The sequence below is a fragment of the Dicentrarchus labrax genome, unplaced genomic scaffold (genome assembly GCF_905237075.1).
Source record: "Dicentrarchus labrax unplaced genomic scaffold, dlabrax2021, whole genome shotgun sequence".
NCBI lineage: Eukaryota > Metazoa > Chordata > Actinopteri > Moronidae > Dicentrarchus > Dicentrarchus labrax.
The window spans coordinates 25,321,036-25,573,568 of record NW_026136720.1 but is presented as its reverse complement, the minus strand read 5'-3'; the positions used below and the strand labels follow the sequence as shown (position 1 = coordinate 25,573,568).

The 252,533-nt window shown below is 41.5% G+C and overlaps 3 protein-coding genes across 9 annotated transcripts; all 3 read left to right on the top strand.

Moving 5' to 3' along the window:
- The first annotated feature begins 13,667 nt into the window (after positions 1 to 13,667).
- On the top strand, positions 13,668 to 23,944 carry ska1 (spindle and kinetochore associated complex subunit 1). Of its 2 annotated transcripts, none has more exons than XM_051383336.1 (7): positions 13,668 to 13,790; positions 15,017 to 15,102; positions 15,207 to 15,322; positions 18,125 to 18,219; positions 19,342 to 19,479; positions 21,951 to 22,120; positions 23,438 to 23,944. In XM_051383336.1, the coding sequence occupies exons 2-7, from the start codon at positions 15,021 to 15,023 to the stop codon at positions 23,584 to 23,586; spliced, it is 750 nt and encodes a 249-aa protein (XP_051239296.1). In that variant the 5' UTR covers positions 13,668 to 13,790; positions 15,017 to 15,020; the 3' UTR covers positions 23,587 to 23,944. The 2 variants fall into 2 exon arrangements, with proteins under 2 accessions (XP_051239296.1, XP_051239297.1); XM_051383337.1 differs by having other exon boundaries at positions 13,669 to 13,786.
- Positions 23,945 to 33,879: 9,935 nt separating this feature from the next.
- akap13 (A-kinase anchoring protein 13) lies at positions 33,880 to 171,118 on the top strand. 5 transcript variants are annotated; one of them, XM_051383115.1, is made up of 48 exons: positions 33,880 to 34,106; positions 37,095 to 37,163; positions 55,600 to 55,643; positions 63,072 to 63,234; positions 63,755 to 63,852; positions 64,264 to 64,341; positions 64,562 to 64,808; positions 65,392 to 65,584; positions 73,054 to 73,279; positions 74,807 to 75,581; positions 77,965 to 81,009; positions 84,830 to 84,891; positions 100,804 to 100,876; positions 103,434 to 103,537; positions 104,568 to 104,751; positions 110,547 to 110,730; positions 116,270 to 116,380; positions 117,566 to 117,625; positions 117,797 to 117,974; positions 118,769 to 118,877; positions 120,804 to 120,846; positions 121,903 to 122,014; positions 131,255 to 131,417; positions 139,219 to 139,286; positions 139,738 to 139,789; positions 141,218 to 141,392; positions 147,595 to 147,701; positions 147,907 to 148,053; positions 149,203 to 149,312; positions 149,418 to 149,561; positions 154,162 to 154,287; positions 154,398 to 154,515; positions 155,029 to 155,149; positions 157,557 to 157,687; positions 157,804 to 157,880; positions 158,621 to 158,687; positions 159,316 to 159,430; positions 160,549 to 160,631; positions 161,117 to 161,308; positions 161,396 to 161,551; positions 161,697 to 161,767; positions 163,354 to 163,398; positions 164,303 to 164,353; positions 164,447 to 164,641; positions 164,832 to 165,113; positions 166,939 to 167,058; positions 167,182 to 167,404; positions 167,940 to 171,118. In XM_051383115.1, the coding sequence occupies exons 3-48, from the start codon at positions 55,611 to 55,613 to the stop codon at positions 167,990 to 167,992; spliced, it is 9,270 nt and encodes a 3,089-aa protein (XP_051239075.1). In that variant the 5' UTR covers positions 33,880 to 34,106; positions 37,095 to 37,163; positions 55,600 to 55,610; the 3' UTR covers positions 167,993 to 171,118. The 5 variants fall into 5 exon arrangements, with proteins under 5 accessions (XP_051239075.1, XP_051239078.1, XP_051239077.1 ...); XM_051383118.1 differs by lacking the exon at positions 37,095 to 37,163 and having other exon boundaries at positions 116,321 to 116,380; XM_051383117.1 differs by lacking the exon at positions 37,095 to 37,163 and having other exon boundaries at positions 116,300 to 116,380.
- Positions 171,119 to 175,136: 4,018 nt separating this feature from the next.
- LOC127353720 (kelch-like protein 25) lies at positions 175,137 to 229,033 on the top strand. Of its 2 annotated transcripts, XM_051383221.1 has the most exons (12): positions 175,137 to 175,474; positions 184,891 to 185,114; positions 185,218 to 185,323; positions 193,288 to 193,533; positions 194,688 to 194,777; positions 196,210 to 196,373; positions 197,885 to 198,032; positions 200,915 to 201,111; positions 210,732 to 210,837; positions 211,072 to 211,215; positions 213,973 to 214,389; positions 226,153 to 229,033. In XM_051383221.1, the coding sequence occupies exons 2-11, from the start codon at positions 184,933 to 184,935 to the stop codon at positions 214,357 to 214,359; spliced, it is 1,770 nt and encodes a 589-aa protein (XP_051239181.1). In that variant the 5' UTR covers positions 175,137 to 175,474; positions 184,891 to 184,932; the 3' UTR covers positions 214,360 to 214,389; positions 226,153 to 229,033. The 2 variants fall into 2 exon arrangements, with proteins under 2 accessions (XP_051239181.1, XP_051239182.1); XM_051383222.1 differs by lacking the exon at positions 175,137 to 175,474 and having other exon boundaries at positions 179,625 to 185,114.
- The last annotated feature ends 23,500 nt before the right edge of the window (positions 229,034 to 252,533 follow it).

Sequence of the window (252,533 nt, the reverse complement as noted above, 5' to 3'; positions counted from 1 at the left end):
CTCCAAGGTTCACTTTAAAGGACCAGTTTGTAGGATTTAGTGGCATCTAGCGGTGTAGTTGCACCCACTTGCCTCACCCACCCATTCCAAGTATGAAGGAGAAATTCTCCCTACATGCCATATTACTCAAATATGGAATGCAATGCTGATGCCATTCAACTTAACCTAAATAAGCTCTGCTCCTCAGGCATCTTGACCTCATTTTCAACTGGTGCAGAATGCTGCAGCATGACGATTAAATTCAGAAAAAGAGAGCCCATGTTAATGTAAATCACTTAATTGTCATTTCACAGTATATACAGCGTTTACATACATGAAACGAAATTTTCAGTAGTCCTAGCAAGTGGTAGAGAGAGTCATTCTGAGACATACTCATCATCTCTGAGGCTTAACAGAACATCATCTTGGTATCTGAACCATTCTCTGTCCCTGTCTCATGTTGCCAGCAGCACACAGTTTGACTCAACAGGTATAAGTCTGGGGATAAAATTTCAGACTGAAATTAAGATTAATGGTGGTTAAGTCTGGAGACAAATCCAGAGGTCATTTATGCAGGGTTAGTATCATTCCAGGTAGCACTAAGAGTACAGAGGAAATTAAATTAATATTAATTAAAATATCTTACTGCTCTCTTTTAAAGTTTCAGTTTACAGTAAGACTCTGTAATACCACAAACTAGAGCCATGTGTTTAGATTAACGGCAACATAAAACATTTGTAACGTCATGTTGGTTTAAAATACTTCTTAGAACTTCTCAGTAGGCTAAAGTTACCCAGCAGTAAAAATAATTCCCTCCAGTGAAGCCAGTTGAGGTTAACAGGGTTGCCAAGCAACAATATCTCTCACTAAATTGGTCACGTGTCACTCAAGGCTTTAATAAAGTTGAGAGCTCTTCATTTAGTACTATAATTTACTTTCAATATATAGGATGCTTGTGAGTGTGAGAGTAAAACGTGTCAATGAACAATAAGAATATAAGATGTGCAAATAAAGATATTAATTTATGTCAGGTAAGCTTGTATATTATTTCTGTTCAAAGCATTCTTGATCATCACATACTAACATGTTTAGTTATCCATTAGAAAGGCTGATAAAGAAGAAGATTGGATAGGCAAAAATAATTTTGAATTCTCCTTTACTCATTAATCCTCAGTGTTCTCCTTGCCCTCTTTCATTTGCACAGTCCATTGCCAGGAAGACATGGTTGATACTGCTTGAAATAGCCTTTGGTGTAACACAGTCCTGAGTGAAAATACCCCTGATTCATCACCTGTATTGGATTCTTCTCAAGTGGATCAGATAAAATGATATATGCGCCAACTTTGAAGAAAGCCAGGAAGACAGTCTGGAACCACAACCCAGGGTGAACTAAGGGTGTGTCTGTAGCCAGAACATGCATGGTGGAGTGCAAGCAGCAGTAAGAACATAACTGTTGGTGGATATTTAAAGAGGATTCAGATGTACAGCACAGTTCATATTTTAAATTGCTCTTCTAGGAATATTTTATAGATATCTATCAAGTATGGACAGGTGTCTGGCACAATTTAGTGGCTTGTAATTGATATCAACCAGTCAAGGCAGACGGTCTAAGACTTTTAGAGCCGAGGTCTGTTCGAGGTTTCTACCTGTTAAAAGGACATTTTTCCTTGCCACTGTCGCCTTGCTTGCTTATGGTGGGAACTGTTGGGTCTCTGCAAATAATTTTATAAGGAGTATGGTCTTGACCTGATTTGTTTGGAAAGTGTCCTGAGATAACTTCTGTTATCTCAAATAAAACTGAATTGAATTGAATTAATTATATACTAAACTAGGCCCAGGTATTGGCAACAGTAAACTTTGAAAAAACAGGGGTTAAAATAGATAATAAAATAGTGAGAATCTCTTCCAAAATGGTTTTGCTACGGCTAGCCAATCAAGAAATAACAAAAAACAGTTCATCATTGTATAGATTTTCCTTTTAAGCTCTGCCACTGCCTGCTGCTCTACACTTGCCCTGGACTGAAGCACAGTGTTTAAACTGTCTGTTTTGAGTAGTGTTTGGCTACTTACTCTAAAAATGTAATTTATTACTCATTACTTGTTAATTAGGGACCGAGCACTGACCGGTGCAAGGCCCTATTGTGGGTTGTACCCCTGCATGGGCGCCGCAAAATGGCTAAGCCCCGCCCCCCCGAACCATCCACCAAGCGTGGTGTCCCGTGGCGTCCAATTTCGAACCTTCGCCATGAAGGATGATCAGATCCAGCTGAAATTTACTTATAAAGTGCAAAACACATTGTTGATAATATGTGATGACTGTGGTGAGTGGTCGTGTCCGTGGTGTGGCGTGAAATTTTGATGTACCGCCAAAACACGAGTTTGCTATAACTTGAGTGTACATGTTCCATTCGGCTCCAAACTTCACTTGTCTGATAAGAGTCCCACCCTGAACACATCTATCTGATAATATTCAGTAACAGTGATAGCGCCACCTAGTGGTGAAAGGAAATGTATTTTTTTTCTTTTATGTATATCTCCCTGCAGATTCACCAGATCCAGCTGAAATTCTGTCCTTTGGGACGATGACGATGACATCTCATGAATCTTAAGAATCTTTGTAGAACCCCGTTGCCATGACGACGTGGCGAAAATCTGCCTTTGTTTTAACATTTGAACACTTTTTGGGGGGCTAAACATGCCCGAAAATTCATGAAACTTGAACAAACATGAAGAAGATGAAGACGACGATAACAACGATGGGGGACAATGAGCAGTCTTGAGACATTGTCTAATCTGGTTTCAACAGTCTGCCTCCTGGACCCCCAGCCAGCCTCCTGGACCAGCCTGCCTTCTGGACCCCCTGCAAGCTAAACCTTTTAAAGATCTCTGGCAATCTCTGGGACCTACAAAGCTCAATACTGTAAATGTATCACTTACAACTGGAACTGTCCTCACTATCTTTAAGACTGCTGTGTTTTTGCTCATCTATTTTCTACACATGACATCCATTAACCTTCTGTTTTTGTCCCACATGCTCAAATCTGTGTGTGTTTCTTTTCCTCTCTCTTTCTAGCGCTCTCTCTCTTTCTTTCTCTGTGTGGCCTGTCACCTTCCGGGCCTCTGGTGGAGAAAGGTCATATGGCTCAGGTCCCACTTAGCAACTCAACACCTGAAGTTGTTCATAGATCCACTTCCTTCAAATACATTCTATAATGTTTTTTTGTTTTATCATGTTTGTATCATAAACCTTGTCATCACAATTTGTATTTAATGTGATTTTGTTGGTCTGCTCTGTAACAGCTATCTGTATGTATTTGGCGATCCCTCCATTGTGGGTTTTTCTTCCATTTTTCCCTGTTAAAATGTTTTTTGCTTGCACGCAGGCTTGAGAGCAGCTTTTCTGACGTATGCAGCTATCCATCAAAACTGACTGTGTAACATGAGCTTGCATTGATATTCTCTGCACTTGTCAGGCCGTACATGGCTGGAATAGCATTTTCCAAAAGGCCTGAAACCCAAGCTGCTCTCCAGGCACACTGCCCATCTCCAACACACACACCAGCAAACTATCAGCCATACTCTGGTAAACAACATTGCAATATGTGCCAGCACATGCAAGGGCAGACAATGGACCAGATGTTTTAAAGGTCCAGTGTGTAACATTTAGGAGGACCATCTGGCAGAAATATAAAATGCATAACTCTGTTTTCATTAGTGTATAATCACCTGCATATAGTAATTGTTTTGATCTTGTGACTTTACAATGAGGCTGCAGAACGCCTTACATGGAGTCCATCCTGTTGAACCACCATGTCAGTAGGCCAGAAAGAACATATCAAATATTGGCTCCAGATGAAGCCATTCTTCTTGGAAGGAGAGGGCGAAGCAAGGGAGTTGTGATCTGCAACTACACCACTAGATGCCACACACTGGACCTTTAAGTGACAAGTAAGAGGGTGACTGTGGCTGAGAGGCAGAGCGGGTCGTTCCTTAATCGGAAGGTTGTGGGTTCGATCCACGGCTCCTGTCGAAGTATCCTTGAGCAAGATACTGAACCCCAAATTGCTCCCGATGCCGTGCATCGGTGTGTATGAATGTTAGTTTCTGTTCGATGGACTTTGCCATCACTGAGTGAAAGGGTGAATGTGGCATGTAGTGTAAAAGCGCTTTGAGTGGTCGGAAGACTAGAAAGGCGCTATACAAGTAAATTTCCATTTAAGAGAAGCTGTCACATTCACCAATTTTCTTGAACTCAGAATTTTATCTGACCAGACCTGTTGTATGAGTTGATTGTTGATTTAGTTTGTAACATCAGCTGCTATTAAATTAAGGTTGGGTATTGTTTTTTTCTGATACCAGTGCTAAAATGGCACTGGTATCTAAACAGTGCCTGGACTGATACTTTTTCTTAAAATGGGCAAAATGATGGTTGACAAGATTAAAGAATGTCTTTTTTATTGCTAGGGTAAACTTGAAATTGAAATTGAACATTAAAGCTGCAAGCAGCGTTGAGCGGGACCTTGCACTCCACGCAACTCGGGGCGTGCTGCAGCCACGTCACGTGCCATCGTTACACGTGCGGACCAAAACATGAAATTTCACGTAAATCAGCTCAAAATTGCCACGCAGCGCTTACTTCCTATTGCCAGTAGGTGGCGCTATCACTATGTCTGAATATTGTCATGTACACGTGTTCAGGGCGGGACTGTTGTCAAGCATTTGAAGTGTGGAGCCGATTGGACAATGTACACTCAAGTTATAGCGAATTCGTGTTTTGTGGCGGTCCATCAAAATTTCCCGCCACCCCACAGACACCCCCCCTCACCACAGTCAACACATATCATCAACAATGTGTTTTGCATTTTATAAGTAAATTTCAGCTTGATCTGATCATCCTGTGAGGAGTAGAACATGAAAGTATAAAACGTGATACTTCCTGTTAACAGTATGTGGCGCTATCACTATGTCTGAATATTGTCATGTAGACGTGTTCAGGGTGGGACTGTTATCAAACACGTGAAGTTTCATTGAGATTGGATCATGTACGCTGAAGTTATGAGGACGTGTTCAGGGTGGGACTGTACACTGAAGATATGAGTACTATCTGTTTGATGGCCAATCGGTGGAATTCGACACGTCATCATGGGCACACGGTTAAACATACAGTCACAAATAGCACAACTTTTGATAACCAATGTGTGTAGATTGAAGTGATCGAATTTTTCAATTCAATTCAATTCAATTCAATTTTATTTGTATAGCGCCAATTCATAACAGAAGTTATCTCAGGACACTTTTCAAATAGAGCAGGTCTAGACCGAACTCTTTAAAACATTAATTACAGAGACCCAACAGTACCACCATGAGCAAGCACTTGGCGACAAGGGCAAGGAAAAACTGCCTGTTAAAAGGCAGAAACCTAGGACAGATCCTTCGTCTCTAGGTGGGTGGTCGTCTGTCTCGACCAGTTGGTTGGGGTGAGAGAGAGAGAGAGAGAGAGAGAGAGAGAGCGAGAGACAGACAGACAGACAGGTGCACAGCAACAACAGTATTGGCAATGGCAATCTAGCAGGACCATGGCAGGAGGCTCCACCAGGATCGATAAGAACCTGTGAGACGAGAAAGCACAAGAACTCCGGGGAAGAAGTGAAGTTAGTAACATGCATTGGCATCCTGTCAGTACTCGTGCTGCAGTGTTCTGAATTAATTGGAGCGTTTTAATGGACTTATTGGGGCAACCTGATAATAAAGAGTTGCAGTAATCCAGCCTTGAAGTAACAAATGCATGGATTAGTTTTTCTGCATCTGTCTGTGATAGTATGTGTCTAATTTTTATAATAATACGTAAATGAAAGAAGGCAGTCCTAGAGGTCTGCTTTATGTGGAAGTTAAATGACAAATCCTGATCAAAGATAACTCCAAGATTCCTGACAGCGGTGCTAGAGGCCAAGTTAATGCCGTGGTGATTATTTTTCTCTCTAATAGTGATAATTTTATTATAGAAGAAGCTCATAAAGTTGTTGCTACTTAAGTTTATGGGGATATGTGGCTCAATAGAGCTGTGACACTCTGTCAGCCTGGCTACAGTGCTGAAGAGGAACCTAGGGTTATTCTTATTTTCTTCTATTAGTGCTGAGTAATAGGCTCCTCTGGCATTACGGAGGGCCTTTCTACAAGTTTTAAGATTATCATGCCAAATTGAGCGATATTCTGATAATTTGGAAGAGCGCCATTTCCTTTCAGATTTCCTAGCTATTTGTTTTAACTGGCGGGTTTGGTGGTTGTACCACGGTGCTAGTCTCCTATGTTTTAATAATTTCCTTTTTATAGGAGCGATAGAGTCTAATGCCTGCAGCACTATCGACAAGATTATCAATTTCAGAGGGACTAAAGTCGTTATAGGACTCAAATTCAGACATGGCATTGAATTAAACACTGAAGGAATCTCCTCCTTAAATTTAGCTACAGCACTATCAGATAGACATCTGCTGTAGGAAGTTTTGCCAAATGGCTTATAATCTAATAATATAAATTCAAAAGTCATTAAATAATGGTCAGATAGGAAAGGATTATGTGGGAAGACTATTAAATGTTCAATATCAATGCCATTTGATAGAACAAGGTCAAGGGTGTGATTAAAACAATGAGTTGGTTTAATTACACTCTGACAGAAGCCAATTGAGTCTATTAATGATATAAATGCGTTACTAAGGCTGTCATTGTTAACATCCACATGAATATTAAAATTACCTACAATAATTACTTTATCTGATTTAAGGACTAAACTTGATAAAAACTCTGAGAATTCAGTTATAAAATCAGAGTACGGTCCAGGAGCGCGGTACACTATAACAAATAGAACTGGCTGCAGTGTTTTCCAGTTTGGGTGAGAAAGACTAAGAACAAGGCTTTCAAATGAATTATAATTTGGTTTAGGTTTAGGGTCCATTAAAACGCTCAAATCATATATGGCTGCTACTCCACCTCCTCGGCCAGTGCCTCGAGGAATGTGAGTATTAATATGTCTGGGGGGGGTGGATTGATTTAGGCTAACATACTCCTCGTGGGACAACCAGGTCTCAGTAAGACAAAGTAAATCAATATCATAATCTGATATTAATTCATTCACTAAAACAGCTTTAGAGGACAGAGACCTGATATTTAACAGCCCACATTTCATTCTCTTATTTTGTGCTACTGAGGAGTTTTTTTTTTTTATTAGATTTTTATGTTGAACTCCTCTTGTTTTTATTTCTTTAAATAATTTAGGTGGTCGGGGGACAGACACAGTCTCTATGGGGTTTTGGGTGGGTGACTGTTCTAAAGAAAGCGCAGAGAAGTGTGTAAGACAGCAGCTCTGCTTCCTGGTCCCAACTCTGGACTGTCAGGTTTTAGAAATAAACTTCACCATATTTCTAGATAAGAGAGCTGCTCCATCCAAAGTGGGATGGATGCCGTCTCTCCTAATCAGACCAGGTTTTCCCCAAAAAGGCTTCCAGTTATCAATGAAGCCCACATCGTTTGCTGGACACCACCTCGACAGCCAGCGGTGGAATGACGACATGCGGCTATACATGTCATCACTGGTCACATTGGGTAGGGGTCCAGAGAAAACTACGGAGTCCGACATTGTTTTAGCATAATTACACACCGACTCCACATTAATCTTAGTGACCTCCGATTGGCGTAAACGGGTGTCATTACCGCCGACGTGGATAACAATCTAACTATATTTACGTTTATCTTTAGCCAGCAGTTTTAAATACGATTCACTGTCGCCCGCTCTGGCCCCAGGGATACATTTAACTATGGCCGCTGGCTTCGCTAACTTCACGTTTCTGACTATGGAGCTGCCAATAACCAGAGTTGGTTCCTCAGCGGGTGTATCGCTGAGTGGGGAAAATGTATTAGAAACATGAATGGGTTGGTGATTAACTGTGGGCTTCGGCATTTTAGTCTTCCTTCGCTCAGTCACCCAGCCTCCCTGTCTTCTCGGCTGCTCGGGAACTACCGGAGGACGGCTAACAGAAGCTACCTTCGGTCGGACCGCATCGGCTACTGGGGGCTGACTAACTATAGCGGCTAAAGATATCTCCGTGGTGCGGTACCGTTACTCTAAGTCACCAAGCCTCGCCTCCAGCGCAGTAAATAAACAAGAACCATTATCTTTAAAGGAGGCAGAGGAATAACTGAATATCTGACACACTGAGCAGGACAGAGGAGAGGGAGAGGGAGAAGCCATAGCTAACTGCTAATGTTACTGAAGTTAGCGTGTATGAAAAACTTTGAAAATAGCGAAACGTCGCTAAAAGAAGGAGTAACTCCGAGTGCTTAGGTAGAACTAGTCTACGTTTAAATGTTAAGCGGGAAAATAACCGCTGTAACGAGTAAAACTAATTTAGATTTAGCGTTCACTGACAGAGCTACAGCACCAAACAGTGTACACAGAGCAGGAAGTAAACCGGAAATGAGTCAGTACGCTTACCGTAGCACATCACGACGTACAGTACTGACTAATTTAACGTTGACTGTACTGACTAATTTAACGTACAGTCACAAATAGCACAACTTTTGTGAATTTGAAGTCAACCTGATAAAATCTGTAGGAGGAGTTAGTTAATTGCAGAAGCCCTTAAATGCCGGAAATAGCATCACAGTTTGACATTCGATTCAACCTGGCCAACTTTGAGGGAACGCCACGGACACGCCCTTTAACTTACAGTCACAAATAGCACAACTTTTAATCAGCACCATTTTTTGACTGTACTGACTAATTTTGAAGAAGATCTGAAAAATTCTCTAGGAGGAGTTCGTTCAAATACAACGCGAAAAATCACAGAAAATGAGCAAAAAAATCTAAATGGCTGACTTTGATGGCACGCCACGGACATGCCCTTTAATGTACATGCACAAATAGCACAACTTTTAATCAGGACCATTTTTTGACTGTACTGACCAATTTTCAAGTAGATCCAATAAATTCCCTAGGAGGAGTTCGTTCAAATACAACGCGAAAAATTCACCGAAAATGCGCACGGAATTCACTATGGCCAACTTTGAGGGCTCGCCACGGCATGCCCTTCTACCATTTTTTGACTGTACTGACCAATTTTGAAGCAGATCCGATAAATTCCCCAGGAGGAGTTCGTTCAAATACAACGCGAAAAGTTTGCCGAAAATGCGCACGGAAATCACTATGGCCAACTTTGAGGGCACGCCACGCACACGCCCTTCAACGTACATGCACAAATAGCACAGCTTTTTATCAGAACCAAATTTTGAAGCAGATCCAACGTATTTCCTAGGAGGAGTTTGTTCAAATACAACGCGAAAAGTTCGCCGAAAGTGAAAATCAAAATCAAAATGGCTGACTTCCTGTGGGGTTTCAGGTATGGGTCCAAGAGGCTTTTTTGTACGTCCCGGCATGTTACACGTGCCTACCGAGTTTCGTACATATCGGTGAAACGTGGCGCCGGGGCTACGTTTTTTTTTATCCTGTAGGGGGCGCTACACACACGACAAACACGGTTTTTGGTATGTGAGCTTCAGGCACTACTCTACACGTGCCCTGTGAATTTCATATTCATAACTATTACGGTCTCCGCACAGTGATTTATCATGCCAAAAGAGTGCCACCTAGTGGCGTATTTTTTTTGTCCTTTTTAAGTGAGCCTCAGGGAGCCATGGGGAAGCATCGTACCAAGTTTCATTTTAATCACACATACCTTTGTAGAGATATAAACTTCTCCATTTTAAAGAGCGCCACCTAGTGGCAATGACCTGAAATTGTTCATGATGCCTAAGAAAGACGTGAGTAACTATGGACCCAAGCTTGGTGACAATCGGACATAGCAATGTGGAGAAATGGTCCACTTCCTTTTTTGACGAAAAATCCACAGGAAGTGTTAATTTTAGAACATGCTTATTTTTTTAATATCAAAATTCTTTTAATTACTATTTTATTAGGGCGGTCCCCACATGTTACGTGAAAAGTTTTGTGCGAATTGGACAAAGCACATGGCAGGAACACGGAAAAGTTGTGTATGGACATTTCGCGCAGAAAAAAAAATTCTAGGCGGAAGTGGGCGGGGCTTACATGGGGAGATTCAGCTCTATTCACCAAACGCGTGGATACAAGGTTTTTGAATGTGCGACAAACTATGCAGAAGTTATTAGCCTAAACGCATTTTTTATGATAGTAGCGCCACCTAGTGGCCAACCCGAAAGCGACACATAGAATATAAAATTTTTCACCAGGCCTGACCACTTTGCACTTTGAGTTTTCGTATATTTTCAGGGGGGCAAAATCGCAGTCAAAGGCACTAAAAATAATAATAAGAAACATAGCAAATACAATAGGGACCTCCAGCGGTCGCTGGCTCGGTCCCTAAATATATTATAATCAATATATTATCTGTGGTATCAAGGTGCAAAGAGTTCCTGTTCACAAAAGAAAATATGCATTGTTTTGCAGTTTATACCCCTCAGAAATAAAAAAGGTCTATAGAATCTATTCTATTCTATAATTTGATAAAGCAAATATAAGAGAAACTCTATTTGTAGATTTTTGTCTGAAATCTTTTTCTTTCATAATTTGCCTCATTTTGTTACAAAAAAATCACAGAAACTAGTATCCTGAACCCAGTATCGTGAATTGTATGAAAATAATGTATTCTCAAAATCCCTAGCCTTTAATACTGTTACACCACTATGATTTTGTGGATGAGCGTTTTTTTGCAATAGACCTTAGTGTCAATCTGAACAGATGGTAAATGGACCTGTAGAGTGCTATCTAGTCTTCCGACCACTCAAAGCGCTTTTACACTACATGCCACATTCACCCTTTCACACCCATTCACACAGTGAATGTCCATTGTACAGATACTAACTCATTCATACACATTCACACGATGACGCAGCATCGGAAGCAATTTGGGGTTCAGTATCTTGCTCAAGGACACTTCTACATGCAGCGAGAGGAGCCAGGGATTGAACTAACAACCTTCCAGATAGTGGACGACTCACTCACACCTCTGAGCCACAGCCACAGATGCAGTGAGAAAAGAGCCTAGAGCCAGAGTAAGGAGGAGACCACGAACAAAGACAGAGGAGCACTGGAAGACACAGGTGGAAACATAAGGAAACACAAAGGAAAACACTGAAGTATGGCTACAGCCCTGATAAAACTTGAGTTATGATAAAAAAATAAAATATAAATTCTAAAATTTCTAAAACTTATAAAATCTAAAGCAAAAGCATTCTTTCTAACACCAGTGAATAAAACTAATTCCAGATTTTGACAGGTGGGTAATGGGTTTTTACATACATTTACCCTCCAATGTAACCTTTCTCACCAGACTTGAGGGGTCATTCTGGTGACTGTATGACGTGGGTGTCGTATTTTAGGTTGAATGGAAGAGAATAGAAAGGTTTAATGCAAGCTAACCACCGCTTTTCTACTGTGACTCCCCAAAACATCTCAGTTAACAAGGCACTCATGGCTATAGAGTTAATCTGAGAGTGTAGTTTTTCTTGAAGACAAGGTTCAATATCACCTTCTGGGTTCTCATATGGCCCTGCATGTGAATGCTTCAAACAGCATGAAAAGGTGCCTCATCTGTGCTGCAGCAGGTAGCATGAACAACTAAATGTTGGAGAAGCAGGTGACTGAGCAAATCCTGTGCAACCACTGTCTCCCAGAAATTATATTTATATATTACTACATGGTTTTATCATTGATGTCCTGTTAAACGTAACCGCTGCCTGGATTATTTTTTCAAAAACTTTTGTGATTTAGCATTAATTTCACGAGCAGAGCAGCTTCATGGCAGACTCAGACCAAGTCACTCACTGCCAGTCTATGTGATGATAGATCTTTTGACTTACAAGCAATTACAACGATTTGTATGGCAAATACAATTTTATGTTATATATTACTATAGATTATATTTATACTAATACACATAATTGGGTGTCCTGATAGCTCATCTAGTTAAGCTGGAACCCCATGTGCCAGGGCTTGCATGGGTTCTACTTTGACCTATGGCCCTTTGTTGCGTTCCCCTTAAATTACCCTAAACACACACAAATAATACAGACAAATCAGTCAGTATTCTCTGTGTTCTTTCATTTAGTAGCGGTATTTCGTCATCAAAGGTCATACTTTAAAACCCTTTTGAAAAAAAATATTTATTTATTTTAGTTTACTCAGTGATGAAATAGGGTTCCCTTAAGGAAAAAGGTTGGGAACCCCTGTTCTAACACATACATACCAACATCTGCTGTTGGAAGACATGCATGGTGCACAACTTCTGTCTTAAAGACAATCTAAGACACCACAACATATGTTTCATAGTTCTGTTGGATGCGAGGCACAGGCTCCAGTAGATTCACAGACTGAAACAGATGGGCTGATACAGTGTCAGACACAGTATTTAGAGGATGATTCATGGAAATGAGCTGCTGGCTACTGTGTCTCTCAAAGGTTTAAGATAGGCATGTAACTGTAGTGCAAGCAATTTTGTGTGTGTATGGATGTGTGTATTCTTTTTGGCATGTATTGCTGGGTATGTGAGTGACAGTGTGTGTATGTGGAACCCAAAATAGATAACATAACCTTTCTTATAATCCACTGTGCCTATATCAAGTACTGATATATATTTAGAGTATCCATCACCAAGTTTATGAATAGACAATAACACTTTGTCTGTCATCAAATTCATATTCCTCTGTCACCTACTCATTTGAAGACATATTAAGTGGCATTTCCACTTAATATGTAAGACAAGGTTAAACTGTGAGCTCAACAATGAAGGCAACACTTGTCATAGGTATATCTCAGTTCCCTGGAATTCAAATGGGAATTATATCCATTTTCAGTAGAACATATAGTGGGAGCAATAATTATTTGATCCCTTGCTGATTTTGTAGGTCTGCCCACTTACAAAGAATGGAATTCTGTATAATTTTAATAAGAGGTACATTTTAACATTGAGAGACAGAATATCACAAAAAAATCCAGAATAACAACATCATAAAAATGTTATATATTTATTATCATATTTTCTCATGAAATAAGTATTTGATCCCCTACCACTCTCTTTTCAACCTGTCTGCTGTAAACCATGGAGGTGGACACTCACTTCGCTTTCTCCGGGAATAACGCAACTTTACTAGTAATACCAACACTTTTTACTTCATAAAATAAAATCAATGTTTTATAAAAGCTGGATGGATAGGAATATTTGGTGTGTAATGGAGGTGTAATATTACCATACAATGTTTTTATTTTTTAAATATGACTTGCAACCGCAATACTCATAAGGAATGTGTTGGATATTGCATTAATCCTAGCAAAAAAAAAACCCACATAGAAAAGATAATACATTTAAAATTATTTTTTACTTATGGGAGTCATTTATTCTTCTACCTCGTTTTGGTGTGACTTTATTTTGCCTTATTGCATCCTGGAATGTTGAAGATGATGAAGTTCATTATTATTTATTATACGACGTGGATATGTTCTCCATGCATCTCCCATAGACTAATAGAACAGGCACCAAACAGCCTTAGAATGTTGGTTGATATAATGACCCTTTCTTCTTTTTTAGTTTCCTTAATTGTATAGCTACCACTTGAGGGCGGTAATGTATACTTTTGTTGTGTGACAACTGCCATTTTTCCTGCAGTCTTTGAAGGAAGCAATGAAACAGCGCGTGCGCTGGCCGTTAGTTCTCGAGTCACATTTGAAATTGAACCGGCAACACAGCATTGGGGAAGAGCAGCGGTGGTGAACGGAAAAGTAAACGTGTGTAAGTTATCTTAATGTATGTATTGGCAAAAAATATGAAAAGCACCGTTTTAGGTTCACGATTAGATAGACACACTATAGCGCGAGCCTCGTGGTGTCTAAGTCGGAAGCAACTTCCCTGTTTTCTTCATACTTAATGATGTTTGCGTTTGCGTTAACGTTAGTTTTTAACTTAGTATTTTGACCCGAGAGCGTTAATACAGAAGTATCGTTAGCGACTAACGTTAAGTAGGCCCAGACATAACTAACGTTACTTCTATTCAAGGTATTCATCGTATTTCTTCGGTTTCCCAGCTATTCGGCAGTTAAGAGGAAAGGTAAACAGTTGATAAAATTGAGCGACCAATTCACCGTTTTTGCAGTTATTGTTGTGAAAGGATATTACATCCTAGTCAAAGCCTTAACGCTCTTTAACGTATTTGCTGAAACTTTCAGTATATCTTGGCAGTAGTATATGAGGCAGAGAATATGTGAAAAAATCTAGTTCTTATGGCTCCTATTGCTCCTAATGGCATTTGCAAGAATCCACCCGGCCTGAACGAAGACAACCCATCAGAGGTGAGAGACTGGACATTGCTGAGTCTAAAATAAATAAAATAAAAGCGAAAATGCTTACTTCCTCCATAACCTCCCTATCTATAGTGCAACAGCGTGCTGCGTCTGATGTCATTGTTATTGTTCTTTTGCGCATTCGGAACCGCAGTTCACACTGGAATCTGATATAGGCCACATTTTAAAAGGTAATGTGAACAGCCAAACAAAAAATCGGATCTGAACAAAAAATTCGAATTGAGCTTTAAGACTTGCGGTGTGAACGTAGTCTAATTCCCAGGGCTTCAAATACAGATCATTTGGGACCCTGGGAATGAGGCTCAAGAAACAATTTTCAAGCTTCCAGCCCAGACCGTCTTGATATCTTTCTCGTCATTAAATGGTTGTTTTCATTTAGGCCCGGTGGATTCTTACAAATGCCATTAGGAGCACTAGAACGAAACAGAGGGACCTGATTTCTTTCACTTTGTCTCATTTCCTACTGTATGAACACAGTGAAAATCTCAGCAAGGGACATGACAAAACGTTTTTTTATATATAAAAGTTACCTACTGCAGCTTTAATACAGTTTAAATCCCACTTTTACATTTGTAAAACGTTTTCACCAGGTTAGCAGGTAAAATAATGTCTTAATGTCTGTTTTTAGTGACTAAATTGAATGTGTCTCTCTTTAAGGAAAATGAGCGATCTGGAGGATATCGGCCACCACATTCATGACAGAATATCATCCTTACAGCGCCTGCTGGATCTGTCAGTTGTTGGTATGACAGTGATTTATCTGAGACAGGACTGGTAACATTTAACACTGTTTTATTATGCAAAGCTAAAAGTAGTGTGTCATGTTTTTCTCTCTCTCTACATTTAGAACTGCCTCAACATAAAATTAAGAAACTTGGTCAAGAAATATTTGCACTTGAGAGACTCCTGGAGGAGTTTGAAAAATATGTTGGCCAACATAAGGAGCAACTAAAGCATCTGAAGGTAAACTATAAGCTTGAGATTTTGTAGCCAGTGCATAATCAGCACTTCATGCAGCTGCTTTACAGTACAATTCATCCATTTGTGAACTAGGTAAATTCAGCCGCAAGCCAAGTATAAACATGTAACACATGCTTTTTAGATGTATTAAATGTAGTTCTTAAAGGATCATTGTGTAGGATTTAATTCAATTCAATTCAATTCAATTTTATTTGTATAGCGCCAATTCATAACAGAAGTTATCTCAGGACACTTTTCAAATAGAGCAGGTCTAGACCGAACTCTTTAAAACATTATTTACAGAGACCCAACAGTACCACCATGAGCAAGCACTTGGCGACAAGGGCAAGGAAAAACTGCCTGTTAAAAGGCAGAAACCTAGGACAGATCCTTCGGCTCTAGGTGGGTGGTCGTCTGCCTCGACCAGTTGGGGTGAAAGAGAGAGAGAGAGACAGAGAGACAGACAGACAGACAGGTGCACAGCAAGAACAGTATTGGCAATGGCAATCTAGCAGGACCATGGCAGGAGGCTCCACCAGGATCCATGAGAACCTGCGAGACGAGAAAGCACAAGAACTCCGGGGAAGAAGTGAAGTTAGTAACATGCATTAATGGGACATGAATGAGTGCAGAAAGAGAGAGGAAGAGAGGAGCTCAGTGCACCATGGGAAATCCCCCGATAGTCTAGGCCTATAGCAGCATAACTAAGGGATGGTTCAGGACTCACCTGATCCAGCCCTAACTATAAGCTTTATCAAAGAGGAATGTCTTAAGCCTACTCTTGAATGTGGTGAGGGTGTCTGCCTCCCGAACCACAACTGGAAGCTGGTTCCACAGGAGAGGAGCTTGGTAACTGAAGGCTCTGGCTCCTGTTCTACTTTTAGAGACTATAGGAACCACAAGTAGCCCAGCATTCAGAGAACGTAGTGTTCTAGAGGGGTAATAGGGTACTATGAGCTCTTTAAGATATGAAGGGGCCTGACCATGAAGAGCTTTATAGGTGAGGAGGAGGATTTTAAATTCTATTCTACATTTTACAGGGAGCCAATGCAGAGAAGCTAGTACAGGAGAGATGTGATCTCTTTTTCTAGTTCCTGTCAGTACTCGTGCTGCAGCTTTCTGAATTAATTGGAGCGTTTTAAATTTAGTGTCATGTAGCGGTATAGTTTCAGATTACCCTCGTCTCACCCTTCTGTTCCAAGCGTGTAGGAGAAACAAGAAAGGCCCTAGCTACAGCCAGTGTTTGGATTGTCCATTCTGGGATATTGTAGAAACACTCTGTAGAAGAGGATGGCTCATTCTAAGGTGATCCTTATTTTCAGGAAATTATTTTGGCACCCATGTTAACAGGTTAAAGCAACCACACTGCCCATGTGAGTCTCAGGCGGTGCTGCAACCGTGCTTCGCTAGAGAGTCAAGGTCTCACCCATTTTTTCTGCAAGCAGTTCCAAGCAAAACTATACAGTGAAAATAATCTGTTTGTAGTTATATCGATATTATACCAACAACATATACACCTTTCACTACAGTTTCAATGTCTTATTGTTTTTATCAAAGGCACATTTATTTTAGTTGTGGCCTGCCAGAGTATCAACATTGACTTTCACATATTGGTTTTCTATTATGTTTACTATTTAAAATGGGTAAAATCCCATGCAACTGTAGAGCTGCATGCAGAGCATTGATTTGCTGAGCTCCCCATACCCTGCTCTTGCTCTCTCTCTCTCTCTCTCTCAAACAGACTGTAAATAGCCCCTCTTCTCCGTGCATACCTGATATCATATTCAATGCAGCAATGCGATTACCCTCTTCACTTTTTCAGCACAGTTACACAGAAGCTTTACCTTTGTCTTGTGAAGCTGCAGCCTTTATTAACTGATAAACTGTAACCTACACTGTACCTTTACTACTAAGCTGACAACTTCACTGCTCACTTTTTCCACACTGTCCCTTTCTGCTGTTAGTCTCTCTTTCTCTCTCTCTCTCTCTCTCTCTCTCTCTCTCTCTCTCTATCTATCTATCTATCTATCTATCTATCATATCTATCTATCTATCTATATATCTATAAAAAAAAAAAAAAAAAAAATAAACTTAGCACAAAAAGTAAGGACATTTGTGTTTGGTAGATTATTTCTCTGTGCATGCCACATGCATTTGTGGGATGAGCAGCAGTGCTGAGTATGTGGGTTGTGCCCATGAAAAATTTGCCAAATCTTTTCTGCCATTGCCAAACAGGTTATTTTGCTGTTGCTATTGACACTTGTTTTGAGCTTCTGGTCCCCCCCTGCCTGATTGGCAGCACCTGTGAGCATGGGCCCTATTACTGTAAGTACAGCTACAGTCAGGAAGTGTCTGCTCAAAGGATCGGCATGCCGCGTTTGACTGATCTGGATAGGGCCCTTGCGATAGGGCAACTTCAAGCTGGTGTTCCGCAAAACCAAGTTGCGGCATTATTTGGAGTGAGCCCTAGTACCATCTCCAAACTGAAGGCCAAGTTCCATATCACGGGGATGTCAAAGACAAAGACATGAAATAAATATACTTTACCATGATATTCTAATTTATTGAGATGCACCTATATATGGTCCTGCAGTGCTATGATCATGATGCACATATTTGCTATGGAATTTTCAATGGTGTGAACAGTTGACCTCTTATACTGATACTGTTTTTTTCGTTGTTGTTTTTGGCAGTTCTGTAAAAACATTTGAATGGTTTTAGTGACAGCCTAGATTCTTCTCATTATGAAAGTAGAGTACATTCAGAAAAAACTGTAATGATGAAGCACATTTGTTTTTGTTGCAGGAACTTGAGGAGTCATTCCAGAAGGATTTGGAGGATGTCCAGGACATTAGGGACAACATACCTGCACACATGCCTAGGAAGAAATGTCCAGCAACGTGAGACAATATGATGTTTATATGTATGGTAGCTTGCTAGGAATAGTTCAAAAATTTGTGCGCTTACAACAAATTGAACAGTCAATAAGTACAAACTGCATCACTTCTATTTAGATATTTAAAGAGAAAATATGTTAGTGCTAAAGACAGCAAACATCAGTTAATTGCTCAATGTTAATAGCTAACTCTTCTGATAATCAATCGATTGTTTAAGACATTTTTCAAGCAAAACATTTGATGGTACCATTTTTTTCAGATGTGAGAATTTAGTGCTTTTTTCTGGTCTTAACATTGTAGTAAACTAAATCTCTGGGTTTTGGACTGTTTCTGATGGCTGGGCCTCACTGATTACTTGATGAACAAAAACACAACTTTATTACTTTGAAACAAGATCATATTTTATGGAGTAAATAGTTTCTGTTTTAAAGTGCTTCTGTAGTTACCGTTAGCGTTTGTCGAAAACAGAAGTAGCTAGTGTGTTAATTTCAGCTTGTCTCTAACTCGGAGCTTTCAAATTTTAGGGCTCAAATGATTTTGATAGGTCTTTAAAAATGTATTTGATTATGAACTTAGCATGACATTGAACTAATGACCATTAATGCAAACTGTGCTCAACGTCAGGATTTATTAGAGCACACCCAGCTAATGTGTCGCCATGTGGCACCTCTTCTGACCAAAACAAGCTACTTCTTTAAGTAATTACTTAAGTTTAGTTTCTTTTCACATTGTAACATTTACAATGTTACAACCAATCAGTTGTGGCCCAAATGCTTGGTTGAAGCCTGTTGGAAATACATTTGGAGCCCACTGCACCTTGTGCAAGAAAACAAGCACATCACATGGAAAGTCACAAATGTTAAGTTGAATGTTCATGTAAATGTGAATAAATTCACTGACACTGATTACATAATCCTGGGACTTGATTTTCCTTAATATCTTATGTACTTTTTTGCCAGTATGGATGTGAAAAAAGTCGATGAATTGCATTCATTATGGTCTTAAAGGGTCTTAAATTTAACTTGTTGAAACCTGCAAAAATTACAAAAGCAATAGCATGCTAATAGAAAACAACTTTGAGCTCTGAATGACGGATTTCTCATGTTTAATGTTCTCATCTCTCAGTGGAAGTGAACCTGTAATGAACCAGAATGAGGCACCAGACATACAGCCAGCACAGCCGGAAACTGTCAAAAAGAACAACAAGAGCTTCGTCAGAGAGATGGAGTTTATCACGATGCCAGAGTTTGAGAACATCCCTCAGTAAGTATTTTCCCTCACAAATATCCAGCATGATATGATATGATGCGATGCATATTTGTTCATGATGGTTTTGGGTCATGCTGTAATACTGCAGCAACAATAGTAGTGTCTAGATCTTCAAGGACAGAGTCGTGGGCAATGAAATGTCTGAGTTGTCAAAGCAAATTGTCTCTGGTAGGTCAGGCTAATACTGACGAACATTACAATTCAATTCCATTTTCTTTGTACAGTGCAAAATCATAGCAGAAGTGATCCTTTTCATATAGAGCAAGTCTAGACCGTACTCAATTTGGAGAGACCCAACAATTCCCATCATGAGCAAGCACATGGTGACAATGGCAAGGAAAAACCTCCTTTTAAGGGGCAGAAACCTTGATCAGACCCTGCCTCAGCCGGTTGGGTTTAGAGAGGAGGGGAACCTCAGTGCATCATGGGTCCCCTGGCAGTCTAAACCAAAACTGGAAGCTGCTTCAACAGGAGGCAGAGGCATGCAGTAAAAATGTTTACACCCAGAGACTTACTTTACTTTTCAGTGTAGCTAATCTATATCTGCTCATCTAGGTGTCTGTTCACCACATTGTCCACTGGGATGGAAGCACATCCTCTCCTTACATTCACCCATACACAAAAGGCTGCTCATTAGAGACATTTCTGGCTTTTAATTTAGCTGTAGGTTAAACGGAAATTTTAATTTAGACTAGTCAGCTTCTCTAAAAGTAAGAAAACGCTTCACAAGTTACACTGTTGGATTCCCCAGTATAACTGGTTACATGTATTTGACGTGGTGCAGTTTGTTACATTATTGGCATTTACATGTCAATAAACACGTTGGTAGTTTCTCAGTGCTTAAAGTCATTGTAATCTGGGTATTTTCTCTTCAACACCAGTTCCACTATCTTCTTTCCACAGAATAGTGCCACCAGATTTGTTTTGAGGTTAGATGGGTAGAGAATGAAACTGGCTGCTAGAATCCCAAGCAGACCACCGTGATGAAATGTATTGACTATAACTTCTAAAGTGGGACAGCAGTAGCATTAGTGCAGGGACTAATGGCGCACATCCATACTGCTCATCAGCAGCTAACCAACCCGTTCACATACATTTACACTGGAGCTGGGGATTGAACCTTCTCAGGGCTCCAGACTAAGTTTTTGCATTGGTTGCACTGGTGCGCCTAACTTTTTTTTTTTTTAGGTGCACCAGTACAAAATTTAGGTGCACCCAAATTTTTCACTGCATCGCCTTTAACACCATAAGGTCACCTTTTTATCGCTCTCCATAACTTTCATATAATGTAAATGATTTTTAAACAAGAATAAGATGTAGAGAAATGCTTGTCTTTATTTGAAGCACAATTATATATAAATAGAAAAATAAAGTGCTTCACTGAGCTGAAATTGAACATTCAAACTAAACATTTGAACATTGAACAAATAAAAGTTTCGATACAAAGCGTTGTTGACCCGCTCACGAATGCACTATTTCCGGCCAAGGAGAACACAGAGAGATGATGCGCTTGCGAAATAAATTTGTTTTCACCCGGGCAGCGTCAGGTGCACCAGTGCGACCTAGAAAAAATATAAGTCGCACTCTTAAAAATTTTGGTCGCATGTGCAACCAAATTGGTTGCGCTCTGGAGCCCTGCTTCTGATTAGTGGACAACCCGCTCTACTGCCACAGCTGCCCTTTATCATTAAATAAAAAGTATAATGTTAATATAATAGTATAATAATATAAACTCCTCAGTATAAAAGTATACATTATAGCCTACAACTAGTATACTATCAGAATCAGAATCAGACATACTTTAATAATCCCGTGGGGAAATTACTTATTTACTAACTTCAACTCCAGTTGGACAATACAGCAGTCTAAGAAATACACAACCGACTTTTCTAGGTTTTGTTCTTTCATTAAACCCTTGTGCATGAAAAAATGACCTACAATTTTGGTTAGTCTCATATTAATTTCCTGATTTACTTTTAATTGCCACAAGGGGGAACCCGCATCTTTCCAGTCATTCCAGAATTCTAAGCCTGTCACCATGGCTTAAGGCTCTGCTTTCCCACTCTATCTAATAAACTGTTACACTGGATGTGTGGAAATACTATCGATTCCAAACTACAGGAGTAATAGAACGTCAAGGAGATGAGGGTCCTGTCTGAGGTGTCCTACTTTAAAAATAGGCTCTAGTTGCCTGTGACCCTGCAAAGAATAAGTACTTCTAGATAATTGACATTTTCTTGTGCACTCCAGGGAATATCAATCAAACTGGTGTTGGTGTATTTATTTAGAAAGGCTTGTATCTGTTTTTTGCAAGTGAACTCTTCAAATCAATATCTAGGACATGGGTAAGTATGAGAGGTAAACATTGGACATTTGATTTCATTAACTCATTCAGTGTGCGTGTATATGTGTGTCCTTTTTTAAGCTTTATGTTGTTTTGTAAAGCTGAACGTTGTTTCACTCAGGTACATGAAAGGACGTATATCATACGATCAACTTAATGCTGCGGTGCAAAGTATTAACATAGCTGTAACAGCCAAGTACAAGATCCTCCATCAGTCGGTGAAAACTCTCAACAATCATACACGCAAGCTGCACCAGCGCTTTAAGGACCAGGAGACTAAAGTAACAAAAGGTACTCACAGTTTGATGACACCTTGCAATATACATTGTCTGATCAATACTATAACCAAAGTTCTATCCTCAGTGAAATCTGATGAGACATTTTGATCTGATCCCATACATCAATATAGCAGTGTACTTAGTTATTACCACATTTGTTATTATACTGTAATATATATCATCAGCTCTATATTCTTAGTCTGAGACTCCCCTAGAGAAACTTTTCACGATTCACTATTAAAGAACATCCTTATTTATCTTACATTGGCTCTTCATACTGCTCCTCATGAAATTGATGAAATTACGGGAACTTGCAAAAATTGCGGGAATTTGCAAAAATTGCGGGAACTTGCAAAAACTGCGGTTTGTTGAAAGGCTACTACCTTCATGTAAAGAGTTTATTTCTTATTACTTCCTATGCTAAGCAAGAATACTACATCACAGAAAGTGCTGGGAATATTTAAGTTCTCATCTTGTTTTATTTCAGACCTTAATAAACACATGGCTCAAACTTACAAAACATTGATAAGTCAAACAAGTTCTGTAGCTAGTAACACCGGGAAACTGCTTTGCTCGGTCTTTTGCACTTATTTTTGTTGGCAAATGAGACTGATTTGCTGGCTTCATGATGGCTTCATTGCAGAGTTTGCAGCTTTTTGATGTTCACGTTGCGTAATTACGTCACTTCATAACGTTCCAATGGCAACAGTGGAAAATGGCTGCTCTCGTGTGAAGTAAACGCAACATTTTTCAACTTTCTGCTAAGATATGTGCCTTTTTTGCAACGAAAATGCGGGGATTATGAAATCATGCAAGCCCCGCATATTTTGCGCGGACATCGGCAATTTATGCGGCAAAAGTGCAGCGTATTTGAAAAAATGCGGCCCCTGCATAAATATGCAGACTTTGGCTGATTATGCATTGAATTATGCGATCGCATAATTGTGTTTTTCTGGAGGGACTGGTTAATGGACACACACTGCTCAGGAGGCCTATGTTAACAATATGTAAGCCCTCCCTCCATTAAAGCCCACTTTCTTTTGATTGGCCAGCATGCAAAGAGGCTGCACCAAGTGCTTGTGAGCCCCATTTCATCCTCTTGCTATTGTGCTCCACAACATTACAGTTTGAAAATGGGGAACATCTTTTGGTGAAAATTGGTTATACTTCTTTGTTTTCCACAGCAAGAAAATCAAATTGTAGAACAGCGCATAGACCTTTTTAAAAGCTAAATAACATAAGAACAAGGTTTTCGACTTCTTGTCAAAATCAGCAAATATTTCTGACTGACAGTACACTGGTCTCACTGTTGTGTTGAAATGTTTTTCAGGTCAGTATTTCGTGGTGGAGGATGACATTCGTGAATTTACTCAGATGAAGGTGGACAAACGATTCCAGGGGATTTTGAACATGCTGCGACACTGCCAACGCCTACGGGAGCTTCGAGGGGGGGGGGTCATCCGCTTTATGTTGTTGTAAATTAACAAGACTCAGACAAGAAGACAGATAGCTATTTCAGTGTGGCTGTTTTTTTTTATTATGGTAACATATTAGGCCAGCAGTTTGCATATGTGCATATTTCCTGATTAATTGTTGTCACATTATTTTGAGGCTTTTACAGATTGAGAGGTTTTTGATTTGTCAGATGATTCAGCACATTCTTTGAGGTAAAACATTGTGTCCCTAACAAAATGGGACAGGACTGGAAAGAGTACACATTTACCACCTTTATGTACACATAATACTGGAATATGTATGCTGATGTATGTTGTGGTATAAATAATGTTATATCTGTATTTTTAAGAACAAAATAAAAAATATACATGTGATTAATACATTGAAAGCCTTATAATTAAGTATCCTATATTAAAGCTTCCCTGTTTACCCATCAGATTTATGTTGACAATATGGGAAATGTTACTCAGATTTATTGCCAGGTAGGTTTTTACACATACGAGGAATTTGTCTTGGTGCAGTGGTGCATAAAATACACAATCACACAAAAAAATACTTTTAAAATATAAATAAATTAAAGCTGCAAGCAGCATTGGGCGGGACCTCGCACTCCACGCAACTCTGGGCGTGGTGCGGCCGCGTCACATGCCGCCGTAACACGTTGGACCACAACATGAAAATTTCACGTCACACCACTCCCAACCCCTCATTGCCAGAAGCTGAAGGAGACCACTCTACATTGTCACACGTTTCAGACACTGCAAAAGACTTACGCTTTCATAGAGAGACTCTTCACTGCGAAAGGTGGAAATTCAGCGCCACGCCACGGACACAGTTTGACGCACAGTAAATATTTGATTAACTTCGGATCACCAATGTGTCTGGATTGCAGTGATCGAATATGAAGTCAATATGATAAAATCAGTAGGAGTTAGTTAAACAAGAAGCCCTGAAATGCCGGAAATGGCATTACAGTGTGAAATTCAATTCATACTGGCCAAATTTGACGGCACGCCACGGACACGCCCTTCAACGTACAGTCGCAAATAGCACGGCGTTCAGTCAGCTACATTTTCTGACTGTACTGACCAATTTTGAAGCAGATCCGATAAATTCCCTAGGAGGGGTTCATTTAAAAAACAAGGCGAAAATTCACCGAAAATGACCAAGGAATTCAAAATGGCCAACTTTGATGGCACACCACGGACACGCCCTTCAACGTACAGTCACAAAAAGCACGGCATTCATTTTTTTGGGGGGATGGGTCCAAGAGGCTTCTCTGTAGGCCTCGGCACGTTACACTTGCCTACCAAGTTTTTACATATTGGTGAAACGTGGCGCCAGGGCTGCTTTGTTGAAATACTGTAGGGGGCGCTACAAACACGATTTTTGTTGTGTGAGCTACAGGCACCAGTCTACACGCGTCCTGTGAGTTTCATATTCATAACTATTACGGTCTCCGCAGAGTGATTTACCCTGCCACCAGAGCGCCACCCAGTGGCGTGGTTTATTTTTCCTTTTTTAGCAAGCCTCAGGGAGCCATGGGCAATCATCGTACCAAGTTTCATTTAAATCACACTTGCTGATGTCGAGATATAAACTTATTCTTTTTAAAGAGCGCCACCTTGTGGCGATGGCCTGAAATTGTGCACGATGCTTAGTGAAGACATAAGGAAGTATTGATCCAAGGTTGGTGTCAATCGGACATACCAATGTGGAGAAATGCCCCACTTCCTTTTTTGACGAAAAATCAACAGGAAGTGCTAATTTAATAACGTGCTTATTTTTTTACATATCAAAATGCTTTAAATTACTTTTTTTGCCAGGACGGTCTCCAGATGCTACGTGAAAAGTTTCGTGGGAATCGCACAACAGCACATGGGTGGAACACGAAATCGTAGTTTTTGGACATTTCCAATTTTCAACCATCCCGCGCCCTAGCGGGAAATGCAGCTCCATTCCCCGAACGCGTGGATATAAGGTTTTTGAATGTGAGACAAATGATGCGGGAGTTATTAGCCTAAAACCACTTTTCTTAATGATAGCGCCACCTAGTGGCCGACCCCAAAGCGACCATAGAATTTCAGTGCTTTCACCAGGCCTGACAAATTTGCCAAATAAAATTCATGCAAAGTATATGTTCAGGGGTTCTGAATAATAATAAACATAGCAAAAACAATATCATCCTTCCAGTTGATACTGGCTCGGTCCGTAATAAAGATAAGAAAACTGTACAGAAAATGGGAGTGCACTAATGTAATGCATATATACAGGGTAGGTATAAGAGTCAGTGTCAGTGGGGGATCCTGGCCCTGTTAATGAGGCCAGTTGCAGACGGAAAGAAACTGTTTTCATGGCGTGAGGTTTTGGTCCTGATGGACCGCAGCCTCCTGCCAGAGGGGAGTGATTCCAAGAGTTTGTGACCGTGGTGTGAGGGGTCAGCCACAATCTTGCCTGCACGCCTCAGGGTCCTAGTGGCATACAGGTCCTGGAGGGACGGCAGATTGAATGATACACTGCAGTCTGCCCTTGTCCTTGGCAGTGGCAGCAGCGTACCAGATGGTGATGGAAGAGGTGAGGATGGACTCGATGATGGCGGTGTAGAAGTGCACCATCATCGTCTTTGGCAGGTTGAACTTCCTCAGCTGCTGCAGGAAGTACATCCTCTGCTGGGCTTTCTTGGTGAGGTCCTGGGTGATGATGGTATCCAGGAAGCGGAAGGACTCCACAGAGTCAACTTGGGAGTCACACAGGATGATGGGGGGCAGGTGGGGCTGGGTTCTTTCTGAAGTCCACAACCATCTCCACTGTTTTCAGAGTGTTTAGCTCCAGGTTGTTCTGGCTGCAACAGGTCACACATCAGTAAAACGTTACACAAAAAGCAACAAAAAAAACAATCACCAGCCTCCAACCTACTATTTTTAGCTTCTCACAAGGCTTAACAGCTTCTGACTGTCCCTCATATTACAACAGAAAGTCTGACATCGGCCTAGCCTGTGTGACTACAATGTTAGCCACATTAGCTGCTAACCTACACAATAAACAGTAAAACAACATTAAATAGAGAAAAACTTACAGCTTCCAAGTGTTGATTTTTTTCACAGTTTCTGGGTTGGTAGGCCACCCAAATACCTAAATATATGTGTAAGAACATTACTAAAGTGCATTTTGCATAATATGTCCCATTAAAGCATTATACACAATAACGTATAACAACAACAAACATAACATTTGCTAACTTAAACTGATTGTCCAGTAAAAAACAGCTTTCCTCAAGATAACATTTATTCTTCCTCTCAACTTCCTTTTATTTGTATATTAGAGTTTCCACTTTACCTTAGGATGTCATACTTTTTCAGTCTTTCGACGGGTTTACAAGCTCTACCAGACTGTCATTATCTGACCTTCTGGCATGTTTCTGTTAAGGCCATTACCTTCACTCCATACCAAGAGCCCTGTTGTTGTGTGCCTGTTCCTTGGCTCTATTCATGGTCCCTGAGTTCACTGTTGCTTCTACTGAAGTTGTAGATGTTCCCTGTTCCTTCTCACCTCCCCTCCCATTGGTGAGTTCACCTGGTATAGCACTGAATACTGTTCTCCTGGATTACAGATGCTGGTCCTTTACATGTCTTGTCCTAATTCAACTGTTTGTTGAAGTAGAATGCTTCTTGTTGCTTAGCCTTAGCATCCCTGATTAGGCCACTTAGGGATGAGATGTTTAAGATGTTTCTTTTGAGAGAAGGGAGTGTCGTTCATGAGCAGTTCAGCTGGGATTTACACCAGTAGAGGTTGCTGGTGTTGCTCTGTGGCAACATTGCGTTGCGTTTACTTGTTTTCCTGACAGAAGGGCATGTTTCCACAGTGCATATCCAAAGATATGATTCATATGATATGATTCATATCCAAAGATTCTGTTCTAGAAGCGCCGCAGAGTGGCAGCTTGAGGCAACAGCTCCCACTCCGCCTCTTATTTTTTCGCCTTAAATCTTACTAGTTCTTTACTTCCTTCTTAAATAGCACTGTATTTATTGTTGTAAACAGACCTCCAGTGTTGATAGTTATTTTTTTTACTTTTTTAGCTGTAGTTGAACTTAGTTTTTTTTAATATAAACAATGTGTAGGAATGTGGACACAACCACCACACAACAAAACAGGTTGCTGTGCACCTGTCTGTCTGTCTGTCTGTCTGTCTGTCTGTCTCTCTCGCTCTCTCTCTTTCACCCCAACTGGTCGAGGCAGACGACCACCCACCTAGAGCTGAAGGATCTGTCCTAGGTTTCTGCCTTTTAACAGGCAGTTTTTCCTTGCCCTTGTCGCCAAGTGCTTGCTCATGGTGGTACTGTTGGGTCTCTGTAAATAATGTTTTAAAGAGTTCGGTCTAGACCTACTCTATTTGAAAAGTGTCCTGAGATAACTTCTGTTATGAATTGGCGCTATACAAATAAAATTGAAAATTTAAATTGAAACACCGGAAGTTATTCACGTGAGGACTTCCTATGGTATTGGGATTTACGTGTCGCATGCCCGAGGGAGATCCCGGTGGAGTTAAGGAGACGAAGGAGAGGAACCAGAGCAGGCATGTTGGTGAGGACCAAAAAGTGGCACTGGTCAACGGACAGCAGGAGTATCGGGAGTGCAGCATATTATGTCTGACGGAGACATGGCTGAATGACATTACACCAGACTGTTCAGTGGAACTAGCCAGTTTTTCACTAGTTCGGGCAGACAGGAAGAAACAGAGCGGTAAAAAGTCTGGAGGAGGGCTCTCTCTTTGTGAACTCTAAATGGTGTAACCCTGGACATGTTGTCAAGAAGGCAGAAATCTGCACACCTGATATCGGACTTCTAGCCATAGGGTTAAGGCCATACTATGTGCCCCCTGAGTTCACAGCCACTATTGTCGTCACTGTTTACATTCCTCCATCGGCAGTAGCGGCGCACGCCTGTGACGTCATCCCAGGGAAGCTGAAAGCCATCATGGACAACCCCTGTCATCCTCTCCACGCTGAACGGAGGCAGCTCAGGAGCATCTTCAGCTACAGACTGACCCAGCCCCGAGCCTCAAAGCGGTTTGGAGGCTCATTTTTACCATCTGCCATCAGACTCCACAACGCCACAGCTCGCAGTTACTCCAACCCCAGCAGATAAAGACTGGTTTAGAACTCCTACCTACAACGCACAAACCTTTTGCACTATTTATATTTAATTTCCACTTAAGTAGTTTGGTAGTTTTAGTTTAGTTTTTTAGTTTTAGTCAAGTTTAATTTTCTGCTCATATTTTGGACTCCATGTGCTACTTGAACAACAAATAGTGTATATACTTTAATTTATGGTTTTTATATCTTCTAATATTAATAATATTAGCAATTATTTTCTGTGATATTCTATTCTATTTCTATTCTATTCTTTGTTTTCTGTTTTTGCGCTGCTTTGCCCTATTGCTGCTGTGTCAAAATTAATTTCTCCTTAGGGGGATGAATAAAGGAATTATCCTATCTCTCTTATCTTATATGTTAGGCCACCTTTGTATGTTCTCTGCATTCTGACAGGCTTTGGTGTCCATCATGTATCCGCTCCAGTATTTCCTGTCTCATTGACTGTGGAATTACAATGCAACAGTTTAGTGGATTTGGCCCTCAAATCTTGACAGGGAATCTTTCACTGTGTAGTAATCTTTCACACTGTTAGTGATGCTCCTCACATATTCAAGCCATCCATCCTTAATCATCTTCCGTACACTCTGCAGCTGCTTATCCCTCTGTGCAGCAGACCTTATTCTGTCAAGTATGTGCTGGGATATTGGCCAACTGTGAGTGACAGCCTTTACATGACAAGCAACATCTGTCTCTGTGGTATTGTCTCCATCTCTTACAGGGCTGTGTGATAACGCATCTGCAATGACCAGTGTTTTCCCTGGTTCATATTTTGCCATGGCATTACCACATGCAAAACCCTACTATTTATCAGTGGCACCAGAGGCTTATTATCTGTGTTGAGTCTGAATTTGTCCATGACTTTTGGTACTATTGAAACCTCTTGCTTGCCCATACATCTGATAAACATTCCTTCTCAATTTCCACAATCCTTGTTTCTGCATCTGTTTGTTTGTTTGTTTGTTTGTTTTACTTTATTAATCCCACAATGGGGAAATTCCCTTGTCACAGCAGCAATTAATTAATTAATTAATTAGAAGATGGCTGAAGCAACCACAGAGTCATAAAAAGTCTTGAGGAATCAGGCCCTTCTTGTAGAGAGCATGGGTGTTGTCAGTAAAGTCCAGTTTTTTTATTGAGGTGAACACCCAGGAATTTCTAATTATCTACCACCTCAATGTCCAATCCCTGGATGTTCACTGGGGTGAAGTGGGATGTTTTCCTCCTGAAGTTAACGATCATCTCCTTCGTCTTGCCAGTGTTTAGCTGAAGCTGGTTGAGCTTACACCAGCTGACAAAGTCCCTGATAACAGTCCTGTATTCCAGTTTGTTCCCCTCAGAAATGCATCCAACAATGGCTGTGTCATCTGAGAAGTTCTGGATATGGCAGAGTGTGGAATTGTGGGTAAAGTCCGAGGTGCAAAGGGTAAAGAGGAAGGGAGAGAGCACCATACCCTGAGGGGCACCTGTGTTGCAGAGCACAACGTCAGACACACAGTGTTGGAGCCTCACATACTGTGGTCTGTTGGTGAGATAATCTATTGTCCATGCAGCCAGTTGTTGGTCCACTCCCACACTTTCCATCTTCACTCTGAGCAGTGATGGCTGGATAGTGTTGAAAGCACTGGAGAAGTAAAAAAACATGACCCTCACCGTGCTCCCGCTGTCCTCCAGGTGTAGCAGGGATCTGAGTAGCAGGTAGATTACTGCGTCGTCCACCCCAATACCAGGCTGGTAAGCAAACTGCAGGGGGTCCAGCTGTGTGCCCACCAGGGTCGCAGGTGTCTCAGGATGATCCTCTCCATTCTGACAGTCTCTATCTAGTATATATTTTCTCATGTAATTAATCATGCCCAGGGCTCGCTTCAGCTTGTGCACATCTGTGGGCTCCTATAATTGGCTGATGGCATTGACTTTACCTGGGTCTGCTCTCACACCTTTGGCATCCACTATGTGGCCCAGGAACTGAGCCTCTGGCTGTCTAAACACACATTTTTCCTTGTTGAGTAGACAGACAAGCTCAATTTTCTCCAATTCTCTCCAATGTGCACTGCAGGTTTGCATCGTCCATATACACAGCTACTCCCTCCAGTCCTTCCAAAAATTCATTCATTTTGTGCATGAAAATCTCTGGGGCAATATTTAGGCAAGGCAGGCCAAGGTGCGTGCTTAGAACAATACCTCCCAAAAGGTATGATGAAGGTGGTTAGGAGGCTGCTGTCTTCATACAATGGTATTGCCAAAAGCCTGAATCTACATCCATAGATGTGTCTCCTCTGCTGTTGGCATTTGATTTCTCTCTCTTTTAAATGTTTTCATTTAGCTTTTGGAGTCCTATGCAGATTTTCACAGTGCCTGTTCATGACTGGCACCATCGGTACGCACCAGTCTGTAGGTTGCGTGACCTTCTCTATCACGCCCTGCTCCTCTATTTGCTACAACTCAGTTTGTACTAAGAACTAAGTTAGGAATTTTGGGCCCCATGACAAAAAAATCAAATTGGGCCCCCTCTGTGCAGCTGTTGTCACCACATCTCTCAGACCTAACTGTCCCATCAAAAGCTTTACATAACTCTAATTAAAGGCTTGCAACTGATTTGTACATGCATGCAAGTCTGCATACAGTATGCACTTCACTAAACTAAATGTGCTAAAGGCCATCTTTTACAGTCTCAGTGTATTTTATTGTAAAATTTCAAAATGGAAAATTCTTCTCAAATAAATTGCCCTTCATGATGGGAATAATAAAGTCTGTATCTATAGATGTCATTCCATAATTCAATCTAAATGAACGTATCAAACTGGATTATTTTAATGTCTGTATCTTAAATGCAGCTCAGGTAAACTACTCACTGTTTCCAACTATCCAGCATCCAGTACATACAGTAGGTTGTTGTTGGTTTTTTTTTATTTCATAATGATCATTATGTGAGAAAATATTAATGTGTTTGAATTTCTGTCATTAATAAATATTTCATTTTCTTTTTTGTAATGGTAAAAAGAGCAAGAGAGAAATCCCCACAGACTCCCTGCAATGACGCTGACTGGCCTGTCATGGAACACAATGTTGCTCACCTTCTTCACTGGGACAGGGAGGGGTACAGTGATGGGGGGGACTGGGGTGCTGCCGACTCATCTGTTGTTAAGTCTGCTAAAAGGGGCAGGGACAATGATTTAATGTGAATATGTTGCTAAACGTTTCCCTGAACTGATTAAATGGTGATTAAATGTACACTAGTCTGTAGCTTTTCTTATTTCACTATGGACATTAAGCCAACAGGTTAATACCACTCACAGACTATAGGCTCCTTTCTTGGTGAAACACTGGGTTACAGATTGACATCCTTTCCTTTGTCTTTCCTCTCTCTCTTTTCTCTCTTTCCTTTTTTGAAAACCAGATTTTGATTTACTAGGCAACATTGTGATCACTGTACTTCTGGCACATCTACTGACTGCAACTAAACAGGACCAAACCATTTCATGCAGATACAGGGGGGTGGTCGGTCAATATGGATGTTTACTTTTTGGTCAATGGGGATATTTAACTTTTACTGCCAAAAACAAGTAAAAACAAAGAGATGATTAATTTTATATTTATATTTGGAATATATATACTGAATGATGATGGTTTAATCATTTTATATTAGTTTTTACCTATTTTTTGGGGCCCCTGTCAGTCATGGGCCCTTGGAATTGTCCTAACTTTTCCAGCGCCCTTGGCTGTGTGTACTGCATATAGTACAGCTCCATTTCTTAAGTGGATCTTAACTGGGTCTGTTTTAAGTTTCCCCTGACGTTCTAGTGTGCACTAACCTGCTCTACTCTTCTAACAGCCTAATATCTACTTCTATCTCTCTTGCTAACAGGTTGCAGACTGTTGGCCCTCTCGCTACATATACGATGAAGATGAACTTTTTATGTACTGTTTATGAAGTGTACGAGCAGTGAACTGTACCACAATATTAAGTGTCCCACCCGGCTGTCTAGGGGTTTGCTAGATGTAACTAGCTTTCTCTTTGGCCTAAGTGCTCTGAATGTCTTTAGGTTCATCACAGTAACATCAGCAAATCAGTAAAATCAGGGCAGCCAGTGCTCAGCATTTCCCTGATTTACTTTACTTACTGCTCCAAGATAAAGGTTTGTCTCTGTGTCTTTATTATTATTTCTTTTGCTGACTTGGAGAAACAGTTTCTCTCCCAGTGGCTGTAAGCAGACAGCTTTATGTACCTGTATTGTCCAACACCGACACTGGACCTTTGGGTCCAACAGGTTTTACTGGACTGATACAGGCCGAATCACCACAGGTTGTTTGTGCTTAAAATAAGATTCTACAAGAAAATTAGTTGAATGCCACAAGTTCTCTTAAATCTCGTGTATGTGTTCCTATGAGTGGCACTTAAGTGACTCTTCTTTAAGATGTACTTTTTCTCTTGTACCATGAGAGGTCCTCCTTTAGTCATACAGGTACTGAACCGACAGAACATCTTCTGTATACTTGACTCCTGCGTACCATATAGATGTTTAACTGCTACTTAAAGCACATGTCTTAATAACCTCTCATTGAAATGCACCATTTTGACTTTTTCCAAAACTAAATTTATTGTACTGAACTGACACTAAATTAAAATAATGTTAAAGTTTAAATTAACAAATGTTTTCCTTTTAAACACTTATTTTCTCTGATCGTATTTAGTATTCATCTCTCAACAGTCATGACAAAAATAATTTTAAAAAAGTTATACAGGACGTGAGGTTACTTTCCCTTCAAAATAAAGTAAACTTGTTTCTTAACATTAAAAGTATTGCATCTCCAAGTTTTCGTTTAATGTGCCTTACTGGACGCGAATTCAACTTGTTTTTTCATGCGCTTGTCTGTTAGGGCAACAAGTTTGTCACTTAACAGGGATTACCAGCTACCGTGCGCATGCGCCGATCGTGCAAGCAGCTTGTTTTTACGCCTTTACTTTATATTCTCTCTCTATTTTCTATAAATATTGTCGTTATATATTTAAATATAATGCACATAGTTTGAAGTCCTTTTTATTACTTCTAGTGTCTTGTTTAGCGACTTAAGCATATGTAACGAAACCAATTTTCCCCAGGGACCAATGAAGTATTTCAGATTTTTCAGATTTATTTTGAAAATTATCACCGGAAATACAGCGTCCCTTCAACTTGACATCGGAATGACTCCTAGCATGGAGCCAGTATCTTCCCAACCAGCGCCCAACTTGAAAAAGGATTTGAGCGTAAAATAAAATGGTGTTTAAAAGTTCCGTCTGCGGAACATACGCAGAGAGAGGATATATGATTTAGAGACATACAGGAAGACGTCGAAACGGAGGAGAGAGAAGGAGAGAGGGATTCTTTCTAAAGTCAACACAGCAACAAGGTAAGAAGAGAGGCGCCTGGCCAAAACTCTGACAACCGTGTTTTACTGTGTGATTTCTGCTTACAGAAGATAGAAGATATATATAGAAGAACAGATACGCTGCTTTACTTGTTCTCCTTATTGGCCTTTGTGCTTTATGTTTGCAACGCTGCAGCTTCAAACAACGAACTTTTGAGGTTGGGCAGGAAAAGCTCATTTTACTCTTCTGTTGGTGGAACTCAACGTCAGTTTGACGCTGTCTACATGATGTAGTCCTTCGAGAAGAATAACTTTATTGAAGGCTATTTTATTTCCCACAGGAAGTTGGTGTATGTGTGCGGTTTCCGTATGCTGTAATTTAAGCGACATTAGCTAACATACAATTGCAAGATACTCTCGTGTCACTAACAGGCAGTGGTGGAATGTAACTAAGTACTGTACTTAACTACAGATTCAGGGTACTTGTACTGAAGTGTTTCCATTTTATGCACCTTTCTACTTCAACTCCACTACTCCTCAGAGTCAAATATTCTACTTCTATAAATATAATGGACCAATACATTTGTCTGACAGCCTAAGTTACTAATTACTTTTTAAGTTACAACTTTTCATACCTTGTCTGTCTAGTGAAAACCATGTATTTCCAGATTTGGTGATTTTGAGTTTACATCTTTCTGAGAAACTGAATGATGGTCTTTTTATGGGCTGAGAAATCAAAAGTCTGAAACAGGGCTAGCCAGTCCTGAGCTCATAGCTCAAAGCTGACTTTTTAGACACATGTGGTTTTCACAGGACAGTCCCACTACAAACATACGATGATCCTACAGAATATGATGCATTGCTGTAGGTTACCCAACAGGCAGGCTGTGTGTTGACAAGAATCTGGTGATACCATACCCATCACGATAGAGGGGTTACAATTAAATATATATTGTGAAATTGTAAGCTAGGCAATATATTGCGATTCAATTTAAAAAAAAATAAATAATAATTTTAGGATAAGTGTCATAGTATAAAGAACACACCACCATATCCATACAATCTGAGGTAATTTTTTAAACTTTGCATTTGTATTCATCACAGTCTCTGTAACATCCAATATCATAGCCCTCAGTTTATGTAGTTCAACACTGCTATCTTGTGGTTGGGGATCTAACCAAAAATAAATAAATAAATAAAATATTTTACCCAACAATATATGAAGAGGTTAAAATGAACCCAACCATAAACATCTACAGCTGTAAAATTCAACATACACAATGCAGCAATGATATGAATCCATAAACATCAGATCTTAGAAATGAAATACTGCGCAGACATCAGTTTCGATGTTTACAAAGAAGAGGAAATATGCATTATTTTGCACAGTTTACCTTCAATCTCGTTTTGTTAAAAAAATGTTGTAAAAATGTCTTGTGTCACGAATTGTCGGGAGTGTATCCTTTCATCCCTATCATATATAAAATATAATTTTTCAAGTTTACAGATACAAGATACCTACAAAAATCATGATATACATCATACTTTTAAAATAGCACTAAAGCATACTGGAATCACTTTACCATAGTTTAAAAAAAAAAAAATATATATATATATATATTTGTTGCATCACAGATAGAAATCTCATCTCCCTGTTCTTTATTTTGGAATCTATACTGTTTCCACACATCAAGTTCAACTTTATTTTGTGGGGGATACAACGATCAAGTTGAGCCTTCAGCCATGGTGACAGGATTAGGATTTTGGAATGACTTGAAAGATGCAGGGTCCCTTTAGTCCCCGTGTTAATGAATGAGGAAATCAATATAGGACTGGACATACTTGTATGCTGGCCTGCTAGACAGCATTTTTAAGTCAAGCCCTGAGAGGATATTCACGATTATCACGATAATGAAAATTCACCACAATATATTTATGATATATTATATATATACAAGTGATAATGTTGTGTATAGTCCCATCCCTAGTAATGTCACCATCAATGATCCCTAAGTAGGTGTTTGTGTTCCTCTGTGTGACCAGCCATGCCCCACCTACAACAAAGATCTGTGAGAGAAGTACCATGACAATGACACGCAAGGGCCACTGTTCGGACTCAAACCCATAGCTGCTGCTAGACTTAGCCCTGATACAGATACAGATGATTGACATGATTCCAAATGAAGCATTTTTGTGAAGCAAAGTTAAGGCAACCTGCAAATTAAGTTTATTTTTAATTTGCACAACTTTTCTTGTGATAGGAAGTCAATAAGTTATACAATTTTAATATGGGAATTTAAAAATGCATGACGGTGCAAAGAAAACAGGGCAGAGCTATTTAACGTCCGTGTCATTTGTAAAGGTCGCCCTGTGATGTACACATCTTCAAATACGATGATGGAAAGGTTTAGGGGAAAAAGTTACAGATCAACAACGGTTGAGCAGAAGGAGCAACACATATAGATGAGAATATGAGAATTACAGGTAATTATATGGGCAAGTTAATTTACAAGCCTGCAAATATTTTATTTTGAAAATATGTTAGTGTGAGATGGAAATAAAGGAATATGTCCAGAAAAGGAAACAGAGATGCTCTTCTGCAGCAACATAAGCAGTGTGATATTTTAGGCCAATCACAGAATGTTCCACTGTGCTAGCTGTGTGAGTCCTGATGAGAGAGAGGCTGCAAATCCAGCTGTTTCCTTTTCTGTCTCTCTGTACAGTTTAGCTGCTTGGTCAGCATGGCCACACTTCCATTCAACTGTTGCTGCTCAAAATGTTACCAATTTTATTTAGATATAGTTCTTATGTAGTTGTTTATGTTTAGACAACATTTAATTTTGAACAGCTTTGGCCCTGTTTTTTACATGAAAAAAAGGTTTAGTAACAAACATGTTAACATTTCTTAAAGTATTGTAAAAAGTAGGGATGCACTGATTCAATATGGTGGATCAAAATTGCCGGAAACATATTGAGTGGATCGGCCATGATGTTGACATGTTGGTGATGTTTGTTTGTTTGTCAAACAAGGTGGGTTCAGGCAGTGAAACGAAAGGCGTCAAACGGAGAAGGAGGGGCGAGTTTGTAGCAAGTTAATTTGTAAGTAACTGTTAACATTATACATATATCATCATATATACAGTTCAATTCAATTCAATTTTATTTGTATAGCGCCAATTCATAACAGAAGTTATCTCAGGAACCTTTTCAAATAGAGCAGGTCTAGACCGAACTCTTTATAACATTAATTACAGAGACCCAACAGTACCACCATGAGCAAGGGTGGTCGTCTGTCTCGACCAGTTGGGGTGAGAGAGAGAGAGGCAGAGAGAGAGAGAGAGAGCGAGAGACAGACAGTTGTGGCCAAAGGTTTTGAGAATGACACAAATATTACATTTTCACAGGGTCTGCTGCTTCAGGGTTTTTAGGTGTTTTTGACAGATGTTTCTATGGTATACTGAAATATATCTCTGGGGAGTTTCCTGGCCATGGACCCAAAATCTTTGTTTTGTTCCCCGAGCCATTTAGTTATTACTTTTGCTTTATGGTAAGGTGCTCCATCATGCTGGAAAAGGCATTGTTCATCACCAAACTGTTCTTGGATGGTTGGGAGAAGTTGCTCTCGGAGGACGTTCTGGTACCATTTTTTATTCATGGCTGTGTTTTTAGGCAAGATTGTGAGAGAGCCCACTCCCTTGACTGGGAAGCAACCCCACACATGAATGGTCTCAGGATGCTTTACTGTTGGCATGAGACAGGACTGATGGTAGCGCTCACCTCGTCTTCTCCGAACAAGCTTTTTCCAGATGCCCGAAACAATCAGAAAGGGGATTCATCAGAGAAAATTACTTTACCCCAGTCCTCAGCAGTCCAATCCCTGTACCTTTTGCAGAATATCAGTCTGTCCCTGATGTTTTTTCTGGAGAGAAGTGGCTTCTTTGCTGCCCTTCTTGACACCAGGCCTTCCTCCAAAAGTCTTCGCCTCACTGTGCGTGCAGATGCACTCACACCTGCCTGCTGCCATTCCTGAGCAAGCTCTGCACTGGTGGTGGCCCGATCCCGCAGCTGAAACAACTTTAGGAGACGGTCCTGGCGCTTGCTGGACTTTCTTGGGCGCCCTGAAGCCTGTTTGGCAACAATTGAACCTCTCTCCTTGAAGTTCTTGATAATCCGATAGATGGTTGACTGACGTGCAATCTTACTAGCTGCTATAAACTTCCCTGTTAGGCCCTTTTTGTGCAATGCAATGATGACTACACGTGTTTCCTTGCAGGTAACCATGGTTAACAGAAGAGGAACAATGATGTCAAGCGCCATCCTCCTTTTAAAGTGTCCAGTCTGTTATTCTAACTCAGTCATGACAGATTGATCTCCAGCCTTGTCCTCATCAACTCCCACACCTGTTAACGGAGGAATCATTGAAATTATGTTAGCTGGTCCTTTAGTGGCAGGGCTGAAATGCAGTGGAAATGTTTTTTTGGGGATAAAGTTCATTTTCAAGGCAAAGAGGGACTTTGCAATTAATTGCAGTTGAGCTGATCACTTCTCAGTATATGCAAATTGTCATTATAAAAACTGAAGCAGCAGACTTTGTGAAAATTAATATTTGTGTCATTCTCAAAACTGACTCTCAAACACGACTGTACATCATCATATCAATAAGTCTGCAAGTTACAAGTTATTTTTTGGTGTTTTGAACAACAATGCTGGGTTGGAATAAATGGTAGTTGTTCATACACATACAGATTAATTACCGCTTTTTCTATTATCATTTAACAGGCGGCTGTTAAAATCTATATATTTAAATAACTAAAGTAATATCATAGATGTGTGACGACTAGCCGACTATTGGCTTTATTTAATGACCACTAGTTGACTAGGAAAATCTTTAGTCGGGGGCAGCCCTAGTGCCATGCCATTGTTCCAACGGCCCAAAAAAGCCTGTTATTCTGAAACGCCCTTTGCTCATGATGATCTTTTGCATGATCTTTTCCAAAACCTAACCAAATAGATTTCATGCATGAACCTAGCCCAACTACAATCACATTTTCATAATTGTTGCCAGACAACAAAGGTCACCTGACAATGACAACAAAGGTAATATCTTTTCTTTTCGTAAAAACAGGCTTTTGTTTTTTTTCGGATTAATGAGCTGTCACACAAATTCTTTTTTTCTGACTATTTGGGTGTCAGATTAATGGGTCGTTGGAACAATGAGCAGTTACCTATAAAATACTGTTACATTTTCTTCAGTCATGACAGAGCAAAGGCCAACAGAGAATATATTATTGGCTTTTTCCGTACTAGTGCTGATCCAATAACAGTCAATCAGTGAAATACTTGATACTTGGCTGTATTAGCAAAGTTGTCGACTCGCTAGTTTTTCATCTTTTTTTTATTTTTATATATGTATGTTTACAGGTGTACTGAAACTGGCGGCGCCAAATTCCACAAATACCAAATCTTGCATAAAACATAATGTTGCTTTACACAAGATTTCCTGTATTTAACAGTATGCATAATAACAATATGTATATATCCTTTCTGACCACAGACTCTAGCTGGTGTCGTACTGGGTAACACATCTGTGGTGGCTGTGGCTCAGAGGCAGAGCGGGTTGTCCACTTATTGGAAGTTTGTTGGTTCCATCCCGTCACATGTCAGAGTATCCTTGAGCAAGATACTGAACCCAAATTGCTCCCAAAGCTGTTCATCGGTGTGTGAACGTGTATGAATGTGTTAGTTTCTGTTCGATGGGCTTTGCCATCGCTGAGTGAATGTGTGTGAAAGGGTGAATGTGGCATGTAGTCTAAAAGTTCTTTGAGTGGTTGGAAGACTAGAAAGGCGCTATACAAGTACAGGTATTACATTTACTATTTACATCTTCAATCTGAGAAACAGTGAACTGGTGAAATGTGAGTGTGTGTGTGGTTGAGATTCAAGGAATATTGGGAATGTGAAAAATGGGTAGACCCAGTATGCTGAGAGAGAGGAACAAGTGCTGTGGTAAGGAACAAGTTCTGTGGTGAGGACGTGAGACTCTTCCTGTAGAGAATCCTCAGAACAATAAAACAGGGGCCGGCAGACAGAGAAGATGTTCTTCCTTTCTTGGAGGAGCAATAAAACACTGAAAACATGTTTGCTGTCAAACACTCCTTTTTTTGTAGCTTATCTCACATCTCCTCAAAATACTCACCACACTGAAAGCACACACACCCTGTTTTCTCCTGTCTTTCTCTTGTCTGTCTCAGTGCGTATTTCTTTTTGTCTCACACACAACAGTAAGCACTGGTATTTGTGGGCTAACCAGTGTGGATGTTTTACTGTTGAGTCATACTCATAGACACAGTCTTCTCAGGGCTCTGGGTATTTCCTTGTAGCTTCTTGTTATTGGGGGCTGTGATGTACAGCAGGATTTTTTTTTACATCACTGCACACTATCTGAGCTGAGCGTCTGCCTGTATGTGCCAGCAGGTTCATCTTTAATTCCCTAATTTAACCCCATTCAGACTGAAACAGGCCTCTTGTTGATGATGGTGACATTTCAGGCATACACTGATCAATTAAATCCATCATCATTCAATTATGTTTTCAGCAACAAATAAAAAAAACCCAACAAATTGAAAGAAACATTTTAAGGAGCTTCTGGCCGCTGCGTCATCCGGTGCAGCCGTTGCGGATACTTTTACTAGGAGTGAGAGATGCTCTGCTCCAAAAACACAATGTTGGAGAGAAGAATAAAAATATTTTCGGTTCATTATAAAACTACAGTGGGATAATTTAGACTGTGGTGTGTTGCCATAGCTTGGCAGCAGTAGCTCAGTTTGTAGGGAAAGACCACAATATGAAGTGTGGACTGGTAGCTGGAAAGGTGCCAGTTTCCCCTCTTGTGCACTGCCGAGGTGCCATTGAGCAAGGCAACCTAAACCCAAGAAACTGCTCATGGGCGCCGCTAACGTGGCAGCCCATCAATCCATCATCTCTCTCCCTGTTGCATGTCCACAAGTGCATGAAGTGTGTATTATCAGCTTCACTTACCTTTTTCCATTATGTAATTTTAAGGAAACTGAGACTTACCTGCTCCTCCTGGATTCTGCATCACTAGGGCGCTGATAGGTAGCCTTTAAGTAGGTGATTGACACGGCCTGTGGGTGAGTTATATGGCATAGAGCAACAGTTTTCCGACCACAGTGCTTTTTAGGAAATTAATTTAAACGGTGTGTATGATCCCTTTTTATAGATGTTTTGTTGGAAAAGTCAATCAGAGTGTATTGATAAATAAAGGATATTTCAGTTCAGTCTATTTTAGACTATATTTCCGTGCATGCTTTATGAAGAGTGTGTATCGGCTACTCCTCACTTAACTCCAGGTGGCTTCCATGAACTTTTATTAGCCACTTCAAGACAAATGGAGTGTACTGAAGGATTTACTGTTCAGCAAGATTATGTTCCAAGGCTGGATTTTTAACAATTTAACCTCAGTGTGATTTTGATTGAGGTTTTCATCCTTCTGGAGCAGAAGTTGGACGTTGTGGCTTTATTTAAGCTATCAATGGAAAAGTAGAACATTTTGTGGAGCATTCAGGGATTGGTCTGTTATTTGACAAATAATGGTTTTAGATTAGGTAGACCATATAGAGCTGTGCAGAAGTGATTCATTTAAGTCGAAGACACTGTTACACTGCTCTGTTAGGTTGTGATACTTGCCAATTGCTCTGCTAGGAGAGACACACTAAATAGCACTTCTCTGTGGTCACATTACAGTAATGTCACTTCACCCACGTATAAAAAGGAACTGGATTATTCATTTCAGTGTTTGCTGAGAGTGTTGTATGAGTGGTAAATGGACCTGTATTTATATAGAGCCTTTCTAGTCTTCCGACAAATCAAAGCTCTTTTACACTACATGTCGCATTCACTTATTCACACACATTCATACAGTGATGGCAAAGCCCATCACAAACAGAGACAAATACTCATTCATACACCAATGCACAGCATGAGGAGCAATTTGGAGTTCAGTATCTTGCACAACAACAGTTTAACATGCAGTGGGGATCAATTCCAAAGTCTGTTTAATTTTTTCTTTAGGCAAGAGGGCTTCAGCTTAGAAAGCGATGTAAGATAAAGATAAAATTAGGCAGTCAACACTGCATCTTATAAGAAACAACTGGGTTAAAACCTAGTATGTGGCTGGACCCTAACCCCCGTATGGTCAGTGGTAGTGAATTCCTGTTTAATAGTCATCTGCAATTGTGGTCCCAGTAATATTTCATATTAATATGTATTGAATGAGCATTACGTGACAAGGTTAAGTTACTTTTGAGTCAAAAACTGTTAGAAATGTAGTTCCAAGTACATTACTTTCCACTCATATCTTAAGATCTTTTGGTTTGAAAGAACACTTCTAATTAGGTCCAAATTGTTCAAAGCTCCCAAATACCAGAAGACTAAAACTGTTGGACCTATGAGGCTTCTTAGCTACACTGGAGATCCTGATGTAGCTGGCATGCACCTTCTCTAAAAGTAAATGGTAAATTGACTGTATTTGTATGGCACCTTTCTAGTCTTCTGACCACTCACAGCGCTCTTACACTACATGCCACATTCATCCATTCACCCGCCGATGATGCAGCATTACGAGCTATTTGGGGTTCAGTGGGGCTCATAGACACTTTGACATGCAAGAGCTCAGGAGCTTCATATTAGCATCATGAATCAAGTAAATACAAGTAAATTATTGCTGCTCCCATTTCCATTCAGCTTGATCTCCAACAAGCAGGAGCCATTCCCATTTTTGTCACAACAAAAAGTTCTTCAACCTACAAACTAAGTATTAAGTAATGTTCACAGTCTGCTCATTGTAAAGGATAAAAAAAAGGTAAAATTAGTATTGCAACAGATATTATTGCTGTAACACTGTTGATCCCCCATTTTCTACATTGTCAGTATATATAGGATTAATCAATCAGTCAAAAAGATGAATTGATTATTCATGATTATCTCAATCAATTTATTATTAAAGGCTCTACTTGTTGCACATTGGGGTGGCTGTGACTCAGTGGCAGAGCGGGTTGTCCACTAATCGGAAGGTTGTTGGTTTGATCCCCAGCTCCTCCTGCCACATGTCGAAGTACCCTTGAGCAGGATACTGAACCCCAAATTGCTCCCGATGCTGTGCATCACCAAAGGGCGAATGTAAATGTAAAAGCCATTTACCATGTCCTCTTTTCCCTCTGAGAATGAGAATGATGAGGAAAGCAAGTCCAGTGTTGTCCTTTTGCTTCGATTAAGTCGGTAATCATTTTTCACTCACAGTCTAATGATTTATGTAATTGAGAGGAAAAGATGACATCTCACGTCTTCACATCTTAAGGGCAGGTTTTTTTTTTTTTTTTTTTTAAAGGCCTCCACGCTAGCAATAGCTAGTTTAAAAGAATGGGACGGGATGGATGGACAACTCGAAAAGCATAATGTCCCCTATGCTTTTCGAGTTGTCCGTCCATTTCTCCGTTTCTGCCGGTCCAAATTAAAATGCAACCAACTGTAACCAGGGCCAGTAGCGTTTCCAAGCGTCTCCATTTTCGAGCCCTAAAACACTGGAGTAGTGTAGAGGTGCAAATATAGCAAAAGTGTAGTAGTGTGGATGTAGCCCTAAATTACTTGTCAGCAATGAGGAAACTGCCAGTACAGAGTGTGTTTTCCTTCACATGTGATGTGTGTTAGATTTCACACTTATCAGGCTGACTGGGGGGGACCAGTTTGTGAGTGAATGCTAAATGGGCTGCACTTATATAGCTTATTTTCATAATTTTCCAACTACTCAAAGTGCTTTACACTACATGTCACATTCACCCATTTACATTACATACAGCTGCCCCTGATTAAATAGTGAATAAAGACTGCAGCTTTACCAAAGTAAATCCCCTGAGTGTGTGTTGTTTCCCAACAGCTGGAAAAGTGACTGCCTTGTGCATGTAGGGGAGGGTGTATTTCCTATTGCATATTAATACATTTTGTTGAGAATAAGGAGTTAGTTTGAAAGAGGCCAACACTTCCACTTGTGCTCCATGACGTTAACATGGTATGTAAATACTTCAACAAAAGATCTTTTCTCATGATGACTCACCAAGTTAGTGCTTTTGGAAGTTTTCTATCTGAGAAATCTTTGTTAAGCAGAAGAGGTTGCCCCGTCAGCAGCTATCTTTAATCACAGTGATAATTACTTGGCCTCACAGGACTGCTGGGAGATCTACTACATGGATGCCACTAATCACATCCCTGTGGAATTTAGTGTGTGTGCCTGTGTGTGTAATTATGTTTGCAACAGTAAATGCCTGGCATATCAATGTATCTACTATAAACACTCTTTCTGTCAGAATAAAGGCGATTGTGATTGAGTGGCAGCTAAAGCCTGACGTTGGAGGTCACATGTGAGCATGACTGTCTGGAGCAGTGGCTCCCACGCTTTTATTACAATAATCCCTGAAAATACACACCCTATTTCCTGGCAACTGAACATGTAAAAGGCAAACACACATTGTGTACCACACCTCAGAGCTGAAAGAAACAGTACACTCAAATAGGAAACAAATCTTGGGTGCAGTCTTTAAGTTGGTGAAAACTCTGGTTGAGCTTGTAAGTGATCACACAGAAATCATCCTACATTGGAAACTGTTCCTACAACAGCAAACCAGAGCTTAACTTTTGTGTTTCTGTTAGTGTTTTAAATGTAAATGAAAAATTCCCATCACATTTTTGCTTATTTGCTGAACCAACAGTCCAAAAAAGCAATAGAGATATTCCACTGACAATCATATAAAACAGGAAAACAGGAAATTCTGAAATTTGAGAGGTTGGAACCAGCAAATGTTTGGCTTTAAAAATTATTAATTGATTATCAAAATAATTAGTGGTTATTTATCTGTAGATCAACTGAATGAAAGAATTTATCCAGCAATTGTTTTCTCCTATTATTTGTATTGATCTCAATTGCATACTTTACCTTTAACAAGTTAGCCAACAAAGACTGGAAGGCATACAGAATATGCTATTCATGTTTTCCTATCATTTGTATATTTGGTGTCACACCTATGTACATGGAAATTGATAGTCTGCTTTGTAAACCCGATTGGGCATCTATTAATGCAAAAGATATATCTGCTGGGTAGTCTAACGTTAGTTGTAGACCACAGTTGGAGCCGTGCCAGGAGTACAAGGAGTAAAAATCTAAAGTGTATGCTGTTAGGCATGAGGTCTCTTTTTTATTTTTGGGTTAAGGCAAGGATTAGGTTAATGAAGAACTTGGTTGGTTATGGTTTTGTTATCTTATCCAAAAAGTGAGGCAACGAGAAGGCACATCAGGCACACAACATGCTTTTTAGGGAGTCCCATTAAGAGACCTCATTCACAGCAGACATTTTGGCTCGTCATAGCAAGAATATCACAAGTGAAAGGAATTATATTCATAATGTCTTGGTATAATGCAGTCCAGCACTTAGCAATGTGATAAGTTACACCCCTGTGTCACCGGTCTGTTCTTAAAACTGATGTGGGGCTCCAGTGAGAAGGACAGAGAGAGAGATTATGTCTCCTTTGTCTGCCAACAAACCTATTCTGACAGTCCTGAAATAATAAAGGTTGACAATGGCTGAGACCGTTACAGAAAGATATTCAGAGAGAAGCGTTTGGACTGATTTTCTTTCTTATACATGTCCAATAGAAGGTTCATGTTCATTTATTATTCTACACCACAGCTGTGCGGCTGTGACGCAGAGGCAGAGCGAGTTGTCCCCTAATCGGAAGGTTGTTGGTTCGATCCCCGGCTCTCTGCCACATGTCGAAGTATCTTTGAGCAAGATACTGAACCCCGAATTGCTCCCGATGCCATGCATCGGTGTGTGAATGTGTATGAATGAGTTAGTTTCTGTTTGATGGGCTTTGCCATCACTGAGTGAATGTGTGTGAAAGGGTGAATGTGCCAAGTAGTGTAAAAGCGTTTTGAGTGGTCGGAAGACTAGAAAGGTGCTATACTAGCACAGGTCCCTTTACCATTTACCATTTATGCTACATACAAAACAATTATTTATGGTGGAGTGTGGAGGATGAATTGAGGAGTCTGTACAACCTGAGGAAAGAAGCTCCTCTGTAGTCTGGGGATATGGCAGCATATACTTTATCGCTTGCCAGATGGCAGCAGGCTAAATTCTTGTTATTGATGAATAATTATTTAGTAATCAGGCTTGTTAGCATGCCTCTTGAGTGTTAAATCACCATATTAAAGTACGATTTTAAAGACGCTACCATGAACTGCATAAATGGTCCTGCTCACAATCAGTAAAGATCTATTGACATATGTCTTGCATCACATGTTGCTGATAAACTGTGCTTTCCAGAATCTTTCCAGAAAACATTTTTTTTGTGCTTTCTGGTGTATGGCCTCACATAGACTCCTACAATCCTCCATTTATTACACCTCTACCTGAACTCCACCCATGGACTCCACATGCTGTCTCCCTGCTATGTTCTGCAGCCGTGTCAGAAGAGATAAGCGTCTGCACAGAACAAAGAACAAAGGACCACGTTTTCTTGCCTTGCCACTGGCCACTGCTTTCCATTGTCTGCCTTTGCCTCTGATACACACACATACACCACCAGAGACACCCACATACATACGTATATCGTCTCACCACTAGTTAAGACTGGGGGGCCCAAGCACCAAGGGTGCCAGGGTTTAATGGCCCCTGACTCCGACCTTGGTGTGAGGACCCTTTGTAATAACTATTTAGGACCCAAGCACCGAGCTGTGCTTTGTTCTTGCCAGAATATTGTCTGAAGTCATTCTCTGCCAACAAAATCCAAGTATTTACGGTCAAGATGGCTGCTGCTATGCACACATAGCCTGGCAGGTGCTGCATGTTTTTTTTTTTACTAAACTTTTATTACAAAGCTGGATCACAATACTGTATGTCACTGCTTTTTTTGCCATCAGTACAATGTTACTTTCTATATATATGTATTTTATTCTTGCCTCTGGTCTTTTGATGCTACTGTTAGTGAAGAAATGTACTTCCTCTTTTACAAGGAACAACAAAAAAAACAATAAAAACAACATGGATACAGAAAATGTATGTACAGCTAAAGACTGACCCAGCCCCAAGTCTCAAAGCGGTTTGGAGGCTCATTTGTACCATCTGCCATCAGACTCCACAACGCCACAGCTCCCTGTTCCTCCAACCCCAGCAGATAAAGACTGGTTTAGAATTCCTACCTACAACGCACAAACCTTTTGCACTATTTATATTTCATTTCATCTTAAGTAATTTAGTAGTTTTAGTTTAGTTTTAGTCAAGTTTAATTTTCTGCTCATATTTTGGACTCCATGTCCTACTTTAACAACAAATAGTGTGTATACTTCAATTTATAGTTTTTATATCTTCTAATATTAATAATATTAGCAATATTTTTACTGTGATATTCTTTGTTTTCAGTTTTTGCGCTGCTTTGTCCTATTGCTCCTGTGTCAAAATGAATTTCTCCTTAGGGGATAAATAAAGGAATTATCTATCTATCTATCTATCTAGCTATCTATCTATCGTCTTTGACAGTGAATGTTTTAGGAGTCACTACTATATGCAGTTTCAGTGCAGGCTGAAGTCTTTCCTGTAATCAGCCCTGTGACCGTGCTGGTAGTGGCTTGTTGTGATAAGGTCCGAGCCTGCTGCCACTTCATGTGTGCAGCCAGTGGAAGTGAGTGACACTGCAGCTCTGTGTGCAGCAGAGTAGAACGGCTGCTGTGCACCACAGCTGAAAGCAGGAGGTTTGTTTGGACTAGCAGCTGCTGCGCCTTTCTGTCTCCCTGCTTCTCCCTCTGCTCTTTCCTTCCATGCTGTATCTTTCTCCCTTTCTCTGTCTGTCTCCTTCCCCTTCTCCATCTCATTCCTTCCATACCAGACATAACTTCTGGCCAGCTGAGTTAGTCTCCAGCCTCTCGCTGTACTCTCCTGTAAAAGAACAGCCAGAGTCAGCATTCAGTTGTATAACACATAATTACAACAAGTTGTGGAAACATAGCCCCCTCTCTGCTCCTCTCACCACAACCGTGTGTGTGTGTGTGTGTGTGTGTGTGTGTGTGTGTGTGTGTGTGTGTGTGTGTGTGTGTGTGTGTGTGTGTGTGTGTGTGTGTGTGTGTGTGTGTGTGTGTGTGTGTGTGTGTGTGTGTGCCTGCCTGCCTGCCTGCCTGCCTGCCTGCCTGCCTGCCTGCCTGCCTGCCTGCCTGTCTGCCTGCCTGCCTGCCTGCCGCCTGCCTGCCGCCGCCTGCATTTTTCTGTGCACAACTGTGGCTTAGCAGCCTTTGTGTATTAATTTGTGTATTGTCCGTTTGTGTGTGTATGTCTGACTCAGAGTCTCTGTTCTGTACGGTATCTTACAAACCATTACAAACAAAACTAGTTCTAAAAACTTGGTGTTAAAAACTCTGATGGCCTGATGAATTAATCTTTGTGGACACACAAAGACTATGCAGTTGTCATTTTGTTAGTATTACAAAGCCGTCGCTAGAACCACTTTCACCGGTGCAGACAAATGTTGGCTGCAGCTCATTTTAGCTGTTGTTCATACTGTTGATTTCCTGTGTAACTTGATGACAGTAGAAAGAGAAACGTGGCTGTGTTGGGTTTGTTTGCTCTCAGCATTCTGTACCCTACCAGCAATGGTTTATAAGGTAGAAGAAGCATCACTCTGTAACACTGTTATGCCGTTTTGTTGTAGTTCTGACAACACTCCAACAGAGTGAGACATCTTCTCTCTTCTCTTCTGAGGTTGCCCAAAAAAACTGTTTTTTTTATTGGCAGCTAGTCAGTGCTGTGGATATTGATTGTTTGGGTCAATAATACCTACTTTTGGCTCCTTATGCATACAGATGTTGCCATACTTCAGTGAATGAGAATGCATATATAGAAGTGTAAGTCAAAGTGTAAAGTTGTAAAGCTGAGCTGCTGATGTCAGCAAGAACTCTTTTGTACTAACTGTAAATTAAATGTTATGCGTTGTCCTGTTCTTGTGTTTGCATTCAACTTTCCAAGGCAGAACTCCTGAGAATGAGTGAATGGTTGATATCAGCTGATGGTAAATTCCAACTCGTGTGAACGGTCTCCTCTCTAATGCTCCAACTCCTCAGGTCATGTCTCTAATCTCAAGCTGCTGTCTCTCAGCACAGGCAATGGACACTGCCTTCTGAAGTGGCCTGCCTGTTATCATGACACACTGACTGCCCTGGAGTCTGTTTAGCTTCAACATGCAGATAATAGGAGTTACACTGGCGCACACACACACACACACACACACACACACACACACACACACACACACACATACAGAGTTAAGGTGGTCTGGCCTGTAGTGTCCTTGTGTGGTAATGATTCCAGCAGCATCCTGCAATGGGGCAAAGTTTAGTTGGTTTAAGTTGGTTCTGGGGTCATGCCTTTTATGATGGAACAGTTGACACAGTGCTAATGACCTATTTTGGTATTGGTTGCCATCAGACGGGGGGGCGGGGGGGCGATGGTGAGGTAGGCCTGCTTCGTTGTACGAAGAAGCCCACAATTTTTGGTTGCGTTTTTCTGTCCATTTGGCTGTGTACAATGCGAGAGAAAATCATGTGCAATCATCAAACGTATAGCTATAAGACAACCCCGTGTAAACGCAACTAGCCTTGATAAGAAAACATTACGCCTATCATAATAATTTCAGATACTTCGAGCAAACTGTTTACAGGTTATTGAAGTATTTATAGAATTTAGATAATTTAGAATAATTATCTTACCTTGATGCGACAGGCTATCCAAATGCCAGATGAACGTCTTCATCCAAAAATGTTTTCTTTTTACCTGGATAAAGAATGTTGTAGAATGTTTGGCGAAGGATGATTGATAGCCCGATGACAACCACCAGATGCCACTGTTTTGACGCATCACACGATTCAGAGGCATATCACATATTTAAAGATTATAAAAACTAATTTCCGATTCATGGCACGTGTTTCATTATTTTTTGAATGTGTTCTGCGGAGAAGGGAGACTGGCATTGGTCACGGTTTAGAATGAAAGGGAGAAAACAGGATAGAGTAAGACGGCGGATATCGCTCATATACACATATACACTCTGCCTTTTTTTTTTTTTTTTTTTGACTACGTAGTTAAGGCGGCAGGCGTGTGTTGCTAAGGCGGCCGCCTTAGTTGCAAAGTGCTGCAGGAAACCCTGTGTGTCGATGGAGATACTTTAGAATGAATGTCACTGAAGTTAGGTTAAAGGTTTTAGATTGCAGCCCAACTACAGTGGCCCCAAAATGCACATAAAGCGCATCTAGAGGCAGTTTTTGGTTTGCCCCTTCTGTGCTACTGTAGATGGTAGGTACATGGTGGTTCAATATGGTGGCCTCCATGGAAGGTGACCCGTATCTATATCTATTATAGATATAAAAGGCTCTCTCTAAGGTAACAAAAACATAACGATTCCTTTATTGAGGTGGTTATACACTAATAAAAACATACCTATGCACATTATTTCATTTGTGACATTATATCCTTCTAAATGTTACACACTGGAACTTTAAATAAAAACTACTAATAACACATTTTCTATATTTTCTAAATACAGTATAAACAATATAAAAAGTACACAGGTATAGGTTGTTCTGTGGTAAACCTTTGACTATACTGTGCTATCCGGTAGAGCCCATCAGCACACAGTGAAGGGGAGAAGAAAAAGAAGAAGTACACAAGAAGAAAATCACATTATACCATGATATAAATCTTAGCCAGACTTGGTTAATAAGATATAAATCTTCACACCTCACAATATATAATTTAATTTACAAAAAAGGTTAAGTAATTTCCTTAAACAGCTGGTCACTGTAGTTTTATGAAACCTTTAAAATAGCGGGAAATTGTTAATATGTTGGGGATTATTTTCAGTGGTGGATTCATCTAGATTTGGTGTTCTAGTGAGTATTTGGGGAAGTAAGACGGTGTATGTGGGACTAAGTCAAAAAAACTACACTGTTAATGTTTTTAAGGAACATCCCAGGTAAGACTTGGTACCCAACTTTGACTTTAATGGCACTGACAGAATTGCTTTGATACTAAAGAGTATGAAAAGAGAGGTTGGAAATTGCATTCAGAGCTGTCTGAATTCTGAGCTTTTTGCTCACAGGACATTTTCCTCATTATCTGACATTTTAGCCTTGTTTAAAGGTGGAATATAATATTTATAACTACGCTTTCATTACCTGAATATGGTAAATGGACTTGTACTTGTATAGCGCCTTTCTAGTCTTCCGACCACTCAAAACGCTTTTACACTACATGCCACATTCACCCTGTCACACACATTCACACAGATGATGGCATAGTCCATCAAACAGAAACTAATTCATACACATTGACACAGCGATGCACAGCATCGGGAGCAATTTGGGGTTCAGTATCTTGCTCAAGGATACTTCGACATGTGGCACCAGGAGCCGGGGAACGAACCCACAACCTTCCGATCAAGGAACAACCCGCTCTGCCTCTGAGCCACAGCGCCCCATAATATAGCGTATATAATATAGGAATCATTGTGGGGTTTTTTTTTAACCTTAGAATGAGCCTTCCATGTTGAACTGCCATGTTTCTACAGTATCCCAAAAGGGACAGACTTAAGACTAGCTCTAGATAGGGACGTTTACGTTTTTTGTGCATTTAGCTGCACCTGTAATTCCTATTCTCACACTTGGAAGGGGAGGGTGAAGCAATGGAGTAGTGATCTGAAACAACTTCACCACTAGATGCAACTAAATTCACATACACTGGACTTTTAATGTCAACATCCAACACTGTAACATTTTATATATATATATATATATATATATATATATATATATATGACAGAAATTAAGTTAAAGAGAAGTTTCCAGCTCCCCTCTCCTGGGTCAGCATCTGATTGTTCTTGTTTGATACCCTCCTTCCTATATTTAGACCAGCTTGCCTGCTTTGACCAGCCTGATTTATAAAAAGACATGTTGGAATGTTTTGCCTCTGTGACTTGAACACTAAGTTCAGAAGGATCTCTTTACTGCCAACTCTGGATATAAAGGCAGAGGTGATAAAACTATTTGTGCTGCAGTGTATGTCTGTAGCCCACAACATCATTCACATTATTTTCATCTTCATCAAACCATTAGTTTTCTTTCTTCTGTATCTCTCTCTCATCTTTTGGTGCTTTCAAGACTCATTATTGATTGATTTCACAACATTTGTTGGGACCTCTGTGAGCTGTGACTGCTCTGTATACTGAGTGGGCATTTGGTAGAAGCTGTCACTAGATGTGGGCTTTAGAAACAGATTGATCTGATGAATTAACCCCTGCTGTGGGATGAGTGGGTGGGTGGGCCAAGTAGCAGGCACATACACAGATGTACACACACACACACACACACATACATGCATTCCACTGGGGGGTGTGGATTATCTCTATAGCCAGACAGACTGATGCGGTAAACTTTAGTCATCTTAATGCCTCATACTTAATGTCCTTTTATGACTGAACCTCCTGAAGCAAGGGCTGTATTCGAAACCGCCTACTAAACTGATGAATGCCATCAGTTGTATGCCAGTAGTAGGGAATCCTCACATTTAGAGCAGACTAGTTGTAATGAAGGTAGAAATGCAGATGACACGAAGTAAAAAGTAAATTACTGGCTCAATATATTCCACAATGTATAGTCTGAAGGTTTAAAAAAAATACTCATACTCATTAATTAAACAACATTTGTATTGTACCTGTAATATTTGTTACTACCCAACTCTCAACGCACACATTTAGTGTCAGTTACTACACATTGACTGAAGAAATTCACATCACAGATGATGAATATAGGCATTAAAACGTGACCCTGCGATAGCAACATAGGCAGAGAGTGTGTGACACCATGACTCCCCTATATCTTTACATAGATAATAGTTATACGCTATATTAATGTTTCAAATACCATATAACTTTTAAGTAATAATAGTGTGTGCAGTTACGTGTGGGTTTTGTGCTTTACATCCCACAGTACAGTTCATACACACACTCACACAGTAAACAGAAGTCTCAGTTTCTGAGAGAACATAATGGATGCCAAGGCATGTGTCTGAATGCCTGTATTTTGGAGTAAGTCTTTGTCTGCCTCTATCAGACACAATCAGACTGTCTGTCTGTCTGTCTGTCTGTCTGTCTGTCTGTCTGTCTGTCTGTCTGTCTGTCTATGTTGTAAGGAAGGCTTGTTTTCTCCTGCGAGTGTGTGAGGAAGACTTCTAAGGCTCCTCTGTTCCTGTTTCCTGCCCATCGGCCAACCACATCAGTGCATGTAGAAGAAGAGTGTGGTGACCTCGGCTTTCTGTCTTTCTGACCTGCCTGTAATTAGAATGTGTTTTGAACAGTGAGACAGTTATACTCACTACTGACTTCATGTACATGATAGTTGTGGCTGACTGCACCGTCCTGATTAGAATTTCTCCTCTGCAGCTTTGAACAGCAGATCTTTAAGCTGTACTACAGAATGAATCAGATTCTTTAGTTCTCACTTCTTACTTATTGACTGGAACTGACCCCACATCACTTAAGGATCACTCCAGGACTACTTGACAATTTCTAAGTAAAGATTATGTTCTCGTTTGACTGAAACAGACATAGAGCTGACCACTGTCACCGCACAATTGTTGTTAAGTCATAATACTATTGTTACTGTTCCTGATCATAGTAGCTACAGCTAATAATAAACTTAATGTAGGGCATAAAAAGAAAAAAACAGGGGAAGACAAAAATAAAATTGGTGATGGTATTCTTTTCAGACATATTAACCCCCAAATTCTACGAGGCATAGCCACGATGCGTTACAGCCATGCCGCAGCAGACAGAGCTAATTATGTCTGTCGTAGACAATGCTCGAGATTCCACTAAAAGTCTTCTTGACATATTATAGTAGAAAATCGTGGGTATAACTTGTTATACAATTGTAGGTACTGAACCTCTCTCCACCTGAGAGACAGATGAAATCCACGCAGGCACAGGGAAAACATGGAATCTCCACACAGAAAAGCTCCAGCTGGCCAGCAGGTTTAAAACCTTCTTGCTGTGAGGTGACAGCGTTAACCACTGCACCATCTTACACCTTAATGTTCTTATTGCTACACAGACTTTAAAATCATGTGTATCCCTGCGTGTCTCCCTATGCTTTAACCAGTGCAGAGGTCTAATCAGCCAGTATAAGTGAAACACCAGTGTGAGTGTGTAGGACCTTTTAAAGGTTATACATATATGATTTAGAACATAAATATAGGAGCAAACAACTATTAGCTGATAAATTAAACATATAGTGGAGTCAGTGTGTCCTAAGTTTTTATCTACAGATGCCATGTGTTAGACCACCATGTGTCTACGACACACTTTACAGCCCGATCTCATTTCCATGTTGTCAAATACAGTGAGCAGTGTTCAGTTAGTTGTAATCTGCAACTTAACCATTAGATGGCACTAAATCCTACACACTACTTTAAAGGGGTGATCCCCTTGGTTCAAATATGCTCATTTTAAGCTCTGAGACTACTAGAGTAGCTTTGCATTATTCACTCCATATAAAAAAACCTTATTTGTTTTATACTGTCCCTCCATGCAACCCCTCTTCAAGCCCACTTTCTTCTGATTACTTACCTTCACCGAAGCCTGTTTGTACTTGGACTGATTTATAGTTCTTGTCTCTATGATGCTAAGTGACCTTCTTCGCTGTGAGCATTTATACTTGTGTGTTGGTGTGTTGGCGTCGCTCTGCAAATAATGCTGCCACAATTCTAATTGGTGATTTGGTTTCTATGCTACTGTGTTGAGTTTTTTTTCTGTGTACTTCAAGCTCCCCCCTCTCCTAAAAACAGATGTTACCCAGAACACTCACCATGGTGAATTCAGCTGCATGGAAACATATTGAGGATGAGGAGACAGAATACAGGATCAGTACTCAGTAGGGTAACCAGCTGTCTGACCAGATGTTGGGTGTGATCAGCAGATCAGTCTGCCAACTGAAAAGAGGATGATGAAGAAGTGATTGGAACCATTTTCCTGTATGTTTGAGAGTGGAGACTTTCGTGAAAGTGTTGTGGAAACAGCGTTTTCACCCGTAAACAATGTTATTACAAGGAGACTACTTACTGTAGACGCACACACCAAATAAGGTTTGGCTACACTGACACCAGTAAAAAAAAGAAGATATTGTTTGACAGCTAAATAGCCTGCATCAAGTTCATCTAACCTGTATTACAGGGCCCATGTTATGGTTTCTGTGGAAAGAGGAGTGTCAGTATTAAACTGGCTGGAGGGTTGGGAAAGCCTGTTTTTATGTCAAATGTTGTTGCTGCAGATGCAAGGAGTCTGGTGTTTTTGTTTTGTTTTTTTAGGAATTGTCCTCTTTATGTGCAAAATGAATGCTCACATCTCTGTCACCCTGTGTCTTTTCTTCTAGAGTCCAGCACCATGAAACTAAATCCCCAACAAGCTCCACTCTATGTAAGTATCTATCATTTTGACACAGCATCATCATTAACTTTAATTTCCCAGTCAAATACTGCAACTGGATTTTTACTATGGTTTCTGTGGATAAGCATGCCTTTACCATATCAATTCTTCTTATGGACAGAGCCAGGTGCCTGTGATGATGCGTTCCTATGACACATAGCCTTGATAACAATTGATTGATTCTCATACAGACACATCAGTGTTGAATTCAGACACGTGTTGCAATGTTTATGTTTTATATTGGGTTAGGTAATAATGAGTGGGACAGAACATGATAAATGTTTGTCAAGCCTAAATAATAATTATTTTAATCTTGATGAAAACTGGCACAATTTGTTATTGAGTGTTGAAAACCAGGACATTCTAGTGTTCTACAGATATTTGTTGGGTCTCGGGACAGTCCCAGGCAAACCAGGACATCTGGTTTTGACATCTGGACACTGTATCTTCACTTCTATTTATGATGTGCCCAATAATGCATGTCTGCATAATTTCTCTGTGTGTATTTGAATACTAAGAAAAAAACCAAACACTGGCAAGTAACTGGAAGTAAAAGACCCTGTCAAGAATTGAAAACAGCATTTATGGAATGGTGTGCAGTTGATTTGTTCAATTCAAAGGGAGGACTATGAATCTCTGTTTTAACGACAGTGTAGAGATGCTAAATTAAACTGTACAGAACAATACATTGGAGGACTATTGTTACACAATTCAGTTTCTCTCCATTTTGAAAAGTAAACAACTAAATAAAACTATTAATTAAACTTATTTTTTTAATAGTCTCAAATTTATTCTGAAATGCATTTTGTATTGATCATGTAATGCAGATGTTTCTAATGACAAGAACATAGAAAGACATTGTGTAAAAAGTGCCAAACAATATTAAGCAGCTTTGATTTGATTTGCTGAAGTCATGATAGGTACGGTGGACAGTGGAACACATAAAAAACAGTCATATAAACTGCCATGTGGCTGGTGAACCCAATTTATTTTTCTGTTAAACCCCAAATTTACCTGCATTTGGCTCTTGTTAGGTGTTAAATTTGGTTCCTGACTGACATCTTACTGTAGTCAGCTTTGTGTTTCATATCTGATACAGATATGTACCAGTAAAGTACCTCAACAACAATATCTGTAGTTTTCCTAGCAGTGCAGGACTTCAGATATGAAACAGTACAAGACTGTTTTCTATCAACGAGTGTAATCTCTCACTCTTGTCTTGTCTCTGTCTCTGGGTTTGTGTGTGTGTATTTGCGTACTCTGAGACAACATATATGTGGATCTATTCATTAAAAGATATGTTTTGGTCACAGTGAAATTATACAACAGCTTCTTGGTGGGATGTTTTTACTTTGTTTCCTTCTCAGACACATTTCAGACATAAAACCTTAAAAAGCACAATTGTTTCAGTTTGTTAAATACATATTCAGGGTGCTGTACTAAAGACCAGGAGAATGAGCAAAGATTTGGTATTGCATTCTGTCCAAAGTAAGCCTTCATGCAGAATGATCCTGTCCAGTTGAGGTGTCAGTAGAATGATACACATGGTAAATGGTAAATGGACCTGTACTTGTATAGCGCCTTTCTAGTCTTCCAACCACTCAAGGTGCTTTTACACTACATGCTACATTCACCCTTTCACACACATTCACATGGCAAAGTCCATCGAAGAGAAATATGCTAAGCGGAAATAGGGAGGCAGAGGACTAGTGAGCATTAAGGCCACTATCCAGGATGAAACATCAAAAATCAGAAAATGGCCACAAAGGATGATCCTGCTAAGTGAATGTCTCAGGCAACAGAAACCCGATAAGAGTGCAGAGGAAGAGGAGCAAACAACCTGGAGGGACAAGCCCCTACATGGCACGTACCACCGCCAAATTGAAGAAGTGGCTGATATCGAGAAGACCTACCAATGGCTGGAAAAGGCTGGACTCAGAGACAGCACAGAGGCACTGATCATGGCAGCACAAGAACAGGCCCTAGGTACAAGAGCCATAGAGGCCAAGATCTACAAGAGTAGATCTGACCCAAGGTGCAGACTATGCAAAGATGCTCCTGAGACAGTCCAGCACATAGTAGCAGGGTGTAAGATGCTAGCCGGGTCAGCGTACATGGAGAGACACAACCAAGTGGCTGGAATAGTGTACAGGAACATCTGTACCCAGTATGGAATAGAAGTACCCAAATCCCAATGGACCGCACCACAAAACAGGGCCAAGGTGCTGTGGGACTTCAGCTTCCAGACTGACAAACAGGTCCTGGCCAACCAACCAGACATAGTGGTGGTAGACAAGGAGCAGAAGAAAGCGGTGGTGATAGATGTGGCCATACCAGCAGATGCCAACATCAGAAAGAAGGAACACGAAAAGGTTGAAAAGTACCAAGGGTTGAAAGAACAGCTGGAGCCGATGTGGAAGGTCAAGGCATTTCAAAAACATCGCCCGACTCCGCCCATCACTCTTTCTCCGCAGAAACCCTCATCCATGCCTTCATCACCTCCAGAATCGACTACTGCAACAGCATCCAAAACCTTAAATAAACTCAAGTACATCCAGAACTCTGCTGCTCGTCTGCTCACCCACACCAGCACCCGTGACCACATCACCCCTGTCCTCCAGGACCTCCACTGGCTCCTGGTCCCACAACGATTTCAATTCAAAATCCTCCTCCTCACACACAGAGCCCTCCATAACCAGGCCCCTTCCTACCTTACTGACCTGCTCCACCGCCACAACTCATCCCGTAGCCTCCGCTCATCTGACGAAAACCTCCTGTCTCCACCACCCAGGACCAAGCACCGAATCTGGGGCGACAGAGCCTTCTCCGTTGCTGCCCCCTCCCTCTGGAACTCTCTCCCCAAACAAATCCGTGATTGCACTGACCTTACAGCGTTCAAATCATTGACAAAAACTCACCTTTTTAAAATTGCTTTTAATGTTTAGCTTAGTCCGATGTGTTTTCAGTGTTTTTACTATTTGATGCTGTTTTCGCTGCTTTTATGATTTTATGTAAAGTGTTCAGAAAAGCGCTTACAAATAAAATGCATATAAATGCATACAGATCCCTGAAACAACATCAGAAGCCTCAGTCCAGAAGAGCGCAGTCCTAGGAACAGCTAAGATACTGCGCAGAACCCTTAAACTCCCAGGCCTCTGGTAGAGGACCCGAGCTTGAGGATGACACAGATACCACCCCAAGAGGGAGAGGGAAGTTTTTTTTTTATCATATGTATGTATATATATATACATACATATGATAAAAAAAAACTTCTTATTCTCCTGTACAGCACTTTTGGTTGTTTTTAAAGTGCTTAACAAATAAAGTTGGATTGGATTGTTGCGATACTCACAATACTGTGTTTTGTGGAAAAAGAAAAAGTTGATTCCAAGGTGTCAAGAACAGTAGTTGTCCACTCGTTGTTGTTGCTGTCTCACACTCCATCTTCCTTTTTTTCTTTCTTCCTTCCTTGCTGCAAGGAGCAGACTCTGGGCTGCATCTTGCCTTTGGCCCTGCAAGAGGTTGAGCTGTTTAGTCTCTCTGTCTGTCTGTTGGCAATCTCCGTGCTGTCTGTGGGCTTTTCTCTGACTAGGGGTGGGCGATATGGGAAAAAAATAATATCTCGTTATTTTTGGGGATTTTGGCGATAACGATAATCAGTCGATATCCTTTTGAAATGTGATTAGAATTGTCTGAATTAGGGCTTGTGTCCACCAAATGCGTTTTTAGCGCTGAGAGCGCTCAAAAACTCATTTTCTGAGCGCCCAACGGTGTTAAAAGTTCAGCAGATTTCAACTTGAAGAGCTCTGAGCGCTGCGCTAAAAAAGTCTTTTCGAAACCAAACCATTTCCATGCCAGAGAGGTAGACCCACGTCTCGGCAGTAAATCATCTGAAGTACCGGTAGCTTCAGGGACTGGAGGTGCTTGCATTTTCTCTCTACCATCACAACGCGCTGCTAAACTGTTGCAAGGAGGATGCTAGTGATAGTCGTGTGACTGAATCCTGCCATGCTGTAGAGAGCATTGCTGCACCGTGTATTAAGTGGATGCAAGGAGTTTCCGCGTGCGTTTCAGTATTTTTGGCGAAGTAATTTAAATACTCGATAATAGAAATTTGCACATCGTCAAAACAACAATGACGATATTATCGCAAACAATATATATCACCCACCTCTATCTCTGACTGGTGTGAAAAAAACGCAAAAAATCAAACCTGTTCTGAATCAAGATTTGTGGCAGTAATGTGGATATAAATGATAAATTATATATTTTATAACAGAATACATGACTGAACTGACTCACATTAATGGTGATGTAGCAGGAAGGACATTAGGTCCAAACTTTGCCATAAGGAAGCAGTAAGCTGTATCAAAAAGTGTGTTAAAAATTTCACAAACGCATCTACTCCTTCTACCTCATTAAAAATTCCAGAAACTAAAAGTATGCAAATTGTGTTTTATGTCAACTTCACTCTAAAGTAAATTCTCAGTGCATGTGCACTGGGGGCTTAAAGTTTTGACATCACACTGTAGAAGTTGCATACTGGAACAGGCTTGATAGACAAACTATTTGTGATGTCAAAAATCATGCTGGTAGGCCCCACCTCTTAAAATCTGATTTTGAATGAGCACAGAGAAACTTTGCACTTTCAGCAGAGGAATGTGAAAACCTCCTTCTAGTGTTAAACTCTGCACTCTCACTGCACAGACACTGTTATGCACAGTGAAGGTCAAACATCCCACTGTAAGAATAATAAGAGAACAGATTTTTGACTGGACGGGGACAAATCAAACAAATGTTCCTATAATTTTGGAAAGGGCTCCACTTCAGAACCAGTTTTCAACATTCAGTCCTACTTTTTATCTAATAATTTAAGCATACTGTATAACAAATATGTCGGTAATGTGCACTGGTAAGGTGTCATCACCTTCCCTGCAGAGCACCTGAGCTGAATAACAATGTATGTTTGTTTCCTTATTCATTATCATCTGTAGGTGCCCCAGCAGGAAATGTGACCCTTGCCAGTCCGTGCATCACTGTGTCACACTGTCAGACACTTCAACTGCAGTTGATCTGAAACATTGCTGTGTGCTATTGTTAGCCTATGTTTATGTGGGTGTGGCTGTTAACAGGCTTTTAATTGCATGTTCAGCAAGAAGTGTGTGTTGTGTCATGTTTCACAGAGGGGACTGTGAACCTGACTCTTCTAGAATGCAGTAAACCATTCATTAAAATGTTACTGTTCATTTTTCACATTTAATTTACAAGAACAGACACACACAATTGTATATTTTTACCATTTATGAAATGTTTAAAATCATTTGTAGATGTCTGGGTGTTTATGTGTTCATATATTTAAGTGTAGTCTTTTATATTTCATGTTTATACTGTCCTGTAATATCTTACACATACTGTAACATCACTGTAATAGACTGGCACCTACCAAACCCAAATTAGTCAGCACAATAATCAGTCACACTGTAATATTATATGTTCAAGCTGTTCCTGGTAGAGAAGTGGTTCTCACCATTTTTGGTGTCAAGGACCCCCAAATTGATACACAAGATGTAGTCTCAGGGATCCCCATCTGATAATTTATTAGTGTTTATACGAGTTTATACTGTATATTAACAGTGAGGAGTGTGAAACCTATGAACAGAATAGTCATTACATACATTCTCTCAGAGTCTAACTTCTGGTCAATAAAATAATAATAAAAATTAAAGCTGCAAGCAGCGTTGAACGGGATCTCGCAACCGGCGAGCGTCGGGGTGTGCTGCAGCAGCGTCACATGCCGTCGGGGTGTGCTGCGGCCACATCACGTGCCGATGTAACAAGCGCGGACCACAACATGAAAATCGCCACGCAGCGGTTGCTTCCTGTTGCCAGTAGGTGGCGCTGTCACTATGTCTGAATATTGTCATGTAGACGTGTTCAGGGCGGGACTCTTATCAGACATGTGAAGTTTCGTTGCAGTCGGATCATGTACGCAGAAGTTATGACGAATCCCTCTTTCATGGCGAAGGTTTGAAATTGGATGCCACGGGACACCACGCCACGGGCACAATGTTGGACGAAAAAAACTGACTGCACTGACCAATTTTGAAGTAGATCCAATAGAACCTGTAGGAGGAGTTAATTAAAACAGAAGCCCTGAAATGCCAAAAATGACGGCACGCCACGGACACGCTCTTCAACGTACAGTCATAAATAGCACAACTTGTAATCAGCAACATTATTCAAGAGTACTGTCAAGTTTTGAAGCAGATCTGATAAATTCCATAGGAGTTTGTTTGTTCAAATACAAGACCACGGACTTAAAAATGGCCAAATTTGACGGCACGCCACGGACACGCCCTTCAACGTACAGTTACAAATTGAACAGCGTACTGTACTGACCACTTTTGAAGCAGATCCGATAAATTCCCTAGGAGGAGTTTGTTCAAATACAAGCCCAAAAAGTCAAAATGACCACAAAATTGAAATTGCAGACTTCCTGTGGGTTTTGAGGCATGGGTCCAAGAGGCTTTTCTGCTTCTTTTATCATGATACACATGCGTAGCAATTTTCGTACATGTGGGCCTTGCGTGTCTTGGGGGCTGATTCTGGGGGGCGTGGCTTAGACGTTTGGCGGCGCCCGTGCACGGGGACAATGTCATATCAATATTTTAGCTACGTTTGAATTTTGTGCAAATTTTCATTCCATTTTGAGGATGTTGCGGGGGTCAAATATGCGGTAAAACAGGCACCAAATAATAATAATAATTCTAACAGGAACAATAGGGTCTTGCACTTGGTCAGTGCTCGATCCCTAATAATAATTTTAACAGGAACAATAGGGTCTTGCACTTTCAGTGCTCGATCCCTAATTAAAACATTCCCCAATTCTCCGAAATAATGTCAGGGACCCCTGAGGGTCCCCAGACGCCAGGTGAAGAACCACTGTAGTAGGGCACCAATAGCCCCAGCTCTCAGTTGTGTATAAAGAAAATAATTTCCCCATAATACTGTAATTTACAAATGTGTGTTTTTTTTTAAAATGTCTGGTAACGGCAACATGAAATTAAGTTAAAATTCTTACTGAAATTTTAATTTGGTTTGAATCACTGAATAAGTAAGAAGTATCTCTGGAGCTCAATACATTTCATCAAAGGTGCCAAGTTCTCTTACCTCTTCTTTGCTTGTTTGTTTTCAAATACTGGTCCCACATAATTCAGTGCTTTGATGACAATTTCCTTTAAACCCTTGTAAATAAGTTTTTTTTAAAAATTCTCATTTTTTTACCCTTAGAGGCTAAACATCAGTATCACTGGGCCAAACACAGAGGTCAAAGTAGCTCTCTACACTGTACATATTTGGGCTTTTTGCTAAAATCAACAGTCCTAGAATTGATATCACTGCCTCTGTGTCTCCTCTCAGGGAGAGTGTGTGTTGAGTGTTGAGCTCAACGATGATGATGCGTGTTGGGCTGAGAGAGAAGAGGAGGAAGTGGAGTTTTATCTTCTATTCTCGGGATCCACTCAAAACCATCTGACCAGCACACTGCGAGTCAGCCACGTCACACTGCAGGCTGTGTGTCCAGGTACTACACACATTTTACACATTTATGGCCACTAAATAACATCCCTGTAGCATATTGAGCAATCATGTAGATTGCACAAATAATGAGCTACTGCTTAAAGTCAGCAAAACCAAGGATTTAAGGAAAAAATAGGCAAAGACACATACGCAAAAGATTATAGATACGCATTTATCCAGCATCAGCGATATCATGTTAAAAGACAGCACGTACCACCAGACTTAAAGACACCTTCTTCCCCCAGGCTGTGAGACTGCTAAATGTATCCTAAACACTCCCCCATGTAAAATGTTTTTATTTATAACTTAACTACTACTTAATCTTGTTATAAAACCTTGTGTTGTAGAATACTAAATAAATCCACTTGTATCTTATTAAACCCTTATTTTGTGTGTGTGTGTGTGTGTGTGTGTGTGTGTGTGTGTGTGTGTGTGTGTGTGTGTGTGTGTGTGTGTGTGTGTGTGTGTGTGTGTGTGTGTGTGTGTGTGTGTGTGTGTGTGTGTGTGTGTGTGTGTGTGTGTAGCCCATAATGTGTGTGAGCAGGTCTTGGTGAAATTATGTTTTGCTCGGCCTGGTGGACCAGTGGACACACACTCACAGGAGACCTTCTGCTTTGTACAGGTAACAGTACAGTCCTTTCACGGCATTAGATTGGACATTTTTTGTCCTTGCTGGATTAAATCATTTATTTCCCAGCCCAATTTAGAACAACATGCATTTGTCTTCGTTCCTACTTCAAAGAAACCTAACATACTACTATATGCATAGTAAAAAATACAGCTAGGCCGGCTAATATATCTGCTGACACAGATATATTGGTGTTGGCTTATATACAATAAATTACAGCACAGACATGTTAAAGATATGTTTACAGTAATTTAGATACACAGAGTTTTGATTACAATCTTAAACTAAATAATGAAAAACTTTTTAGTCTAGACTAGTTCACTAGAAGGCACAACACACTTGTCTGTTATGGGTTGGAGTTTTTCACAATAATGATGGCAGCATCAATGTGTTTGTTGTGGTTAGGACTTGGCTCTCGACATGGCCCACTTCCTGCTTGAAAGTACAGCTCCACAGGAAGCTTTACTATTGGATGATGAGCAAGTAAGTAGGAGAGAGCTTGAGGGCTCTGAAACTGTCTCATGCATTTGGAATGATTTTTGTTTTGATATTCTTGATACTGGATTTGAATGAAATCAGACTGTGTCTAGAAGTAAGAAATGTCACTTAAATAACAGCATACAAAGAAATGTTTTTAGAAGGGGAGAGAGGACACAGAAGAAAAGCAAGTGTTGTTACAAGTGTGACCTGTCTATATTGTCAGATTCCTTTGAAAGAGTGTGAGAAGTTGGATCAGAGCCTTGCCTTGGCCCTGAAGCACCTCACCCTGCCCCAGAGGACTGCACCCTCACACGCACACACACAGACAGATGTGGACAGACAGATGGTTAACCTAACACTGGCTGTTGGAGCACCAGACACACATACACACAGGAACACAAACACACTCAATGCAGAGACACACAAGGAAACAAGGAATGAGGTCCCCACACTGCTGGACAGCTGCAGTGGTGAGTTAGAATGTTCAACAGTCTTGACTGTGACCCCCCGTTACTTTATAACTCTGAGTACTGAGGTTACAGGACTACCAGCTGTTGTATGCCACCCCTTGTCCTACCCAGATAAATGCTTTTTTTTTTTGGTTCTTTGTTACTAATCAGCATTTTAACATTTAAAGGTTCTATAAACCACTACTGATTACAAAACCAGTGGACATTAAGTGAACTGTGCAGTCAGCATCCTGTTGCTTGTGTTGCACTCAAACATTCATCTTTAGAATAATGAAACTGAAACCTAATCATATAAAGTCTGATTTTAAAAAAACAAATAATCAGCTCTAGGTTTCAATGCAAGGATTGATTAGTGAAGATATTGAACAATTGCAGTAGCGAATAAAAACATAAGAAAAATAATTTTATTTCAAGTTTAATTTATACCAGTTATAAAACAGTACCAGTAAACTGCATTATGGACATAATCCTACTCTTCATGTGATTTTTTCACATTTCTGTCTCCACCAGCAGGTGTCTACCTCGCTCTGCTCTAGCAGATCAGTTGAGTCCACCATCTCACCTTTTCTTTTTCCTTCTTCAGCTGTGTCTCAAAGCCAGCAGCTCTCCAGCCTGCTGTACTTGGCAGCCAGTCATGGTCTGAGGACAGTGGCATCGTTCCTCCTGCAGCAGCCAGGAGGCAGGGAAGCGCTAAGGAGGCCCAGTGCTCAGGGACTTACTCCAGCATGTCTGGCAGAGAGCAGAGGACATCAGAAACTGGTGGACCTCTTCACACAGTGAGTAGCTGATACCACACTAGAATCAATATGAGCTGTTGAAGGATAGATAAATGGACAGATACATTTGTTGCCATTGTCTATACATAGCTATAGCCACATAAATACATAGACAACTTAACTACTAGAATCGGAAAAACACATTTATGCACACATTCCATTCACATAATATTTACACATGACCGCTACCGAGGTGTTTTGTTGAACATTGCTATGGCAGAAGGGACTAGCAGGTCTAGACCTTACTCCTTTTTGTTTTTGTTAAATGTTTGTATTTAGTTAGTTAGGATGAAGAAGCTCTTCTTCATACTGTGTGCCGGTGTGACATAATGCACTCCAGGGGTCTCATTTATTAAAATTGTCCTAGATTTATACTTGAACTTCTTAAGATCATTTCTGGCAGTGTGCTTACATTCACTTGCCTTGCCTTAGCGAATTTGTGAATGTTGTGTATATACATTTAAAATAATTTTTTGGGCTGTCCCCAACTAAAGATGTTACTAGTCACTAGTTGTTGCACATTTATGATATTAATATAATTATTTAAATATATATATATATTAACAGCTGCCGCTGATAACAGATATTGTGGTAATGATTCTGAATATGTTGGAATAACCATAAAGGAGCCTGAACATTTAGTTAATTTTATTTATTTATTTATTTATTCATACACAGTATAACATTGATACTAACGATTGACTGACTGAATAGTCTGATCTTTCTTCTTCTAGTGACAAAGCTTGGCACAACTTTCAGAGTCAGTAGAATGAACATTATAAGAACAGAGCTGTAGCAGCTGTAGGAAGGATCATGAAACAGCCATGGAAGTGTCAATGTGGGTGATTGTGTTACAGAAATGTGTCCGTTGGAGATGAGGGCAAATTAAATGTGAGACCCAACCACAGAACTAATGTTTGTAAGAGGGAGAATAAATTAAATTTGGGAAATTACAGGTAACTGCATGATTGTTTTTGGTGACCCCCCATGTAATAACTGAGAGTCATGCTCCCCAGAGGATGAACTCCTATCATTTTGGACATTCCATAGGTTTTCCTCTTTGTCCACTGTAAGGACAGAATATTAACAAATACATAAAACCCAAACCTCTACTGCATGTATTTGTGTGTGTGTGTGTGTGTGTGTGTGTGTGTGTGTGTGTGTGTGTGTGTGTGTGTGTGTGTGTGTGTGTGTGTGTGTGTGTGTGTGTGTGTGTGTGTGTGTGTGTGTGTGTGTGTCTTGAGGAGCTCATGTGACAGTGGAGATGGCAAATCACCTCCTCATAGAAAGAAGGGATTATATCCTCACTGTTCTTCCTGCTCTCTCAGGAAAGACTAAACTGACTTGCTGACTACCCAGTATGCCTTGCAGGAAGACATACCCATCTCTGTATTTGTTTGGCTTTATCATTCTCAGTCTGTTCAATGCTAACGCTGTGCTAATCGGCTCTACAAACTAGACTGGCCCAGTGAGTCACGATAGTCTCGCTCACCAAAGCAGAAGAGAGAAGCTCCACAAACTGCGGTGGCAGCAAGCAAGTGCCTTTGAGTCGCCAGCTGTTCTAGATAATAACAGATGTGCAATCCTGGTCACATTACGGTCAAGGAATGTGTCTGTTGCTGTGCATTGGTGTGTGAATGTGTATGAATGCGTTAGTAGTTAGGGTGAATGTGGCATGTAGTGTAAAAGTGCTTTGAGTGGTCGAAAGACTACAAAGGCACTATACAAGTACAGGTTCATTTACCATTTACCATTCTTCAACTTGAACCTGAGTCTCCAAAGGGTCCCTGTGGTGAGGAAGAGATCTGGCCTCGTTCTTGTGCAAAGTCCTTGGAGCGCCCACATCATAAAGACCTTGGAGAGACTGCGTCTAGAGCAGCTGTGGCCCATGGTCAAACCTTACTTGGACCCACTCCAGTTTGCCTACCAGCCCTGACTGGGATTTGAGGACTGGACTGGGCTAAGAACACTCAAACCCTCTACAGGAAGGGCCAAAGCTGTCTCTATTTTCTGAGGAGGCTGTGGTCCTCCAACATCTGCTAAACAAGCTGACGATTGTTTTATGTGTCTTTGGTGGCCAGTGCTATCCTGTTTGCTGTTGGGGCAGGAGGTTAAGGGTAGCGGAGGCTAACAGACTCAATAAACTGATCTGCAAGGCTAGTGACTTTGTGGGAGTGGAGTTGGACTCTTTGACGGCGGTGTCAGAGAGGAGGACGCTGTCCAAGCTTCATACCATCTTGGACAATGTCCTCCACTCACAATTAACTGGTCAAACACAGGAGTACTTTAAGTGCAAGATTTATTCTGTCGGGATGCCACACAGAGTGGCCAACTATACAACTTCTCCCTCAGAGTGTCCAAACTCATCAGTCATTAGTCATTAAACTGGTGCTTGAAACGTCTCTGGTTAATGTGCAAAAAGTTAATTCAATGTTGTCCATGTTTAACATTCAATTCAATTCAATTCAATTTTATTTGTATAGCGGCAATTCATAACAGAAGTTATCTCAGGACACTTTTCAAATAGAGCAGGTCTAGACCGAACTCCTTATAACATTTACAGAGACCCAACAGTACCACCATGAGCAAGCACTTGGCAACGGGGGCAAGGAAAAACTGCCTGTTAAAAGGCAGAAACCTAGGACAGACCCTTCGGCTCTAGGTGGGTGGTCGTCTGCCTCGACCAGTTGGGGTGAGTGAGTGAGTGAGGAGTGAGTGAGTGAGTGAGGAGTGAGTAGTGAGAGAGAGAGAGAGAGAGAGAGAGAGAGAGAGAGAGAGAGAGAGAGAGAGAGAGAGAGACAGACAGACAGACAGACAGACAGACAGACAGACAGACAGACAGACAGACAGACAGACAGACAGACAGACAGACAGACAGACAGACAGACAGACACAACAACTATACTAATAGTGACTGATGATGATGAACATGATAACAGCAACGATCGGGGACAATGAGCAGTGACAACAGCAACAACAGTAACCGTAGCAATAATAATACTTATAATAATAATAATAATAATAATAATAATAATAATAATAATAGCAACACTAATATCAGTGATATTAGCAATGGCAGTCAAGCAGGACCATGGCAGGAGGCTCCACCAGGATCCATGAGAACCTGCGAGACGAGAAAGCACAAGAACTCCGGGGAAGAAGTGAAGTTAGTAACATGCGTTAATGGGACATGAATGAGTGCAGAAAGAGAGAGGAAGAGAGGAGCTCAGTGCACCATGGGAAATCCCCCGATAGTCTAGGCCTATAGCAGCATAACTAAGGGATGGTTCAGGACTCACCTGAGCCAACCCTTACTGTAAGCTTTATCAAAAGGAATGTCTTAAGCCTTCTCTTAAATGTGGTGAGGGTGTCTGCCTCCGGAACCACAACTGGAAGCTGGTTCCACAGGAGAGGAGCTTGGTAACTGAAGGCTTTGGCTCCTGTTCTACTTTTGGAGACTATAGGAACCACAGGTAGCCCAGCATTCAGAGAACGTAGTGTTCTAGTGGGGTAATAGGGTACTATGAGCTCTTTAAGATATGAAGGGGCCTGACTATGAAGAGCTTTATAGGTGAGGAGGAGGATTTTAAATTCTATTCTAAATTTTACAGGGAGCCAATGCAGAGAAGCTAGTACAGGAGACATGTGATCTCTTTTCCTAGTTCCTGTCAGTACTCGTGCTGCAGCGTTCTGAATTAATTGGAGCGTTTTAATGGACTTATTGGGGCAACCTGATACTAAAGAGTTGCAGTAATCCAGCCTTGAAGTATACATTGACATCATACACATCGTACGGCCAGAGATACCGCTTTACTTGCCTTGAGTCACTTTGTGCTTCCGCGCCCTGCACTTCCTTTTCTCTCGAGGCATCGACAACACAGCTGACACAGGTTAGGCTCTCCGTGTCAATACACGTGCTCGAAAGAGTTTTTGTTTTTCTGTTTTAAACACCGGGATCTCTGGTCGTAATCAGTCCTTCACTGACCAATCAGCGTTTATTAGCAGAATGCTAGCGTGTTATGGGCAACAACAACTCAACCTGTAAGAAATCGAAAGGACATAAGTACGCGTTCATTCAACTTTCAACCTATAACGTTGAACTTGCAAAAACTACAATCAAATCTGAGATTTCTCAACGACAATCAGGTGAAAGAGACAAATTTAGCCGTCTAGCTCAATAGACTCCCATTCATTTTGAACTAATGGGCTATCGCCCCCCGTGGAACTCTGGTGGAACTGCAACCAAAATTTGGTATAATGGGACTTAATAGGGAGTGGCCAAGCTCTCCGTAGACGGGCTCTGCTATTGGGATGATTCGCTATACTGCGAGTTCGTTTACCATCGAAATGACTTCGAAGCTGTTGTATTAAGGTAAAAATCTTGCATAGTGTGCCTTTTAATAATGTATTAATGTATACATTAGGGATGTCTGATAATATCGGAGGGCCGATATTATCAATATTCACAAAAAAATTTAATATCGGGAATTATCGATATCGGGTTTTTATAACCCGTTTGTTCTGTAGGCTTCAGCATTTCCGAGTCTGCATGAACGCAGCATGGGACGTTTACCAGCGCGCACTAGATGACGTATAACAACAACAACAACACGCTAGACTGGTTGGTTGCTAACCGTGGCTAACAAGCAAACAATTTAAAGCTGAATGATTTTAATATTAACACAAAATAAGTGCAATGCACCTTAAATATTTTACCCTGCTATGAGCTGTTCCTTAACCAAACTAACAATTGGCTTAGAATTTACATTAGCACTCCTTCAGGTGCATAATACAATTAAAAACATTAACCAAAGCTAGCGCTTAGCTAGCGATTAGCGCGTAGATAGCTATTAGCATTAACACTCTTTTCAGTATTAATACAATAAATGTTGAAGTTGTTCTCTTACTTACATTTGGAAAGCCATGTTGCATTTATGTATGCATCCAGTGGGGCATCACAATAAAATTAGGCATAATTTGTTAATTCCACAATAGGAGATATGTTATGTTGTTACCTAACAGTTTTGGTGTAAAAAGCCTGCATCGGAAATTGAGAGTTGGACAATATCGGATATCGGCAGAAAAGCCAATATCGAGCATCCCTAGTATACATTGATTTATAATCAGTGGTGGGCAAGTTACTTCCAAACTGTAATATATTTCATATTACTAGTTACTTGCATTTGAAAGTAATACGTTTCCTTACAATATTACCTTCTGTGTAGAGTAATAAGTTACTCATTACTTTTTAGTTTCACCAAAATAAACATTTAGGAAAAGGCATTACAAAATGAAGGCGCGCAATATTTTGTCATGCCGAATAGTCCTCAATTAACTGTAGTTCCTCATAAATATAGTGGGGGGGGCAACATTAAAGTCTAATGAGGTCTATATTGCATCTTGTCACTTGATCGAACAGGGATTTTGCTAACAAGCTTTTGAAACGCCGGCAACTCAGCTGTAGAAAGAGGCAGCGCATCCTCCACGACATACTAAAACCGTCTTCTTCTCCTCTTTATTTACAGCTGTTGCGCCTGGGTTGTTTTTTTGAAACCTCCGCCTGTGCGACAGCTCGGATTGTAACGCGTTACCGGACTCAGTAACTGTAATAATATTACCAAAATATAGTTTGTAATGCGTTATATTACTCCGTTACTGCCTAAACATAATATACTATGGTAACGCGTTACCCCCAACACTGTTTATAATGTGTATGTGGGAGAGGAGTCTGGGTGAATGATATGATGTGGGCTGTGTTTGTGTCACACTGGCTAGTTATTGAGTGTGTATTAGGATTTATCATATACGTTAGAATTTCTTCCAGACCTTATTGATTAATATTGATTTGTTAGGGACCGAGCCAGCGACAGCCGGGATTGTATTTACTATGTTTCTTATTATTGTTTGCTATTATTATTTTTAGTGCCTTTGACTGCGTTTTTGCCCCCCTTAACATATACAAAAACTCGTAAAATTTGGCCATGTTAAATTTCCCGGTGACTTTCAGCGTTTTTTTGCGTTGAACGAACTCCTCCTAGATAATTTATCGGATCTGCTTCAAATTTGGTCAGTACAGTAAAAAGATGTTGCTGATTTAACGTTGTCTATGCGTGACTGTACATTGAAGGGTGTGTCCGTGGTGTGCTGTCAAAGTTGGTCAGAGTGGGTTGATGACGAGGTCTCGCCCAACGCTGCTTGCAGCTTTATTTATTATTTTACTTTGTTTTGTTTTATGTTTTTTAATGTTTGCGTGTATGTTGTTTAAAACACTGTATTGCTGCTATTTTCAGCCAGGGCTGCCTTGGGAAAGAGATTTTGTAATCTCAATGGGACTTACCTGGTTAAAGGTTATATATATATATATATATATATATATATATATATATATATATATATATATATATATATATATATATACGAAATTCACTTGTCACTGGATTTTTTTTTGCACTAGAGAACCAGCATCTCAGACCATAAAAACGGAACAGAAATAAAACTCAACTTTGTTAGTCCGTCTACAGCGTTTCCAAATATCTCTGGTTTGGTCGAAACAAACTCAAACCAAACCAAGTTTTTACAGAGTTAGATGTGAAAATAGTGGTGAAAAGGGTTGCAGTGGTTCCATGATTCTCACAATTCAATACTATGGTAAAAAACGAACACAAAACGATAAATCCCATGTAATTCAACATACACTTCTTTATTAAAAGCATTTAAACATTACAAAACACTGGTATGTAGCCTACAAGTAATAAATAGAACGAAACAGCTATTCAGTGTACTCCTTTCTGCTGGCTGTTTGCTTTCCACTCTTAAACCAAACACTTAGGTGATGGTTTGGTTTTCATATTAACAATCTGCCAATCAATATCAGCCTATAGGAGTCAAATTTTTTACCCTAACTTTTTAATTATTTTTTTCTTTGTTGTCTTTGATGTGAAAATACCTGCTTATAGTTCCAGTTAAAAAAACCCAGCACCCCATGGCTTCACCCACGGCACTCGGCTGGTGTCATTATTCCTCCTCATTTCCAATTAGCACAATGTATTATGGATTGCATTTTCATATGAGTTGAGTATGAGATAATAGTCTCACTGAGACAGTCGCACTGCCTTCTGTTTCTATCACAGTGGTAGTTTTGAGGTCATTTTGAGACTTAGTTTGTATTAAGATCAAGACAAAAACAGTCATCATTATATTCCTCCTCTTGCACGCTCTGCAGGCATGATCCCTCCTTCCACTGACTCACAAAGCGCAAAAGTAAGAATCCTGGAGGCGCTTTTCTTTGAAAGCTACTTGTCAGTGTCTGAATCTTTTTTCTACACGATTGAAAGGATTAGAGAGTAAATTACATGGCCATGTTTGTTTGCGTAATAAAAAGGAGAGAAAGCACGAAAAAAATATTGTAAGTGCAATTTGTTTTGTACAGGTCAAAGGATTGTCAGATGTATTATTTTGTGACTTTGCAGATGTGAGACATCTCCAAATCTCCAAGTGGAACCAAAGCAGCAGCTGCACTTTTACCCAGAAGGCCGAGTGTTTCAGCACCATGCAAGTCTTGGTACCTACACCCTAACTTTCCCTAGCCTCAATGAGAGGGAGGTGGGGGCGGAGACACAGAGCAGTGAAGGCTGCTGCTTACAGGAGGAGCTGACAGAGCTGAGGAGACTTATTCATCTACACAGAAACACAAAGGTGAGCTGACAGCATCTGAATGTTTGTTTGTTTGTCTTTTCTCAGTAGCAATAAACATTGTACACGAGAGACATTTATGTTTATGAAATCTTCTTCTTTTTTGCTGTTATGAACCCAAGTTGATCAGGGCACTGATTCCCACCCTGGGGGTCACTAAAACTTCATGGGGGGTTGCAAGGCCATCCTGATTTTATCAGGTGTAACTTTTAAACTTAAAACAACTTTTTATTAATATACAGTTAAACATGGCAGCGACCACAGACTGCGTCTGTAGATAAAAACACCTCATTCTAAGGTAACAAAAACACAACGATTCTTATATTCAGGTAATTATACACTAATGAAGACATACCTATTAATATTATATTTCATTTCTGTCAATAGATCCTTCTAAAAAGCTAACTAATAGAACAATGGCCAAGTGTCAGGGAGAAGAAAACTGAGAGCCTATTAAATGTGTTCGATTGTTAAAATGTAAGAAAATACACAACACATATAGAGAATTGTGTCAAAAATTGCTATGTTCTTGCGTTCACTATTTGGGTTCATTGGACAGTTTATCAGTTGTTCTGTACTGTTACTGATATGTTATATATGCATTATAATATGAAATATCCAAAAATATGTCACTGACTAAATATTTCAGTTTACTCAATATTAGAAAAGGGGTGCCTTATGGAAAAAGGTTGGGAACCACTGGCCTAGGGAGAGGGGAGTAACACAAAACTAGATAAGAATATAAGGAGTCAATTTATTCAGTATTTCTTTAAATATTTACAATAATACTTTTGCAAGAAGTACTGTTGTTTGTTTTTTCCCAGCTGATTTATTAGCTTAATAAACAGTTCCCTAATGAGTTTATGGTCTCAATCTCTAGTTTCAAGTATTCTTCCATACAGCGTGATGTTCATTTAGTAAATTATGGTCCCATTTAGAATAAAATAGATGATAAAGCAGGTTATGCTTTAGGGTGGTCTACTTTGTGATTAACAAGTCATTCTCAGTGAGTCCGTCCAGCTCAACACATAAAACTCAGATCAAACTGTCAAACTAGGCAGTGCTGATGAAATATGGATCAACTCAAGGAACTAAACTCAAGGCTTGAAAAAGGGTCTCCACAAACAAATGTGTGACATCACGACTGGTTCACACTTAGCTGAAACATCCGACAGTCCTCTGTTTAACCCAGCATTCACATGCTGATCCCTTACTTGTCACCACAGTTATAAAATGATCTTGCGTGGGCGCCTGGATAGCTCAGTGGGTAGAGCTGGCGACCCATGTACCAAGGCTGAGTCCTTGCTGCAGTGGCCCAGGGTTCGAATCCGACCTGTGGCCCCTCGCTGCGTGTCATCCCCTCTCTCTGCCCCCCTTTCCTGTCTATCTTCAGCTGTCACTGTAATAAAGGCAATAAAAGCCCCCAAAAATATACTTTAAAAAAATAATTAAAATTATCTTGCGTAAATATAGGCCATACCTCTGATGCAATTAATTTGATTTAATTTGGATTTGTCTTCCTTCTTGCAGGGAAACTCAGATTTACTTAGTACCATTGCACCGACACATGCCTCCACATCCCTGTTCATCGATCATGAGCTGGCAAACCCTGCCTGTGGACTGCAGCCCTGCTCTAACAGCCAACCAGAGAGGAAGCATGATGCAGTCCTAGCTATGGTAACCACCGAGAACTGTACCACAACAGCAAAGGAACAGGGAAGTCCGCCGTTATTGGAGGAGAGAACACAAGGGGAGGACTCTACTGTTGTCACTCATACATCTTGTAACAGTCTTTGTCAGAGCCAGGAAGCTGGGGCAAAAGAGAAGGGCAAACCAGCAGCTAACTCTCCTGCTGGCCGTAACAGGAAAAACAAAAAGAGAAATAACAGAAGCACCCCAGAGGCCAGTAGAGGGACTGCACAGAGAGCCACAAAGACAACAGGAAGTAGAACAGAGACAGATGTAACAATTTCACCCACAGAACCAGCAGTGGCATCTGTGATTGGTGATGGAAGAGCTACAAAAACTCACTGTTCTCCCGAGACGGAAAAGACCCCATCATCCATAAAGCCAGTGTTTGCACCAGCTCGTGATGGGAAGTGTGCTAGCAGGAAGGCAGTTGCCTTGCCTACCACCACCGTCGTAGAAAAACAGGAAGGAGAGAAGTGGGAAGTTGACCTGCTCATATGTGAGCGAGTTGTAGAGACAGAAACTGTGACAGAGACAGAGCAGGGAGACACTGAAAGTCTCCCTGCAAAAGAAGCTAACTTTAACTTAGGTTTGGAATCAGCTGCAGAGAGGACAGGTAAGTTTATCACAGTACTCAAAGAGTTAGATTTACTCGATGAATAGGGGCAAATGATTAAAAAAATTTAACGTTTTGATCAAATGAAAAGTTGCTTATTTGAAATAGTAGAGATTCAACCACACAAACCTACTGTTGAATGTAATTGGAGGCTCTTTTACCTAAATAAATCAACTTGTGATTTGAGAAACAGATTGGCTGGGCAGACAAAAGAGCAAGTACAGGACCACTCACACACTCACACTGACGGGTAGTTTTTTGGTTGTCACTGTTGGCTGTTCATTAACTATTATATCCAAGGTGAAAATTAGTTATTTAATGGACCACTGTGTAGAATTTTGTGACATTTAGTGGTGAGACTGCAAACCAACTTGCCCAACCCTCCCCTTCCAAGTCTGTAGGAGAAAAATGCAAAAAGCCCCATCTAGAGCCAGTGTTTGTTTCTTCTACTAGAAACAAGGCCTATTGCCTATTTACATAACCAGCTGAGACAGAGCAACTTTATCATTTAGATGAATGCTCTGTGTCATGTTTGTGCCAGTTTATTCTCTTTTAGCTCTGTCTTTGGTCACTAACCCCTGAGGGAAATATCTGACTCTTTAGCTGCTTAAAGCCCCACAATGTTCTCAGTAAGTCTCCAACTGTACCTGTTCAGCAGCAAACAGCAAACAGACAGTGTACAATGGGGGTATTGTGACTATTGAACTGAGAACAGCTGCCTGTGAACCAAAACAGCAAAGATGTGGGCTGTAAAACTTTGATCTTTATTACTTACCGTAATTGTGTTTACACAGTTTTTCAGCGCAGTGATGGATTATTATGGAACTGTCGATTTATTGACAACCTCTCATCTCATCTATAAACAAATATTAGTAGTAACTTATAAATGATTACCAGAACTATAAATATAAGAGCCAAGCTGTTTTGACCAGAATTGTCTTTTAGGGCGTTTTCACACCTAAAAGTCCGGACCAACGTTTGTGTTTAATTACATTGTATACATTTGATCCCGTTATTTTCGGTTTCACATAGTAATTTTGCTAGCGCACTAAAGAACTTTCCATGACATACCTACGGCGCGTTGTCACCACGTACGTGTGTTGCGTCTGCCTTTGATTGGTGAGTAGACGGGCATGCATCTGACGTTGGCGTGTTGTCATTTTGGCGGGTAGTCTTCCGTATGAATGAAAATGAATGAGCAAATCCCGATTGCGTTATTATGGTATTACTACCAACATAAACATATAATCTCCTCCTCTCCCCACGTACTTCCACGACTCATTTTTGCTCGTTCTAGCGGGGGTTTTCTTCCATTTTTCTTCTTCTTCTTCTATGGTACGTATGCCTAACTTCCTGTAATTGGTCCGATGTCTGAACCATCCAAAAAGTGTTTTCATACTGTAAACGAACCGAACCATGGTTCAGTTTGATCCGGACCGAGACCACCTCTTTAGTTCGGACCAAATTTTGGTCTTTTGATCCAGACCGTGGTCCGTGGCACCTTTCTCACCTACAATTTTGGTTCGGACCAAACTGAAAAGTCCGAAGGTCCGGACCAAATGAGGTATGTGTGAAAACGCCCTTAAAGATCCCCTTCATTCCCATAAATGTCTGTTTATGTCCTCTAAAATGTCAGACCTTGACTTTACTGACTTGTATTTGTGTAAGATTTGTCACTGAGAGGTTTTTTTCACCTTCCTCTACTAAAAGGGCAGATGTCTGTATGCTTCCCTAAAAACTGAGATTCAGATATACCATGGGCAAGCTAGATTTGGTATGTAACATATTTGAAAGCCAATTGCTGTCTAGCAAATTCTACAGACAAAGAAACATGAAACCTCAAGCGCAGAGTGGACTGAAATTTTTGACTGCAAACATGGTAGAGAGAACATGGATGTAAACCGGACCCTGAAGCTTCCTTCCACTATCTACTACAATGTGAACACATTATAACATTGTAGCAGATATTACAGGTTTCACAACCACTAACACAGTACCAGCCACTGCAAGTTGCAAGATAACAAGCAACATAAACAAATAAAAGATGCTAATTACACTTACAATTCTGATACGACAGCTGTTTGCCAATGCAAGGCAGAGTCTTCATCTGAGTCTGTGTCTGACTGAGGTTCAAACATGTAGGCTTTGGCTGAATCTCTCATGCAGAATCTGTCAATGAGGGAGTAAGAGTAGATGTTCTTATAGACCCTTTTTATGGTTGGTTTGTTTGTTAGTTTGTTTTCTTTTTTGTGGGAAAACCATGGTTAACAAAATATTAATAGTAGCATATATTTTTACATACTTTAAAATGTGTTTGGAGTGGAGCTTCAAAGAAAACAATTGTTTCTTTTGCAGTCCTTAATCTACTCCTCCCTTTTTTCAGTAACCATGGGTCAGGAGCAATCACAGGATCCCCAGGAAAGCCAATCAGACCCAGAGGAGCCAAGCCAACCTGGCACCATCAGCAAAAGTCCTCACCCTGGCAGGAGGACCAGCCCACAGTCCCCAGACACAGAAAGAAAATCCAAGAAAGGGCTGTGGCGGGATGGTGGTCGCATTGGAAGCAGAATGGGATCACCCCCACATGGACAAGAAACATTAGCAAAAACTGTCTGGTATCAGGATAAAAACATAGACCAGAGTGTCAGTGAAGATTGGAACAGAAAGGAACTGAACTCTCAGTCAGTTTGGTATGATGGTGACACAATGGATCAGAGAAGACATCTGCAGCAGGGAATGAGAGAGCAGAAAGAATGTGATCTGAGCTCATTCCAAGCTTCTGGTCTTAGTTCTCCACAGCTGTTAGAACAGAGTCTTAGTTCTCATCAACTGTCTGCGGCTCTCAGTCAGCCACATGCTGCTGGAACACAGCCAGCACTGTCACATGGGCCTGGTGCACAAAGACGGGAAGTACAAGGATCACAGCGAGAAAAGGAAGTAGGGCCAGATTGGAAGGAGGGAGGGCTGGAGGGAGACAGAGAGGAGGTCAATAACAGAGAGACAACTTACAGCAAAAAGAGTTCAGAAACAGTGGGCATTGAAGAGGGAGGAAAAGAGAAGGAAGGGAGTGAAGAAAAAGGAGCAAATGGCAGAAAAAAGAGGAGGAAGAAGAGGGGTAAGAGAGGCGGGACAGAGGCTAAGCTTAGCTCTGGCTCAAGTGTAGAGTCCCAGAGTCATACAGAGATACAGACACAAAGAGAAGAAGAAACAAACCTGAATGCTCTGTCAGAGACAGAATCAGAAGCCAAGGATAAAACAGGAAGGGCAGATGTCCAGTCTCCCGGTGCTTCTGAGCTAATCCAGAGAGAGGAAGCTGACAAGGATGCCATGCATTTACCCAGCCAGACAGAGAGTCAGAGCAGGGACACTCATGGATTTGACTGTGTCGTTACAAACTCGGATCCTAGTTATACTACTCCGGACTTCAGTCCAACAGACGATGGAAGAACAGATCTGACTGAAGTTACAGCTTCACAGACATTAGAAATAAAGGAGGACGCAAGCATGAAATTTCATGGACCTGATGACTTTAACCTACATTCTACGGTCATTGCTTCAGAACTTGGTGAAATTGACATCAGGAAGGCAGATACAGAGGGAATTACAACTGTGCAACTAATAATAAAGGAAGTACACCCTACAGAACTGGAATTTAAGGGGATTACCTGTCCAGTCCAACAAACAATGCATAATGTAGAGTCAAAGGCATTGTCAGAAAATGAGGATTTGGCAGTTGCTGGTGAAGTTGTAGCTTCCGGTGACCGGACAGGTTTAGTTGAATTGAACTGTCCAAAGGAACTTCCTGTCAAACATTCAGGTTCTACAGAATTCACACAGGACTTGTTTCTCATTGAATTTCCTGAACAAAATATACAACATGAACAATATGTGGACTTGGACAAACCAGTACAGCCTGTGGATCCAATGGGAAGACCTGAAGGATTTATGGAATCTGTGCATTCTACAGAAGCTGAGGGTCTTCCATTTGAAGGTACTGCGGATGTATCACCACTTCAGAAAGGGGAAGGAAGGGCTGAGACAACTCAGAGGGAATATTTAGAGCATTGTTCGGCCTCTGAGATGCTGAGAGATCAGCAGCACAAGGAGGAAAAGAAAAATGAGTTGTGGGTTGGTGAAGAGGAAGCGGGTAAGGAAGGAAATTGGATGAGTGAAGAAAATGACAGTAGGGTGACACATGGCAAGATGTTATCTTCCATAGACAGTGAAAAAGAACAGAACTACAATGAAGACTTGGTTGCCACAGCGGTAGCAGTTGTAGCGGTAGCAATAGCTTCAGCCATCAGCATAGAATTGAGACATCAGTTAGCAGACAATCAGTCTGAAAGACGAGAGTCTGCTAGCAGAGAAACTGCATTTTATCAACCATTAGCACAGGATGGCAAAGTACCAACTGATACATTAAACCAGCTGGCAGACAATTTACTTAGCACTGTTCAATCCACACAACTGTCTGCACAGCTGATGGACGAGAATTGTCAACTGTTAGCTGAGACAGAAAATCAACATATAGAGCTTTCACACATTGAACCTACTGATCAGTTCGCCTCCAGAGAACAAGTTTATGTTGAAATACTATCAGAGGAGTGTAACACTGAGACAGAGAAGCTACCAGCAGCATGGCCAAGTAGCAACCAGCAGGCTCACCTTGACCTGTCAGTACTTGCAGATACACCTAGTTTAACTCAACTCGACAAAGTCTTTACATTATGTTCACTACCTAAAGAAGACAGTCTACTGCAAGTTAATATGATACCTTTGCCGGATGCAAATGAAATGATTACAACCGTGGTAGTCAGCCAAGGTCATGGGCAGACAAAAATCCAGCTGCAAGAAGAAAGCCAACCCTCCTGTCCTGTTGTAGACACAGGGCAGCAGCCAGAAGCTTCTGACACATACTGTCTTGATTCTGAGGAGAATCCCAGACCAGCAGTCTGTAGAGACCCCCAAAATCAGTCTTTCTGTCACAAAGAGAGTGGGATACAAGAGCATGAGAATGATCCTCAGCTTGATGGCCAGGTTAAAAAACCACACAAAGAGGAGAGTCCCACTGTTCCATTTCTTTGCGGGTCAACACTTCCTGTTACCCCCTGTGACTTGACTCCAATAGCTGATCCCAGTCCAAAAGAACCGACTGCCCCTGTGAATGTGGAAACAGGCGAATACCAGTTATGCCCAGCCGACATGAAGCTTGTTCCTGCCATCCCTCTCGAAGCTTGCACTGCCACATTACAGGACAAAGGTCAGGAGTCTGTTGCTATGGATAATGAGGAGGGTGTGTTTGAAGGGCTGGATAAAGACTCAGGCACTCTGGATACAGTGGATGGATGGAAGGAGATGCAAAAGAAGATAAAAAGTGAAGGGGGAGCAAGGAAAGAAAGAGACACAGTGGAGGACACATTCCAGACAGGTAACCACGTGAAATCAATAACTGTCCTACCTGTTACAGAATGTTTTTTAACAAATCACCAGCAGTCCCAGTACAGAAATTCTGGTTCCTATTCTCCATCCATCTTTCTCTCTTGCATGTTAACCCCTGTCTTTACTTAAGCTGAATAATTTAGGGAAGATATCTAATTCAGGCTTTTTGACAAATTATTTGCTTTTATTTAAACTCAAAGCCTGTGTTGGTGGTCTACTTAAAAAGTCAGTTTGTACAAAGCAAATCGCATTTGTGTTTCTACATGAAAAGATTCAGATAAAACAGATGCAGTTGCTTGTCATTAAGGTCCTGTCTGGTTGCGTTCAAGTTAAAGTAAACCTAGCTAACTTTTATAGAAAGAAGTGACCAATTTAAGTCACGTTACATTAGTAGTGTATTAAACAGTCTTTTTCTTTATTAAAAAGTGATGTTATTTATATAGTCCAATATCAAAAATCTAAAATTTTATCAATCAGTACAGTATACCCTCTAGCCTTAGACCCTCGATTCAGATAAGAAAACAACTTCCCAAAAAATGGAAGAAACCTCAGGAAGAGCTGCAGAGGGGGGATCTCTCTTCCAGGACAGACATGATATAGATTTAATTTGTACAGAACAAATATATATTAAAGAGGAAAGACTATGCAAACAGAGAGGCAGCACAGCACTGTCACAGAAACTAGGGAGGGAAAAGGAGAGACTGAATCTCCAGGAGAACGATGATCCAGATACACGAACAGCCAGAAGACAGACAGAGAGAGGTCCCGGGTCAGCTGATGGTCCAGCACAGACAAGCTTGAGTGAAAAGAGAGGAGCAGGAGAAAACTAGGGAGAAGACAGAGAAGAGGGGAGGAAGAAAGATGCACACAGCTTGGCAGTGGGAAAACAAAAGAGAAACAACAGAAGGTTAGAGAAATGCAGTGGTTACCAGAAGCGTGCAGGTTGTTTCTTTGTTTGTTTTTTTGTTTTTTAAAAGTGATAAGTAGAGGTCAACCCACATGGGTTTTTCAGTGGTCTGGATGGCCGATATATAATGGCGATATCAAAACAAAGAAGTGATGTGTAACTCCATGCACATTACAGTCTTAATATACATGGTTATCTTAGCCAGTAGTCTGTTGTTTTAGATTTAATTTTAATTAATATAACCGAAAAATAGACAAAATACATTGATTTTGAACAATAAATAGACACTCTTTTCAAACATTAAAAAACATTTGTCTTAGAAGAAGTAGCACTGACTCCAGTATGTAAACCAGACAATAACAAAGAAGTTATATTTTGTTTTTCGGCCAACTCATACCAATAACATTAACAGACCTCAGCTGACTACATTTGTTTGAACATCATCATCTTGTATTAATAGTTAGATTAGACCTGCTGTGTGTATGTTTGAAGGAGTAGGCTGCAGGAGTTCAGTGGTTAACACTGTTGTCTCACAGCAATGACATCCTGTGGTTGAGTCAAACCTGGGCCTGTGTTCATAATGATGGTAATTACAGCATTTGTCAAGTTACACAGCTTGTCATCGTCCCATTACCACAAGAAAACAAAAATATCCAGACTCATCATACTCAGGAACAGAAAATTATGTTGTGCAGGTAGACAAATGTAGCACAAGGTTGTACGTCTAAGATTAAGTTTGCAGCCCCTTCATGCCACATATGCAAAAAAAGATAGTTAATTTGATATTAAAGTAATATATAAAATAAGTTAAATAAAACAATGTACATGTATTTATATACATACACATGATAGTGATGATAATAAAGTTCCATCTTCACATAAAAAGAGTCCATAGTGTCCATCCACGTTGACTATGTTTGAGCACTAAACATCATCTAGTCTGCCTCCTCTTATCTGACGTGCACTCTGTCAGCTCAGAAGATGGTCCAGCTATTGAAGATTTTGATGGAGCAGGTCTCTGTATGGATGTGGGCCCAACAGTATCTGATTTACTGTTCTTTTGCAAGTCCCATTTCGTCCAGACCAAACATTAACCATGAGCAGCCTTAAGTCCAAGCTATCCAGCTCTCTTCCTCTCCCACCCTGTCGATCTGGCTAGGTCAAAACGTTGCTCAATTTGGCTGAATTATAAAAGCCAGAAGTACTAAATTAGGACTTGTTTAGGAGCCAAAAGAGCTAACTCTTATTGCTGAGCTGAGCAGAATGATCTTGCTCACTAAAACGAGCTGGAATCCCCATCACTACTTCTATCCGAACCTCTATGCTTCTCTGAACCTCTCTGATAAGGCTGAGATAAGTCAGTAACCAACAAAATAAATCTGATGCTCCTTGCAGTCAAAGAAGCCAAAGAAGTGAGCAGAAGCCAAAACATCATAGGTTACAGTTACCATAAATTAACTAAACAGACAGTCAGAGTGGGGGCTCTGATGTATTCAGTGTTTCAGCACTTTCCAGGCTGGATGGTTAGGTCAAGGAGAAGCTTTCCATTTAACCCCTCAATTATTTTAACCAGAAATATTACTGACTCATCTGGTCCTACTGACTCACTGAGTGATGTTGTCTCCCTCTCAGCTCTTAGACACCACAGCTCTCAGTTTTGGCACATTTTCTGTGCTGTTTGTTGTCGTTTGTTGTTTGGGGATGTAACTTTGGCCTTTTAAAGCAGCACTGAGTATGTGCCCATTGTTGTTGTTGTTGTTGTGCTGATTTCCTCCTTCCATAAAGCAGGAACACACATATAAGTTGTTGGGCTGATTATATTAAAGGTTTGGCAAATGATGTGATAATGGGTATCACAACTTTGATAAGCCAGGGCCCCTGATAAAAAAAAAAAAAGTGAGCCATGAACTGAAGATGATCTAAAGAAATGCTCAAAATGTATCTAAATTGCTCCAGTCTGCTTTTTTTTTTTTTTACTTCTTAACTTATATTAAATTTTTGTTCGTTCTTATTTTTTCACTGTAACTCTATGAAGTCCTGCCCTTTCTAACGATGTTTGAGAGAGTTTTTGTGGTTTTTTTCGTGTTTTAATGCCGCTTCCACCGTGACACGCTGCCGTTGTTTACTCCGGAGAACAGCTGATCGCGCTAATTCTGGCCAGCTTGGTGTACCACCTGAACTCTGGAGAAAAACACAGTGGGGATGCAGAGGAGGGTCGAGACGGGACGGGCTTATGGAGAAGGAGAAGATTTAAGCCGAGTCTCCCCTCTCTTGTTATGGTGAATGTACGGTCTGCTAGCAACAAAATATACGAGCTAACGGCATTAACGCGGAGCCACGCAGAGTACCAGGAGTCTGATGTGTTTCACCGCGACATGGCTGCACAGGGACATTACGGACAAGAAAGTATCTGTCGATGGCTTCCACACCATCCGGGCGGACCGGGATTGTACCGAGAGCGAACAGCTCTGTGGCCCGGATGCTGAACTGCTGGCTGTTGGACTCCGTCCATATCATCTACCGAGAGAGATCCCGCACGTCATCATCGTTGTCGTACATCCCTCCCTCTGCAAACCCAATATCCTGCTATGTGCTTCTGGTGAAGTGGAAGCCTGTGACCACTTTACACACACTCTCTCTCTCTCTTTCTCTCTCTCTCTCTCTCTCTCTCTATGGATGGATATACATATATATATATCTGATCTGATTTAAAGAACATCTTTAATGACCTTGTTTCACAAAAATAAAAATGCATCATCCACTGACATAGAGGTGGCAAAAAGTTTAACTAGTAAATCTATTTTAATACTTGACATTTTGACCTGTGCTTTGCATGCCTTGATGCATTCTCATTTTGTAATGTTTTATATATCAATATAATTAGTCATTTTGTTCTCTACAGAAGCAGCAGCAGCAAACGAAGAGTGTCAACAGACCTGGAGAGACAGCACACACACTCTGCCGGTGAGCTTATACTTAGAATAGTGAATAGTAGTGATAGAATGAATACAAAATACAAAATGTTTCCAGGTGCTGTGAGCAATGTCTGACTATATATCTATCCAAAGTTGAACTTAAGTTGATACACCTGGGGCGCCCGGTTAGCTCAGTGGGTACAGCTGGCAACCCATGTACCGAGTCCTTGCTGCAGCGGCCCCTTGCTGCGTGTCATCCCCTCTTTCTGTCTCCCTTTCCTGTCTATCTTCAGCTGTATCTATCAAATAAAGGCGATAAAAGGCCTAAAAAATAACTTTATAAAAATAAAGTTGATACACCTGTATTAACTTTCCTAGTGGTTGGTTGGTACGTCTATACAACACCTTTAATCTAACCTGACTACACCAGATGGTTTGTTAGACAAAACTGTCTGTTTTGGAAAAGGGCAGTCTCTTTCAAAAAATACTTTGCAGGTAATTGGATGAACCATCTGTCAATCACAGGTAAACTTCAACCAATCAGATCAATAACGTAGTTAATTATTAAAAAAACAATTCATTAAGTTAGTTACTGAAGCCAGTCGGGAGAAGAGAGAAAACATCTTTTCCATGTTCTGTTTTAACTGATGCTGGCAGCATTTACACTAACCTCTTTAGCAGCTGCCATTGTTTTTTTCGAGCAAACAGTTACTCCTCACACTCGTCGTCACACACATCTAGTGTTAAACCAAGCCTGTAGCTTTAGATTAAAAGGGCTCATTCTAAGGTAAGAAAAACATAATGATACCTACATCCAGGTGATTATAACTGATACAGAACATAGTTATGCATATTATATTCAATTTCTGCTGATGGATCTTCCTAAAGGTTACACACTGGACCTTTAACTCACTCTAGGAAGATCACTGAAATAACTGGTTTCCTCCTTATTTGTTCGTTGGAAATGTGAGCTTTTAGTACATTTGAAAATTACTGGGCAGACGAGGCAGGAAACAAACCAGGCAAACACAAGCTGTGGAAATTGGCCTGAAGATAACCGATAAGACTCCAGATATGAGAAAAAGCTGAAACTCAAAGGTCCCATGATTCTGCGCAGTCCTTCCTTCTGATGATATGAACATGAGTTGGCTGTACTCACATCCTCCAAGCCTTTTGAGGTTAGACAAGGCCAGACCAGTCTAGTCCTAATGACGCAGTAGTTGGTCTCCTGGAGCAGCAGGTCATAGTAGGAGATATGGGAACCTTAAGACCTGGACCTTACTGAGAGTGTCTGTATATATGTGCGCATGTCTTGTTTTGATTGAGCTGCATGATATAATGTCAAAGACAGAGAGGAGAAGAAGGATTAGGGAGGGATAAATACACAGGAAACTGTGGCAGGGATGCCAGAAGCAAAGTAATAGTAAAAATGCTTCTCAAAAGTCTGCATTATCAGTGGCCTTACCAATTAATAGAAAGTAACATTTACAAGTTGTAAATGAAATTAAGTAATTCCACAAAAGAGAATATAAAAATACTACTCTTACATATGTTATATAAGAAAAAATGCCTTTAGTAAAATGATATCTTGTATTATTAAAAGGAGATGCTTGTCTCTGTGAAAAAAAATCTAAGTAGGGTTGAGTCCACACCAAGAACGATACCTATAGCAATAACTATAAATATATTGTTTTAAAAATTGTAAAAGTGGATGGGGGAGTTCACACCACAGCTATAATGACAACAACAGTGGAGAACGATATCACTGGGATCACTTTCAGAGTGATTTGATAAAAGATATTGTGGTTTACAACTTAGTAAGTGCTTATGTAACATAATATTAGGCTTCAAATTAGGGAATAGGGAAAAGGTTTACTGCCAGGCAGGAGGGGGTGGCTAGATCTGGAATGACATGGAAACTTAAGCTGCTTTTCCACCACATGGTGCTGCTCAACAAACTCTACTCCTTCTTGTGTGTCTAGTGATACAGTGAACAGTGTAGGTTAAGGAGGCACTGCACTGACCGTTTCTCTTTAACTCCACAAAAAGTGGATTGTGAATATGTATAATAAAACTGCACGAGGTGGTAAGGGAACTGCTTGCTGATTCTACCACTAGCCTTGAGCAAACTAGCAAGAAATTTTCAGACATGTCACCAACCGATGAAGAAGACGAGCTTCCAGTTATTTGCCAGAAAATGCCTTACAAGCCCTCTTAACAAGCGTTTCAACAAGTTTGAGAAGAGTTTCCAAAACCCTTTGTCTGCCCAGCATACGCTCACTGAGAGATTGTCCATGAACGGAAGTCAAACTGCAGACCACAAACAGCGAATTCACACTGAGGAAACTTCAGTTGCCGAGCTGCAGCAGGAAAATAAAAGATTACGGGCCGAGCTTTCAGATCTAGAAGGGAGATCCAGGCGCAACAACATTAAGATTGTAGGATCCCAGAAGATGAGGAGAACGGGAGGCCAACTGAATTTGTTTCCAACCTGATTCCCAAGTTGCTAGGAGATGACAACTTGACCAGGCCAGTCTGTCATCAGCAGAGAACACTGAACACAACAGTCTAAACTACTGGATGGCTCCAAACCATGCACCGTAATTGCATGGGTGCATCTCGCACAGGATAAAGAAAAGATTTCTCGGGAGGCAGTGATCACTAGAATACAGGTCATCAAATCTTAATCTTCCCTGACTACACTGCAGAGGTAATGGAGCAACGGCGGAGCTTTCGTGAGGTGCTACAACTGCTGAGAGAGAAGGAGATTTGGCACTCAATTTTTCCCGGCCAGGCTCCCTGTGGATCACCAAGGGTAAGTAAAAATATTCAGCAGTCTGGCTGAAGTGATGAATATGGTAAAACCAAAACCTTCAAAAGGCTATTTTTAGAAAGATAAGAGTCTAAATGGGTACTGAACATGGCAGCATCATGGTGGTTTTGTTTATTTTATGTTCAACCTGTTTTGCACTGTGTCAATGAGGGGCTGTGAGTTGGAGGTGTTCCGGTCGCTGACACTTGTTGTTTTGTTTTTTATTGGTTGTTCATGGCTGCCAGTTTGAATGTTTGTATTTCATTATAATGCTATTATTTTTGGTTGCTCAATTCCCAGTCTCTGTGCTTTTTTCAATGTATCACAAATTAATAACATGCTTGATTCCATATCCTTGGTCTCTTGGAATGTTCGTGTTTAGGCCCCCCAATAAAGCGTGGTAAAGTTTTTGTGCATTTGAAGTTACTTAAATCTTACATAATATTCTTGCAAGAAACACATAATAAAGCCACTCAGTACTGGACATATCAATTCAGGTACTTCTGTACAAACCCAGTACGCAGAATAGATTTGAAAGAGTATCGGTACCTTTCTTAGCACAGTGCCAAATTACCCCACATCCATAGGGACTCTTACTTGCCTGGATACATGTGTGAGTGTGTGGGATGTTTAACTCAGTTCATGCTACTTTTCCTAGCTCTCAAGATGTTGTGACATGTTTGTAATTTTGTAAAATGTCTGGCAGCCTTGTTTTGTTTTGTGTGTTTTATTTTTGTTTTGTATGTCTTTTCAATATATCTTGCCACTGTAAAATTGAAAACTGTAAATAGGGTTACAGTTTGTCCACAAATAAAAGCTTTTTAAGACCCTGTTGTTTTGTTCTTGTCGATCAAGGAACAGGCTTTTATTTATCTGGGGGCTTTTTTTCCCTTTATTGATAGGACAGCTTAAGACAGAAGAGGGGGGACAGAGAGAGGGGGAGACACACAGCCACAGGGCCACAGGTTGGATTCGAACCCATGGCCGCAGCAGCAAAGTGCCTTGGTACATGGGGCACCAGCTCAACCAGCTGAGCTACCAGGGTGCCCCAATGAAGCTACAGGCTAATAAAAATAATTAAGAGCTGGATGGAGTTAAGACACCACCAATAAAGCACTCAACATTTGCCAATATTGCACCCAATATCTAATTTATAACAGTGATCTAAGTGTGAAAACTCTGTAGAACACAATGACACCAGTAACATCGCAGCAACACATGTAAAATGAGACTTATAAATCTGTTGCCCCAGTGGATGCTATGACATGCACACCTTATGTAACTGCAATAGACCTTTTTCACAGCAGTCATTTTGACATGCAATAGTAGGGTAAACACTGGTGTTACCAATCACATTAAATCAGGTTCTGTTTTATTTAGTTTAGCGGAGCATTTCCAGTAAGAAACAATTGCACAATAACAAGACCCTGACCCTGTTTTTGAGCTGAATGGAACAGAGCCTTAATTAGTGTCATTGGTACAGCTGTGTTTACTCTACTAATTCATGTCAAAATTAATGCTGTGAAAAGGTCTATTACATGACCAGCGCAATCATATGAATCCTCATCATGGTTTCAACTCTTATTTTGCCTGAGCACACACTCAGGTGAGAGTGACTGTCCGTTGCTGCCTCCTTGTGGTCAGAGTAGGTATAACTACTTCCAGATGTCTCTCGCTCTCTCTCTGCGTCACAGCTGGATGGTCTACAGCTGTTACCATGGTTATTGGTGTGTGTGTGTGTGTGTGTGTGTGTGTGTGTGTGTGTGTGTGTGTGTGTGTGTGTGTGTGTGTGTGTGTGTGTGTGTGTGTGTGTGTGTGTGTGTGTGTGTGTGTGTGTGTGTGTGCATGCTCTGTGTTCTGCTGATTGGTTACAGATGAAGCTGATTGTTTCCGCGTATTGGATGTAAGTTAGTGCTTTGTTCCAGTTAGTGAAAAGCAGCATTTTACACTTTGATTTACTAAGTATGACTTTCATCAGTGTCTACACACACACACACACACACACACACATACAGTGTACTGTGCTGAATGTAGGTTTAAAGTAAGGGATTTTGACTATTAAGATACTATATAATAATGAATAATGATTATTTGCTCATTTAAAGAGCACCCTTTTGTCTTTTTATTGCCTTTTAATTGATAAAGACAGCTGAAGATAGACAGGAAAGGGGGGTAGAGAGAGGGGGTGACATGCAGCAAAGGGCCACAGGTCGGATTCGAACCCTGGGCCGCTGCTCCAAGGACATGATCGCCAGCTCTACCTTTTATAAAGAACCATTAAATTAATTAAAAGTGAATATAAAATGCAACATGGGCTGCATGTCCCTGCACCATTACCTTGCAGCGAAAAAATCTGAGTGAGTGAGTGAGTGTATCCCTGCACATCCACTCACAGATGAGTTCAGTTCGTTCGCCCCAAAAGATTAGTTTGTTTAAACCAAATCTTTGCGAATGATGCAATACTAGGCACAGCCTTAGCCTACACCCACGTCCTGTTTGGAACTCACCCCATTCTCAGTTTGTGTACAAGTTGATGGGAGACCAGACAATCGGTGGCCAAAATGTTTTATTTTTGTTTCCCAGCTAATTAAAGGAACCAGTGGGATCCACAACTTAGAGCAGTGGTTCCCGTCCCAGGGTACTCTACCCCACTAGGGGTCGCCAAACCCTTCATGGGTTGTCGCAAGGCCTTCTTGATTTTAAGGGATCTAAGAAAACTTTAAAAGTATACACAGTAGGCCCATATCTGTAAGAAGTTTATTAAAAAAACTCATCTCTGGTGCAATGTTCACAGGAAATAATCTGTACAAAACTTGTCCACATTGCTCCATTAACACTAACATGGGTTAAGTGTACAGTTTGTCAGTTGTTATATACTGTTATGTATGGAATATAAAATGAAATAACACAAAAGATATCAATAACCAATCCATACTTCGCCAATGCATCACAGTACATCATATACACACAGCCAGTCTCTTTTCTGCTGCTGCAGATAAAAAGTCTTCTCTTTTCTATCAGAGTGCAGATATACAATTCCATTGTTCCTGTCCTGTTAGTGAGCAGCAGAGAGGTAGCAAATGAATGAAAGGGAGTTTGTTTCAAAGTGAAGGAGAGATGTGATAGGTTGAGAGAGAGAGAAGGAAAAAAGGAAAAACGTTAGAGAGAGTGGGATGAAGGGAGGGGCCGCTGTTATGAACAGATGTGGGCAGAGAGACTCATTTTCCAACCCAAACTGCACCAAGAAGGAACCCTAGATTCACAGACTTTACTGGATTACACATCAGACTGCAAATATATTTTTGCTTTAATTTCACCACCAACACTTCAGTATTCATCTTGGCTTGATTTGAAATCTGTGATGACGACTTAAATTGAATTGTTGTTTGGGCACATTTCTCTCTTGTATAGCTAATAGCTAGTAGTGCAACAATATTTAATTTCAGTTGTTGTGGTTTTTTTTTTTTTTTTGATGGCAAGAAAATCAGTAGCCTGCAACTCTGGAAACTGCCATTTGGATCAGGGTTTTTTTTTCTTCTGGGAACTCCACCCTCAGCCTCACATTATTTGTTTTTCTGACTGAGTTGCAGTCAAGAGAGAAACAGGACAGTAGAGAGGTGTGATTGTTGAGGATTTAACTTGCAGAATGGTTCACACACAGCGTGTGTATTAAAGCGTTGTTCATCAGTGGCAGACAGGGTGACATTGCGAGCATGTATGAGAGACACCGGCGGAGGTACAGCTTCTGTGCCAAAGGAGAGAGGACTGTGGATGTGGTGTTAATTAAGGTAGGAAGGTGTTATTTCTGACTATACAAACAATATTGATAAAACATTGAAGTATTATGTATAATATGTTGCTGTTTTAACCCTCATTTGGCCTGTTCCATTTGGATTTTGGGTTGTATTGGAAGATCAATTTGTCTGCAGACTCACAGGTCAGACTTGATGGTGATGTCTTGCAAACGTCAGAATATGTTGCTTTTTTTTTTTTTGGCTCCATACAAATATGGAGGCATCCATTAACCCTTTAGGCCCTTATTAAGTTTTCATTCCCTTTGTAGCAGAGAGCAGTCATCCATGTAGTTAGGTATGGCATTTATTGTTATTTTCACAGTAGGTTAGGCTATGTCAGTTAATATGTCAGTCCTACTGTACAGTCCTAGAGGTATTATTAAAGTTGAATGAAACATGAAGTAGTTTTTCCTGCATGTTCAGAGGTTTTCAGAACATCACAGATATCTGTATATGAATGGAAAGAAGGGAGTGTTGGTGGGACATACTGACCCTTAGTACCGTCCAAAATGTACTTCAAAACGAGCACAAAAACATTTCATGGAGTTTTTTTCACTACTTTAATTTGTATTCTTTTTCTCATTTTCTGAGTTTTGGAATTGCAGTTTCTGGGTATCATCTTAGACCAGCATATGACATTTGACTTTCATGTCACAAAACTTGTCCAGTCCTGTTTCCTGCAGCTACAAAATGTAGCGAAAATCAAAAGATTCCTGTCCTTGAGTGATCTGGAACAATTAATTCACACCTTCATTTTCTCCCGTCTAGATTACTGTAACTCCCTCTACACGTGCCTCAGTCAGGCTTCGTTAAACCGATTACAGTTAGTACAAAATGCAGCCGCCAGACTTTTAACCAGGACCAGCCGTCGGTCCCACATTACTCCTGTTCTTGTATTCCTTCATTGGCTTCCTGTAAAATTAAGAATCAATTATAAGATCTTACTGATTACATATAAGGCACTTCATGACCTTGCCCCCAGTTACATTTCAGATCTCCTTGTTCCTCATTCCACTCCTCGGCCGCTTCGCTCCTCAAATCTCTAATATCCGTTCCACGCTCTACCTGTAAATCTAAAGGTGACCGTGCCTTTGCTGTTTTAGCCCCAACATTGTGGAACAGTCTTCCCCAATCACTCCGATTCACTGAATCTGTGGACTGTTTTAAGTGGCTGCTCAAAACCCACCTCTACAGGCAAGCCTTTTTATAGATCTCCCTGTTTGTTTACTCATCTGTCGTGTCTCTTTTAATTTATCCCTCCCTTTTGTTTTATCTTCGTTTGTTTGTTTTTACATGCTCTCTATGTTTGTGTTTGTGTGTATTATTTTTTATTTATTTGTTGTTTGGAAAGCACTTTGGATCTCTGTGTCAAAAAGGTGCTATATGAATAAAGTTTTACTTACTTACATTACGTCACCTTGGAACATTTTCTGCCTGGGTCATGTCAGATAGATTTTCATCAATGGTGGTTGTCTGACAATGAAGAGAACAACTACCATGATCTCGCGCTACTTCATGACATCATCAAACTTTGTTTTTGTTTTGATGGGAGGGACACCCTAGCAGCAGAAATTACATACTCTTTTAAGACTTTTATTCAAGTTTTGACAAGTAGTCTTTCTCATCTCTTGTACTGTAAAAATGTGAGAATATAAATATTATAGTTATGATCCAATCCAATCCAATCCAACTTTATTTGTTAAGCACTTTAAAACAACCAAAGTTGACCAAAGTGCTGTACAGGAGAATAAATAAGACATCATAAATAAAAGACATAACAGCTCACATGAGGCGCAAAATAACATATAATACAACAATAAAATGAAAAGACATAAATAAAAATAATAACCATGCAATAACAAGCAATCAAAAAGTAAAAATAACAAATACAAAAAATAAATCAAGTAAATAAAGTCGACATCTTACTAGGTGTCAAAGGCCACAGAGAAGAGATGGGTTTTAAGACCGGTTTTAAAAACAGACAGAGAAGAGGCCTGTTTAATGTGCAGAGGCAGATCATTCCATAATTTAGGAGCAGACACAGCAAAGGCACGGTCCCCTCTGAGCTTCCGCTTAGTTAGTTTTAATTTTATGATGATGTCTGTGTGTTCAGATTCAAATGAGGTGACTCTGAGAAGAAGGTGTTAATGTTATTTATTTCACAGGAGAAAACAGATTGGTTGACTCATTGATTTAAAACTGGCTGGTTATGTTTTTTTGTTTCTTAAACGTGTTTCTGTCATGGAAGCTAGTATACTGACATATTGTTTTGCATTTTTAGCAAGAATGGTGTGAATGTTTGTTGATTCACATGAAATGTACTAAATTATATACAGACCGAGATATATATATATATATATGTATATATATATATTTTTTTTTGTTTCCATGAACAGTGTTTCCTTGTTGAGCTACAGCAGAGGTCTCCTGGTTGTTGAGGGTAGATTTCTTTTGGGGACAAAACGTTGGCAGTTAATCTTCACAAAACTACCAAAATGATACCCACTTAGACTGCTGAACTTTACAAACAAAGCTATTTATTAAAACATCTTTACGAATCAGGCTGTTCATATTCTATGTTTCTCTTATGCAGACCCAAATCAACAATGTTTCAAAGTTCCGTGGTTATTTTCTTTGTCATTTTACAACAAAGATTGTGTAATGAAATGCAAGGTGCAGTTACTTAATAAGACATAAAAGTTATAAATCAGTAGTTACAAATCTATTGCGGAGGATGAGTTGAGGTGTCACGAGTTTGAGCTTTTTGAAATCAACTGACTTTGGATGGATGATGGTGATGATAATAATGACAGTCACTGAGGTAGAATTCAATAAAATCCGGTCTGACTTTTATGCAGAAGAGTGATCTCAACCTGAGGTTGTTGATACCAAGGTTGTGCTGACACACGCAGGAGTGATATCAGCTCTGTTAATTTAAACTTCGGCATTTTGTAAGAAAAGCTTTCAATAAGTTACTGTCATCTCAAAGCCCCCCTTGTCTGGGCCTTCTTGTTGAGCACTGCATTTAAGTATTAAACACTTATGTCCAAAGTGGAATTCAATGTCACATATAGGACATAGGTCCACACAGCCTAAAAATATTATATAATTTATTATCAAAAGTATTTTCCTCAACAACTAAAATTCTCATCACTAAGGACAATACAATATTTAAGCTAATAAATATGGGGCCTGCCCAAATTTAAAATTAAGACAACAGGCGTGTACAATACCCACAAATTGTATCATTGAAGGCCTATAAATCAAATTCACGCTTAAAACCGTTTTCACATTATCATCCATACATAAGCCTAGATGTACTATTAAACTTTACTCTGGAAAAAAGTTAGAAAGCTTTTTCATACAGCAGTGTATTAAAAATCTGTTATTGATCATAAAATGACTTTTAAAAACCGAACCTTGCGCATACCTGTGTGCGAGCAGTCCTCAGAACAAAGAACCACTTTTGGGTACTATTACTGAAGCAATATAGTACGATATGACACCTCTAATCTATACCTATAAACACCTATCTTTAAAGATTCTATATAGCCGCTAGTGCTGTGCGTAGAGCACCAAGTGCGGAGGGGGCACTGAAACAGCATGATTATCATAAATCATAATGTTGTATAAAGGCTGCAGTTTTAGTTGTTACAACCACAGTACACTTGTTAATCTAATAGTGAATTCGGAACAAGATAAAAGGAAAGCTGTCTGTATATAGTCTGTTTATATTAGTTTGCCATGAATCTGAGACAACAGGAGGAAGGATCGATACAGACTATATGTCTGTATGTTTATTGTCAGGAATATAATTTATTTAACTGACATGTTAGATTTGTTTTCAGTGAGACATTATTAAGTTCATATAGTGACTTTGCTGGTGTGATTTTGTGAATCCAGTTGCGTGTGTGTTTTTGGGCAACAATGGCACAGAAGGATTTGATACATAACACTTGGTAGTAGAAACATTCAGGGACGGCTGGTATATATGGGCTTACAGGGCTAAGCCCTCCGTGTCTTTTACAGTAAAGATGAAAAACTATTATTAAAGACGTTAGAACATATTGTTTTAAATTTTGGGGGAACCTAGAGCAGCAACAGCACCAAACAGTGACAGAAACCCAGGATATATGATATATCTTGGGTTTTTCGAGTGAATGGGCTTAATTTTTACAGCCCAAGCACAGTACCGTAAGTTTCCATTCGATTTTGATTGACAGGTGTTGTGACACGCCCCCTTCATATGCTGCCCATTTGGGCTAAATTCATTCAGCCCAAAGGCCAGTAACTTTTGACCAATCACAGCACAGTAGCCACTGTACAGTGACCTTCGACCAATCACAGTGCAGTAGCCACAGTACAGAGAGGCTAGTTCGTAGTAGAATGTGGAGAGAGGGAAGTAAGCAACTGTGGCAATGGCGGGTGTTAGCATGAACATGAACAAGGTGGATTATTTACTTTCTAATCAATTTTCGTTAAAGTTTTTGGAGGAAAAATTCGAAATAAAGAGATTAGGGACACATTTATCTGACAAAATTAGGAAACAAGAATGCAGCACGAGCCACATTGGAAATAGCGTAAAGCTGTCATTGCTGGGTAAAGTGAACATCGCCTGTCAGCTTAATGAGGGTCACCGCACTGCTGTACATAGACACAACAAGCTGGTAAAGAAAAACACTATCATGTGAATGCCTGCAGGGGTCCGATGAATCTCCCACTTCACTCCAGCGTTGACCAGTTCTCTTTTTTAGACAGTCAATTACAGTGACAGCTAGTGGTGATTTTGGGTGGGTGGATTAACAAATGCATCTTTCGGCCCATTTCCAATCTCCCCTTTCTGTCTAAGATACTGGAACGCACTGTCGCCAAACAACTCAAAGCCCACCTCTGCTCAAATGACCTGTTCAAACCATTTCAATCCGGCTACCATTCATAACACAGCACTGACACAGCCCTCCTCAAAGTCACCAACGACATCCTCCTCTCCGCAGACTCTGGTCACCTCAGCATCCTCATCCTCCTGGACCTCACTGCAGCTTTTGACACTATCAACCACACCATTCTTCTCTCCCTCCTGGAATCTTCCCTCAGCATCACCGGCACCGCCCTTTCCTGGCTCCAATCTTATCTCACCGACAGACAACAGTTCATCCACATCAACAACTGCACCTCCTTCACCGCTCCGCTGTCCAAAGGCGCCCCCCAGGGCTCAGTCCTTGGTCCTCTCCTCTTCATACTCTGCTTCCCCTTGGCAACGTCATTCGCCACCATGGTCTTAACTTTCACTGCTATGCCGATGATGTCCAGCTCTACATCTCCACCAAATCCATCACCTCTGCCACTCACTCCACTCTCTTCAACTGCCTTACTGACATTAAATCCTGGATGCACATCAACTTCCTTAAACTTAACTGCGACAAAACAGACATGATCATCATCGGTCCCAAATCCATCACTAAAACCATTTACAGTTTCTCCCTCACTGTCGACTCCTCCACCCTGTCTCCATCCCTTCACAGTCGCAACCTCGAAGTCATCTTTGACAACAACCTCTCCTTTGAACACCACATAAACCAAATCACAGAACTGCCTTTTTTCACCTCAAAAACATCGCCCCACCCCGCCCATCACTCTATTTCTCCGCTGCAGAAACCCTCATCCACGCCTTCATCACCTCCAGAATCGACTACTGCAACAGCATCCTGTACGGCACACCATCCAAAACCTTAAATAAACTCCAGTACATCCAGACCTCTGCTGCTCGTCTGCTCACCCACACCTGCACCCGTGACCACATTACCCCTGTCCTCCAGAACCTGCACTGACTCCCGGTCCCACAACGAATTAAATTCAAAATCCTCCTCCTCACACACAAAGCCCTCCATAACCAGGCCCCTTCCTACCTCACTGACCTGCTCGCCCACCACAATCCATCCCGTTGCCTCTGATCATCTGATGCAAACCTCCTGACTCCACCACCCAGGACCAAGCACCGAACCTGGGGCGACAGAGCCTTCTCTGTAGCTGCCCCCTCCCTCTGGAACTCTCTCCCCAAACAAATCCGTGACTGCACCGACCTTCCAGTGTTCAAATCGTTGACAAAAACTCAGCTAGATTGTCATCTGTGGTCAGCAGTTCAGCTATGGAGCACAAAAAATTCTCCAGGGTCTTGTTTTCTCGTTTTGAACTACAATTTGAATTTCATTATACAACTGTTCAATAGGCCATCCAAAACATATGTGAATAACTATTGTTTTTTTCATATTTTGAAAGAAAGTAGGTAATTAATTGTTTTCATCACATTTCACCAGATTAGTTTTTCAGAGCAGATCAAAGCTTGTTATTGTTTTTATCATTATTACAATTATTATAATTATTATTACTATCATAATTACTCATCATCCCCCATCGTTGTGGCTATTGTCGTTGTTGTCCTGGTTGGTTAAAATACTTTACGGTTAGGCCCAGAAAATATTTGGACAATGACACAATTTTATGATTTGGGCTCTGCATGCCACCACATTGGATTTGAAATGAAACAACTGAGATGCAATTTAAGGGCAGACTTTCAAGTTTAATTCAAGGGGTTGAACAAAAATATCCTATCAAACGTTTAGAAATTGCAACTATTTTTATACCAATAATTGGACAAATTAACATTACCATAAATAAAATATTCATTTTTAAGACTGTTGAGAATCCTTTTTGCAGGCAAAGACTGCCTGAAGTCTGGAACCCATGAATATCACCAAACGCTGGGTTTCTCCTTTGTGATGCTGTGCCAGGCCTTTATTTCAGCTGTCTTCAGTTGTTGCTTGTTTGTGGGTCTTTCTGCCTTATGTTTTGTTTTAAGCAAGTGAAATGCATGCTTGATCGGGTTGAGATCTGGTGATTGACTCAGCCATTGCAGAATATTCCACTTATGGTAAATGGTAAATGGACCTGTACTTGTGTAGCGCCTTTCTAGTCTTCCGACCACTCAAAGCGCTTTTACACTACGTGCCACATTCACCCTTTCACACACATTCACTCATGGCAAAGCCCATCGAACAGAAACTAACGCATTTATACACATTCACACATCGATGCACAGCATCTGGAGCAATTCGGGGTTCAGTATCTTGCTCAAGAATACCTCAACAAAAACTCAGTAGTCAGTATGTTTTGGGTCATTCCATCTGTACTGGGAAGCACTGTCCAATCAACTTTGCTGCATTTGGCTGAATCTGAGTAGAGAGTATATCCCTATACACTTCACAATTCATCAGGCTGCTACTATCTCCTGTCATATCATCAATAAAACACTAGTGACCCAGTGCCATTAGAAGCCATGTATGCCCATGCCATCACACTGCCTCCACCGTGTTTTACAGCAGACGTGGTGTGCTTTGGATCATAGATCATTCCAAGCCTTCTCCATACTTTCTTCTTCCCATCATTCTGGTACAGGTTGATCTTAGTTTCATCTGTCCAAAAAATGCTGTTCCAGAACTGGGCTGGCTTCTTAAGATGTTATTTGGCAAAGTCTAATCTGGCCTTTCTATTTCTTCTCTTTATGGTAGACTTAGATACTGATGCACCTACTTCCTGTTGAGTGTTCTTCACTTGGGTGGATGTTGTTCTTCACCATGGAAAGGATCCTAGTATCATCCACCACTGTTGTTTTCCGTGGACGTTTTGAGTTCCTGAGCTCACTAGTGCGCTCTTTTTTTCTCAGGATGTACCAAACTGTTAATTTGGTCACTCCTAACATTTCAGCTTATCTCTGATGGGTTTCTTCTTTTTTTTTGCAGCCTAAGGATGGTCTGTTTCACTTCTATTGAGAGCTCCTTTGACCGCATGTATTGGGTTCACAGCAACAACTTCCAAATGCAAATGCCACACCTGGAATCAACTCCAGACCTTTTACCTGCTTAATTGATGATTGATTAATGAGGGAATTGCCCATAGAGCTCATTAAATAGCTTTTGAGTCAATTGTCCAATTAATCCATTTGATTTGCTGTATATCCACTACTTTTCCCTAATTACATTTGCTCACACCATTTGTGAGCATATGGATGATTAAAATGAGAGTTAACCATGTCTTCACACAGACATCCAACATGGGCAGATCGGATGTAGATTTATAAATGCTGCCGGTTGTCTCCTGCTCTTTGGAGAGTCACTCTTTTGTGCAGATCTCTCTTTTCTGCAGGATGTTCATCATAGACAGAACAGGCAACAAAACCATTACAATGGGTCCATTGAGACAAGTGGATGAGGAGACAAAAGACTCACTGGCTTCAGTGATTAACAATTACAGAGCTAAATATGATGTCACTCTGATGGTTCGGCCTACAGGAATTACTCAACAGACCAGTGGGGATGACTTTAATACCCATTGCTTCAACATGTCAGGTTGTCAGAAGGTGCAGGCAAAGGCGAAGGGAAATGTTTAGGACTTTGTTGTTGTTTTCGTTTGTGTGTAGTTGGCTTCCTTGGATGAAACTACAGACCAGCACAGTGTCTAGCCTCTGTGTGTGTGTGTGTGTGTGTGTGTGTGTGTGTGTGTGTGTGTGTGTGTGTGTGTGTGTGTGTGTGTGTGTGTGTGTGTGTGTGTGTGTGTGTGTGTGTGAAACAAAAGTTTTGTAGAGAACCCCTCCTACGTCTCACATTACACTGAACTGGCTGTGTCTGGTTGCAGGGGTGGAACAATCATTTGCTTGTGACCTGTCAGTGTGTATTCGTGTGTGGTGTGGTCAGTAGAGTTTGGAAGTTCCGCTGGTACGTGTTGATATGCTCACACTATAACTCAAATATGTGTGACAAACACATAGGGCACACTGCTTGTGTGTGTGGAGCCAGTGGGTGTGACATTGAGAACACTTCTAATACATAGAAAAGTTCAGCATAGAAGCAGAAGATCGTTCTTAGAGCTCCTACCAAAGCAGAAATCACTCACAGTTATCACTCTATAAAGAACCCTTTTTGGGGCAGCTGTGATTCAGAAGGCTAATTAGAAGGTTGGCGGTTCAATCCCAGGCTCCTTCTGCTACAAGTGTCTTTTAGCAAGATACTAAACCCCAAATTGCTCCAGATTCTGTGCATTGGTGTATAAATGTGAATGAGTAAGTTAGTTTCTGTTTGTGATGGCCTTTGCCATCACTGTATGAATGTGTGTGAATGGGTGAATGTTACATGTAGTGTAAAAGCACTTTGAGTGGTCAGAAGACTAGAAAGGCGCTATATAAGTACAGTCCTTTTGTCAACATACACTATCAGGTAATCGAAAAACGGAATAACAATGAATTCTTTTCTGTTTTATCAGATGATGAATCTTGATAATTCCTTTATTCCCTTCTGTCTCTTAGATCCAGAGGGAGACAGATGTTTTCTACCCTGCACAGCCCTGCCCTGAACCTAACACATTAGCAACATGTACAGGTAAGACTACTGTCAAACGCTTAATCCATTAGGGTGAAAAGAGAGCAAGAAGTCTGTATACATTAAAGTCAAACCTAGTCTCCTCTGAAGCTGTATGATGTTTTGTCTGTAAAGTCAGTTAGCATTCCCTGAACTGGGGCGGACTGAATTACCTCATGGGATGTAGATACCTACATTAAGTATTGTGGGGCTGATGTTATAACTATATTTGAGAATAGGCTTGACTGCTTCTGAAGCAAACTTCAACTGTAGAGTATATCTGCCAACAGAAGATTGACATAAAAGTAAAAAAATTGCTGAAATAAGACACGATTAGTCTGGGAAACGAACACCCACAGATTATATTTCACCCATTATAGACTTTGCTCGTTATAGATCAAGCATTTGATCCAGGATGTTTTCATTAGTGTATAATAACCTAAAAATAACAATTGTTACCTTAGAATGGGCAGTTTCTATGTACAGAGGAAGCAGGTCCTCTTCTACAGAGTCAACCATGTTGAATCACCATGTTTCTATAGCAACCCAGAACAGACAAACCAAACACTGGCTCTACAGGGCCTTTAATGTTTTTCAGTTGCTTGGTCACTGTAGTTTCTCCTCGCACTTGGAACGGGAGGCTGAGATGAGGGCATTGTCATTTGGAATTACACCGCTAAGCTATGAAGCCAAGCAACGAATAACAGTTAAAAAAACTTCTTTGTTCGTGCAAAGTAATATATTGAGTTAATCATTCGTGTGTTAGTAGTACATGAATTAATAAATTAACATACTGTAGCACTGAAGTCCCCCTTTACATTAAAATCAAGTTCCTTCAAGTTCCTACAGTTGAATGTTTGAGCTTCACTGTGCAGAATGATGTATATGCAGGCCAGGAGCCGGGTCCAGCCCACAGGGTGTCTTCTGCTACCTTTTTTCACTATTATTTCCTGTTACCCTATACCTTGGGTTATCACAAGTTGATAACAAGGATAAATGAGTTTCAACATTCACAATTACGAATATTACATTCCATTTCTGCCGATATAAAAGCTCACAGAAAGTTTAACAATAGGAATCATTTATACAACTAGATATACAGTAGATTTAATTATGTATATCTATAATCAAATCACAAATCTTGTTTAACCAATAGCCTATTGTGCCTCTGTCTATCTGACCATGTGTCCCTCTATGGTTACTTATATTCAGTGGGACACTCTTATCTCCCTAAAACACCTGAATGGGTTGTCATGGGATATATGCCACCTGCCTTGGCTTAAATGGTAAATAGACTGCACTTATGTAGCGCCTTTCTAGTCTTTCGACCACTCAATACGCTGTACACTACATGCCACACTCACCCCATTCACACACATTCATACACTGATGGCAGTGGCTTCCATGCAAGGTGCCAACTGCTCACCAGAACGGAAACTAATCATTCATACACACTCATACACCGATGCACAGCATCAGGAGCAATTTGGGGTTCAGTGTCCTGTTCAAGGACACTACGACATGCAGCGAGAGGAGCCGGGGATCAAACCGATTAGTGGACGACCCACTCTACCTCTGTGCCACAGCCGCCCCCAGTGGGGTTGGAAATGAGGTGGTTTCCTTATGACATTTTTTAAAATAAACTGCGACTGAAAAACAATGTTAAACCTTTTTCCTAGCATAAATAGTAGCGCACTACACATAAAAATCCCAGTAAATAAGAAAGTAAAAAGTTGAACTGTTATGCCTGATTTTAGGGGTACCCTTACCTCCATGGTTCAGTGGTTCACAACCTTTTTCCTTAAGGGAGCCCTTTTCTATCGTTGAGTAAACTGACAAGTCACGTATTTTATGGATATTTCCTACTATATTCATCAGACTGAAACCAAACTCAGATGGTGTATGATCCAGCTGAAGGCATCTGTTTGGTTCCTGTGTGTGGAGACTTTGCGTGAACAATGTCAGTACTGCGAATGATCAGTCACATGCATGTATGTCTCTGTACATACATCGGTTGTGGTATGAGTTTACCACATCATTATCCAACCCAGTCTCCCCCCAAGTCACCAAATACTGAAGCTCTGTCAGGCGCTCCGCCTCCAGACATTGACACTAGGGATCCCTGTAGCATTATTTATGCTCCCTCTCTAAAATTAATCTTTAATGTAATTCATTGGCATTATCACTATGCATATCCTATAATACAAAGGTTATGTTATTGTATATTTAGACCTACTAGTTAAAAATGTACAATGCAAAAGCAAAACAAAGGGACACCAAAATAAAGTGAGGAAAATATCACAACACAAGTGAACCACCAGTGCTGCTCCAAGGAGGCGGGCACACACTCACTGGAATCCCTGTGGTTTGGGTGATATGAGGTAAATTTTCTCTCTGTGGATTGCAACCTGCACTGCAATTCAGACATAGCACCACATATTCTGTTGAAGAATGAGAAGTTATATCTTTCAGTTACTCAGCAAGCAAAAAAATTATGCACTTTCCTTGATCACTGACCCAGGTGTTTTTGTCTCTGTCTCCTCTTCCCACTTTTCCATCCTCCTCTTTTTCTTTCCAGATGTCCATCCAGACAGAGAGGAGTGTGCGCCCATTTGTTTGTTGCACAGACACAAAGACAGTCCAAAAGACAATGCTGAACTGAATGACAGTGTCTTTAAAAAGGTACGAAAACTCCTAAAGGACACAGACATACATTTGTTTGCTTCTGGTTAAGAGCTTATATCTCTGGGGGTACTGTACACAAAGACTAGTGTCAGATGAGTTTAATGTCAGCACAGCAGCTGACATTCAGAACGCACTTTGTTCATGTCAAAATCAGAAATAACTGCTGCTCCAACTTTCTGCCTTTGCACTTTTCTAAAATTAACCAGGACGGGAAAACCTCTGGTGAAAGGAGTGTTACACAACAGACTGGGGAAACACTTTCCCCTCTGTTGCTTGGCAGGAACCAGAGGAAAACCAGTTGACTGGCTGTTTCACAAAACAACAACAAGGTGGATATGTAGCACCAAATAGTGTAGATAAAGACCACATAGACTTTACATTAGATTAATCTAAGTAACATTTTTACATTCACGAAAACTTGTGCACATTGCTGCAAAGTTTTTGAAATATTTGTGCGTGCTATTATAGGGAAACATTTTTGAAAGGGGGTTTAATAGCACATTAGTTGCTCGGTAGAACCCTGTTTGTTCAGAGTGTGATCAGTGCAGCTCAGTGTGAGTCATTTGTTCTGGAAGATGCCTTTTCCAATGAGTTTTCTCATAATCCTGCAACTCCAGAGACAAAGCTAAACTCTGCTATTTTCACCCAGAACCTTGTCTTACAGCATGCTTTGAAATCACATTTAAACAAATTATAGGATTTGGACAACAGTAGGTGGGGGCATAGGGTTGGGAGTGCTTGAGTGTGGAGTAATTGAGTTCTATAAAAACCAAATGCCCTCACAGGGGTAGAAATATCAGAAAAAATTGTGACGCTTTTTCTGATTTCCACTCGCATACTAAATATTTAGTATGAGATAAGTATTTTGAGTAGCTGAGAAGTCCTCAATAACATAGTAATATGAGCATGAGAGTGTTTTTCCAAGTGACTTCAGGTTGTTTTGGGCTGACTGTTTCATTGAGGGAAATTTTGTTTTTTAACTTCTTCATGTCTAAAAATCCATCACTTATCCCTTTTTTTTTCTTAGCCTGAAGACCCCCCCCCCTGTGTTGGACACAGGGTTTGTGTCTCCTGGTCTTCCACAGATGATGCACTGATACAGGGAGCCCTCAGTCCCAATGAGGGCACTATGTCAATGGGCACACCTGATGCTGTGATCTCTCTGAGCACCAGACTGTCCTGGAAGTCAGAAACGGAAGAGCGAGGTAAAGGTAAGGTTCTTTTATGTTTTCTAACAGAGAATTGTAATTATTTTTCAAAAGAAATCCAGGAATTGATTTACTCAATTTCAATATCGAAACTTAATGTTTCCCATTTTGCCTGTGAAATTGTACAGTAGTATATTCTGAGCTGTCTTTGCCACAAGAGGGCCCAGTTTACGGTAAACCCAGATTTGTGTGCCAGATTTAGTGGCATCTAGTGGTGTAAAGCTGGGGTAGGTAATGCATTTCAGAAGCATTTTTGTTATATATGTTGAAAGTTTCTTTAAATATTGATAGCAATCAATAAATCAAATGCTACAAAAGAAAAATCTATGTGGCATCTGTGGCTGTTGCAGGCCTGTTCGAATGAAAGGGTTGGCTGGCCTAACTGCCTGTCTACCTGGGAGAGAGGCTTTCGAGGGAAGCCTGGGGGGAGTGTTTTTTTAGTGTTGTTATTTATGTTTTTTTTTTTTTTTTAAGATAAGATATACCTTTATTTGAACCCTGTAGGAGAAATTAAAATTAGACACAGCAGCATAGGGGAATGTAGTGCAAAGAGTACAGAAGTGAAAGTACAATAAGATATCACAAAATAAGAATATTACAAAATATAATAGAAAATATAGACTATAGATGAAAAGTATATACACTATATATATACACTATATGCAATAAAGTTGTTGTGTAAAGCTGCCACTCTCTGCGGCGCCGGAAGTATCTGTTGGGTACTTTCAAAATCTAGCTATCTCTTTCTAGTTTCCCCAACGTTACCTACGCTATCTGAAATGAGTGTAAACATAAAATCCAGTTTAAAAATATTGAAAGTTCAGAATTTAGAATAACTTTATTGGCCAGGTATGGTACACATACATGTAATTTGACTCTGGTGTTATGTTCCTCTTAATGTACAAACAAAGACTAAGCATAAATAAACAGGACTTAACAAAATAGACATAAACTACTATGTACAGTTATACATATATACAAAAAATAAGAGAATTTGTAGACAGTGGATAATAGTGCAATGGTGCAGAGTCTCGGATGAGGCCGATGGCTGTTGTGTCGTCTGTGAACTTCAGAAGTTTGACAGACTGGTCTCTTGAGGTGCAGTCATTGGTGTAGAGGGAGAATAGCAGTGGGGAGAGCACACACTCCTGAGGGGCGCCAGTGCTATTTGTCCGGGTGCTGGATGTGATGTTCCCTAGACTCACCAGCTGCCTCCTGTTGGTCAGGAAGTTTGTAATCCACTGACAGGTGGAGGCTGGCACAGTGATGGATGTGTTTGGTGTCAAGGATGTCCGTGATAATGGTGTTGAATGCTGAGCTGAAGTCCACAAACATGATTCTTGCATTTGGGGACCGGGATGATGGTGGAGCAGATGCAGATCTGTTGAAGATCTGTGTGAAAATGAGAGCCAGCTGGTCACCATAGATTTTTATGCAGGATGGTGACACACAATCTGGTCCTGGTACCTTCCTGATGTTCTGTCTCTGAGAGAGCTGACACACATCCTCTTCACAGATCCTAAGTGCAGGTGGGGGGTCAGAAGAGAGGGGTGACAGAGTGTAGGTCGCTGTTTGTTGTTGGCCCGTGCCTCAGGGTGAGGACTTACTCAAAACACATCCATTATTACAAGCCTGTATGCCTACTTGCCTTATGTCAGCACATATAAGAACATATCACATCCAACCTCCACACACGCATCAAATCTGAATCTAATCTGCATTACCATGCGCAAAATAACCAATCAATGACACCACACACACGACCATCATAATTTTAAAAAATCGGCCAGGCTGCCTACAAGAGATCCAATCCTAAGCAACATCATATACAACAAAGTGCTAACAATTAATAATGCAGTTTATACAGATTAGTCCTTACCTTAAAACAAACGTATGACTGATAAGTGCGTGCCAATGACCTTTTCAGAAAGCAGAAGAGTTTTTGTGTCTTAATTGTGCATCCCAAATTTCCATCCTTAACAAACAGCCAGGTGTTGCGGGACTTCCATTCTCTCCACTGCTGGCTGGTCCAGTTAGCCGGGAGAGAGAGGCAGGTCATCAGTCATCAGCGGCCTCTGAGCTGTCGGCTGTTGGCGGGCTTTCATCGGCAGCAGTCCCTGCAAGTGCAGCGGTGGTGTCGGTTGTCCGCAAGCTAGCATCTGCCGAAGAACTCGCCTCTTGCTGCTCCTCAGAGTCATTCGTCTTCGAAACATGACAGTAAAAAAAAAAGTGACGTTTAAGACATAGCGCCCCCACACTTCAGTGGTGAGGACAAGAATTGCATGCAGGCCAGTATCTTTTATTAAAGTGAAATAGTGATAAATCACCCTCATGCGCAAATAATACATTAAAAATAGCCTAATTTTACACATGATCCATGATTATGACAATATGAAAAACAAAAAACTAAACAAAAAGGAAATGCATGGGAAAAAACAGCATTTTGCCAATATTTTAGAGACCCCCCCAAAATTTCACAAATCATGTTTTCAGGGGAGCTCATGTCTCAGTAAGGGGGCCTGAGACCGCCCCTGGCTCCAAGCTTCAAAAACATTCCAATCAGTGCAGTCAAAGCAGGCCTATAGTTCCAGCTGTGACTCGTTGGTCCATCTTCGCACAGTCTTGACCACAGGCTTTGCAGATTTAAGTTTCTGTCCATAGGTTGAGATACGATGAACCAGACAGTGATCAGAAGGCCCCAAGGCTGCACGTGGAACAGAGCGATAGGCATCCTTTATTGTGTTGTAACAGTGGTCCAGTGTGTTAGTATCCCTGGTGGGAAACTTAATATGCTGTCTATATTTTGGCATCTATCTAGTCCTGCAGCTTTGCCAACACATACACAAGAAATACACCAAACGTGTGGCTTGATTGGGAATGGTGTGTCAAGACTTTTCTCATTGATACCTTTCATAATTTCCTAAATATTTCCAGTTTTCTAGCCATTCTTCCCAATTCATTCCTTATGGAGAATTCCTAGTTTTTTATGAATTTTCAACTCTCATTCATACTTCCCATAGAGACTCCATTCAAACTTTAAAACATTCACAACAAGTAGGACTTTTAACATTAATTTAGCTTTGTCATGTCTTTCATGCTTTTCACACAATTGCAGTTCAAAATTAATAAAAATTTCAGTCCTTCTGGGACTTTTCCATTTGTGTGTATTGCACGTTCCACTTCAGAGCTAGAGTGGACAGAAGATTTGAAATCGTCTAAAAATCTTGTCTTCAAACAGACTTGCACTTTTGACTTTATGAGCTTCCAAGCGACAGGAGCACCAACCAACTGCCACATTAACTTCCATATTAGGTGGCAGAAGACATTTCTGGAGTGAAGCAGAAGCAGCCACTTCTTCCAACAACTATTTTGGTCACATTTTTGACTCTACACACACAAATATCAGCAAATGTGGTCAGCAGGCTCTTGTCTTGCTGACAATATCCACATTTTGATGACAGAACTCACGGTCTTGGCCCTTGAAGATTAATCATGAGAGGTGTGCCTCAGCTTTAATCTCTATGAAATGAAGGCTCTGACCCAGGAGACACACAGTAGGTGCCATCGCCCCCTAATTGGAGTTGGTAGCACACAGCTAATTGAGATGACCTAATTAACCCACTTTGACTTGCTTGCTTTAAACTAAATTCATCTTATAATATGTATCTTCTGTCTCTTGGGATAACAAGAGACAGCACACCAAGCATTCAGGCACACTCAAAATTTCTTGTTAGAGAAATGTTATTATATCATATTACTAATTTCACATATTTACAGTGTGATGCACCTGTAATACAGATCATAAGGTTATTTTCCCCCATTCATACAATAATTTTTTTTGTAACGTTTATAGCACAATAAAACAGATTTCTGTCCTTTTAAATTGCTTGTCATGTGTAGCGTACCAACAGGTACCGTTTGTACTTTGTATCTACTTCGTTCTACATGTACATTTTTTCACACCTTTTTATTTTGTTTTATTAGGGACCAAGCCAGTGTCAATTCAATTCAATTCAGAAGTTATCTCAGGACACTTTTCAAATAGAGCAGGTCTAGACCGAACTCTAACCGAACTAAAACATTAACAACACTGGGAGGACCCTATTGTAATTGCTCAGTTTATTATTATTATTAGCACCTTTCACTGCATTTTTGACCCCCTGAACATATAGTCCAGACTCATTTTATTGGCAAATTGGTCAGGCCTGGTGAAAGATTGGATATTCTATGCGTCACATTCAACTTGGCCACTAGGTGGCGCGACTATTAAGAAAAGTAGGTTTAGGCTAATAACTTCCGCATCGTTTGTCTCACATTCAAAAATCCATATCCACGCGTTCGGTGAATGGAGCTGCATCTCCCCATATAGGCCACGCCCACTTCCGCCTAGACTTTTTTTCGGCTAGAGCGCAAAATGTCCAAAAACTATGTTTTGGTGTTCCATCCATGCACATTTGTCTAATTCGCACGAAACTTTTCACGTAGCATCTGGAGACCGTCCTGACAAAAAAAGTAATTTAAAGTATTTTGATATTAGTATGTCGATTGACGCCAACCTTGGGTTAATAGTTCCTTATGTCTCCATTACGCCTTGTGCACAATTTCAGGCCATGGCCACAAGGCATATTTATATCTCCGCATCGGCAAGTGTGATTAAAACGAAACTTGGTACAATGATTGCCCATGGCTCCCTGAGGCTCACTTAAAAAAGAGAAAAAACCACACCACTGGGTTGCCCTCTGGTGGCATGGTAAATCACTCTGCGGAGACCGTAATAGTGATGAATATGAATTCACAGGACGCGTGTAGATTGGTGCCTGTAGCTCGAACACCACCGTGTTTGTAGCGCCCCCTACAGTGTTTCAACGTAGCAGCCGCAGCGCCACGTTTCACCAATATGTATAAAATTCGGTAGTCACATGTAAAGTGCCAAGACCTACAGAAAAGCCTCTTGGACCCATGCCCCAAAACCCACAGGAAGTCGGCTATTTTCATTTTCACTGTTGGCGGCCATTTTGTGGTCATTTTCACTTTTTTGGCTTGTATTTGAACGAAGTCCTCCTAGGGAATTTATCGGATCTGCTTCAAAATTGGTCAGTACAGTCAAAAAATGTTGCTGAATGAACGCCGTGCTTTTTGTGACTGTACGTTGAAGGGCGTGTCTGTGGCGTGCCGTCAAAGTTGGCCATTTTTAATTCTTTTGTCATTTTCAGTGAATTTTTTCCTTGTATTTGAACAAACTCCTCATAGGGGACTTATCTTTTTCTCTCAGACATTTTTATTAAAACTTAATCACAAATACAGAAATGTTCATACAATGTACATTTCTTTTTTCAAAGTGATAAAACACAAACACTTTCCACTCCCACTTGCCACATCTACAAACCATATTTTCTACAGAGTATTGTTCCTGGAGTATTATAGGAAACCGCTGGAAGTCAAGTATTAAATTGCAAGATAAATAGGGGACTTATCAAATCTACTTCAAAATTAGTCAATATAGTCAACATATGTTAAATATTTACTGTGCGTCAAACTGTGTGGCATGGCGCTGAATTTCCACCTTTCATAGTGAAGAGTCTCTGAAAGCGTAAGTCTTTGCAGTGTCTGAAACGTGTGACAACGTAGAGTGGTCTCCCTCAGCTTCTGGCGATGAGGGTTTGGGAGTGGGGTGACGTTAAAATTTTTGTTACGACGGCATGTGACGCGGCCATATCACGCCCCGAGTTGCGTGGAGTGCGAGGTCCCGCCCAATGCTGCTTGCAGCTTTAATTTTGTATTTCTTTTCTAAATCTCAGGAGGTGGAGAGACAGAAGAAGGAGGAGGAGGAGAAGAAGATGAGAAAAAAGACCATCTTCCAGAAAATCCCCTCTCATCTGCCATCATGCGAGCCTCTATCCATTCCTTGTCTCCGTTCCGTCGTCACAGCTGGGAGCCGGGCAGGAACAAAGCCACTGCAGAAAGTGACATCACACAGCACAGGTACTGGGTTTCCAAGTTAGGATTGCAAAATATCTAGTCCTCATGAGCACTTTGTAGGATTGGTTAGCCTTCAAAGAGCCATGAAGAAGCATCCGGTTTGACTTAGCCTGCTTGGCGCATCCTGGCTTAATTGGTTGCACGTTTGCTGAGCCAGGATTAAAAGGTGTGGCTATGTTAAGCCAGGTGTAGATAGTTGGGGTAAGTGCGTGTTCACGGCATACTGAAATAGACCTCGCGATCGCTCACAGAATCACCGATGGGAACATGGATAAGAGTCGCGCTTCATATTTCACGGTCGCTGAACAACAGCTCCTGATGGAGTTCTATGAAGAGATGAAAGATATCATAAGAAAAAAAGGCAATACCAATGCCATAATTAAAGAAAGAGAGAAAGCCTGGCAGACAATAGCGGACTGGCTTAATGCTTAAGTAGTCCAAAACTGTACAATTAATAAACAGTGCTCCACTGGAAGTGTCATAATTAGGCTACAATTAAAGGACTAAATGAGTTACTTTAAGTCCACTAATCAACTGTTGTACACTTTGCTTTAAATGTGGCAAGTAGAGGTTCATGTTACTCAGGAAATGTAGAGTATGATTAAGTGCAAACAATTATCCACAATGTGTGTAATTTAATCTATTTTTATCTATTTTATCTTTCTATCCTTCATAAAGAACAAACTTGTCTGGCCATAAAAGGACCTGGCAGCAAGTTAAAATAAATACAAGAACATTTTGCAGGCTGGAAAGTGACTATAAAGTAGATAACAGTGAACAAATGAGGTGAATAGATTAGGTGTCTGCTGACATGTTGAATGTCTGTATGATTGTAGCAGTTAAAAAAAAGCCCATAGAACTGGCACAGGGGGCGGCCCACCAAGCCAGGATATGTGCGGCAAATGGTTCCTTTATTAAGGTTCTCTGCATCCCCAACAGAATAAAGGAAGCTCCCACTTGCAAAACATCTCAATGTAACACAGACCTTCTGTGGTACAGTGAGAGCATGGCTTCCTGCCGTCTGGTGCTGTATTTTTGGACCCAGCAGCCTACATAAATATCTTAGTCCATCACCTGAGAATCTGTATCTCTCAATGAGATAGTCATCTCCAACAGCCAATGTGCCTGACCTGTCCCAGAAGACTCTTTCATGACTAAATGCTCGTCTGAGGATTAGGGCTTCCTCATTCCTCATCAGTACATCCTCCAACAAAGGACAAGCCATTATGAAGAAGGAACAGGTGTGAATTATATATATATATAGGTCCGCATCAGGTGCTAGGGAACCAGGGCAACCTGATGAGAAATGGGCTACTGGAACAAGACATAGATGGACAAGGGCGGAAAACACGGAACTGTTGGAATGCTACTACATGAGCAACCCCAGAGAGAAGGGATACATGCAGCAATTGTGGGACCATTGGTTACTTCGAAACCCACAATCAAGGCTAACAACGAAACAGCTGTTGGCCCAGTGTTCCAACATCCGCAATCGAAACCTCCTATCACAACTAGAGATCGATGAGATACAATAACGATGCTACGGCAAGGGGGCAAAGGCCTGGAGAATAAACAAGTTGTTCTCCACTGAACCAGCCAAGGTGTACTCTCAGTGGCAGGGAGGAAATAACAACAGGCCAGACCCACCAAGAGCTGAGGTGGAAGAATACTGGAAGGCCATATGGGAAAAAGAGGCATCACACAACACAGATGCCCAATGGCTAGTGGACCTAAGTGCAGACCACAGCAACCTCCCAGAACAAGAACCAGTAACCATCTCAATGGCAGACATCCAAGAAAGAGTGTCAAAGAATGAAGAGCTGGACAACACCAGGCCCCGATATGATCCATGCCTACTGGCTGAAGAAGCTAACAGCACTCCATGAACGCCTAGCAGCACAGATGAACCAGCTGCTAAGGGCTGGGTTCCACCCAGAGTGGGTAACCCAGGGCAGGACGGTCCTAATCCTGAAGGACCCTAAGAAGGGTCCCATCCCATCCAACTACCGGCCAATAACCTGTTTCTCCACAACATGGAAGGCTCTATCAGGTATCATCGCGGCTAAGATGAGTAAGCACGTAGCCCAATACATGAGCAGGGCTCAGAAGGGAATTGGTAGCAACACCAGAGGAGCCAAGCACCAGCTACTGGTCGATAGAGCAGTCGCCCGAGACTGTAAGAGTAGGAAGACCAACCTGTGCACCACCTGGATCGACTACAAGTAAGCTTACGACTCAATGCCCCACACGTGGATACTGGAATGTCTGGAACTGTATAAGATCGACAGGAACCTAAGGGCCTTCATCCAGAACTCTATGGGAATGTGGAAGACAACCCTAGAAGCCGACTCAAAGCCAATTGCCCAAGTCAACATCAAATGCGGCATATACCAAGGAGATGTGCTATCACCACTGTTGTTCTGCATAGGCCTGAACCCCCTCAGTCAGATCATCACAAAGAGTGGTTACGGGTACCAATTCCGAAGTGGAGCAACAATTAGCCACCTGCTCTACATGGATGACATCAACCTGTACGCCAGGAATGAGCGAGAAATCGACTCGCTGATCCACACCACCAGGACATAGGGATGTCATTCAGATTTGACAAGTGCGGCCAGATGGTCTCAAAGAGAGGCAAGATGATCAGAACTGAAGGGGTTGACCTACCAGAGGGCAACATAGGTGATATCCAAGACAGCTACAAGTACCTTGGTATCCCACAGGCTAATGGAAACCATGAGGAAGCCACAAGGAAGTCAACCACAACCAAATACCTCCAGAGAGTAAGGCAGGTCCTGAAAAGTCAGCTGAATGGCAGGAACAAGATCCAAGCCATGAACATGTACGCACTACCAGTCATCAGATACCCTGCTGGGATCATAAGCTGGCCAAAGGAGGAGATAGAAGCCACAGATATCAAGACAAGAAAGCTCCTCACCATGCACGGAGGGTTTCACCCCAAATCCACCACCCTGAGACTGTACGCTAAGCGGAAAGAGGGAGGCCGAGGACTAGTGAGCATCAAGGCCACTATCCAGGATGAAACATCAAAAATCCAAGAGTACATCAGTAAAATGGCCACAAAGGATGAACTGCTAAGTGAATGTCTCAGGCAACAGAAACCCGATAAGAGGGCAGAGGAAGAGGAGCAGACAACCTGGAGGGACAAGCCCCTACATGGCATGCACCACCGCCAAATTGAAGAAGTGGCTGATATCGAGAAGACCTACCAATGGCTGGAAAAGGCTGGACTCAGAGACAGCACAGAGGCACTGATCATGGCAGCACAAGAACAAGCCCTAGGTACAAGAGCCATAGAGGCCAAGATCTATAAGAGTAGATCTGACCCAAGGTGCAGACTATGCAAAGATGCCTCTGAGACAGTCCAGCACATATTAGCAGGGTGTAAGATGCTAGCCGGTTCAGCGTACATGGAGAGACACAACCAAGTGGCTGGAATAGTGTACAGGAACATCTGTACCCAGTATGGAATAGAAGTACCCAAATCCCAATGGGCCGCACCACAGAAGGTGGCTGAGAACAACAGGGCCAAGGTGCTGTGGGACTTCAGCTTCCAGACTGACAAACAGGTCCTGGCCAACCAACCGGACATAGTGGTGGTAGACAAGGAGCAGAAGAAAGCGGTTGTGATAGATGTGGCCATACCAGCAGACGCCAACATCAGAAAGAAGGAACACGAAAAGGTTGAAAAGTACCAAGGGTTGAAAGAACAGCTGGAGCAGATGTGGAAGGTCAAGGCGAGCGTGATCCCTGTGGTAGTAGGAGCACTCGGGGCAGTCACCCCCAAACTGGGGGAGTGGCTCCAACAGATCCCAGGAACAACATCAGAAGCCTCAGTCCAGAAGAGCGCAGTCCTAGGAACAGCTAAGATACTGCGCAGAACCCTCAAACTCCCAGGCCTCTGGTAGAGGACCCGAGCTTGAGGATGACACAGATACCACCCCAAGAGGGTGAGAGGGAAGTTTATATATTATGGCATGCCGTTTAGGAAATGAATCTTCGAATATATGGAATGAACCTTGAATATATGGAATGAACCTTGGATATATGGAATGAAGCTTTGAATATACTGATAAAAATGTGAGAATACTGAATGAAATTCAAAACATAGTTGTATCCTTTTCATCAAAGTGATAGCCTTCTGAATTAGCTGGTTTTACAAAATGGCATCAGTTGAAGTATTACAATACTTTCTTGAACTGGAAAACTTTTTTGCTTTTTCTGTCCTGTTGTAGTCGGCCTGCCACGATTAAAAAGGGAGTGAACTTCTTCGTCAGGAGAACGGTATTGGGCACGTGTATTATGGGAAGGATTTTGGCCCGTACAAGCACTTGCCAATGAGTAAATAATGTCCTCATTGCTCAGTATTGCTGCCACAAGGTTCCTGACTGACTCATTCTCACTTCTACAAGATGGCAGCAGTGCCTTGATGACCAGTCAAGTTTCATTCCATATATTCAAAGATTCATTCCATATATTCAAGGTTCATTCCATATATTCAAAGATTCATTCCATATATTCAAAGGTTCATTCCATATATTCAAAGATTCATTCCATATATTCAAAGTTTCATTCCATATATTCAGTTTCATTCTATATATTCAAAGATTAATTTCCTAAACGGCATGCCATAATATATATACTATATTGCCCTTGTCACAGATTTCATTGAAAACACCTTTGCAACTTCATCAGCTGTGTTTTGTAATCTCAATTACTGCAATAAAACACACATTTATGCAATTTGACAAGCAGTCTTCATTAGCATAGCAATATAACACTTGGCCTGAGTAATAATACTATCACTTGAATCAATATAAAAAGACTGTTGCAATTACAAACAGCCAACAGATTTAAATGAATTAAGAAATTACAACATATATGTAATATTTTAATGCAGGATAATTAAAATGATGCAACATACTTAGAAAGACCATGGACATGCTGTAAAACACATTAATTCGTCACAGGATTGACGATGGAAATACAGGTGAATCACTAGGATTAATCTTAGCCGGGCTGTTAGCCTGGTCTGGAGCAGGCTAGCTGCAGATGATAGATCACCATAGTAACTTGGCCGGGTTAAGTTTAACCTGCTTTCATGCAACCGACTTGAGGCTAAATTAAGCCAGGATAACCAACATATCCCGGCTTAATCCCTTATCCTGGGTTTGTGCAATACCCCTCAGGTCTCTCCCACAAATGGTCTTGTGAGCTGTGACTTACTCCTGACCCTAATTCTGTTGACCACTGCTGACCAACTGCTTCCTACCATAAAACACAACCCCCTGACCAGGACAATATACATTTACTACCCTCCTAATACTGTTTATTTACCACAGTGACACTTTATGGAACTCTTATTTTACTCAGAGCACAATGTACTGAGGCCTTTGTGCCTGTGTGTTTTGTCAGACCAGAGCACCAGCCTGGTGAAACTATATGTTCTAAAAAGAACAATTTGAGATGAAAACATTCACAAAAATCCCCTTATTTCCATTCTTTTGTTCAACTCTTTCAGGCTATCCCTCCCTTTTCTTTCCACTAACAGGTCATCTGTCTCTTCCTTCAGCTCATTGAAGAGCCTGTCAGGAGAGGCAAAGAGAGCCAAGTCCCCCCTCCACAGGAGAAGGTACCCCTTTCATCCATCACTTGCTTTACACACACATCACTCTGTTACTTAACATGTCTACATTCTTCTTCTTTTCACTGCTGTGTATTATGTGGTTAAGCAAATGGTCATAAAAGACATAGATGTCAGTGAGTCACTGTCCAGGCCCTTTACAGTAATTCAACTTTGAATTAATGGAGTTCTTTCACGCTCACATTTGTCACTATTGACTAGAGCAGCTCATTTCTTAGAAATCTTTCATTATTCGAACGTCTGTCTGTATAAAGATGAGTGTGTCCTGAATAACAAGTGAGTGAATCTGACAGTATTTAGTAACAATATTTTAAACTCTCAAAACATGATCAGAATATCATTCCTTCAGTCACATCAGGTGTAGTTTAGCATTCTTGTCTTTCATTCTGTAATTTTTAAGTCATCTTTCCAGTCTCAGCCTACTTATGTGCCAGTCTAGACAGGCACACAGACATGCACACACACCAAGTGCCTTGCATGGTATCCGATGGAAAAGTTATTCATGGAGTAAAAGAAGAAGCTCCACACCATCTGGAAAAACAGAGTGAGATGGAGTGAGGGTGGGGATGGAAAAATCATCTTTGATTCAGTCAGATATGGTGCAGTGATATGTGTCAGGTCCAGCTTATCAAAACCTCAACTGCTGGAGTCATCTGTCTGCATCAGGTGGACCTGTGGAATCTCACTTTCACAGCACTTTTCTCTCTTTGCTTCTCTATAGCACAAACTTCTCTCAGTGATTAGAGCATTACATTACTAAAATTGATGAATTGAGTGCTTTTATCCTAACACTAAGATCCAAATCCTTAAACTTTATATACCAACTGGGGCTAGGCACTTTAAGAATCAGAACTGGCAAGGAAGTTGACTCTGATGTTTTCCGTTGCTCTTAAAGTTACACACAGTTCCAAGACAATTCTCAGGATGATAAAAATATACAAGCTAAACGCAAGGACAACTAAGCTGATTAAAGATAGTGAACATACACATTAAACTATGATACAAGTAGGTAAAAAATAGGTATATGAATATGTGTAAAAAGCAACAGTGAACAACAACGTACAATGTCTATATACAAGTTAAAGTTTGTAGAACATTAATATAACAGCAACCAATTCCCATGTTTTCACATTTTGCATCATCCTTCATCCCTTAATCTTTCCATCTCTCCAGTATGAGTTGGTGTCCATCCAACCTGTGTCATCCTGATCAGGAGCAAATAGACAACAGAAGGTAATTACTTCTAGTTGCATTTCTGAAAGTTTCCTTCAGAGCACTGATTACTGAGCACTGTTTAAATTCAAGGACAAAACATACTGATACAACATACAAGTTGTGCTGCAAAGCATGTAAAAGGACATGATAAAATTCAGTTATATGTTTGTGTTATTTCCTTGCACCCAGCTACAGTCTGGAGGGTCTGGAGGTGGAAAGTGAAGCAGTCCAGGCTCAGTGTCCCAGCCTCAGTGATCAGAAGGACAGGACTGCAGGGAGAAGTTGTCTGGAGAGCCAGGAGAAAGGCTCACGGATCTCCCTCACTGAGGAGGAGCAGGAAGGAGATGGAAGCAGCATCGATAGCCAGGTGTGTGAGAGATGGACCTGACCTTCCCACCAGAATAAACTCTCATCAAGTTCCCATCTGTAAAATTTCACACAGCAAACATTCACAAGTGTTCATATATCACAGCTTCCTTCAGTGTAATGACTGTAGAAAGGACATACAGATACAAAAATTTTACCCTTTCAGAATAAAAGGTGAGAGGAGTAAACACAATGTTGTGCCAGATTAAGATTTATTCTTAATTTCTTTAGAACTGGAAAAAAAAACTGTGCCTTATCTGGTGGTTTCATTAAATGTCTAAATGAGAGAATTCTGCTGCACCTCGTCCCTGTTTTGTTTCACTTCCAAATATTTAACTAAACCAGGTCAGTTCAACCAGTCCCGTTCCAGTAAACCAATTGGATCTGCAACTGTTTTATCCATCAATTCATGTTTTTGATTCTTTTTTTTCATATCCAAATTCTCTGATTTATTTTCTTCTGGTTTCTGTAGTCCTATATGACAGTATACTGAATATATATTTGGGTTATGGATTATGGGCTTTGGTAAGCAGTGATCAACATTGTTCACCATTTTCTGACATTTTATGGACCAAACAAAAGAAAATGATCAACAGATCAATCAGTAATGAAAATAATTGTTAACTGCAACCCTAAAATACATATACAGTACATATGGAATATTTGTACAATGGAATGTACCCGGTCACAAATAGCAGTTTCAAGATCATAATCTAATTTTTCAAAAACTGATATATCAATATTCCTGTTGCTCATAATATTAATAATAGCGTTTTCCCCTTGTGTGTTTTGTAGACATCACATCAGCTACTGTCAGCGACAAACAGCTGTCCTACCATGTTCAATCACAAAACCCTCACTAAATCCATCTCCATGGTTACCATCAGTCACCGCGGTATAGATGGTGAGTTTCTTAACAATCTCTTTTTATTTTGTTTTATTATTCCCCTTTGATTTTTGTTTTCTCATCTTTTATTTGATTCTTTTCATCCTGTTATCTGTACTCTTGTAGTTGTGAAGTTAGATGTACTCTCGAACTTGTGCAATAAGCTTTTTTTTATTTCCCTGTTAATCCTGCCACAAACCATCAATACCCTTTAGTAAGTGGAGTTCCTCGATCAAAGCGACGAGTCAGCTTCTCCCTCAGTATCTCTCCGTTCCTCCCCAAAAATAGACGCTTCTTTTCTATTGGCTCTTCCTCCAGTGATGAGGAGGAGGAGGGAGAGAGTAAGTATGATGAATGTACCTGTAGTCCTGTGTTCCCTCTGTCAGTGTGGTGTCCAGTAACACTGCCCAACAAAACAAGTGCTCACTAAAATGTGTTCTCCTCATCCTGGAACAGTGCAGAATCAGATGAATAGAAAAGACAGTAACTGTTTCCACTTACTGTACGTAAGTACTGATTTTTCGTTTAGCCCATGTCCTGTCGGTCTGGCAATGCGCCATGATGTCAATCAGCAAGGTGCTGTGTTGGACAACCATGTACATGTAAGCACACATTCCTGGTGGAATAATTTCTAGAATGCTGTAAATCTACTGACTGCCCACTATGGAAACAACTTTTATATGGGTCAAACTTGTGAACTTTTGCATACATAAGTTCATTCTTGACCTTGGAAACAGTAGTCCAAGGTCCATTTACTAGCTTTTAACTGCAAATCATAGTCTCAGGTCAAAGTTTATTGTCAGCAAGGAAGTAAAGAAATCTGTTCAGTGAAACTCTAAATCAGCAATACAGAAATCTAAACTGAAAATATACAATCGAGTATGAGAGTAAAGCTATTAAGTATACAGTATAATATACAATAAAATACACACATATAGTATAGACCAGTGGTTCCCAACCTGGGGGTCACCAAAGCTTCATGGTGGGTCACAAGGCCGTCTTAATTTTAAGGGGTGTGAGACAAAAATGTACACAGTAGGGCTATATCTTAACATTTTGTTCAAACCTGTGAAGAAAACTAAATTAAATCATTATTTGTAAAATTTAGATTATTATTATAGACCTGAACACAAAAACAACCAAAGAACTAATAGAACAATGGCCAAGCGGCAGAGAGAAGAAAACACTGAAGTTTGTCTACAATGAAGCCTATTAATTATGTATGACTTTTAAAGATATAAATTAATATATTACTGAAGAAAAAAGAGAGAAAATGGTATAAAAAGTGTTATGATCTAGTGCAAGTGATCTCCTGTACCTTTTTGATTAGTGGTAATATCCTTGAGTCCACATGTCTTTCCTTCTTTGTTTCCCCCGGTCAACTTTGTAATGACTTTACTTCTATGTTAGCACTTTATTTCCACACTTAAACTGCCATTTTGCTTGAACAGGTTTCAATGAGTAAATTTAGATTATTATTATAGACCTGAACACAAAAGCAACCAAAGAACTAATAGAACAATGGCCAAGCGGCAGAGAGAAGAAAACACTGAAGTTTGTCTACAATGAAGCCTATTAATTATGTATGACTTTTAAAGATATAAATTAATATATTACTGAAGAAAAAAGAGAGAAAATGGTATAAAAAGTGTTATGATCTAGTGCAAGTGATCTCCTGTACCTTTTTGATTAGTGGTAATATCCTTGAGTCCACATGTCTTTCCTTCTTTGTTTCCCCCGGTCAACTTTGTAGTGTCTTTACTTCTATGTTAGCACTTTATTTCCACACTTAAACTGCATTTTGCTTGACCAGATTTCAATGAGTAAATTTGGCTTTGATAACTTTTTTGCAGGTATTATTATAATATATAGTATTGTAGTATTGTCATGCAAGTACAAGCTGTGTTGGTCTGATCAGATATCTGTCCCATTTGCTTCCTGTAGGGGTGAGCTCATTCTCCAGTAACTCCGGGTCACTGGAATACAGGTATGAATGTGTTAGGCAGTGTTGGGGTTAGAAAGAGAAACACAGAGATGTACAGCAATAACAATAGTAACAATCACAGCTACATTAGTAGAAATACGACTAATAATATGATATGATAATGATGATAACAGCCATAATAATAATGATGAATGATGAGTAATAAATAATAATGGTGATAATAATAATGACAATAATATTAGCAGTGGGCATCAAAAAGGTCCACAGCAGCAGTCCTAACCTTTCTGATAATTTAAGATCCAGACTTACTAGAGTCTTTTATAGCAAGCTGAATTATCCACAGAATTGTCCTCCTCTCTAAAATAAATGGACCTGTTGATAAAAACAGTTAAAAACACAGAATAAAACAGTGAGATCTTAAAACCCTTGTTTCTCTGAGGCTGTGCAGAAGACAAAGGATGTCCTGAAGGGGCTGTGAGCTGCTGCTGACATTAACTCAGCTTGTTTCTCTGATCCTTCATCTGGTTAAAATATAGAGTGAAAATATATAGTTAAAAGTCTAAACATTGTGTGGTAAAAATGTGGCCTAAAACTGGATACTTAATTACACTTAATGACAGCTTCTGGCAGACAACCACAGCATTGACACAAGCACAAATGAGATATGATTCACAACCACTGAAACACATTCTCTGGGTTTTAACATTGTTAAAAGTGCAAAACTCAACAAAATATGTAACATAGTTATATACTGTTAATAGACAGTAGTCTAATTAGTAAATGTTACATATTATATTTTTTTAATTTTTGGAACACGGACCAAAAAGGTGCGGGACATAGAATGGGTCAGTCTACAGCCTTTGTCTAAAACTTGTACTATAAAAGCATTTGAACATGGCTAACAATTATTCTTAAATTACTTAAGTTAATCATGTTACACTGCTGCGTTACTAAGAGAAGTAAAGAGATTGCTGTTGGTGATACTACCCACTAACAAAAAGTATTCACATGATGATGATTAACATGAGCAGACTTTTCACTCCTCTTTGCTTTGTGTGATAAAGCAAATTGGATTTATAATCACTGTGTGCTTGATAGTATTTCAGAGGAGGAGCCAGGCCCTCTGCGGACTGACACTGAGGGAAAAGGAGGACCTAAAATCAGTCGGACGTTTAGCTACCTCCGCAGCAAGATGAGCAAGAAAGGAAAGGTAAGAACATGTGCAAGTAACTTCTTGGTTTGTCTGTTCTGGGCTGTTGTTGTAACATGTTGTCTCAACGTGCCGATCTCCATAGAAGGGGACCCGTGGCATTGAATAAAAATGGCAAATTTTAAGGTAACAAAAAGATGATCATACACTAATTAAAACATACGAATGAGTATTAAATGTCATCTCTGCCAACAGCTCCTCCTAAATGTTACACACTGGACCTTTAAAGCTTCAGGAAGGAAGCTGTAGTGCTTCACAAAGGTCTGCTACTTGGTTTACATTAGAGAAAATCACAGTGATGATGATGAGCTCAACCCTACAGTAAGCACATTTTATTGCATTATTACCCCAGTGCTCACTTAGCGTGTGTCAGTGAGACACTTTTGGTGAAAACACTGGAGGTCTTCAGCACTTGTTAAAGGAAGCTGAAGTTGGTATTGCTGTACTTTAAGCTGATCATAAAATCTCTGATACATCTGACCATCATGTTAAAGGTGGTGTTAAACGATTCTGGAGAAATCCAATACCATGATAAATACAATGATATAGTGCAAATGCCAGTAATGTACCTAACATTAGCTTGCTACATTGTTGCTACAGTGGCTGCTGCACAGCTTACATGTAGGTAAGACGAGCCGTGTACCCGTGCTTCAAAACTCTTCCTCTCTGCCTCTGAGCGACAGGGCCGGCTGTGGCTCAGAGGCAGAGCGGGTCGTTCCTTAATCGGAAGATTGTGGGTTTGATCCCCACGATCCCCTGGTGCCACATGTGTAAGTATCCTTGAGCAAGATACTGAACCGGCGCTATACAAGTACAGGTCCATTACCATTACCATTCTTCTACCACAGCTAATAGTTCAATTCAATTCAGTTTTATTTGTATAGCGCCAATTCATAACAGAAGTTATCTCAGGACACTTTTCAAATAGAGCAGGTCTAGACCGAACTCTTTATAACACTATTTACAGAGACCCAACAGTACCACCATGAGCAAGCACTTGGCGACAAGGGCAAGGAAAAACTGCCTGTTAAAAGGCAGAAACCTAGGACAGATCCTTCGGCTCTAGGTGGGTGGTCGTCTGTCTCGACCAGTTGGGGTGAGAGAGAGAGAGAGAGACAGACAGGTGTACAGCAACAACAGTATTGGCAATGGCAATCTAGCAGGACCATGGCAGGAGGCTCCACCAGGATCGATAAGAACCTGCAAGAAAAGAAAACACAAGAACTCCTGGGAAGAAGTGAAGTTAGTAACATGCATTAATGGGACATGAATGAGTGCAGAAAGAGAGAGGAAGAGAGGAGCTCAGGGCACCATGGGAAATCCCCCGATAGTCTAGGCCTATAGCAGCATAACTAAGGGATGGTTCAGGACTCACCTGATCCAGCCCTAACTATAAGCTTTATCAAAGAGGAATGTCTTAAGCCTACTCTTGAATGTGGTGAGGGTGTCTGCCTCCCGAACCACAACTGGAAGCTGATTCCACAGGAGAGGAGCTTGGTAACTGAAGGCTATATTTTTGTAATATTACGTAAATGAAAGAAGGCAGGTTTGCTTTATGTGGGAATTAAATGACAAATCCTGATCAAAGATAACTCCAAGATTCCTGACAGTGGTGCTAGAGGCCAAGGTAATGCCATCTAGAGTAACTATGTCTTTAGACAGTGAGTCTCTAAAGTTTTTGGGGCCAAGAACATTTAACATCAGAAAATTGCAGCTCATCCAGGATTTTATGTCCTTAAGACATGTTTGTAATTTAGATAACTGATTAATTTCATCGGGCTTAATGGATAGATATAACTGTGTATCATCTGCATAACAGTGAAAGTTAATGGAGTGATTCCTAATAATGTTGCCTAAAGGGAGCATATATAAAGTAAATAGTATTGGTCCAAGTACAGAACCTTGTGGAACTCCATGACTAATTGTAGTATTTATTGAATTCATCGTTAACATGTACAAACTGCGAATGATCTGATAAATATGACTTAAACCAGCTTAGTGCGGTTCCTTTAATGCCAATTTGATGCTCAAGTCTCTGTAAAAGAATATCATGGTCAATGGTGTCAAATGCAGCACTAAGATCTAATAATACAAGTACAGAGACAAGTCCATTGTCAGAAGCAATCAGAAGGTCATTATTAACTTTAACCAGAGCTGTCTCTGTGCTATGATTAACTCTAAATCCTGACTGAAAATCCTCAAATAAACTTTTGTTATGTAGAAAGTCACACAACTCTTTGGCGACTACTTTCTCCAGAATCTTAGAGAGGAAGGGGAGGTTAGAGATTGGTCTATAGTTGGCTAAAACCCCTGGGTCAAGAGTGGGCTTTTTAAGAAGGGGTTTAATTACAGCTACTTTAAAGGACTGTGGTACATATCCTGATAATAAAGAAAGATTAATCATATCCAGTAAAGAAGTGCCAATTAAGTGAACAACTTCTTTAAGCAGCCTAGTTGGGATCGGGTCTAATAGACAGGTTGATGGCTTCGATGAAGAGATTATTGAAGTTAACTGATGATCGATAGCAGAGAAACAGTCTAAATATATATCTAAGTTTACATTAGTAAAAGTCCCTGAACTTGGAGAGCCACTGATAACTGTTGATGGCAGTTGGTGATTAATTTTCTCTCTAATAGTAATAATTTTATTATAAAAGAAGCTCATGAAGTCATTGCTACTTAAGTTTATGGGGATATGTGGCTCAATAGAGTTGTGACTCTCTGTCAGTCTGGCTACAGTGCTGAAGAGGAACCTAGGGTTATTCTTATTTTCTTCTATTAGTGCTGAGTAATAGGCTCCTCTGGCATTACAGAGGGCCTTAATAGTTAATAGCTAGTAACCTGAATGTCCATAGGCAAGGCAGTTAACGTTCCCTGACATACAAATGATGGTTGGAATAACAAGTTAGTCAGTCCAATTTACTTTGTTTCCCATTTTACGGAGTCTAAAGCTAGTCGACTTTGAGGCGATATTCACTGAATTTGACAAAAAGCATATTGGATTAAAATCACACTTCCTACAATCACTTTTAATGTCTGATTGGCCAACGAAATAACACTGCATCACACACTAATAAATACATGGGATTTTACCTGGCACATCTTCACATCAGAGACCAGGACTGAAAACAATGCACAACGCTGTTTTACAGTGATCTATATTTGAAATAAATGTAATAAATTAGATGATCACTTGTATTTGTAAGATTAATGAAATGCCCTGCAGCTGTACTTAAGCTGCTGGTAACTGTACAGCAGACCTCCATGGTAAATCCAGCTGTGTGACTGATTCAAGGATTCAGTGTTATTCAATCGTCATTTGCAACGCAGGATTATATGAAGATATTCAGATTGTAGTTCCTTTTGTTCTACTAGTAAAAACAAAAATATATATAAATACAAAAATGATTTACTTTAAAATTGATGAATAAGTCATGAACATAAAAAAAAAATATATGTAATTGAATTAATTGTATTGTAAATATCTTTTTATTAGTAAATCCATGTTATTTCACATCCATTGACAAGTACAAATACATTTACAATTATTGCCAGCAAAATTATACAGAGCCAAGAGTTTTTTTTCTGCAAAAGAATTTCTTGTTCCAAAAGTCTCCAGCCTTATGGCTGATCCATTGTCCATTTCCTTTAATTTAAAAGGATAACAATATAAGAAAGAACACACAATTGAACGTTTTACATCCATAGGTATAGGAGCAAAAAGTAAATACATAAAATGAATAAATGAATAAGAATATCTGCAGCAGTTTGGCTTCATTTAGTTGTGTTCACATGACTAAAACACAGCTGGTAACCCAAAAGAAATAATAAGCTTGTTATTTTGACAAAATCTGGTCTCAAAGGTCTAATAAACTGTACCCATCTTTCCCTGTGTTTCATGAATATGTCCAACTTCAGGTTGAGAGAAAAAGTAACCTTTTCCATAGTTTAAGTAAAGTAAGTATAGGATAAGATAAGATATTCCTTTATTGGTCCCCCTTAGGAGAAATTCAGATTGACACAGCAGCAAAAGGGCAAAGTAGTGCAAAAGAGAGTACAAAAAAATATCACAAAATAAAATATTACCGAAAAAATCAGACTATAAATGAAAGTATATACACTATGCATTGTTCAAGTAGGAATGGTGTGCAAATATATGAGCAGAAAATTAAACTGGACTTAAACTAAACTGTACATGGGGAAATTAAATATAAATAGTGCAAAAAGTCTGTGCGTAGGTTAGAGTTTAAACCAGTCTTAGTCTGTTGGAGGTACTGGGTGCTGTGGCGTTCTGGAGTCTGATGGCAGATGGAACAAACGAGCCTCCAAACCGCTTTGAGGTGGCTCGGACAGTCTTTGGCTGAAAGTGCTCCTGAGCTGCCTGAGCTCAGTGTGGAGAGGATGAGAGGGGTTGTCCATGATGGCTTTCAGCTTCCCTCTCATCCTCTTTTCAGTTACAGCCTCAGCTTGCTATATATCTATTGTCACATCTATCCAATTATCCGGTCTGCACTTGTATAGCGCCTTTCTAGTCTTCCAACCACTCAAAGCGCTTTTACACTACATTCCACATTCACACAGTGATGGCAAAGTCCATTGAAGAGAAACTAACATTCATACACATTCATTCATTCATTCATTCATACACATTCACATGCACTGCATCGGGAGCAATTTGGGGTTCAGTATCTTGCTCAAGGATATTTCAACATGTGGCACCAGGAGCCGGGGATCGAACCCACAACCTTCCGATTAGGGAGCGACCAGCTCTGCCTCTGAGCCACATCCATCTTTTAGTTTCCTGCACCCATTAAATATTTGTCAATAGCTATGAGTTCTGCTATCAGACTTAGAGACTTAGACTTAGACTTCTCTTTATTGATCGCTTTGGGATGACTGCCTCAAGGAAATTGGATTTCCAGCAGCTTACAAAACACACAGAAAATAAAAGAGGTATAAAAAAATACAGTATAAGATAAACAATAAACTCTTAGCTAAATATAGAAAGTAAACAATAAACAGTAAACAATAAACTCTTAGCTACATATAGAAAGTAAACAATAAACAGTAAACAATAAACTCTTAGCTAAATATAGAAAGTAGAGTTAAGAATAAAAGTAAAATAAAATTCAGGTACAATAAAATCAAATAAAATAAATGTAGAGAACTGTATAGAGGATAAATATAGATAAATAAAGATAAATATATAGGACTGTATATGGCATTGTGTTATTATACAGTGGATAAATGACATTAGCAGAAATTAGCAGTTAAGTTAAATTATTGCACTTAGTGGATTAAGTTATTGCACAAAAAAAGAAGAGTGTCCAGGTATGTATGAGTAGATTATTATTGCACAGTGAGTGGCTACCACTCCTTCCCTTCTGTCCTGTCCTGTCCCCCACCAGACTCCGATACTCCTCCTCTCTGTCACCCCTGATACACCCAACGATGGCTGTGTCATACAACCTCCCAGTTGTAACAAAAGTCCGAGGTGTACAGTGTGAAGAAAAGAGGGGCCAGCACTGTGCCCTGGGGGGCTCCAGTGCTGCTGACCACAGTGTCAGACGTGGTGTCCTTCAGCCTGACGTACTGTGGCCTGTCAGTGAGGTAATTGTTGATCCAGTCCACCAGATAGGGGTCCAGTCCCATCCTGTCAGTTTGTCCTGAAGCATAGTGGGCTGGATGGTATTAAAGGCACTGGAGAAGTCCAAGAAAAGAATCCTCACTGTGCCGCTTCCCTTATCCAGATGGGAGTAGACTCGGTGTAGCATGTAGAGGATGGCATCCTTCACACCAACATCCCAGTACATCAGTACATGATTTTGAAATCAAATGCTATATGTGTGTTAAGAACTTCTTGTATTGCTTGATGTATATCTTTCCAGTAACTTCGTATTTTTGGAGATTCCCAGAACACATGATAGTGACTTGCAATCTGACACCCACTGTTCCTCCAGCAAAGAGAATTACCATTATTTTGGTGTACGTTTCTGAGTGGAGTGATGAAATATCGAGGTACATTTTAACAGCAAAATTCCTTCCTAATTTTCAATTGAAACATTGCAATGTCCTCCTATTCCTCAGCCGTGATTCTCAGGCCTCCTTCCCTTTCCCACTTGTCCTGTATATATTTTGTTGAGGAAGTTTTCAAATTTTGCAGACTCTTATACAATTGGGAGATGACCCCTCTTTTAATGTTTGATTCATATGCATCAATAAATAGTTGGACAAAGGGTATACTGGCTGATTATAATAATGTTGTAGTTGAAATCTTGCTTTTGTAGTGACAAATTGTCCTTTTAAGTTTGAAAACGTATGATAACATCCTTTTGTATAATGTTGAATAGAGATGTGTTGGGATCCAAGGATAACTTTAAACATGAACTTGTTCATTTGAAGTGTTTAACTGAACGAAAGGGAACATGTTGGAATCTGGCCACTAAGAAATTGTCATTACTACAGTCGGGCCTGTATATAAGAAAAAAAGCCTACTTGTAGTGACTAAAGACAAAGGAAAAGGGCCTGTCAGTAAACAGACCCCTCAGTGGGGGTACAGGAATGCGGTCAAGGTGTGGACTGAAAACAATAAACGCCCAGACTCGTCATCCCTATTTAAGCCAGAGAGACGCTCTTCTCTCTCTCTTCTCTTCTCCCTTCGCACCTCGCTCGCCCACACTGGGTGATAAGATTTGGACCTTGGCGCGCACTGCTAACGGGAGTCAACATCTGCAGCTTTAAACAGAAAGTCTGCCAGCTGACTTTACCAGAGCAACGCGACATTAACGCAGAGTCATTAACTCTGCAGAGCAACAAGCGAAACGCCTTTCCTCTTGCTATCTGCGCCAGCGGACATCGCACAGCAGAGACAGTTTTGACTTTAGAACCACAATTCTGATCAGCCTGGCTTACAAGACCGCCAGCTGATCCACGCAGCTCACCCGCAACTCTTCTTCATCTCCATTAGACTATCTGTGACTTACTGGGCATAGACAGATAACTTAACAGAGTTAATGGCTAAACAAGGACTGTTTAATTACTGTTAATGTTACAGATGTGTTTTATTCAGCTTATTGTATTGTGATGTTGATTTAATTAACTCAGGTTACTGTAATAACTGTAGTCTTTCGGACAGTGCTATAGTGATGTTGGGTTAATGTTATGCTTTACATAGACACCATCTTTGCATGCAACTAACTCCCTTTTTATGGCACCGTTAATCTAAGATCACACACACATATTCGGCCTAAACCTCAGCACATACACAAGGAGAGGGATTCAAACCCTCCCGCTTTCTCCATGCTCTTTGTCTCTCACCAACATGTGTTTCTGAAACATCTGGTCAGAGGACAAAGGACATAAACTTTTTTGGCGCGCAACCTCCATGCACACGCACACACACACACACACACACACACACCTTTTTCCTCTAGCTTAGTTCCTTTAAGATTGTATGTAGTTGTGTGAAGTTCTCCTATTTTCAAATATGTTATTTTGTCTCCTACTATTTTATATTGTTGGGAGTTCATAGCGCCCTCTAGCGGCAGCAGTCCACCTTGTATTTTTTTCCCTCTGTGATTATTCTTACTTGCTGTGCTGGTGAAGCTGAGCTGGTGAGTTAATATGTATACAAAGTGACTGTAACTTATGTTAAATATCATAAATATGTCCGTGCCATTAACGTAGTGATGTTGTTTATATTTTGTGTTTTCCAGTTGATTACCTGCTGACGGCACGATCACTGTTTAGGTGCTGAAAGAAAAGCATGTGTGGAGTTGCTGATAAAAAGAAATAAACACGTGAAAAAGACAGAGATTGAGTGTCGGAGCTGAGTGTGACACTGTTTCGCCAGTCAAACGCACCCCATGCGGTGGGATTTATTAGGTTAACACAGTTAGTTTAATAAAACCGTACAATAGTGTATTTTCCTCTGTTTGCTTTTATTATATCTCTTTAATAAATTCTTGTGTTTACATATGCTGGCCTATTTAATTTCGTACAAGAGTAAGTGATAACAACCTCTTATTATTAATCTGACTTCTGAATTAATAGTGTATTTTCATGAGACTGATCAATCGATTATTGGTTATCGTTTCCCTTATTTAAGGGTGGTGCCCCGAGGATCTTTAATATTAATTAAAGTCATTTTCTATTATCTTTTGACAATTATACATTTTGATAACCATTAATTGATTAAACTAATACAGTTAGACCACTGTAACACCCTACGATGTGGAGCCTGACATATGTAATGCCTATTTTAATCCAAACTTTCAAATCGTTAGGTAAAATCACTCCCACGTTTCCTTTAGTTTTTCACATGGGCTAAAATTATATGCAAGAGTTTCAGTTTCATTGACATTCAGTTTATATCCTGATTTGGAACCAACGTTTTTTAAGAAAGCCATGACTTCCGGCAGGGACGTTTCAAGTTTGTTAAGGTACAAGAGGACATCGTCTGCATAGCAAACTATTTTATGTTCTACTTTGTTAATTCCAATTCTGTCAATTTTGTCATTCTGTCTAATGTGTTGGGCTAGTGGTTTGAAAAATGGTGCAAAGAGAAGTGGAGACCAGGCACAGCCTTGTCTCACTCCACTATGTAACAGGAGTGGTGTTTTGTAAATTGACCTGTACTTGTATAACCTTACCTGTACCTTTCTAGTCTTCAGAATACTCAAAGCGCTTTAACATGCCACATTCCACAGTGATGGCAAAGTCCATCGAACAGAAACTAATTCATTCATTCACATTCACACACTGATGACGCAGCATTGGGAGCAACTTGGGGTTCAATATCTTGCTCAAGGACACTTCGACATGCAGCGGGAGGATTCTTTTAGCCATTATATATATATATATATATATATATATATATACAGTAATCAACATTAAGTATTGAAATCGGCCTGTATGACCCACATTCAGTCTTGTCTTTCCCCTCTTTACGTATAAGAGTAATAATGGCCTCTTTCCAGGAAGGTGGGGTCTCTGCTTTGCACAAAGCAAAAAGGGGTGGGGCTTAGGATGGGTCAGTTGCTGACATGAATGCCAGTGGAGGCAATGTCTTGTCAAACAATGTCTGTTATTTTTACTGTTGTATATACAGTATATATATATAAGGGTTGGGCGCAATATTACAGTTTATAGCATGAGATGTTACCATAGGGTATTTTATCCAGTAACAAAAGACTATTTACTCAATTAATTGTCTGTTTTTCTATATTTTTTTGCTTGTAGGAGAAAGAGAAGGAGAGGAGGGGAGAGAGGGAGCGAGAGAGTAAAGAGAGAGAAAAGAAGAGTTCCAACGGTCATCTCTTTATCCCAGTCAGTCCGTCTCCTTCCGCAGCCTGTCAGCACTGCACCAAACCTCTGCATAATAAGGAAACTTTCCTCTGCAACAGTAAGACTCACCACCACCCCTTTAGCTTTTCTCTCCTTCTCTGTGGCCACTTCTTCCTCTTGTAGTCTTCTCCTTTATAGTTTCACTGTGATGCATCAGTCTCATTTCCCTTTAACTCTTAGTTTCTCACAGAGGGAAGTCATATTAACACTCGCTTGAATGATGAAGTGAATGATGGACTTTCACCAGTTAACAGGGTCTGTAAAAAGAACACATTCAGGATGTCACATAATGGCAGTTTAGAAGACAAGTATTTAATATTCTCACTTGAGATACATACAATGAACAATAATAATAGTAATTAAAGCTGCAAGCAGCGTTGGGCGGGACCTCGCACTCCACGCAACTCGGGGCGTGCTGCGGCCGCGTCACGTGCCATCGTTACACGTGCGGACCAAAACATGAAATTTCACGTAAATCAGCTCAAAATTGCCACGCAGTGCTTACTTCCTGTTGCCAGTAGGTGGCGCTATCACTATGTCTTAATATTGTCATGTAGACAAGTTCAGGGCGGGACTGTTATAACACATGTGAAGTTTCATTGAGATTGGACCACATACGCTGAAGTTATGAGGACGTGTTCAGGGTGGGACTGTACACTGAAGATATGATTACTATCTGTTTGATGGCCAATCGGTGGAATTCGACACGTCGTCACGGGCACACGGTTAAACATACAGTCACAAATAGCACAACTTTTGATAACCAATGTGTGTAGATTGAAGTGATCGAATTTGAAGTCAGTCTGATAAAATCTGTAGGAGGAGTTAGTTAAAACAGAAGCCCTTAAATGCCGGAAATAGCATCACAGTTTGACATTCGATTCAACCTGGCCAACTGTGAGGGAACGCACGGACACACCCTTTAACGTACAGTCACAAATAGCACAACTTTTAATCAGCACCATTTTTTGACTGTACTGACTAATTTTGAAGCAGATCTGATAAATTCTCTAAGAGGAGTTCGTTCAAATACAATGCAAAAAAAGGCTGAAAATCATTGCAAAATGCCGGAAATGGCATCACAGTTTGACATTTGATTCAACCTGGCCAATTTTGAGGGCACGCCACGGACACGCCCTTTAATATACATGCACAAATAGCACAACTTTTAATCAGTAATGTTTTTTGACTGTACTGACCAATTTTGAAGTAGATACGATAAATTCCCTAGGAGGAGTACGTTCAAATACGAGGCGGAAAATTCACCGAAAATGACCACGGAATTCAGAATGGCCAACTTTGACGGCACGCCACGGACACGCCCTTCAACGTACATGCACAATTCACATTTGGTATGTGAGTTACAGGCACCAGTCTACACGTGCCCTGTAAATTTCATATTCATAACTATTACGGTCTCCGCACAGTGATTTACCCTGCCACCAGAGTGCCACCTAGTGGCGGATTGTTGACAAGTTTTTTAGCGAGCCTCAGGGAGCCATGGGCAAGCATTGTACCAAGTTTCATTTTAATCACACGTGCCAATGCTGAGATATAAACTTCTTCATTTTAAAGAGTGCCAACTTGTGGCGATGGCTGGAAATTGTGCACAATGCCTAAGGAAGACTATGGACCCAAGCTTGGTGTCAATCGGACATACCAATGTAGAGAAATGCCCGACTTCCTGTTTTGACGATAAAATCTACAGGAAGTCCTAATTTTATAGCGTGCTTATTTTTTGAAATATCAAAATTCTTCAAATTATTTTGCCAGGTGCTATGTGACAAATTTTGTGCGAATGGGACAAAGCGTATAGGAGGAACACGAAAAAGTAGTTTATGGACATTTCGCACTCTAACGGAAAGAAATTATAGGCGGAAGTGGGCGGGGCCTATATGGTGAGATTCAGCTCCATTCACCAATGTGAATGTGCGACAAACTATGCAGAAGTTATTAGCCTGAACGCACTTCTCATGATAGTAGCGCCACCTAGTGGCCAACCCAAAAGCGTTGCATAGAATATAAGATTTTTCACCACCACTGACATGTGCGTTGCTTTTCATGAGTTTTCGAGCACGGGAAAGCCTCCAAATATGAGATTTAAAAGTTACTAAAATGGGAGTCACGTGAGCACGCTGAGGAACATGGCCGACTAGAACAGAGCTCCCAACAGAACAACCCAAAACCTCGAAATGTGATAAATAGAGTTTTCTCTAAAGTGATAAAAGTGTGATTGAGAACTTTCCTTTGGCACGGTGTAACAAATATAAGTTTTAGATGGCAACGGGGCAAAGTCAACGGCCCCCTAGAACGCTGCGAAGTAACGCTAATAACATGGCGGACATACAGGACGGCGACAAGCAAGAAGAAGAAACGAAAGAACGAAGCATGGATACAAGCGTCCTGTCTGCTATGCAAAAATCGCTCGGAAAAGCTACGGACGAGCTTGGGCATGTTAGTGAGTTACTACTGGTATTGCAAGCTAATATTGACCAAGTTAAAAAGGACAATGCGGGACTCCGCACGGATGTTAATGGTGTCATACAGTGTCTGGAGGCAGCTGAAAGTAGGATATCTGATTTGGAAGATGAAAACGTTGGCCTTCGGCAAATAGTGGAGAGAAATGTAAAGCAGTGCTCAGTGCTTGACGTGGCCCAGCAGGATGCCAACTTTCGGGACAGACGCCAGAATCTGGTTCTGGTTGGTTTGAAAGAGAAGTTGGAAGAGGGCAACCCGGAGATATGTGTGAGGAACATCATTGTCGAGGCTCTGGGTGTGCCAGTGGACCAAACACAGCTACAGAGAGTGCATCGGGTCCCTGGCGGACCAGTGGTGGATGAAAATCGCTCACCGAGACCTATTGTCATCCGCTTCTTGTGCTTCTTGGAGAAGGAAAAAGTGTTTGCTGCCGCAAAACGGAAGTATAGGGAAGGGCAAGGAGTGGAGTGGAAAGGGTGCAAGCTTTCTTTTTTCCAAGACCTGCCACGGGAGTGGGCGGAGAAGAGGAAAAAGTTTTCGGAGGTGAGGGAAAAGTTGCACTCTCTGGACGTGCGGTTTACTGTGGCACCACCGGCACAAATGCGCTTCACCTGGAAAGGAAAGAGGATGAGATTTGACGACCACCGCAAAGCACTGGTATTCCTGAATGAAGAGGCTGCTGGAGCCTCCAGCACCAGTGACCCGCAGGATGGAGAAGAACAAGAATAAATATGCCAAATGGATGACGGACTGTTGACAGGCTGCCCGATGATGGATATAGGCTACCTGGTTCTGTTTTTACCTGAGACATAAGGGAAGGACGTGTTGAAACATGAAAGACCAGTATCATGGTAGGAGAGAATGTGTTCTTAATGACCTGTGGGAAACAGTAAATAGGTAAATGTACACATTTTTTTCCCTTTAGGATAACAGGGAGGTAGGAGTGAAGGTTTTTGCATCTATTGTTTTTTAGGTGGATGGTTTTTTCCCCACCCATGGATGTTTTGTTGGTTTGGTTGGTTTTGTGGTAGAGTGTTATATGTGCAAAATGTGGGGCACATTACATGTCTTTGTTTTATTTTTGTTTGGTAAGGTTGGCAGTTGGACAACACCCTAAATGGTTAGTATTAAGTGATTGATTGTGTAATGTGTAGGTTTTGGATAACTCAATATGCTGGAGTATAAATGGTCTTAAGATATGGTTAATTTTTTTAGGTTTATTAGTTGGAATATAAATGTATCACATAACCCTGCTAAAAGGTAGAGGTGGGCGATATATATCGTTTGCGATAATATCGTCATTGTTGTTTTGACGATGTGCAAATTTCCATTATCGAGTATTTAAATTACTTCGACAAAAACAATGAAACGCCCGCGGAAACTCCTCACATCCATTAATACACAGTGCAGCAGCGCTCTCTACAGCATGGCAGGATTCAGCCACACAACTAGTGGGCCTACGTGATCACATGACGTGATCACGTGACCTCTCGCTAGCATCCTCCTTGCAACAGTTTAGCAGCGCGTTGTGATGGTAGAGAGAAAATGCAAACACCTCCAGTCCCTGAAGCTACCGGTACTTCAGATGATTTAGTGCCGAGACGTGGGTCCTATGGGCTTCAGCGTTCAGAGCGCTAAGCGCCTTCAGCGGTAAAAAGATGTCAGCGGAGACGTTTTTTTTAGCGCAGCGCTCAGAGCGCTTCAAGTTGAAATCTGTTCAACTTTTAACACCGCTGGGCGCTCGGAAAATGAGTTTTTGAGCTCTCTCAGCGCTGTAAACGCGTTTGGTGGACACAAGTACAGTTCAGACAATTCTAATCACATTTTAAAGGATATCGACTGATTATCGTTATCGCCAAAATCCCAAAAAATATTGAGATATTATTTTTTGCCCATATCGCCCACCCCTACTAAAAGGAAGAAATGTTTGTCCTATCTTAGATCCCAACAAGCAGATGTGGCCCTGTTACAAGAGACACATCTGGTGGATACAGAAATAGCTAAATTTAAGACAGGATGGGTGGGACAGGTATACCATAGCTTTTATACTAGCAATAAATGTGGGATTGCACTACTTACACATAAAAATCATGTTGAAACAACATAAGGATAATGAAGGAAGGCTAATATGTGTTGAGGCTAAAATAAATGAAGTTAAGTGAACATATGTAATATATATGCCCCAAATAAAGAAGAGCCGGCCTTTTTTCATAAGGTTAATAAAATGATGGGGGAAATAGTGGACGGCCACACTATAATCTCTGGCGACTATAACCAGGTACAAGATGGGGTTTTGGATAAAACGTCTTTCACAAATAGTGTGCCGAGAGACAGAAGAACCATAAATCTAATGATGAGAGACCTGGGCCTGGTGGATATTTGGAGGCTAGAACATCCCAGGGATAGAGAATATACGTTTTATTCAAATATGCATAAAAGTCACAGCCGCTTAGATTATTTCCTGATATCCAAAGACCTGGTAGAAGGAACGGTAGACTGTACAAGTGGACCCATTGCATTAACGGACCATACTACTGTGCAATGTGGGGTACATTTTGGTTTAGACGTTATTAAATCTAATAGATGGAGGATGAATGTTTCATTGCTCAGAATTAAACTTTTGCCAATTTATTAGGGGAAGATCTTAAAATGTTTTTTGGCACTAACATAGGATCAACTAAGAGATTAGGCTCAGTGTGGGAGGCCTCTAAGGCCTATATAAGCGGCAAAATAATACAAAGTAAGAAGAAACAAGACAAAAAAACAAGTGCTGGGATTAGAATCCCAGTTGAAGGTTGCAGAAAAAGAACTGGCGGATTAACAAGGATTAATATTAAAAAGCTATGTACTACTAGGGAAAATGGGGGCTTGGCCCTTCCAAATGTAGAAATATATAATTTAGCTTTCGGAATTGGCTAAGCTGGTGAGGCACTGGGCTTACTATGGTTCTCAACCGGATTGGATAAATATAGAAATGGCCATGGTGGCTCCCTCCAGACCCATACAGGCTCTCTCTCAGATTAAAGTGGTAGAGGGGGGAAAAAATCCCATTCTGAAGCACTCTCAATAGATGTGGTCTGAGGTGCATAGGTTGATGGGGAAATCACAATACAAGCAGGGGTATTCTTCCGTATGGGATAACCCACGTATCGTGATAGGTAAACACTAATTTTGTTGGGATCCTTGGCAGAGGAACGGTATATGTGTGATTGATGATCTATATAAGGTGTAGTTTTTAAGTCATATCAGGAGCTCGTGGATCAATTTCTTTTGGAGGGAAGGGGTGAATTTTGGAAATATCTACAACTAAGGAGCAGTGTGCGAAGTGTTTTCCCACTTTACAGAAGTATAGAGGAATCTAATATGTTGCAAAACCTTTTTGATTTGCCAAGTACAATGCATAGTGCTTCAATATTTTACAAAAATATAATGGAATTACAAAGTGTGAATACTGAGAATCTTAGATTAATATGGCAAAGAGATTTAGAATGTGAAATAGGTAAGGAGAAATGGCATAGTTTCCAAGGTTTGCTGGGCCACTAGGATTAGAAGAAAATTTACCCATTACAAAATCATACATAGATACTACTATACTCCTATGAAGCTTTTCAGAATGGGCTTAGTAGAAGACAAAAGGTGTTGGAAGTGTAAGGGAGAAAATGGTAAATTTTTACATGCCTTTTGGGAATGTCCTGTGGCATTACCTTTCTGGAAAGAAGTATTAAGGAAACTGGGAGATTGGTTGGGACAAAGGTTACCGGAATCTCCACTGTTCTGTCTCCTGGGAGATAGCACACTTTTGCCACAAGGAGTCAACAAAGGATAGCATGCGCTAATAACCACAGGCCTCATCACTGCAGCAAGGCTGATACTGAGGAACTGGAAGAGCACACAGGGCTCGCAGATTGGACTCAACTGATGACGGAGACTGAATCCTACGAATATTTGATTGCCAGGAAGAACAATATTAAAGGGAAGTTCCATTAAGTATGGGACTATTTCTTTGTATATATTAAGGGCTCGATACATTAAGCATGTGTTGAAACACATTGCAGTTGATATAATCACAAACAATACAGTGATACAGAGGGGTGTAGAGAGGTGTTGTCCTTTAAGTTTAGTTTTGGCTGCCTTTTTGTGGGTTTTTTTTTTTGTTTTGTTGTCATTTGTAAGTTGTTTGTATTATTTGTTGAAAAATAAATAAATACTTTAATGGCAAAAAAAAAGTTACTGAAATAATAACCTTTACAGGTACAATAGGGCCTTCGCACGATTTGTGCTCGGGCCCTAATAATATTGATAATTACAATAATATCAGTACTATTAGCAGCACCACCAGGAGCCATGAGAACCTGCGAGATGAGAAACCACAAAAACTCAGCGGAATAAGTGAAGTAATGGGACATGACGTTTAACCCTTTAACCAGTGCTGTCTCTGTGCTATGATCTATGTCTAAATCCTAACTGAAAATCCTCTGAGCTGTTGCTATGTAGAAATTTACTGAAGTTAGAAATGGGTCTATAGTTGGCTAAAACCCCTGGGTCAAGAGTGGGCTTTTTAAGAAGGGGTTAAATTACAGCTACTTTAAAGGACTGTGGTACATAGCCTGAAAATGAAGGAAGATTGATCATATCCGGTAAAGAAGTGCCAACTAAGGGTAAGACTTCTTTAAGCAGCCTACTTGGGATGGGGTCTAACAGACAGGTTAATGGCTTTGATGAAGAAATGATTAAAGTTAGTTGATAAAGATTGATAGCGGAAAAGCAGTCTAAATATATATCTGGTTTTACAGTTAAAATTCCTGTATTTGGAGAGACAACGATACCTGTTGAGGGCAGTTGGTGATTAATTAATTATTGGTAATAATTTTATCATTAAAGAAACTTTAATTTAAAAATAAAAGGTGTTGCTACTGAGGGTTACGGCTCAATAGAGCTGTCAGCCTAGCAGTGCTGAAGAGGAACCTGGGGTTGTTCTTATTTTCTTCTATTAATGTTGAATAATAGGTTGCTCTGGCATTACCGAGGGCCTTTCTATATGTTTTAAAACTATCTTGCCAGATTGAATGTGATTCTGCCAGTTTGGAAGAGTCTATTAATGAGATAAATGCATTACAAAGGCAATCAATCAAACACATGAATAATAAAATCACCTACAATAATTGCTGGTGTGTGTGTGTGTGTGTGTGTGTGTGTGTGTGTGTGTGTGTGTGTGTGTGTGTGTGTGTGTGTGTGTGTGTGTGTGTGTGTGTGTGTGTGTGTGTGTGTGTGTGTGTGTGTGTGTGTGTGTGTGTGTGTGTGTGTGTGTGTGTGGGGCTTATCCTCACATATTATTTGCCGTTAACACTTTGTTTCTACTGATCGTCATGTGTTGTTTGCAGACTGTGGAGTCCATGTCCATAAGAGCTGCAGAGAGAGTCTGTCTGGCTGTACAAAGAGCAAAACAAAGGTAGGTTCAATACCCACCTTGGGCCTGTTATTTCTGCTTTTATTTCTTTAAAAATGTTCTAAAAATAACCATCACCAAGCCAAACACAAGTTGAACTAGTTATTTATTGATTTATATACAGTTTTATGACTTAGAGGGAGTCAAATTAATAGTAGTAATCTGTGTCTGCTTGCAGCAGGAATTGTAACAACTTGCAGATGTGTGAGGACATGAAATCCAGATTATAAAACTAAATGAATCTGCTTTGTCTGCTTTTTTTTAAGAAGTGAAATTTGTGATATATTATTTATTTTATCTAGAAGAGCGCACATGCACATTTGTATTACTCAGTATGGGTGTTAGAACATGACAGTAGCTGTACTGTATTTTGGTCAAAGACCAAAAGTAACATACTTACCAATATGTCAAGTTTTACCTTTAACTAAAATTGTCCTGTGTTTATTTCTTGCAGTCACTGGTGCCAGACGCTGTTCCTGGGTCAGTTGTTAACATGAGGAGTAAATGTAAGAACATATACAAACTCTTGTTGAACATGTTACTTTGATGATGCACCTGACTGAGCAGCCAACAACATGAAACCAGTAGATTCAAGACTATTGTAAATCTGTCCCAAACAATCAGTGTCAGTCCTAATTGGTCTGCAGCTTGGAGAATGGCCTCCGGATAGCTGATGATAGTCTTTAAGCCTGTCCACATTGGGCTTCAGGGTTATAAACTCATGGTGTTTCTGTAAATGATATTAGGAAGAATAAGGTGTAGAACTGCACATATGAAAAGTGTCCTGAGATAAGTTCTGTTAGGATTTGGCGCTATATAAATAACTTTTAATTTAATTTAATTCAAATTTAAATGTATATTCTTAGCAGGACAGACATGGATTTAAATAATAATAATATTACTTTATTAATATATTAATATAGATTTGATTTTGGCACACAGTCTATTTATTTTGTGAGATGTAGTGGAGTATAAGTATAAAGTAGTTTAAAATATAAGTACTCCAGTACTAGTACAAGTGTATCAAAATTGTACTTAAGTACCGTAGTTGAGTAAATGTATTCAATGTAAACTGTAAGTGAGGTAATGTTGACACTCGGGGGGAGTTTTTAAAGTAAAGAGAATAGAAATGGAGAACTTTATAATACTAATTAATCAGAGGCAAGAAGCTCAGAGGTAGAGCAGGTCATCCCCTAATCAGAAGGTTATTGGTTTGATCCCATGCTGCATGTTGAAGTATCCTTGAGCAAGATACTGAACCCCAAATAGCTTCCGATGCTGCGTCATCGGTGTGTGAATGGAATGAATGAGTTAGTTTCTGTTCGATGTGCTTTGCCATCACTGTGTGAATGTGTGTGAAAGGGCGAATGTGGCACGTAGTGTAAAAGCACTTTGAGTGGTGGAGAGACTAAAAAGGCTATACAAATACAGTCAATTTACCATTTAGGGTCAAATAAATGAAGAAAGCAGAAAGAATCAACTACTAGCTTTTTATTAAACTAAGGAAATGGTGTCTTTGTAGCATATAGATATGTGTCTCAGACATTATGAAGATCTGAAAAACCTTTTGTTATTGAGGTGTTTTCCTACAAAATGTTAAGAGAACATTCATACTATGACTGATTTAAACATTTTCAATAGATTTGAGCATAGCTAGATATATGCAATCTCCATTTGTAATGAGAGGGAATAGGTTAAACAAACTTGATTTGGTACACCATTACTGTTGCATGTAGCTGTAGTTAGAAGGGACAAGAGCAGAGTGAAGAAATAATAGACGCCAGTATTCTGTTGAGAAAGATATCTCCGTCTCAGTGAGAATTTTATAGTATACATTAATATTTAATATTATATTTATATCCTAATAAACTATGCATGGGAGTCTACTTCTGGTATATTAAGTCCTAAATGTGCACTTTGATGTTTATACCTAGCTACATCTTCAGCATCATCTGTTTCATCCACATCCTCCTCATCATCACGGGAACGCTGGTCTACAGTAACCACCCCTGATGACCAGCTGCCTGTGGTTTTTCCACGGAGACACCCTAGCATCTTCAATCCACACAGCAACCTGGCCAAGAGCATTTCCACCAGCAACATAGCAGGGTGAGAAACCTCTCTCTCACTCACAAACACACAGTCCATGGGGCTATTTTTATAAAGGCAGAATTCAGAAAATCTATCCATTGTTGATTGACTTCCTTTCATAATTTGTGTATACTTATTCCCTGACTTGATTTGTATGTTTTCCTTGTCCTCAGTAAGAAACAAAAATATTTGAAAAAATCCAGGATAACTTAAAAAGCAAGGTTTGACCTTGTCTAGTCAATTCAATTCAATTCAATTTTATTTGTATAGCGCCAATTCATAACAGAAGTTATCTCAGGACACTTAAGTTAACTTAACACTCTGTAAATGTTATAAGGAGTTCGGTCTAGACCTGCTCTATTTGAAAGAGACCCAACAGTACCACCATGAGCAAGCACTTGGCAAGGGAAAAAAAGTCAGAGCTTAAGTAATTTGGATAAGTGCACATTCACAGCTTTCTTGAACAGCCCAAAAGGTCGATCAGAGATTTACTGATGCAGACCACAAGGTCAATCACAGATTTACTAATGCTGAAATGTCACAAACTATACATAATGGGGGTTTATGTAAAGCATACTGTTTATTATTTAAAAAAGGAAATATGGCCACAGTAATAAAACAGCTAGAAAATCATGGCAAACAATAATGTAGTATTGTGTGTAGTAGTGTGTAAGTAGTAGTTTTATAAGGGGTTTTATTGCCTTTATATGATAGTGACAGCTGTAGTCAGACAGGAAAGGGGGGCACAGAGAGGGGGATGACACGCAGCAAAGGGCCGCAGGTCGGATTTGAACCCTGGGCTGCTACAGCAAGGACTCAGCCTCAGTACATTGGTGCTCTACTCACTGAGCTACCTGGGCCTGTGTAAGTAGTTGTTTGTTTCCACAGCGGTATCCACTTTATGCTATGTGGGTGCGGATAACAGGGTGAAGAGATATCATCTTTTAACCAATATTTGATGGCATTTGACATAAATGGATTTTTTGTTGTATGTGAAAATTAATTTACAACGTTTGGATTTTTAAGTGTGTTAAATAAATGATTTAGATTTTTGAAGTGACAAAAAAGGGATAAAGGAGTTGGAACCGACCACTTATTCAGTGCCAGTGGCTTTTAATAAATATAATCTTGATCAACACAATACAACAGTAACAATATCATATGGATAATTATGAAAACAATAATGGTCACAATGTTCAAATAATAACAGTACTTAACTGAATGGCATCATGTAGGTCTACCTGTGGTATTTTGTTAAAATAATAATGACAATATGCATCTGTGACAGCAGACTGAACAGATAAGGCTCCAGGATGAAACAAGCCTGGCTGTTAGCCTGGTCTGGAGCAGGCTAGCTGCACAGAATAAATCTCCATGGTAAATTATGTGCCACTGCTTTCACGAAACTGGAAAATAATGCTTTAATCTGCTATCTAGGTTTTATGAAATAGCCATCAGGTTGTATACAACAATTTGTTTTGATTTTACTGTGTATATTCATAAAGCATGGTTGAAGCTGAGTGGTTAGGGGGTCAGTCCTGTATCTTCACCATACTGTTCCCACCTGCTCACACTGGCTGCGCTGATCAACAAATATAAATATAGCTCTTTAATCCCCCAATCACTATTTTATTATATAAGGTCATTTATTTTGATGTTAGTATAAGAAATAATAGACTAAAAAGTCCCCCTCCACTCAAAAATTAGTTTTTCTTTTTGTTCCTACAGTTTGAGCTGCACTGTGTGGAATGTTGTACACTGATCAGCCATAACATTATGAGCACTGACAGGTGAAGTGAATAACACTGATTATCTCGTTATCATGGGCACCTTGGTGATTTGAGCAACTTTGACAAGGCCCAAATTGTGATGGCTCCTGAGATAGCTTCTGTTATGAATTGGCGCTATACAAATAAAATTGAATTGAATTGAATTAGACAACTGGGTGGGAGCATCTCCAAAACTGCAGCTCTTGTGGGGTGTTCCCGGTTTGCAGTGGTCAGTACCTATTAAAATTGGTCCAAGGAAGGAAAAGTGGCGACACATGGCACCGCATGGTGTTGAAAGCAGAGCTGAAGTCTACAAACAGGATCCTGGCATAGGTTCCTGGGGAGTCCAGATGCTGGAGGGTGAAGTGCAGGGCCATGTTTACTTCATCGTCTACAGACCTGTTGACTCTGTAGGCGAACTGCACTGGGTCCAGGAGTGGGTCCGTACTGGCTTTGAGGTGGGAAAGCACAAGGCACTCAAAAGACTTCATGACCACAGAGGTGAGGGCAACAGGTCTGTAGTCAGTCCTGTGGAACTTGTTTTTTGGGGACAGGGATGAGGGTGGATGCTTTGAAGCAGGCTGGCACATGACATGTCTCCAGTGAGGTATTGAAGATGTCCGTGAACACCGGAGACAGCTGGTCAGCAGCTGGTCAGCAGCTGGTCAGCACAGCACAAGCAGCCGGACCAGAGTCTGGTCAGGCTGCTTTGCGGGGGTTCTGCCTTTTAAAGAGCCTGTTGACGTCACTGTGGGGGAGGAGGAGGGATTCACAGAGTTGTGGAGTTGTGAAGTGGCCCCGGCTATTGCTGAGCTGGGGAGGGGGAACTGGTGAGGGGTGTCACGGAGGATGGTGTCAGGACTGCTCCTTTGTCTGTCGAAGCGACAATAGAACTCATTCAGCTCGTTTGCTGGGCGCAAGTCGCTGATGGAGTGGGGGGTTTTAGGTTTGTAGTTGGTTATCTGTCTGAGCCCCTTCCGGACGGGAACCAGAGTCGTTGGCTGAGAACTGATGTTTGAGTTTCTCAGAGTACTGTCGTTTAGCTTCTCTCACTACTTTGCTAAACTTGTACTTTGAGTCCTTAAACCTGTCCCTGTCCTCACTCCTGAACGCTTGTTTGGCTGTTAACCAGGGCTTGTCTTTGTTATATCTCACCCTGGTGCGTGATGGTATATAGCAGTCATCACAGAAGCTGATGTATGACGTCACAGCCTCTGTGTACCAGACTGTTGGTAGCAGTCCTGAAAACATCCCAGTCAGTACAAACACGCCTGAAGATCCCCTGTAGCTTCACTGGTCCACTGCTTTGATGTCCTCACAACAGGTTTACAGAGCTTTAATTTCTGCCTGTATGTAGGATTCAGGTGGACCATGACGTGGTCAGAGAGGCCTAGTGCGGCGCAGGGGATGGCGTGATAAGCTCTGCTGACTGTAGTGTAACAGTTATCCAGTGTGATCTCCTCTCTGGTCGGGCATTTAATAAACTGTCTGTATTTGGGGAGTTCGTGGCTGAGGTTTCCTTTGTTAAAGTCACCAAGGACAATAACTAAAGAGTCCGGGTCAGTCCGCTCCACACACAATATCTGGTCGGCGAGCATGCACTGTGCCTCCTGCACGTTGGCCTGCGTTGGAAGGTAAACACGACCAGAATGAATGAAACAAACTCACCGGTGGAGTAAAAAGGTTTACAGTTAATGAAGAAAGATTCCAGATTAGGAGAGCAGAAGTTTGTGGAAGTGGAAACAGGAGACAAACAAGTCAGATCCATAGAGGCCCCACCTCACAGCTTAAAGGACTTAAAGGATCTGCTGCTAACGTGTTGGTACCAGATACCACAGCACACCTTCATAGGTCTAGTGGAGTCCATGCCTCAACGGGTCAGGGCTGTTTTGGTGGCAGAAGGGGGACCTAAAAAATATTAGGCAGGTCGCTATAATGTATGTATAATGGCTGATTCGTGTTTGTGCTGAGTTTGACACTAGAATGATGTTTTCACATTCATCTGTTTTCTGTGCTAATTGAAAATTCTCACACTGAAATATATGCATTAAGTAATGTGTTTTGTGCTTGTCTGTTTTTAATTAATTTCTTCCATCTGTATCGATTAAACCACTTTTTGGTTCTCATTCTTACTGTTATTTAATTGTTGGCAGGGTCTTAAAAAGTCTAAAATCAAATAATCTGTGTTTTGAGTCTTAAAATTAATTAAAATGTCTTGTATATGATTTGATGATATAATTAATGAAGATAACATTACTTGTATAAAATTATATTTGACATTCTCTCTTTTAAATGTGTTTTTGGGAAGAAATTGTTTCGATCATGCTGCAACTACTACAAAACAAAACCGACATTCAATTCAATTCAATTTTATTTGTATAGCACCAATTCATAACAGAAGTTATCTCAGGACTAACCCTCAAATAGAGCAGGTCTAGACCGAACTCTTTAAAACATTATTTACAGAGACCCAACAGTACCAACATGAGCAAGCACTAGGCGACAAGGGCAAGGAAAAACTGCCTGTTAAAAGGCAGAAACCTAGGAAGGACAGATCCTTCGGCTATAGGTGGGTGGTCGTCTGTCTCAACCAGTTGGGGTGAGAGAGAGAGAGACAGAGAGAGAGAGAGAGAGAGAGACAGACAGGTGCACAGCAACAACAGTATTGGCAATGGCAATCTAGCAGGACCATGGCAGGAGGCTCCACCAGGATCGATAAGAACCTGCGAGACGAGAAAGCACAAGAACTCTGGAGAAGAAGTGAAGTTAGTAACATGCATTAATGGAACATGAATGAGTGCAGAAAGAGAGGAAGAGAGGAGCTCAGTGCACCATGGGAAATCCCCTGATAGTCTAGGCCTATAGCAGCATAACTAAGGGATGGTTCAGGACTCACCTGATCCAGCCCTAACTATAAGCTTTATCAAAGAGGAATGTCTTAAGCCTACTCTTGAATGTGGAGAGGGTGTCTACCTCCCGAACCACAACTGGAAGCTGGTTCCACAGAAGAGGAGCTTGGTAACTGAAGGCTCTGGCTCCTGTACTTTTTGAGACTATAGGAACCACAAGTAGCCCAGCATTCAGAGAACGTAGTGTTCTAGTGGGGTAATAGGGTACTATGAGCTCTTTAAGATATGAAGAGGCCTGACCATGAAGAGCTTTATAGGTGAGGAGGAGGATTTTAAATTCTATTCTACATTTTACAGGGAGCCAGTGCAGAGAAGCTAGTACAGGAGAGATGTGATCTCTTTTTCTAGTTCCTGTCAGTACTCGTGCTGCAGCGTTCTGAATTAATTGGAGCGTTTTAATGGACTTACTGGGGCAACCTGATAATAAAGAGTTGCAGTAATCCAGCCTTGAAGTAACAAATGCATGGATTAGTTTTTCTGCATCTGTCTGTGATAGTATGTGTCTAATTTTTGTAATATTACGTAAATGAAAGAAGGCAGTCCTAGAGGTCTGCTTCATGTGGGAGTTAAAAGACAAATCCTGATCAAAGATAACTCCAAGATTCCTGACAGTGGTGCTAGAGGCCAAGGTAATGCCATCTAGAGTAACTATATCTTTAGACAGTGAGTCTCTAAGGTTTTTGGGGCCAAGAACAAGAATTTCGTTTTTTTGAGTTTAACATCAGAAAATTGCAGCTCATCCAGGATTTTATGTCCTTAAGACATGTTTGTAATTTAGATAATTGATTAATTTCATCAGGCTTGATCGATAGATATAACTGCGTATCATCTGCATAACAGTGAAAGTTAATGGAGTGATTCCTAATAATGTTGCCTAAAGGGAGCATATATAGAGTAAATAGTATTGGTCCAAGTACAGAACCTTGTGGAACTCCATGACTAACTGTAGTATTTATTGAAGATTCATCATTAACATGTACAAACTGCGATCTGATAAATATGACTTAAACCAGCTTAGTGCGGTTCCTTTAATGCCAATTTGATGCTCAAGTCTCTGTAAAAGAATATCATGGTCAATGGTGTCAAATGCAGCACTAAGATCTAATAATACAAGTACAAAGACAAGTCCATTGTCAGAAGCAATCAGAAGGTCATTATTAACTTTAACCAGAGCTGTCTCTGTGCTATGATGAACTCTAAATCCTGACTGAAAATCCTCAAATAAACTATTGTTATGTAGAAAGTCACACAACTCTTTGGCGACTACTTTCTCCAGAATATTAGACATGTCACCAATATTGTTTTTCCGTCATATCCTTTGTACTTTTTTTGCCATTATGGACGTAAAATAGGTCTTAAATTGGATTCATAATGGTTAAATTTAAGACTTTTTAGTCTTAAATTTAACCTGCCAAACTTGCAGAAAACCCTTTTTTCTTCCGCTCTTTGTGTTGAAAGCTGCCTGTACAATTAAAGGTTGTTATTGATGTTTGTAGTAAGTGGACCTATGTAAACTCTTCCATGTTAATTTTTTCCTTTTAGGTTAGACGATGTTCCACTGAGAGGCTTAAAGTTTCTGTCCCAGTCCACCGACTCTCTCCATCAAGGGACCAAAGTTAATGCTTCGACTGAGTCACTCACTGATGAAGGTACCATCAACACACACACACAAACTGTGAACACACAGAAAAACTGGAGAAAGCATATTTCATTGTGTGTCAGACAAAGCTGATCAACAGAAAGTTGTCTTTTATGTGGAAGCAGATGTTCCCTCCTAATTGTGTGTGTGTGTGTGTGTGTGTGTGTGTGTGTGTGTGTGTGTGTGTGTGTGTGTGTGTGTGTGTGTGTGTGTAGGTACTGAGATGATGGACAGTCAGCTGATGGGAGAGTTTGAGTTTGATGTTAAAGATCTGGAAGCTGATTCTTGGAGCGGCACGGTGGATAAGAAGTTCTTGAAAGCATTGAAGAAAGATGAAATCAAGAGACAAGACGTCATCTATGGTAAAATATATCGGTATCTGCGCCTATCAAGGCATTTTTTAACTGATTGGTATCAGTATTGGCTGCTTTTACCCGGGCTGCATTGGTGCATGGTGCAGCCATCGTTGACTCTCCACTGTCTCTTTCCTCAACTCTGTTGAGCTGCATTCGTGTGAGTGCAATGGCAGCCCCGTCTGCTGTGGAGTTTCACCGCGGGAGGGGCTGCTTCTGCTCAGAGGAGAGTAGCAGTAGAGATCTGACACAATCACACTCAACAAGCCACTGCAAGTGCAACAAAAATCCTGCAAACAAATAGCCAATGAGAGTAATTAATTAATGTAATTCACGCAAAAGATATACTTATCAGAATAGGTTACAGTTCATTCAGTTAACTTAGGCAGAGGCTGCACTGAAGCACCAAAGACTGGAGAGAGAAACAAGGACAAAACCAAAAAGATTATAGAAAGTTTGTTATTTGATACTTTATTATGTAAACATGTTTTATAAAAACATTAAGCCACAGCTTTGATGCAGGTATTTTTTTCTTGATGCATTGCAGAGCTATTTTACAGAAGCATATTGTATTCACTTGAAAAAAAATGCTGTCTTTGTCTGAAATAATGACTTATGTCATAATTCTGAGATATTTTCCATGCAAAAAACGAGATACCTCCAGCACCCTTTCAGCACCCCTGAGCCTAACCCAATTCTTGTATCTAGGCTCCGCTGAGGAACCGGAGGGAGGAAGGGAGGTTGGTGAGGTCCGTGCCCATGTACAGTGCCTAATCTTGTCGACTGATGTCAACTGTTTTTTTTGCCGTGAAAGTCTCTCATAATTATGACATAATGAATTAATTCAGAAAAACAAGTGAATGCAATACCCTTCCGTAGCTATTCAATTGTCAAGCATATATATTGGATTAATTTAACTAATTTTAATGTACTTGAAGTGTGCACTGTGCACCTGTTTTATCTAAAACAATATACACGTATCAGATCAAGACTCAGTATCAGCCAATACTCAATATTAAACGACTCAAATTGGATCCAGGCTAAAAAACCTTGATCAGGACATCCATACATACTAATTTTGGGAGGAAGATAAATTTTAGGTGTAAATGCTCCTGTCATGTTCCTACATATGGCGATAAGAGTCTTTTCTCTACTCAGAGTTGTACCAGACAGAGTTCCACCATGTGAGGACACTGAAGATCATGTCTGAAGTATACTATAAAGGCCTACAGAAGGAGCTGCAGCTTGACACTCACACTCTGGACAAGGTGATGCATGTGCTGTTTCACCTACAGTTGTGCATAAATGCAATATTAGAAACAAAAACATTGAATTGACACATTAAAGGCAAGTCTATCGATGATTCCCTGTAGATTTTCCCTGTTTTGGACAATCTGTTGGACATGCACACACATTTCCTCACCCTACTCCTGGAAAGAAAAAGAGCTTCATCATCTGAGGGACAGAACAATAACAGCTTCCTCATCTGTAGCATCGGGGATGTCCTTGTCAACCAGGTGAGTAAGATGAAGAAAAGTAGCTGCAGTGATTAAAACACCACCTACTCTGGGCCAGTGTTTGTGTGTATACTATATTTATGCTCAACCATGTTGTGATACATTTATATTCAGTTATGTCCAGGGTGGAGTGTTATAATTCCCTCTACAGCACTTAAAGCTCATCCTCATGTGTTAGGTGGGTTTCTTGAAGGGATACTATATTAGACTGTAATGTTTTAATCCTGTTCATAACTTGCTTGACCTTTTTTGTTTTTTGTAACCCTCTGCAGTTCTAGGATGTAATTCTAATCTTAAGATCAACAGACATATGGACCAAATGTTTTGAATCAACACTTTCAGTAATTTCAGACTAAACAAAGAAGAGAAAGAACAAAAAACAAAATTATTCCCCTCGGCCATCATTAATCCACCTGGATATTACCCCGTCAGGTGTTCCCCACCTTCATATATTGGACCTCCAGATAGCAAAAAGCTGGTCCACACAGCGTGAGGATCAGTATAGCTATGCTGATGTAAGAATCAAAAATAAAAACAACCAACAGAATAAGCGTAACTACTCTGCTACTGCGATTCAGAAAATTCTTTTAAAGCAACCCAGCAATGAAAAACGCTTCCACATTTGCTTAATTAAACAGTGCATATTAAACCAAAGAATTGTTCCTTATCATAGACCGGGGATGGAGAGCGATCAGAACTCAGTGTAACAACTTAACTAACTTTCACTGTACTCTCCACTCCCGTCTACATTGTATCAAAATATCAGAACAATGTTCCATCAGTAGTTTTAGATTACGTTTCCGACGGTGTCATCTGTTCATCAATACCTCCGTCCGGATGATTATCCGACTGGATCTTTTTAACGAACCGTTCGGCTTCGTCGGCGCTGTTGAAGATGTGTGAGCGCTCCTTGTAGGTTACAATACGCCGGGCAGGAGGGATCGTACCGTACCGGAGCCCCAGTGAACGGAGTTGTCACCTCACCTCCTCTAACTCTTTTGGCTTCTTGTGCGTCTCCGCCATCATGTCTTGGTAGAACCTCACCGGCTGATTCTTGTAGAGGACCTGCCTTTTCGCCCGCGCCGCTCTCATCACCGCTTCTTTGTCTTTGTAATTCAGAAATTTCATTATGAGGGTTCTGGGTGTGGAGCCCGTGTTATGTTGTCTTCTTGGTCCAAGCCTGTGTGCTCTTTCCACCGTAATTTTCCCCCGGAGCGGTGCTAGCTCCAGCGCCTCCGGTATCCAGCTCTCCAGGAATCCACAGGTGTCTTCACCTTCTGCGCCCTCAGGCAGATTAGCCAGCCGTACATTGGAGCGACGTGAACGAGTTTCCAGGTCAAGCAGTTTCTCTTCCAAGTCTTTATTTTTCCCCTCTAGATTTTTCACCTTATCTTGGAGTGCAGTCACATCGTCCTCTGTTGTTGAGATTCTCTTCCGAGCAGTCTGTAATGTCTCTCCTTACATTTTCAATCGCAGACATGATGTTATCGAATTTGGACGAGACCTCAGACTTCATGGTTTTAATAGCTGCCAGTATTGTTGTCAAAGAGGTACCGGACTCTTCCCTGGCAGTAGTAGTGTCTCCCTCCGGCTGTTACTCGGGGCCAGAGCTAGCATCGGGGGCAGCGCTAACGCTAACTTCCATGGTCTCGTTGTTAGCAGTGAGCTTGGCCTTGGCAGTTGAAGTTGTGAAATTAGTCAGGTCGGTTGGTTGTGTCCAGCCGTGATTTGTCTTCCTTAGTTTCATCGGTATTTTCTTGAGCCTTGATGTTGCAGTTGGGCTGAATGACGCATAGAATGAAGCTTTTAGAAAGGATTTGAAGGGTCGAGTAGCGAAGCAGTCTTACACGCCTCTACTCAGCAAGCCGCCATAACCGGAAGTTCTAAAATATAAACTTTTTAAAAATCTGAGCACAAGCTGTATTGACAGATCATTCACTCTCTGCTTAACCAACTTGTCTTGCATTAGAAAAGGTTAAACAACCAAAAAACTAATAGAATAATGGCCAAGTGTCAGGGAGAAGACCAGTGCATTTGTATGATTGTTAGGAATTAAGAAAATACAAAATACAGACGGAGAATTGTATAAAAAATTCAGAAACATATCAGCTCAAAATTCATCCAAATCATTTATTTGACACAAACTTGGGTTCATTGTAAAGTTGTTCTGTGCTGTTATTGTTATGCATTTCACTTGGTTGTCGTTCAATTTCAATAATATGTGCTTTGATCCAATGTAAATATTATTTAATATGATACTTGACTTGATTTGCTCTTTTTTATTTTGTCATGTGTCTTGGCAATTTCCACAGCAGATTTTGTGTTTCCACCTCTAGCACAAAAAAATAAGTGGGATTTTTCAGTAATGGGTTAACAATAATACATGGGGGTTTCCCATTAATTACTTAGATAATGGCACCAATGGTCTAATTTCCCCTGTCGCCACAGTCTCCTCCCCAAAAAACAAAACAAAACAAAACAAAACACCTGTCACACTGCTCTGCAGAGAAACACACACAGGGACAGACACTCTAGGTAAACCAGGTAAAGTCCTGATGTCATCCGTTACCAGGCTGTTTTCGATCGTTTCAACAACTCACCTGCTGTTGTAAAAACGGAATCGATGGTTGTGCTTTTTGGGTGACTTTACTGTTGAAAAAATCCACAGAGATATATACAATATGATTAAAGTAGTTAGAGAGTTAAGTAATAATAATAATAATAATAAATTATATTTATAGAGCGCTTTTCTAGGACACTTCACATAAGGTAATTAATACAACACACTAAAAACATATATATATATATATATGTGTGTGTATATATATATACATATATATGTGTGTATATATATGTGTATATATATACATATATATTTGTGTATATATATACATATATATCTATAACACTCAACAAAGAATCATCAACATTAAAAGCTGTTCTGAAAAGGTGGGTTTTGGTCAGTGATTTGAAGGTGGATGGATCAGTATAGTCTTGGATTTGTTTGTGGAGAGAGTTCCAGAGGGAGGGGGCAGCAATGGAGAAGGCTCTGTCACCCCAGGTACGATGCTTGGTCCTCAGTGGTGGAGACAGGCGGTTGGCATCAGAAGAGCGGAGGCCTCTGCAAGGACTGTGGCGATAGAGCAGGTCTATGAGGTAGGAGGGGGCCTGGTTGTGGAAGGCTTTGTGAGTTAGGAGAAGGACTTAATATTGGATCCGTGTTAGACAGGGAGCCAGTGGAGGTTCTGTAGGACAGGGGTAATGTGGGTACAGGTGAGCTGCATATGTTGTTACAATAGTCTATTTTGGATGTGATGAAAGTGTGGATGAGGGTCTCAGCAGCAGAGGAGAGTGAGGGCGGAGGCGCGCAATGTCAGGTGGAAGAAGGCAGTTCTGGTGATTTGGTTGACATGGTGTTCAAAGGAGAGGTTGCTGTCAATGATAACTCTGAGGTTGTGGATGTGTGAGGAGGGAGACAGAGTGGTGTTGTTAAGGGTGAGACCGAAGTTGTTTGTGTTGTTGGTAAGGGATTTGGGAATTTATATTTCAGATTTGTCACAGTTGAGTTTGAGGAAGTTGCATGCATCCATGATGGTGGTTTTGGATTTAGTGGAGATGTAGAGCTGGATGTCATCAGCATAACAGTGGAAGCGGAGACCATGACGGCGTATGAGGTTACCAATGGGGAGAATGTACAGGATGAACAAGAGGGGGCCAAGCACTGAACCCTGAGGGATGCTTTGGGACAGGAGTGGACAAGGTTTATTGATATTGATGAACTGTTGTGTGTTTGTGGGATATGACCTTAGCCAGGAGAGGGCAGCACCAGTGATGTTGAGGGAGGACTCAAGGTGGGAGAGAAGAATGGTGTGGTTGATAGTGTCAAAAGCTGCAGTGAGGTCCAGAAGGATGAGAATGTTGAGGTGACCAAAGTCTGAGGAGAGGAGGAGGTTGTTGGGGACTTTGAGGAGGGCTGTTTCTGTGCTGTGTTGTGAAATGGTTCAAACAGGTCATTGGAAATGAGGTGGGCTTTGTGTTGGGAGGCAACAACATGTTCCAGTATTTTTGACAGAAAGGGAAGATTGGAGATGGGCCGGAAAGTGCTCATGGTGTCAGGATTAAGACTAGTTTTTTTGAGGATGGGGGTAACAGCAGCCAGTTTGAGTGTTTTGGGGACAGAACTAGTGCTGAAGGAGGAGTTAATGATTTCTATGACGACTGAGGAGATGACTGAGAGACATTCCTTGACAAGATTGGATCGTACAGGATCTAGGGTGCAAGTGGAGCTCTTCATTCCTACCATGAAAAGTAGGATAGCTCCATGGGGGAAACAGGGGGAAACTGAGGCAGGGGCTGAGTGGTAAGGGGAGGTGGGGAGGTGTAGAAGGCAGGGGAGGTGGTGATGCTGCTGTAGATTGGATCAATTTAAAAAAACAAAAAAAAAGTAAGTAGTGAAATTACTTTATTTAAACTGTTATTAGCATCATTGGCCTTAGCAGTATTCAGGCAGAAGAAAGGTCAAGGGGTTTATTATCTGGCAACTCCAATACAACTTCAATTTAATTTTGCCTTCCTCATATTTTAATGTTTTTGATTTCAGTTTTCAGGCTCCAGTGCTGATAGTATGAACAAAGTTTATGGGAAGTTCTGCAGTCGACACAATGAAGCTGTCAATCTCTACAAAGACCTGTATGCCAAAGATAAACGCTTCCAGGCTTTCATCAAGGTCAGCACTCATCTGACACCAGCTCATTTCTATATTTTCAGCAGTGCTGTGGTTCATCTGCATGTTATTTGCTTCTGAACTGACCTTTGTGTATCTTTGTGCTTGTGCAGAAGACAATGAGCAGCAGCATTGTGCGGAGGCTCAGTATTCCAGAGTGCATTTTGTTGGTTACTCAAAGGATCACCAAGTATCCTGTTCTGATCCAGAGGATACTCCAGCATACTAAAGGTTAGGGTGAAGATACCTGTAACATGTCTCTGAAAATCTCCACAGTCAACACTCTCTTGTGGACATTGTATTGTTTATTTGGAATAAGTGTAAAAACTGCCATCATAGTGTGTGTGAGATAGAGTTTTGTACTCTTTCTCAACCTGATTGGACCTGACCCAACTCGTCGGGTTAAGGCCAAGTTGGGGCCCAAAACTGCTGTCATAGCTCGGGCTCAAGTCAGGCTTGAACAAAATAGATTTTTTATATATATACATATATTTAATATTTTAATAATAATGTCACTGTAATAGTTGGGGAAGGTCTAATTTTTTAAGTTACCTTACAAACCATTTATTCATTAACAATAAACAGCGATTAATAATCTGATCTAATGCATGTATTAATCGGAATTAAGTATATAATAAATGGAGTAGAGACAGAATTGTTCGCCACAGTATCATACAGTACATGGGATAATGAAACAAAATAAGAGGAACAGTGTTTTATGTGGTAACCTCTCTGCTATGACAGACTCAGATGAAGACCACAGCTGTGTTTGTGAAGCACTTCGCTGTGTCAAGGAGCTGATCACAGCTGTGGACAGTAAAGTCAATGAGCAGGAGAAGAAACAGAGACTGAGGGAGGTCTACAGGTAAACTACATACTGTATAATAGCTGTGCTGGGGAAAAATGTTTGTTATGTTTAATGTATGTATGTATCAGCTTCTAGATTTGCAGATGGGAAGGATTTAACTCATCAAAGCAGTACAATATACAGAACTGGCTAGTAATACTAATACTGTTTTCTTTTCTCTCTGTGACTCTGTGACAAATAGGTGAAAGGCCACATATGTCACAGAGAGTCTAAAATAAAATCATAAAAGCTGAGGTTCAAAGCTAATTATGGTTCTTGGAAACAGCAGTTGAGTGTATTTACTGAAGAGCAGGCAATATGATAGATTTCCTTATACTCATTTCTTTCCTCTTGTTAATTGCTGCATATTGTATGGTTTCCCAATTTATCCTCTCCTAATGTGGAAATTAACCTTTCTCAGTTGTGTCACATTATATGAATATATATATATATATATATATAATATGTAATAAATATATACATATATATATATATATACAAGCAGAACAAAAGTTTACAGATTTAAGCACCTGGAACCTTTTCTCAATCCAAATGTGTTTGACCAATGCACTTCTTTGTAACTCAGTGACTACTTCTCATGCACAAAATATTCTGGGTTTTGCCCTTATTCTGAAAATATCCCTCCCTCTTTCATTTGTATTTTTTAATGTGTTTTATGACTTTTTCTTTCTCCCTGACCCACCAGAACAGCACCGTCTCAGTTTGCAGGGACCTGCTGATATATGCTGATAATGAGATAGTGATGAGTTAGTTATTTTTTTCAGCTCAGGTGTCAAAATCAGCAGGGGAAGGCACGTAGAAACAGCTGTTTAGCTACCTGTGCTCTCTCTCCAGGCCCAGGAGAGATGCTATTTTATTTATAATTCTAATGTACCTCATAGTCTCCTTCATAAACAAGCAGAATATAGAGAAAATAACTGACCAAACTTATGTGTATTATATAGAGGTCTGTATGATTACACTGTAGCAGCCTTCTGTCATATTCAGGTGATTTAAAAATAAAGGTTAATTCATTATACGCAATACACAACTGTGCATAACAGCACTGTAGTGTGTGCTCATTCTTCTTTAACCGCACAAAACTGAATCACGGTTAAAAGTTCCGTTTACAACCACAAAAAGCAGGACAGTCTGTTTGTCGGATGGTCTGTCTGTCTGTCTCTGTTTATTGATCACCTCTGCTTTCAGTAATATGGACAGCACCGCAGAACCACTTACATCAAGAAAGCTCAGTGTGTTTTCACCACTATTCCACTTCTACCCCCACTTCCAGATATGGTTAATGAGCTTTCTTGAAATAACTTCCAGGTTAGGCATCCAGGCATTGAGGCATTTGTTGCAGCTCACCAAAAACGTGAGCTCCACTCACAATGCATAACTGCACGCACGCCTAGCTATTTATCTGAGACTATGGTGTAGTGGGTTGATTTGACTTAAGTGTACATTTGAGATTACACATACAGGCAGGTGTGCCATATGTTGCACTAAATCATTTGTAGCGTATGTTACACACACACGCTGTGTCAATTCATGTAAACACCTTATCTAAATGAAGCAACCAGCACGACACCTATGTCACCTATGTGTAATGCCTATGTGCCCATTGTGAGTGTATGTAAATTCAATTCAATTCAATTCAATTTTATTTGTATAGCGCCAATTCATAACAGAAGTTATCTCAGGACACTTTTCAAATAGAGCAGGTCTAGACCGAACTCTTTAACATTAATTACAGAGACCCAACAGTACCACCATGAGCAAGCACTTTGTTGCCATGCATTCATACATTTGGTCAGATCTTTAGTAGTAGGCGTTTGTTGTTCCCTGTTCCCTGAATGGTGTCTTTTTTATTCAGGTATAGCGTGTAGATATGGCATTTCCTACAGTTTGCCAAAGTACACGTGTACATGTATATGTGCAGGTACGCATATGAGGAATGCAGTGAATGTACTGCATGTTAGTTGGCTAAATTGTTCTGCACCTCATCTCCTTGGGAGAGGGGGCTGTAACCGACATACATGCTTCTAAAAGATCAGTAGGCAGTTCACAAACAGCTGAGAGCTCACAAACTATTAAACTGTATGCTTTCATAACATGACAACTTTGGCCCACAGAATCCTTTTCAGAGACAAAAATGTTCTAAAAATAGGCTTATAAATTGTAATAAAGGTACACTGCAGGGCAGCAGCTTTGAATGAACAATTAACCTACCTTACTGCAGTCACACTCTTATTGCCTACTCCAAAAGAGACCTCAATATTTCTAAAATCCTGGCTATGGACTTGCCCTTATGAAAAGCTAATATTTAGAATAGTGGAAAATGAAATTAGTGTGCATTGAAACGTAGTCAGTGTGGACAAGAGATACATGTCTGAAAAGTAAACACATTTTATTTGATCTCCAGTCGCACTGATAGCAAGTCCATCATGAGGATGAAGAGTGGTCAGATGTTTGCTAAAGAAGACCTGATCAGAGGGAGGAAGCTATTGCATGATGGAGCGCTGCAGCTGAAAAACACGGCTGGACGACTCAAAGGTTTAAGATGTTTCCAGTCTTCATGCAACTTTAAACACATGCTTTCCTTGTTTTGTTCTTCAGTCCTCTCACAGCAGACAGGAAGTTACTATCATCTTTGTTTCTTGGTGTTGCAGATGTCCATGCCATGCTCCTGTCTGACGTACTGGTCTTTCTTCAGGAAAAAGACCAGAAATATGTGTTTGCCTCACTGGTAAGTAGCATGTTGCATTTTTTATATCTAACAATGGTGTATACGACTTTCAGACTCCATGTCACACTAGAGCACCAGCATCTCAGACCTAAACAAATAATTTTATCTTCCAGATCATAAAACACTCACAAAATAAAATGGTAAATGGACTGTATTCATATAGCGCCTTTCTAGTCTTTTCACCACCAAGTTCCAACTGCTCACCGGAACGGAAACTAATCATTCATACATACACATTCATACACCGATGCATAGGGAGCAATTTGGAGTTCAGTGTCTTACTCAAGGACACTTCGACATGCAGCGAGAGGGGATCAAACCGCCAACCTTCCAATTATTGGACAACCCGCTCTACCGCTGAGCCACAGCCGCCCTGGCTCACCAAGACAATTTTTGTCAGTCCTAACATTCGCCAACTCTGGTTCGGTAGAAATAAATCCTTAATTCACAGAAGTAGATGAGAAAAACAGTAATTTCAGTTGCTATTCTCAAAGGCAACAGCTGCAAACATCACTCACACTCACACTAACATGCACATGCGGCTGGACCGGGGAAGTAAACAATGCTCAGGGATCAACTAGGGAGACTCCACTAAATATTTACATAGCAAATACTTGTTTGCTGCTATATTAATGTTCTATATCTCGTTTGTATAACCTTTAATTTAAATAAACAGTGAATGCTCAGTCCATCCATATTTTCATGAAGATTCAGTTTGACTTGGAACTCTCTGTCCTTAGGACCAGCGCTCTACAGTTATCTCTTTACAGAATCTGATTGTCAGAGAAGTGGCTAATGAGGAGCGAGGTCAGTCATTTTCTTTCTCTCCTATGTTGCATTTGTTTTGTGATTTTCTTTTCTTTTTATACACTGTGTTACATCCTTTTCTTAGACTTTAAACAACTCAGTTGGTCATGTTGGATGTTGGACAAACAGTATGGTTATGTTCAACCAGCACTCAATTCTAATTTATTGCTCAGATCTGATTTGTTTGGCTGTTCACTGTTTTTTAAATGTGGCCCATATCAGATTCCAGTGTGAACAGGTCAGGCTCCTGGAGCGCCCCGCATGACAACCGTAGGTCTAGAATGACGTAAAAGTTACATGTATTCTGATGACTGTTCATGCTGAAGTCACATTGCAAAAACATATGAAAGTGGCCCAAATCAGAAAAGAAAGAGATTCCATGTGGTTTGTCCTGTTCACACAGTCATAAAAAATCTGATCTGTCACATATGAGTCTAAACGTGGCCCATGATACAAATAAACCTGACAATGTACGTATTGTATGTAAGTGTATGTATGTGTGTGTATATGGATGTATGTGTATATGTGTGTATATATGTCAATCAATTATGTCAATCAGTGAATTGGGTAAATACAGACATTCAGTTGTTCATGGGAAAAACACTGATGCAGGTTTTGTCTCCTGCAGGTCTCTTTCTGATCACAGCTGGTACAGACAGACCAGAGATGGTGGAGGTGTTGGCCAGCAGTAAGGAGGAGCGCAACACATGGAGGGCCATTATACAGGACGCCATGCACTGCATGTGAGGACACACACAATATATTCTGTTCTCATTCTTATTACTGTGACTAACTATGCATGTGTAGGACCCCCTTTTACAGCCAAAGCAGCCCTGACCCATCAAGCCATGGACTCCACTAGACCTCTGAAGGTGCACTGTGGTATCTGATACCAACACGTTAGCAGCAGATCCTTTAAGTCCTGTACGTTTATCCTCCATGTATCAGATATGTTTGTCCAGCACATCCCACAGATGCTTGATTGGATTGAGATCTGGGGAATTTTGAGGCCAAGTCAATACATTGAACTTGTTGTTGTGTTCCTCAAACCATTCCTAAACCCTTTTTGCTTTGTGGCACAGCGAATTATCCTGCTGAAAGAGGTCACTGCCATCAGGGAATACTGTTTCCATGAAAGAGTGCACATGGTCTGCAACAATGCTTAGATAGGTGTCATGTGTCATCCACATGAATGGCAGGACCCAAGGTTTACCGACCAAACATCACCCCAAAGCATTACACTGCCTCTGCCGGAGTGCCTGTCGCCGGTTCACCAGTTTTCTTTCCTTGGATCACTTTTGATAGGCACTGACCACTGGTGACCGGGAACACCCCACAAGAGCTGCAATTTTAGAGATGCTCTGACCCAGTCGTAAAGCCATCACAACTTGACCCTTGTCAAAGTCGCTCAAATCCTCACGCTTGCCCATTTTTCAAACACATCAGTTTTGAGGACAAAATGTTAACTTGCTGTGAGTGAACTGTACTCAGTAACGAAGGGTGACAGGAAAGATATGATAGACTTTATTGATCCCACACTGGGGAAATTCACTGGGGGAAGAGAGAAGAGGACAACACACAGCAAAGAGCCATAGGTTGGAGTTGAACCCATGGCCACTGCAACCAAAAATCTAGTCAATGAAGTCAGTGAGCAAAATGTTATCTTAAAGAATAGGAATGATGCCCAAAGTTAGAAAAAAAAGAAAAAGTGGTCTGATTGTCCCAACAGATACTCAACTCTGACATAATGCACTGCAGCAATTTAACAGTTCTTTAAATGTTACAGTTCAACAGTTGTGTCTTTCAAAGACGGCTTAATTTTGGGAAATATTTGAACATCCTACTTGGGGTTTGTTGACAGTGAGAAAGAAGAGGATGAGGGAGTTCCTAGTGAAACAGAAGAAGACAGGAGACAGCAGGACAACAGAGCAAAGGAGATCCGAGGTGAACACCCACAGATCTTACTATATTGTATCATATTGTGTTCTGTCCTTGCATTAATTTAATGGTATATGAAAATATTGATACACTTCAGTATCATAATGTTTTTTGTGATATTGTATATTTTTTATATTTATGACTGTATTGATTTTTGTGTTAAACCCCCAACCGCTAGATAGCAGTGTTGTAAATGTAAACTGAGTGCTATGATGATATATGTTACAAATGCAGATCCCGCTCTTCTGATTGCATAAAGAAAGTTAACTTTGTTTACTCAGTGTTATTTTTATGCATATGGGAGTATGTTTTTTATACTATGACAGTTTTCCTAAAATGAATTTTTTTTAAATCGCAATATATCACTTGGCCTACACTATTACATTGTACAGTATCGCCATATATTTAATCATAATGATGCATATCGTATTGCCAGATTCTTCCCAATACACAGCACTATCAGTCATACATGAATTTGTGTTTTGCTCCAGAGCTTCTACGAAGGAAAGATGAACAAATCATCTCTTTATTGGAGGAGAAGGTCCACATCTTCAGAGACCTGAGTGACTATAATCCCACACTCAATGATATAAACCCACCAGTCAGGGAGCGGATGTTGTTCAGGGCCACACCTGATGATGTCACAAAGGGGGAGCCAATCATAAAGGATGCCCTGAGGGAAAGTAAGCAGGGTTTTGAGGTTATGTCATACTCTGTGTGTCCAAGAGATCAAATGAGTATAATCATTTTTTCCATCTCTCTCTTCTTAGTGGAGACCTTGCATGCTTTGGTAAGCAGTTGTGTTGGTGGAGCAGGTTGCAGTGTTCCAGTTGGCCTGGCAGGGGGCAGTGTGGGACCAGTCTCTCTGCCCAGGAGAGCTGAGACTTTTGGAGGCTTTGACAGTCATCAGATGAACAGCAGCAAGAGTAAGACACATACAGGCATGCACAGGGATATAATTTTCCTTTGAGGAATGATTTTATCTTGACAATATGGCAGCAGGTTTATCCCATATGTTAGCTGATGATTACCTGCTGTGATAAAAACTCCTCTTTTGTTCTCTATCCTCAGATGGAGAGAAGGAAGAGGGAGATGAATCACTGGACCTCCGAAGGACTGAGTCAGACAGTGTGTTGAAGAAGGTGTGCGTGCGTGTGTGTTTGTTTTTGTGTATCCACAATGCATTATTTATGAATGCATTTTGTTCCCAGATCTCTTTTGAAAAATCTATCTCAGTGTACCTGATAAACAACTATAACTATAATAATTATAATTATAATAGAAATGACTGATGATGATGACGACAACAGCCACAACGATGGGGGACGATGGACATTAATAATAATAATTACATTTATAATAATCTTAATAATAATAATAATAATTATAATATCAGTAATATTAGCTACGTGCCACATTTGCCCTTTCATACACATTAACAAAGTGATGGCAGTCCATCTAACAGAAACTAACTCATTCATACACATTCACACACCGATGTAAAGCATTCAGTATCTTGCTCAAGGATACTTCGACAGGGTGTCCGGTCAGCTCAGTCTGTAGAGCTGGCGACCCATGTACTGAGGCTGAGTCCCTGCTGCAGCGGCCCATGGTTCGAATACGACCTGCGGCCCTTTGCTGCGTGTCATCCCCACTCTCTCTACCCCCCTTTCCTGTCTATCTTCATCTGTCCCTATCAAATAAAGGTAATAAAAAGGCGGGAGGAGTCGGGGATTGAACCGACAACCTGCCAAAGATGGTTGTCACACAAGGCTTACTTCCTATTGCCAGATGGTAGCACTGTGACTATGACTGAAGAATATATTAGTATGTCAGTGTGTTCAGACTGGGATTGATCATCATTTAATGGCGACACATCAACATTTTGACACATCTCTATGGGAATACCATTCAATGAAAACTCACACGCTTCAAGGTCTTAAGGGTCTTTCAAGCTGGATCTGGTCAACAGGAGGAGCATGTCAAAGTATATAACAACTTTCTATTGCCAGTAGGTGGCGCTAGGAGTATGACAATTTTAAAGCAATTTTTATACATGTTGGTGAAACGTATCGCAGGTTTTTTAGGGGGGAATTTTCTGTTTTTTGCAATTAGTTAGCTAATTCTAATTACTTTAATTGCCCAGCGTGCAACTCTTAGCAACCAAAATTAATCACAACTGCTAAGCCTATAGATGACATTCAAATTCTAAAAGTTCATGCTCGGTTTCATATAGGCCATAGGAGTTTACAGTAGACTATATTGAAGGGATTGACATGACATTTGCAAAGTTCAGACATTCATGAGGTCACACTGTTCAGTTATTCTGTGTCAGTATCTATCTCTACATCATACATACATCTACCATCATAAACATTTTACCTGCTAAACATCAGCGTGGTAACATTGCTATTGTGAGCATGTTAGAATTTTCTTATTAGCAGTTTGCTGGTTTGGAAATCCCTTTCAAATAGTTAAAATCAACTCATGTTCCTAATTCCACTCACTAGTAGAAATGTAATAAAGAGGATGTTGGAAGTTTTCTTACAGCCCCTATCTAATGACCGTGAGAAGAAGTGCAGCTTCCAGCCATACTGTCAATGCTTCCAGCACAGATGTCATTGCTAATACCACTGAAAGGGCCAGCAGCAGACAAAGATGACACAACAATGTATCATTTTGTGTGTGTGTGTGTGTGTGTGTGTGTGTGTGTGTGCGCGCCCCTCAGGGAGCCACTTCCAGCCTTCAGATGCTGCTGAAAAGAAACAGTGAGGTAAGTATGTGGGCTTCTTGTTACAGCCCTGCCCAACCCACTGCCCTGTTTATAACAGTCACTGCATAGTTAATTGAGTCACCACCACTAAACTTCCTTGTTAGGTCTAAAGTTTGAGTTACAATAGTTTGCAAGAGTGCGAGTATAAACGCAATACACAGACTGCAAAGGGGGACTAGTGAGTAGATAGTGCTCTGTGTTTTAACATCACCGACAACCTATGTAGTCTCATTTAGCCACTTGTTAGCAACCACCTTTTCTAAGACACATAAAAGCTTCAACATTCCCAGGTGGGGTATCCAATGACATCTTCAATGAAATCTTTTAAGCTTGTGTTAACCACAGACCCTATTTCAGGTATCTAGCCAAAAACTGAAGGCTTGTTGACCCAAATTACAAAAAAAAATAAACATATTTTCCCAATTACAAAAATACAAATCCTCATTAAAGAAATATATTATTCTTTGAACATTATACTGAAAAGTGTGGTGTTATTTCTTTGTTTAATTCCAATCTACCATCTGGAGTCTTTTATGTTGGTTGGCCCTTACTGTCTGACTTTTCCACTGTAACTGTCTTTATAATCTTAAATGACTATGCTGCAATTTTTAGCGTTGCTACAGTTAAGTTTTATGATTTTGATCTACTGTGTCCAGTGTTTGACATTCATTACCCAGCAGGCATTGTCACATGAGTACAAATCTGTAAATTAATATTATGTGAGAATGAAAGTAGAGATGAACACAGTTGTTGGTATAATTCTTTGGAGAAATGGACTAAAATACCTTTCTTTCATAAGATCTGACTGTGATATCATATCATGCCTACATCAAGTAGTTTCTGGGTCTTAAAATAGTTTTAACTGTTATTACTGAAAATGTTATTTAATGCTGCGTTTCTCCAGCAGGTCCAAAACAGTGTGACAAATCTTCACGACCTGCTGATTTCACTGCAGGTGCCAGAAACACACGTACAGTTCCTCTACAGTAAAACGATGTCTGTATTTAACTTTCACTTTTGTTATAAAACCATCTTCTCCTGCCTCTAGGCTGTGGTGGTCCAGCAGGACTCGTTCATCGAGGACCAGCGGCAGGCCCTGAGCGACCGGCTCACCGCAAACTCTTCCAGACATTCGTCCTCTACCTCACTTTCTTCCTCTTCTTCCTCCCGCCCCTCCTCCCTCATCGAGCAGGAGAAACACAGGAGTCTGGAGAGACAGCGACAGGAGGCAGCCAGCCTGCAGGTTTACTTTCACTGCTGCTTCCTTTTCACATAATGAATCATGGCTGCAGTGAAATTAGATTTGCAATATATTTATCTTTAGGATTATCTGTACTTTACATTTATTTTAATCAATTTAATAAAATTTTCCACGCCCAAACCCCAGACTTCACTCATTATAACATCTACATACCTTTTGTGGTTTGTTTCAGAAACAGCAGGCTGCACACCAGGAAGAAAAGAGAAGGAGAGAGAAGGTATGGGAGTTGAAAGAGAAAGGACTGGCAGAGCGGGAGGAGAGGCTAAGGGTTGAGGAGGAGGAGACCAGGAGGAGAGGTCAGGAGCTGATGGAGGAGAGAGAGACCCTGCAGAGGAAGAAAGAGGAGTACCAGAGAGACCTGGAAAGGCTGAGGGAGGCTCAGAGGAGGCTGGAGAGAGACAAGGAGGCTCTGAGGAGAGACACAGAGAGACTGGAGGCTATGAAGAGAGATGAGGTCAGAGTCCATTTATGATGCGGGCAGGCTAATGAAGCTAAACTGGGCTCAAAATGAGCCTATTTCTGTAATCAAAGCCAAGGTACAGCTCCTCTCCTCTGGTCCACCAAAGTCCATGAATCATTTGTTCTTTTTAAATTCAATCTAGAAAACCATTATTTTTGTTATTCATTTATGAATCCAACACAAAAAACATATACTGGCTTCTTTTTCGTGCCTTCTATTCAATGCACACGTCACACATTTCTGCCAATAGATCCTCTTCTTAAATGTTATCCACTGGACCTTTAAGCCACGTCCGTAGCTGCCAGTAGTTTCTCAAAGGATGCTGGTTCTTCCGCATAGCAAGTGCATTGCTTGAACCCTGGCAAGATGGATTTGTGATCTTGGGAATCCAGCTCAATGTTCAGTTTTAACTTTAATGTGTGTTTTTTTTAGTGATCTGTGATCTCAGGTGCCTGCTATCCTTGTGTGGAATACAATGCTATTTATACTGATAGCCACAGATACAAAAATAGCCCTAAAATTGTAATAGACCTTAGTTTACCCTTAAGTATCTACAATGCTACGAGTAATAGTTACAGATTGATTGATTAATTGATTTGTCAGATTGTAACTTGTAAACATGGATTGATAGAATTCATTTCAAATTAATAGGACCGCAAAACACTTTGCAAAATGATGAATCATATCTTGACATGGATACAGATATCATTCGTGACCCTTTTTACAGCCGGACAGCCTAATAGGAAAAGAAAGCTGATATTGTTAGACTGCCCATAATTATTTGGGTAAGGCTGTAGAGTGCATTCAGTAAACAGAGGTACTCTTCTAGAGAAACGGAGAAACAGCGTATTCACTTCCGTTTTCAAAATAAAGGTATTAAGAACAGTAAGCTATAATTCAAACCTACATTTAAAATAAAATGTTACATTAAAGTGTTTCATGTGACCATGTTGAATAAAAACATACTTAATATCAAGCATTTTTACTGCACCAATTTGGAGAAATTCAACAATAAAAGTCCATATTTGTACAACCAACAACCGAAGCTTGATTGTCAGCCTGGTGAAAGCAACTGTGCAGGGGTGTTGTGGCTAATCAACACATGGCTCATTTGAATATTAAAATTAGCCATGTGTCTTGCTTAAGGCTGCGCCTGTATCTAGTGAGCACTAGATAGTATCTAGTGAGCACGAGATAAGTATCTTGTGCACACGAGATAAGTATCTAGTGCACACGAGATAGTATCTAGTGCTCATGAGATGCTATCTTGTGCCCAGACCCAAAAGACATGAAGAAGAAGAATATTATAATACTATAAAAGATTACGGCCAAGTGTTTAAAAAAGACAAAGGAAAACGTACCTTTTTACTCTCCACTCCAAAACTTAGCCAACTTTCTTCTTCTTCTTCTTCTTCTTCTTCTTCTTCTTCTTCTTCTTCTTCTTCTTCTTCTTCTTATGTCTTTCGGGTTTGGTCCCACGGGACTGGTCCATCCCTCAGGTCGGGTCCACCTAGTGGCCTGGCGCACTTCCGTTTTGTGGAGCGAATTTGCAGTGTGTCTCTTGCAGTTGTTTTGGGGTTTTGTGTGTTTTTGGTATTTGCAGCATTTTTCTTTGGCATTTGTTTTGTGGGTTTGTAAGTTTTTGCTTCTGCTTCGTTTCTTTGATTGCAGCATTTTTCTGTTGCTGCGTTTTATGTGTCTGTGTGTTTTTGGTTTTGCATCATTCCAGTGTTTGCAGCGTTGCAAAAAAACCTTGGTAGTACTCTTTTACCTGTCATCATATTGTATATATTCTCATTTCTCTATGCATTATTTACAGTCGGTGCAGCTTCAGAGGTACCAGCGGACTCCCTCCACCACCTCTGAAGAATCCATAAGATTCCACAGCTCTGGGTCTTTGGATCTGGATTCAAAAGAAGCAGCAGAACAGCCAAAAGAGGTACAGATAAAGTCCTCATAAGAAAATTATTCAAAAAAGGAAAAACAAATAAGTGTGTTTGTTGTTGTTTAGCAGGCTGCCTACTACAACTAAAAGAATTCCCCTTTTGTTGGATGTTTCTAGGTGGAGCTCTCATCCTCTGCCCCAACCAAAGAACCTTTCCTCCGCATTGGATCCAAGAGGATGGGCAAAAACTTTAACCCCTTCTCCTCCTCGTCCTCCTCTAAGCCTCAGGGAGCAGAGAAGGAGTCCCAGCTACCCACCAGACTACTTCAGCTGGCTAAATCCAAAGAGAAGAAAGACAAAAAGAAGAAGACCGGAAAGGGGGGGGAGCAGACACAGAAAGGTACAATGAACAAAGTTTATCCTGACATTAGCAGTTTACAGTTTATTCACCTGTAATTTATCTGTAGATTAGGGGAAGAATGTCTTTGCTTCTTAAAGTCTGTTTGACAACATGGATGCCATTGAAAATACTACGCAATGAAGAAATGGTAAATGGTAAATGGCCCTGCACTTATATAGCGCCTTTCTAGCCTTCCGACCACTCAAAGCGCCTTTACACTACATGCCACATTCGCCCTTTCACACTAAAGGTTAATTAGAGCTTCTTTTCCTTACTGCTGACTCTCATGTCTGTACAGTAAGTATGAAGCTACAACCAGGAGATCCTTAGCCTATCCTAGCATTTAGACTGGTAACGGGGGAACAGCTTGCCTGGCTCTGCCCAAAGGTAACAAAATCCTCCTACCGGCACCTCTAGCTCACTGACTAACAACTGTACAATATGTGTAAAACCAATAATTCACAGTTTAACAGTGTGCCAGAGTATTTATTGACTATTTATATTTATAATAACTTGTGTCTTAATGTCCCTTTAGATAGTACAGTGATGTTGGATCATCAGAATGATGGAGACATCTTCTTCTGCTGAGGACCTGCACTTGAAATTCTAACCAGACAACTGGACAGTGCAGCAAACAGGACCCACATTGTTCATTAACTCTATATTTGGGAATAAAATGTGTCTTTGCTGACAGTCTGGCCTCTGGACACTGTCTCTGCCTTCTTGTCAGACCATCATAGAGAGAATCCAGCTGGGTTCACAGGCTGACAGTCTGACTTTACCTGCTTGTGTCCCAGGTAAACAAAGGTAAAGACCTCTCAGAGACACCAGATGAAGTTATGTGGAGTGGATGATTCAGTCAGGAGGACTTTATTGACAAATGTGCTAAGAATGTTCTCTAAAACCTTTCATCATTTAGAGATGTGATTGAAAGCCAAGGAGGATCAAACAAGCAGTGTGAGGAACACAAGAGGAAAGCAGATTCTTGATTTCTTCCATCTCTCAATCAGAGATCATGTGTTAGACATGGTCTTTAAAGTCTTTAGATTGTAAACTGTAACAAACCTAAGCTTCTACATCGAACAATAGCGAGTGCCATTTTTGCGAATGCTAACTTTGAATGCTGTTGACTCCTCAGTTTTTTTATTGCCTTTTTTAAATTGATAGTGACAGCTGAAGGTAGACAGGAAAGGGGGCAGAGAGAGAGGGGATGACACGCAGCAAAGGGCCGCAGGTCGGATTTGAACCCTGGGCTACTGCAGCAATTTGGTACATGGTCGCCAGCTCTACCAGGTGAGCTAACCGGGCACCAACTCAATGAACTGTTAATCTAATGTGTGATTTCTGTGTCCCTACAATTTAAATCTGTTTTTTATCAGTCAAGCTGACAAATAAGACATAAGAGAGTAACAGATGCCACATGACATAGTGTTTGTAACAGTTAGAAACCCTTTAGGCTACTATTTCTTACTGTCAACATTTTCTGCTGAGGTCAGTGTGCACAACAAGGCTACAGACTTCCACACAAAATCTATCAATGACACATCAGCTAGCAGAGAAAATGGTTGAATCTATAGAAACAGGCATGTTTCATTGTCAATGGTCAGGACACAAGACGATAGTGAGAATGCTCAGCAAAGACTCAGTGGCCCTGTCCCCAAGTGCATGTTCAAATCAGATGTTTTCAATCCTAATGTTGTCAGTATGGACAATAGAACTCAGTATGAGCTAAAATCTTTAATTGTCATTTAATGTGACAGTCATGGCAGTGTAATTGTCACTGAAGCACAACAAGATCAGGAATACAAAAACTTCAACAACTTTAAAAATGCACTTTACATGAGAGAGTGATGTTGTATTTTACTGGTCTGTCATTTCCTAATAATTTAAACAAATTAATTTAATTCAATTAATAATAAATTTTCAGTGACTTGGTACTAATTACAGGGAGAATCCTTGAAATATAAGTAATTCTAATCAAATTAAAATTAATTGATTAATTAATTAGTGCAAAAGTGTACCAGTTGAAACTGTATCTGTTCACTATAATTCATATCAAATGACAGTTCCTTGTAGGAAAACTAGTAAATGACAAGAAAATGATGTGGAAGTGACAGAACCGTAGAATAAAGCATTACCCATGACAGCAGCAGTAGTTATGTTGTTGTGGGACTGGGTCAGAATTCAATATTATTGAATATAGACTTTACTAGATTTATATTGAGATGATATTGAGGTGTTATTGTTTTTACTAACTTCTGATCAGAACTAATGATTCCAAGCACATATAAATGAAACCTTCCATTTATGAGCAGTCAATAAAATTTTTTGAAATGAATCTGAATCAGAAACAAATTACCAAATTTAAAGAGAAATGTAAGCTGTTACAAACCCTATTAATTTATTACTTTTTTTGTATGTATTTAATGTGTTGAATCAGGATGTTTTTAATGCTTGACCTCTGTTATTTTTACAAAATAAAAAAATATATATTTTGAAATTCCTACAGATAAATGGTGGATCACATATAGTGTAATGCTATTTGTAAATGAAACACCTTAAGCTGTCTAAAAGATTAACTAATTAAGCACACAGTACAAATCTGTTCACCTTCTTGAAAAAGAAACCTTTTTATTTTTCAACACTACATTTCAAGCAAAAGGTACAAAGGTTTGGGGTTGTGATGTTTTCTTAGTGTAAAACACAGCAGTAGTGCCACCTGTTAGCAGCTAGTGCCATGCTGTGAAGAGGGAAATTAGTTTAAATACCAATTTAAAGTTTTTCCTGGGGATGGACCAGGAGAGGGGGGCAGAGAGAGGGGATGACACGCAGCAACGGGCTGCAGGTCGGATTCAAACACTAGGCCGCTGCAGCAAAGACTCAGCCTCGGCACATGGGACGCCAGCTCCACCAACTGGTTTTAAAGAGTTCGGTCTAGACCTACTCTATTTGAAAAGTGTTCTGAGATAACTTCTGTTATGAATTGGCGCTATGCAAATAAAATTGAATTGAATTGAACTGAGCTAACTGGGCACCCAGTATAAATACCAATTTACATTTATCATCTGCCCCCCCTTGATCGAGACAATCCCCCAAAATGATGTCCTTCAGTGGGTTTGACTAAAAAGACATTTCACTGCAGTTTTATTTAGTGGAAATAAAATGCAGGGACATTCTCAATTGTTTTACCCTTGTACAGTTAAATACACAATCTGAAGCTGTTGGATCCCTAAAACATAACAAGCTCAATCACAAACACAATGTTTGAACATATAGTTTATTGTTTTGAGGAGGAAATGAAACCTGAAATCTTAAGTTTTGCTGAGAACTGAGCATGCTTGGAGGCCTGGCTGTCATCTCCTCCACATTGTTCCCATTCAATCCGCACTGTTAACTAACACCATTAAGACATTTTACAAACTCACATCCAACCTTAAAGTTTTTGCACTGTGAGCTTTCTGACATGTTTGTACTGAAGACAGAAGGTAAAAAGTTGATTTTTTTTCCTCTCATTTTATGTACAAAGGGCAAAGCAACAAATTTTGTAAATATATTTTATGTACACATTTGAACTTTAGTATTGATTGATTGTGGATTTTGTTTAGTTGGTAAATTTTAAAAAAATAAATAAAGCTTTATTTATCGGTCTTGTTCCTATTTTGAAATTGTACAGTAATTTTTCTCTCTTCAATAAAAAAAGCTGTTTGTCATGTGTCATGTGTCATTGTGTGGTTCTTTTGATGGAGGGAGAACACAGGACGAATACACACAAATTAGTGCTGGCTAGCTAACTACATTGTCATCTTTAGTAAGTGCAACATACTTCAATGCCCTTGTAGAGGTGAGAAGAGGAGTATAAGTATTATGTAACTGGCCAGATGTAGCCAAGGAATTATTGCTGGAAACTAATGTGTTAGAAGCAGGAGAAATTGATATGGATGTGAGCAACTTTGACATGGGCCAAATTGTGATGGCTAGACGACTGGGTCAGAGCATCTCCAAAATTGCGGAAATGTTCCCGGTCTCCAGTACCTATTAAAAGCTGTCCAGGAAAGGTAAAACCGGTGAACCGGCAACAAGGTCACGGGCAGCCAAGGCTTATTGATGCACGTGTGGCAGGAAGGCTGACCCGTGTGGTCCGATCTAACAGACAAGCTACTGTAGCTCAAATTGCTAGTTCTGATAAAAAGGTTTCAGAACACACAGTGCATTGCAGTTTGTTGCATATGGGGCTACGTAACTGCAGACCAGTCAGGGTGCCCATGCTGACCCCTGTCCACTACCGAAAGTGCCTATAATGGGCATGTGAGCATCAGAACTGGACCACGGAGCGATGGAAGAAGGTGGCCTGGTCTGATGAATCACGTTCTCTTTTACATCTTGTGGATGATTGGGTGCATGTCCATCGTTTACCTAGGGAGCACATTGCACCAGGATGCACAAAAGGGAAGAAGGTAAGCCGGCGGAGGCAGTGCGATGCTTTGGGCAATGTTTGGCAGGGAAACCTTGAGTCCTGCGATTCATGTGGATGTTACAGAGAATGGAAGCCCAAATCTGTAGGAAAGGTCTCTGTTGATGAGTCTGACATTCATTCAAATGAAAAGGAGGTGATTCTCCCAGCTTTTAACCCACCCTTAAACACAAGTGCGTTTCTTTACACAATATTCAACAGCCACATGAAAACCTGCAAAGACTAAACCAGTAAAAGAGCTTGAGTCCTTTTATAAAGTCAAACCCAAAATTTTAATGCTGCTCCTTCAGCTTTTGGCTTCTATTCTCTTCCTGTGTTCCTTTCCAGTTTCATGGTCATCACAGAGCTGGTTGAACAGCAAGTTAAGTTGGTCCATCTTCTCCAATATTCTCCCATTTCTGATAGATGCCACCAGGGTGGAGGGTTTCTGAAGACCAGGCCTCAGTGATTACTATACAAAAGCACACAACCTTTATAACTTACTGTAGCAGGTCTTCCTGAAACCATGGGTTCCCCCAGAACACAACAGATCAATTATCCAACAAAAATTTATTCTTTTTTCAGATGCATACACTGTCAACACAAATACTCACCACAAAGACTAACTCCAGCAGTCCTCTCTGGTGTGTGTGTGTGTCACAGCCATCTCAGGTCCAGCACACGACTGCATTTAGAAAAGTAAGAGTGATTACTCGCTGAGCACCAGCTGAGACCATCAACTCACGTGGCACTGCTCTCACAATCCATCTCCACATCTCTCTCCCTCCTGCAGCTAAGTGTAAACCACACCCACGTCCACACTTATCTTCACTACTTTCCTGTGGGGCTGGTATCAGGAACCTTACTTGAGCTTCATCATGCTTTCTATTTCTTTCTTTCTTTCTTTCTTTCTTATCTGAGATAAACAGTAAAGCATGGTCAAGTTGCATAGATGTAGAAGTAAATTCAGTGTGGGGGTTGGGAAGTAGCCTTATCTTCACATAACATAACTACCTTAGTTTTTGTACACACACACACATACACACACACGAACCTCAGTATTTGGATGGAGCATTTATTTAAAAATGCATATTGTTTCTAATTTCAAAAGAGATGGTAGTTTGATATATTCCATAATGTGTATTACCACATTACCTGGCTACTCACAAGCCTAACTCTTGAAAAAGGGCATCATTATGTAATCATGTATGTTTGTACCACTACCAAAGACTGCCAGTGTAAAATCTGTAAATGCATTGATTGAGTTTTAACTGTATGCCTTAAGCGTGAAGTGTGCGTGGTGCCTTTCGTTCCAATCATTACCTTTGTTCAAAGTCATCCCTGTTGGCTATAATTTCTGATATTATTTCATTTCATCAAAGAAAATTAGCTAGATATTAATCTAAGTGACCTAAGATGAATATTTGTACATTAGTAAGATGCTTGTGAACTACTTAAATCTGTATGGTCGAGCATGCTTAGTTGATATTTCCTGGAAGTCTTACATCTGAAATCATTCATTTTCAAGCTTTTGTCCACAGTGGTGAGACTACCTTAAATTAAGACACTGCAATTAATCTGATTAAGTATTTATTACATTATACATTAACAGAAGACTTTTAAACTCACTGTAATTAATATTTTTTTGTGAAGAATTAATCTTCAATTCTCTTCAAAAAAGAGTTAGGCTAAGTGGTCCTGATCCACTAATAATTTTATCATTATTATTATGATTTCTATTCTGCTAACACAGTGAGAAAAGGGAAAAGTTGTATTACAAAAAAGGAGAGGTGGTCAGGACCAGTAATTTTAGTGCCCTTTGTGCCAGGGAGCAGCTGGTCCGTTGGTATGTGCCAGTAAGAAGCTGGTCATGATGACCACTGTGCCACTGGTCGCGACCAGTGTCTTTAGCGCACCTAGTGGTAGTGACCACTGGTCCGTGCCAGAGACCATGGTCCCTGGACAGACCACGGAATCGGCTACAATCTCTGCTGCATTTTAATTGTCAAAATACCACCTACTCTGAGTTGACGTGTTTCATTGGTTTTGGTGGTCCACGCGGGTTTGGTGTAATGGTGCTATCCATTTGCCTCGTAAATCCCCCGGCCAAGTTGGAAAGTGTTTGTCGGCCGCTAAAGGCTTATTGTAATTGCCAGCGCTAATGAAAACCCCGAGCACCACAATGATGAAAAGACAAGCCAGCCTCGGCGGATTTCACTTTAACCCTTGTACTATCTAATAAAAAATGCTTCAATAAAAGATAAAGACAAGAGAGGTTTGACGATATTAAACATAGATGTTTTCATATATAATGAAGTGTATAGTAATTGAATATACTATTGGTTTATTGACTCTATTTTCTTCCTTTTGACAGTGAGTTGGACCTCTTTCAAATCTGCCTCCAGAAAAATCTGAGGGCAGAGGCCACCAAAAGGCTTCAGGACTTTGAAATAAAAATGAGAAAAGCCCTCCAATCAGAAACATTTCTGAAAAAAGATTGTACATTTTTGTTGTTGTTGTTGTTGTTGCTAAATGCAAGTTCTTACTGTACCATTAAGGATAGATATTTAATAAAGATGAGCAGTTCTGGTCTCAAATAGTTTTATTTTTCTTCTGCAGAGGGATCAGTTCTTACACAGCATGTGGATTTTTGTGAGAAATGACATATCCAACTGAGTGAGTGAGGGTTTTATAGTATAGACCAAACAATTGGTTCTTTTGTTATTTATATTATCTTTTTTTTATATAGAAATGATATACATGGGCACGGAGGTCCTTTTGTGACTTTTTCCCCTATAAATCTGGATTTTCATGAGAAATTAGACTTACATTTTCTGATTGGTCAATGTCTTGTGGGTAAATTTATTTAACACAAAATTCCTTCATTTGATTCTCTGATGTGCAGTTCCCTTGATGATCCTCTGGATCTTTTAAAAAGTAGGCTAAACCTGATCTAATGAACACACTTTTTTGTTATTGGTTACATTTATGTAATAAAAGGAAAACGTGTAGGCTATAATATCCGTCTCTGTACATAAACTACAGGAACACAGGAAAGATTAAGATGTTGGAAGTAATGGTAGCCTAAAGACCACGTTGAAATTATTATTGTCAGTTTTACCAGAGAATGTGTTTTACTAAACGATTTATCATAATGGGAAGTAGTGTTTTTAATTTTAATTTGAAAAAACTTCCGGTATGCTACGTAATGCTACGTCACTTCCGTCATGCCAGGGGCTTGTGTCACGTCAGGGCTTCTGCTCCGGGCTGCAGCTGGATAGTATTGGAGTGTACAGTTGACGCTGTAGCCCATAGCCCGCCAGAAAAGAAGAAGAAGAAGAAGAAGAAGAAGAAGAAGAAGAAGAAGAAGAAGAAGAAGAAGAAGAAGAAGAAGGTTGACACTGAGGATTGGTTAGAAAGACGTCAGTCACGATTAAATCAAAAGCCATTGGTTGTTGGTCCCAGTGCAGTTTTAATGGTATGCTTAAACCAGAAATACAGGCAGACGGTCAGACGCAACGCCAGTCCAGGTTTTCTCACAGAAATATGTTTTTACCCACGAAGCCGATGCTCTACATTCTTTGGATTTAATTTACACCTACAAGTATTACGTTATAAATGTGAGTAAAATGCCTGTTGTTTGTATTTATTATGCGGGCAGTCAGCTACCTGCAGACACTGTTTAGCTATCTTAACTATATTGTCAGAGAAATTACCTGTTTTATCAGCTGAAGACTACTTCAGATCACCACATATACTATATTTAACGTTACTCCTCAAAGTTTTGTTTCGTGACTACTTACCACAGTTTGCGAATTTGTTTGCTGTAAGCTGTAAATGGAAGTGGTTCAGTATGGCCATCATCAACACAACATAGCAAAGCTAGGTCAGCCTCCTTTACTGTGTAACTGTGGGGCTAAATTTGTTTGTTATTTCCCAATTGAAAATATGGACATGGCTAACTATCTAAGGCACACTGTGGTACGTTTAACTATCGAAAACGTTGTTGGTTACATATTCAGTGTAATTCACTAACCACAACCAGACGCAGGTATTGCTGCTCGAATGCAATAAGAGCAAATTATTAATTGTTATTAGCTTGAAAGCTAACTAATGCTAGCTAATTTCTAATGGCCGGGAGATTGCTTACAGTCTGAATCAACTTGTGGGACTAAAACCTATTGGTTGTAACATTAAGGTTCCCTAATGTAAGCAGATGCAGGGCTGCCAACTTAACTTACTTATTTTCCAGGGAGATTTGGTATCGGTGAAGTCGGTGCATTTTATAGGGAGGCCTTATACCACCGTAACCCATTACCATTACCCACCGCAGTGGTCACTACTCCTGTCTTTTTTTTTTTTTTTTTTTAAGTTCAGCAGCCAAATTAACAATTAAAGCAATAATTAAGGTCAATGAATCAAGTTTACAAAGTTCTAGTGAATTTATTGAGTACTTGTGTTGCATAAATGGGGAGTCGGGAGGACAAAGGGGAAGGGGGGCATTGAAAATAGGACTCTTTGGTGAATTTGGAGAGGTTAGCAATAGCAAAGTAGGTCAGTCAGTAACATTGTATGAAAAGTAAATGAAGGCGTGGACAGCAAAAAAAGATACATTATTACAGAAATAAGGACATTATCCATTATTAGTATATTTTGTATCTCAGCATTCACATCATTTGACAAAATGTTTTTCTTGGCACCCAGATAGCTCACCTAGTAGAGCTGGCCCAATGTTCATGCTGCAGCAGTGGTTTGACTCCTACCTGTGCCCCTTTTGTTGCGTGTCTCTCCCTCTTTTCCTTCCACTCTTCAGCTGCCACTATCAATTATAGACAGAGATTAAGTCTGCAATGTAATCACTCACTACTGACAAAGCACCTGGGGTTGAATACTATGGATATTAAGTGAACTGGTCAGCATCCTGTTGCTCAAGCTCGTGTTCCATACGCAGTCCATAGGTGCGAGCAAGCAACATCCTGGGTATTCGCCAAACTGACAAACACAGACTGACACATTCATAGATAGAACGCTAGAAAATATATTCGGATCATATTTTGAAATGTTACTTGGCCAACCCCAATTTAACTTAGGCTAACATACTGTTAGTTTGATGCCCCTGCCACAAATGTTTGTAACAGAGATAGTTCATAAAGTTGCCTCTTTTTTTTTTCACAAACCGCGCGCCATTCCCAGCAAAAATGGACAGTGAAAATCGTTTGTTATATATAGTCATATCAACATATACACCTTTCACCATAGTTTCAATGTCTACATCTGTAGAATATGCCACATACATGGAACAAAAGTATATATATATTTTTTTTAAACTCAACACCCCATTTCAGATTAAAAGCTCTTTGGCATTTCTATAGGCCGAGTCCATTCATATGTTAACAAGGATTTTATTATATTGTATTTATCAAAGGCAAACTAAGTATAGAAAGATAGTCCTGGCAGCAGCAGCTCTGCAGCAGCTGATTCAATGTTTGTGTAAACACCTTACAGCACTGTAGCTGTTACATTCTGTTCAGGTGGGCAGTGTGAACCAGGGCTAGCAGAGGGGTAGTTACGCTACTTTAGTCAGCCGTGCGCAGAAAATCTCAGGTTGCCAAACAATAGTTATTGTATGTTGTGTTTTCTGCCAAAGAAAATAAATACAAAGTCCCTGTTAAAGTAACAGTGCTTTGGCGTCTTTCTGTAGCCTAACTTTTTACAGCAGTTCAATTTAACTTTATTTGTATAGTGCCAATTCATAACAGAAGTTATCTCAGGACACTTTAAAGAGAGAGAGATAGATAGATAGAGATAAATAAAGAGACAGCAGACTGTAAGAAGGTAACGCCTGCTAGTTAGAGCTTTGAGTCTGACTAAAGATAATAAAAACCAGATTGCTAACGGCTAACTAGCTAACCCTTCACACACCGATGACACAGCATCGGGATCGATTTGGGTTTCAGTATCTTGCTCAAGGATTCTTCGACATGCAGCCAGAGGAGCCAGGGATCGAACCACCAACCTTCCGATTAGTGGACGACCCGCTCTATCTCTGAGTCTCATTTGTTTTTCTGAGACCATCTGACTAATATTGGGTTGACTAAGACTCTTCTCAGCAACTAACGATTAAGTTAACTATTAGGGGGAAGCCCTAGAAATAGAAATAAAATGGAAAGTTCTGGTTTCTCTCTATACTTACTCTACACGCACTTACCTTTACCTCAGGCAATCTTCTGTTACAGTCTTACTTTTTGATATTATCAAAGGAAACCTGAATATGGTAATTACATATCCACGTCTTAAAATTAGATAAAGGAATTTTCACAAAAGTTTAATAATTTAGTTTTAAGACTTCCCCAGACATGACCACCTTTTCAATGCATTGTCTTATCACACTCCATAGCTCTCTTACTCAGTCACACACACACACACACACACACAAACAAACACTGAGTGACCCTGGGCAACAAATCTAGTGGTGCAGGTATGCTAGCTGTGGGTAAACAAGCTCAGGCCTGCTGACGACCAGCGTCTCTACAAGGCAGTCTATTCAACTGCTCTGTTAATATTCCACTGGTGAGCTGTGCAACTGCAAGACAGTAGTATAGTGATACACGGGATAGTCTGTGTGTCTGCATATGCGCTTGTAGAGGGAAGGTAATGTCGTCTTTTCTGTATTTGCTTGTATCTGAAACAGCTTTATTTATGAGGAGGTGATCTATAATATAACAATACATAATATTGTCTTATTCTTGTCCGAAACCGAAAATGAGGAAACCAAGGCCGAAAACCGAAACACCGAAATAAATTGTTATGCCAATTATTAGTACCATTGCATTTATGGCTATGACTGTGTACTAACCTCACTTAAGTCAAGGCATTGCAATTCAAAGAATAAATCAATTACAAAAGTATGAAAATATTTATTTAGCACTGACATTATAACAATGCACAATATAAAATAAAATTCAAAATAAAATGTTTAACTTGACCCCACTCAGGTGTACATTAAATAAATAATAATGTGCAGGCCTATAACTGACTGGCCTACTGAAAGATTGTAAAATTAAATATGCATTTAAGTCAAGTGCATTTTAAAATTTTCTCTGTAGGACTACTACAACAAAGTGCATTCAGAACAAGACTGCAACTGCTGGAAGAAATAACAATATTTTCTCTGTAGGCCTACAACATAACAGTGTATCAGAACAAAGATTGCCATAGCCCATATGTTAACCGTAGGCCTTTAACAACAACAAATGCACCAAGAATTGCAGATGTGCAAAGTGGAAAACAAATATTTAAACACTAGACACAAGCCCATTCTACTTCTTCAGGTAAAGTGGCAGGTTTTTCTTGATGAAGAGTAGCTTCTCTGCTTTATCACAGTGAAGTCTGTTCCTCTTCTCATCGAGAATATGAGCTGCAGCACTGAACAGTCTCTCGCTGTCAGGGCTTGTGCACGGAGCAGACAAGTACTTGCGTGCCATCTTTGCCAGGTCAGGAAAGCGGCCTTTGTTATTTCTCCAGTAGGCAAGAGGGTTATCACTTCTGGGGATGGGGACTTCAGACAGATAACCATCTAACTGTTGAGTGGTTGAGCTTGTCCTCTGCCTGACATTTGATAAAGATAAATAGGCCCAGTGCATAAATAAACATTTTTGTCAAATAAAATAAAAAATGTCTAGCAGAAAAATAAAATCATCTGATAGTCACATATATAGTAAGTCAGAGCAGAATAGCCTACCTATTATTATTTTGTGCACTCTCTTGCAGGATCTCATTGAACATATTGGACAACGAGGGTGCATGCCCCTCATCCGGTGCAGAGAGACGAGTCCTTTTTTCTGCGCTCTGGTCTCTTTCTCCTGTGCTTGTGCGCTTCTCCGTCTCCAAGCGGGTTCTCCGCATCCATCGCGGCCTGGATCATTTCTCGTGCGCGCTGCTTTAATCCCACATCCAAGTAATGATCTTTATAACGCGGATCAAGTACAGTCCCGATGAAGTGCAGAGGATCCGAATAGATCTCAGTGAAACGTGTGCTGACAGACTGTACTTTTCATTGTTTTCACTCTGTGGTCCGTCTCAACCTCTTTGCTTAGAAGACGCTTTAGTGCTGCAATTAAAGGAATAACGTCTGCTACAGATGCATCAGAGGAGCTGATCTCTTTAGTTAGCTGCTCAAAGGGGGCAAGAAGAGAGAGAATGTTCTATTAAGACCCACTGGTGTGAAGTGAATGTCACGGGGAGCTTGTGATCTGTGCTGTATGCAGCCAAGACTCACTTTTGTGCAAAGACGCTTTCCAGCATGTAATAAGTGCTGTTCCACCGTGTACTCACGTCTTGTTGGAACCGTTTTATTGGTGTTCCAAACTGATCTTGCGTAGACTGTAAGTGGGAATAGGCCAGCTGAGAATGTTTAAAGTGGCCAACAATTCTTCTGCCTATAGCCAATACGTCTTTTACGCTGCGTTGAGACAACACTTCCTCGTTCACAGCCAGATGTGGTGTGTGGGCCATGCACCGTATTCCTTTCAGCTGGCTTTCTTCTATCGCTTTTGCCATTTTTCTTGCATTTTCACTGACTATGGCATGCACTTTAGATGGGTCGATATGCCAGGTGTCGAACATATTGGCGAATGCATCATCTCTCAGCCTACGAAATCCCACATCCAGGCAATAAATTCCATAATTTTTTGTGTAATGCCCTTTGCCTTGGCACCATCACTGGAAAACTTTCTTGCCTTTTCAAAAACGTCCGCCACAGACGGAGTGGGCGTGCTTGGATTGATTTTCCTTTTATGTGCCACATTCTTCTCATATTCAGAATGCAGGGCTCCAGACTAACTTTTTGCATTGGTTGCACTGGTGCGCCTAACTTTTTTTTTTTTTTTTTTAAGGTGCACCAGCACAAAATTTAGGTGCACCCAAATTTTTCATTGCGTCGCCTTTAACGCCATAAGGTCACCTTTTTATCGCTCTTCATAACTTTCATATAATGTGAATGATTTTTAAACAAGGATAAGGTATAGAGAAATACTTGTCTTTATTTGAAGCACAAATATATATATATATATATATATATAATATAAAGAAAATAAAGTGTTTAAAGTGCTTCACTGAGCTGAAATTGAACATTTCAAACTAAAACACTATGCAAAATAAAACATTTGCACTAACTAACTAACACGAATGCACTATTTCCGGCCATATTCTGACCACACAGTGCATTGCGTTATGTCCTTTGTTGTACCTCAGCCAGGGAAATTGTTTCAGCCAGTCCTGTCTGCAGGAATACAGTGGGTACGGAAAGTATTCAGACCCCTTAAAATGTTTCACTCTTTGTTTCATTGCAGCCATTTGCTAAAATCAAAAGTTCATTTTATTTCTCAATAATGTACACTCAGCACCCCATCTTGACAGAAAAAAACAGAAATGTAAAGTTGTTGAGTCCTTTGTCTTACAGCTGTAGGAGTTTGGTTGGTTTACCCTCACTTGGATACTCAAAATTACTATTTGCAAATGGCTTCAAAACTGTATCATTTGAGGGCATCCTGGTGGGTCACCTGGTAGAGCTGAGCCCTTGCTGCAGCAGCCATGAGTTTGAATTTGACCTGTGGCCCTTTGCTAGGAGAAGGAATGGTCTAACAGGATAACCCTTCACTTCCAGGCCAAGTTGAACAGGCGTTGCTCTGTCAAATCTTATGCAATCAACAACATGGTGTGTGCCAGCCTACAGTTAATTGTATGAATGTGTATGCAAGTGCATGCTTATCATCTTTTGTTAAGGGTTCTTGTTGAGCCTGCATTGTGATCTGTAAAACAGACTCTAAACACTGAACACACCATGACTGATCTGTTGTGACTCTGCTCTAAAACTGCACATCAGCAAATGTAGATGGATGCACTCATTCACACACAAATAAAAACAATGTTGAGGCTGCTGAAACAGCCTTTTATCTGTGGTATGGTGTAGTGTTGATGGCTGCATTTATTCATCTAGAGCCAGACTTTCAGTTCTGAGTTAATGTGGAAACATGGCAGTTCAACATGGCGGCCTCCACGACCTGTCCTCTTTAGATAAAAACAGCTCCCAGGGGACAATGGAAGCAATATCCTGGAAAGGGGGGCATTGAGGTGCTCCTGCGGGGCATTTTGTTTTCATCAAAAATTCACAACAAGACAAGTTGAAATGTTCAACTACTTGAAAATGAATGGGGTCTGTAACATTGAGGGCTCTATCTCAAGCAATTGACTTTGTACACTGGCGCTTGTATAATTCCTATTTTGCACTCAACGCACATTGGAATTTTCCCTCCACCGACGCACGTCCTTAGGGAATGAACTTGCGCTCCGGGGGGGCGGTTCAGCGAAAAGAGGAGGCGTGTTCCGGCACAGACTTTCCCTGATGCTATTTTGCTGTTTCAGAAAACAATTCCACCACAGACCAAGAAAAACCTTGTCTAAAGTCAGTGGCGCTTATTCAGATGCTATTTTAAGGGTGCAGACTTGAGGGGATGCCCCTGAGAGGCAGCAGCAACATCGCCACCCGGTCAAGACGGGCATTAATACTTTGCCGCATCCCGGACAGCTCCTGCTCTAGCATGTCAAACCCGGTTTGCTGCAGGAAGGGGTGGTCCTCCGGCGTGTAGTGGGTCTGGATCCTCTGCACCTTGGTGTTTGCGCTGCTCCCTCCTCAGCTGGCCCGTGCGCACTGCTCCCGAGGCCAGGGTCTTCTTCCTGCGAAGCTACATTACATTGTTTTGATTTATTGTATGGCTGTGTTACATTTATTTCATGTCAATAATGTCACTTCTCGTTTTTTTACGGCCCTGACGAGAATGTCGGTCTCCTTGGCTATGAACCGCTCCTGGCGTGCGCCCGGCAAATCTGCCGTTATAATAGCAGTCCGCCATGGAACAAGCGCGCCTGCTTTTAAAGGGAATGTGAGATGACACTCTGATTGGTTTATTGCACGTTACGCCTAAACCACACCTATGACTAATGTAGCTACTTCAGACCAACCCATTTTAGATTTGCGCCGGGCACAAGAGTCATTTATCCCGCCTGCATAATAGCAACAGCACCCGAGATCCGCCCACAAAGCTACTTGCGTTTTGTGTTTGATACTTGCGTTTCAGATCGGCAAGTTAGGGCCCTAAAACTTGGTAGTTTACACCACTGTGACTAGACAAGACAGTGTATGGTTTCTATAGCAGCATCTCTTCAGTGTTTCTTTCAGTTTTATGTAGCTCACCTCCATGCTGCCGTCATAGGATCAGGATGGTAAATGGTAAATATACCTGTACTTGTATAGTGCTTTCTAGTCTTCCGACCAATCGGCGCTTTTACACTATGTGCCACATTCACCCTTTCAAACACATTCACACAGCGATGGCAAAGCCCATCGAACAGAAACTAATGCATTCACACACATTCACGGCATCGCAATTCGGGGTTCAGTATCTTGCTCAAGGATACTTCGACTGATTGAACCAACAACCTTCCGATTAGGGGACGACCCGCTCTGCCTCTGCACCACAATGAGATAGATTTTATAGATGTCACCATATCATCTATAAAATTTAATTTCAACATGGCCTTTACTTTACTGTCTGCTCGAGAAAATTTATGCTCTCTTTCTCTGTATTATCCATTAAGGAGAATTTTCCTCTCAAAAGCATTCATATCTGCTTTCAGGGAAAATACCTGGCTGATTATTCTTAGTTCCCTTATAACATATCTCTAGTAGTTGAGCAGGAATTCACTACACGTGCAGCCTTTTTTTTCTGTTGGAACAATTAATAATATTGTTAATTAGTTTGATGTTAAATTAAAATGTTTATGTCAAATTACTAATGGTTTCTGATTGGCTGCTGTTTGTGATTCCCAATTAAAGGCTGGATGTCAAATTTCTAACCTATGTGTTTTTATAACACTCAAATATAATTTCTATTCACATGGATTTTTTTTCTCCCAGAGACATTAATGATATTGCAACTTTTAGTTAAATAAAAAGTGTTATTTGGCATTTATTATGATGATGATCATCATAATAATCAACATTCATATTAATTGGAAACAATTAGCATTATTTTGTTTGATGGGGGGCTATTAGAGACTAAGATAATAGATTGGGGATGCTGGCCCCAAAAAAGAGAACCACTGTTATTTTCACCAATTAATATTATATTCTGTTTCTGCAAAAAGATCCTCCTACATTTTATACACTGGACCTTTTTAAGTGATAACTTTGATAAAGATTACGATAGAGATAATACCAAATACCACAACTGTTCAGCCAGGTGAACCAAGACAGTAACATTTCCAACAAAACTGCTGATCTACTACTAAAATGAGTCTTGTCAGAAGAATGAAAGTGCTGTGGTGAAACATATGAATATATTATTGAAGGAATCTGATAGCAACACTGAAAAGGGGCGAGGCTTTCAAACCAGTATTTGGACTTTAGCACTGTGGGTTGTAATGAACAATGCAACCTGATATTAATTATTGGTATTAATTAACAGGTCTGAAATGAAGCCATATTTAGGGAAAGACCACTTTTGCTTTTGATAAATACAAATTTAATTGGGCATCACAGACAAAACGGAGGACACCAAGGCCAACAGTATTAGGGTTGCACAATTTATCAAAATATTACCAAAAAGTGCCATATCCAAATCGCATTTTTTTTGGAACAGTAAAATGTGTTAAGAAACAGCATTATAATAAGTACTGTAGTTCTACAGAGATGCCCTGGCCTACATATCTGGTTCTCCAGTTGTAAGAAAATCAAAGAATCAGGGTGGCTATGGCTCAGGAGGTAGAGTGGGTCGTCCAGTTATCATAAGTTTGGTGGTTAATTCTGGTTATGATAGAAAGGTGTCAGGACACAGTGCATTGCAGTTTTCTGCGTATGGGGTGGCATAACATTATGACCACCAGGGTGCCCAGGTGGTCATAATGTTATGGCTGATGTAAGATATAATTGCTGCTGATGTACATTGTGACTTCCTTTTACTGTCTTTGTGTTTGAGAGATTGTTTCAAGTGACTTCCTGGAGGTGCAAAACATAGCCGCCATGTCGGTGACTGTTCATGAGAATCGCAAATCCCGCACCAGCACAGGCTCCATGAACATCTCATTGTTCCATAAGCCTTCACATCCTGACAGTGTCCTGACCCAACTGAACACAATGAGGAAACACTGCATGTTCACTGATGTCACTCTGTGGGCTGGGGACCGCTCCTTTCCATGCCATAGGTAAACACATGCTAACATTTGTGCATTTTAATGGTATCTTTCTCTGGACTTATGAGCTCAACATTTTTGGTCTCTGACAAAAGAATGTTTTTGTGTCTCGCAGGGCTGTCTTGGCAGCGTGCAGTCGTTATTTTGAGGCAATGTTCAGCGGAGGGCTACGAGAAAGTCTGGACAGTGACGTCAATTTCAGAGACAGTATTCACCCAGAGGTACTGCCATTGTTACTAGAGACAGTATGCCTAATTTATCCTATTGCTATAAGCTTCTGTGTGCTTCACAATAATGTTCGGTATTAGTTATGTTTAATTGCATCAGAAAGCTCTTTGAATAAATGCAGTCAAGAGAGTTGTTTTGTTATGTCATCCACTAATCAGAAAGTTGGCTGATCGATCCCTGGCTTCTTCTACTGCATGTCAAAGTTTCCTTGAGCAAGATACTGAACCTTAAATTGCTCCCAATTTGGAGCCATAAGTGTATGAATGTGTGTGAATGGGTGGCATTTGATCGGGGATCGATCCAACAACCTTTTGATTAGAGGACGAATCAGAAATCCCTAAGGCCCAGGAAATGTGCTTATAACTGGAGATCTGAATAGACTTAGTAACCCTTCTGGCACTGCAGAGTGGCAGCTGGACACAACAGCTCCCGCTCCCCCCTTTCTATTTTTTGCATTGTGTGTGAAAAGGCAAAACACAGACGAATGGTCTGATCAAGAATGCAAGACCAGAAATGCCTTAGGTATTAGGTGTAATGAAACATTAAACAAATACAAACATACAATTATGATCAAAAAACAATATTATCACAGTTGATATTGAGACCAATCAAAATCCATGTCTAGGTCCCTAAAAAAGCATGGTGTACAGGGTAAAACATACAATATAATTTAATCAATGTATTCTGGTAATATGTGCAGCGTAAAAATTATGATAATGCAAGTTTTCTTTCTGAAAAACCAGCAAACTTAAATTAGTAAAGAAAATTGTGGAAAAAACTAGTTACCTAACAAGCTAACTGGTAAGAGCACTAACTGCCATGGAATGTCAGACCTAAACCAGGAGAAAGCAGCAAAGGAAGAACAAAAGAAACAAAAATCGTAAGTAAAGGAAATAAAGTAGAACAAAGAAGCAAAAACAAGAAGAGGGCTTAACTATAGAACATTTTCAGAAAAACGGGACATCTAGTACATTCATTTAAAAAAATAAACCATAGCTGAACAAGCTTGGCTTTAAAGAATGTGAACACATCTGTGATCTTCTTCAACTGGAATATGGACCAAAAACATTACCTCAGAATGTGTAGAACTAAACAGGGTCAACATCGCCCATCACCCTACTCTGACATTTTGAGCCCCTGTATGACCATGGTCCATCTACCCCGTGACGACATGGATGTTTGCTGAGGAAATGAGAATGACAACAGCCAACAAAGAGCCTCCAATCCCACACGCCACCACAGGGCTCAGAGGTAGAGTGGCACCGGCTCCTCTCACTGCATGTTGAAGCGTCCTTGAGCAAGAACCCTGAAGCGCACCCTGAAGAGCACCCTGAAGAGGTTGCTGTGCACACAGTGTGTGAATGTGTATGAATGTGTTAGTTTCCGTTCTGGTAGCTAGCAGTTGGCACCTTGCATGGCAACCACTGCCATCAGTGTATAAATGTGTGTGTGAATGGGGTGAGTGTGGCATGTAGTATACAGGGTATTCCTGCCTCAAGAACATATCTGGAGAAGCATACCATGCAGAAGCACAGTCTGACATGGTTCACTCCATGCCACCCCATGAGATGCATCCTACATATGCCTACATAAGCCAACTATTCAGACAGAGAGGTGAAACAACTGTTGGAACACTTTTTTTAAGATTCTTTGTTTAGTTCTGGATTTTATCTGACTTTATTCTGTATTGAATCATTGTAGAACTGCATTTAAATTTTCATGTACAAATAAAACAGTATATTTAATAAAACATATATATTAAAGGCATACTATGCAGTTTTCCGGTTTTGTCAAACAGTTACCCCTAGAGTCGCTGCTGAGTACTTGTATTTAGCGTTAACTGTCGTAAATACCACTCACAAGAGCCGTCTCTATATACGGCTCTGCCTCTCTATATACGGCTCTGCGTCTCTATATACAGCTCTGGGTCTCTATATACAGCTCTGCGTCTCTGCACTCGAAACTAGGTATGAATTCCTGGGTTCCATAACTCGGTAAGATATAATTGACTCTTAAAAATCACAATTTCAAGTAAAGGTACAGTCGAGAGTTCACTGTTAGCCAGCTAAAGTTTGCATAAGCACAGTTCACAATCCATACGAAATAGGTCCAGACAAAGGACTACGTGCTTTCTTCGCCAAATCTGCCATGATTCACATCTGAGTGAATGCCTGCTAGTGTTTTCAATTGATGTTGTATTGTGATTATGTTGCTGATGTATGTCACGTCGTGCCGTAAAGCAATTTGTGATTCTCGCGAGATTTGGCGGCATGCCAATTTCAGACTTGCATTGCTGGTTCTGCCAACATTGTCCCTCCCCAGCTTTGCTATGGGGATGATTCGCTACACTACGAGTTCGTTTACCATGGAAATGACTTCGAAGCTGTTATATTAAGGTACAAATCTTGCATAGTGTGCCTTTAATATATGAATTCAATCTCTATCAGTTAGTTCATGGAACATCCAGGGTCTGTACTCTGTATCTTTGGACTACAAATACTATCGGGAGTGCAGCATATTATGTCTGACGGAGACATGGCTGAATGACATTACGCCAGACTGTTCAGTGGAACTAGCCAGCTCTTCACTAGTTTGGGCAGACAGGAAGAAACAAGAGTGGTAAAAAGTCTGGATTCATTCATACACTCACACACCGATGCACAGCATCGGGAGCAATTTGGGGTTCAGTATCTTGCTCAAGGATACTTCGACATGTGGCACCAGGAGCCGGGGATCGAACCCACAACTTTCCGATTAAGGAACGACCCGCTCTTCCTCTGAGCCACAGCCTGTAACCCTGGACATGTTGTCAAGAAGGCAGAAATCTGCACACCTGATATTGGACTTCTGGCCATAGGGTTAAGGCCATACTATGTGCCCCGTGAGTTTACGGCCACTATTGTCGTCACTGTTTACATTCCTTCATCGGCAGTAGTGGCGCACGCCTGTGACGTCATCCACTCCACCCTTGCAGACCTGCAGACACGTCATCCCAGGGAAGCTGAAAGCCATCATGGACAACACCTGTCATCCTCTTCATGCTGAGCTGAGGCAGCTCAGGAGCATCTTCAGCTACAGACTGACCCAGCCCCGAGCCTCAAAGCGGTTTGGAGGCTCATTTGTACCATCTGCCATCAGACTCCACAACGCCACAGCTCCCAGTTCCTCCAACCCCAGCAGATAAAGACTGGTTTAGAACTCCTACCTACAACGCACAAACCTTTTGCACTATTTATATTTCATTTTCCACTTTAGTAGTTTGGTAGTTTTAGTTTAGTTTTAGTTTTTTAGTTTTAGTCAAGTTTAATTTTCTGCTCATATTTTGGACTCCATTTCCTACTTGAACAACAAATAATGTATATACTTTAATTTATAGTTTTTAAATCTCCTAATATTAATAATATTCGCAATATTTTTACTGTGATATTTATTCTATTTCTATTGTATTCTTTGTTTTCTGTTTTTGCGTTGCTTTGCCCTATTGCTGCTGTGTCAAAATTAATTTCTCCTTAGGGGGATAAATAAAGGAATTATCTTATTATCGTATCTTATCCAATTGGTGTAGGGGGTAAACGTAATTAAGTCAATGTATGTCAGTAATAAATGTGAAGTAAAAATTGGCAACCAAACTACAGATCTCTTAACTCAAGGGAAAGGCATCAGGGCAACAGCTTGTCTCTAGCTCTATTTAACATCTACAATAATGATCCTCTAGTACTGTTGGAGTAATCTGGAACCCCTGGCCTAACCCTTCAGAGTAAGGAAGTTGCACTGCAGCCCCATACGCAACTGTGATGCACTGTGTGTTCTGACACTTTTCTATCAGAGCCAGCATGAACTTTTTCCGCAATGAGCCTGTTGCCGGTTCACAGGTTTTTCTTCCTTGGACGACTTTTGATAGGTACTGACCACTGCAGACCGGGAACACCCCACAGGAGCTGCAGTTTTGGAAATGCTCTGACCCAGTTATCAAGCCATCACAGTTTTATATAATCCTAACACTGCCCATTTTTCCTGCTTCTAACACACCAATGTTGTGAAAATTTGAATTGGTGAAATCTAAAACAGAGACTTCAGAAGCAAATTGTCTTTGGTGTAGTTTATTCTTTGCAAAGAAGGTCAGTCATACAAGCAGTCTGCAGGAGTGTGACAAATGGCAGGATGGAATAGAACTTTTTTATAGTACTGTATAAACTGCTTGTGGTTAACACTTCCTTGGTCCGAAACCAGTTCTAATACTAGACATAGACAGCACGTGAACCCATACAGGCAACTTCGAAGGGTTACACAAACGTCAGGCTAAGAAAACAAGTGTATCATGCAAAGGTCAGACTAACACATTTTACATTACATTAACTTGAGGAAAAAATTTTTGGTTGTATTACTTTATTAAAGTAATACAATTTTGTTTAACATGCTGCCTGATATATCCCATCCATGGACAGGTGCAGATAATCAGTGTTTTTCACTTCACCTGTCAGTGGTCATAATGTTATGGCTGATCGGTGTATATTGCTGCTCTGTGCTAATGCTAGTGTTGCTGTCACCCGCACAACAAGGTCTACAGCAACACCTGGACCCCCTGGAGCAGTCAGAACTGAGCCCTGAGCTATCCAACCACTAATCAAAATAAACCAAACACTTTACTGTCAGAGATACAGGGCAGAGACAAATCCTGACCAAATACAGACGACATTATTATTATTATTATTATTATTACAGAAAACGCATACGGCAAAACAATAACCATCATATACTGTACAATACTATAGCGACGGGGGCTCCCTCCCATGAAACATTCATTGTTTTAGCCCAGTACTGTACTTGACTAACATCACCGGCTTACCTGCAAAATGCAAAAATATCACTTTAGTGTTTTATGTTTCCATCGTGAACACAGACAACAATTCCTTTTCTGACATGCTCACGTGAGCTTTCCCTGTGACACTCTTCTCATACACTTTATACCCTAAATTCTGACTAATATGAATACTTTGTTCCCCCATAAACGCATATAACACATATGGAAAACTCTTTAACTTATATTCTATCCAAGACGTTATTCTATTCAATAATTTACGTATGACCTATTGTGCCACACTCAATTTTAAATGTCTCAGACATTTAGTTACCAAGGATTGTTTCCACTTCACACATGAACTTTTCTTACTGACTTCACATGGTATTAAATGGCACTTAAATGTTCATAACATTCATTACTTTTTAAATTCACTATGTCGTATCGTAGTGTACATTCCAGTTAGTAATTTACCATACATTTTCAGTTGGAGTAAACAAATCTGTCCAGATCAACACAGCGTGTAACAAAGCTCAAGTTTCAGCCTCAGTTCTTTTTCAGCCTCTTTGGTTTACAGTCTAATGAGTCCGGTATGGTCTCACTGGATCAACTCTCTTCATATATTTATGTTATTTATGATCCCAGAGTCGCCACAGTCTTTGCCAGGCTGGAAATATACTCACTTATAGGAGTTCAGCACCAACCTCCACCACAGTTGACTCACCCTAAGCCCCTTAGGTCGGCATCCTCAGTCATCGTCTCTCTCTTTGTAGGTAGCTGGTTGCAGACGATGGTTTCCTCTGATGACTCTTGTAGGTTTTCCCCAGGCTCAGCAGCATTATCCTCTGGTGTGATATCCATGCTGTCTGTCTCCATCTCCTCTAGTTCCGGTTCTCCCTTTTTCCTCCCCTTCTCTGGTATGAATGGTTATGCATCTGGGTTCATACCAAAAGCTCTCGTCTTGTTCTAGTCTGAACATACTTTACTGGTTGCATAGGCCTGGGCAAAACAAGTGTAATGGCCCATTATGACTAGAATGTACTCAAATCAGGCCTCTTAATGCAAAAAGTCTATAGAGACTAGCTCAAATGGATGTGTAGTCACGATGGATATCAGAGGGGCTCTAGTTGGTTTATGTGGGCGCTTTGCCTTCAGACACTCACACACTTGAGTAAGAAAATGTTCAGTGCGTATGGGCCCAATAAAATCTGTCCCGTATCAAGTTTAGAGTACTCCTGACTCCCAGGTTTCGCATTTATTTGTGTAACTCTTGAAACACTGTCTAAGGATGTTCTTTAGGTAAGACAAGCTGCCGTTTATCTCCTGCTTTTCTGCAGAGGACCCCATTATCATTTATACAGTTATATAGTTTTTGAGTTAAGCGTGTTTCTGGAGGGGTGCTTGTTGTTTCTCTTGTACTGCAGGACTCGACCAATGACAGGTTTCTCTCTCTTGGCTTTCTCTGGCATCTGCTCTGATGTTAATGGTTTGGCCAAAGTAGGTGAGCATGTGTCACTCACTAATGCAGTGCATTTTGGTGGGCGGTCATTACTCAGGCTGGTGGAGTGTCTCTCTGTATTATAACTCCCTGAACAGATGCACTGATGCCCTGGTTAATTTCCTCTGTACACTGTTCCATGATGTTCATTTATGTCAAGTGGCATTTGGGAGAGACCATCTGCATCAGCATTGTGCTTACCAGATTGGTACTTTATGGAAAAGTTGAAGTCTGCCAGTTGAGCGACCCACCTATGACCTGTGGCATTGAGCTTAGGTGTCCAAGAAATTATTCTGTTCAATAATCTACATATGACTTACTGGGCCACAGGTACATTTTTGTGAGAAGTGACCTACAGTCTACAGAGCCCAGTAAAGAACAAATTATTTGTTGTCAGGAGCTAAAGAAGTAATGTGTTAGCATGTGCATGTAGCATAGTATATAACGTAAACAGTTACAGTAATTACCAGGATGTGGGAATAGAAAGTACGATATGAAACAATGTTAAACTTTAATCAAGCAATTACATATAGTGAAGAAAAACCTATCAAAACATACCAAAGTAGTCACAGTAATAGTATGATTACTGTTGCCTCCAATCTGTTCTTCACTTCGTACACATTAGTTTTGAGAGACCAGGGAAACTTACCATAATGCCTTGAATACTTAATCCTGTATAAGATGTCAACATAAGTGAGGGAATTACTGATCTAATAGTAAAGTGCTTATTTAGTTGAAAATCAAATCAGTAACCAACTGTGGACTGTACTGTATTATATAATTATTGCCAAATTCATGTTTCAAAATGTTTGTCAAAGCTATAGAATATTAGTTTGAACCCATTTCAAAAGACTATATATTAAATATTGTTTATTTTATATTCTATCTATCTACATCATAATAAAGTTTGACTGTGAAACAGAAATGTGTTGTATTGCTTACATTTATTATTTACTACAGGATTACTAGCAAAACTTATACACAAATATGGACTAGGTTTTCAGCAGGAATTCATAAAACATCTGTGAAAGAACAGGTTATTTATCTAATACCACACTTACTACAACATTTTGCATCATCCGATCATGGTAAAGGGTTTCTTGTATACTGAAGTGTCAGATGGCAATGGAGACTTTCCTGATCCTGCAGGATGCTGTGTTGTCTTTAGGCTGTCACTTGACTGAGGCATGACAAGCAGTAACTTGCTCCTCTGATGGGTCCAGAAACACTTTAGCTTCATCCGGTCATTCAGATGATCTGTAAAACATGGCAGATTTAATGTTACTTGGCTCATTGGATCTCAGGTCGTCTGATCATTGGCAGCCCTAAAAGAAAAGGACTCGTTGATTTATTTCACGGTTTCTGGGTTGGTAAAAAAAAAAAAAAGGTAATTTGCCATAGTGTCCCCTTTAAATTCTTTTGCATCTGTATTCATGATAAGCTAAAATCAGCTGATAATATCAGTCATGCTCTAGCAAGTACCACTACAGATAGATAGTAGATCACCATGTTTTTATGTGAAAAGACTACAGTGTGGCTATGTGTGGTGGTCTTATCAACTATGTTGTTTGAGGCACGTAAAAGCCTTAGAATTATCATTGTGTCATACAGGTATACCTACTATTATGTCAGTGGTTAACTCTAATTCCCTACTCTTCCAGGTCTTAGAGCTTCTGCTGGACTTTGCCTATTCTTCTCGTATCATCATAAATGAGGAGAATGCTGAGTCATTATTAGAGGCGGGTGACATGTTGCAGTTTCATGACATCCGGGATGCAGCAGCAGAGTTTTTAGAAAAAAACCTGCACTCCTCCAACTGCCTGGGGATGATGTTGTTATCAGACGCTCATCAGTGTAAAAAACTGTACGAGCTGTCCTGGAGGATGTGTCTGTTACACTATGAGACGGTAAAGATGACTTTATAGAATTATAGATTGTTTTATGGCTTCTTGCACTATATCATATCATGGTGTCCATTCATTGTACTTACCGTCCTAAGGGACTGTTTATTATTTATCAAATAAATGACCCTCTCCACAGCTACGCATATTTTTCCTCAAGCCTCCCTGAGTGACATGGGGAAAATACATGACCCTCCATCCACCATAAATAACCATATTTTAATATATTTACACCAAATGTAGGTTTATTGGAGAAAATAAAAAGCAAAGGCTGACCTTTCAACCATTAGACATACCGAACCAGACATAACCCCCTTTCCCCCTCTATATGTATCAAAATTCAATTCACTTTTAATTTTATTTGTATAGCGCCAATTCATAACAAAAGTTGTAGTATCAAGGGCAGAGAGAGAGAAGGGCAGAGACAAAGGTGCACAACAACAACAATCAACCTCTGACATACCTGTTTTCAAGTTTTATAATGTCCTTAATACCACAAAAATTCACTGGCAGAAAAAGATAACAGATTAAGAATGAAACTACTTCAGTGGGGATGGAGATTTTTGCATCTATCAGCCATCAGAAGCACTTCACACAGATTCATTTCAGCTTTTACCATATCTGGATGATGACACTGAAAACAAAGAGTGTGTAGTGGATATAAAAGCATGAGGGGGATTGTTTTTTGTTTTTTTTACCATTTTGAAATCTCCATCTTTTAGTAGTTTGATTTTATTGATTTGGCTATTGACAGAGCTTTCTCTTAGTAAAATTACGTGTAATAGTCTTAAATTAATTGGGTCTGTGATATATATATTTTTGAAGATGACATCATAGAGCATAAGCAAAAAGGGCGGAATAAAACTCTAATTCTCAACTGTTTTACAGTGTATCAAGTTCTTGTTTCCTTTAAACATTTATAGACCATGTGGGAACCCAAAAACATACAGGAGAGAACAAGTAATCAACTTGACTCTGTATTGTCATTTTATGCTCAGTTCCTAGACAACTAAATTAAAGTTTGCAAGAGGCGCTTCTCTTCATCTCCCCTTCATCACTCAAGTAGAGTTAACAGCTGAAATCTAGATTCAATAATATTCATGATGTTATAATTTATTAATTAATGTATGACTCATTTAATTGAAGTGTTTGTCCTTTAGGTAAGAGAATCAGAGGATTTCTATAGTCTGTCTAAAGATAAACTGCTGGAGCTGATTCTTAGCGATGAGCTCGAGATAGAAGATGAACAGGTGAGTCATCCTCTTTTTCCTTTTGTTTATTTAGTTCTTTAATAAAATGGCAGCACTACATGGTTGCTCAATGGTTGGCACTATTACCTCACAGCAAGAAGGTCCTTCTCAGTGCACTTGACCAAGGAACTGGCTAAGAACTGGAGTTGGCCATGGGCACTGTATGAAAAACAGAACAGTATACAATATAATTGTAGTATTCATGATGAGTAAATCAGAGTATTGTACATTTTGAGGGCCAGATGACTCACAGTGTCTGAATCTCGAAATGAGACTTTGATGCCCACAGGCCAGAATTACTTCCTGTGGTGGTCTGTGGTGCATATTGGTGGAATAAGTACTCCTGTGTTTAACCAGCACCTCATGGAGTGGATGGGAGACATTGCCCAACATGACACAACGCTTGGACAGCATCCTCTAAGCTACGTGTCATCAATAAACTGGCCAGGCCAAGCCAGTTCATTTGTGACACATTGTCACTGTACACTCCCAGGCATTTGTAGTCCTCCACAATGTGTACACTGACACCTTGGATGGAAACAGGGCATGTGACACAGTTACACACCACAGCCCTATTCTCAGTCTCCTCATCCTTGCTGATACATCCAACTAACTACAGTTGCTGTCCACTCTGTCTGACTCACCTCCTGGAGAGGTGTCAGTTTCACCTCCTGGAGAGGTGTCAGTTTCACCTCCTGGAGAGGTGTCAGTTTCACCTCCTGGAGAGGTGTCAGTTTCACCTCCTGGAGAGGTGCCAGTTTCACCTCCTGTGCACTGCCGAGGTGCCCCTGAGCAAGGCAACATAACCCCAAGAAACTGCTCATGGGCGCCGATAACGTGTGTGTGTGTGTGTGTGTGTGTGTGTGTGTGTGTGTGTGTGTGTGTGTGTGTGTGTGTGTGTGTGTGTGTGTGTGTGTGTGTGTGTGTGTGTGTGTGTGTGTGTGTGTGTGTGTGTGTGTGTGTGTGTGTGTGTGTAAAAAATCATCTGCGAAAGAGCGTGTCTGCAGCCTGGACATCGAGCTCGTGGTGGTCAGACTTCGTCCGTGTTATCTGACACGGGAACTTTCCAGTGTTATCGCCATCATTGTCTATATTCCTCACGGTGGTCTTCATCACCATCACTATTTACATTTATGATGTCTTATTTATTCTCCTGTACAGCACTTTGGTCAACTTTGGTTGTTTTTAAAGTGCTTAACAAATAAAGTTGGATTGGATTGGATTGGATTGGATTGTAGGCACACATACTGTGGTCTGCCAGTCAGGTAGTTGATAATCGGACACTAAACTAAAATGAGGGTTAGGATTAATGCTAGAAAATAGTTTCCAAATAAATTTTGTTCCATCCATTATAGCAACAGGTAGGGTAATAACAGTAACCAGACCTTAATTTGAATATTATTTGTTTGATTGTCATTTTGACTTGTGGCAGGTTGTGTTTAACTCTGTGATGCGGTGGGTAAGATACGACTTGGAGGGTCGGCGTCACAACGTACCAGAGCTGCTCAGGGGAATCAGGTTGGCTCTGCTGCCTTCTGAATGTTTGTTGGAGGCTGTAGCCTGTGAAGAACTGGTTATGGCTGACAAGAGGAGCAGGTAGGCAGTTCCAGGAATCTTATGAATTGATATAAAGCTCTGATTTCTTTCTCTATTCTGTTTTCTTCATTTCACTTTGTTCTGTCTAAAAGGAAATTATGAAGTTACACATTTAAAATGTTACAAATAATTGTATTGTGTGTGTAGGGGAGATTGGGGTAAGTGGAGCCAAAGGTAAGTTGAGCCACCCCTTGTTGCTAGGAAATGGTAAAAAACATTGATCATGTGACCAAATATTTAGGAGGAAGGCATCATTTCATGGAGTATATGAAGGTAAGAACCATATGGGTAAAGTGGTTAGATATTTATTTCTAAGAAAAAAAACATTTTTCACTCTTGAAAGTGAATTTAGTCTATCATATGTTTCATGAGAATTGTGTTTAGACCAAAATAGATCATTTTAAATTTGTTTTATACATCAATTGTGGTATCTATGAGCTACAACATGAGGTCATAAACCTAGCATAAAAGTGCACCATTTTAGCTGTGGGGACTAATAAAGTCAAAATGGTAGCTCTGGGCTTGAAGTCGAGCCATTTGGCCAGGGGTAAGTTGAGCCGGTGGCTCCAGCCAAAATACACTTAATAAGTGTATCCAAAAACATAATCTGTGTATATTCCAAAAACACAGCTGTTAATGTTCTCTTCCCATCGCACTTTAAGGCATTCTCACTTGTTCTCTTCCTAAGTGCACTTTAAGGCATTCTCATGTTAAAATGTTTTTTTTACAAAACAGCTGTTTAGCAATAATAATAAAAAAAAGTTATTGTACCTGTTGAATTGTGTATAATAAATAAAAATACGGCTCAACTTACCCTGCTCCTATGCTCAATTTACCCCATACACTGGGTAAGTTGTGCCGCAAGACCACTTTTTTTGGACATGCTATATTATCGAAACAGTTATGTTTACACTCATTCTGTTTGTTTGAAGGGATGCACAACATCCTGAAATATATGCCGATATATTAGTTAGCGACAAAACTATGATTGCCTTGATGTAGTGATCCTAAATATGAAAAATGGCTCATCTTATCCCAGTCTCCCCTACATGTGCATGTGTGTGTCAAGACTGTTAATAAATACGAAAAAGAAATTGAATCATAGATGTATTGGCCCCATGTAGTGACTTTTTCTGAGTTCAGGGTGAAAAACTCATTCTACAAATGCCAAATTTTAGCAGGTGATTGACTGCCCTGGTCAAAAGAGCAGCTGTCTAGAAGTGGCACACAGTCAATGTACATGCGAAGGTAAATGACAGGCCGACATTTCTCTCTGTATCATTCTTCTCTTCTTTTGTCTTCACTTCACTCTCAATAATGACTTCTGAATCTGAGGAGATGTTCAGTCTGGTTACCTGGTGTATAAAGATTGAATTTTAAAGGAGACTTGTGGGAGTTAAGATTGTGTTAGCAACTGTGGCTGTTGATAGAGAATTAGGCCAACCTTTTAGTAAAGACATTTAGCAAGTGTGTCTTCATCTCTCAGTTTACGTTTTAACTCACCTCTACAGGTCAATAGTAGAGGAGGCAATGCAGTGTAAGAAGAAAATCCTTCAGAATGACGGAGTAGTGACAAGTCCCTGTGCTCGACCGCGAAAGGCAGGACACACACTGCTTATCCTCGGAGGCCAGACCTTTATGTGTGACAAGTTATACCAGGTGAGACAATCACACAGTCTTTAATGCTTGTATGATCTGTTTTAACATGTGATAAGATACTTGATGTGCTGTATGAAGGACAAGGTTTCCTGTGGCTTTGGTGGCTTGGGACATATTCTTTCACTTACAGTGTTTTGACTTTAATCCTAGTTACCATTCCTGGTCAAACGTTACTATATGGAAGTTATTAGCTCAGTTAGTATCCTCCTCACTGTTAAAAGATGAATGAGTTCAATTTGTGCCCATGCTAGATTACATACAGTAGCCTAACTAAGATGTGTAAGTTCACAATGCAACACTACAGGAGTTTAGCAGAAACATGTGTCTCACTCCGACACTTTCTTGAATTACTGCATGGAGACCCATTCGCTACTATTGTGTTTATGATGTCTTGATGGCCTAAGGGTGTAAGATGTGTATAATTTAATCAAACGTTGGTTCAAATCCGGGGAAGGCTACAGCTCAGGTAGTAAAACAGGCTGGCCCTCAATTGGAAGGTTGGTGGTTCGATTCCAGGGTTTTCATGTCCACATTTTGTGCCCTTGAGCAAGACACTGAAATCCACATTGCTCCTGATGCATGTATATAGAGGAAAAAGTTCAGTCATTTTATTACCCCAGATGGGAAATTTGACTTGCAGACAGGGGCACAAAATTAGTACGTAGTAAGTGATAAAACAAATATATACAATATACAATCAATGGACCTGTATTTGTATAGCGCCTTTCTAGTATTTCGACCACTCAAAGCGTTTAAGATGCTCCTCCTTTTGCACTTGAACCATAGTACTCTCAATCTATGGCCTGAGGGAAACATTTCAAATTCAAGCTGGTTTGTACAGTCCAGTATAGACCTGGCCTTGTGGAAATCAAAGATAGCCATCAAGGGGGTCTGGGTCTGCCACTTTAACAATGTGGTTCAGGTTTTTATCATTTTATATTCAGGTTCCCAAACCAAGCAATCACAGAGTAAAGTAAGAACAGATTTAGAATATATAATTTTCCTGTCTACATTAAAAGCATTTAACTTTCTAAGGAATTACAAACATTGCTGTCCCTTCTTAGAGACTGCTCAACAAAATGAATGCCAGTTCCGTTGAAAGTCTGAGATGTTAGGTGGGAAGATTTCCTTCTGAAATCAATGACCATATGTTTGTGGCTACATAGTATCAAGTGCAGATGAGACACCTAAAAATAAAATCTGGCATTGGTGTTTATATAGGAAGTTGAGTAAAGTGATTAAGACATCCTCTACTCCCATCATGGGGTCCAGGGCCTCCCACATCATTTCCAGCAATTCTCTTTTGACTAGCCTTTAAAACAACTAAATGAGTGAAGTCACTGTGGCTTCTGAGTTCCTGTATATCGAGTCTGTGTCTGAAAGCCATGACAAAGCTCTGTATTCATATCGATGGATTATTTTTTTTTGGAATGCACCACAGTTTCTGATGTTTTAATCTTAGCTGAAGTCTTCCTCTTTCCCTTGTCACGGTGTAATTTCTATCCCGTTAATGAGTCCTGTGCCTCGAGATTTCCATGTTTAAATCTTTAATGAAAAGCGAATCCATATGCATATCCACATGGTGTAGGCTGAGTCTGTACCGCAGAGCCTGGTGTTTGATTCCAAACGATTCAGACCTCTCTCCCCCCTTTCCTTACTATCTTAACCTGTCCTGTCAAAATAAAGGCATAAAAAGCCCAAATATATTTTTAAAGAGATACTCCACCGTCAAATATGTTTTTTGAGCTGTAAACTAAATTATGACTGTACTGTGATGAAACAAACCAATGCTGATGTTAAAATTGACATTCTTATTAAATTTAAGATTAAAAATCCTGGCTCAACATGACCTCTACTGTTTATTTTATTTTATTGCTGTCTAAATTACTTTGGACCTTGTAAGCCCACTGCTGACTGTTTGGGACTAATTTATGTCATTACATTTATATACACGCTCTAATCAGAGGAGGCGGGGCCCACTTCCCACAGCCCCCGCTTTGAGTGGGAGTCTGTAAAACCACTGTTCTCATTTTCAAATTTATACTGACCGAGACACATCATTCACAGGAGTTTATACCAGTTTTTGCAAACCCTCTACTTAGTATGTGGCACCAGTGGTTCGGACTTGTGCTGTAGGCCGGTGGTTCCCAGTCTTTTTCCTTAAGGGACCCGTTTTTTTTATAATTGAGTGAACTGACGACATTCTGACAAAGTACTATATTTTATGTATATTTCATGTTATATTCAATAAATTACATTAGTAGAAGAGACCAACTGATAAACTGTGTCAGGAAGTTTGTATAAAAAGAGAGATTTGGATAGATTTTGAGCAGATCATTTACTGTCATTATTGATCAGAGACGAGTTTTCTGGATAATTTTATACAATTCTGTTTCATGTTTTTAAAAAATATATATTTTTAACAAACATACATACTTAATAGTCTTCTTTTTTGGACATATTCAGTGTTTGAAATACTGACATATATTCCTACTGTGTACATTTTTTAAGTTTCCTTACCCCCCTTAAAAATCACGAAGGCCTCGCGACCTGTGAAGCTTTGGCGACCCCTAGAGGGGGTCCGACCCCCAGGTTGGGAACCATCGCTTTAGACAGCTGTAGAAACACCGGACTGCAATGTTTATCCTGATCCCGCGCACTGAGAGTCCCCCTACAGATACACACGTTAACCTCTCTGAGCTGTTAGCTTAGCTACAACTTTACAACACAGGTACTACACAGAAACTTGTACAGAGGTCCATGAAAGTGCTTCGAGTGATTGTAAAAGCTCCAGAATCAATGTGGATTTCACAAACAGATCTTCAAAGTAACTATTTTTCACGGTAGACTTTTTGTGTGTGTTTGTGTGTGATCCATTTTAGGTTGACCACAAAGCCAAGGAAATCATACCTAAGACAGACCTCCCAAGCCCGAGAAAGGAGTTCAGTGCATGTGCCATTGGCTGTAAGGTTTACGTGACAGGAGGAAGAGGATCAGAGAATGGAGTGTCTAAAGACGTCTGGATCTATGACACTGTCCATGAAGAGTGGTCTAAGGGAGCACCCATGCTAATAGCCAGGTGAGTAATTTCCCCCTAGGACTAATATAGTATTTCTGATTCTGAGTTACATGTATTAAAATATACTGATCAGTAGGGATGCACAATATGGATTTTTTCTTCTTCAGACGATACGAAAATTACCTGCTTCTGAGAGTTAAACCAGTTAAATAACCAACAATTTAACATTTATGTATTATAAAAAGTTCATAAGCCAGTTTTTACACATGTTAGAAAGAAAGGCTAAGATGTAGTAAACAAAGGTGGATTAATATTCCATAGCTCTGTAACAAAATCTAACTGACATCACTACTGTTAACGCAGCAAAACCAAACAACAGTTCTGACTCTTCAAATGTTCATTTATTTATTCTAGTAAAGCCTATCAGTCAGTTTGCATAAGTTCAATTCATAACAAAAGTTATGTAAGGATTATTTAATAATAATAATATACATTTATCTGACCCACTAATTATCATGCATCCCTATAAAAAGGCATATTATTAGGGATGCACGATAACTTTTTTTTAAACCGATACCGAAAACCGATAACTTTCAGCTCCTAAAGGCCGATACCAATACTGATAACCGACAACACACACACACACACACACACACACACACACACACATGATCATGACCTAAGGTCATGACATTAATACAATGAACAAACCCAAAAACACTTTTGACTCTTTAAATAGAGATATTTATTTTTTCCAATGAAAAACTATTGGCAAGCCTCTCAAAACAAAAATAAAGGCCCCTTGAACTGATGCAAATACATGCATCGGGATTACAAACTGAAAAAGTGCATTCCAGAAGTTCAAAAAAATAAATATATATAGAAAATTGATGCACTGACACAAGTTAGATTCAAACATTTCTATGTAAACACAATCTGAAAAAGTGCATTCCTCAATAACAATAAATAAAATGTGGATAATGCACTGACACAAGTTACACTTGTCTGTGTAAACAAACTGAAAAAGTGCATTCCATTGTAACAAAAAATGGAGTTTGGCTTATGGTTCCATTCAAATGAATACCTTTTCACTAAAGTAAATGAGGTTCAGTTGTTTTATCGATCGAGAGAGAGAGAGAGAGACTCCGTCAAAGCAATGGCTATATTTCAGGTGACTTATCAGGTTTGACGTATTGAAGCTTGTGCTACTTTTACCTCCTCGTGGACAAATAACAAGCGACCTGTCTTCTTCAGAAACTTTGAAAAAGTCCCACACAATTGACGCCATTTTGTCTGTTTTCAAACGTAAGCAAGCTGTGCTGCATTCACAGTGTGACGGAAATTCCCTGTTCCCACATTTGCTAGTCGTTCTTGCGGCCTTTTTAAGTTCATGTTTCTATTGTTTATGTGTAACATGTGGAAAAATACTGTGGGTATCAATTCAAGTGAGCAACTACCAAAATTATGACCGAGTTAACGAGTTCTTTTCGACGTGAGGGGGTATTCTTGAATTTTCCCAGTCAGAAAGAGTTTTTCTGATTATGCCAGCGTCACTTGAACGCAGCATTCATAGCGAGAGCGGTGCACTGCCGTGCTGACAAAATTATTTATGTTATCGGGGCTATTCGTCATGATATCGGACTTATCGGAATGACGTAATCATTTCCTGTTATCGCCCGATAATTATCGTGCACTCAGAGACAGAGCGGGTCGTCAATCGGAAGGTTAGTGGTTTGATCCCCAGTTCCTCCTGCCACATGTCGAAGTATCCTTGAGCAAGATGCTGAACCCCAAATTGCTCCCGATGCCATGCATTGGTGTGTAAATGTGTATGAATGAGTTTGGCTTTCAGCTTCCCTGGGATGACGTGTCTGCAGGTCTGCAAGGGTGGAGTGGATGACGTCACAGGCGTGCGCCACTACTGCCGATGGAGGAATGTAAATAGTGACGACAATAGTTATGGAGGACTGAAAGTGCCACAATTAAATAAATAAATACACCATTAAATAATTACTTAAATGTGTCATTAATTAATTAAAATTGGAATTAAATACATAAATGTGATATTAAATGTGTCATTAATTAATTCAAATACCGATTCATTTTATGTAAAATACGTATATAATTATTTCACTATTAACATTTACATTTCATGGTCCTGCCTTGCAGTGCTTCATGAATTACTTAAAACTGTCAAAGCCAGCCATCAAACTCAGAGGGTGGGGCCAACGCTAATCTAGCCTGATCCATTGCTTTGGTCTGAAGTAGAGTGCCTGGAAGATCTTTATGAACTTTCTAGGGCAGAGGTCGCTAACAGGCGAGTCTGGACCCAGACACCGTCCTATGCGGACCCAGACCTATAATCAATTAATTATTGAGGATTCTAAATTTTGATGGGGAGCTTCTATTTTAACCAGCACAGCTTTTTTAGTCTTTACGGTATTTGTTTAGCAGATCAGGAAGCTCACAGACCAATCGCATGCTAGTTAAGCCATCCCACATGATGCTGCTCAGCCAATCAAATCTGTTTAAACAGCGCGACTGAATACAGAGATGAGAGCGATGAGAGAGGAGAGACAGACGGAAAGAGAAGTCAGAGATACATGGAGAGGAAACGGAGAGATGAGTGAGTGCGAGACAAGAGAAGATTTATGGCACTCTCTAAGAAGAGAAAAGTGGATAGAAAATCGAGCTTTTAATGGACAGATTCATTCATTTTCATTCTTCCCACTGTGAGCACATAACCAGTGTGTCTCATATGTTCAGAGACCTTGGCGCTGATTAAAAGTGCCAGTGTGAAACGCCACTATGAGAAAAAACACAAGGTTTTCATCAAACATACCCACTCAAGTCTGAACAAGGTCACAGAAAATAAGCAGTCTCAGATCCCAATATGATCACTCAACCAGTATCCTGACCAGTGTTGGGAGTAACGGCGTTAAAGTATAACGGCGTTACTTACGGCGTTATTTTTTCAGTAACGGAGTAATCTAATTAAGTACTTTTCCCATCGTTGCAACGCCGTTACCGTTACTGAGAATGTAAAGTGGCGCGTTACTTGCGTTCCTACAATGTGGTGAATGAAGCGCAGTGGTGTCAGGCTTTCTGACAGCCACACATCAGCTGCCGGGAGAGGGCAGGGTGGTGATAATGACACCGTTGCAAATGCGATGATGATTGGCTGGGTGGGCGGATGCCAAGACAGAGACAATGGCGACGAGCTAGGGAAATTCAAAGGTAGCAATATCAAACTGGAAGTACCGACACTACTACTCGCTTATTGAAGTTAAAGGCAAGAATGTTTATGTAACATGTGTGAATTTTATTTTCAATATTTATTTTGTATATATTTTTATTTCTATGCATATGGCCGGCTGCAATCTATTGAGTTCAAATAAATACCAAATGTTCTAAAATACTGTATATAGTGTTTTTATTCTTTATTCAGTGATTATAAACATCTTTAACGTTATAGAAGATGTTATAGAATGTAATTATAGACCATAAAAAATAATGTCAGTTACTTTGCTGAGTAACTAATTACTTTTACAATGTGGTAACTGAGTTACTAACTCAGTACTAACTCAGTTACTTTTTGGGATAAGTAATTTGTAACTATAACTAATTACTTTTTTAAAGTAAGATGACCAACACTGATCCTGACCCATTCATTCACTGCCCAACGAGGGAGAGAGGTTAGAGCTCAATTCTCTCACTGAACAACAGAAAGTGTATAGAAAGATATAAAAGGGAAAGAAAGAGAAACTGTTCAATTGTAAAGATGTGTTGATATTCATTTATAAAATTTGTTGAGACTGTTAATCAAGATATGAAACAGTTAACAAAGAAAAAGGGAAACTCAAGCTGCTGCTACACTTTATTTTTCAAAGTTAAACACTTTATTATATTTTTTAGACTTAGCAGAGGATGTGGAAGCAGGAGCTGCTGACCCAGAGCATGTAGCGAGTAAAGCAGAGGCACTTATTGAAGTTCTTGGTGTTATTTCCGCACTTTCTGACCAAGATATTGACCACAGAGTGACTGCAGATTTAGAAGAAGTAGTCCAATAGCGCCACCCAGTGTATTGGAATGTGTTCACTAGCTCTGCATCGATCCATTATCTGGAATTGATTTGTCTTGGCTTGATGCGCAGGGTAACCAATCAGGCGTTTGGTTCCGCCTACCAACTTTTGATGGGTGAGTTTGACAGTTTTAAGTAATTCATGAAGCACTGCAACGCAGGACCATGAAATGTAAATGTAAATAGTGAAATAATTATATATGTATTTTACATAAAATTAATCGGTATTTGAATTAATTAATGACATATTTAATAACACATTTATGTATTTAATTCCAATTTTAATTAATGAATGACACATTTAAGTAATTATTTAATGGTGTATTTATTTATTTAATTGTGGCACTTTCAGTCCTCCATAAATAGTGGCCGTAAACTCACAGGGCACATAGTATGGCCTTAACCCTATGGCCAGAAGTCCAACATCAGGTGTGCAGATTTCTGCCTTCTTGACAACATGTCCAGGGTTACAGGCTGTGGATCAGAGGCAGAGTGGGTCGTTCCTTAATCGGAAGGTTGTGGGTTCCTTGAGCAAGATACTGAACCCCAAATTGCTCCCGATGCCGTGCATCGGTGTGTGAGTGTATGAATGTTAGTTTCTGTTTGATGGACTTTCCCATCACTGAGTGAATGTGTGTGAAAGGGTGAATGTGGCACGTAGTGTAAAAGCGCTTTGAGTGGTCGAAAGACTAGAAAGGCGCTATACAAGTCCAGGTCCATTTACCATTTACCATATTAAAGGCTGATAAGATAATGCTAGTTAACTAGGCTACATCGAGTGAGAACCTATCATGACATAGAATTTATTTACATAGAATGCAGGTTTAAGACTCTTTCCTGTGGGCTTACCTTCACAGACCCGGAAGCTCTGTCCAATACATATACTGTCAGTGGGCAAAATGCTTGACATTGTGTCACCCAGTGCAAGGGTGCGCAAGCTAAAGATGATGTTACCACATCTGTAAGCTGTTGAGGAAACTCTGTATTTCAAAAACTCATTCCTCGCGTGTTTTAATGAAGCGATAGGAGAAGATTTAGTTTACTCAATAATCAGCTTTATTCATTTGTTAGCTGGCTGAATTTATCCATTAGAGGTGTGACTTGTCACTGATCTCCCGATTCGATTAAGATTATCACGTCTTCGATTCGATTCCTCGATGCATCACGATGCATCACAATGCTTCAAAAAAATTTTCTATTAAAGCCATATAAGATATTTGACTTGACGGAATGCATTAAGATACTGTATAGTTCAATATAATACAGTGTTCTATATTACTTCATATGGTTGTTTTCATCCAAAAATACAAGTAGTAAGATATAAACAATCTTTTTTATTTAACAGTCTGAACACAGCAGACAGCACACACACACACACACACACACACACACGTCTCCCGATCGTGTCGCTGGACAGAGAGACAGTATTCAGTGTCTCAGCACTTTTCTCACCTATGATTGTGACCATGTCCAATGCTGCCGGAGTATTAGCTCCTCAGCTATTGTGTGATGGATTTTTGCACCTTGCGATGTGGCGGTGTTTGTACGAGGCTGACGGTGCGTTTTTATTTACTGATGCCGCGCTCACTAAATGACTGGCCTGTTGGCGATACGCATCGAGTATCCGATGAAAAAAGTCCAGTGGCTTATTGACATAACTGGGGTGTAAGGTCTCCAAGTGCCGTCAGTCCCCCCTGCCTGTCGCGCCCCACTATTTGAGAAGTACTGGTCTAGATGAAATGGGTTAGGCTACTGAGAATGTTATTTTTCATTTGAATGTTTATGCCGCGGCCGGAAAATTAACGAGCAACATCATTGCGTTATAATCGATTATGGCCGGCCACTGCATCGATGCAGCATCGTCCATGTCTGCATCGTGATGCATCGATTATTTGATTAATTTCAACACCTCTATTATCTATCCATTTGTGGCCCCCCTCTGTGGGGGCTGGCATTTTCTCTAAAATGCAATTCATGTCTGTGAATGAGAATGGTTGATACACTGTATTTCCATTGCTCTTGGCGATGAGTGGCATTGCAAGTGATGGCAGTTGCACTACGCTTCCCTTTTTTTGACCGATTTTAACATGTTGGGATGGGTGCTTTTGTGTATGTGAGCGTGTGTTGCGTATCAAAGCCAACAGAATGGGTGATGGACCCCTATCATATTCCTGTGAAGATGATATATCTTGCTCTGGCTGGTTGTGGTATATGACTAGCTGCCCTGACATCTGTGCATCACATACTTGCTGGTATTGCTCATATTCCCCCTTTTCTTCTTCCCCCTCTCCATATGTGATCTCCTCCTCATCGGTTTCGCACCCCCCCCCCTTGCCACTCTCTGCTATTCTCCTGTCTATCTTTGCCTGGAATGGTCCCGCTGGGCTCCCTGTCTGTTTTTTCTCCTCCCCTTCGCGCTGCTTTTGCTCCCTGTGCTGCTCTGCGTAAGTCCCCACAGTAATTCTCCTATCTTCCTCTCTCTCACTCCCCCCCTTCTCGTATTCCAGCTTCTCTGTAGGGAATGTATCCTCTATAACTGACACTGGGCATCTTATTTCTTCCTGTTTTTTAACCTCTGCCTTCAACTGGGCTATCCTCTCCTGCTGTTGCTCCCAGTATGCTTTAACCTCAGTCAGGTCCTTTGTCTGCCCCTTTATTATCTCCCGTAACTCTTCAAATTGCTTTACTGTCCCTTCAAAGACGTTCCCCTCTAAATCCAATTGGCCTGAATTAACTGTGATTTCCGGAGCCTGTATTGCTCCTGGACGGGTGTCTGTGTACGGCGGAGAGGCCGTGGCATAAGGAGGGTTGTCGAGGTATGGGTATAAGGGCCATGGTCCCGGCTTCATAGGTGGAGCAGTCGTGGTCACAGTCTTTGTCCGTGCTCCTATTGCTGCGCAGGCTAATGATATCGCGTGTACTGAAGCTCTCTTTCTGTCTAACTCCTCTGAAGTCTTCTTCCACTTTATCTTGGCCAGCCAGCCCTGTTGTACTCTAGTATCATGCTTTTCTAGCTCGTCTACTACAGTTTTCTCTGTGGCAGCTAAATATGGCAACAATTTCACCCTCTTCATGTTACCAGGTACATGTCCCTGCTCCTGGAGCCAAGTCCATGTATCATCATGTACTTTCATCATTTTATCTTGTTCATCTTTAGGAAATCCACTAGTCATTTGCCCCCTGACTACTTCCCACTGCTCACCCACTGTGCTTACTGAAGCCTCCCCATTCTCCCCACAATCTTTATTAAATTCCTTTTCCATTTTTAAAAACAACCTGTAAAACGTGGTACAACACACTGATTGTAAAAACTTTAAAACACATACAGGGTTGGTGTGAATGACTCAGAGGTCAGTATTGTACAACTAATGCCCAGTGAGACAAGCTTCTAGGCTGAAATAATCTTTTCAGTCTGGTCTCACTCGAGGGGTCCTCTCCCAGGCTTTGTACACACTTTTTAGACACACTTCTCCCGTATCCAACCACACGTTTTCCCCAAAGAACAGGCGTTAGACGAGACTCCTGGACCCACCCACACAATACACAATGATTCAGCCTCTTTAACAGTTTCACATTAAGAAACGCTCAGCTGTCATGCTCAAATGTTTGCACAAGCAATATATCGTATGAACTCAGGCTATTTGTTTAGGCAAATTTTTTGCTAGTACAAATTGTTTTAGTGCCGACTCTAACAGTCACAGGGATTGAAACCCTTGGGCTAGTCCGAGTTTTCCTTTTTATCCCTCTCTGAGTTCCCTCTTCTGGTACTTACAGGAACCAGCGACCTGGGGCGTCCTCTAGACCCCTTTTTACCCACCACCCATATAATGCGGCAGGTCGGGGCGGGTTTTAAACCGCTGGTGCTTTGTGGAGGCCTTTCACCCCTCACGGGACTCCAATCCTCAGGCTAACCTGCTTGTGCGCTTTCACAGCAGGTTCCCTATTGGTGACCTCCTTAAGGGAGCGTGCCCTATGTTGCACACTATACTGGTTTACACTATGCCTAGGACGAGTATCACAAGTGACTTCAAAACAGTTTCGACAATGCCCAATCGCAGAATTTTGTTATAACAGGCTTCTGCTTACCTTTATTTTATGCGGATCCGCGAAGTTTTGCTGTCACTCAGTCCTCTCGTCCATTGTGAAGAAAAACTTGGTTGTCTAACTTCTCCGTCTTCATCACGTCGGGGTCACCAAATTGTTGAGGAATCTCTGTATTTCAAAAACTAATTCCTCACGTGTTCTTTTAATGAAGCGATTGGAGAAGATTTAGTTTACTCAATAATCAGCTTTATTCTTAACACCAGTAGAATCTGCAGAGTTTACAGAGCTCTGGGTTCAACTACGGTTAACCTGACACGCACAAGGTCTGCCAGTTCACGAAGTCTGAGCAACCTCCTGTTCCTAACATCAGTTCTTATATTTTTGCAGATAACACACATAGCACAAGATGGTATTATCTCCACCCCTTGTCCTCTTGGTATCTTGTCTCCAAGGATGGTGTTGATGGGGTAGCCAAAACCTGAGTTTTTTTTCACGACTGGAAGGACTCCGTCCTGTGTTCTATCATTGTTTTTACGAGCTCCTGATACTGACCTCGGAGGCCGTGTTTACCGCTTTCTCTCCCAAAGAATGTCATGTTATATCTGCAACTACCCACACTCTTCTCCCTTATACTGTGCCTGCTATTCATATTCATTAGTAAGTTACAATTCTATAACACATCATACAAACATCTAATATTCATTACTTTATTTCTGTTATTAGTATTCCCTTAACAGCCCTTTATCAATGTAAGCATAATCAATGTAAGCACAAGTAAACATATTTCTATTCTAGTTAATACTCATAGGTAAATATATAGAGTATAAATCACAGAATATCGCATCAAAGCATAGAAGAGGGACAAGTATATCTGTGGTGTGGAGATCTTTTAAAGTTTGCAAATGGATAGCAAAGTTGCTATTGTTAGTAGTTCTACAATGAAATGATTGTGTACAACTACACTTAATGGCTGCAGTACCATTTGTATGACCTAATTTTTGCAGTGACTGCACTTTGTCTACTTAAACATATATATATAATGGCCACTCAAACTTATTGACCTGGTGCAGTCAGAGTGAACCTCAGCCACGTGTCGAATTATGCTTGAGCAAGATACTGAACCCGAATTGCTCCTGATGCTGTACATTGGTGTGTAAATGTGTACGAATGCATTTCTGTTTGATGGGCTTTGCCATCACTAAGTGAATGTGTGTGAAAGGGCGAATGTGTCATGTAGTGTAAAAGCGCTTTGAGTGGTCGGAAGATTAGAAAGGCGCTATACAAGTACAGGTCCATCTACCATTTACCATTTACCATATCAGAGGTAGATCACACTGTGTATATTGTTGAAAGACCAATTTTAGCAAGCCCCTACATTGTCTAAAGCACAAAAACACACACACACACACACACACACACACACACACACACACACACACACACACACACGCACATATATAATGTAGGTATATGTATAGTATGAATGCTGCTGTGACAAGGCAATTTCCCCGTTGTGTGATTTAATAAAGTAATAAAATAAAAATATTCTCTCCAGGTTTGGCCATGGTTCAGCTGAGTTGGAGAATAGTCTGTATGTTGTTGGAGGTCATACAGCCATAGCTGGAGTTTTTCCTGCCTCACCATCTGTTTCCCTAAAACAGGTCAGAAAAAAATCAACTTCTTCATGAAAATTGTTAAAGAATTTACATTTTTCATCTCTATTTATTGATGTTAAAATCTAATTATATGTACATGTACACAAGTACATACAGCTTGTAATCTAATTTTTGTTATCAGGTGAAATCTCTGCTGCTTGTCTGAGTTTGACTCAACCTGGACACATTATGCATCTTTGCTTTAAGCCTCTAATCTGTTACCGTGTAATGTTTTCCTAGGTGGAGCGGTATGACCCTCTCAGTAATAAATGGACTATGATGGCTCCTTTAAGAGATGGAGTCAGTAATGCAGCCGTGGTCAGTGCCAAACTCAAACTGTTTGTTTTTGGAGGGACCACCATACACAGAGACAAGGCTTCCAAGGTTGGTGGATTTACCTTTCCCTTACAATTCCTTATAAGGCAGCTTTCTACGTACGTCATTTCAGTTTCAGTTTGTCCCACTGTCTAGTAGCCAAAACACTGGGAAATAATTTGTAAGAAATAACTTAATGTGTAACATTTCCAAATTTATAAGAAGGCCCAAATAATTAATATGTTGTATTTGGACTAGGCAGGGTGATCCTCTAACCATGTTGCTCGTTATTTTGTTTGTGGAACCACTGGCAGTATCAATTGGAGATGACTTGAGAAATAAGGGAGTGATGGCAGGAAGCGGGGAGCATGAACTGTTTATATGCAGATGACATTTTGTTGTTACTATCAAACCCAGTTTTCTCTATTTCAGGTGTCAATGTGACTTCTTCTGAGATTTTGGGTTATAAAATTAACTGGCAAAAATCAGAGGTAATGCCCATCTCATTGGGTTGTGTAGTATAAAATTTTGTGTAGGTTAGTGCATGTTATAAGTTAGTAATCAAATAATCACACAAAAGTTTGGATATTATGTTGTAAGCACTATGGTTTGTTCACACAGATAACTGGAAATCAAGTAGTTTGTAATGTTTTATGTAATGATGATTTTGAGTGTTAAGTAGAATAGGATAATTAGGCGAGTAAGACACCAGTAGAATGGAGCATGGGCAAAACAAAGGCAGGATAATTGGGCTGATAAGACAATCAGTAGGATGGCGCATGGGCCCAACAAGGGCAAAATAATTGGGACCCACAGACTGGTGAAGATTTAGGGTCTTTCCAGAGTAGAATTTACACCATTATGTCGTGGATGGAAAAGGTAGAAGGTGGGCAGGACTTGTGACAGAGGGCAAAAGTATATAAGGAGAAGCTTTGTGAGGACGAATTCAGTCTTTCCATGGAGGGCTCGGGCTTTGTGTGTCTGTTAAGATAATAAAGCTCTAATCTACTGCCAACTTTGATGAATCCTGGTTGTTATTTTTCCACCTGAAGGAGAATAACTTTTAGACCTAATTTGGACTTAGAAATTCGCATGTTGGACACAATCTTCTGATAGAAAAAGAGAACTCATTCTGACCAAGACCCAACAGTTGCTTCCCTGCTGACACTCTTTCCATTTAAGTGGCTACCTTTGCGGATGAAATATCTGGGTATAATGGTGCTATCCATTTGTCTCGTGAACTCGGAGCCCGAGTTGTTCTGCCGCAAGAACGTTACGTCATTGCCTGGCTTGTACCACTTATAGCGTTCCGGTTTGTCTTTGGGTATTACGAGTTGGAAAGAAGTGCAGCAGCTGTCTTGTTATTGCTTGTGGCTCATCTAAACAAGCTCAATGTGAAATAATAACATGTTTTTCTACAGAAACACTAACATTTCAAGTAATTCCGTTATTGCAAGTCTTACATTTCAAATATATTTTGCCATTTTCGCCTATTTCATTTCAACAAGTGCTGTGGCGTTTGTCTCGAGCCACCAGGGGCAGTGGCAGGCTAGTGTTATTGTTAGCTACATTAGCCTTTTTAGCAAACCAGCTCGAAAACAAAACTTTACATTGTATTGCACGCACAGCAACACCGTGCAATGCATAAATTGGTGACCGGACTAAAGCAGCAATGTAAACAAGTGTATAGGAGCATTTAAGACGACCAACGTAGTACAAATACAAAGAAAATACATCTTAATATGGGCGCTGCCATCTTTGTTTTGCGGGTCGTACGTACTCCCCCGTCCAGCTCGGGGTGACAGCTGAAATTCCGACCAAAAGGGGGTGTGTCTCAGTGAAATGTCGTGAGATAGCTGCGAGATTTACACTTTCCAACTCGGGTTCCGAGTTCTCGAGACAAATGGATAGCACCATAAAATTGACTACAGACTTTCAGGAACTTCTTTAAATTAATATTAATCCAGTCCTCCAATCTATTAAGACTAAATTTACTAAGGGGAAAATTCTAAAGTTATTTGGTGAAAACATACATTTAAAATGATTGAGAAGAAGATTAACTGTATTTATATGATGTTCCCTTTAAATGTTCCAGTATCAGTGCTTAAGCAGTACCTGTGGAGAGTTTATGTTTTTGTTCCGTTTGTGTTCTTCGTTACCTGTAGACCACCAAGTGAAATATAAGTTTTCTATTATAATTTGCAGGTTGTTTGAGAAAAAGTAAACAAACAAACAGTCTGTCATTGACAGCATTTCACAAAGTTTATAAAGTTTCTCCTCATTTAATATACTTATCAAAATTGTGTGATTTATTTATTTATTTAATTAAATTTAAGGGAGTCTGCAGATATTGTGTTTACTAGTTGCTCAAATCAATTAAAACAGGCATTCACAAACATCAGTTGCTTATCTTGGCAGGTAAAAGAGCACAAGCACCAAATAGACCAGTGTTTCATGTGTACTTACAGGATGTCAGTTAAGTAGTTGGTCTTTCAAGGTGGACACATTAGCGTTTACGCTACAAGAGATATGTTGTCGGTGGTCGTTTACGCTTGTTTCTAGACTTGTGATCTGATCATCCAAGACACATGTTAATACCAGGTGTAAATAGGCTCTAAATGTTCTAATTTGAGTTATTTTTTCTGTTTTAAATGAAGAACCATTTGTAAATGTTCTTTACTCCACTGTGTATGAATATTATAATGTAAAACGCATACTGAATAAAATTAATGATATTATCACATTATACTGCATTGTTGTCTGAAATCTCCTTACCTTAATATGTTAGTGTCACACCTAACCACTGTCACTATGTTCTATATCTAGGTCCAATGCTACGACCCTCTGGGTAACCGCTGGAATATTGCGGCTGAATGCCCACAGCCATGGCGCTACACAGCGGCTGCTGTCTTAGGGAGCCAGATCTTCATCATGGGTGGCGACACTGAATTTACAGCTGCCTCTGCTTATCGCTTTGACTGTGAAACCAATCAGTGGACTCGGGTTGGCGACATGACGTCTAAACGGATGAGCTGCCATGCTGTGGCCTCAGGAAATAAGTTGTATGTGGTTGGAGGTTATTTTGGGACGCAGAGGTGTAAAACATTGGATTGCTACGACCCCACGTCAGATAGTTGGAACTCCATCACCACTGTGCCTTATTCATTGATCCCCACCGCCTTTGTCAGCACTTGGAAACACTTACCTGCCTAACAGGGAGACACCAGGAGCCAGCCATTCCAGGTACATTCTAAATGACACTAAGTGATCAGTGGGTATTTGCACATATGTATGCCTAGCTCTCAGACTGAACCCAATGCGAATTTTCTTGCATTACATTGCCCTCCAGAGTTATTGCCACGCTTTGGTTAAAATGAGCAAAATGACATTAGAAAAATTATGTTATGTTAATTATGTATCAATTATTTAATTGAAGTAACATAACTGAAAGAAACATTAAATTCTTATCATTTAGCAAATATTTTTCTCAAATATGTGTGCCGCAATTAAACCATCCTCCCTTGCTAAGATAACAGCTCTAAGTTCTGTCCTATTCATACTTTGCACGTGATGTCACAACTACTAGCTGGCGGGCAAGAACATCGTTCTCCAGCAACTAAACCCAGTAAACTAATCAAGGATCTTGCCAGGACGTCGCCAGTTTTACTATACAAAAGTATATATATATCATATGTACGTGATTTGATATGATACGATCAGAAGAAGAATACATGTTACAGTACACACGTTACTGTTGTACTGCGGCTACTTACTTACTTACTTACTTACTTACTTTGCATACATAACGTTACTATCGTACAGTTATTACTACTACATTAACGTTACAACCTAACAGATTGCTAACAGGATTATTGGCATTTCGCTGCCCCAGCTGCTCTTGTCTGTTGTCTGATGCTATGTGGAGTGGATAAGCAGGTAGGCTACAATGTTTGACATCCTGCTAGCCATATATGATACAGCCTAGTTGGCATAAGGTTTTTTTTAAACTAACGTTACTTATCAAGCTGTCATTCGCCGGCAGGCAGGGTGTACACGACGCAACAGATGTCACTTTGTGTATAGCTACAAACATGCAAACATTAGCAAACGTTAGCGGGTAACGTTAGCTAACAGTTAGCTAACTAGTAACACTCACCTTTGCTTTGATTATGAAGATATTCCTGTTTTTCACCTCCCATACGACAGCGTTGTAAACCCATCCACTCTTGAAAAAAGATAGCTATCCGTACTTTTGTAGGCTTTCATTTTTTTCTGCGGTGTAAGGTGACGGATATATGTAAATATATGTTTCTTGCCCGCCAGGTAACCACGTGACTGCAAAGTATGAATAATGCATGATTAAAATACGTCACTGACTCCAAGATGAAAAACCCGTACAGAATCTCTTTCAAGAACCTTCAGATTCCAAGGTCAATGCTTGTGGACTCCTTTCCTATTCTGCGGTCCTTGGAACAAAAATAGCCTTACAAGGGATAGATCTACCATGATACTTCACAGTGGGTATGAGTGGCTTTTCTGTACAATCGTAATTAAAGCTGCAAGCAATGATGCCATAGCAGTCCAAGCAAGTCAGGGCTTGCTGCAGTAGTATCATCTGTCAGCATATTATTCAGTTCAATTCAATTGTATTTGTAAAGCGCCAATTCATAACAGAAGTTATCTCAGGACACTTTTCAAATACCGCAGGACTACAGGTACTCCTTATAAAATTATTTACAGAGACCTAACAGTTCCCACCATGAGCAAGCACTTGCCGATGGCAGCAAGGAAAAACTTTTAAGAGGCAGAAACCTCGGGCAAACCCCAGCTCTAGGTGGGTGGCCGTTTGCCTTGACGAGAGAGAGAGAGAGAGACTGATGGTGATGATGATGAACATGAAGAAGATGATGACTACGACGACAGCAACAATGGGAACGATGAGAAGTGACTATAGTAATAATAGTAACTGTAGTAATAATAATAATGATTAAAGCCAGCGTTCGGTGGGACCTCGCCATCAACCTACGTCGGGGCCTGCACAGTGGTCGCCCACAGCCGCGCTACGCCGCATTGCAGCCAGTTTTGATGTTGGTCCGATAAATTCCCTGGGTTTGGGTTACGGGTCCAAGAGGCTTTTTTGCTTGTCCCATCATGATACACATGCGTACCAGTTTTCGTACATGTCGGTCGTACGTGTCTTGGGGGCTGATTCTAGGGGGCGGCTTAGCCACACCCATCTATGGAACCAAGACAACACCTTAGCCTTTGCCACAACTTAATTTTGTGCAAACTTTCATGAGTTTTTGGGCATGTTTAGCCCCCCAAAAAGTTTTCAAATGTTAACAGAAAAACAGATTTTCCCCACGTCGCCATGGCAACATGGTTCCATGCTAATTCTTAAGATTCATAAGATGTCAGCGTCATCATCCTAAGGAACTTCTGACTGAATTTCAGCTGGATCTGATCAATCTGCTGGGAGATATACATAAAAGTACAAAAATGACATTGGCGCTCTCACTATTAGTGAATATGATCACATAGATGTGTTCAGAGCGGGACTCTTATCAGACAAGTTAAGTTTGGAGCAGAATGGACAATGTACACTGAAGTAATAGCAAATTTGGGTGTTCTGGTTATTTTGTTGTCATTATAATTTGTTGTTGATGTTATATATTTTTTCTCTCTATTATCAGTTTGTTATTACTTCATGTAGTTATAATATTCTCTGTACGTCAATTTTCTGTTCCTTATAACTATGACATTTTAGGTGGAGGCTTTGAATAAGCCCATTAGGGTTTTCTGCCTCTCCCTGCACTTAACACTATTTGTTATCTTTGTCGTCTTTTTAATGTAATTCTAATCTGTGCAAAATAAATAAATAAAAATACATCAAAGTTTGACGACACGCCACGGACACGCCCTTTAACAAACTGTCACCACAATCATGAAATATCATCAACATGTTTTGCATGTCCTGACTAAATTTCAGCTGGATCTGATTAACCTGCTAGAGTAGAACATGAAAGTATAAAAAATGACACTTTGTTTCACCACTAGGTGGCACTCTCACTATTCCTGAATATTATCACATAGACGTGTTCAGGGCAGGAATCTTATCACACGTGAAGTTTTGTTGAGATCGGATCATGTACGTAGAAGTTATGACAACTCCTTTTTTCATGGCGAGTCATTGAAATTCAACGCCATGCCATGGGCACTCCGTTCGACGGAATGTTGTAATTAGCACAACTTTTAATCATGAATGTCTTTAGATGGTTGTGTCCAAAGTCGATCGATCAATTCCCTAGGAGGAGTTTGTTCAAATGCAACGTGTGCAAATCGCACAAATTTTGTTCGTCTGGATAAGATCTACGCGTGTGCCGATTTTTATACATATCGGTGTGAGGGGCCCCAGGTGTAAAATTTTGCCATGCTTATAGTGGACCCCTAGAAAATGTAAAAATGTTCGCCACGACTGACATGTGCGCCGCGTTTCATTCGTTTTCGAGCATGGGAAAGCCTTCAAAAATGTGATTCATTTGTTACTAAAATAATAATCCTTACAAATACAAAAGGGCCTTTGCACGGTCAGTGCTCGGGCCCTAATAATAGCCCTTACAATTACAATAGGGCCTTCACATGGTCAGGGCCCTAATAAAAACAATAATATCAGTAATATTAGCAGTGGGAGTCAAGCATGACCATGGCAGGAGGCACCACCAGGATCCATGAGAAAATGCGAGACGAGAAAGCACAAGAACTCCGGGGAAGAAGTGATGTTGGTAACATGCATTAATGGGACATAAATGTGTGACGCACACACCACTTCATAGTGCTGAAGTGTGATGTAAAAGAGTCTGAGTGGTCATCGCACACGTCATCTGTGACTTTTGCTTGAGTTTCTGTCTGCAGGCAGAAGCAGAACTGAGATTAGATCTGATTTGCCCAACTGGGAGCGAGGAAAGCCCTTATATCTTGGAAAGGAATGTAAACATGGTAGAGTGTTCTACCATACCAAACAGCTGATGTGCTGGTGATATCACAGCAGGATTTTCCTCAGGTTGGCTTTGTTAAAAGCCCATGTCACAATTAAAGCAACCATCTGCTGTAAGGTCTCTGTCCTTTCAAGAATTTCATACAGCTCATTCAGGGTGTGTAGTGGAATGTACACTGCTGTGAGAATGGCCAGTATAAACTCCCTCTGAGATAATAAGGACGGTGTCTGATCATAAGATGCACCAGGTTAGGAAAACAGTCCAACGAAAACATCTTTACAGTGAGCACAAGTTGGTTGTTGATCATGAAGCAGACACTTTCCTCTTTGCTCATCCCCAATTTTATTGTCCAAAACCATTGCTGTTCTTACTGTGCTATTAAAAATAATAATATAATAATAAACTTTATTTGTACAGCACTTTTCAAAAACAAAGTTACAAAGTGCCTTACATGGCACGTAGAGCACTTAGCATTTAGAGGTAAGGCAGAATAAACGAGAATAAAAGACCCCCATCAGTAAAAAATAAGGACTAACAACAAAACAGATAAAACATATTCCACAATTGACATGACATGACATAGTCATGATATATAAGACATTTAAACAGTGTGCTAGAATAAATAAAGAGATATGTTTTCAGAAGTTATATAAAAGATGTCACTGATTCAGCAAGTTTACTTGCTACTGGGTGCTTGTCTTCTTGTGTTAATTAAAAAGCAGAGAAGCTGCATTTTGAACTGGGTGCAAGATGGCTTTTTGGTTTAACCCAGAGTCCAGTTGAGATTAAATAAATGCATGGATATGTTTCTCAAGATCAGGCCGCAAGACAAACAACTTGATCTTTGCGGGTAGCTGGTAAAAACATGTTTCAACAACAATTTGTTTTTCAAAATTGAGCTTGTCAAATATTATGCCCAGGTTTCTAGGACAACCCGCTCCTTAGTTTATTTAGCTTATTATCTTGTGACTACAGCTGTCCTTTACTTAAGATTTTTCTAGTGGACTACTACTCCTTAGATAAAGCCTGTAGTCAACAAGCTCTCACGCGTTTGTGATATAAATGATATATATATATATATATATATATATATATGAAATATCCTAAACATGTGAAGGCTTGACATTATTTACAGAGACCCAACAGTACCACCATGAGCGAGCACTTGGCAACAAGGGCAAGGAAAAACTGCCTGTTAAAAGGCAGAAACCTAGGACAGATCCTTCGGCTCTAGGTGGGTGGTCGTCTGTCTCGACCAGGAGGATTTTAAATTCTATTCTAAATTTTACAGGGTGCCAGTGCAGAGAAGCTAGTACAGGAGAGATGTCATACTCGTGCTGCAGCGTTTTGAATTAATTGGAGCGTTTCAATGGACTTATTGGGGCAACCTGATAATAAAGAGTTGCAGTAATCCAGCCTAGAAGTAACAAATGCATGGATTAGTTTTTCTGCATCTGTCTGTGATAGGATGTGTCTAATTTTTGTAATATTACGTAAATGAATGAAGGCAGTCCTAGAGGTTTGCTTTATGTGGGAATTAAATGACAAATCCTGATCAAAGATAACTCCAAGATTCCTGACAGTGGTGCTAGAGGCCAAGGTAATGCCATCTAGAGTAACTATATCTTTAGACAGTGAGTCTCTAAGGTTTTTGGGGCCAGGTACAAGAATTTCGTTTTTTTGAAGTTAATTATCAGAAAATTGCAGCTCATCCAGGATTTTATGTCCTTAAGACATGTTTGTAATTTAGATAATTGATTAATTTCATCGGGCTTGATCGATAGATATAACTGCGTATCATCTGCATAACAGTGAAACTTAATGGAGTGATTTCTAATAATGTTGCCTGAAGGGAGCATATATAAAGTAAATAGTATTGGTCCAAGTACAGAACCTTGTGGAACTCCATGACTAACTGTAGTATTTATTGAAGATTCATTGTTAACATGTATAAACTGAGAACGATCTGATAAGTATGACTTAAATCAGCTTAGTGCGGCTCCTTTAATGCCAATTTGATGCTCAAGTTGTGTCAAATGCAGCACTAAGATCTAATAATACAAGTACAGAGACAAGTCCATTGTCTGAAGCAATTAAAAGGTCATTATTAACTTTAACCAGAGCTGTCTCTGTGCTGTGATGAATTCTAACTCCTGACTGAAAATCCTCAAATAAACTATTGTTACGTAGAAAGTCGCACAACTCTTTGGCGACTACTTTCTCCAGAATCTTAGAGAGGAAGGGGAGGTTAGAAATCGGTCTATAATTGGCTAAAACCCCTGGGTCAAGAGTGGGCTTTTTAAGAAGGGGTTTAATTACAGCTACTTTAAAGGACTGTGGTGCATATCCTGATAATAAAGAAAGATTAATCATATCCAGTAAAGCAGTGCCCATTAAGAGTACGACTTCTTTAAGCAGCCTAGTTGGGATCGGGTCTAACAGACAGGTTGATGGCTTCGATGTAGAAATTACTGAAATTAACTGATGAAGATCGATAGCAGAAAAACAGTCTAAATATATATCTGAGTTTACATTAGTTAAAGTTCCTGAACTTGGAGAGCCACTGATAACTGTTGATGGCAGTTGGTGATTAATTTTCTCTCTAATAGTAATAATTTTATTATAAAAAAAGCTCATAAAGTCGTTGCTACTTAAGTTTATGGGGATATGTGGCTCAATAGAGCTGTGGCTCTCTGTCAGCCTGGCTACAGTGCTGAAGAGGAACCTAGGGTTGTTCTTATTTTCTTCTATTAGTACTGAATAATAGGCTCCTCTGGCATTACGGAGGTCCTTTCTATAGGTTTTAAGATCATCTTGCCAAATTGAGCGATATTCTGATAATTTGGAAGAGCGCCGTTTCCTTTCAGATTTCCTAGCTTTTTGCTTTAATTGGTGGGTTTGGTGGTTGTACCACGGTGCTAGTTTCCTATGTTTTAATAATTTCCTTTTTATAGGAGCGATAGAGTCTAATGTTCTTCGTAGTGAACCTGCAGCACTATCAACAAGATGATCAATTTCGGAGGGACTAAAGCTATTATAGGACTCTGTTATATTCAGACATGGCATTGAATTAAACACTGATGGAATCTCCTCCTTAAATTTAGCTACAGCACTGTCAGATAGACATCTGCTGTAGGAAGTTTTGCCTAATGGCTTATACATTCCTCTTTTTTTTTTAATTTAAAATTTAGAATAGAATTTAAAATCCTCCTCCTCACCTATAAAGCTCTTCATGGTCAGGCCCCTTCATATCTTAAAGAGCTCATAGTACTCTATTACCCCTCTAGAACACTACATTCTCTGAATGCTGGGCTACTTGTGGTTCCTATAGTCTCAAAAAGTAGAACAGGAGCCAGAGCCTTTAGTTACCAAGCTCCTCTCCTGTGGAACCAGCTTCCAGTTGTGATTCAGGAGGCAGACACCCTCACCACATTCAAGAGTAGGCTTAAGACAGTCCTCTTTGATAAAGCTTATAGTTAGGGCTGGATCAGGTGAGTCCTGCTATAGGCCTAGACTATCGGGGGATTTCCCATGGTGCATTGAGCTCCTCTCTTCCTCTCTCTTTCTGCACTCATTCATGTCCCATTGTACAGTAAATGCATGTTACTAACTTCACTTCTTCCCCGTAGTTCTTGTGCTTTCTCGTCTCGCAGGTTCTTATCAATCCTGGTGGAGCCTCCTGTCATGGTCCTGCTAGATTGCCATTGCCAATACTGTTGTTGCTGTACACCTCTCTCTCTCTCTCTCTCTCTCTCTCTCTCTCTCTCTCTCTCTCTCTCTCTCTCTCTCTCTCTCTCTCACCCCAACTGGTCAAGACAGACGACCACCCACCTAGAGCCGAAGGATCTGTCCTAGGTTTCTGCCCTCTAACAGGCAGTTTTCCTTGCCCTTGTCGCCAAGTGCTTGCTCATGGTGGCACTGTTGGGTCTCTGTAAATAATGTTATAAAGAGTTCGGTCTAGACCTGCTCTATTTGAAAAGTGTCCTGCGATAACTTCTGTTATGAATTGGCGCTATACAAATAAAATTGAATTGAATTGAATTACAATCTAATAGTATGAAATCAAAAGTTATTAAATAATGGTCAGATAGGAAAGGATTATGTGGGAACACTATTAAATGTTCAATATCAATGCCATATGATAGAACAAGGTTAAGAGTGTGATTAAAACAATGAGTTGGTTTATTTACACTCTGACAGAAGCCAATTGAGTCTATTAATAAGATAAATGCGTTACTAAGGCTGTCATTGTTAATATCCACATGAATATTAAAATCACCTACAATAATTACTTTATCTGATTTAAGGACTAAACTTGATAAAAACTCTGAGAATTCAGATATAAAATCCGAGTATGTTCCAGGAGCGCGGTACACTATAACAAATAGAACTGGCTGCAGTGTTTTCCAGGATGGATGAGAAAGACTAAGAACAAGGCTTTCAAATTAATTATAATTTAGTTTAGGTTTAGGGTCCATTAAAACGCTCGAATCATATATGGCTGCCACTCCACCTCCTCGGCCAGTGCCTCGAGGAATGTGAGTATTAATATGACTGGGGGGGATTCATTTAGGCTAACATACTCCTCGTGGGACAACCAGGTCTCAGTAAGACAAAGTAAATCAATATCATAATCTGATATTAATTCATTCACTAAAACAGCTTTAGAGGGCAGAGACCTGATATTTAACAGTCAACATTTCATTCTCTTATTTTGTGCTACTGAGGAGTTGGTTTTAATTTTTATTAGGTTTTTATGTTTAACTCCTCTTGTTTTTATTTCTTTAAATAATTTAGGTGGTCGGGGGACAGTCACAGTCTCTATGGGGTTTTGGGTGGGTGACTGTACTAATGGAAGTGCAGAGAAGTGTGTAAGAGCAGCTCTGCTTCCTGGTCCCAACTCTGGACTGTCAGGTTTTAGAAATAAACTTCTCCATATTCCTAGATAAGAGAGCCGCTCCATCCAAAGTGGGATGGATGCCGTCTCTCCTAAATAGACCACGTTTTCCCCAAAAAGGCTTCCAATTATCTATGAAGCCCACATCGTTTGCTGGACACCACCTCGACAGCCAGCGGTGGAAGTCCGACATGCGGCTATACATGTCATCACTGGTCACATTGGGCAGGGGTCCAGAGAAAACTACGGAGTCCGACATTGTTTTAGCATAATTAAACACCAACTCCACATTAATTTTAGTGACCTCCGATTGGCGTAATTGGTGTCATTACCGCCGATGTGGATAACAATCTTACTATATTTACGTTTATCTTTAGCCAGCAGTTTTAAATACGATTCACTGTCGCCCGCTCTGGCCCCAGGGATACATTTAACTATGGCCGCTGGCTTCGCTAACTTCACGTTTCTGACTATGGAGCTGCCAATAACCAGAGTTGGTTCCTCAGCGGGTGCGTCGCTGAGTGGGGAAAATGTATTATAACGTGAATGGGTTGGTGGTGAACTGTGGGCTTCGGCGTTTTAGTCTTCCTTCGCTCAGTCACAGAAAAATCTGTAATGAATGTGTATGTGTCCAGCAAGGAGACTGAACATTTATTTAATTTCTTTCAACAGACACTATTCTAAACATGGAATAAATAACTTTCCAACAATCCTGATACTTTCATCCCAGTGATGAGGCGCAGCTCTCGTACAGAGTTTGGTGTTTTTGTTTTTCTGCAACTATCCAACTAATGAAAAGTGCATCAATTAAGAATCTTCACATTAAATAATTATTAAGTTGACTATTAGGGGGCAACCTTTCCAGTGACTCTACATTTTATGAGAGGAATACTATGTAGAGGAATTTGTTTTTTATGTTTCCTCAGGCTGACCCGAGCCTGCAAGCCTAGTTTCCTTTGCCTTCTCCATTTTTCACGTACAGCAGCCGGTAATCTATGCCATGGGTATTACTTATTGCTAATTTATCATGGTGAAAACGTGTTCTCCACCAAAAGCTGTAACAAAACTAAGTAACAAAATCAAACAAGAAAGAAAAATCAGCTCAAGACACGTCAGCTGTCCCTGGTGCCATCTTCTCATATTTTCATTTTATGGACTGGATTGTGTGAGCCTGAATTTACATACATGGTTGTGATTGGACTTGATGACAAATCTCCCCTTTTCTCTCAGTAGTTTTTAGGGTTTTCTTTTTTTTGTCATTGATTATAATACCCAAAGTCAAAATCTATATTTAAGCTATGATATGACTAATGACATATCATAGCTTACACACACAACTAATCAAATTAGCCCTGTTTTCTGGAGTACATAGTGACCAGTCTATACTGAGGTAAAAGTGAATGAAAGCAAAAAGCTTTCTTACTAAAGGTTATGTCTTCCTTGTCCTCTCTAAGTGTAGCAAGGACCTGTGCAGTTGGATGGCATCATATAAATATCCTTCATCCATATTTACTCAGTGATACATTCTTTTCTACATCGTCAGCTCCCTCCTTCCCTTTTCACCCACCCCCACCACTTCAAAAATTCATGTTATGAAACTGGATTCCCAGAGCAGCCTGCTCCTCTCAGCTCAATCTCTGTCATAGTTACAGCTCCTGTATTGCTGTTTCATTCATTCATTCACTCCCTGTGTGTACACTATTGTGTTAAGGTATGTTATATCTTTTCCTATCTCTAGTTTGTCCTTTTTTCTCCCCACCTTGCCTCATTTGAGCTGTGATGTAATGCTTGGTGGTGGATCATATGGGAACTTCCAGCACTCAAGCATAGGAACTGAGCTTGGCTAATTGAAAATTGACTGTTGAGCTTAGGTAGTCTTTGTCTCACTTCGTTTTTATGGTTATATTATATCCATTAACAAAACAGGACATGAGGCAAAGACTTAATAACCCATTAAAACCAATTTTGCTCATATTACCACTACTGATTTATTTTAACACCAGGAATGAGAATGAGCTTTATGAATTCCATTCAGCAGATTCACAGGCAGGTAAAAAGGCTCAAACATACCGGCAACGAACAGTGCACGTCAAAACAGCTGCACCAGTTATTTTCTCTGTATAAACCCCACATCGGCAGCACAACTAGGCACCGCCCTGTGTCGCTTCTGTCCTATTTCCAGTCTGACATCATAAATTATTTTAAATTAGAATGACAAAAGAGACATTACCTGGCAGCTTGACCTCTACTGTTGAAAAGGTTCAGGTTACATTGCATTAAATGAGAAGACTATGACAGCATGGCTAATGGTTACTGTGCTAGGGTCGGCGCTTGACACGCATCATTTGATGCAATATATTTTGGTCAGTGACAGCAGTTTTAAGATTAAGAAGTCCTTCTTCTTTAGGCAAGAGCTGTCAGTGTTCACATGGCTTAGGAGCACTTGTGAATATTATCACTTTAACGTATCCCTGCTGTCTGTCATCTTTACTGCAGCACACACAGACTCACACATAATCCTACTTGTCTATTTTTTAGCACCACAGCTCACATTTTCACTGCTTCTGCTCTCTAATTGGCTTTTATAAAATTATGATACTATAATCTTTAGCATAATTATTGATACATTAAGATATTTTAAACTCCAAGGTATTGATATATTATCGATCTAAAAAATCTAAAAATCCAGCATCATTTTAGCTCTAGTATGAAGCTAAAGATGTTATATGTTATGTATAAATGTAAGTATATAAAGGTTATAAAAATTTTAGCATAGGGACTTACTGAAACTTTCTGTGGAAATTTGAGCCACGAAAGGGAATGCAACCACAACTTGAGGCATCAGCATCCAGAGAACATCCAGGCTCAACAGACAAATTAGTAAAAATTACCAAGATAATGGGCTTTCTTGTTTCTTTGTCTTATATTAAATAAAATTTTAATCTTTTACAGATAATAAGGATCCACAAAATCTCATGGATGGAAATCAGATTGACTGAAACTGTTGTGGATAAATATATGCACAGATATGACTGTGATATTCTCCAATCACTGGAGATATTCACAGTCCTAATCTTTCTCTCTCATCTCCCTTCTATCTTCTTGTCTTTTCAGGTGGTGATGTCCAGTGAGAATTAACTGCCAGCTGGAGGAGAATCTCTGAGACTCCACCCTGCAATCAACAGCTGGCTACACAGGACCAATCCTTTCAAACACAAGCTGTACCTCACAGACTTTTAATCAGTCCTGAGCAGCGTAGTTAACAAGCTAACAGCACAGCACCCTGGTCTTAACACATAAAGAGAGAATGTCCATCCATCTGATGATTCCCAAATAATGTGATGCTACTCAAACAGACACTTTAATGAACAGATGCTTTTGTTGATTTGACTGAGCGTTCACACACACATCTATGAGTGTTTTTGTGTCTATTTTTTTCCCAAACCAATGAAATTCACTACTTAAGTCTTCCGGTGTAAAGACATGAGCTGTAATTGCAGCTGGATGATAACATTTTTATTCTTCATTGGTTCCCCTCAAAAATGCAGCAATGCGTTTCCTGTTAATCCAAATCCAGTTCTCATTTCAGGTTGCACTTAACACACTCACTATATTTAATAATATTACTACAATATCTGCACCAAGATTTTGAAAGAGAATTTGAACTGCCATATCTTTACTGTATACATGAAGAAAAGTGTCTCATTTTTCTATTGGTTTACATTTACTGATGGATAAGTACAGCAGTGTACTACTATGTGTAGTGTGTAACCATCAGTGTTATTAGGAACCATTCATTTTGAATGTGGGACTTGTGGGCGGCTGTGGCTCAGAGGCAGAGCGGGTCGTTCCTTAATCGGAAGGTTGTGGGTTCGATCCCCGGTTCCTGGTGCCAAACGTCGAAGTATCCTTGAGCAAGATACTGAACCCCAAATTGTTCCCGATGCCATCACATCGGTGTGTGAGTGGAGTGTGTATGATTGTTAGTTTCTGTTCGATGGACATTGCCATCACTGTGTGAAAGGGTGAATGTGGCACGTAGTGTAAAAGCGCTTTGAGTGGTCAGAAGACTAGAAAGGCGCTATACAAGTACAGGTCCATTTACCATTTACTTGTAAGTCAAAGACTGAGGAATACTAAATGGTAGGTTTGAGCGAGTAGTCAAACTGAAGTATTTGGCACAGATAATGTACTTTTTAGGTGTCATCCAACTAAATTGTTTCAATCTGTCCATAATATATAAACTATTATAAAAAAAACTTTCTGTAAATATTTATTTTACTGATTGAAAACATTGCTCAGTTCAGTTTGTGTAATTCTGTAAACTTGTTCAACTGATTAATCTGATCAACAGTTGAGGCTTAATTGAACAACTTCCTCTTAAGCCTTCCGGTTTAGGCACCAGCACCAGCACCACCCATTTCGAGTACAGATACAAATATGGGCAATTTAGTTGGTTGAAAAGACACAGATAACGGTGTACTTGCTCATCCCTACTGAATGGTATTTGTAGTTTCAGGTTTTATTTGCCTTGTTTGTCATGTCAGAGGCTCTAATGTTGCATCATCAATTCACACATAAACAGCTGCAGCTTGAAAAACAAAAACAAGGTAAATGTTATTACTAAGCATGAATACAAATTTGTGGTCATTCGGTTATTTTGAACAAAAAGTGATCCATTACTCATCCAATCCAGTACTCATTACTCTGCTTGATGAAAGTCATGAATCATAAGTTGAAAGATAACAGGACCTCCAGTTTGACCTGTCTCACACAAAGGAAAAATATTGGAGGTGTGAAGGTTTGTTCATTATTATTCATAAGAATATATGCTAGTTTGCGGTGGCATGATAGGTCTAATGACCTGTGGTAACTTTTAAGTGTTTTTTCTCTGTCAGCTCAAGTGCCAATATAGACACTATTTGATCCTTTGATTCTTTGTGAAAACATACTCAGAATAGTGTCAACATGTCTTTTAACTCAAATGGTAAAAAGGGTTGCACTCATATAGTGCTTTTCTAGTCCTTCAACCACTCAACTGCTTGTCACATTCACTTATTCACACATCAATACACTGATGGCAGCTCAGTGTCATGCAAGGTGCAACTGCTCATAAGAAAGAATTCCATTCACACAGCAGTGGCAATTTGGGGTTCAGCCTGGATGTTGAAGGACACTTCAATAGGCAAAGGAAGGAGCCAGGGACCAAACTGCAAACCTTCTTATTACTAAAAATCCTGCTCTGCCTCCTGAGCCACAGGAAGGTTGTCCTTTTGGGTTATGAGGTTAGATCCAATATAGGTCCAAATATGTCCAAATCTCAGATGCATTAACAGATTTCTGCTGGTGCACAGTGGAGCTCATTAGACATGCCCAAAAACTTTTAAATGACTGTACTTCGTTCTTACTTTTGCCTTTCCTGAGTGCCAGTGCAATTGTTGAGAGACCTTTGCTGAGCTTTAAAAAAAATGTGCCCTAATACATTTACACAATGTAAAAACATTAGGAAACACCTTTGGGAGCATGATCTATGGATTTAATTAAAAGGCACGTATAACGATTGAACATCTCAAGTTGCACATGGAACTTAATATGAATACTAGGGTAATGGTACAGGGCTGTTGGTGTCACATCAGTCACAGTGAAGTCTTATTTCCGACGACATGCTATTTGTGATTTTTATTGGACAAATTTGATAAGCACAGAACAGCCTGTACAGTGTGTCCTGCAGAGACCGTCACTGCTGTTTGTAAAATCTCTTTTTTTCTGTTACACCTATGCATTTTTTAGATGTATCAATGTTTTCAATAACAGTGGTGTCTTTGAAGTATAAAATATTTTCTACAGGCTGGAGATAACACCAGCTGTCATAATATGGAAAATGGTACAAAATGAATGAAAAAGGTTTCTGCAGGACACAGCTACATTATGGATCATATGTTGTATTTTCTCTATGTTTTTAATGGTGAAAATTAAACATTGAGTCACTTTTTAACTCTGTTCTTGAATATGACGAGGAAGCTGAAACCGTGTCATGCTTCAGATTGTGGAACATGTATTGTGTATGTGTTTTTGTGCCTTTTGCATGCCTTCTGATTGGCTGGCTGAGTGTCAAAGGCCTCCTGATTGGCTGGCTGAGTGTCAAAGGCTACCTGATTGGCAGCCTGTGTGTTATACACCTCCTGATTGGCTGGCTGAGTGTTACACGCTTCCTGATTGGCGAGTGTTACACGCCTCTCATTGGCTGGCTGAGTGTTACATGCCTCTGATTGGCTGGCTGAGTGTTACACGCCTCTTGATTGGCTGGCTGAGTGTTTAACGCCTCCTGATTGGCTGGCTAAGTGTTACACGCCTCCTGAGTAGCTGGCTTAGTGTTACACGCCTGTTGATTGGCTGGCTAAGTGTGACATGCATCCTGATTGGCTGGCTGAGTGTTCACACCTCCTGACGGGCTGGCTGAGTGTGAAAGGCTTCCTGATTGGCGAGTGTTACATGCCTCTGATTGGCTGGCTGAGTGTCATACACCTCCTTATTGGCTGGCTAAGTGTTACACGCCTCCTGAGTAGCTGGCTTAGTGTTACACGCCTGTTAAATGGCAGGCTGAGTGTGACACGCCTCCTGATTGGCTGGCTGAGTGTTGCACGCCTTCTGATTGGCTGGCTGAGTGTGAAAGTCCTCTTGATTGGCTGGCTGAGTGTCAAAGGCCTCCTGATTGGCTGGCTGAGTGTCAAAGGCTACTTGATTGGCAGCCTGTGTGTTATACACCTCCTGATTGGCTGACTGAGTGTTACACGCTTCCTGATTGGCGAGTGTTACACGCCTCTGATTGGCTGGCTGAGTATTACACGCCTCTGATTGGCTGGCTGAGTGTTACACGCCTCTTGATTGGCTGGCTGAGTGTTTAACGCCTCCTGATTGGCTGGCTAAGTGTTACACGCCTCCTGAGTAGCTGGCTTAGTGTTACACGCCTGTTAAATGGCAGGCTGAGTGTGACATGCATCCTGATTGGCTGGTTGAGTGTTCACACCTACTGACTGGCTGGCTGGGAGTCAAAGGCCACCTGATTGGCTGGCTGAGTGTTACATGCATCCTGATTGTATTATTATGTTACACGCCTCCTGATTGGCTGGCTGAGTGTCAAAGGCCTCCTTAGCCAATCAGGAGACGTGAAACACTCAGCCAGATAATTAGGAGGCGTTTAACATTCAGCCAACCAATCAGGTGGCCTTTGACACTCAGCCAGCCGATCAATTCAATTCAATTAAATTTTATTTGTATAGAGCCAATTCATAACAGAGCAGGTCTAGACCGAACTCTTTAAAACATTATTTACAGAGACCCAACAGTACCACCATGAGCAAGCACTAGGCGACAAGGGCAAGGAAAAACTGTCTGTTAAAAGGGAAAAACCTGGGACAGATCCTTTGGCTCTAGGTGGGTGGTCGTCTGCCTCGAGCAGTTGGGGTGAGAGAGAGAGAGACAGAGAGAGAGACAGAGAGAGAGACAGACAGACAAACAGACAGACGGACAGACAGGTGCACAGCAACAACAGTATTGGCAATGGCAATCTAGCATGTAACACTCAGCATGCCAATCAAGGGGCGCAGAACACTCAGCCAGCCAATCAGGAGGCATGTCAATTAAGATACCTTTGACACTCAGAAAAGCTAATCAGGAGACATGTAACACTCAGCCAGCGAATCAGGAGGCGTGAAACACTAAGCCAACCAATCAGGAAACATGTAACACTCAGCCAGCAAATCAGAAGGCATGTAACACTCAGCCAGCCAATCAGGAGACCTTTGACACTCAGCCAGCCAATCAGGAGACATGTTACACTCAGGCAGCGAATCAGGAGGCCTCTGACACTCAGCCAGAAAATCAAGAGGCCTGTAACACTCAGCCAGCCAATCATGAGTCGTGACATATTGAGCCAGCAAATCAGGAGACATGTTACACTCACCCAGGGAATAAGGAGGCCTTTGACACTCAGCCAGCAAATCAGGAGGCATGTAACACTTAGCCAGCCAATCAAGAGGCATGTAACACTCAGCCAGCCTGTCAGTGAGCGTGTAACACTCAGCCAGCCAATCAGGAGGCAAGTAACACTCAGCCTCCTGTAACACTCAGTCAGCCAATCAGGAGCTGTGTAACATTCAGTCAGCCAATCAGGAAGCATGTTACACTCAGCCAGGGAATCAGGAGGCCTTTGACTCCCAGCCAGCCAATCAGGAGCCGTGTAACACTCAGCCAGCCAATCAGGAGGCATGTTACACTCAGCCAGTGAATCAGGATGACTTTGACACTCAGCCTGCAAATCAGGAGCCATGTAACACTCAGCCAATCAGGAGGTGTGTAACACTTGCGCAGCCAATCAGGAGGTGTGTAACACACAGCCAGCCAATCAGGACGCGTTTAACACTTAGGCAGCCAATCGGGAGGCCTTTGACATTTAGCCAGCCAATCAAGAGGCGTTTAACACTCAGCCAGCCAATCAGGAGGCGTGTAACACTCAGCCAGCCAATCAGGAGGCGTTTCACACTCAGGTAGCCAATCAGGAGTTGTGTAACACTCAGCCAGCCAATCAGGAGGCGTGTAACACTCAGCCAGCCAATCAGGAGGCGTGTAACACTCAGACAGCCAATCAGGGGGCGTGTAACACTCAGGCAGCCAATTAGGAGGGGTGTAACACTCAGGTAGCCAATCAGTAAGCCTTTGACTCTCAGCCAGCCAATCAGAACGTGTGTAACACACAGCCAGCCAATCAGGAGGCCTTTGACATTCAGCCAGCCAATCAGGAGCCGTTTAACACTCAGCCAGCCAATCAGGAGGCGTATAACACTCAGCCAGCCAATCAGGAGGTGTGTAATACTCAGCCAGCCAATTAGGAGGCGTGTAACACTCAGGCACCCAATAAGGAGGCGTGTCACACTCAGACAGCAAATCAGGGGGCATGTAACACTCAGGCAGCCAATCAGGAGGCGTGTAACACTTGCGCAGCCAATCAGGAGGCGTGTAACACACAGCCAGCCAATCAGGAGCCGTTTAACACTCAACCAGCCAATCAGGAGGCGTGTAACACTCAACCAGCCAATCAGGAGACATGTAACACTCAGTCAGCCAATAAGGAGACGTGTCACACTCAGACAGCCAATTAGGACGGGTGTAAAACACAGCCAGCCAATCAGGAGGCCTCTGACATTCAGCCAGCAAATCAGGAGCCGTTTAACACTCAGCCAGCCAATCAGGAGGCGTGTAACAGTCAGCCAGCCAATCAGGAGGCGTGTAACACTCAGGTAGCCAATCAGGAGTCGTGTAACACTCAGCCAGCCAATCAGGAGGCGTGTAACGCTCAGCCAGCCTATCAGGAGGCGTGTAACACTCAGACAGCAAATCAGGGGGCATATAACACTTAGCCAGCCAATCAGGGGGCGTGTAACACTCAGCTTGCCAATAAGGAGGCGCATCACACTCAGCCAGCCAATCAGGAGGTCTTTGACATTCAGCCAGCCAATAAGGAGACGTGGCACACTCAGACAGCCAATCATGGGACATGTAACACTCAACCAGCCAATCAGGAGGCGTTTCACACTCAGGCAGCCAATTAGGAGGCATGTAACACTCAGGAAGCCAATAAGGAGGCGTGTCACACTCAGGCAGCAAATTAGGACGGTTGTAACACACAGCCAGCCAATCAGGAGGCCTTTGACATTCAGCCAGCCAATCAGGAGCCGTTTAACACTCAGGCAGCAAATTAGGACGGTTGTAACACACAGCCAGCCAATCAGGAGGCCTTTGACATTCAGCCAGCCAATCAGGAGCCGTTTAACACTCAGCCAGCCAATCAGGAGGCGTGTAACACTCAGCCAGCCAATCAGGAGGCGTGTAACACACAGCCAGCCAATCAGGAGGCCTTTGACATTCAGCCAGCCAATCAGGAGCAGTTTAACACTCAGCCAGCCAATCAGGAGGCGTGTAACACTCAGCCAGCCAATCAGGAGGCGTGTAACACTTGCGCAGCCAATCAGGAGGCGTGTAACACACAGCAAGCCAATCAGTAGGCCTTTGACATTCAGCCAGCCAATCAGGAGCCGTTTAACACTCAGCCAGCCAATCAGGAGGCGTGTCACACTCAGCCAGCCAATCAGGAGGCATGTAACACTCAGCCGGCCAATAAGGAGGCGTGTCACACTCAGCCAGCCAATCAGGAGGTGTGTAACACTTGCGCAGCCAATCAGGAGGCGTGTAACACACAGCCAGCCAATAAAGAGGCGTGTCACACTCAGCCAGCCAATCAGGAGGTGTGTAACACTTGCGCAGCCAATCAGGAGGTGTGTAACACACAGCCAGCAAATCAGGACGCGTTTAACACTCAGGCAGCCAATCAGGAGGCCTTTGACATTCAGCCAGCCAATCAGGAGCCGTTTAACACTCAGCCAGCCAATCAGGAGGCGTGTAACACTCAGCCAGCCAATCAGGAGGCGTTTCACACTCAGGTAGCAAATCAGGAGTTGTGTAACACTCAGCCAGCCAATCAGGAGGCGTGTAACACTCAGCCAGCCAATTAGGAGGCGTGTAACACTCAGGCAGCCAATAAGGAGCCGTTTCACACTCAGGCAGCCAATTAGGAGGGGTGTAACACTCAGGTAGCCAATCAGTAACCCTTTGACTCTCAGCCAGCCAATCAGAACGTGTGTAACACACAGCCAGCCAATCAGGAAGCCTTTGACATTCAGCCAGCCAATCAGGAGCCGTTTAACACTCAGCCAGCCAATCAGGAGGCGTGTAACACTCAGCCAGCCAATCAGGAGAGGTGTGTAATACTCAGCCAGCCAATTAGGAGGCGTGTAACACTCAGTCAGCCAATAAGGAGACGTGTCACACTCAGACAGCCAATCAGGGGGCATGTAACACTCAACCAGCCAATTAGGAGGCGTGTAACACTCAGGCAGCCAATAAGCAGGCGTGTCACACTAAGGCAGCCAATTAGGACGGGTGTAAAACACAGCCAGCCAATCAGGAGGCCTCTGACATTCAGCCAGCAAATCAGGAGCCGTTTAACACTCAGCCAGCCAATCAGGAGGCGTGTAACAGTCAACCAGCCAATCAGGAGGCGTGTAACACTCAGGTAGCCAATCAGGAGTCGTGTAACACTCAGCCAGCCAATCAGGAGGCGTGTAACGCTCAGCCAGCCTATCAGGAGGCGTGTAACACTCAGACAGCAAATCAGGGGGCATATAACACTTAGCCAGCCAATCAGGGGGCGTGTAACACTCAGCTTGCCAATAAGGAGGCGCGTCACACTCAGCCAGCCAATCAGGAGGTCTTTGACATTCAGCCAGCCAATAAGGAGCCGTTTAACACTCAGCCAGCCAATCAGGAGGCGTGTAACACTCAGCCAGCCAATCAGGAGGCGTGTAACACTCAGCCAGCCAATCAGGAGGCATGTAACACTCAGCCAACCAATAAGGAGGCGTGTCACAGTCAGCCAGCCAATCAGGAGGGGTGTAACACTTGCGCAGCCAATCAGGAGGCGTGTAACACACAGCCAGCCAATCAGGACTCGTGTAACACTCAGGCAGCCAATCAGTAGGCCTTCGACATTCAGTCAGCCAATCAGGAGCCGTGTAACACTCAGCCAGCCAATCAGGAGGCGTGTCATACTCAGCCTGCCAATCAGGAGGCGCGTCACACTCAGCCAGCCAATCAGGAGGTCTTTGACATTCAGCCAGCCAATAAGGAGACGTGGCACACTCAGACAGCCAATCATGGGACATGTAACACTCAGCCAGCCAATCAGGAGGCGTGTAACACTCAGCCAGCCAATCAGGAGGCATGTAACACTCAGCCAACCAATAAGGAGGCGTGTCACACTCAGACAGCAAATCAGGGGGCATGTAACGCTCAGGCACCCAATAAGGAGGCATGTCACACTCAGACAGCCAATCAGGGGCCATGTAACACTCAGCCAGCCAATCAGGAGGCGTGTAACACTCAGACAGCCAATCAGGAGGTGTGTAACACTTGCGCAGCCAATCAGGAGGCGTGTAACACACAGCCAGCCAATAAGGAGGCGTGTCACACTCAGCCAGCCAATCAGGAGGTCTTTGACATTCAGCCAGCAAATCAGGAGACGTACACACTCAGCCAGCCATTCAGGAGGCATGTAACACTCAGTCAGCCAATAAGGAGACGTGGCACACTCAGACAGCCAATCAGGGGACATGTAACACTCAACCAGCCAATTAGGAGGCGTTTCACACTCAGGCAGCCAATTAGGAGGCATGTAACACTCAGGCAGCCAATAAGGCGGCGTGTCACAGTCAGGCAGCAAATTAGGACGGGTGTAATACACAGCCAGCCAATCAGGAGGCCTTTGACATTCAGCCAGCCAATCAGGAGCCGTTTAACACTCAGCCAGCCAATCAGGAGGCGTGTAACACTCAGCCAGCCAATCAGGAGGCGTGTAACACTCAGGTAGCCAATCAGGAGTCGTGTAACACTCAGCCAGCCAATCAGGAGGCGTGTACCACTCAGCCAGCCAATAAGGAGGCGTGTAACACTCAGGCACCCAATAAGGAGGCGTTTCACACTCAGACAGCAAATCAGGGGGCATGTAACACTCAGCCAGCCAATCAGGAGGTGTGTAACACTCAGACAGCCAATCAGGGGGCGTGTAACACTTGCGCAGCCAACCAGGAGGCGTGTAACACACAGCCAGCCAATCAGGAGGCCTTTGACATTCAGCCAGCATATCAGGAGCCGTTTAACACTCAGCCAGCCAATCAGGAGGCGTGTAACACTCAGCCAGCCAATCAGGAGGCGTGTTATACTCAGCCACCCAATCAGGAGGTGTGTAACACTCAGACAGCCAATCAGGGGGCGTGTAACACTCAGCTAGCAAATCAGGAGGAGTGTAACACTCTGCTTGCCATTCTAGAGGCGTGTAACACTCAGCCAGCCAATCAGGAAGCGTTTCACACTCAGCCAGGCAATAAGGAGACGTTTCACACTCAGGCAGCCAATCAGGAGGCGTGTAACACTTGCGCAGCCAATCAGGAGGCGTGTAACACACAGCCAGCCAATCAGGAGGCGTGTAACACTCAGACAGCCAATCAGGAGGCCTTTGACATTCAGCCAGCCAATCAGGAGCCGTTTAACACTCAGCCAGCCAATCATGAGGCGTGTAACACTCAGCCAGCCAATCAGGAGGCATGTAACACTTGCGCAGCCAATCAGGTGGCGTGTAACACACAGCAAGCCAATAAGGAGGCGTGTCACACTCAGACAGCCAATCAGGGGGCATGTAACACTCAACCAGCCAATTAGGAGGCGTGTAACACTCAGGCAGCCAATAAGAAGGCGTGTCACACTCAGGCAGCCAATTAGGACGGGTGTAACACACAGCCAGCCAATCAGGAGGCGTGTAACACTCAGCCAGCCAAGTAGGAGGCGTGTAACACTCAGGCACCCAATAAGGAGGCGTGTCACACTCAGACAGCCAATAAGGAGGCGTGTCACACTCAGCCAGCCAATCAGGAGGTGTGTAACACTTGCGCAGCCAATCAGGAGGTGTGTAACACACAGCCAGCCAATCAGGACGCGTTTAACACTCAGGCAGCCAATCAGGAGTCCTTTGACATTCAGCCAGCCAATCAGGAGCCGTTTAACACTCAGCCAGCCAATCAGGAGGCGTGTAACACTCAGCCAGCCAATCAGGAGCCGTTTCACACTCAGGCAGCCAATTAGGAGGGGTGTAACACTCAGGTAGCCAATAAGGAGGCATGTCACATTCAGACAGCAAATCAGGGGGCATGTAACACTCAGGCAGCCAATCAGGAGGCGTGTAACACTTGCGCAGCCAATCAGGAGGCGTGTAACACACAGCCAGCCAATCAGGAAGCGTGTAACACTCAGACAGCCAATCAGGAGGCCTTTGACACTCAGCCAGCCAATCAGGAGGAGTTTAACACTCAGCCAGCCAATCAGGAGGCGTGTAACACTCAGCCAGCCAATCAGGAGGCATGTAACACTCAGCCAGCCAATAAGGAGACGTGTCACACTCAGCCAGCCAATCAGGAGGTGTGTAACACTTGCGCAGCCAATCAGGAGGCGTGTAACACACAGCCAGCCAATAAGGAGGCGTGTCACACTCAGCCAGCCAATCAGGAGGTGTGTAACACTTGCGCAGCCAATCAGGAGGTGTGTAACACACAGCCAGCCAATCAGGAGGTGTGTAACACACAGCCAGCCAATCAGGACGCGTTTAACACTCAGGCAGCCAATCAGGAGGCCTTTGACATTCAGCCAGCAAATCAGGAGCCGTTTAACACTCAGCCAGCCAATCAGGAGGCGTGTAACACTCAGCCAGCCAATCAGGAGGCGTTTCACACTCAGGTAGCCAATCAGGAGTTGTGTAACACTCAGACAGCCAATCAGGGGGCGTGTAACACTCAGCTAGCAAATCAGGAGGCGTGTAACACTCTGCTAGCCATTCTAGAGGCGTGTAACACTCAGCCAGCCAATCAGGAAGCGTTTCACACTCAGCCAGGCAATAAGGAGACGTTTCACACTCAGGCAGCCAATCAGGAGGCGTGTAACACTTGCGCAGCCAATCAGGAGGCGTGTAACACACAGCCAGCCAATCAGGAGGCGTGTAACACTCAGACAGCCAATCAGGAGGCCTTTGACATTCAGCCAGCCAATCAGGAGCCGTTTAACACTCAGCCAGCCAATCAGGAGGCGTGTAACACTTGCGCAGCCAATCAGGAGGCGTGTAACACACAGCAAGCCAATCAGGACGCGTGTAACACTCAGGCAGCCAATCAGTAGGCCTTTCACATTCAGCCAGCCAATCAGGAGCCGTTAAACACTCAGCCAGCCAATCAGGAGGCGTGTCACACTCAGCCAGCCAATCAGGAGGCATGTAACACTCAGTCAGCCAATAAGGAGACATGTCACACTCAGACAGCCAATCAGGGGGCATGTAACACTCAACCAGCCAATTAGGAGGCGTGTAACACTCAGGCAGCCAATAAGCAGGCGTGTCACACTCAGGCAGCCAATTAGGACTGGTGTAACACACAGCCAGCCAATCAGGAGGCGTGTAACACTCAGCCAGACAATTAGGAGGCGTGTAACACTCAGGCACCCAATAAGGAGGCGTGTCACACTCAGACAGCCAATCAGGGGGCATGTAACACTCAGCCAGCCAATCAGGAGGCGTGTAACACTCAGACAGCCAATCAGGGGGCGTGTAACACTCAGCCAGCCAATCAGGAGGCATGTAACACTCAGCCAGCCAATAAGGAGGCGTGTCACACTCAGCCAGCCAATCAAGAGGTGTGTAAGACTTGCGCAGCCAATGAGGAGGCGTGTAACGCACAGCCAGCCAATAAGGAGGCGTGTCACACTTAGCCAGCCAATCAGGAGGCATGTTACACTCAGCCAGCCAATAAGGAGACGTGTCACACTCAGCCAGCCAATCAGGAGGTGTGTAACACTTGCGCAGCCAATCAGGAGGCGTGTAACACACAGCCAGCCAATAAGGAGGCGTGTCACACTCAGCCAGCCAATCAGGAGGTGTGTAACACTTGCGCAGCCAATCAGGAGGTGTGTAACACACAGCCAGCCAATCAGGACGTGTTTAACACTCAGGCAGCCAATCAGGAGGCCTTTGACATTCAGCCAGCAAATCAGGAGCCGTTTAACACTCAGCCAGCCAATCAGGAGGCGTGTAACACTCAGCCAGCCAATCAGGAGGCGTTTCACACTCAGGTAGCCAATCAGGAGTTGTGTAACACTCAGACAGCCAATCAGGGGGCGTGTAACACTCAGCTAGCAAATCAGGAGGCGTGTAACACTCTGCTAGCCATTCTAGAGGCGTGTAACACTCATCCAGCCAATCAGGAAGCGTTTCACACTCAGCTAGGCAATAAGGAGACGTTTCACACTCAGGCAGCCAATCAGGAGGCGTGTATAGCACTTGCGCAGCCAATCAGGAGGCGTGTAAAACACAGCCAGCCAATCAGGAGGCGTGTAACACTCAGACAGCCAATCAGGAGGCCTTTGACATTCAGCCAGCCAATCAGGAGCCGTTTAACACTCAGCCAGCCAATCAGGAGGCGTGTAACACTTGCGCAGCCAATCAGGAGGCGTGTAACACACAGCAAGCCAATCAGGACGCGTGTAACACTCAGGCAGCCAATCAGTAGGCCTTTCACATTCAGCCAGCCAATCAGGAGCCGTTAAACACTCAGCCAGCCAATCAGGAGGCGTGTCACACTCAGCCAGCCAATCAGGAGGCATGTAACACTCAGTCAGCCAATAAGGAGACGTGTCACACTCAGACAGCCAATCAGGGGGCATGTAACACTCAACCAGCCAATTAGGAGGCGTGTAACACTCAGGCAGCCAATAAGCAGGCGTGTCACACTCAGGCAGCCAATTAGGACGGGTGTAACACACAGCCAGCCAATCAGGAGGCGTGTAACACTCAGCCAGCCAATTAGGAGGCGTGTAACACTCAGGCACCCAATAAGGAGGCGTGTCACACTCAGACAGCCAATCAGGGGGCATGTAACACTCAGCCAGCCAATCAGGAGGCGTGTAACACTCAGACAGCCAATCAGGGGGCGTGTAACACTCAGCCAGCCAATCAGGAGGCATGTAACACTCAGCCAGCCAATAAGGAGGCGTGTCACACTCAGCCAGCCAATCAGGAGGTGTGTAAGACTTGCGCAGCCAATCAGGAGGCGTGTAACGCACAGCCAGCCAATAAGGAGGCGTGTCACACTCAGCCAGCCAATCAGGAGGTGTGTAACACTTGCGCAGCCAATCAGGAGGTGTGTAACACACAGCCAGCCAATCAGGACGCGTTTATCACTCAGGCAGCCAATCAGGAGGCCTTTGACATTCAGCCAGCCAATCAGGAGCCGTTTAACACTCAGCCAGCCAATCAGGAGGCGTGTAACACTCAGCCAGCCAATCAGGAGGCGTTTCACACTCAGGTAGCCAATCAGGAGTTGTGTAACACTCAGCCAGCCAATCAGGAGGCCTTTGACATTCAGCCAGCCAATCAGGAGCCGTTTAACACTCAGCCAGCCAATCAGGAGGCGTGTAACACTCAGCCAGCCAATCAGGAGGCGTGTAACACTCAGGTAGCCAATCAGGAGTTGTGTAACACTCAGCCAGCCAATCAGGAGGCGTGTAACACTCAGCCAGCCAATCAGGAGGCGTGTAACACTCAGGCAGCCAATAAGGAGCCGTTTCACACTCAGGCAGCCAATTAGGAGGGGTGTAACACTCAGGTAGCCAATCAGTAAGCCATTGACTCTCAGTCAGCCAATCAGAACGTGTGTAACACACAGCCAGCCAATCAGGAGGCCTTTGAATATTCAGCCAGCCAATCAGGAGCCGTTTAACACTCAGCCAGCCAATCAGGAGGCGTGTAGCACTCAGCCAGCCAATCAGGAGGCGTGTAATACTCAGCCAGCCAATTAGGAGGCGTGTAACACTCAGGCACCCAATAAGGAGGCGTGTCACACTCAGACAGCAAATCAGGGGGCATGTAACACTCAGGCAGCCAATCAGGAGGCGTGTAACACTTGCGCAGCCAATCGGGAGGCGTGTAACAGTCAGCCAGCCAATCAGGAGGCGTGTAACACTCAGCCAGCCAATCAGGAGGCGTGTAACGCTCAGCCAGCCTATCAGGAGGCGTGTTACACTCAGACAGCAAATCAGGGGGCATATAACACTTAGCCAGCCAATCAGGGGGCGTGTAACACTCAGCTTGCCAATAAGGAGGCGCGTCACACTCAGCCAGCCAATCAGGAGGTCTTTGACATTCAACCAGCAAATCAGGGGCATGTAACACTCAGGCAGCCAATCAGGAGGCGTGTAACACTTGCGCAGCCAATCAGGAGGCGTGTAACACACAGCCAGCCAATCAGGAAGCGTGTAACACTCAGACAGCCAATCAGGAGGCCTTTGACATTCAGCCAGCCAATCAGGAGGCGTGTAACACTCAGCCAGCCAATCAGGAGGCGTGTAACACTCAGCCAGCCAATAAGGAGGCGTGTCACAGTCAGCCAGCCAATCAGGAGGCGTTTAACACTTGCGCAGCCAATCAGGAGGCGTGTAACACACAGCAAGCCAATCAGGACGCGTGTAACACTCAGCCAGCCTATCAGGAGGCGTGTAACACTCAGACAGCAAATCAGGGGGCATATAACACTTAGCCAGCCAATCAGGGGGCGTGTAACACTCAGCTTGCCAATAAGGAGGCGCGTCACACTCAGCCAGCCAATCAGGAGGTCTTTGACATTCAGCCAGCCAATCAGGAGGCGTGTAACACTCAGGCACCCAATAAGGAGGCGTGTAACACTCAGACAGCAAATCAGGGGGCATGTAACACTCAGGCAGCCAATCAGGAGGCGTCTAACACTCAGGTAGCCAATCAGGAGTTGTGTAACACTCAGCCAGCCAATCAGGAGGCCTTTGACATTCAGCCAGCCAATCAGGAGCCGTTTAACACTCAGCCAGCCAATCAGGAGGCGTGTAACACTCAGCCAGCCAATCAGGAGGCGTTTCACACTCAGGTAGCCAATCAGGAGTTGTGTAACACTCAGCCAGCCAATCAGGAGGCGTGTAACACTCAGCCAGCCAATTAGGAGGCGTGTAACACTCAGGCAGCCAATAAGGAGCCGTTTCACACTCAGGCAGCCAATTAGGAGGGGTGTAACACTCAGGTAGCCAATCAGTAAGCCATTGACTCTCAGTCAGCCAATCAGAACGTGTGTAACACACAGCCAGCCAATCAGGAGGCCTTTGAATATTCAGCCAGCCAATCAGGAGCCGTTTAACACTCAGCCAGCCAATCAGGAGGCGTGTAGCACTCAGCCAGCCAATCAGGAGGCGTGTAATACTCAGCCAGCCAATTAGGAGGCGTGTAACACTCAGGCACCCAATAAGGAGGCGTGTAACACTCAGACAGCAAATCAGGGGGCATGTAACACTCAGGCAGCCAATCAGGAGGCGTGTAACACTTGCGCAGCCAATCGGGAGGCGTGTAACAGTCAGCCAGCCAATCAGGAGGCGTGTAACACTCAGCCAGCCAATCAGGAGGCGTGTAACGCTCAGCCAGCCTATCAGGAGGCGTGTTACACTCAGACAGCAAATCAGGGGGCATATAACACTTAGCCAGCCAATCAGGGGGCGTGTAACACTCAGCTTGCCAATAAGGAGGCGCGTCACACTCAGCCAGCCAATCAGGAGGTCTTTGACATTCAACCAGCAAATCAGGGGGCATGTAACACTCAGGCAGCCAATCAGGAGGCGTGTAACACTTGCGCAGCCAATCAGGAGGCAACAGGCGTGTAACACACAGCCAGCCAATCAGGAAGCGTGTAACACTCAGACAGCCAATCAGGAGGCCTTTGACATTCAGCCAGCCAATCAGGAGGCGTGTAACACTCAGCCAGCCAATCAGGAGGCGTGTAACACTCAGCCAGCCAATAAGGAGGCGTGTCACAGTCAGCCAGCCAATCAGGAGGCGTTTAACACTTGCGCAGCCAATCAGGAGGCGTGTAACACACAGCAAGCCAATCAGGACGCGTGTAACACTCAGCCAGCCTATCAGGAGGCGTGTAACACTCAGCCAGCCAATCAGGAGGCGTGTAACGCTCAGCCAGCCTATCAGGAGGCGTGTTACACTCAGACAGCCAATCAGGGGGCATATAACACTTAGCCAGCCAATCAGGGGGCGTGTAACACTCAGCTTGCCAATAAGGAGGCGCGTCACACTCAGCCAGCCAATCAGGAGGTCTTTGACATTCAACCAGCAAATCAGGGGGCATGTAACACTCAGGCAGCCAATCAGGAGGCGTGTAACACTTGCGCAGCTAATCGGGAGGCGTGTAACACACAGCCAGCCAATCAGGAAGCGTGTAACACTCAGACAGCCAATCAGGAGGCCTTTGACATTCAGCCAGCCAATCAGGAGGCGTGTAACACTCAGCCAGCCAATCAGGAGGCGTGTAACACTCAGCCAGCCAATAAGGAGGCGTGTCACAGTCAGCCAGCCAATCAGGAGGCGTTTAACACTTGCGCAGCCAATCAGGAGGCGTGTAACACACAGCAAGCCAATCAGGACGCGTGTAACACTCAGCCAGCCTATCAGGAGGCGTGTAACACTCAGACAGCAAATCAGGGGGCATATAACACTTAGCCAGCCAATCAGGGGGCGTGTAACACTCAGCTTGCCAATAAGGAGGCGCGTCACACTCAGCCAGCCAATCAGGAGGTCTTTGACATTCAGCCAGCCAATCAGGAGGCGTGTAACACTCAGGCACCCAATAAGGAGGCGTGTAACACTCAGACAGCAAATCAGGGGGCATGTAACACTCAGGCAGCCAATCAGGAGGCGTCTAACACTCAGGTAGCCAATCAGGAGTTGTGTAACACTCAGCCAGCCAATCAGGAGGCCTTTGACATTCAGCCAGCCAATCAGGAGCCGTTTAACACTCAGCCAGCCAATCAGGAGGCGTGTAACACTCAGCCAGCCAATCAGGAGGCGTTTCACACTCAGGTAGCCAATCAGGAGTTGTGTAACACTCAGCCAGCCAATCAGGAGGCGTGTAACACTCAGCCAGCCAATTAGGAGGCGTGTAACACTCAGGCAGCCAATAAGGAGCCGTTTCACACTCAGGCAGCCAATTAGGAGGGGTGTAACACTCAGGTAGCCAATCAGTAAGCCATTGACTCTCAGTCAGCCAATCAGAACGTGTGTAACACACAGCCAGCCAATCAGGAGGCCTTTGAATATTCAGCCAGCCAATCAGGAGCCGTTTAACACTCAGCCAGCCAATCAGGAGGCGTGTAGCACTCAGCCAGCCAATCAGGAGGCGTGTAATACTCAGCCAGCCAATTAGGAGGCGTGTAACACTCAGGCACCCAATAAGGAGGCGTGTCACACTCAGACAGCAAATCAGGGGGCATGTAACACTCAGGCAGCCAATCAGGAGGCGTGTAACACTTGCGCAGCCAATCGGGAGGCGTGTAACAGTCAGCCAGCCAATCAGGAGGCGTGTAACACTCAGCCAGCCAATCAGGAGGCGTGTAACGCTCAGCCAGCCTATCAGGAGGCGTGTTACACTCAGACAGCAAATCAGGGGGCATATAACACTTAGCCAGCCAATCAGGGGGCGTGTAACACTCAGCTTGCCAATAAGGAGGCGCGTCACACTCAGCCAGCCAATCAGGAGGTCTTTGACATTCAACCAGCAAATCAGGGGGCATGTAACACTCAGGCAGCCAATCAGGAGGCGTGTAACACTTGCGCAGCCAATCAGGAGGCGTGTAACACACAGCCAGCCAATCAGGAAGCGTGTAACACTCAGACAGCCAATCAGGAGGCCTTTGACATTCAGCCAGCCAATCAGGAGGCGTGTAACACTCAGCCAGCCAATCAGGAGGCGTGTAACACTCAGCCAGCCAATAAGGAGGCGTGTCACAGTCAGCCAGCCAATCAGGAGGCGTTTAACACTTGCGCAGCCAATCAGGAGGCGTGTAACACACAGCAAGCCAATCAGGACGCGTGTAACACTCAGCCAGCCTATCAGGAGGCGTGTAACACTCAGACAGCAAATCAGGGGGCATATAACACTTAGCCAGCCAATCAGGGGGCGTGTAACACTCAGCTTGCCAATAAGGAGGCGCGTCACACTCAGCCAGCCAATCAGGAGGTCTTTGACATTCAGCCAGCCAATCAGGAGGCGTGTAACACTCAGGCACCCAATAAGGAGGCGTGTAACACTCAGACAGCAAATCAGGGGGCATGTAACACTCAGGCAGCCAATCAGGAGGCGTCTAACACTCAGGTAGCCAATCAGGAGTTGTGTAACACTCAGCCAGCCAATCAGGAGGCCTTTGACATTCAGCCAGCCAATCAGGAGCCGTTTAACACTCAGCCAGCCAATCAGGAGGCGTGTAACACTCAGCCAGCCAATCAGGAGGCGTTTCACACTCAGGTAGCCAATAAGGAGTTGTGTAACACTCAGCCAGCCAATCAGGAGGCGTGTAACACTCAGCCAGCCAATTAGGAGGCGTGTAACACTCAGGCAGCCAATAAGGAGCCGTTTCACACTCAGGCAGCCAATTAGGAGGGGTGTAACACTCAGGTAGCCAATCAGTAAGCCATTGACTCTCAGTCAGCCAATCAGAACGTGTGTAACACACAGCCAGCCAATCAGGAGGCCTTTGAATATTCAGCCAGCCAATCAGGAGCCGTTTAACACTCAGCCAGCCAATCAGGAGGCGTGTAGCACTCAGCCAGCCAATCAGGAGGCGTGTAATACTCAGCCAGCCAATTAGGAGGCGTGTAACACTCAGGCACCCAATAAGGAGGCGTGTCACACTCAGACAGCAAATCAGGGGGCATGTAACACTCAGGCAGCCAATCAGGAGGCGTGTAACACTTGCGCAGCCAATCGGGAGGCGTGTAACAGTCAGCCAGCCAATCAGGAGGCGTGTAACACTCAGCCAGCCAATCAGGAGGCGTGTAACGCTCAGCCAGCCTATCAGGAGGCGTGTTACACTCAGACAGCAAATCAGGGGGCATATAACACTTAGCCAGCCAATCAGGGGGCGTGTAACACTCAGCTTGCCAATAAGGAGGCGCGTCACTCTCAGCCAGCCAATCAGGAGGTCTTTGACATTCAACCAGCAAATCAGGGGGCATGTAACACTCAGGCAGCCAATCAGGAGGCGTGTAACACTTGCGCAGCCAATCAGGAGGCGTGTAACACACAGCCAGCCAATCAGGAAGCGTGTAACACTCAGACAGCCAATCAGGAGGCCTTTGACATTCAGCCAGCCAATTAGGAGGCGTGTAACACTCAGCCAGCCAATCAGGAGGCGTGTAACACTCAGCCAGCCAATAAGGAGGCGTGTCACAGTCAGCCAGCCAATCAGGAGGCGTTTAACACTTGCGCAGCCAATCAGGAGGCGTGTAACACACAGCAAGCCAATCAGGACGCGTGTAACACTCAGCCAGCCTATCAGGAGGCGTGTAACACTCAGACAGCAAATCAGGGGGCATATAACACTTAGCCAGCCAATCAGGGGGCGTGTAACACTCAGCTTGCCAATAAGGAGGCGCGTCACACTCAGCCAGCCAATCAGGAGGTCTTTGACATTCAGCCAGCCAATCAGGAGGCGTGTAACACTCAGGCACCCAATAAGGAGGCGTGTAACACTCAGACAGCAAATCAGGGGGCATGTAACACTCAGGCAGCCAATCAGGAGGCGTCTAACACTTGCGCAGCCAATCAGGAGGCGTGTAACACACAGCCAGCCAATCAGGAAGCGTGTAACACTCAGACAGCCAATCAGGAGGCCTTTGACATTCAGCCAGCCAATCAGGAGCCGTTTAGCACTCAGCCAGCCAATCAGGAGGCGTGTAACACTCAGCCAGCCAATCAGGAGACGTGTAACACTCAGCCAGCCAATCAGGAGGCGTGTAACACTCAGCCAGCCAATAAGGAGGCGTGTCACAGTCAGCCAGCCAATCAGGAGGCGTTTAACACTTGCGCAGCCAATCAGGAGGCGTGTAACACACAGGAAGCCAATCAGGACGCGTGTAACAATCAGGCAGCAAATCAGTAGGCCTTTGACATTCAGCCAGCCAATCAGGAGCCGTTTAACACTCAGCCAGCCAATCAGGAGGCATGTAACACTCAGTCAGCCAATAAGGAGACGTGTCACACTCAGACAGCCAATCAGGAGGCATGTAACACTCAACCAGCCAATTAGGAGGCGTGTAACACTCAGGCAGCCAATGAGCAGGCATGTCACACTCAGGCAGCCAATTAGGACGGGTGTAACACACAGCCAGCCAATCAGGAGGCCTTTGACATTCAGCCAGCCATTCAGGAGCCGTTTAACACTCAGCCAGCCAATCAGGAGGCGTGTAACACTCAGCCAGCCAATCAGGAGGCGTGTCACACTCAGACAGCCAATCAGGGGCCATGTAACACTCAGCCAGCCAATCAGGAGGCGTGTAACACTCAGACAGCCAATCAGGGGGCGTGTAACACTCAGCCAGCCAATCAGGAGGCCTTTGACATTCAGGCAGCCAATCAGGAGCCGTTTCACACTCAGCCAGCCAATTAGGAGCCGTTTCACACTCAGGCAGCCAATTAGGAGGGGTGTAACACTCAGGTAGCCAATCAGTAAGCCTTTGACTCTTAGCCAGCCAATCAGAACGTGTGTAACACTCAGCCAGCCAATCAGGAGGCGTGTAACACTCAGCCAGCCAATCAGGAGGCCTGTAACACTCAGGTATCCAATCAGGAGTCGTGTAACACTCAGCCAGCCAATCAGGAGGCGTGTAACACTCAGCCAGCCAATTAGGAGGCGTGTAACACTCAGGCACCCAATCAGGAGGCGTGTCACACTCAGCCAGCCAATCAGGAGGTGTGTAACACTTGCGCAGCCAATCAGGAGGCGTGTAACACACAGCCAGCCAATAAGGAGGCGTGTCACACTCAGCCAGCCAATCAGGAGGTGTGTAACACTTGCGCAGCCAATCAGGAGGCGTGTAACACACAGCCAGCCAGTCAGGACGCGTTTAACACTCAGCCAGCCAATCAGGAGGCCTTTGACATTCAGGCAGCAAATCAGGAGCCGTTTAACACTCAGACAGCCAATCAGGGGGCGTGTAACACTCAGCCAGCCAATCAGGAGCCGTTTAACACTCAGCCAGTCAATCAGGAGGCGTGTAACACTCAGCCAGCCAATCAGGAGGCCTGTAACACTCAGGTAGCCAATCAGGAGTCGTGTAACACTCAGCCAGCCAATCAGGAGGCGTGTAACACTCAGCCAGCCAATCAGGAGGCGTGTAACACTCAGCCAGCCAATAAGGAGGCGTGTCACAGTCAGCCAGCCAATCAGGAGCCGTTTAACACTCAGCCAGCCAATCAGGAGGCGTGTAACAGTCAGCCAGCCAATCAGGAGGCGTGTAACACTCAGGTAGCCAATCAGGAGGCATGTAACACTCAACCAGCCAATCAGGAGGCGTTTCACACTCAGGCAGCCAATTAGGAGGCATGTAACACTCAGCCAGCCAATCAGGAGGCGTGTAACACTCAGCCAGCCAATAAGGAGGCGTGTCACAGTCAGCCAGCCAATCAGGAGGCGTTTAACACTTGCGCAGCCAATCAGGAGGCGTGTAACACACAGCAAGCCAATCAGGACGCGTGTAACACTCAGCCAGCCAATCAGGAGGCGTGTAACGCTCAGCCAGCCTATCAGGAGGCGTGTAACACTCAGACAGCAAATCAGGGGGCATATAACACTTAGCCAGCCAATCAGGGGGCGTGTAACACTCAGCTTGCCAATAAGGAGGCGCGTCACACTCAGCCAGCCAATCAGGAGGCCTTTGACATTCAGACAGCCAATTAGGAGGCGTGTAACACTCAGCCAGCCAATCAGGAGGCGTGTAACACTCAGCCAGCCAATCAGGAGGCGTGTAACACTCAGCCAGCCAATAAGGAGGCGTGTCACAGTCAGCCAGCCAATCAGGAGCCGTTTAACACTCAGCCAGCCAATCAGGAGGCGTGTAACAGTCAGCCAGCCAATCAGGAGGCGTGTAACACTCAGGTAGCCAATCAGGAGGCATGTAACACTCAGCCAGCCAATTAGGAGGCGTGTAAAACTCAGGCACCCAATAAGGAGGCGTGTCACACTCAGACAACCAATCAGGGGCCATGTAACACTCAGCCAGCCAATCAGTAGGCGTGTAACACTCAGACAGCCAATCAGGGGCGTGTAACACTCAGCCAGCCAATCAGGAGGCGTGTAACACTCAGCCAGCCCATCAGGAGGCGTGTAACACACAGCCAGCCAATCAGGACGCGTTTAACACTCAGCCAGCCAATCAGGAGGCCTTTGACATTCAGGCAGCCAATCAGGAGCCGTATAACACTCAGCCAGCCAATAAGGAGCCGTTTCACACTCAGGCAGCCAATTAGGAGGGGTGTAACACTCAGGTAGCCAATCAGTAAGCCTTTGACTCTTAGCCAGCCAATCAGAACGTGTGTAACACTCAGCCAGCCAATCAGGAGGCGTGTAACACTCAGCCAGCCAATCAGGAGGCCTGTAACACTCAGGTATCCAATCAGGAGTCGTGTAACACTCAGCCAGCCAATCAGGAGGCGTGTAACACTCAGCCAGCCAATTAGGAGGCGTGTAACACTCAGGCACCCAATCAGGAGGCGTGTCATACTCAGCCAGCCAATCAGGAGGTGTGTAACACTTAGCGCAGCCAATCAGGAGGCGTGTAACACACAGCCAGCCAATAAGGAGGCGTGTCACACTCAGCCAGCCAATCAGGAGGTGTGTAACACTTGCGCAGCCAATCAGGAGGTGTGTAACACACAGCCAGCCAGTCAGGACGCGTTTGACACTTAGCCAGCCAATCAGGAGGCCTTTGACATTCAGGCAGCAAATCAGGAGCCGTTTAACACTCAGACAGCCAATCAGGGGGCGTGTAACACTCAGCCAGCCAATCAGGAGCCGTTTAACACTCAGCCAGCCAATCAGGAGGCGTGTAACACTCAGCCAGCCAATCAGGAGGCCTGTAACACTCAGGTAGCCAATCAGGAGTCGTGTAACACTCAGCCAGCCAATCAGGAGGCCTGTAACACTCAGGTAGCCAATCAGGAGTCGTGTAACACTCAGCCAGCCAATCAGGAGGCGTGTAACACTCAGCCAGCCAATCAGGAGGCGTGTAACACTCAGCTTTCCAATAAAGAGGCGTGTCAAACTCAGCCAGCCAATCAGGAGATCTTTGACATTCAGCCAGCCAATCAGGAGACGTACACACTCAGCCAGCCAATCAGGAGGCATGTAACACTCAGTCAGTCAATAAGGAGACGTGGCACACTCAGACAGCCAATCAGGGAGCATGTAACACTCAACCAGCCAATCAGGAGGCGTTTCACACTCAGGCAGCCAATTAGGAGGCATGTAACACTCAGCCAGCCAATAAGGAGGCGTGTCACACTCAGCCAGCCAATCAGGAGGTCTTTGACATTCAGCCAGCCAATCAGGAGACGTACACACTCAACCAGCCAATCAGGAGGCATGTAACACTCAGTCAGCCAATAAGGAGACGTGGCACACTCAGACAGCCAATCAGGGGGCATGTAACACTCAACCAGCCAATTAGGAGGCGTGTAACACTCAGGCAGCCAATAAGCAGGCGTGTCACACTCAGGCAGCCAATTAGGACGGGTGTAAAACACAGACAGCCAATCAGGAGGCCTCTGACATTCAGCCAGCCAATCAGGAGCCGTTTAACGCTCAGCCAGCCAATCAGGAGGCGTGTAACAGTCAGCCAGCCAATCAGGAGGCGTGTAACACTCAGGTAGCCAATCAGGAGTCGTGTAACACTCAGCCAGCCAATCAGGAGGCGTGTAACGCTCAGCCAGCCTATCAGGAGGCGTTTCACACTCAGGTAGCCAATCAGGAGTTGTGTAACACTCAGCCAGCCAATAAGTAGCTGTTTAACACTCAGCCAGCCAATCAGGAGGCGTGTAACACTCAGCCAGCTAATCAGGAGGCGTTTCACACTCAGGTAGCCAATCAGGAGTTGTGTAACACTCAGCCAGCCAATCAGGAGGCGTGTAACACTCAGCCAGCCAATCAGGAGGCGTGTAACACTCAGCTTTCCAATAAAGAGGCGTGTCAAACTCAGCCAGCCAATCAGGAGATCTTTGACATTCAGCCAGCCAATCAGGAGACGTTACACACTCAGCCAGCCAATCAGGAGGCATGTAACACTCAGTCAGTCAATAAGGAGACGTGGCACACTCAGACAGCCAATCAGGGAGCATGTAACACTCAACCAGCCAATCAGGAGGCGTTTCACACTCAGGCAGCCAATTAGGAGGCATGTAACACTCAGCCAGCCAATAAGGAGGCGTGTCACACTCAGCCAGCCAATCAGGAGGTCTTTGACATTCAGCCAGCCAATCAGGAGACGTACACACTCAACCAGCCAATCAGGAGGCATGTAACACTCAGCCAGCCAATCAGGAGGCCTTTGACACACAGCAAGCCAATCAGCAGGCGTGTAACACACAGCAAGCCAATCAGGACGCATTTAACACTCAGGCAGCCAATCAGTAGGCCTTTGACATTCAGCCAGCCAATCAGGAGCCGTTTAACACTCAGCCAGCCAATCAGGAAGCGTGTCACACTCAGCCAGCCAATCAGGAGGCATGTAACACTCAGTCAGCCAATAAGGAGACGTGTCACACTCAGACAGCCAATCAGGGGCATGTCACACTCAACCAGCCAATTAGGAGGCGTGTAACACTCAGGCAGCCAATAAGCCGGGCGTGTCACACTCAGGCAGCCAATTAGGACGGATGTAACACACAGCCAGCCAATCAGGAGGCCTTTGACATTCAGCCAGCCAATCAGGAGCCGTTTAACATTCAGCCAGCCAATCAGCAGGCGTGTAACACTCAGGTGGCCAATCAGGAGTCGTGTAACACTCAGCCAGCCAATCAGGAGGCGTGTAACACTCAGGCACCCAATAAGGAGGCGTGTCACACTCAGCCAGCCAATCAGGAGGCATGTAACACTCAGCCAGCCAATAAGGAGGCATGTAACACTCAGCCAGCCAATCAGGAGGCGTGTAACACTCAGGTAGGCAATCAGGAGTCGTGTAACACTCAGCCAGCCAATCAGGAGTCGTGTAACACTCAGCCAGCCAATCAGGAGGCGTTTCACACTCAGCCAGCCAATCAGGAGGCGTGTAACACTCAGCCAGCCAATTAGGAGGCGTGTAACACTCAGGCAGCCAATAAGGAGCCGTTTCACACTCAGGCAGCATATTAGGAGGGGTGTAACACTCATAAGGAGGCGTGTCACAGTCAGCCAGCCAATCAGGAAGCGTGTAACACTCAGCCAGCCAATCAGGAGGCGTGTAACACTCAGGTAGGCAATCAGGAGTCGTGTAACACTCAGCCAGCCAATCAGGAGGCGTGTAACACTCAGCCAGCCAATCAGGAGGCGTTTCACACTCAGCCAGCCAATTAGGAGCCGTTTAACACTCAGCCAGCCAATAAGGAGGCATGTCACACTCAGCCAGCCAATCAGGAGGTGTGTAACACTTGCGCAGCCAATCAGGAGGCGTGTAACACTCAGCCAGCCAATTAGGAGGCGTGTAACACTCAGGCAGCCAATAAGGAGCCGTTTCACACTCAGGCAGCATATTAGGAGGGGTGTAACACTCATAAGGAGGCGTGTCACAGTCAGCCAGCCAATCAGGAAGCGTGTAACACTCAGCCAGCCAATCAGGAGGCGTGTAACACTCAGGTAGGCAATCAGGAGTCGTGTAACACTCAGCCAGCCAATCAGGAGGCGTGTAACACTCAGCCAGCCAATCAGGAGGCGTTTCACACTCAGCCAGCCAATTAGGAGCC

Excerpts from the sequence above, each read along its gene's own strand:
- LOC127353720 (XM_051383221.1), top strand. The coding sequence starts at position 184,933 with ATGTCGGTGACTGTTCATGAGAATCGCAAATCCCGCACCAGCACAGGC. Across the intron at positions 185,324-193,287 it reads GAGACAGTATTCACCCAGAG|GTCTTAGAGCTTCTGCTGGA; the intron begins GTACTGCCATTG and ends CTACTCTTCCAG. Across the intron at positions 201,112-210,731 it reads GCACCCATGCTAATAGCCAG|GTTTGGCCATGGTTCAGCTG; the intron begins GTGAGTAATTTC and ends TATTCTCTCCAG.
- akap13 (XM_051383114.1), top strand. The coding sequence starts at position 55,611 with ATGAAACTAAATCCCCAACAAGCTCCACTCTAT. Across the intron at positions 63,235-63,754 it reads ACTGCAGGCTGTGTGTCCAG|CCCATAATGTGTGTGAGCAG; the intron begins GTACTACACACA and ends GTGTGTGTGTAG. Across the intron at positions 104,752-110,546 it reads AACGGAAGAGCGAGGTAAAG|GAGGTGGAGAGACAGAAGAA; the intron begins GTAAGGTTCTTT and ends TCTAAATCTCAG.
- ska1 (XM_051383336.1), top strand. The coding sequence starts at position 15,021 with ATGAGCGATCTGGAGGATATCGGCCACCACATTCATGACAGAATATCA. Across the intron at positions 18,220-19,341 it reads AGGAAGAAATGTCCAGCAAC|TGGAAGTGAACCTGTAATGA; the intron begins GTGAGACAATAT and ends CTCATCTCTCAG. Across the intron at positions 22,121-23,437 it reads GGAGACTAAAGTAACAAAAG|GTCAGTATTTCGTGGTGGAG; the intron begins GTACTCACAGTT and ends AATGTTTTTCAG.